General features: G+C 41.0%; 7 protein-coding genes and 1 pseudogene across 27 annotated transcripts; 3 read left to right on the top strand and 5 right to left on the bottom strand.

Annotated features, from left to right (window-relative positions):
* The window catches only part of LOC130260241 (Fc receptor-like protein 3), a 5,733-nt pseudogene extending 5,417 nt beyond the window's left edge, over nucleotides 1-316 (bottom strand).
* A 44,133-nt stretch (nucleotides 317-44,449) lies between these two features.
* Nucleotides 44,450-77,360, top strand: GARNL3 (GTPase activating Rap/RanGAP domain like 3). 3 transcript variants are annotated; one of them, XM_056504980.1, is made up of 30 exons: nucleotides 44,450-44,657; nucleotides 46,825-46,894; nucleotides 48,248-48,322; nucleotides 49,591-49,690; nucleotides 50,122-50,240; nucleotides 50,869-50,933; nucleotides 51,253-51,316; nucleotides 51,511-51,537; nucleotides 51,863-51,938; nucleotides 52,524-52,622; nucleotides 53,165-53,268; nucleotides 54,456-54,564; nucleotides 55,905-55,950; nucleotides 57,196-57,302; nucleotides 58,124-58,245; nucleotides 58,908-59,012; nucleotides 61,541-61,615; nucleotides 62,525-62,636; nucleotides 63,376-63,474; nucleotides 64,401-64,517; nucleotides 65,180-65,352; nucleotides 65,661-65,819; nucleotides 66,540-66,606; nucleotides 67,204-67,311; nucleotides 67,722-67,840; nucleotides 68,052-68,187; nucleotides 69,272-69,481; nucleotides 69,812-69,923; nucleotides 70,616-75,622; nucleotides 76,234-77,360. In XM_056504980.1, the coding sequence occupies exons 1-29, from the start codon at nucleotides 44,602-44,604 to the stop codon at nucleotides 70,770-70,772; spliced, it is 2,988 nt and encodes a 995-aa protein (XP_056360955.1). In that variant the 5' UTR covers nucleotides 44,450-44,601; the 3' UTR covers nucleotides 70,773-75,622; nucleotides 76,234-77,360. The 3 variants fall into 3 exon arrangements, with proteins under 3 accessions (XP_056360955.1, XP_056360956.1, XP_056360957.1); XM_056504981.1 differs by lacking the exon at nucleotides 64,401-64,517; XM_056504982.1 differs by lacking the exons at nucleotides 44,450-44,657; nucleotides 46,825-46,894; nucleotides 48,248-48,322; nucleotides 49,591-49,690 and adding an exon at nucleotides 50,316-50,397 and having other exon boundaries at nucleotides 50,161-50,240.
* A 1,241-nt stretch (nucleotides 77,361-78,601) lies between these two features.
* On the top strand, nucleotides 78,602-86,987 carry FBXW2 (F-box and WD repeat domain containing 2). 4 transcript variants are annotated; one of them, XM_056505384.1, is made up of 7 exons: nucleotides 78,602-78,956; nucleotides 80,456-80,965; nucleotides 82,199-82,393; nucleotides 83,185-83,318; nucleotides 83,892-83,978; nucleotides 84,639-84,738; nucleotides 86,239-86,987. In XM_056505384.1, the coding sequence occupies exons 2-7, from the start codon at nucleotides 80,476-80,478 to the stop codon at nucleotides 86,328-86,330; spliced, it is 1,098 nt and encodes a 365-aa protein (XP_056361359.1). In that variant the 5' UTR covers nucleotides 78,602-78,956; nucleotides 80,456-80,475; the 3' UTR covers nucleotides 86,331-86,987. The 4 variants fall into 4 exon arrangements, with proteins under 4 accessions (XP_056361359.1, XP_056361357.1, XP_056361360.1 ...); XM_056505382.1 differs by having other exon boundaries at nucleotides 78,605-78,956; nucleotides 84,639-84,808; XM_056505385.1 differs by having other exon boundaries at nucleotides 78,636-79,284; nucleotides 80,548-80,965; nucleotides 84,639-84,808.
* A 2,164-nt stretch (nucleotides 86,988-89,151) lies between these two features.
* Nucleotides 89,152-90,862, bottom strand: LOC130260203 (beta-1,4-galactosyltransferase galt-1-like). The gene has a single exon (XM_056505387.1). The coding sequence runs from the start codon at nucleotides 90,860-90,862 to the stop codon at nucleotides 89,555-89,557; it is 1,308 nt and encodes a 435-aa protein (XP_056361362.1). The 3' UTR covers nucleotides 89,152-89,554.
* RALGPS1 (Ral GEF with PH domain and SH3 binding motif 1) lies at nucleotides 89,152-173,499 on the bottom strand. Of its 9 annotated transcripts, none has more exons than XM_056505375.1 (23): nucleotides 173,357-173,479; nucleotides 171,034-171,149; nucleotides 166,843-166,913; nucleotides 164,857-164,979; nucleotides 163,060-163,167; nucleotides 162,632-162,682; nucleotides 159,657-159,740; nucleotides 159,077-159,166; nucleotides 157,440-157,532; nucleotides 155,484-155,610; nucleotides 130,175-130,312; nucleotides 128,468-128,561; nucleotides 121,988-122,055; nucleotides 110,332-110,458; nucleotides 109,628-109,779; nucleotides 107,588-107,639; nucleotides 107,231-107,311; nucleotides 105,045-105,150; nucleotides 103,865-103,957; nucleotides 103,584-103,689; nucleotides 102,091-102,182; nucleotides 97,617-97,696; nucleotides 89,152-90,922 (listed from the first exon to the last, which is right to left on the bottom strand). In XM_056505375.1, exons 4-23 carry the CDS (start codon nucleotides 164,911-164,913, stop codon nucleotides 90,874-90,876), a joined length of 1,848 nt encoding a protein of 615 aa, XP_056361350.1. In that variant the 5' UTR covers nucleotides 164,914-164,979; nucleotides 166,843-166,913; nucleotides 171,034-171,149; nucleotides 173,357-173,479; the 3' UTR covers nucleotides 89,152-90,873. The 9 variants fall into 9 exon arrangements, 6 of the variants coding, with proteins under 6 accessions (XP_056361350.1, XP_056361349.1, XP_056361351.1 ...); XR_008841747.1 differs by lacking the exon at nucleotides 89,152-90,922 and adding an exon at nucleotides 93,473-95,931 and having other exon boundaries at nucleotides 96,445-97,696; XR_008841746.1 differs by lacking the exon at nucleotides 89,152-90,922 and adding an exon at nucleotides 93,473-96,167 and having other exon boundaries at nucleotides 96,445-97,696.
* ANGPTL2 (angiopoietin like 2) lies at nucleotides 140,322-154,076 on the top strand. Of its 2 annotated transcripts, none has more exons than XM_056505380.1 (5): nucleotides 140,322-140,411; nucleotides 148,906-149,762; nucleotides 151,275-151,468; nucleotides 151,713-151,983; nucleotides 152,519-154,076. In XM_056505380.1, the coding sequence occupies exons 2-5, from the start codon at nucleotides 148,955-148,957 to the stop codon at nucleotides 152,716-152,718; spliced, it is 1,473 nt and encodes a 490-aa protein (XP_056361355.1). In that variant the 5' UTR covers nucleotides 140,322-140,411; nucleotides 148,906-148,954; the 3' UTR covers nucleotides 152,719-154,076. The 2 variants fall into 2 exon arrangements, with proteins under 2 accessions (XP_056361355.1, XP_056361356.1); XM_056505381.1 differs by having other exon boundaries at nucleotides 140,362-140,411; nucleotides 148,691-149,762.
* A 7,082-nt stretch (nucleotides 173,500-180,581) lies between the features above and the next one.
* Nucleotides 180,582-191,966, bottom strand: ZBTB34 (zinc finger and BTB domain containing 34). 2 transcript variants are annotated; one of them, XM_056504889.1, is made up of 2 exons: nucleotides 191,473-191,966; nucleotides 180,582-183,715 (listed from the first exon to the last, which is right to left on the bottom strand). In XM_056504889.1, exon 2 carries the CDS (start codon nucleotides 183,691-183,693, stop codon nucleotides 182,194-182,196), a length of 1,500 nt encoding a protein of 499 aa, XP_056360864.1. In that variant the 5' UTR covers nucleotides 183,694-183,715; nucleotides 191,473-191,966; the 3' UTR covers nucleotides 180,582-182,193. The 2 variants fall into 2 exon arrangements, with proteins under 2 accessions (XP_056360864.1, XP_056360865.1); XM_056504890.1 differs by lacking the exon at nucleotides 191,473-191,966 and having other exon boundaries at nucleotides 180,582-182,373; nucleotides 182,656-184,671.
* ZBTB43 (zinc finger and BTB domain containing 43) lies at nucleotides 184,680-202,506 on the bottom strand. Of its 6 annotated transcripts, XM_056504897.1 has the most exons (5): nucleotides 202,362-202,491; nucleotides 201,526-201,608; nucleotides 200,215-200,375; nucleotides 198,874-200,103; nucleotides 192,146-192,407 (listed from the first exon to the last, which is right to left on the bottom strand). In XM_056504897.1, exons 4-5 carry the CDS (start codon nucleotides 200,078-200,080, stop codon nucleotides 192,379-192,381), a joined length of 1,236 nt encoding a protein of 411 aa, XP_056360872.1. In that variant the 5' UTR covers nucleotides 200,081-200,103; nucleotides 200,215-200,375; nucleotides 201,526-201,608; nucleotides 202,362-202,491; the 3' UTR covers nucleotides 192,146-192,378. The 6 variants fall into 6 exon arrangements, with proteins under 6 accessions (XP_056360869.1, XP_056360872.1, XP_056360870.1 ...); XM_056504891.1 differs by lacking the exon at nucleotides 192,146-192,407 and having other exon boundaries at nucleotides 193,176-200,103; XM_056504894.1 differs by lacking the exons at nucleotides 192,146-192,407; nucleotides 200,215-200,375; nucleotides 201,526-201,608 and adding an exon at nucleotides 184,680-184,792 and having other exon boundaries at nucleotides 202,362-202,480.
* Between the last annotated feature and the right edge of the window lie 69,186 nt (nucleotides 202,507-271,692).

A 271,692-nucleotide genomic window follows, 5' to 3' on the forward strand; every position in this document is an offset into this window, starting at 1 on the left:
AGCACAGGGATGCCTCGGACACCCTGGGCTGAGGCAGGAACATGGGGACACTGTGGACACAGTTCCAGACATGAGTCGGAAAGGAGGTATCCCAGGAAGCCTTGCTCCTGTGCACCGCTGGTCGGTTTCAGGAACCTCCGAATCAATTTTGGACAAATTGCTTTTGGGTAAGACGGTTCAGATTTCAGACACATTATAGGAACACTATGGGCTGAGCTCTCAGCCATGAACAGCTTACTCTACTATTCACTTTAAAAAGTTTAGCTTCTGTTAATCCTGTCTCTGTCACAGGGAAGGAACTCAAAGATTTACCCATGTGCGTGAGGCTTCATTACCCATAGGCAGAAACAAATGTGCTATTTACAGCAGGGTTCTGGCAAGAAGTTAATCATGATTTATATCAGTCTTCAACTCTGAGAGATATGGGAGCGAAAGAACTTCTAACTGCAGCTAGGATGATGTTAGAAGTTTTGTCTTCCGAAAGTGTAGCTTTATCCAGTCTCTCCTCGGCAGAAAGCAATCAAAAGTTCCTCAGAGACTGGGTGTCCTGGGTTGGTGTTTTGTCTGCTCCTCTCCCGCTCCCACACCTCGCTGTCTGCATGGAGCTGCCGCTGGTGCCCTTTCCCCCCCCCGGGGGGGTGGTGCCCCGGGGGGCTGTGCTTGCTTGGCTTGCCCTGCTGCCCCGGCTGCTGCTGCTGCTTGCTGCACTAGCTACCCCGGCCGCTGCTTCTGCCCCGCTGCTTTTGCCCTATTGCTTCTGCCCTGGCTGCTGCTGCCTTCCCCTCCCCCTTCTCTCCTTCAGCTCCAAGATCTGTACCGGCTCCGGATGGGACCTGAGCATCAGAGACTGCCTCCGGAGCCTGCCCAAGAAGCTTCTCGCCCTTCCCAGCAGCGACCGTCTCTCACTTCGGTGAAAACAGTTCTTTTGTCATCTGGGATTGTACTTTCCTGTTGCTGGGAAGTGTTTTTTCTTGTGTTTGTTAATAAACAAGTTTTTTCCACTTTTCCCCCGAGTAAAATTCTCTCCGAGCCCAGTGGGGGGGAGGAATTGTGAGGGGGGTTTATTTTGGGGGGCTCCTTTGGAGGCTTTCCCCCAGTTTTGTCCTAAACTTGGACAAATAATTTGGTGGCCATACGGGGAACCGAAGAAAGTGGAAAAAACTGTGTAACTATATATAATGCTGTTTGGAATGGATTTCAGTATGTGGTTCTGGATACTGGGGTTTTTTGAGGTTTTAATGCCTCTTTGGTCTCTGGGGTTATTTTTCTGCCCGGAAATAGCTCCAGTACTGTCCCTTATTTGTAGTTTTTATACTAGAGGGATAATGACCAAAATATTGATTGGACTGGGCTTGGTTGCAATGGCTTGTAAGAGGTTTATGAAAATGCTGGAATCGGTTCCAGGGATATCTTCTGGATCCTGGTTATGGATATGCATCCAGTTTATTAGCGGAGAAGCAGGGGAGGCGGCTTTTCAGCCTTTGCTTCCCTTTGTCTCCTCTGAATTTTTTACCTCGTTATTAGGATATGTGCAGTTCTCCTTTAGTATTAAAGAGATCATCTTTCTGATGTTTAATGTTGTAAGCTTCCTCTACACAGTTTACAGTTTATATAAAATCAGGGCTGAGATTTCTAGAGGTGCTGGTGCAACTCCTGATTTAGCAGCAGGACAAAGTGTGAGGAGTCCTGAGTGGTGTGGAAAATGGCAGGACCTGGGCCAGATGTTAAAGGAATTTTCTGATCCTATGGTTTGGGATTTTTCACATGAGCAAATTCAGAACCCGGCTGAGGTGGTAAAATATGTGAAAGAGAAATGCCACAATAGCTCCAGGGAAAAAAAGATTACTGCAGTGAGCTGGGCTCTGGCGTATGCTTATCGTACCCTGTCAGATAGTGGAGAACAACAAACAAAGGAAAGGGAACAGGGAGATAACATAGCTACTATGCCAGCTACTCAGGCTGTAGTTAACACCCCAGGCTCGAGGACAGGGATGAAATTAGAAAGCAAGCTTCAACCAATGGCTGTGGCTACCAGTACAAGGAGTGGGAAGTGCACCAAGAAGACCGATCGGCCAGTGGAGGATGATGATGAGGATGCAGGAGAAGGACCTTCAACACCTCCTGATGTAAAATCAAGAGTTAAAACCACTGGTGTGAGATCAGAAACTAATAATGAGTCCCTGTCCTTAAAAGATCTTCGGGGTTTAAGAAAGGATTATACAAGACAGCCCGATGAATCCATAATTAGTTGGCTGGTCCGGCTGTGGGATGCGGCAGGCGAGGCTACCATCTTAGATGGCACTGAGGTGAGACACCTGGGATCCCTGTCTCATGATCCGGTCATTGATCAAGGTATGATAAGGGAGGCTAACCCTCAAAGCCTCTGGGCACGTGTTTTAGACAGCATAGCACAAAGATATCTGTGTGCCGATGATCTGTATATGCAACAGACCAAGTGGAAAACCATAGAGCAAGGGATCCAACGTCTGAGGGAGATGGCAGTGGCGGAGATTATTTTTTCAGATGATATAACAACTAGGAACCCAGACCTGGTACCATGCACACCTGTAATGTGGAGGAAGCTGGTGCGACTCGGGCCATCTGAATACGCGTCTGCTTTGGCAATAATGAAGCGGGAAGAGATCTATGAAACGGTGCTGGACATGGCGAAGAAGCTCTGGGCATAAGCGGATGCTGTGCATGGCCCAACCCATGCCAGAATCGCTGCTGTAGAAACACGCTTGCAGAACTTAGAGGACAAGATAGAGGAAAATCATAAGAGGCTCAGGGAGGAAATTAAGGAGGACCTCCTTCAAATTTCAGCTGTGCAAATTAGACATCCTGGCAACCAACGTAGACGTTCTCCCGATGGGGAAAGAAGGTACACTCCCCGGGCCGAGCTATGGTTTTTCCTGCAGGATTCTGGAGAGAACATGAGGAGATGGAAAGCAGCTGTATGGAGCCCCACACGACGGGTTGCAGAGGCCACTGAAGGAGAGGGTGGATCCAGTCAATTCACTGAACTCAAAGCCGTCCAACTGGCCCTTAACATCGCAGAGAGAGAGAAATGGCCGAAACTCTATTTATACACTGATTCCTGGGTGGTAGCCAATGCTCTGTGGGGATGGTTGAAGAAATGGAAAAAGGCGAACTGGCAGCGCAGAGGAAAACCAATTTGGGCTGCTGAAGAGTGGAAAGACATCGCTACTCGATTAGAGAGACTACCTGTGAAAGTTCGCCATGTAGATGCCCATGTCCCCAGAAAGAGAGCCAATGAGGAGCAGCAACATAATCAGCAAGTAGATCAAGCTGCAAGAATAGGGGTGTCGAAGATAGACTTAGATTGGGAACACAAGGGAGAATTGTTCCTAGCTCGATGGGCCCATGATGCCTCGGGTCATCAGGGCAGAGATGCCACCTACAAGTGGGCACGAGACCGAGGGGTGGATCTAACCATGGACAGCATCTCCCAGGTTATCCACGACTGTGACACGTGCGCTGCCATTAAGCAAGCCAAGCGGGTGAAGCCCCTCTGGTATGGGGGGCGGTGGTCCAAGTATAAGTATGGAGAGGCCTGGCAGATTGACTACATCTCACTGCCTCAGACCCGCCAAGGCAAGCGCTATGTCCTGACCATGGTGGAAGCCACAACTGGATGGTTAGAGACGTACCCAGTGTCTCATGCTACTGCCCGCAACACCATCCTGGGCCTGGAAAAGCAGATCCTGTGGAGGCATGGCACCCCTGAGAGAATTGAGTCAGACAATGGGACTCATTTTAAGAACAATCTCATTAACACCTGGGCTAGAGAACATGGCATTGAGTGGGTGTACCACATCCCTTACCATGCACCAGCTGCAGGTAAAGTGGAAAGGTACAATGGATTACTGAAAACCACCTTGAAGGCATTAGGTGGGGGGTCTTTTAAGAACTGGGAACAACATCTAGCAAAGGCTACTTGGTTAGTTAACACCAGAGGTTCCATCAACCAAGCAGGTCCTGCCCAGTCTGACTCCCTTAATATAGTGGATGGAGATAAAGTCCCAGTGGCCCATGTTAGAGGTCTGTTAGGAAAGGCAGTATGGGTTAATCCTGCCTCGAGTACAGGCAAACCCATTCGTGGGATTGTCTTTGCTCAAGGACCAGGATGCACGTGGTGGATAATGCAGGAAGATGGAACAACACGGTCTATACCACAGGGAGAACTGATTGTAGGATGAGACAGAAAGACATATGTAAGTGTTGAAGGTCTGAGTAAGTGAAATGAGAGGAAATGTGTAAGTGATGAAAGTTTGAGCAAGTCGGATGAAAGCTTTACGTTGTAGTTAGTGGGTGTATATCCCAATCGTGTGTAACGTTCACGATGTGGGATAAGGGGTGGAATGTCCTGGGTTGGTGTTTTGTCTGCTCCTCTCCTGCTCCCACACCTCGCTGTCTGCATGGAGCTGCCGCCGGTGCCCTTTCTCCCCCCCTGGGGGGGTGGTGCCCCGGGGCTGTGCTTGCTTGGCTTGCCCTGCTGCCCCGGCTGCTGCTGCTGCTTGCTGCGCTAGCTACCCCGGCCGCTGCTTCTGCCCCGCTGCTTTTGTCCTATTGCTTCTGCCCTGGCTGCTGCTGCCTTCCCCTCCCCCTTCTCTCCTTCAGCTCCAAGATCTGTACCGGCTCGGGATGGGACCTGAGCATCAGAGACTGCCTCCGGAGCCTGCCCAAGAAGCTTCTCGCCCTTCCCAGCAGCGACCGTCTCTCACTTCGGTGAAAACAGTTCTTTTGTCATCTGGGATTGTACTTTCCTGTTGCTGGGAAGTGTTTTTTCTTGTGTTTGTTAATAAACAAGTTTTTTCCACTTTTCCCCCGAGTAAAATTCTCTCCGAGCCCAGTGGGGGGGAGGAATTGTGAGGGGGGTTTATTTTGGGGGGCTCCTTTGGAGGCTTTCCCCCAGTTTTGTCCTAAACTTGGACACTGGGGAAGGATTCTCTCCTAGCCATCAGCTGGGGAAGGGAAGTTTATGGCCGCCTTGCCAGCAGCAGGTGGTTCAGCAAAGTCCCTGCCAGCAGCAGGCCCACTCTTGCTATCAGCAAGGTGCAATTAATATAATTGAAGGACCTGAGGAAGGTCAAAGTGTATCCCCTGAAATGTTAGAATCTCCAGAATCACCCATCTTCCCTGAACTAACCACGGCGCTTCACCCAAAATCCACAATACCTTACCTAAGGCCAGGAAAAATTAAGTTAGAAATATTTCCAAGCAAGTTAGAGAACTTAGATTTTTGCTTCTTCACCCCTTCAGAAACTCTGAGCCCAGAAGGCGGGAGGGCGCAACAGGCAACTCCCAGGGCCGCGAGGAACACAGGGGAGGGGGTCAGGACCGCAGAAATAGCGGGAAAAAGCACAGGCTCGGTGCGTTCAGTTGCAGGGATGTCTGGGTGGCGGCCATCAGCGGCGGCGGCTGGGACACAGAAAGGTGAGACTGTGCGGGCACCGGCCCTGAACCCAAAGGGCGGGAGCAGCAGCCTCCACACAGATTGCGAGAGCGTCACACACAGCATGTGCAGCGTTGGCAGCGACAGGGGGAACAGCGACCCAGACTATTGCTGCGCCGATCTCGATCCCAAGCACTGTGGCAGCGGCAGGCGCTGGGGCGGCCCCAGCCCTGAGGCCAGTGCTGGGCAGGACGGCCCCCGCCCCGGGCCTGGTAGACAGGGTGGCGCTGGGCGCGGAGGGTGCAGTGGCTCCGGCCCTGAGTGCGCGGGGGGGCACAGAACGCGGAAGTGTCAGCGATAGGGACACAGAACCCAGACACAGAGAGAGGATTGCCCTGTTTCAGGCAAAGACAGATTCTAATGGGGAGAGAAATTCGTGCTTTATAAAGTCAAAGGAGAAGAATTTAACAACTTTTAAGCAATTGCAGGGCAAATGCCCGGATGGAGCTGACCCAGAGAAAACCCGGGCTCAGCAGTGCAAGCTCACCAGCCCAGGGCTCACCGAGGGAGGGGGGGCACAGCCACCCCGCTCCCAGAGGCTCTGTCAGCATCCCCGCTGCTCCCCCCTGCCATGCACGGGTCCAGTGCTGCAGAGAGGAGGGGAATGGGGGGTGGAGAGACGCCAAGAGCTGCTTTTATCTGCATTGCGGAGGACAAACAGAGCAAGGGGACATGATAACAGATTCAATTCTATTTTCACAATTCTTGTATGTTAAATTAAAGGTGTTTGTTTTTGCATTGTTGTCAAAAAGATGCTGAAATTGGTCAAGGTATCAGGTATTTTGTATTTGATTTGAATAGATATTACATATATTTAGTGATTTGTTATTGCTCAGATATGAGTGGACATTTATCCAAATGTCAACATTGAGTTTTAATTTTCCTATAGTTGTTTTAAAGTAACCAGTTTCTAAGTATTTGCAATACTGTCAATATAAATTAATAGATCTTGAATTCTTATAAGGAAGAAGCTTGCAAATTTATGCTTTGCAGATTTGTTATCAGTATTTTAGTTTTTTCTTCAAACCAAATTGCAGTGGATTTCTAGTTTACATTTTTCAAATTGTTAATGAAATGCTGCGTGAATGCAAATTAAAACCACTTCTAGGTTTATTATTTAAATTGTAAAATTTAATCCTAATCAAAATTTTCTTTATATATATTGGAAAAGCAGTATTTATCTATCAGTTCAATTTTTAAGGTTCAAAATAATTTCTGTATTTAATTTTAAAACATTGTAATAAGATTGTATTAGTTCTGTATGACAGAATTATTTTGTTTTCTGTTTCATTGTTTAATCTGAAGTCTTTCAACATTTCAAGTAAGTTTTGGAAAGCCTCCAGACGTGTCCTTGGATCAAATATGTAAAGATAATCAGTTAAGTTGTGAACTTAATGTTTCTTTGCTTTCCTTTTATTAATTCTCTCTTTTATTTTGGCAGGTCTTTTGTGACCTGGCCCTGTTCTGTCTTATAGTTTTGAGTGTTTTTCAGAATTCTAGAAAATTATTTGAGCTTCATTCTCAGAATGAATTTCTAGTATTATGGTTTTCCTGAGTTACTATCATGGAAGCACCGCAGCAGCTTGCCATGTTCAAAGCATCTCACCCTAAAGAAGAACTTCAGAGAAAACGAATTTCTAGAGGAATTTGATTTCTTCCTCACCATGAAATGTTTAATTGTAGCTTTTGCTGTTAAGAGTTGTGGGTTTTTTTTCTTTAATAAGAAGATGTCAGGGAGTTCTCTTTCAATTAGAATTTAGGCTCTGACCAGGCCTTGATTCTAACTGAAAGAGAAATTGTGTAAACCCAGGTGTTTTCTGCATCAAAATAATATTCCAGTAGTTTGGACTGGCAATTTGACCTTATCAATATAGCAGCTGAAGCTAATTTTGGGATGAATTTGGTGTTCATTTTCCGGAGATGATCTAATTCCTCATTGAATCAAGGCTCGTCAGCTGTTGCAGAGCCTGAGATGATGACACAATTTTTTAAAGATTGTCGGTTATCTAATCTTGTAAATATATGTCTGTTGTTTAAAGCATTGTTGATTATTGTATTGTGTTTTACCTGCAGAAGATTGTAAACTTTGGATTTGTCTTTTTTTTAATAGTATTGTGGTATTGTAAATTTTTGTTAGATAATAGTTGAAGGAAAATTCTCCAGTTTTGATCAAAAATCTAGAGACAAAGAAAATTGAAAGGCTTTCAAATTAATTACTTGGAGAAAGGGTTCTGCTTGTGTCTCCACAGAGAGAGGACAGAGATTGGTGCCAGTGAGATACATGGGGCCAAGTTGGGCCCAGGCACGGGTGGATGCCAGCCCTGAAAGCGAAGGGTGAGCTCACAGATTGAATCAGAAACAAAGATCATGAACTCCTCTCCAGACAGCACATGGGGAAATCAGGAGCAGACGTCACACTTATCTCTTATATTTTCTGGCCAAGAGATTGGAATTTGATAGTACCTTTAGGTTGAATTACAGGCATAGGAGGAAGTTCTGTATGCCTGCAGAGTGAAAGTGCAATAACATTCATAGGGCCAGGAGGAAAACTAGCTATTACTCGTCCATTTGTGGTGCAGAAGCCATTTACCATATGAGGAAGAGACCTCTTGTCCCAATGGAACATTTATCTGAAAATAGATTTTTAGTGGGGCTCACTGCGGCACTCACCACTCAGAAGCTGACTTGGAAAACTGATAAACCTCTTTGGGTGGATCAGTGGGCCTTGGAAAATAAGAAATTGAGTGCTTTGAAGAATTTAGTCAAAGCACGGTTGCAAAAAGGACATATCAAGCTAACAAATAGTCCCTGTAATTTTCCCGTGTTCGTCATTCGGAAGAAGACCTCTGGTTCATGGAGATTGCTTCATGATCTCAGAAAGCTGAATGAGATTGTGGAAGAAATGGGACCTCTTCAACAACGACTTCCATCTCTCACAATAATTCCTAGAGATTGGCCACTTGTGATCATTGATCTCAAGGACTGTTTTTTCAGTTTACCACTTCATCCAGATGATGCTCATCGAATGGCATTCTCTGTTCCAAGTTTAAACAGAGAAGAGCCTTTGAAAAGATATCATTGGGTTGTTTTGCCACAAGGCCTCAAGAATTCACCAACAATTTGCCAGTGGTATGTGGCACAAGCTTTGGTTCCAGCAAGAGAAAAGTATCCTGAAATGAGGATCATTTATTATATGGATGATTTGCTCATTGAAGCATCCACACAACAGAAGCTGCAAGAAGCCCGTGACTGTGTGATCGCAGAAGCGCAAAAGGCTGGATTAGCACTTCAAAGATTCAGGAAATTGCACCTTGGAAATATCTTGGATGCAAAATCACAGAGCAAACAATAAAGCCTCAGAAAATAGGAATCAACTCAAAAGTTAACAATTTGCAAGACCTACAACAACTTCTTGGAGAGATAAACTGGATGAGACCGATTCTAAAAATCACAAATGAAGACCTTTTCATTTTTATTCAATCTTTTGAAAGGAAACAGCGATATCAGATCTCCTAGGACTCTCACACTGGAAGCACAAAGAGCTTTGGAAAAAGCTGCAGAAACTATACAGCACAGACAAGCACATAGTTATGTAGATTCATTGCCCTTTTTTTAGTGGTGTTGGGAGAAGGAACATAGTTATATGATTTAATTTTTCAATGGAATGAGTCTCAAAAAGACTAAGTTTTAATTGTAGAGTGGATTTTTCTATCTTACCGATCCCCGAAAACAATTCTTACAGGTTTAGAAATGATAGCTCCCATCATAGTAAAGGGAAGAACAAGGCTGATGACAATGACAGGCAGAGATTTTTTATAATATATTTACCCTTGAAAAAGCAATATTTTGATTTGGCACACCAAAAATCACAGGATTTGGCAATTGCATTGTTAGATTATACAGGTATTTGTACAATTCATTATCCGAGTCACAGGTTGTTAAAGCAATTGTGGCAGATAGACTTTACAAAATATTCACCGTTTGAAAAATTAAAAAATATTCACACTTCAGTTAACACCTTTTCAGGAGCAATTTTAGAAAAACAAAAAAGGAGGGAGGCAGAGGCTATGCCTCACATGCGGTTGAACAAAAGCTTTATATGTATTAAACTTCTTAACTAGTTCTTTTTCAAAGCAAACTCCACCAATTATAAGACATTTTACAAACAAGGGCAAAGCTGAAGAAAAATCCTTTGGTTTTGATCAGAAATTTAGAAACAGGTAAAACCGAAGGATCTTTCAAACTAAGTACGTGGGGAAAAGATTTTGCTTGTGTTTCCACAGGTAGAGGATTGAAGTGCGTTCCTGCGTAATACGTGAAACCATATCAAGCCCAAACACAAGCAGACGCCAATCTTGGACATGAAGAAGGGAGCTTGCAGACAGAATCAAAGACAAAGGATGTGAACTCATCTTCAAACAAAACAAGATATAAAAGACTTAAGGACTGACAGTGAAACATGTTTGTTTATATGTTGTTGAATCTTATCTTTTTGTCAACTATGCTAGGTAATGAAGCGGATCTACCAGTGATGCAGCCAAGGGAGAATGTTTGGGAAAAATTTAGCACAGGCAGCAGGGTTGGACATGATTTGCTTGAGACATTCCAGGCCAAAAAAGCCATTTTTCAACATGTCTGGTGAGATTGCCAGTGAAAGAATGGCCCATTCTGGAGGGCATCCCTTCATGGGCTTTGCAGGTTGTAACAGCTCCTGTGGATGGATGGCATGTGTGGGTTCAATTTCTCCCTGTGGCCTTATTCGAAACAGAAGAATTAGAAATTTTTTTATTTGGCAAGAATGGACTTTTGTATTGTATTTAATGTTTCAGGAGTGACAAAGAACCAAACAATGGATGTTACTCCGAATCAGGATGTATATAGTAATTATACTGTAGTCTCAAACAAACCATCCTTCCGAATTCTAACACAGTTACTGCGGGGAACATTTTTTATTTGTGGGGACGGAATTTGGGCTGGTATCCCTGCGAAAGTCAGAGGAGGTCCATGAAGCATTGGGAGACTTTTAAAACAGAGCAGCAATTGATTACTTACTGCTGACTCATGGGCATGGATGTGAAGAATTTGAAGGAATGTGCTGCATGAACTTGTCTGACTATTCAAAATCAATTCATAAGAACATAAGACAATTGCAGAAAGGTATGGCAAAGTTTGAAAAAGTTACTAAATCATGGTTGGATGGTCTGTTTGACCTTTTTGATCTTTTACCTTTGTGAAAAGAAATTTTGAAAGTAGGGTTTTATATATTAGTGGAGCTTGTAGTTCTTCTTGTCATTTCGTCATGCATCATTCAGTGCATTAGCCATGCCATGGAGAAAACTTTGAAAGAGGTGTTTTTAGTGCAAACAGCGGGGGGAGATGTGGGAACCCAGAGTATTCCTCTGGCTCCCCTGGGAGGTTTAAGACCCCCCCCCCCGGCGGGGTCCCCAAAGACCCTTGAATGAGACACAAGTGTCTCAGGGGCTGGATTTAGCTCCTTGGAACAATTTGCCAACATTGAGAGAAGAAATGCAAGCTTCAAAAATAAATAGAGTGTAAATTATACTGTTAGAATGTAGAATTAGCAGATTTCTAGAATGTTTATATTAAGGAGCTCGTGGCCAAGATGGAGGATTTGGGGCGGGGTATACCTCTTCCTCCTTCTTCTCCGTGTCATCCATGCTGGGTGACATGCTGGCACTTTCAGATTGGATGGGGACAAAGCTGGACAGTTTAACAAAGTTGCATTGTATTGGAAAATAATTGTTAATACCTAGGACATAATTTAAACTTTAAAAGATAAGTCCTGCCTCTACCAGGCAGATTCTGCCCTGGACATCCGGCAAGCAGATCGCTGTTCGCTGGACAAAGCATTCCTGCAATAAGCAACAATAAACAACCATGAAAACCTCTAAGAACAGCCTCCTACAGTCTCTCATCGGAGGGCATCAGAAAGAGCTGGGTTCCAAACCACCTGCATGTCCTCCAGAGGTGATCTCAGGTCTAAGGAGACACCTCGGGAAGTGACAACTATTAACTAGATGAGCTTGGTTAGACTCTCTGCAATTTGGTAGCATCCAAAAAGGAATTGAAAGTGCATTTCATGCTATTGTAGTGACAATAGAAATGTTTCACACTGGTGGTCAAGGGCTGGTCACTGAGGGATGTCACCAGGGAGTGGCTGCCAAGGGGACTCTGTCCCATGGATGACATTTGATCCTCATTGTTCAGCCAAATTCCCACCCACTTCATGTTCCACTCCTGCAGCCCAGCTCTCTCTAATCTGACTCCGAGGAGAGCACAGCAGACCATGTCACAGACCTGGCTAAAGTCTGGGCACATAACATCCCCTTCTTTCCCTCCCATAGGGGTTCTGCAATCCCTGCCTTGTGCTGCTGGTGCCTGGAATGGCTGCAGGAGGATTTGCCACATGCCCTTCCCTGCTGAGCCTAACAAGTCTGTGACTCTCCCAGTGCCCCTCCCTGCCCTGTTTGCAGACTGGTTCCATGTCTGCCCTTCCCAAGTGTCCAGGACACTCTGGGATGGCTCTGGCCTTTCCAAGGGGTTTGAGAGAGGTCTCAAGGTGACAGTGCCCAGCCTTGACATCCCTGGGTGCATCCCTGACACCAAAGGCCTTTTCCACATCCCTCAGCTCCAGGTCAGTGCCCAGAAAACAGCACAGCCATGTTCATGGGGTGCTTCAGAGTGGAGACAACTTTGATTTCTCCCCACCGACCCAGCACTGCAATGGCCTCTCTGTGAAGTCTGTGGCTGTCCTGAGCATTTTTCCTGGAGCCTTCCTGCCAGGAATGCTTCTCTCTATGCAGTCCTAACCACAGCCCAGTAATGAATTCAGGTGGTTTCCCAGAATGTAGTGGCCTCAAGACATTGTTTGTGCCCCCAGAACTGCTACACCCCCGAGTGCTGATGATGGTGTTTGTGCTTACTCGGGTTCATCTCTCCTCCCCCCCCCGCCCCCCCCCCACTCCCCCTTCCCCCTCCCCCCACGATGCACTGCTGAAATCTCCTCAGTAGAAAGCAAACATGGCCTGCTGGCCTGGTCACTTGGTGTCCCTCCATGCAGGAACAAACAACCTCCCGCAGGTGGGGTAGAGGCCAGTGCTGGGTATGTTGGTTACAGGGACTGGTGTGGGACAATTGCCCTGGGGCACCTTCCCAGGCTGTCCCCAGAACAAAGACACGGCCCAGACCCTGCTCTGCTGCTCCCTTAGGTCCATCCCAGGAGCTCTGGCTGTGCCAGGACACTGCTGCCTGCCCCCCTGCACACTGCCCCTCTGCCCAGGCACTGGGCTTTGCTTTGCCAGGGCATTCCTGGAGCACATTCCTGACAGCAGCTCTGGAGGAGAGCAAAGCCTTCCTACCCTGCCCTCAGGAGATGCCCTTTGCTGGTGGAGCTGCAGTGCTGGAGCTCAGCTGTGTCCCAGCAGTGCCCATGGCCTGCCCCTGCCTGCAGGACAGTGACCAAGCTGCCAGAGCACTGCACCCTTACAGCCACAGAAGGGCTGGCAAGGAGAGAGTGGAGTGGGTAAGAGCAAATGTGGGGAGAGCCAGGGTCATTGTCCCTGGCTGTGCTGCTGTGCTAAGAGTCTCTTCCCTCCACCTCTGCTCACAGGCACTGCCCTGCAGAGACAGAGAAGGGCTGAGGAAGAATCCCAGAAACACAGGAGAGGGCATGCACTTGTTTTTATTTAAAAACACAGACCTCTTGCGAGTCTTTGTGTTTCAAAAGAATGGTAGATATTCATGTAGAAATGCAAGGACTAATAGTAGAGTATTTTGTAAGAAATATTGCAAAAGAAGAAAAAAATACCATAGAAAAAATAAACAAATAGGAAATATAAGGCTGAGATTATAGAGAGTTACATTCTGAAGGTTCTGCAGGAGAAAATATTTTAATGCTTTTGAAAATGTAGAGTCATCAATTTTCTCAGAGCATCCTTGAGCTTCTGGTTCCTCAGGCTGTAGATGAGGGGGTTCAGCACTGGAGGGACTACTGAGTACAGAACTGAAGCTGCCAGATCCAGGGATGAGGTGGAGATGGAGGAGGGCTTCAGGCAGGAAAATATGCCAGTGCTGAGGAACAGAGAGACCACAACCAGGTGAGGGAGGCAGGTGGAAAAGGCTTTGTGCCTTCCCTGGTCAGAGGGGATCCTCAACACAGTCCTGAAGACTTGCACATAGGAGAAAACAATGAACACAAAACAGCCAAATGCTAAAGAAATGGAAAACACAAGAATCCAAAGTTCCCTGAGGTAAGAATTTGAGCAGGAGAGCTTGAGAACGTGTGGGATTTTACAGAAGAACTGGCCCAGGACATTTCCGTGGCACAAGGGAAGGGAAAATGTAGTGGCTGTGTGCAGCACTGGGCCAGGCAGCTGCTGCCATGTGAACACAAGCTCTTCTGCCCAGGAGGGTCCCGTAGTGCAGGGGTTTGCAGATGGACACGTAGCGGTCGTAGCACATGATGGTCAGGAGGGAAAAATCTGAAGACATGAAGAACATAAAAAGAAACACCTGTACAGCACATGCTGCATAGGAGATGTTCCTGGTGTCCCAGAGGGAATTGTGCATGGCTTTGGGGACAGTGGTGCAGATGGAGCCCAGGTAAGTGACAGCCAGGTTGAGCAGGAAGAAGAACATGGGGGTGTGCAGGTGGTGGCTGCAGGCTACGGCTCTGATGATGAGGCCGTTGCCCAGGAGGGCAGCCAGGGAGATGCCCAGGAAGAGGCGGAAGTGCAGGAGCTGCAGCTGCCGCGTGTCTGCCAATGGCAGCAGGAGGAAGTGGCTGATGGAGCTGCTGTTGGACATTTGCAGTGTTATGGCATGTGATTCTGTAAAAAAAGTAATCATGGAATAGTTTGGTTTGGAGAGGACTTTACATATCCCAGCCCAGCTTGTTGGCACTTTCCCCTCACTGCCTGCCCAGGGCTCTGCTGCCTGGAGCTGTCCCTGCCAGTAGCTGCTTCCCTGTGCTCAGGGCTGGGCCCTGCCAGTGCTGTCATAGCCCAACCCAGACCTGGGGGCTCAGCATTGCCCTGCAGACCCTTCCCAGCACAGGGCACTGGCCAGGGCCAGCTCTACCTCTGCAGGCTCTGATGGCAACATCAGAGCAACCTTGAGGAGGCTGGAAAAGCAACGCTGATCTGCCTCTAAGGGACCATGTGCTCATTTCTGTCAGTGTCTGCTTTGTTAAGATCTGAGAGAATTTTTTTTTTAAGTTTTCTTAATTTAAACTCAGAGATGAATATCAGTGCGCAGTTTTCTATTCAGGCAACCCAGAGCAGTAGATTAAAAAAGCAGGATTTTCCCTTTTATGCACCCCTGCATTGCTGTGCGATCCATATAATCAATTTGGATATGTTCTGCAGTTAAATGTCATGCTGGGAGCAGTTGTCCTGTACAGTGCAGCATCCTAACCACACAAGGAGAACACTTCCAAGCCTAACCAGCTGTCTCCTTCCACCCAGACGTTGTCTCCCAGTGCTGTGGACAGCTCCCAGGGCTGGCTGAGAGCTGTCCATGGCAGGCAGCAGAGTCCCTGCCCCAGCACAAGTGCCCTGGGCTGCAGGACCCTGCTCTGCAGAACAGCCCTGGGCACCCCTGGCTACACAAGAGAGAATCAGAGAATGTACTCACAGAGTCTGTAGGCATTGGGATGTTCCAGCTTTAGGAGATCACTCCAGGAGCTGCAGCTGCTTTGTCCAGCCAGAGGATTCCTGTGTCAAGGGCTGGGAGTGATTCTACCCCAGTCGCTTCTAAGCATCTTCCCAGCCCTGACAGATTGAAGATCTCAGTGCCTCTGTGCTGTGCCTGGGGTAGCTGCAGGCAGAGCCCCAGCCCTGCTCGGCTGGGAGAGGAGCTGCTCCTCAGCAGAAATGTCTTTTTGAAACTCTTCATGGTTTCCAAGAGCTCCCTCTGTGCCAGGAGCCCGGCCCAGCTCAGCAGCACAGACACAGCACAAGGACTTCAATGACCGTCTTGGGGCTTTGGTGTTTTTTCCATTAGACTCAGGCCCTCAGAGAGTGTTCAAACCTCTTCTTAATAACTCAAAGTTAAATGGAAACTCCAAAGTTTCTCTAAACTTTAATAGAGTCCACAGAGGGATATGACTGTGAAAGTGTCCCCAGATTCCAGTTAGAGCAGAATACTGGAGCACTGATGGTAGGTGAGGACAAATAAGGGAAAAGCGTCTCTGGTGCTGAGAAATCCTGGATGTGTTTCAGGAATATGAAGGGCCAAGGCCTAAGCCCCAGCCCCTGGCAAGGCACATCCTGTCCCTCCCTCATTGCTTAGGGCTCTTCCCGGGCCACTGGGCTGTGGGGATGTGCAATGCCAAGGGCAGGACCATGGGGTGGCCCCTGTCAGGCTGCTGAGCAGGGACAAGGAGGCAATGAGGCCCCAGCACAGCAAGGCTCACTTGTCCCCTGCTGGCCTCAGGCCCAGGGCCAGCAGCCATGGCCCAAGTGCTGCAGGAGCTGGCTCTGGCAGGGCCTTTCAGCTGCTGCCCATCCCTCTGCCCTCTGCAGCCCAGGCTGTCCTACGGTGTCCATGCCCTGCGCCTCTTTCTGCAGGCTGTCGTCATCCCCTGGCTGCCTCTGCTTGCTGGCCCCTTCCTTTGCTGACAGCTGTATGTCCTGCCTGCCTCTGCCTAGCCACACAAAGCCTTGGCCTTGATACCAAACTGGTTCATTCCATTTTTACTGTGCCTTTAGACTTTTAGCGGAAGAACAAGGCATGCAGGGTCTGCTTTCTTATCAGTGATGATGGGAAGAGAAGAAGACATCTGGCTCAATGGTGCAGTGACAGAAAAAACAAGGATTGAACATGGGAACTTGGGGTGGGTTTTATGGAAACGAGTAAATTCTAATACACATGTAGTGACTGAATATATGAAACACACTTGTGGAATCATATGTCCATGTAAATTTAGGAGTTATCCCACATTGGACCTGAGGCCTGAAAAATGAAGCCCTCTTTAACATGAAATTTGTGTTAAGGAATCTTATTCTCATATTTTGGAGATTTGGTTGCACCAGGGCCTCACAGAACCAAGGAGTCAACAGTGTAATTGTGGAACCTCAAGGAACAAAAGGGCCTTTTGACACTCTGGGAGCTCATGGAACCAAAATCCATTTTGACAGAGTGAGGCCACATGGAACCTATGGTCCCTTGTGACACTGCAAATCAAAGGAGACCATTGTGGCACTGAGAAACCTCATGGAAGCAAAATAACATTGTGACAGAGAAAGACCTCATGGAACCAAGGGGCCTTTGTGACACTGTGGGGCCACATGGAACTATTGGTCCATTCTTATACTGCAGATCCAACAAGGCCATGGTGACACTATGGAACCTCCTGCAACCATGGGTGCATTGTGATCCTGCAGGACCTCACAGAACCAAGGAGTCCAAGGAGTGCAGAACTGTTGCTGACAGTATGAGAGCTCATGGAACCAGAAGTCCATTATGACCAAGGGGCCATTGTGACACTGTGGATGCAAGGGGCCGTTGTGACACTGAGGAACCTCATGGAACCAAGGGCACATTGTTACACTGTGGGGACTCATGAAACAAAAGATCCATTGAGACATTGCAGGCCCTCATGGGACAATGGAGACTTTTAAAAATCAGAATCACAGAATGAACAAGGTTGGAAAAGACCTTTGAGATCATCAAGGCCAACCTATGACCCAACATCACCTCATCAATTAACCATGGCTCTGAGATTCAAGTCCAGTTTTTTTTAAAGATCTCCAAGGACGGTGACTCCACCACCTCCCTGGGCAGAAAATTCCAGTGCCAAATCACTCTTTCAGTGAAGAATTTTTCCTGATGTCAAGCCTATACTACGCCTGGCTCATCTTAAGACATGGAATCAAGGGGACCACAGTGATGGTGTGGGGGTCCGTTGGACAAAGGGGCCATTCTGACACTGTAGAACCAAGGAGATCTTTTTTCCAGTATAAGGCATCATGGAACCAAGGTGACCATTGTGACACAGCAGGGCCTCATGGAACCAAAGGCACAAGAGCGACACTGTGAGCTCCAAGGGACCAAGGGGGCATTCTCACACTGCAGAGCCAAGGAGACCATTGTGACACTATGGGATATCATGGAGCCTAGGGTCCATTGTACATGGAGGCCATTTCTACAATTTGAAGCTTTGTGAAACAAAAGGGCCATTGTTGCATTTCAGGGCCTTATGAAACCAAGGAATCCATAGTGACACTGTGGGGCTCAGTGGAACCAGGGAGCCATAGTGACAGTGTGGGGTCTCATGGAATCAATGATCTATTGTGACACTGCAGGACCCTATGGAATCATGGAGACAGTTGTGACATTTTGCAGCTCCATGGAACCAAGGAGTCCATTGTGACACAGCCGGGCCTCATGGAATCCTGGAGGTTATAGTGACACTTGGAGACCTTGTTGAATCGGCAGGGCCTCTTGGAACCAAGGAGGCTCTTATGCCACTTTCAGTCCCCATGGAACCAAGGGTCCATTGTAATAATGTGGCACCAATGAGACTCCTGTGACACTGGAAGGCCTCATGGGAGCAAGGGACCATTATGACACTGTGCAGCTTCATGGAAACAAGGGGTCAATGTAACACATCTGGGCCTCATGGAGTCAAGGATCCAGTATGGCACAACCATTGGGACACTGTAGGGCTCCACAGAATAAAGGGGCCACTATGTCACTGCTGGCTCCTATGGATCCAAGGGAACACAGAACAGGTCTGGTTGGCTTTGCTGGACTCATCCACCTGCCCTTGGCATGTCAAGGGTCCCTACTCTGGGCTCTGGGCTTTCCTTCAAATGGAAAAGAACTGCCCTTCTCATCCAGGCACCCATTGCCAAAATGGGATTCCCCCTCCAAAATGCCCTATATCCCAGGATTGTTCCAAGACAAAAGCTATCATTACAAACAGGTCTGGCTGCCCTTGTCCTCCTGAGGGCAGGCTCTCACTTGCCTTTAAACACTGGGGTTCAGTGCTTTCCTTCCTATGGAAAAGAACCATCCTTCCTGAACAGGAACCTATGGCAAAAATGGGTACTTTTCCTCCTAAATTAATATCTGCAACGATTTCTCCCAGACAAAAGCTGCCAGAACAGACAGCTCTGGCTGACCTTCGCCTCTGGTAGTCACCTCTATTCTGCCCTGAACCTCTGGGGCTCTGCTCTTTCTTTCTTTTGGAAATGAATAATATTTCTTCTCCAGGTGTCCATGGCCGAAATTGGGATTCCACCTACAAAACTCCTATATCCAAAGATTGCTCCTACACAAAAGATGCCATTAATAACAGGTCTGGCTGGCCTTGGCCTCTTGAGGGCCAGCTTTCACATACTTCCCAAACCCAGGGGCTCTGTGCTTTCCTTTCAATGCAAAAGAACTGATCCTCCAGGGAAAAATGGCTGAAATTGGGATTCCACATTCTAAATTTGAATATCCATGGATTGCTCGCAGACAAACCTGCCAGGACTAACAGGTCTGGCTGGCCTTGGCCTCTGGTGACTGCAGTTCAAACAGTCTCTGAAACATTATTTCTTTCCTGTGGAGACCATCTTGACTCTGTAGGGACTTCTGAAATAAAGGGGCCACTGTGACACTTTGGGGACCCCAGGGAATCAATGGGCCATTGTGACACTGCAGGGTACCATGGATCCTAGGGACCATTGTGACACTGCGGGGACCCCATGGCACCAAGGACATCACTGTAGCATGGCTGGTTGGCGTGGTCCCAAGGGGCCAGTGTGAAGCAGCAGGGTTTTGTGGAACCAAGAGGCCATTGTTGCATTACAGGACCTCGTGCAGCCAAAGGGCCGTTGTGATCCTGCAGGGCACTGTGGATCCATGGAGACCATTGTGACATTGCAAGGCCCCATGGAACCATGGAGACCATTGTGACACTGTGGGGCCTCATGAACCAAAGGGCCATGGTGATCCTACAGGGCCTCATGGAAGCAAGGGGCCATTGTGACACTGCAGAAGCAAGGAAAACCCTCTGGGGCCTCTAGGAACCAAGGGGAGATGGAACGTGCACAGCAGTGCTCTTCGCTATACAGAGTTGAAAGAGTGCACGATACGCTTACAAGAGCAGGGAAATCTAGTATGGTACAAAGAGCTTCAAAGAAAAGTGCACATGCCAGGCATGTTTTGGCAGTAGCAAAACCTGCCAGCAGAGTGTTCTGTGTGAGCAGGAGACGACACTTCACCTCGGTTAGAGAGAAATCGCCGCAGGATACATTGCACGAACAAGGAAACCACAGAGCCCCAGAGTGATCTTCGCAGCATAGTGCTTGTCAGTGACTAGAGGCATGAAGCAGGATCAGCATCAGCTTAGTTTCTACTACATACTTATTCGTCCTGCAGAATTCTGTGGTACTTATCCGTGATGCAGAGAACTCATTTCTAAGTGTAGTGCAATGTGAGAACTACTGCGTGTTGTGCATGCTTTCTCCTTACCATTAGGTAAACGGCAGTGCTCGTCGCTATGCAGAATTGAAAGAGGGCACGGTACGATTACAAGGATCAGGGCATTCTCGTATGGTACAGAGGGTTTAAGAGAAAAGTGCAGTTGCCTGGTGTGTTCTTGTGGTAGCAAAACCTACCAGCAGAGTGTTCTGTGTGAGCAGGAGACGACACTTCAACTCCGGTGGGGAGAAATCGCTGCAGGATACATAGCGCGAACAAGGAAGCCTCAGAGCACCGGAGTGATCTTTGCAGCATAGCGCTTGTCAGTGACTAGAGGCATGAAGCAGGATCAGCGTCAGCTTGCTTTGCTACTACATACCTTTTCGTCATGCAACATTCTGTTGTACATATCTGTGATGCAGAGATCTTATTTCTAAGTGTAGTGCAAATTGAGAACTTTGTGTTCTGTGCATGCTTTCTCCTTAGCATTACGTACACGGCAGTGCTCTTCGCTATGCAGAATCTCAAGACTGCATTTTACACTTACAAGGAGCAGAGCAATCTCATAGAGTACAGAGGGTTTAAGAGAAAAGTGCACACACCAGGCGTGTTTTGGCAGTAGCAAAACCTACCAGCAGTGGGTTCTGTGTGGCTAGGAGATGACACTTCACCTCGGTGTGAGAGAAATCGCAGCAGGATACATCGCGTGAACCAGGTATTCGCAGAGCACCAGAATGCTCTGCGCGGCGTACAAGTTGTTAGTGAGTCCTGGTAAGAAGGAAGTTCAACTGCCATTGTACTTCTAGAAGATCAGGGCAGACGAGGAGGTGTACTTTTCTTCTATGCCACCTCTACCACACCAGCCTGCCTGGCTTCGTGTAAAAGTGCCATGCACTCTTTCAAGTGTGCATAGCAAGTAGTACGGAAGTGTACTTAAAGCTAATGACGAAAGTGTGCACACCACGCAGAATTTCTTCCTTTCCACTGCTCATATCAATATTAAAATTGCCAGAAATAGTCCTAAAATGGACACTGAAACACCCCAAACCGGACAAGATTCCAGGTATTACTGGGAAAAATCCAGGATAAATTCAGTCTTAAAATGCCAGGAAATTGCTAAAAAATTCACACCAAGAAACACAGAAATCCCCCAGAAAGTGCACAAAAGTAGGCCAAAAAAAGTCCCAACATCTGCACTAAAAAACTTAAGAAATGGCCCCAAAATCCAGTGAGATTTTAGGAATTTCTGAGGAAAAATCTGGGGAAGTGAGTGGGCAAAATATCTGGAGGAAATGCAACTTAAAAGGGTCCAAAAAGCCTGAAAATCACACAAACAATGGTCCAAAAACTCCTGAAATCCATACTAAAACATCTAAACTCTGCCAACATTCCAAGGACTGCTGGGAAAAGCATCAGGAAAAATCCAGGAAAACTTGAGCCAAACAAACCTGAAAATTCGAGCTAAGGAACGAAAAATTCCCTAAAAATGAAACTGGAAATGACCCGAAAATTCTCAAAAGTTGCATTGGATCACCCCAAAGCTGTCAAAATTCCAGGCGTTATTGGGAAAAACATCTGGAAAAACCCAGGAAAAACTCTGCCTTAAAAACAGGAAAGATTTGAGATAATTGATAAAAGATTTGTGTTAATCATAATAGTATGAGGGTTTGTATAAACCAGAATACTTAAGTTTGAAATGAAGCATGACTCTAAAGAAAGGAAAATATATGATTAAATAATTTTATTTTAAATTTTATTTTATTTAAATAAGTAGTATCTACTGACAGCTTGCAAAATAATGTTTTCACACAGCGCAACACATTCTGCAGAATCCGATTTCCTGCCCTTGTGTGGTCAATCACACACTATATGCTAAAGAACAGGCTTCCTACTTCTTCTGTTTTTTTGCCTAACAAGAACAGATGGTTACATGACCAATTCTCTGAAGAGCTATTCCACGAAATTTGCGCCCTCAATGAACAGCCACTATTCTAAGTGGTGGCATCATTAGTCTGGGAGAAATCCAGATCCATAGGGAACTTAAGCAAGCAGAATCAGAGTCTCAGGCAGAGGGTCCTGGACAAAATAATGGCCTGTTTCTCTGTGAAATGAAGTTCACTTCACTACTTTTGTAATATTTATTTAGAGGAGGTGTTTCGATCCCAATGAACAGTCAGGGTTCAAAGTGGCGACATCTTTAGTCTGGGAGAAATGCTGTTCAATACGGAAATTTAGCAGGCAGAAGCCCAGTCTCAGGCCCAGGGCCTTGGACACAAACCGGGGGCTATTTATCAGTGAAATAAAGCTCACTTCACCACTTTTTCAATTTCTATTTAGATGAGATGTTTGGCACTCAATGAGTAATTGGATTGTAAGTGGTGGCACCATTAGTCTGGGAGAAATCCTGGTCATTTCTTGAAATTTAGTAGGTTGAAGCCCAAACTTAGGCCCAGGGCATTGGACACAAACAGGGGCCTATTTCTCTGTGAAATGTAGCTAACTTCTACACTTTTGTAATGTCTACTTAGAGGAGGGGTTGGGCCCTCAATGAACAGCCACTATTCTAAGTGGTGGCATCATTAGTCTGGGAGAAATCCAGATCCATAGGGAAATTAAGAAAGCAGTACCAGGGTCTCAGGCACAGGGTCCTGGACACAAATTATGGCCTGTTTCTCTGTGAAATGAAGTTCTCTTCACTACTTTTGTAATGTCTATTTAGAGGAGGTATTTGGCTCACAATGAACAGCCAGAGTTCAATGTGGTGACATCTTTCGTCTGGGTGAAATGCTGTTCAATAAGGAAATTCAGCAGGCAGAAGCCCAGTGTCAGGCCCAGTGCCCTGGACACAAACTGGGGCCTATTTCTCTGTGCAATGAACCTCACTTCACCGCCTTTGTAATGTCTATTTAGAGGAGTCTTTTGGCACACTATGAAAAGCCGGGATTCGAAGGGGTTGCACTTTTAGTCTGGGAGAAATCCAGATCCATAGGGAAATTAAGCAAGCAGAGCCAGAGTCTCAGGCACAGGGTCCTGGACACAAATATTGGCCTATTTCTCTGTGAAATAAAGCTCGCTTCACTGCTTCTGTAATGTTCATTTAGAGGAGGTTTTTGGCACTCAAAGAACAGGCAGAGATCTAAGTGGTAGCATCTTTAGTCTGGGAGAAATCCCCTTCAACAGGGAAATTTATCAGGCAGAAGCCCAGTCTCAGTCACAGGGCCCTGAACACATATAATGGCCTGTTTCTCTGAGGTATGAAGCTCACTTCACTACTTTTGAAATGTCTATTGCGAGAAAGTTTTTAATACTCAATGAACAGCTATGGTTCTAAGTGGTGGCAGATTTAGTTTTTGAGAAATCCTGATACATAGGAAAATTCAGCAGGCAGAAGCCCAGTCTCAGGCGCAGGGCCCTGGACATAAATAGGGGTGTATTTCTCTGTGAAATAAAGCTCACTTCTCCAATTTCATAATGTTTATTCAGAGTAGGCTTTTGGCACTCAAAGAACAGCCAGGGATCAAATGGTGGCATCTCTAGTCTGGGAGAAAACCTAATCCGTTAGGAAATCTAGAAGGCAGAAGCCAAGTCTCAGGCCCCGGGTCCTCGACACAAACGTGGGCCTATTTCTCTGTGAAGTAAAGCTCAATTCAACACGTTCTTCATGCCTATTTAGAGGAGGTATTTGGCTATGGATGAAGAGCCAGAGTTCAGAGTTTTGGCAGCTTTAGTCTGGGAGAAATACCGTTAACAGGGAAATTTATCAGGCCGAAACCCAGTCTCAGGCAGAGGGATCAGGATGCACACAGGAGCCTATTTCTCTGTGAAATAAAGCTCACTTCTCCCCTTTTGTAATGTCTGTTTAATCGAGGCTTTTGACACTCAAAGATCTGCCAGGATTCTCAGTGGTGGCAGCTTTATTCTGGGTGAAATCCTAATCCATAGGGAAATTTAGCAGGCAGAAGCCCCGTCTCAGGCACTGGGCTCTGGACACAAATAATGGCTTATTTCTCTGAGAAATGAAGCTCAGTTCACTAATTTTGTAATGTCTATTTAAAGGAGGTGTTTGGCACTGGATGAAGAGCCAGGGTTCTAAGTGGTGGCAGCTCCAGTCTGAGAGAAATACTGATCCTTTCAATATTTTAGCAGGCAGAAGCCCAGTCTCCGGCACAGGGCCCTGGACACAAACAGAGGCCTATTTCTCTGTGAAATAAAGCTCACTTCTCCAATTTTGTAGTGTCTATTCGGTGTAGGCTTTTGGCACTCAAAGAACAGCCAGAGATCAAAGTGGTGGCAGCTCTAGTCTGGGAGAAATCCTGATCCGTTAGGAAATCTAGAAGGCAGAAGCCCAGTCTTAGGCCCCAGGACCTCGACACAAACAGGGGCCTATTTCTCAGTAAAATAAAGTTCATTTCACCTCTTTTGTAAAGCCTATTTAGAGGAGCATTTTGGCACTCAAAGAACCGTCAAAGCTCTAAATGGCAGCATCTTTACTCTAGGAGAAATCCAGTTCAATAGGGAAATTTAGCAGGAAGAAACCCAGTATCAGGCACAGAGCCCCAGACACACACAGGAGCTTATTTATCTGTAAAATAAAGCTTACTTCTCCACTTTTGTAATGTCTATTTAGACAAAGTTTTGGCACTCAATGATCTGCCAGGATTCTAACTGGTGTCATCTGTAGTCTGGGAGAAATCCTGATCCTTTTGGAAATTTATCAGGCAGAAGCCCAGTCTCAGGCCCAGGCCTTGGACATAAATAGGGAACTATTTCTCTGTGAAATAAAATTCACTTCACCGCTATTGTAATGTTTTTTTGAGAGGACGCTATTAGCACTCAGGGAAAAGCCAGTGATCTACGTGGTGGCAGTTTTACTCTGGGAGAAATCCTGATCCATAGAGAAATTTAGGAGGCAGAAACCCAGTCTAAGGCACAGGGCTCCAGAAACAAATAATGGCCTGTTTCTCTGTGAAATGGAACTCTCATCACTACTTTTGTAATGTCTATTTAGAGGAGATATTTTGCACTGGATGAAGAGCCAGGGTTATAAGTGGTGGCACCTTTAGTCTGGGAGAAATCCTAATTCGTTCGGAAATTTAGCAGGCAGAAGCCCTGTCTCCGGCACAGACCCCTGGACACACAGGGGCCTACTTCTCAGTGAAATAAAGCTCACTTCACCACTTTTGTAATGTCCATTCATAAGAGGCTTTCGGCACTCAAAGAACAGAGAGAGATCTAAGTGGTGGCATCTTTACTCTGGGAGAAATCCAGTTTAACAGGGAATTTTAGCAGGCAGAAACCGATTCTCTGGCACAAGGCTCTGGACACAAACAGGGGCATTTTTCTCTGTGAAATGAAGCTCACTCCACCACTTTTGTAATGTCTATTTAGAGTAGGCTTGTGGCATACAATGATCAGCCAGGATTCTAAGTGGTGGCATTTTTAGTCTGGGAGAAATCCAGTTTAACAGGGAAATTTAGCAGGCAGAAGCCCAGTCTCGGACCCAGGGCCCTGGACACAAACAGGGGCCTATTTCTCTGTCAAATAAAGTTCACTTCACCTCTTTTGTAAAGCCTATTTAGAGGAGCATTCTGGCACCCAAAGAACGGCCAAAGTTCTAAACGGCAGCATCTTTACTCTGGTAAATATCCAGTTCAACAGGGAAATTTAGCAGGCAGAAGCCCAGTCTCAGGCGCAAGGCCCTGGACACAAACAGGGTCCTATTTCTCTGTGAAATAAAGCTCACTTCACCGCTTTTGTAATCTTCATTTAGAGGAGGTTTTCGGCACTCAAAGAACAGCCAGAGATCTAAGTGGTGGCATTTTTAGTCTGGGAGAAATCCCCTTCAACAGGGAAATTTATCAGGCAGAAGCCGAGTCTCAGGCACAGGGCCCTGGACACAAATAATGGCCTGTTTCTCTGAGGAATGAAGATTACTTTACTACTTTTGTAACCTCTATTTTGAGGAGGTGTTTGGCACTAGTTGAAGAGCCATTCTTCTAAGTGGTGGCATCTTTGTCAGAGAAATCCTGGTCCATAGGAAAATTTATTAGACAGAAGCCCAGTCTCGGACCCAGGGCCCTGGACACAAACAGGGGCCTATTTCTCTGTGAAATAAAGCTCACTTCACCACTTTTTTTACTTGCCTATTTAGAGGAGGTGTTTGGCATTGGATGAAGAGCCAGAGTTCACAGTGGTGGCAGCTTTAGTCTGGGACAAATCCAGATAAAAGGGAAATTTATCAGGCCGAAACCCAGTCTCAGGCAGAGGGATCAGGATGCACACAGGAGCCTATTTCTCTGTGAAATAAAGCTCACTTCTCCCCTTTTGTAATGTCTGTTTAATCGAGGCTTTTGACACTCAAAGATCTGCCAGGATTCTCAGTGGTGGCAGCTTTATTCTGGGTGAAATCCTAATCCATAGGGAAATTTAGCAGGCAGAAGCTCCGTCTCAGGCACTGGGCTCTGGACACAAATAATGGCTTATTTCTCTGAGAAATGAAGCCCAGTTCATTAATTTTGTAATGTCTATTTAAAGGAGGTGTTTGGCACTGGATGAAGAGCCAGGGTTCTAAGTGGTGGCAGCTCCAGTCTGGGAGAAATCCTGATCCTTTTAATATTTTAGCAGGCAGAAGCCCAGTCTCAGGCACAGGGCTCTGGACACAAACAGGGCCTATTTCTCAGTAATATAAAGTTCACTTCACCTCTTTTGTAAAGCCTTTTTAGAGGACCATTTTGGCACTCAAGGAACCGTCAAAGTTCTAAATGGTGGCATCTTTACTCTAGGAGAAATCCAGTTCAATAGGGAAATTTAGCAGGAAGAAACCCAGTGTCAGGCCCAGGGCCCAGGACACACACATTTTTGCAATGCCTATTTATAGGAGGATTTTGGCACTCAAAGAACAGCCACGGATATAAGTGGTAGCATGTTTAGTCTGGGAGAAATCCTGATCCATAGGGAAATTGTCAAGTAGAAATCCAATCTCAGGCATAGCAGCCTGGACACAAACAGGGACCCTTTTCCCTTTGAAAAGAAACCTATCCTCCCAGTTTCCTAATACGTTGTGGAGCAAGTTTTTGTGACTCAATATGTAGTCAGATTCCAAGAGGTGTAATCTTTAGTCTGGGAGAAATCCTGATCCTTTCAGAAATCCTGAAGTCAGAAGTCCAGTCTTAGGCACAAGGCCCTGGACACAAATAATGGCCTATTTCTGTGTGAAATAACGCGCACTGCGGTCTGGCCTGCATGGAGGGGCCAGCCCACCCTATGATGCGCGGGAGTATGGTGAGGCAGTGATGGTGTGTATAAATGAAATTCTATCACTATTTATTTGGGAACCTAAGACTTCTCTTAGAATCAGGTTTCTACATAGGGAAGTGGTTCCTTCCCCCAGAAGAGGTTGTAATCTAAGTAGTTCTTAGTTAACTCATTTCCTGTTGTTTAATTACCCTTCTGTTCCCATCCTCCTCTTTTCTTCACTTTGGGTAAAACTTTGGGTCCTCAATTTGTTGGCCTCTGTGTTGACATGCTGAGCATCTTGTTGTGCCGGGGCAACGAAATAAAGCTGGAGCATCAGCAGAAACAAAAGGATCATCAGGCTGATGGGATCTCTTTAAGGATGAGGGTTCCCTGATGACAAAAGTGTCTTCAGACGAAATCCTTGCATACAGAGGTACCTGTTAGTAGACTTGGATTTGGCTCATTCTCTAGGGAATAGTTTTGCTGATCAGAGAGGTGTTGTTAAGCTCTTGGAGGAGGACTTAGGAACGTAGAGCGTGAAGTTGCTAAACTACTGTCTGGAGATGTGACCCAGCTGCATCACCCACAGTCCTACCCCTGAGCTGGAACACGGTAGGAGAAGTCCCAAATGAGATCACCTTTGCAGAAAAAAAATGTATTCCCTCAGCCCTGTGTAAAGCCTTATTAAAAATTATGTACTTGAGGGGGGAATTTTCCCTCCTTTCCTCTGTTCTGTGAATTTGTGCAGATTAGAGTGTGTTGATGAACCCCAGAATACTCAGTTTTCCTCTGCAGACGAGCTTAGACATGTTCAGAGTGTTCAGTATAACAGCATAAATCCCCCAGCATAAATGTTGGGTGAATGATATTTATGTGCTTGTAATTCATTAATATTTTTTATCCTCTGGCCAGCTAGTAGACAATTTCACGTTCAATAATTGTAACTGACAAGCTGTGGAAAATAGGCAGATGAATGAGTTTATTTTTCACCCTGCACCGTGATTATCCACTCAGTGATACTGTTACCTCTGTTTGTTGCAGACCCTGGAGGATACACTCACCTTGATTTTTACACATCCTACACTGGAGAGCTGGTTCCTGGCGTTGGAGCTGCGCTCTATTCTTCAGCGTGGTCTGAATCCTGTCACTGTGAAGCTCCTGTCAGCTCACCTCAATTCTGGGGTGCTCCAGCTGCTGAAAACAGGCGCCCCTGTCCTGCAAAGCATCACAATGGATCACATACACGTCTTGTCCAAGTATTTCAAAGCCATCACCAAAAGTGTCCTGGAAGATCTGCTGACTGTGGGGAAGGACAGAAGCCAGGAACTCTCAACAGCTGCAGGCTCTGGAGGAGCTGCACATGTACATAACTGCAGCTCAGCTGAAAGAGATCTCTTTAACCATGCTGCAACTTCCTGAGATGAGCTTGACTTATGAGAAATCTGAAAAATCCCCTAAAATAGGGAAGCAGTTAAGCTTCTATGGACAAATTTTGGTGCAGCTCTTTAGAGACAGCTACCAAAGACATCCCCAGCAAGGAGAACTTCTGCTGTCTGCAGAGCGCTTTTAGGCTTTGGGGAAATTGATGTCAGCATCGGCCAGCAAAGATTTGGAGCGAGTTTTCCTTCAGGCTCTCCAGAGTTGAGCCAGTCCTTGCTCTCGCAGTTGGTGTCGAGGTGCAGGCTCGCTGTCTTGCTCAGTGCTCACACACCTCCCTGGCCATTGTGGCCATGCTGATACAGCACTCCAGGACTCACCTGCTGCAGTTGGAGCTCTGGTGCCTGAGCAATGCCACTGGGAAGTACCTGAGGAAACACACGGAGAGCTTTCTTCCACTTGTTCTTTTGTGTTTGCAATGCAGAGACCTGTATGGTTTCAGCCAACCTTTGACAGGTAAAGGCACCGCTGAGCCCTGCCAGTGATACAGGAGGCCACATTCCCTGTTTAGGATCTGCTGGCCTTAAGGGCTGGCCATCTTCACATCACAGATAAAGGTGATAAAACTTAGATGTCTGACCTCTAGTGACTGTCTTGGAAGTACCTCTGCAGCACTAAAGGGTGAAGAGCTGTTCTGAGGCTTGCCTGTTAGATTGAAGCCAAGTGCTCTTACAGTTACTGCTACCCAGATTTCTCTTTTTAAGCCCTTATTTAATGCTTAGTGGATGTGGAAATCTGCCATTGTGCTTCTCCTGGTTTAGTACAGGAGGTAAAACCTTTTGCTCAGGCTCAGATAGAAGAGTGTCTGTAGCATGCAATGCCACAGTCAGATGGTTTTTGCAGAACGTGAGCTTTCACTTTTGCAGAGTCCAAAAATTTTCTTTCTAAAACAAACCTCCAGCTGTGGGTTGGCTACAGTAATGCTTTCCTAAGTTGGCTATCCAGAACTTTCTAAACCCACAGCAGCATTACATTTATGGACAAATGTGTTGCATTCTCTACCAGCAAATGATGAGTTAGGATTCAACTGGATAGAACAGGATCACTTGAATTTCATTTCTCTTGTTGTCCAGAAATGTAAATAGCAAAGGAAATGGGCTGACTGGTGCTGTAGCTCTACCTACAAGGTCAAACAGTGATAAGACCTTGTCAGCACCCTTGGAAGTATCAGATGGGTAAAGAAGTGAGCCTCTTTGGGGCACTTCTCCGTAACAGATTAGCAGCTGCTGTAGCATAGTTTCCTACAAACTGAGTAGTCTCGGCCTGGATTAGAAAGTGATTTGGGATTAGTGTGTTGTTGATTAACACCTGCAGCTGGTGGAACCTGTGCCCTCTGCTCTCCAGCCGTTGTCTCAGCTGTCACGCTTGTCCTGAGGAAAGCCCTGTGGAAGGAGCTCTGCGCTGGGATTCAGGATGCCGGAGCGTCACATGAGGCCTCCCTGAAACTGCAAATTCTTTCTAAGATGATGCCACCTTTGGAAAGCAAAGGGCTGCACAGTCTAATGGACCAGTTTCTGCTGCTCTTTCTTTCTCTCTCCCTCTGTTTCTCTAACCCTATTTCCCTCTATTTCTTTCTGTCTCCCTCTGTTCCTCTAACTCTATTTCTTTCTCTCCCTCTGTTCTTCTAAATCTATCTCCTTCTCTTTCTCTCTTTCTCTGTTCCTCTAACTCTCTTTTCCTCTATTTCTTTCTGTCCCCCTCTGTTCCTCTAACTCTCTTTCCCTCTATTTCTTTCTGTTCCCCTCTGTTTCTCTAACTCTATTTCTTTCCCTCTGTTTCCCTCTAACTCTACTTCCCTCTCACTCTATTTCCCCCTATTTCTTGCTCTAACTCTCTCTTTCTCTGTCTTCCTCTATTTCCCTTTATCTTAATTTAAAAAAATTTTAAAACTTTTAAACATTTAAATAAAAAAATTAACTCCCTGGGAGCCTGAAATTTTCTACTGCTGCACCAGACATATAGTGCTTTTAATTCTATTTATATATACTATATGGGGACCCTAATGAGTGGCCCTACCCCCCAGGGGAGGAGGATCTGCCCCAAGGGTGGGAGGCTCCGCCCCCGGGGAGAAGCCACGCCCACTGGTGAGGAGGCCATGCCTGAGGAAGAAGCCCTGCTCACCCCGGAAGGAGGCCATGCCCACAGGGGAAGAGGCCACGCCCCCAGGAAAGCCCCATCCCTGAGGAGAACCTCCACCCACTGGTGAGGAGGCCACACTCCCCAAGAAGCCACATCCTCTGGGGAATAAGCCACATCCCCGGGGGAAGAAGCCCTGCCCACCCATAAGGGAGGCCACACTCCTGGGGAGAAGTCCCGCCCTGTGGGGAGGAAGTCAAGCCCCCCTGAAAGAAGCCCCGCCTACAATGGAAGGAGAATATGCCCCCGATGAAAAGCCACGCCCATGTGGAAGGAGGCCACGCCCCCTGATGAAAATCCCAGCCCACCCAGAAGGGAGGCAACACCCCCTGGGGAGAAGCCCCGCCCACCCGAGAAGAGGCCACGCCCATCGAGGAAGAGACTACGCCCCCGGGTGGCAGCTCCACCCACTGACGAGGAGGTTACAATCCCTGGGTGGAAGCCTCGCCCACCCGGGAAGGGGCCACATCGGCTGGTGATAAAGCCACACCCCCTTGTGGGAGAAGACCCGCCCACCTGTGAGAGGCCAGTCCCTCTGGGCGAGAAGGCCCGCCCACCCCAAGGGAGACCACGCCCCCAGAAAGAAGGCCCACCCACCAGGGAGGAGGCTACGCCCCCGGGGAATAAGCCCCACCCACCAGTTAGGAGGTCCCGTCCCCAGGGGAGAGGCCCCGCCCACAAGGCAGCAGCACTATCTGGCACCGGCTCGGGGCTGGCTGCAGTACCGGGCTGTGCCCACAGGGTGGCAGCACTGACGCCAAACTCAACCCAGAGTTGCGGGGTTTGGGGACAGAGAGAGAAGCGAAGGCAAAAAGCAACAAGTCCCATTCCTTCAAAATATCCTCCTAAATGAATGCCCCCAAAAAACCCCAACCAAAACTAAAAGAATCCCTGTCTCTAACCAAATAATAAAATAAAATCCCTTTAAATAAAAATCTATCCATATTTAATTTATATTCATATTTATAATCTATACATATTTTATATATTCAATTAAGGTTTTATTATAACATATATGCAATATCATTTTTATTATTTATTGTACACATAATCTTTATTTTGCTAAAATTCATTTCTATTTTATGTATATCTATGTCTTTATATATGTTTTATATGTTTCTGATTTTATTTATTTACAAGCTCCACCTCTATCCAAATACAAACCAAAAAGCCCTTTATTTTAAACTATATTTAAATATTTCTATTTATATTTTTCATATTTATATCTGTAATTAATATATTATGAATATAAGAATATATATTATTTATATCCTACATATATATTTATCTATATATTTATATATATGCTTACATATATTTATATACACATATAACTTCTAATTTTATGTGTCTTTGTATACTTATTGTATATTTGTATATTTATTTTGCTTATATTATTTATAAAAAACCCTGCCTTTTCCAAATAAAACCAATAAAATATGTAAACTATATAAAATATTTTTATATTTCTATTCTCATATTTATAATTTATATTCATACATTATATGTTGTATTTGCATTATTTATATATTTCATATAAATTTGTTACTTGTATTTGTTTATATTTTATATTTATATATTTTTAATTTTAATTTTTCTATTATTTTTATTTCATATTTAGATTATGTATTAAAAAACCCTTCTGTAACCAAATAAAACCAATAAAACATTTATTTTAAACTATATTTAAGTATTTTTTATATTTATATTTTCCTGTATTCTACACCCAGCCCTCCCTGTGAATGTTCTGGCACCCTTGGGTCCCTCTGGGGAAGGGCATCCGGCACGACCCCCCCATTCTGCACTCACCTGCTCCTTCACCGCAGCGTGGCTCCCTCTCCTTGGGACCTTGGGGTGCCCCAAATGGAGCCCCCGAGTCTCCACCCCCTCCTCCCCTCGGTCTTTTTTCCTCACCCCCAAAGAAGGCACAGAACGACTCCAACTGCCCTGGGCAGGAGCACAGCACTTTATTCAAACCTTTCCCACGTGTCTATCCCCCAAAAAAGGGACTCTGCTGACACAGGGAAGGGGAGGACAGCCCCCAGAAGGGCTGAAGTTCCTCCCCAGCCCCGCAGACACAGGCAACAAGAGGCAGAAAGAGGGAGTGCCAGCAGAGAGGACACAGGAAGAAAATGAAGAGGTGCAGGATGAAATGGAAATAAGTTAAAAACCAAAAACACCTGGGATATTGGATGGGCCGCACACAGAGAGGGATAAAAAAAGAACAGGGACAGCAAACGGGACACACCCATGGGAACCAATGCACGGGGAGCTCCACAGAGCCACAGAGAATAAAACAGGAACATGAGTGAGGCACGGAGGATGCAGCAAAAGACACAATGCAAAACACACAGCAAGACTGGGGGATACAGAGACAAAGAGGGAAACAAGAACCCGCAGAGGAAACGACCACAGCACGTGCTGGGGCGGGCAAACGCGGCCAAGGAGCAGCACAGGGACGGAGACAGAGAGGCACGGCCAGCAGGACAAAGGCTCACCAAGAGAAGGGACAATCAGGGAGGAGCACTGGCCAGCAGTCAGACTGGGCAGGGCTCCCTTAGGACAAGAATATTTACAGGTAGAAGCAATTCCCTCCTTTGCATCTTGTTTTTATTTAACACCCCCCCCATCCAAGTTTAGGACAAAATTGGGGGGGGAAAACCTCCATAGGAGCCCCCCAGAGAATAAGCCCCCCTCACAATTCCTCCCCCCACTGGCCTCAGAAAGAATTTTACTCAGGGGGAAAAGTGGAAAAAACCTATTTATTAACAAACACAAGAAAAACACTTCCCAGCACCAGGAAAGAACGATCCCCAGATGACAAAAAATGTTTTCACCAAAGTGAGTGAGGATGGACGAGCTCAGACAGTCACTGCTGGGAAGGGCGAAAAAGCTTCTTTGGCAGGCTCCAGAGGCAGTCTCTGATGTTCAGGTCCCGTCTGGAGCTGGTACAGATCATTGAGATGAAGGGGAGAAGGGAGGGGGAAAAGCAGCAGCTGGGGCAGCAGCAGCAGGACAGCGGCAGCCGGGGCAACAACAAGCTGGGCCAGAAAACAGCGGGGCAAAAGCAGCAGCTGGGGTAGCAAGCAAGCTGGGGCAGCAAGCAAGCTGGGGCAGCAAGCAGCAGCGGCAGTGGCAGCGGCCCAGGTCAGCCAAGCAGCAACACCAGGGCCCGCCCCCCTGGGCGGGGAGAAATGGCACCGGCGGCAGGCAGCGAGGTGTGGGGGCAGGGAGAAGAGCAGACACAACACCAACATGGGGCGTTCCACCCCTTATCCCACATTGTGAACGTTGACACATGATTGGGATATATACCCACTAAATACAACGTAAAAGCTTTTATTTGACTTGTTCAAACCTTTAACACTTACACATTTCTTCCATCTCACTTTCTCGGACCTTCATCACTTATACATTTTCTTTTGCCTCATGTCCATAAGATCTAATGTACAGACAGTGGTGGTACACTCAACAATGATATTTGTATATAATTTCACCCTATAATCAGATTTCCCTGAAGTACATAGCAGGTCGTTCCATCTTTCTGCATTATCCACCAAGTACATCCTGGTCCTTGAGCAAAGGCAATCCCACGAATGGGTTTGCCTGTACTTGAGGCAGGATTAATCCATACTGTCTTCCCTAGCAAACCTTTGGCATGGGCCACTGGGACTTTGTCTCCATTTACTATATTAAGGCATTCAGACTGGGCAGGACCTGCTCGGTTGATGGAACTTCGAGTGTTGACTAACCAAGTGGCCTTTGCCAAATGCTGCTCTCAATTCTTGAGAGATCCCCCACCCAATGCCTTTAAGGTGGTCTTCAACAATCTATTGTACCTCTCTACTTTACCTGCAGCTGGTGCATGGTAAGGGATGTGGTACACCCACTCAATACCGTGTTTCCTAGCCCAGGTATTGACGAGGTTATTCTTAAAATGAGTCCCATTGTCTGACTCGATCTTCTCAGGGATGTCATGCCTTCAAAGGACCTGCTATTCCAGGCCCAGGATGGTGTTGCGGGCAGTAGCATGAGACACATGAGTCTCCAACCACCCGGTGGTGGCTTCCACCATGGTCAGTACATAACGTTTACCCTGGCGGGTCTGAGGCAGTGTAATGTAATTAATCTGCCAAGCTTCCCCATACTTATACTTGGACCACTGTCCTCCATACCAAAGGGGCTTCACCCGCTTGGCCTGCTTGATGGCAGCGCAGGTTTCACAATTATGAATAACTTGGGTAATACTGTCCATGGTTAAATCCACCTCTCGGTCTCGTGCCCACTTATAGATGGCATCTCTGCCCTGATGACCTGAGGCATCATGGGCCCATTGTGCTAGGAACAACTCTCCCTTGTGCTCCCAATTAAGATCTATCTTTGACCCCCCCTATCTTTGCAGCCTGATTTACCTGCTGATTATTTTGCTGCTTTTCATTGGCTCTACTTCTGGGGACATGGGCATCTACATGGCGAACTTTCACAGGTAGTCTCTCTAATCGAGTAGCGATGTCTTTTCACTCTTTAGCAGCCCAAATTAGTTTTCCTTTGCGCTGCCAATTTGCTTCTTTCCATCTCTTCAACCATCCCAACAGAGCATTGGCTACCATCCAGGAATTAGTGTACAAATAGAGTTTTGGCTATTTCTCTCTTTTTGCAATGTTAAGGGCCAGTTGGATGGCTTTGAGTTCGGCAAATTGAGTAGATCCCCCTTCTCCTTCGGTAGCCTCTGCAACCCGCCATGTAGGGCTCTACAGTTGCTTTCCATCTCCAATTCATCCCTACAATGCGACAGGAGCCGTCGGTGAATAGGGCGTAACGTGTTTCTTCTGCTGGTAGCTGGTTGTACGGCGGGGCTTCTTCAGCCCGGGTCACTGGTTCTTGTTCCTCGTCTGTCACACCAAAACTTTATCTTTCTGGCCAGTTTGTAATTATTTCCAAAATTCTAGGGTGGTTTAGCTTTTCAATTCGGGCACGCTGAGTGATGAGGGCAATCTACTTGCTCCATGTGGCACTGGTGGCATGGTGGGTTGAGGGAACCTTTCCACTGAACATTTACCCCAGCACTGGTAGTCGGGGTGCCAGAAGGAGCTGTGCTTCCGTACCAATCACTTCTGAAGCAGCTTGGACTCCTTTGTAGGCGGCCAAAATTTCCTTCTCCGTTGGGGTGTAATTGCCTTTAGACCCTTTGTAACTTTTGCTTCAGAATTCCAGGGGTCGGCCTCGGGTCTCACTAGGCAGGACAGACCATGGTTCCCGGCTGCAGAGTAGAGTACGTTCTTCACATCTGGCCCTGTCCTAACTGGGCCAAGAGCTACTGCATGGGCAATCTCCTGTTTAATCTGGGCAAAAGCTTGTTGCTGTTCAGGGCCCCAGTGGAAATTGTTCTTCTTGCGAGTGACTTGGTAGAGAGGACTCACAATCTGGCTGTATTTAGGAATGTGCATTTTCCAAAAGCCTATAGCACCTAGGAAAGCTTGTGTCTCCTTCTTGTTAGTAGGTGGGGACCTAGCTGTAATTTTGTTAATGACATCAGTAGGAATCTGACGCCATCTATCTTGCCGCTTCACTCCCCAGGAACTGGATCTCACGAGCAGGTCCTTTAACTTTACTCTTCTTGATGGCAAAGCCAGCTTCCAGGAGGACTTGGATAATTTTCTCTCCTTTCTCAAACACTTTTGCTGCTGTGTTTCTCCATACGGTGATGTCATCAATATATAAATACCCCTTTCCAGTGCAGTCTGGAATTAGTCCATGACAGATGGTAGGACTGTGCTTCCACCCTTGAGGCAGTTGGTTCTAGGTGTACTGCACACCCCTCCAGGTGAAAGCAAACTGAGGCCTGCACTCTGCTGCCAGAGAATACAGAAAAACACATTGGCAATATCAGTGGTGGCATACCACTTTACTGCCTTGGACTTTAACTCATACTGCAGCTCCAGCATGTCCGGCACGGCAGCGCTCAGCGGTGGAGTCACTTTATTTAAGGCACGATAGTTCACAGTCAATCTCCATTCTCTATTAGATTTGCGCACAGGCCAAATGGGGCTATTAAAGGGTGAGTGGGTTTTACTCACCACTCCTTGGCTCTCCAGCTCACAGATCATCTTATGGATGGGAAGCACAGCATCTTGAGTTGTTCTGTATTGCCAGTGATGTACTATTGAAGTGGCAATTGGTACTCGTTGCTCTTCTCCTTTCGGCAATCCTACTGTAATTGGATTCTCAGACAGTCTAGGCAAGGTGTTCAATTGCCGAATGTGCTCTGCCATCACAGCTGCTATTCCAAATGCCCACTTAAGGCCTTTTGGGTCCTTAAAATATTCGCTCCGAAGGTAATTTATGCCCAAAATGCATGGGGCCTCTGGACCAGTCACAATAAGATGTTTCTTCCATTCCCTTCCGGTTAAACTCACTTCAGCTTCTACCAGGGTGAAGTCCTGCGAGTCATCTGTCACACCAGCAATAGAAACGGATTCTGCCCCTACATATCTTGATGGAATTATTGTACGCTGTGCTCTTGTATTTACTAAAGCTCTATACTTTCGTGGTTTTGATGTGCCAGGCCACCAAACCCACACAGTCCAAAAAACACAGTTCTCCCTCACCTCAACCTGGCTAGAGGCAGGGCCCCTCTAAGCTTGGTTATCCTTCTTTTCTGAGGCATACGTCTTAGAGGTTCCCTCAAGAGGGTCAGACATGTCATTATCACTATTATGTTTGGCGTTTTGGCTAAAACAAACAGGAGCGGCTCTCCGTTTGGTGGAACTTCCGCTTTCAATCTTGCCTTCCTTCAAATCCCTCACTCGTTGTGCTAGAGCAGCCGTAGACTTTCCATCCCACCTTCTCATGTTCTCTCCACAATCTCGCAAAAAAAACTATAGCTCGGCCCGGGGAGTGTACCTCCTCTCCCCATCGGGGGAACATCTACATTGTGTGCCAGGGTTTCTAATCTGTACGGCTTAAATTTGGAGGAGGTCCTCCTTAATTTCCTCTCTGAGTCTCTGATGATTCTCCTCTATCTTATCTTCTAAGTTCTGCAAGCGTGTTTCCACAGCTGCAATTCTATCATGAGTTGGGCCATGTACAGAATCTGCACAGGCATGAAGCTTCTTCACCATGTCGAGCACCGTTTCATATATCTCTTCCTGCTTCATTATTGCTAAGGCAGAGGCGTATTCAGATGGCCCGAGTCACACAAGCTTTTTCCACATTACCGGGGTGCATGGTACCAGGTCCGGATTCCTAGTTGTTATATCATCGGAAAAAATAATTTCCACCACTGCCATCTCCCTCAGACGTTGGATCCCTTGCTCTGTGGTTTTCCACCGTGTCTGCTGCATGTACAGGTCATCGGCACACAGATATCTTTGTGCCACACTATCCAGAACACATGCCCAGAGGCTTTGAGGGTTAGCACCCCTCATCATTCCTTGGTCGATGACCGGATCATGAGATAGGGATCCCAAATGTCTCGCTTCCGTGCCATCCAGGATGGTAGCCTCGCTTGCTGTATCCCAAAGCTGGACCAGCTAACTAATTATGGATTCATCAGGCCATCTTGTATAATCTTTTTTTAGACCACGAAGGTCTTTTAGGGAAAGGGACTCATTATTAATTTCTGATCTTACACCAGTTGCTTTGATTTTATATCAGGAGGCGTTGAAGGTCCTTCTCCTGCATCCTCACCATTATCCTCCACTGGCTGAACGGTCTTCTTTGTGCACTTTGCACTCCTTGTACTAGTAGCCACAGCTATTGGTTGAAGCTTACTGTCTAATTTCGCCCCTGTCCTCGAGCCTGGGGTGTTAACTACAGTCTGAGTAACTGGAATAGTAGCTACGTTATTTCCCTGTTCCCTTTCCTTTGTTTGTTGTTCTACACTATCTAACAGGGTATGATAAGCATATGCCAGAGCCCAGCTCACTGCAGTGATCTTTTTTTCCTTAGGGTCATCCTGACACTTCTCTCTCAGGTATTTTTCAACCTCAACTGGATCCTGAATCTGTTCAGATGGGAAGTCCCAGACTATAGGGTTAGAAAATTCTTTTACAATTTGGCCCATGTTCTCCCATTTCCCATTCCACTCAAGATTCCTTCTGCTTGGCTTTACTCCTAAATCAGGAGTCTCACCAGCCCCTCTGGAAATCTCAGCCTTCATTTTATATAAGCTGCAGACAGTATAGAAAAAACTTACTGAATTAAATACCAGAAAGATGGTTTCCTTAACATTCAGGGAGAACTGAGCATTTTCTAACAGAGATGTAAATGATTCAGAGGAGAGAAAGGAAAACAAAGGCAAGAAGTCCTCTATGCCTGCTTCTCCTCTAACAAATTGAGTGCACAACAAAAACCATGAATTATACATCCCTGAAGTAGATTCTAACATTCTTATAAACCTCCTTCAAATCATCACAACCAAGGTTAGTCCAATAAATATTTTGGTTAATACCCCTTTAATGCAAAAACTACGTTTTAGGGACAACACCAGGGCTATCTCCTGAACAAACCCAAGGACCACAGGGGTATTAACATTTTAAAAAACCCTAAAGACCAAACATACAGGCAGGCTTCCACTCCAAAAGCCATTATGGGTTCGAAAAACATACCAACACCAACACAAACAATTGAAAACAAAATATTATTAGAGTAAGGTTTTTTCCACTTTCTCTGGTTTCCCCGTATGGGCCACCAAATTTATTTGTCCAAGTTTAGGACAAAATTGGGGGGAAAACCTCCATAGGAGCCCCCCAGAGAATAAGCCCCCCTCACAATTCCTCCCCCCACTGGCCTCAGAAAGAATTTTACTCAGGGGGAAAAGTGGAAAAAACCTATTTATTAACAAACACAAGAAAAACACTTCCCAGCACCAGGAAAGAACGATCCCCAGATGACAAAAAATGTTTTCACCAAAGTGAGTGAGGATGGACGAGCTCAGACAGTCACTGCTGGGAAGGGCGAAAAAGCTTCTTTGGCAGGCTCTAGAGGCAGTCTCTGATGTTCAGGTCCCGTCTGGAGCTGGTACAGATCATTGAGATGAAGGGGAGAAGGGAGGGGGAAAAGCAGCAGCTGGGGCAGCAGCAGCAGGGCAGCAGCAGCTGGGGCAACAGCAAGCTGGGGCAGAAAACAACAGGGCAAAAGCAGCAACAGCTGGGGTAGCAAACAAGCTGGGGCAGCAAGCAGCAGCAGCAGCAGCGGCCCAGGTCAGCCAAGCAGCACAGCTGGGGCCCACCCCCCCGGGCCAGGGAGAAGCGGCACCGGCGGCAGCTCCATGCAGACAGTGAGGTGTGGGGGCAGGGAGAGGAGCAGATATAACACCAATCCGGGACACCCACAAAACTCAATTCATGTCACAAGGAATGTGCAGTCCTGCCTTTTCCCTGTACAGTTTGTACAGAGGACCTGGGCCCAGCAGGCACTCGTGAGTCATTGAATAAATCCTGGTTTACATTTCAAAGGTTCTCCTTCTGGCACTGCATGTTTGCAGATCTGGGCTGGCATGTTCGACTCCCCTCATGGCCACATTCAAGAACAATTGATCAGATTTTGCAGAGAATTCCCACTACAACTCAGCTATAATCAGTGAGCAGAAAATCTTTTGGGGTTTAGCTCCATCTCTCACCACTTCCAAGTGGAGGGAAGATGGCCTTTTGTCACACATCACAGCAGCAGTGACGGATCAGGGCTTTTTTTTTTGTTTTTTTAATTTAATAAAATGGGAATAAAAATAAACCAGGTCTGATATAAATGTCTCCAAAACCCATTAAAGCATTTTAAACCCAAGACGACCATCATGATTCCCGAGTTCAGTCTTCTATTCATACTGGTTTTGTTATCATTAAATCAATCAGGTTCTTTTAAGAAATAGTAAATCATCATGACTAAACCTCTGGCTTCTCATTATTTGCACTTACAGTCCCTTGTAGGAAGCTCTGCAGCCTTTTTTCCCACACTACACTGGAGAGAGGATGGACATTAGTGACGCACATATGCACAAACAGTCTTTCTGGTTCTTCAAAAAGTTAAAAAAGCCTGTAATAAAAATGATATAAAGTAATATTGTGTCTCAGACTGTTCAATAAAAGGGAAAGCGGAGCTTTAATGTCCCACTGAGAGATGTTGAATAAATCTTCCCCATGAGTTTGCACAGAGTAATAAAATCTTTTTGTCCAAACAAAAATTAGATTATTTTGACCAAACAAGTTAGGTCTGTATGCGAACAGCTCAGGAGGCTTTCAGGGCTCACAGTGATGATGGCAGAGCACAGAATGTTAAAGATGAAGTGTTAGTTCCCTGAATTAATGCCCTGACATAGCCAAATCTTTTTACAAAGAGACGTAATAGTTTCTTCTCCTTGTTTCCGAGTTCACAAGCCATCCTGTAATTCATCACCTGCATTAGTGCAGAACAACCTGACGTGGGTCAGTAACATATCCGGCTGCTGAGCTCCGAGCCACACGTCCCCGATGGAAATGGCAGTCAGGAACACAGAAACAGATGTGGGAGAAGATGAGAGAAAAATGAGAAGAGCTATTCTTCTATTTCCACACAGAAATACCAAGTCAAGCTGTTTACCTCCAGGATTATGTTTTAAAATAATTCCCTAACTCTTTTCCTAGATGGAAAATGTGCAGTGCCTTTGCCCATGCAAAGCCAATGATCCTGCCCACAAGAAGGAAAAAACAATTTCCTGTTACATAAAACAGCTTGAAATCTGACCTGTCAGATGCTGTCATGGACCAGCGATAAGGTTCAGCATCCAGGCCCATGGGGACTTGTTTTTGCAGACTATTTTCCCTCTTGGAATTACATTTCTTTTATACCTTTTGCTCTATTTTACTCCTTGAAAGGGAAGTTCTGTGTGAATATCATTCAGAGGTCCAGAATGGTAGTGCTGCTTTATTTTTCCCAACAGTCCCTAGCTTTGTGTGCTTACAGACTATTCTGGAATTCAGAGGTCAAGTGGGGTTGGCTTTGTATTGACCTTCAACTCTGGTCCCACTTTGTGCAAACACAACTTGTGCCAGGGTGAGTGAACTCATCGCCTCAGCTTTTCCCTCCAAAACATCCCCTCCTTCTTTCCCTGTAGGTGAACTCAGATCCACTCCTCACTTCCACTGGTCATCCAAGTGTCCATTCTGTTGCCCACAGTGACACCAGGGAGGTCCCTTTGCCTTTCTCCTGCCCCCTCCAGCCCGAGGCTGCTCCTCTGCTCGCTCTCTCCTGCCTGCTGCTCTGACACAGCTCGGCTCGGCTCTGCACGGTTTGCACCCGCATGCCTCTGTCAGTCCCCTTAAAATCACAGGTGGAGGGCTATTTCCCGCAGTTTAAACACACACAATAATGGAAGAGGAGTCAGTCCCCTCAATTTAAATTTCTTTTGTCCTCATAGCCCCATTTTTTTCTGGGGGCACCAGGGAGGGAGTGGCAATGTAAAATTGAAAAGGGAAAAGAGACAAGTTCCCACTACAAAGCCACACTGGCTCATCCGTTCAGCAGTTGCTTCCTCACTCAAAGGTTTTTCACTGGGTGTCTCGGTACCCTCCAGCATCTCCTTGTAGCGACGCTTGAAAAAACAGACTTGGGGAGGGAAATTCTGGGGGGAAAAAAAGTGGAAAAAAACCCCGGCCAAAACAAAAAAAGGCCAAAAACAAGGAAAAAAAAAAAAACCACACAAACCACACAAACCCAAAAACACCTGCAGAAACCGCAAACTCCCCCAGAACCCAAAACTTCCCAAAAACCCAACTCACCCAAAACCCAAAAAAATACCCAAAAAATCCCCCAAAAACAACTCCCCACAAAAACCCTCATAAAAAACCCCCAAAAACCTCTCAAAATCCAAAAAACCTTAAAAAATCCCCAAAAACTTTTAAAAATCCCTAAAAAGACCCTAAAACAACTTTAAAAACCCTCCAAAGCACTCCAAAACCCCTTTAAAAACCACAAAAAGCCCAAACTAAAAAACACCCAAAAGCCCCAAAATTCCACTGTATAACCCCCCCAAACCCATCAAAATCCCAAAAAAACCCCAAAAATTAAAGAATTAAAAATCCCTCAAAGCCCACCTCAAAAATAAAAAAAATCCTCTAAAGGTCCCAGAAAAAAAAAAAAAAAATAAAAAATCCCCAAAACACTTTTAAAAATCCCTAAAAAATAGCCTAAAACAGCCGTAAAGACCCGTTAAAAAAACCCACAAAAGCTCTTTAAAAACCCCTAAAAAGAACCTCAAAAAGCCCCAAAATTCCCATTTTAAACTCTCCCAGAAAACTTTGTAAAACCCCCAAAAAACCACAAGCCCCCTTTAAAAACTCCAAAATTCCTCCAAAAACCTCCTTTAAAAATCCCTTAAAAACCCAAAAAAAAATTTTAAAATCCCTTAAAAGAAAATAGAAAAAAAAAAAAAAAAAGCCCCAAACCCTCCTTTAAATAACCCCCAAACCCCTTTAAAAACCGGGGGGCGTGGCCACGTCACACCCCCAGCAGTCACGTATCCTGGGGGGCGACATTAGGTTCAGGGTACATTCCTAATGCCTGAGTAGGCATTAGCAATCGAGCCTGGAGCAATCGATATGTAGTAATTAGCAGTCAATCAGCAGGCGGGAACAATCGAACCCAGAGCAATAGATCGGCAGGCGGGCGAAGGAGGTTTTGGGGTCCCCGCCCTTCCCCCCACGCAGTTGCAGTCCCCCGGACTTGGGGGGTGGGGAGGAGGGGATGGCTGGGAGGAGCAATTTGGGGTTCGAGGTCCCAATTTTGGGGATTTTCATTCCCATTTTTGGGGTCCCATTTTTCTTATTTCTGTATTAAATTTTGGGGCTTTTTTGCCATTTTTTGGGGGTTTCTGTTCTTAGTTTTGGGGATTTTTTGCCATTTTTGGGGTCCCCTTTCCCCATTTTTGCAGGTTTTAACTCCAATTTCTGGTACTTTTCCCCAATTTTTGGCTTCTTTATCCCATTTTTTGTGGTCCCTTTTCCCATTTTGGCGATTTTTCTCCCAATTTTTGGGTTCCATTTCCCAGTTTCGGGACCCTTTTCTCATTTTTGGGATTTCCCCCCAGTTTTGGCTTCCGTTTTCCCAATTTTTGAGACTTTCCCCCAGTTTTTGCGTCCCTTTTCCCATTTTTGGGAATTTTTTCCCAATTTTCGGGTCCCTTTTCCAAAGATTTTTGTACTGGTAGCACACACTTCCTTCCTGCTCTTGGAAGTCATTTGCAGCACAACAGCCATTAATGTTACTAATCTGTCTTACCACAGAATTTTATTTCCATTCCCATCAGACAGACATGCCAGGAAATGTAGGCTCCTACCTCACCATTTAATCCACAGCCTTCCCAGGATCCCATCTCCTGGCTCCTAGGCTGGAACCACTTGAGGAGAAACTAGACAGGAGAGCAGTTGCCTACTGCGTGCAAAACGCCTCCTGTCAGCCCCCAGTTGTCTCTTTCTTTCTACCTTGCTTTCTGCCTTTCTACCTTGGAACTGACTAGTTTCTACTACTCGCAGGCATATCAAATAGGTGCATTTTCCATGGGAAACTCTCAGCAGATGTCTGAAACGACGTTTTAACTCGATGTTTACAAAGGCGGCATTGGGGAAGGGCGATGCTGGCTAAGGTCCCTCCACACACAGGGGCGAAGCCTGCAGCTCCCGCCGGCAGGGGACGCACCGGCGGCTGCAGCCGAGGACTACAACTCCCGGCGGGCCCTGCCGGTGGCGCAGCTGCCGACGCGGCGGAGGACTGGCTGGCGGGCCGGGGCGGAGGCGCGGGGCCGTGCGGCGGGGTAGCGGGATGTGCGCGGGCGGCTCCCGGCGCCTCTCCCGCTCGGGACGGAGCTGCGGAAGCGACGCTGGAGGGGTGAAGCCTCCGTCCGGTCGCCTTCAATGGAGCTGAGCAGCGCGGAAGGGGCGTGCACCCGGTTCCTCGGCCTCACTCAGCGGTACCGAAGGCGGGGGCTCATCCCGGGTGGGGCGGGGCAGGGCGCGCTGTCGAGCGGCGGTGGCGGAGAGGGAGGCGGCGCTTTGCTTTCGCGGCCCGGGGCTGGCAGGGGCCGCCGGGCGAGCGGCGCTGCACGCTCCCGCGGTGGGGGGGCCGCTCGCCCTCGGGCTAGCGGAGCAGCGGGAGCCCCGAGCCGCGGCCGCGTCCCTCGGGCTGCTGCAGGTGCTGTGCGCGGAGTCGGACCAGCGTCTTCGCAGTCGGTTTCGCAGCCTATGCAGCGTTGCGCTCGTGCAAGCGGGTAGCGCTTGGATATCACTGGAATTACGCGATTGCTGACTGCGTTAGGACTTGTGACTCTTTCTTAAATGAAAAGAGATTGACCGATACTGACAAGTGAACATATGGAGAATGGCAAGCTCGTGGGGCATGCAGGTTATCTCCTTCTGATCACGCAGGTGCAATCTGCAAACTCACCCCTTTCTACCACTACCTTCCCTACCCCCAAGTAAAGTGTTTTCCAGTGTCCAGCTTCTGAAAGACAAAATTTGTGATTTGACACTAGGGTCCTAAAAAGGTCTACGTTTAGATTAGCAAATACAATTAATGGTGCTTCATTGTTCAACTTTCAGGACTGTTTTGTATTAGCTTCTGTTGAAATGGGAGGAAGCTAGTCCTCTCTCCTCTTCATTGTTACTATTCATTTATACAACTGCACCAGCGTTTCCAGACAAATGGGAAAGGGAGGTGAAGCATACTGTGTAGATGCTGTACCAGATGCGTTTAAGCCAGTTAGTTATAGTCATGTGAATAAAGATGCATCTGCATTTAAATACTTCACAATGTAAATAGATTTTGAATTATTAAACCCAGCTAATCTGAGGCATTGATGAACTATCCTTTTCAGTGCTGGCAGTTCATTTTAATAGGATGAGAACTTCTCTAAAAGTGTCATAACTGGAGCAGCCATTTTCCTTTTATAGATCAGGATTGAGGAGGATGTAATTCAATGAAGAAAATTAATATGAACAATTGATTTTAATCACAGTGTATTTTTTAAATTAGCAGATGGGATATGTAAGAGAGTTGAGTACAAACCTTGGTGTTAACCGATAATGGAGAGCCAGAGAGGTACACAGGCTAACGTTCCTTAGGGAGTATATGTGCTTATGCAAATAGCATGATAATGTGAATCTTACCTGTGCCTAAATTGAAGCTATGATGCCTGATTTTTATGAAGTTGTCTCTGCAGCATTTATGTTGGTGTGAGATTCTATTTTAATTACTAGATGTGAAGCAGATGACATGTGATATAAAGTAGTCAGGTTGAGAAGAAGCAGAGATTAGCTCTTGGGTATAATTCTGATTTTTAAAAGGACCACTAGTGTGTTTTTTAAGATTAGGTATGTTTTAGGTAGATTGAATTGGGACGCAAATGAGAATACTGATGTTAAAGCTGTCTTGTTTTAATCAGTAGCTCAGATATACTTCTGGTTTTTTAGTTATTGAGAGCGCTGTCAGAAAAATGCTTCTGATACTGAAAGATGCAGTTTGTGGCAAAACAGTCTGTCTTCAAATCATTGGAACGTAGTTTGTGAAGAGATGGTGTGTAATGTGATGCGATGGTATGAAGTTGATAATGCAGGTGGATTTTGAACTTGGCATTCTAGGATTATTTGTGTTTGCTATCTTTAGGTTAATGTGGTGGAGGGAAACCTCAGAAATGCTGTTGTTTCCTTATGGTCTTAGAGTACCGGTTTAGTTTCTCATTGTGTGTAGGCTGAAAAAATCAGTAGCGAACTACTAAGTGCGGTGTTACTGAGTTGTACAGTGCAGTTGTCTTCTTTGAGGCATTACATTTACATTTTGAACACTGTTATGAGCCACTACCCGCTTTGGAACTGGGATTGCATCTCGCCTAAGTATTTAATTTGATCGTAGCTTTTGTTTCCAGTCAGGACACAGACATATCCTTTGGGAGTAATGTGGAAGCCAGACTGCAATGGCTGCTAAAGATTGTGCATGCTGTAAGAACTGTTCCCTGCAGCAAGGAGTTTATGTGCTGTGAACCTTGTTCAGCAGAAATTATATTTTTTCAACACAGAGTATAGCATTGCGGGAAATGTAAGGCTAGTTGACCTGTGTATGCTGAAGAAGTGTTTCTATTGCAGCTCTGTCTCTGAAGATCTGGGTTGCAAACGCGGAGAGTTTAGCAGAAAGCATTACGGATCTGTGGAGCTTGTAAGTATACATAGCCTGTCCTTCAGTTTATCAGCTTATAGTGCAGAGCTGTAATCTTTTTCATTTCCAAGAAAAAGAATTGAATCTAGGTTGGAAAATGTGCTTTCTCAGCTGGACTTGAAAGTTATAAGCTAAAATAAAGCAGCTTCTGAATAGATATTCAGCAGACCTGTGACAGGAGATCTTTTTACTACCTTATTAATTAATATTTCATTGTAGCAGGAAAAGAAGTGTTATGTCAATACTGTATTTACCTCCAGATGGAAATTGAGCCTTTTTTCCTCTTAGAATCTAAAGAAGGCAAAATATTAGGGTAGTATTTAATGAAGTACTTGCAATTAAATAAGTTAAAAACTGTATACATGCTCACATGTGTTATATACACGTGTGTATAGTTTTATATATATGTGACTTGTAATAGTGGGAGAGGGCTTAAAACTAAATGAATTAATCCGAATTAGGATTTTGAAACCGGTTCCCTAGAATCTGTCAGTCATTCTGCATTTTCTTGAAATTCAAAGATTAAGTTGGCACTTCATTTTTCTCATATATAAATTTCTTCTCCACTGTGAAAATATGTCAGCAGTTAAAACAGTGTCATTCTGATTACAAGGTCATAGTGAATTTGCATAAATTTACTGTAGGATAGCAGAAGTGGAGAGGAGTTAAGAAAATGAGCTCCAGCTCTGTTACTATGGGAAAAAAAAATCACAAGTTTTCTACTTGCTATAATTGTAATTCTGAAGTTATTGTGTTGTATATTTACTAACGTGTATGTCAGTTGGGTGTAAATTTGTAGCCTAGTTCTGGAAGTTGCATTGTGGGAACACTAAATATCTTTCTTTTCTTTCCGTATATTCCACATAAAAGATGTGGTGTTTTAATACAAAAATGCAAATAAACTGTTTTCTGGTAAGAGGCTCTTTCATTCCTAGTACTTAGAGTTTTTTACTGGAAAAGAAGAAGTAATTTATAATTATAAATTCACAGTAAGTTCACACAAATGGTCTTGTTTCTTGGTTGTTTTTCTTAAAAATTCTGCTAGCATTTTATGAAAGTGTGTAGTTTTTGGAGTACAGATGTTTAAAGGTTCTTTTTGCCCTTTCAAATTTCTAAGTATTTAATATTTATCTTTTCTAGCTTCATGTTTTTCACAAAAGCAGCTCATTCACACCTCATTAGAGTTCTTACTGGCTCATTCAAAATTTTTAGTCAAATTGATAATAGCTAGACTGATTCCTTCTCTGTGGGGAGTCATGATGCCTGGAACAAAAAGAAATGTTAGTAAACTTTGATTGCTGATCATATGGCTATTTTTGGAAATAGATTCTCTATGTTTAAACTCTCTTATAGCTTATATCTAGTGATGCTGATGGAGCCATTCAAAGAGCTGGACGGTTCCGTGTGGAAAATGGCTCCTCTGGTGAGGTAAGTGCTCAAAAACACTCATACGAAGCTGAAAAAATATCTGGCTTCAGTTACTTTTCACCTAAAAAAGATGCATTTGCAGTCAATTACTAAGGAAGAGGATTTTGAAAATTCTGGTATTTTGTCTCATTTTGGTAACATTTTTGCTCACTTGACCATGTTAGGAGAAAAATACCTCTGAATGACAGTTCACAGTCACTAGTTCATCAGTCATTATATGTGCTATCCTGTTGCTACTATAGTATTCACGCTAGCCTCTGTGCTCTAAAGCTTAACTCTTGGCGTGATGAGGTTTAGCTGTCTTTTGGCAGCTGTGCTTATCTTTAAATAAGAGAGAAAGAAGTGGAGGGGAGCTGCAGAGAGTTACTCCCGTCATCTTTCTTGCTGCTAAATATGCAGTGTGTCCCTGGAGCTACTCCAGTGACTCTTGCCTTCATTTTTTTATCTTCCTTTGCAAAACTTTTTAATCTGTAAATACCATCTTAATATTGAAAGAAAGAAAACCTCATATTCTGGAAATACTTGTAAGATATTGGTAAAGTGTGTATTGAATTAATACTAACAGCAAACTGTTACTGATCATCTGTTTGCATCGGCACTGGCTGCAGAGATAAAAGCAATCTAACTATTCTGCATTGGTTCTTTGGGGTGGTCGTGTTTGGTGCTCTGTCTTTAGCTCAGTGTCGTGCAGTTCAAAAGCCGATTAGCTCCTATCACGGAAATATTTGTAGAATGGGTGATGAACAGCCACATGATGAATGAATCTGGAGAATGGCTTTTTCTTTGCATGTTAATTCAGTGGGGAAGGACTTGAGGGATGCTTGGGAATTTACCTTAATTTATGAGAGACAACACTGAAGAACTTCCAAGGCATGCTTTGGTCAAGCAAGGAGACTTTGAGGATTAATTTGGGAAGAACTGAGAAAATGAAACCTGAAGACATTAATTTATTTAAGTTTTAAAAATGTTTATTTTCAAATTCTACGTTGAAAGACCTTCTTTTCACTGACGTTCTAAGACATTACCCATGAGTGGTACAGTAGGACAAGACTTATCTACCTAGAGAGAAATTAGAAAAAAGGGTAAATGAGAGGGAGAAATTTCTATTTCAGCTACACGCCAACTGACTTCAGAAAAGTCCTTGCTTTTTATAAAGCAGTGAACAGCTGAAATTTCAGGTGAATCAGCCAGTCTTTATTTGCTTTTGCCTATATTTATTCTTTTTTTAACTTGCCATTTAATATAACAGTCTCCCTATTCTATTTCAGAATACAGACTACGCTCCAGGTACATGGCACAGGACAGATGTGCATTTGGAAAACCCGGAGTATCATACAAGATGGTACTTCAAGTACTTTTTAGGGAAAGGTAATTATTTTTTTGTAGGTGGATTGGAATTTGGACTAATGAAAATGTAATGTAGTTTTGAATTATTATTATTTCAATATGGAAAAAGGTACGGTGTTAATTTAATATTAGAACATTTTCTGTCCTGTATGTGAAACAAGTCCTTGTTTCATGTGTTTTTAACCTGAAAACAGAGGATGGGTGTCTGTAAGGATTGAAATCCCTGCTACCAAAAAGGGATATTTTGAAATCTTTCTTGCCTTTGAAAGCTATACTTGTCTCTTGAGGTGGTTCTTTTACGTATCTATATAAGTACGTAATTATTTATGCAGACAATTATATACTTTTAGGTATGAATGCCAGTATTTACCGGCATCTCGCTGATTCTGCACAGGAGTGGGTGGATGTGTCTTCCTTATGGTTGATAAGGCTGCTTGTTTTTCTCCCAACAGTTCATCAGAATTATATAGGTACAGATGCAGAGAAGAACCCTTTCTTTCTGTCTGTTGTACTGTCTGACCAAAATAATCAGCGCATTCCTCAATACCATTCAATACTTTGGAGAAAAACAGTAAGAAACAAATAGTTAACTGCTGTTCTGGCTTTTATTTGTTTGTTTTGGATATGTTTATCGTACTTTCTCCAGGATTCTAGTATTTATTACAGATTTTCATCTTATATAATAAGAACATGAAATTCTACCGTAGTAGACTAGACTGAATTTGCAGGTAACATTATACTAAACTTTTTGACAGAAATCTGCAATGTCAGGTATTTTCTAATTGTTCCGACAACTGATTTTTTTTTTAGAAATTATGCCTAAATTGTTCTTGATTATGTCCTATGATCAGTTTAGGCAATGACTTTATACTGCTCTTAGGATTTTCATGTTCAATGGTAAGAAAATACAGAGCTCTGATACTGGTTTCACTTTTTTCCGCACTCAGTGTTCCATGAGAGTAATTTATCCAAGCAATTGTTTTAAAAGTCTCCTGTAGGCATGCATGGTTTGCTCTTTTTTCCCTTTGCAGCACCCATGACTTCTTTTTTTTTCCTCTAAATCAGCAGTAAATATGGCTAAGTGCAATTACCTTGATTTTCTTCTCTTTTTTTTAACTTGTTTTTATTTGTATTCCTATCTGTATATGCAGAAAAAGTTGGTATGTCCTGTCATATATCCTAGCTTTTCTTGTTTACAGGGCACTCAAAAGATATGTCTCCCTTATAGTCCCACAAAAACGTTATCAGTGAAATCTATATTAAGGTATGTATTTACAAGTAAGTTATCAATTTAGATATTTGCCTGTATGCCTTTTCCTGTAATTCAGAGCTTGAGTTCCGTGGTTTTCATGATAAATCTATAAAAACCGTGAAAACAATTTTGCAGATCTTAATCATTGACGGCAGCAAAAAGTGGTTTTAAACTTTGTTCTTGAGAGGGCAAAGTGAAACCTTATAATGAAGAGAAATTCTTAGCGCTTTTTCTTTAGCAGAGGGACAATTTTTCAAGTTAATTGGAGAGCAGGTACTAAGTAGAACTGAAATGACAGAGAAGAAATATCACTGTTTCATTTGCATTTTAGTGCTATGAGTCTTGATAAATTTGAGAAGAGCCCAAGGGAAATTTTTCATCCTGAGATACAAAAGGTAGGTAGTGACTTCTTTTGTTCGGTTCTTTTTCTTTATTATTTTCTGGAAATATAAGTAATTAAGTATAAATGCTACTAGTTTGTTTCTTCCAGTAGTGGCTAATAATGATGATTATATGTAATACTGCTTAAACTGCCTTGTAGAATACTTATTTAATACAAGTGTGCTAAAGATCCTGCTTTTGTTTACAGGATTTATTGGTTCTTGAAGAGCAAGAGGTAAGTATAAACTTACCACTTCTAGCTCACAGACCTGTCCAGTGCATGCAGCTTTGTACTTTGACGTGACATCAAAAATAAGTTTAAGCACCAACTTAATATCTCATAATAATAGATTACCAACTTAGATTAATGATTTTGTGCCATACTATAAAAGTATAAAGGTAAATTATTATGTATAGGAGATAGTATATAAGAGATGATATGTTCTGTTGTGTAGGATGTATGTGAAGATACATATATAAAAGTCCTTAGAGAAAATAAATTTTTAGGTCTTCTGTTTGATTGTCTGTTTAGCATATGATAATTTGGTTTTGTTTCTCAGGGATCTGTGAATTTTAAATTTGGAGTCCTTTATGCTAAGGATGGTCAGCTTACAGATGATGAAATGTTCAGTAATGGTGAGTTTTTCACTGTCTCCTTAATTGTTTTATTCATCTGAATAAGAAAAAAGGAAGATCGTGTCTACAGCTGGAAGCAAGGCATGAGGTAATGGTTATATGGACAGTCCTTTTGTTGGGTTTCATGTGTTGGGTGAAAAATTTTAGCATAGGGCCTTCCTATATTCTATAAGAAGTTGCCGTAGGAAGCCTACTGTTGCAGCTTGAAAGATGGTGAAATCCCTCTTCTAGAAACATGTGACATAATGTTTAGAAAAAAGAAGCAGTTGAAGAAGGTGACTCATTAACTCACTGCTTGTAGTTCTTTCACCCTTTTACAGCACGATCACATTCTCCTATGGACTTGAAAAGCATCAGTGTTAGCAAAAGAGGTCACTGTTTAATGTCATGAGATGTTGCCTATTCTGCAAGGTTGGAATGCTGTTTCTGGAAAGGCGGTAGGCTTGGAAGACGTGGAAGGGAGCTAATTCAGCGGAAACTTGTGTCCTGGAAGCAGGACCCATTTCCTTATTTTGGTTATTTTTAGGACATGTTCTGTTACTATGTGTGTGCTTTTTTGGTAACATTTCTCCCTCCCACATGTAGAAACTGGAAGTGAAAGCTTTCAACGATTTTTGCATCTCTTGGGTGACACAATTACTTTGAAAGGCTGGTCAGGCTACAGAGGAGGACTGGACACTAAAAGTAAGAACTCATCTGCAGCAATGAAAGGGGGGGGTGGAGCTGCATTGTAAATGTTTCTTCTTATTCCACATTGCACATATTGTATATATCGTGGTTATGAAACAATCCCAAAACAGACTTCCTTGTATGTGTACTAAATGCTCTACTTCACCAGGAAAGAGTCAAGCCAGTTTAAGTGTTTGGTATGGAATGCAATTATGACATGTATTATCAAGGTGAACAGTTTCATTTTAAGCTGGAATGAAGTGAACAATAAGTAACCTGACATGTTACTTGCTTCATAGTCGTAGGACATTGTGAGTTGAAGACCTGTGTGATTTCAGGAGGGTCGGTGAAAGATGTCTTAGGTTTTAAGTGTGAATGTGCAGATTAGTTGCAAACTTGGGTTTGGACTCACATGAAACGTGTAGTGTGGACATTTTCTAAAATGAATCAGACAAAAAAATGTAACTAAAGAAGATTTCATAGAAGGACTTAAAATATATTTCAATCTTCAGAAAACTTAGAGGACATACTCCTTGAATTGTTGTCTTTCCTTGCAGATGACACAACAGGAACCTGTTCCATCTATACAGTTTTTCAAGGGCATGAAATTATGTTCCATGTTTCAACCATGCTACCATATTCTAGAGAGAACAAGCAGCAGGTACATGGTTCTCTCTTTCTTTTTTGCTTCTCTATTTATTTGTTAAATCACGAAGTCCAAAACTTTAAAAGAAATAAAGAATTTCTTGTCCATTAATATTTTAGAAATGTAAGCCTTGGGACTTTTGCACTTTTTTCCTCAATATTCTATCTAATGCTGAAAACTTCTTGATGTTTATTAGAAATAATGCATCCTGTCATCTCCATTAAGGTACAAAAGGTACTTGTGAAGAAGATCTAAGTTGGTTCACTCACAAGTGATAAAGTATGGTGTTCAGATGACTTGAAGAGCTTCACTGCTGTAATTATTACCTCAAAGGTTTTAGGAAAACTGGAAATTAGCCCTGTGTGTGAGTTATCGGAATAGTCACATGTGTAGTGCACAACTCCTGCTTGAGCAACAATTAGTGTAGCTTGAAAGAAATTTTCTTGTGTGAGCATGTTAATGTTGGTAACCTTAAAGAAGTGCTGTAACACCCTCATGGATTAACTAGGTGGGTTCTTGTTCAAATGTGCTGTCATTCATTGCTCAAGCCTTTCTTTGTATTTATGATGAAAGAAAAGCCAGGCACATGTGTTTACTGTACATCATGCATCCATAATGGTTTACCTAAATTACTTACAAATTACTTGGTTTATTATTTATTATACATTCTTGCAGTAATATAGTTAGATGATATAATTAAAATGGACTTTTTGTGTTTCTCTGTCAGTTTTCTCATGCTTTTTGCTTGGACTGATGACAAGATCATAGAAGAAAACTGAGGCAAATCAGGATTTTTTTTTAACGCATAACTCAGCAGCAGGGTTTTTTGTCCTTTTATTTCAAGCAGTGGATTTGCTTTTTTGGAACGCTAGAGGTTCCATGCCCAATTTGTGAATATTAATTATGGAAACGACGAGTGCTTTTCTAAATGTGTGCAATAGCTGTTGTTCTAGAACCTGCCTTGTGTGCACCACATCATTGCTAGGTTTACTTGCTTATAGTTCAATAATGATTTTATATTGCCCTCAGTCATACGGACTGTAATTACTCTGTTTGCAATTTAGGAATGTTGTTGTATTATTCTGTCACAGAATTGTTAAGATACTTATCTATGTCTTGTAAGTCACTGTGTCTCTATCTGTCTTTTTGTTTTTTTGCCTTTTCTATCTTTTTTTTTTTTTCTTTTCCTTTTTTTTTTCCAGGTAGAAAGGAAGCGACACATTGGAAATGACATTGTCACTATCATATTTCAGGAAGGTGAAGAGTCTTCTCCAGCATTCAAGCCATCCATGATTCGCTCTCATTTTACACGTATCCTTTTCCTGACATTTTCTAATTTTTTTTTTTTTTAAAGATCATTATTAATTTTAATTCTGCCCTAAGTCCTCCCTGCATGCTGTTTATGGAAGTGAAAAGTATTTTCCAAAGACAGTTGGATTCTTGCATTCTTCACCTTCAGCTGCTTGACTAGGAGTTTCCAAGTGTGCAACATCAAACTGTATTTAAATCGCTTAGAAGATAAGATAAAAGCAATAAAGGGAGTTTTAAATCATGTTTTTGTTGAAAGCACTCATTTGTATAATTTCACAAATTTAATTTATACATTTTCAAAAAATATAAATTCATAAATCTATTTCTCTTAGTTATGTAAATTATTTTGGCGTTAATTTTTGGCATGTTACTCAATATTGCTTTTCAATGTTTAGATGCTGTTTATTTTAAATATATATGTATTTTAGATATTTCGTATTTGTCAAATTTATTTAGACTATTAACCATGTATTCTCCAGTTTGTTAATAGCCTGTGTTTTTCAAACTTCTGTTTGAAAACATTCTGAAGGCTATATCATTCCAAAAACCAGCAGCCAATCTCTTGCAATTGTCATGGCGTCACAATAGTAATAATCGGTAGATTCCAACCTGGCATCTGTTAGACTAGATAGAATAGAATGAGGAAAAATGGGTGAAAAGAGGCAAACTCTCATTTCTATCTATACTCGCTTGCTGAGTTTTAAAATATTATCAAAAAGCTTAAGACTTCTACACCTAATTCTTAGGCAGACTAAATGTTCTTAGAACCCACTTGCTGGGGGTGAATGAAAAATTAATGAAGATTAAAAAAATAATTAAAATCTTTACATATGAAAGGAGCCTAAATACTAAGAAGAATTATTTACCACATCAATGTACCTCTTCAATGGAGCATCAGCCTTAGTATAACTTGCACTTTAAATCATTTTATCAATTTTCTTATGATTCTGTTGGCTAAATTGTTTCACTGGAATCTTTTCTTCAGTGGAAGCTTTGGTATAAACGAAGTTCAGTATCAGTGTGGCTTTATCAACTAGAAGAATTTTTAATCACAAATATATCAAATAAAAATAAAATTAACTTCTATAGTATGTCTTATGCTGTGTCTGTGGTAGTAGCTTGATTTTTAAAACTGTTGATCAAACAATAAAATTTTTGTTTAGGACCTTCTTTATTAACAGTAAAATCTGTATAGTCTAGAATTGTTTCTGTATTTACATTGACTTTATTAATATATTTTTCCTTTATTAAATCTGCAGTGTACTGCAGGAAAATAAAAGTTTATTAAAATACATAGGAGCTTTATTAGAACTGGGTTAACTTCCTTAACTGTATGGCAGATATTTTTGCTTTAGTGAGATACAATAAGCAGAATGATAGTTACAGGTAGGTGCTGAATGTAACAAATAGTTTCACAATTAATTACTGATGCTTTAGAGAAAATAGGAAAACATTTTGGCAATGGGAAAACTTTCTGGCATACAGGCAGGTCCACCTGTCTGTGTGCCAGGAAGCCAAATGAGCCTTAGAAACTGAAGAGCTATATGGACCTGTATGCAGATGTCACTAACCTGGCTGTGAATAGCATGTTTCTAACGATCAGAAAAATTAAATTCTGGAACAGGCACAAGCTAAGGGGGAAGCTGAAAACTGGTTGTAGATTAAGTATTAAAAATGATGAAAGATATGCTTGGAACTTTCAGACCTGGTGAGATTAATGACATAGTAAACTATGTGGATGATGAAAGTTAATTAATGCATGTGATGTCGTGATAACCATGGGCTACAAGTCCATACAAATCGCAGTTTGGCTGTAGCTGAGCAAACTAGTTCATTTTTAGGGATTTTAATAGAGTACTTGTATAGTTGAATGTCACGTGCTGAACACCTACTAGTATTTTATGTATTACTATGTTTCTCCAGTGTGCCATTAAATCTAATTCCAGAGAAGAATGATACTTCAGTTTGTGTATGTGGGTTTTTGTCAGCAAAGTATCACTTGAAATAGCCAACAATGATTACTTATCTTAAAGAAGCTATGGCCTGATGAACAAACAGGCATGGGTTTTGTATCTGTCCTTCATTATTGCTGTGCTGGATTCCCTGTGGATCAGAAGAGCTCAGCTGTCATGGAAGCTATTCTGACTCCATTGTCCTCAGGGAAAATGATTTTTTTCTTTTCTCAGGCTGCAGATTCATATGTCGTAAGCCATTTACTTTGAAAGAGTCAAGTATTTTGTGTGTGTGTGGTGAATGCATAGGCAAAGTGGAAATCTGTAAGGAGAACATACTTTGTAGTGAAGACCTGTTCTTTTACAGCTTTTTTGAACAGGACCGTATTTTGCTAATGCCACTAAAACTATTGCTGTATGAGTAGAACTGCAAAGTTCTAATTCTGTGTCCCAGTGTTAGTTTGTCTAAAAGAAACAATTTTGCTCTGTTGAGCAAAGTGAAAAAACAAGTGATTCATTCCACGTGAATCTTTTTTTCTTAGACCCTTTGAAATTCTTATATAAGACATACCCAAATAACAGTTTCCATTTTTTTTCCTTTGGTTCTGATTAGCGTCTATAAAAAAGGTAGGGCTTGAATGTGACTCTCAATGTAGATAAAGGTTTGTATTTTCAATAGGCTGAAAATATTTTCAGAAGAAAGTGTTCCTCTCTTTGGACCTCCACTTCCATCCCCACCTGTGTTTACTAATCACGAGGAATTCAGGGATTTTGTGCTGGTGAAATGTAAGTCAGTTTTTCTTTTGCTAAACTCTTAATAATTGTACTAAAAAATTAAAATTCATGATGCTTAAAATGTACACGTTTTCTTGTGTATTCTGCTGATCTGTATACAATTTTTTTTTTTTTTTTTCAAATCCATGTCATAGATGGGATCGAACTGTTATAGTCAGATTAACAAAAAAAGTCTTCTCAGGTTACTAGACAGAGGCTGACTTTTATTTAAACTTTGCAGAATGTGCAGCCATACTTAGCTTTGCATTTTTGTAAAGGGCGTGGGAGATCTGAAGGAATTTATAACGCTGTTCATTGTTTAGTAATAGGTGTTAATTCAGTAGCTTCAAAAATCTGAAAATAGCAGCTTTTCTGAATGTATTCTTCTTAAAGGTGCTGAAGGACACCTATGCAGCACTTTTTAATTCTGTAATCATTTAGTTACAGTTTTCATTGACCCGTATTTGCCCTTCTAAATCAGCAAGAAAGAAAATCTTGGAGAATAGCTCATTTTGATTACAATTAGATGGTTACCTGACAGGAGCTTGGTAGCTTATTTTGTTTACTTAGATTGTCTATTACTTAGATTGACTGGCAGTTGGTCTGTAGTTTTCTAATTACATGGGTATTTATTCTGATGCCTTGTGGAATTCTTCTATTACTAATTTTCCTCCTGTAACATAAGGGAAAGTTATTCACTTAAAAAAGGCAAAAAGGAGGCAATTCTAAATTAATGAGGGCAAAGCAGGTGTTTTGGTACAGAGGCAAACTAGAATCGGTGGAGACTATTGAAGTTTGTTTACATAATATATCTTTTTTCCATAATTTTTTAGTAATAAATGGTGAAAAAGCCACCTTGGAAACACCAACATTTTCCCAGAAACGTCAGCGCACTCTAGACATGCTGATCCGCTCTTTGTACCAAGACATGAGTCCTGACCTACACAGGGGAAATGTAAGTCAGAAGTTTCTGCATCCCTTGCAGGTACTGTCCTGTTCTAACTAGTAGCTTTAAAGGACTGTAATCCTAAGAAGCACTAAATTGCAGATGACTAAGCTAAATACCGATTATCGTGTAATTTACTTTACAGTTACATGACAGCTGACAGACAGTCCTTTCTGGACAGGACTCTTCACCAGGTGTGACGAGAAGCATAACAATGTCATACTTTGTGTAAGCTTACCTGTGGCAAGGGAATAGGGAATTTAGATACTACAGGCATTAGTGATATATCTCATCACCATAAAATCTGCATTTGTTCCGTTATGTGTAAATTTGGATGATTTTTACCCCTGGGTAGCTATGAGGCAGCTTTATTTTAGATTATGAAGACTTACTCTTAAGGTGATTCTAAACTAATTAAAAATAAGTTCAGTACTTTTAAAACTAAGAAGGTGCTATTTTTTCCACCAGTGTTTATTTCTTTTATCTATATAGATCTGCTTAAACTTTTTTTTTTCGTATATTCTTTCACATATTCATGTGGTATGATTGTACAGAGCATGACAGTGGTAAACTATGACAAGTTGTAAGGTAAAGCACTCAAGGATTGGAAGATTTGCAGTTTCTCTTTTCTGAGAAGCTAAGTCGTTAGAAAGAAACATTTTCTGTTTTAGAACATGCTTAATAGAAGATCCTTCAGCGATGTGTTACCAGAGTCCCCAAAATCAACACGGAAAAAAGAGGAAGCTCGACAAGCAGAGTTTGTTCGGCTTGGTCAGGTAGGATCAGTTTAGAAGGTATGCAGCTCTGTTTACAAAGACTGTGTCACTCTTTTAGTCTGATTAGCTTGCAGTTATGTCGGGATTTAATGCAGTTTTCTGTGATTAGAAATAGTTTTGTAGCATTGCATTCTTTTAAGTTACATTAAAATAAAATATGAATAGAAGTATTTATCTGTAACGCCTGAGGTGTACACGAAGAAATATTTATATTGTACGTGAGTTAAGTGAAGGTTGTAAAATTTGTACCTTAGGATCAAACCTGAAAGGTCTTTCCCTGCTTCATGCAGCAGATGATTTCTCTGAGCAGAAGAGTGCTGTCTTTTCCTGTGCTTTGGAAAAACGTAATCTTTAAGGGATTTCCTCTGTCTGTTTTTCTAAGATTGAGTTTCTTAGAAAATACTTAGACTTCTTTAATCAGGAAGAAATTTTGGCAGTCTTTTTGTAAAATTAGAGTTTGCCACCCTTCTTTGAGCATACCAAATGCTGGCTACAGTGGGCTTATTAATTTTTCGATTCCGTGAGAGGGACAACCTGCTGATGATTTAGATCAGTGTGCTTTGATCTGACAGTTCATTGCAGCAAAAAAAAGTCAACGGTGCCTCTGCTTACCAGTTCCTCTGTCCTTTCTTACTTGTTTCTTCTTGATCCAGACTGGTCTCATGGATCTGCGGCTTTATCTTACGAACATTTCTTTTAACTCAGCAGGAGTTAACAAAGCAAAACCAAAGTCAAAACAAAAAACCAAACAAGAAAACCCAACCAACCAAAAAGCCAAAACCCAACCAACCAAAAAAACCCCTCCACAAAACAAAACCGAACTCAACTGACCAAACCCTATCAAACAAAAAAAACCTCCCCCCCCAACTACGAACAAAACCCAATTCTCTTCTCTCCCTTTTTTTAAAATTTTAGTAAAAAGTTAAAGATTAGAAGAGTCTGAGAAGTTTTAGATGTGGTTAAAGTTAGAGAATGGAGCTAGGCACTTAAGAGCTGGTTCAAAAAAATCTCAGGGCTATTGAAGCTTGCACTGGCAGAGCTGAAAAATCTCCTCTTTGATTTTCCTGTCCTTTCCCCAGTCAGGACACTTTCTAGTCACTTTTAGGCAGGCACTAGAAAAAAAAGAAAGCTGGACATGTAATACACAGAAGTAACCGATGATTTATTCCGATGTTTACTTTACAGAAATAAAGAAAAACAGGAAAAGCATGGTTATTGAAAGTATGGAAACCTCTAGGCTTACACCCCTTCCACCTCCCCCAGGTTAAATGCTGATAAGATGCTCATGTAACAAACCCAGCTGGGACTCACTGGTTGAACAAGACTTCCATCCTCAATATGGTCTTCATGAAAGGGAAACCTATTATGTGGGCTATAAATTCCTAGATACCTATTAGTGTTTTTCTTGGAGGTTCTTATAACATTTAACTATTTCCCTTCCCTAAAAGATCTCTCCTCTATGTTACAAACTGTACGCTTGACCATATTTCAAGATACCGTCCAAGTAACTCAGACATTCTTGCCAAACTAGGAAGGTATTTCCCCTTTAGTTATAGCCAGTTGACTTTTTAGACGGTGGACAAAATTCACTGATGACTGATTCAGCAATATATTTAAATCATTTATTTGTTTATTGTCAGGGTGATCTCTTCTGACTGGTGAGATGGAATTAAAATGTTCATACAATGAAGTATTTTGTGCATCTCTGTAAGCGCTTTCACAGCCATGCTTAATGCAAATGTGCAAGTGATGCATGCAGGTGTTTGCTGCCGCTTCACAGAGAGCCATGCTTGGTGCTAGGCAAACTATAGGGCAGTAAAATTGGTGTAGGTCAGTTCTAAACTTTGCATTAAAGAATGCTGTGACAATTCCGTGTATCGTGATGTTCTGAGAGTACTGTGAAAGTTAGCAATGAAGGAATGTAGGCTACACAGACTTACTGTGCAAGTCAATGAAACTTTGTATATATTTCTCTGGAGTTTTTCGCCCTTTTAAAATAACATTGCTTCTCATTACTTTCTGACTGAAGTATTTGTGATCTGGTGACCATCTGTCCTTGGGATGCCTGGCAGTATATATAGACAGACGTATCTATAATTTGCCTTGATGTTTGTTAGGAAGTTTTGCAAATAAAAGGTCAGTTTTTATAATTGACAAGAGAATCCTGTATCTGGCTAGATTATAAAGTAAACTGTGTAGATGGTTAGATTCGGTAGTATGAGGTGGCAGTTTTTCTCTGTTACTATGTTTGTCTCTTCTCAGTTGCCGTCGAGAAAGCAAGCAAACAAAAAAATCTAAACAAGGAACAGACAACACATTTTGGCTGAGAAGATACCTAGTAACCATCTAGTGGTTTATGCCTACCTTGTTGAAGATGCAGAATTCTGCTTCTTTTTTCATTACTTACAATGACATAGGAATTCCAAACTGAAATTACTTTTTAGTTCTAAATTGTCCTTTCTATATTGTCATTAGTATGGGTATTGATAACAAAAACTCAGTTTAAATAAAACATCTGTTTGTATTAGGCATTGAAATTGAAAACCACTGTGAAAGGGGATACCACAGCTAACTTGGCAACTGCAGGCTATTGTAAAAAGGAGGTGAGTGAAACTGTCTGAGAAGTTATGAAACATTAAACATTATCTGTTGTGGTATCTATTTATTTACTTCTGTAATTAGATGCTGCAGCAGAACAGATGGAAGGTATAGTGTCAAAGTGATTCTGCAGTCACTATTAGGTTAATAAAGGATGAGCCTGGGGGCAGAAGCACTTCTTAAGTTAAAGCAAGCATGGACATTTTTATACCTGAGAAAATTCAATTAAAGTGACATCTTCCATATACAATTATCTTTTATTTTTTCAGCACATTTAAAACAAAATTCTGTTGTGTTTTCATTTCCTGTAATACTGGCTTTTGTTTGAAGTCATTAGGGAGTGAAATATGACAGCTGCACTCTTCTGCATGTGTTTCATATACAGAAACTTAAGAAATGCTTCTAGAATTTCAGAGATTCCAAGTAATCTATAAATTGGGAGAGGAGGGGCAGGTTCTGGGAGGTAAGTACAGAGAACATAGGATGGAAGAGCAATTTGGCAGAAAGGCAGTTTTAACTGTACTGTGTGCTAGTCACTAAACATCACAAACTGAACTGTAAAATGCAAGCATACTGCACATGCATAGTGGTACATTTGTTCTAAGTATATAGGTTTGGGTTTTTAAATGAAAAAATTGTGTGAGAGTTGCACTGAGTTTCAGCTGCTTGTGTTTTAATTCTAGCATTTCAGGGATGTGTCTCACATTTACTAGTCTCCAAACCAGAACTGATACAGAAGTCCTCTGCAAGAAAATTAATTCAATTTTGATATTTCAAATTCCAACAATATACTGTTTGGAAATGTATCCTGCCAAAAGCATTTATATGTTATTGCCATTGTCCATCACATTCTGTGTCTGTATGATCTGTATTTTTTAGTGTACTTAATATGTATCCCTTATGTTACTTCATAGCCTTGGGAATCTCAGTCTTTCTGCAGTAATTTTCCTCATGAGGTTGTCTGTGCAGATTCTTGGGGCCAGTCCTTGCTGGTTTCTACAGATGCTGGCATCTTGTTAATAGATGGTTAGTAAATGATCTAGTGTTTTTGTGTCAATTTTTACATATCTGACCCTTTTCTTGAAAATGTGTGTTCATAAACTCTATTCAGGTGTTACTAAATCTTTATGTAGGGGGATAGTTGCTAATCCAAGTAAATTTATTACATATATGTAATCTAGTTGCAAAAATTCATTCTGCAGTAGAGTCAAGGCATATTGGGGAGCTAGCGTTAATGCAGATTTCTGAATGTTTTCTTATTTCAGATGTTGTTTTCTTGACCATCTGAAAAGTCGTAGGAGGTCGCATCCAGGTTCAATAAGTGTCTAAATGGCTTGTCTGGTTTTCTTAGCCCTTGGTAATAGTGACCAGGATGCCAAGGGCTTATGTGACAATGAAACCCTACTTCCCTTAGCAATGATATTGCTACCCTGATCCCTTATTATTTTCTGTGTGCTAAGTAAGGCCAGTGGGACTGAGGGAATGAAGTTAGTTCTTGGTCATAATTCTGAAACTTGCCAAAGGAATGTCACTTTTAGATTCAAGTCACTTAATCTGATTCATGACAATAATAAAACTCTCCCATGAGGAAGTATTGACTATGATGCTATGGCACATGTAGGAGCTTTGTACGGTTCTTTTTGGTTTTTTCTCTTCATTTTTGTAAGGAAAAAACAAGAATTTAATTAGAAGAAAGAAATGGTTCAAAATCAGCATCTAGCAAGTTTTAGTAGGATTTTGAATATATATGTGTTTTCTTTTTTAGATGGTCGACCATCAGTACCAGTATTTGATAAAACTCTCCAAATAAAGCAGATGAATGTGTTGGAAGCTCTAGATATTTTGATTGCCCGAACGGACAAAGGTAGGAGAGGTCCCTGTTCTCGGATTCTTGCGTGACTCCGGGTATCACTGAGTATGTATGTCTGATGACAATTGTGTCTCTCTCATCTGGAAGGATTAAATGTGCATAAAATGTGCGCTTGTTTAGTGAGGTAGTTTTTACCCGGTAGTCTGTGATTGAGTTTCGTAAAGGGAACCATACACAAAGCAAGATAAGGATCTTATCTATAACTCAGGAAAGAATTACAGTTATGGTTTGCTTATTTGTTTTTACCCTTTTATGTCTGTTTTCTCGGTATTTGCTGAAGTTCTGTTTACCCAAGCTTTGGATAAAACATTTTTCCTTCTGTATCACTGGGAGTTGCCCAATTCGGTTGCATCTGATGAAATTCACCCTGAGATCTTACAGAACTAGCTCAGACTATGTGAGAGCCATCTGCAGTTCTCTCAAGACACCTGGAGAATGGGTGACGTTTCTGAAGATCTGGGAAGTGTAGCTATATCAAAACTTAGTTTGTGAAATTTCTAGAGAAGACCCTTGTGTATCCTGAAGGGTTCAAACTGTGAAGGATCCAGTTATCAGTTGCTCACCTGGATGGTTCCAGCTCTTAAAGTTAACCCTTTTACTCTTGCCCCATAGATTATATTTTTGTTATTTTTCAAGATGTTATATATTTGCAAAATATTGTGCATTTCACTTTTTGGAAGCTCTCAGATCATTCTTTGGTGCAGCACCACTTAGTGGGATTCTCAGCTACTGTACTGAAGGGTTTGGTTACTGGAATTGTAAATCCAAGAGAGTTCATGAGTCTTCTATCCCCTGAGAGGTATTATGCTTTGTTTACTTTTGCTCTGTTCGTTAGGTGCTACTTCTTGTCAGAAGTATTAATTTCAAGATACCATGTTCTTTTTTTAACTTCTTTTTTCCTGGTTCTCTCCATACGTCAGGGAAAGACTCTCGTATCCTTGTCTTCAGACTCAGTGCTATCCAAAAAGCTATAGAGACTAAAAAAATGATAAGAAGCAAATATGACTGCAGAGAAAATAAACTGGAGAGAACAAAAGGTGATATTGTTATGCTGTGCTAAAAACATCCACTGTGTTTGATGCTGGTAGTTTTCAGGGGCTTATTAGCTCTCTTTAGGCAGGTGTAGGTGTTCACCTTTAGTTTTTTCTCTGGACAGTCAATTCACACTTTGTTAAGCTTATATTTGAAAACTATTCTAGTATAGTCCAGCATGACATTTTTGAATGTTGTTAAAAAAACCCATGTTATTTGGCAATTGCTGCGGATGAAAAGCTTTAGAGAAAAATAGGATTTCAGGGTTGGGAGAAGAATTTTGTGGGGATGTTAGACTGAAATAAAGCACACTTTAAGCTGGTGAAACATTGGCAAATCCCCCTTTAAATAGTAGTGCTTAGATTAGTCTGGGTGTTGCCCATTATTTTTGTAAAAATAAATGTTTCCTGGTCTTCGGAAGCAAGCTGCTTTGAAAAGCTGGAACTTGCATAATAGTGACAATCCATATATTTAGGATTAAGGGTAAAAGATTCCAGAAGAGTCATGGGCTTTTGTCTTTTCCTGGAAGTCGATGTAATCTGGTTGAGAAGTTTTTAATTCTGTGTTGCCAAGTCATCCATCAGAGCCCTGTTGTACTAATCATCATACAAATACAGAAAAAAAACCCTACCCCAACCACTTAGAGTCTAGAACATTATTTCCTCAGGCTGCCATTTGTATGCCATTAATACTCACCATGGAAGCGAACTGAGGATTGTTGTGGCTATTCGGAACAAACTGCTTCTCGTCACAAAGAAATATAACTCACTCAGCATTTTAACCAGCACCTCTCTGCTGTCATCTCCTGAATCTCCAGTAGAGGAGTTCCAGTACATCCGGGTATGTGTAATCTAGTTACTAATGTTCTTAACACTCTGAACAGCACTCAGCTGGTGTGGGGGGTGTGGGGAAAGCAAAGTATACATCATCATCTTCCTGAACCTACAGACAAATAAAAGTGAGAAGTCATACGGTGGAGTTCAGTTGTATACATGCTAAATAAAACTTTCAGATTTTTAAAGAATTGTTTCTGCTTGTTCTTTGTTATGCTTCTGTGCTTACAAAACATGCCTTTGAAATCATGGAGTACCTGCAGCACCCACAGTAGGAACTTGAGAAAGAGAGTAATTCTGTTATTTCTGTTATAGGAAATCTGCCTTTCTGACCCTCCAGTGGTTATGACGCTGGTGGATGGCCCTACTGGAGACAGTGACAACATGATCTGTGTGGCATATCGGCATCAGTTTGATTTAGTCAATGAGAGCACAGGGGAATCCTACAGATTGCATCATGTTGAAACAAACAGGGTGAGTTTTCATCATTTAAACTTTTTTTGCAGACCCCCACTGAACATAATTTGTTGCAGACTCAGTGCATTCTGTGCTGACCTCCTAGGAGTGTACTTTTTGGAGATGCTTGTGTGTGCTACTTTTTACTTCTATAACCACTGCTTTATGGCACTCTGAGATATTTATTCCTTTTGGGATAAATGATGACAAACTCCCAAGAGAGCTAGGTTTAAGATATGACATTGGGGAAAAGCCTGTGTTTCAGGCTCTGGAATGTTGTCAAAAATTCATTTTTCTTCTTTCTTAGCCAGTAGTTAGCTTATTGTTTCATTTTTGTGGTGTCAGTCTTTTATTGTTTAAAAGATTGCATCACAATAACTTCAATTATTGGTTGACCACCAAATCATATTCAGATTTGCCTATCTGCATGTACTACGGCTAAATAAGTTATATGCTTTTATTGCTTTGCACTGTGGCATGGTTATGAATGTTCAGTACTGTACAGAACCAAATACAAGAGAAGCTAACTTTCATCTTGAGAACATCCTGAAAATTATATCAAAAAAGAGGCTATTTATAATTTTTTATTTATTTATTTATTTATTTTTCTCTCTTTTTTTTTCCTTTTACCTGTGTTGTGCACTTCCCCAGCTGAGTGTATTGCTTGTTACTTACAACCCAGTTGTAATAACCACAGTATCCTCTGCCTGTTGGTAATCTTTTCCATTATCATTGCAGGTTAATTTTGTTGCTGCTATTGATGTATATGAAGATGGTGAAGCTGGTCTATTGTTGTGCTATAACTGTAAGTGTTTAGGGAAGGCCCAAAATGGTAATAGCTCAATCTGCATATGTAGATCTTCTTTAAATGGAGTCTACGTCTGTATCTGAAAAGAAATTTTAGTGTTTCTTGGAAAGTTTGTGTCACGGAAAGTTTGTTTCACGGAAAGTTTGTCAAAATACATTCTTTGGAACATAAATGCATATTGGAGAAACTAGAAATTCAAGTGTTTTAGTCATACTAGCTGTTTTATAGATGTGCAGGTTATATGATTAATGAAATTTTGGTGTCTGTAATAACCCATATGCATAACAGTCTTCAGAGAATGTAAATTACATATGGCTACTGGAAGGACAGAACTGTACAATTCTGCAGACACTGCTTTCTGGATTTTTCTTGCCTGTTCCTCTATCTATAGACAAGTTAGGGACCTGATAACTGTTGAAACTGTAATACTTACTCTGTGAAATGTGATACCTTATTTAAATGTAGGTCTTTTATTTTGGTCTTTCCAATGTGTTGACAGAGAAAGCAAATTTTGCTTTGCTGTTTGGCTGCAAAATCTCCCTGGTCACTTACAGTGTAAAGTGATGGATGCTTCTTTTTTCTATTTTGCTACAGATATTTGTCAATACAGAAAGATACATCCTTTCAGTGGGGGTTCTCCACTGGTCCAGCCGTCAGCTTATGACTTCCACTTCAGCTGGAATCAAGTTCCTTATGCTGTTGGTAAGAAGATACCTCCTTTTAGTAAATGTTTTTTTCATTACCATTTTTGCCTGCTCTTGGTGGAATTACAGTATTCTGGAATAAGCGTGTTACATTCATGTTGCCACTTGACTTAATCTGAATATGATAATTTTGAAAAGTGGAGCCTTGGTAGCAAGTTCATCCTTTACCAAATTTTTTCCCCTTTCTTTTTTGTGTTTCTCATTTTCCATTCACTCTACATTCTGTTGGGCATGGAGAGTGAAATTTTCTTCAGGCTCAGTGTAGCTCAGTGTACATCTGTATGTTAGACAACACTTTTCATAGGAAAGGAACATGCCAGAAGAGGTCAAGAACTGTTTTCGTGCAGCATCCAAGAAACTTCTGATTTAACCATTTTTCCATGACAAATAACTTCTATTTCATTGCAGTCTGTGCTTTCCCTTATGTTCTTGCCTTCACTACTGATTCCATTGAGATCCGCTTAGTGGTGAATGGGAACTTAGTCCACACAGCAGTTGTGCCTGAGCTTCAACTTGTAGCATCAAGGGTAAGACAGAAAAATCATGTTTGAAGTTTCTGTGATATGTTGGGATCTAACTAACATAAAAAGTTGCTGCCACTAAAAATGTAACAAACAAAACCAAAATATGCGCTAATTGTTCATCTGTGTGCTTGTAGTTGATATCAAGGACAAAGAGAATCAGAAGATAGATTAAGAAAGTCTGACTGTACTAATGCTGGGTTTTGTATCATTTCAGTCGGATATTTATTTTAAAGCAACTGCTGCAGTAAGTGAATCATCTGACAGCACCTCTAAGGAAATGAGTTCACAGAGTTCTCCTCAAACACTGAGAGCTTACGAAAAGCCAGAATTTCCTCTTCCTTCTCTAGAAGGTAATGTGATCTCTGATTATTCTAACAGCTATCACATCTCAGTGTGGCCGATCTTCAGTAAATATGGTAAAAAAAATGTGAGTTCCTATCTGAAAGTGTGGAAGGTAAGAGATTTTTTATTTTCCATGCATATAAAGCACTTAGCTGAGCTTTTGCAATGTAGTATCTTTTCTTAATATAAGGTAGCACTGTTCTGAAAATATAATTTCTGTAGGAAGGGAGGAATTAAGCCTCAGCAGCGTGTTGAATCTTTGGCTATGTGATGACCACAAGTAATAATGCAAAAAGGGGCATAAATTGTGAGAAAGCTTGATATTTCACATATGCTATTCTGTTCATTTAAGAAAAGCTGAACAACCACTGAATGGCTGAAGTTCTTTTGCAAAAGAAAAGTAAGAAGCCTTGAAAAACTTTGCACAGACAATTTAGTGTAATATGATCTGTGAACAATCAATCTATAGTGTAACAATAAAGGAGAAACAAGGGAAAATGAACTAGATAATTCAAGATGTGTGTACACCTTTCTTCCTTAAATCTGCTGGTTTACTGTTAGCAGAAGGGAAAAGGAGAAGGTAATCACAAATTTCTTAAAGGCAGTACTATTTGATAAGTTGGGGGCTATTTGGTAAGTTTGGCATTTTGGTTTGTTTTTCTTCTAGGAGTTAGGAAAGTGTGTTATTTTGTGTTACCTAAGAGGAGGAATCATAATTTAAACCACTTGGAATCCAGGCTCCAATATGTTTGCAATGTATTAAAACACATAGGGAATATTGCACAGAGTGCAGTGTAATAGTCAGAGTACCAGCCGCAAGGGAGATAAATTTACTTCCAGGTTCTGCTCCTGATTCATTATGTTGCCAAGAGTCAGTCTTCTTTTTCTCTCGAAGTCAAATTGCTTGTATTTCTTCCTTCTCCTAGCTTATTTGTATTGAAAGATCTCTAGAGCAAGGAAGATCTTTGTCATTTCAATTAAAAAGTGCCCAGCTCAACAAGTATAGCTTGTTTTTATAACTTTTCATTTGGAATTATTAAGAACTGAATTTGTTGTGCAAGTGTAATCTTCTTTTTTCTTTCTGTGTTTCAGGTGAAGTTCCATGTAAAAACCTGTACAAAATACCTCTCAGCAATCTGGTTGGGCGAAGCATTGAACGAGCTCTGAAGTCGCCTTTGGCTCCCAGGGTCATCACTCCTACGACGTTGAGTGGCTTTACCTCTCTTCCAGCTACGCACTCACTGTCTTTATCTCGTATGGAAATTAAAGAGATTGCAAGCAGAACACGTAAAGAATTGCTGGGTAAACTCTCCTCATTCCTTTACATATCAATTGCATACATGTCAATTGTGTTGCATATCAATTGGCAAACATATACTTTCTAATCTTTGCACCATCACAGGTACGTTTGTAACATGCAGCTAATATTCGTAAATTATTAAAATAAAAAAAGGAAACAGTGAGGCAGCATTATTTGTTAATAGCATAGCTATTGTCTGATCATGTATAAGATGGCCATATTGTAAGTCAGGTAGAAATAATTAATAATGGAAACCAGCAACAGGTGGTTAACATTTTCATGAATGCTTTGTTTTCTGTTGAAATTATTAAGTCTTTTATTCCTTTATTGAGGCCTCTTGGATGAGCCTATACCCAAGACAGAATGTGCACAGAAGCTAAAAAAGGTTCCTCGAAGACAGTCAGACCCCAAGCAGGGAGCTGTAAGATCATCGAGTAGTGACAGGTAAATATACTTTAGAAAAGAGCCTAAGTTAGACTGTAAATGTTTTCAAAGTTTAGTGCTTGTGCTTATCTCAGTTGGCATGAGGCTGACTGAGATCTTTATATATCCATATGTGTTTTGTGCTAACGTGTTTGTTAGAGTATCTGCATATGTAAGTACTGAAACAATTACACTTTTTGCTAAAGACATGTTAATGAGCAAGGCAAGACTAAATGGCATTTTGTGGAACCTGCTGCAGCTGAACCTGTTATAAAGATGTGGACTACTGCAGCTGCACTATGCAGACTCTTGTTTTCTTTGTATGCTCTTGTGTTGCTATTTTCAGAATAAATTTTGTGGAAAAATACCACAGCATTTGTCTGGCACGGACCCCAGTGCCATTATCTTGTTTTCAATGTTTCCATAACCTACATTTGCGTAGAGTACTGGCAGAATATAGAATACTGGCACAAGATACAAGAGAGTAACAAAACAAAAAATCTCTTGCAGTGTAAAACTATGTTTGATATGTTTCCCTATTTGGAAATTATTTGGGTGAGGAGCTTCATTAATACTGCCTTTGGATTATTTTTAGAAGAGTAAAACAGGAGGAAACTCAGTTGTAATGGTCTGTATCTGTCTTTAGTAGCCATTGTTCCTTCCTGCCCTGACCTGTGTATGTTTTTTAGTAACCTTTGTCTTCCTCTTTGCAGGATAATCTCAAGCTCATTTGAAGGTTATTCTGAAAGATGTCATCTTTCCACTAGTTCAGACCCTGACACTGTAGCAAACAGGGAGGAGAGCTCACCATCTAGCTCTCCATTTCAGCTGATTTCTTTATATGATGAAGACATCATTGACTTAAAATGAAGACACTTTTAAAACCTTTCTTCCTTACTTCACATTTTCTTACGACTCTGTAAGCTCTATAGCAATGTCACAAACACTGTTTCTGGTGGTAAAATGTGGCGGAAGTACTGGTGACAAATCCTTATGGGACCCATGTTCTGGTTAGCACAGCCTGATTTGGTGATGTTATATCTTTGACATAGGTATGTTTTCTCAGTTAATGAAGCATTACTTTTCATGGCATTTTAACAGTAGGTAATAAATGAGAGATTTAGGCTGAAACTGAAGTAAACAAAAAGTATTACTTGATCTAAGCTTCTTATAATTTGATTTACCTAAATGAGGTGCAGCAGAGTTAATTGCTGTTATTATTGTCATGAGTTGTTTTACAACAGTGTATGTCATGTTGGAAGAGGAATTTTATAACATAGATCACTGCTTTTGGTTTTTCAGTCTTGAACAAAACAACAACAACAAAAGGTTTGCAGATTAGGTCATTTCAAACAGTGCAGTCACACTAAATTGATGCATCTGTAGTATGTTTACTGAAGAATCAAATGAGATATGAAAATAGTGCTTCCTTTGCTCATTGTTTAGAGAAACTTGAAAACTCTTTTGGCATAAATAATCCCTGAGGAGAGAAGCTTTCTGTAGGAAATACAAACTTTCAGAATATTTCTCAAAAATCGGAAATTAAAAAAACCAAGAAAACCCACAAACAAACAAAAAATGGCAAAACAAAAACCCTAGTCCATCTACTGGAAAACTCTTATTGCAGTGCATCTGCAGATTTTTCATTACAGGCAGAAGAGCCAACCCCACTTGTCTTTAACTACAAAAAGATTCTTATGCAGACATCATAGCTGTTGTCTGCCCTTACACCAACAGTGTAACTCATTATTTAATATAGTTGTATTTGTTTAACTGGATGCAGACCAAAATTTCATTCCTAATAAGCCAATATTCTATGGTTAAATAATCATCTTGTCTCTTACTGTGTTAAAAGACAGGGGTTTGTATTTAAAATTTGATTTTTTTTTAACCTTTTCTTCTACAACAACCTTTGCAATGATTTTGTTTGGTTTTGCTTTTTTTTTATGAAAGCCTTTCTATATATGATGTTTTTAGCTTTATTAGCAAGGGTTTCTTGTTCTATATGTAGAAATACTTCTGTATCTTTGATTTCATTTCCTAATATTACTCGTATGTCAGGATTTCCTTTTTGTTCAAGTATGATCATCTGAAGATGTGTGCCTTTTGCTGCCAGCTGTCTGAATGCAAAACTGGCTTTGCAAAGTGATTTTTCCCCCCTCAGTTTATTCCATATAATGGCTGAATTGCTTCACTTAGGAAAATATTCAAGGTCTTATCTGGAAGCGTAGTTTCTTATTCTCAACTGGAGTGGCTAATCAATAGAAAAAGTAATATTTTCAACAGTAATTAGTCTCAGAGCAGAAAGCTATTATTTTGCACTCAGATGTATGGGGTGAACCTTAATAAGCATCTAAAAGGAAGTACCAGATCAGTCTTTGCAAAGACTTGTAATTATTTTTTGAGAATGTTGTCTCCAGAGATTGTGTTGCTTTACCCTATCCTTATTTATTTGGACAGTTAAGGTTAAAAAAAAATCAATCTGAAATCACCGCATGGTACATATTTTCCTGGAAGTTGTAAACACTTCCAAATCTGCTTTTGGGATCACTGCTAGCACTTATGTATTTTTAGAAAGGAGAAGAACCAGGTTTTTCCATAACAGCTTTCTCAATGTTGTATTTGATTTCTGAATTGTGGCTATTTTTGAAGACTGTACCAGTGTGTTTAACTGGGGTTTTGTTAAAATTTTAACTGGAACCTTTGCTTTACCCTGTTAGAATATCAGATTTTAAATATACTGCAGATGTTCACCTGTGGTATTACAGCATGATTTAAAATGATTAACCATTGTTTGATAGCAGTTGAAGCAATATATGGGCATTTTAAAACTTGTTTTGAAGAACCTGCACAAACACATATTTAGATATCCTGAAGGACTAGCCTCAGAGATGAAGCACTAGGGAGAACAAGAAAAATGAGAAAAGCTTGACAGAAAGCTTGAATACTGGCTATGATGGTAGTCAGAATGTGTCTAGATACAGCATTTGCATTATAACCTGAACAGCATTATAGAACAAAGGGCTATAAAGCAAGACTTATTTTCTTGAACCAGAAGTGCAGCAGTGGCTGTAAAGTATTACCATGAATTAAGAAAGTGCTGGAGGAATGGGGAATTTGTGTGTGTGTGTGTGTGTGTGTGTGTGTGTGTGTGAGAGAGAGAGAAAGAGAGAGAACCTTTGAAGGTCTACCTGTAATTACAGCATTGATGACATCTAGCAAAGGAACTATAAGGAGTACAGATAGTGGATTACTGGAGCTAGACAAAAACAGATCATACTGGCTCTGTGGTATATGACTGGAAAAAGATGTTGGGATCCTTTGAAGAGGGAAGCCCAGCAACTGCATCCCCGCCCACTTCCCACCCACTTTTGTGCTATAGCTTGACTTAATGGGTCAGATACAAGCTGTTATGCAAGTCACACTAGGAACTACCAGACCTTAACTGACCATTACTCATATAGGACAGGAAGGAGCTGAATCCTGGAAAAAAATTAATATCTTAATTCTTAATGTATCCAATAAGTGCCTTAACAAGGCTTCAACTTCTTGAGTTTTCTGTACTTAATCAGAGTGTCACAGATGGATAATATCTAATGTGGCAAAAGAAGTAGAGAGTGATACAACTTTTAGTTTTTGTTATATGACACCTAGAGATGGTAGCCGAGTCATGTCTATGTAGTTTACTACCTATTTACTGTATACGAGTAGCCCAGAACATAGGTAGAAGGCAGAGAACATGGAAATAATATCCAGTTTATTTGACACAAGCCACAAGAATCTTTATCACATTTATTGTATCAAAAGACCAAATACCAACACAATCATGTGAAATTGCTGGTGTAACAGGAGAAACTTCTGTTGTACAAAAGATCATGCTTACCATTCAGACTGCTAATTAAAATCTAGAGGCAGTTGGTGGTATCGATATGTAAGCTTTTGTGCATCATTTATAAAGGGCAGAGTTCTCACACATCTGTGGAACCTCTCCTTCTTAAGCCTGGTCTGGTGTAAGGTAACAAGGCTTGATGGAAGGCTGCTGAGGTGCCTGTAGTGTCATTCACTCCTGCCTTGGAGCCGTGTTGTTTGCCCTCCGTTTTTCCAGCGTATGCATGCATATACTCTCTAAAACTTAAAAAGTAGACTTAGGCACAAATTGCAGCCATGTCCACTGTAAGCATAATCCTTCCTCCTTTCACAGCGAGTGTTAAAGCTGCCTGTAGGCTGCACTCTTGATGCTGGCTGACTGTCTCATGGTTAGGAGAAAACATAACCTTTGAATCTACAACTATGTAAAAGATGGATGTTGTTCTAATAGGAAAATGGAAAAATATTGCTACAGATGGATGGAAGGAATGTTTTCATGAAGGAAGAATTGTTACGAGATTGAACACTTGCTATCGAGCTAAATTTAACTGAAGGCCCATTCTGGACTCTTGTCTAAGTTTCTGCAAGAAATACTTTCTATCCCAATGTGCTGGATTTGTTGTCAGCAGCAGGGCTCTTAACTCCTTCTGGCTAAATGGCAATGGTCACCACTTCATCCCTGTGCCTCAGTCTGACTAAATTATAGGAATGTCATTTACATTGGTGCAAGCATTAGATTGTACGGGTAGTTAATTTAGAATATACTTGTGTGTTCTCAACAGCATGGGTAATGATGCATGGAAGCACAAAACAGTTGAGGGTAGAAGGGACCACTGTGTTACCATCTAGTCCAGTACACACACCCATGCACCACCATTCAAAAATCTGTTCAAAATGGATATGCAGCATTTTGAGCTACTTGTCGTCTTTGTCCTGCTTTTGAATTACAGCCTGCATATAAACCATCACAACTCTGAAGTGTGACTAGGACTCAAGAACCTCCAGACACATCAGCTAAGTTAATTCTTTCAGACTTACACACAATATGGAGCCCTTAAGGCTGAGGCTTTGATGAGCCCTTCCCAGAGTCCCTAAAGCCCAGTTTGGCCTTTAGAAACCAGTAGAGACTAAGAGACTTTTTGGTCCAGTTCCTTATTCTAGTGGCAATGCATTACACATAAATATTTTATATGTGATTGAAAGTAACAAAACACTTCCTTCTAAAAAGAAACAAAGACCCACATGCAAATAGAAAGGGTTATGGCTATTCATGGTGGCCAGAGAACTGCTCTCTAGATTCAGTGAATGCACGCATACATTCTGTTTCGTGGTTTGCAGAGAAGTAAGCCCTGTTCTAATTACAGTCCTTTACTGTTTGGGGGTGTGGCAGGGATTTTTGTTAGTTTTGGTTGTGTGGTTTCTTGAAGCTGGGTGTGTGTCGGGGGGGTTGTTAGTTGGGATTATTTTTTCAGGTTTTGGAGGGGGGGTTGATTGGCTGGGTTTTGTTGGTTTGTTTTTTAGGTTTTTTTGGGGGCAGGGGGGTGTTTGTTTTTAGTTTGTTGTTTGCTGTTTTTCAGTGCATAAAATGCATGCAAGTATGCACCTGGAATGAACAGCGGGTTTGTTCTCTGCCTTCATGTGATTATTTTTGTAAATGGGCAAGTATGTGTAACTAATAGATTCAAATTGAATTTTTTTAGTACTGTGACAGCCAACTGAATAAATATTTAAACAGTACTTAAGAGGGCAGGGAATTTATAACATTATTTCCTAACTAGTTACATATGGTTAAGGTTGCTACTCCTGACATATATTTTCTGCTGTTGCTAGCTCAAACATGTTTTCCTAAAGGTGTGCATCTGTGTCCAAGTTTAGGACAAAACTGGGGGAAAGCCTCCAAAGGAGCCCCCCAAAATAAACCCCCCTCACAATTCCTCCCCCCCACTGGGCTCGGAGAGAATTTTACTCGGGGGAAAAGTGGAAAAAACTTGTTTATTAACAAACACAAGAAAAAAACACTTCCCAGCAACAGGAAAGTACAATCCCAGATGACAAAAGAACTGTTTTCACCGAAGTGAGAGACGGTCGCTGCTGGGAAGGGCGAGAAGCTTCTTGGGCAGGCTCCGGAGGCAGTCTCTGATGCTCAGGTCCCGTCCGGAGCCGGTACAGATCTTGGAGCTGAAGGAGAGAAAGGGGGAGGGGAAGGCAGCAGCAGCCAGGGCAGAGCCGGGGCAGCAGCAGCAGCAGCGGGGCAGAAGCAATAGGGCAAAAGCAGCGGGGCAGAAGCAGCGGCCGGGGTAGCTAGCGCAGCAAGCAGCAGCAGCAGCCGGGGCAGCAGGGCAAGCCAAGCAAGCACAGCCCCGGGGCACCACCCCCCCAGGGGGGGAGAAAGAGCACCGGCGGCAGCTCCATGCAGACAGCGAGGTGTGGGAGCGGGAGAGGAGCAGACAAAACACCAACCCAGGACAATCTGTAACTCGTGCTTGCAGATGCAAGGGCTTCTTCAGAGCTGTTGGCTTATTCTGCATTTGAAATATATAACCCTTTTCATTTGGATTTGGTTTTCAATATATATACATATATAGGTGTATATACATTTGTAATTTCTGCTGTAAATTTTTAGGGATTAAAAATCCTGAGTATAAGGAATTTAAAGTAATGGGATCACAAAAGGCAGCGGAAGGAAAAATCCCATCAGCAAGTGATAAGGTTTTTCAGAACAATTTCTATTGCTTTGTCTATGAAAATGAGTATCACACTATTTTCATTGTTAACCATTCAATGTCATGGTTCATATGCACAGTGCTTGCTTATTCTGTGAGAGCACTGTTTTCTCAGATAGGCTTAATTGGTTTTTCTGAAGGAGTAAATTATTTCCTGGGAACCTGATATTAACAATAGTGGAAGGCTCAAGAGATTATGCAGCAAACATCTGTACTTGCATGCAGATTAGAAAGTATTTTTCCTCTTATTAATTGAGCACAGCAACTTCACCAGCCTGTATACTGCTTAGCTGCTTCACTTTGCTGCTGACCTGTAACTGACTGACTCCTATTTGCTACTGGAAATTGTGGTACTAGCATCTGACTTGAAGAGAAAACGGAGATAATTATCTGCGTATTTATTTATAGCTCTGTTAGGTATTATGTAAATAATGTTTACATAAATGGAAACAGTTATGTAAAGGTTTTATGCAGAGTGTTATCAATCTGGAATGTCAGTTTAATTGTTTAATTGTCTTTGAATGGTAGCAGACTGCTTTGTAATGTAATAATGGCATATTGTTAAGACTGTTGCTGCATTTGTTATCAAAGACTCTTTACCATTGGTCTTAAATGCTGATGTATTACCATTGTTTTCAATGTCATATGATAGCATGTATGGTTTGTATTTTCGATATGACATCCAAATAGAAACAGTCCTCTTACATCTGAAACTGTTTTAAGTGTTATTTATTACCTTTGTGAAGAAGAAACTTGATTTATTCCTTCATCTGTAATAAACTGTAAATTTGACCCCATCTGTTTCTTTCACACACACAGGACTAATAACTTTCAAATTCAGAAAGTAAAAAGACAAGAAAAAAATGTAGCACAGAGCATTGCTTTTTTCATTTGAGTTTTCTGAAGTGCTGTATTATACCTATGAGATTGCTGTTTGTGTCTTAAGATTTACCCATCTTTGACAAAAGCCATACTCCAGCATTAGTTTATGTTTCCAGGAATCTTTCAGACTTTTGGAGACCTGCTTCAGTTGGAGATCTTTACACTGTAAACTAACACTACAAAATAGTTTTTCTTCCTTTCTGGCTAAGTATATATTCTTACTGCCACCAAGACCTTGCAATTCCTTTTGAAAAAGCAGTCATCTTTCCTGAAATATCAAAGATATTCTCATAAGAGCTACAAACCTTCTTGTGATTTAAATGCATTCCTAGCCACCTTGACAACAATAGGGAAAAAACCTTAAATCCAGGAAAGCCAAGAATTCACCTCCATTTGGGATAAAGACTTAATTCTGTGGTCAGGCATCCCAGAAATAACAGCCACACAAACGTCACATACTGCAGTCTGAAACTAACTAACCCAGGCTGCATCGTGCACTTCTTCACTTTAGAATGCACCATGAGGAAAAGGTACAGTGAAGTAAGGAAATTGATTTATTTGTTTGTTTGTTTATTTATTTATAAATTTAGATTTTATTTTACATCTTAGGAAAAAAATATACTGGCCCCAGTGCAATTAATATTCACACATGGCTATTACAGTTAGTACACCAGGTTAAAAGAACACAGGAACTGAAGAAATAAGAGTTATTCATGATGCTTACTATAAAATCCTGAAATTCTCTGGGATCCTAAGAAGGCCATAACCCAATTCACTGACATACATGCATTACTCGATCTGCCTCTTGCTTTAAGCAGGAAGATTTCCAATATCAGCAACCATGGAGCTGGACCCTAGGCAAAGGCAAAACCTACAATTATAAAATGAAGGGAATAAATGCAAGTTGAGTAGGAAAAAGTAAATTATGTCCAAATTAATCAAGTAAGGGGGTTGCAGTTTTCATTTAGATTTGTGCATGATTTCTCTAACACCGTCTCTGCCAGAAGGAGAGAGAGAATATGTGATTTTAAGTCCGTATGACAAACTCTAGTGCATTTTTCATCGTAATAATTACGGGAATATTCTTAACAAACAGAACTTGCCAAAACCTCGGGTACGAGTCGGAAGCGGCACTCACGTCTCGCAGCAGGAGCGCGGCGGGCAATGATGACGTTGAGAGGTTCAGGAGAGCGGCGGCGGGCAGTGATGACGTTAGGAGGCGTCGGAGCGCGGCGGCGGGCAGTGATGACGTTAGGAGGCGCCGGAAACCGCCTGATCGTGAGAGCGGCGGCTCTGGGAGCGCCTTCTCTCCGGTGCCGGCGGTTCGCCCGGCGCGGGCTCGGCCCAGCCCTCCCGTCGCTTCAGCGCTGGGCGGTCTTGAGGCCCTGGTCTCGTCTTGAGGGTGACGCTTCTGGCGCGAGTGCCTGCAGACTGTGGCGCGGGCTGCGCAAGTGCTGAGAGCCGGTCCTGCTGTGGGAGCGATGGCCTCAGGGAAGCACCCGGCCGTGCTGGGCTCCGGGAGTCCGCGTAAGCCGTGGCGACTGCCCGCCGACGGACACCCCGCGCCGGGCTGCTACCTGAGGTGAGCGGCGCGGAGCTGTCGGCAGCGGCGGCGCTGACTCTGCGCTCCCGCCGTGCTCTGCTTGTGGAGGTAGATTGGGAGTGGGCGCGGGGAGCGGATGGAGCTGGCTGCGTGACACCGGGAAAAGAGGCTCGAGCACCGGTTTCAGCGGCCGCACAGCAGCCTTAATTTCAGTATTAGGTTCACGTATTGAATACAACAAACGCCTTAGGGCTCACAGAGTTTTTATTCGTAGCCGACCTATTAGAATTTTTTACTTGGTTTAAAGAGAGCACATGCCTGTTCGAACAGCAACTATATTCACTGCCGTATGTGCTGAGGAAAGCTGGTAAGTGCTGTCTCCAGTAAAAGTTACTGTAATGAACTTGTGACTTCATAGGAGCAGCTGCTTCTTGCATTTGACATCCAGAACCTTCTTGTGTGTTTTACCCACAACTGCATTGCATGTGCAGCCTTTTATAGTGACAACTGCACTTTTCTGTACTCCTATGCCTTGTTGAGTGGTGTCCTCTATGTTCTTATTCTATGATGGTAAAATGGTAATTTTCTGTATGTGGTAAATTTCTGTATAGAAATAAACATGCTATTGTATCCCACTCAGATAACTCAGTTTAGGAGTGCTGTGAAATTCAGACAGTTGTCTAATGACCTTCCAGAGAAAATAAATTTAAATTTTTTTTTTTTTAACTGTTTACCTGATGTTTATCTTCTTAATCAATGGTCCCAGATCACTGAAGGAACTTGAGATGTCACAGGATAGTATAAGTGCATGCAGAATGTAGTTCAGGAGGTGGTATTCAATTTCACAGTTAGGTGTCAGTGGAAATAAACTGAGGAAAAAAAGGGTGGGGGGGAAAACCCAACAGGATTTTAAAAATGTGTTTAGGTCAATGTGGTGCAGACATGTCAAAACTGATGCTAGACCAGCACAAGCTCAGGTCTTTCCATGGGCCAAATAGAAATATGACTAACGTATCCTCCAACACAGTTTGTCAGACATCTCTTTATGCATTTTTTTAAAACTAACTAGTTAGCTGCTTTGTATTTAAAATAGTTCAGGACAAAGATATGAGTAAATTATGTCAGCTTATCACTCTACTTGCGTGCTTTGGTTTTTTCCTTTTATCAGAATAATCCATGAGTAAACTCTAAGACAGTGTTTATTTGCAGTAATAGGTTTAAAACTTAAACTATCTCGTACATTATTTGACTCAGAATTTGAAAGTGCTAATCTAAAATAAGAAATATATTAACATTCATAATGAATGCTAATGTTTGCTAGCTACGTGCAATTTACTTGTAAGTCTTCTGTGGGACAAATGATAGTTCAGGGTGCATGCAAATGCCTAGTCCTAACCTAAATAATATTTTAAAATGCATTTGGTCTCTTCAGTCTATGTGTTAACATGCCATTTGGAATACTTATGTACCAGTAATAAAGATGTGATTCGTACCTTATTTTCTGAACGGAACTAATACAGTATTTTGATGTATCACAGGTAAATTTTTCCATAACCTTATGGAGAAAAAGGACTTTGAAGCATGGCTTGATAACATTTCTATTGCATTTCTTTCTCTGACGGACTTGCAGAAAAATGAAACTCTGGATCACCTGATTAGCTTGAGTGGAGCAGTCCAGCTCAGGCACCTCTCCAATAATCTAGAGATTCTCCTCAAGAGGGACTTCCTCAAACTTCTTCCATTGGAACTTAGTTTTTATCTGTTAAAATGGCTTGATCCGCAGACCTTACTCACATGTTGCCTCGTCTCTAAGCAGTGGAACAAGGTTATAAGTGCCTGTACAGAGGTGTGGCAGACTGCATGTAAGAATTTGGGCTGGCAGATAGATGACTCTGTTCAGGATCCTCTGCATTGGAAGAAGGTTTACCTAAAAGCTATTTTAAGGATGAAGCAACTGAAGGACCACGAAGCCTTTGAGACATCCTCTTTGATTGGACACAGTGCCAGAGTATATGCACTTTACTATAAAGATGGACTTCTGTGTACAGGTAGGAAGAACAGACAACTTGGGAGTCTTAAAATTCTTTGTCTTTTCTTCCCCCTCATAAGATTAATGACAATTTGCTTTTCTTTTACCAGACAAATTATTTTCATAGTGTGAGTACAGATGATGATTCTCAATTACTTACTTTTTCAATTTCTGAAACATCGGTGTACTAATAAACTCATTAGTCACTTCAATAAGAACACAAGGAGACAGATGTCTTTGTTGGATAAAGAAATAGTAACAGCAGGCATCACTGTCCCTGACCACAGCAGGTTGGACCTAATGATTTTTAAGGGCTCTTCAATCCAGATTGCTCTATGCTTTTCATCCTGGTATTACTATAAGTAAACCCATTTGAGAAGCACAGATATGTTAGCTATTCTCTTAGACGATGATAGCTTTCAATTAAAAGGACTTTGGGCTGTGAGAGAACTTAAGTCTCCCAAAGTGTGGAAGAAAAACTCGTATCTTCTTCCTTGAAACAAGGCTGTAAGCACCTTCAGTTCTTAACAGAAGTGCTTTATGAAGTGCTGTAAAACTAGATTTAACCTTGTTAGTAGTCTGACTTGCACATAATTTCAGCTTCCTCCCTGAAGAGTACAGACTTTAAGATTTCAGTTTAAACTTCTTAAGTTACAGACAGAACATGTATGAAGCCTTAGTATGAAAGAGTAATAACAGAGTTACAATGAACTGCTGTCAGAGCATATTCCAAGGATTTTCTAGTCATTTGGAATGACAGTGTTATACACTGTAAGTTGGGAATACTGACTTCAGTCACTCATTTGTTGGTACATTAGGATGCTTACTAGAAGCCAACAACTACATTCTAGCCACTTACCTACTCAGCAGTGAAATGTTATACACAGAAAACAGATTTGTCAAAACCTTCTGACAACTTTTGTACTGAAACCCCCAGGAGAAGAAGCAGGTGTAAGGAGCCCAGGGTTTCATTTTGCTCTCCAAAGCTAGCAGTTTAAAAAATAGGAACTTCAGATAGAAAAAAGAAAGTGGCAGGATATGGGGCCTGGTATTCATTTGTTTTTCAAGATTTGTTGGACCCCTTTTCTTCCTGAAAGAAACTAAAGCTTGCAATATAGTCAGTGGCTCTGCAAACCTGAGAGTGATGTGTCATGGGAAACTTCCATGCATCTGTTTCACAGTAGACACTGTCAGTCAGAGGTAGTGCCAAAATCGACCAATCTTGCAATTATCCTGTTCTTTTATATTCTAGGATCAGATGACTTGTCTGCAAAACTGTGGGATGTAAGCACAGGTCAGTGCATATATGGTATCCAGACACACACTTGTGCTGCAGTGAAGTTTGATGAACAAAAGCTTGTAACGGGATCTTTCGATAACACAGTAGCCTGTTGGGAATGGAGCTCTGGAGCAAAGACACAGCATTTTAGAGGACATACTGGTGCAGGTATGTTGAAAATTTAAAATTGTAAATTCACCAGTGAAGTAACATACATCATCATCAAACAAAATATCATTTAAGTTAGCTTTTTGCACACTAGCTTTTTTGGTTTGTTCAGCCTCTGTTCTCTGTCACCTGAGTCACCTCAGTTCCCCTTGACAGGGGAAATGGCCAAAACAGATATACACTTGTCCTCAAACATGCCAAAGTTTAGTAGCCATGTAGCATTTTGCAGTCGCATGGAAGTAACAATAAATGCCATGGTTATTCAGTAGCTTCAAGTAAAGAGGTGCAAATCTTAGGTAGCAGGGCGTACATGGCCATGGCCATTCTTTCTGTTCCCAGACAGGACATGAACTTAAAGCAAAGAGCAAAATAGAACCTGGGAATATGTATTTGCATTGCCCTCATAATTAAATTCTTTGTTGTGTACTTAGAAATATCCTCAGCTTAGCTGTATTTTTTCCCTTTTATTTATAAAATACACTGATCCTGTGGAATTGTCTTACTAAAACTCTGGAAGTAGAAACTAGCTTAAGTTACACTTTCCCATAACCCAGCCATAAGGGAACCACTGATATACATGCTCTTAATTTGGGCAAAAAGCCCCAGTAATTTTGCAATGTAAACTCTGGCATCCAGAGCAACAATTCATGTATACAGTTCAAGAATAATTAAAGATACAGTACCATATGAATTTAGAAGTTGCTGAATTCATTTAGAGGCTAGTAGTGTCTCACAGAAAAATGCATGCATAGAGACTGGTATTCCTTATTTAGTTCCATCTCTGTTTGAAGTTTTTAGTGTGGATTACAATGATGAACTTGATATTCTGGTCAGTGGCTCTGCAGACTTCACTGTGAAAGTATGGGCCTTATCTACAGGAACGTGCCTGAATACCCTTACTGGACACACAGAATGGGTCACTAAGGTGGGAATATTGATTTGTAATTAATCTCACACATTTATTTGCACTAAATTTGTAATATGTTCTATATTTTTATTTCCTCATCCTGCAGGTAGGTTTAGAATCTGAAGAACATATGGAAATACTACAAAATAACATTTCAACAGAGAAAATATTTAAGCTGTGATTAAACCTTTCAGACCATTGAAGATATTTCAATTCCAAAGCAACTGAGCAGCCTTTTGATTTAAATAGTGAATAAAAATTGGCTCTGAAAGAATACAGCTTTAAAAGTTATATAAAATAATCTAATGATCTTGATAACAAAAACCTGAGCATGAAACAATATTTTTCTTCTGAAAAGAAGAAAGGTGGGGGGTATGACTGTACAGGTGAAGTATGTATGTTTGCTTATTAATACAGTAAGTTGTCACTAGTAGGAACAAGAGTGTAAACCATAGTTTTCCTTCAGTTGCTAAAAGTATTTGCACTGCCTTTGTACACTAAGCAGGTGGTCAGTGAAGTGAAAAATGCAAATGAAAATTTGTTTGTTTAATAACACCAACATAATAAATCATTACCATCCTTCAATTACAGGTCGTTTTGCAGAAGTGCAAAGTCAAATCTCTTATGCATAGTCCTGGGGATTATATTCTCCTAAGTGCAGATAAGTATGAAATCAAGGTATGTGCCATATATCATGCATACATCATTTTGGTACATTGGGAAACAAAAAGCTTGAGTACTTTGCTGAAGTTTGCAAATAATAGAAGGTTTTAGTTTTCACCCACATTTCCTGCTTTAGAGGCTCCATGCATAACATGAAACGCTTTGGAAGCTAATTTTTCAATGTTCACCTTAGCATTCCGTTTTAAATTATACCTCTGCCAGAATGGTAATGCAAAGAATCAGTGCTTTCAGGTCATGCTTATTGTGTGAACTTGACAGTGAAGCATGTAACTGCAAACACTGTTACTGCTGGGGACTTTGGGATTGGAGAGTACTGTAAGTCTGTGGCTCTATGAAACACAGTACATTTCTGTCCCAATTGGATGGTTGATTTTTTTTCCTTTATTTTATCCATTCTTTAAGGTACCCATTTTCACTGGGATTTTTTTAGGGTAGAAACAACACGTGCTGCACCAATACTGTAAGACAAGTCACTTGAAGAACTGATGTTCCTAGCTGAAAGAGATAAATGTTTCCAAAAAAAAAACCTCATATGTACATTTACCTGATGCTTCAAAAGGGACCATGAGCCTTGCCTATGTAGACTGTGAGCGTATTTATGTAACAGTTTGTAACGTGAATTTTTTATGGTCTTAAACTGTGTTTTAATTGTAGATTTGGCCTATTGGAAGGGAAATAAACTGCAAGTGCTTAAGAACACTGTCTGTTTCTGAAGACCGCAGCATCTCCCTGCAGCCCAGGCTGCACTTTGATGGTAAATACATAGTGTGCAGTTCAGCACTAGGATTATACCAGTGGGACTTTGCCAGCTATGATATTCTCAGGTAAACCGTTCAGTTTAGGATTCAGTCTTCATTAAATAAATAAGAAGTATATCATACTAGTTTTAATAACTTACTTTAGATGCGGACCAAAAGAATCTTGATAAAAATTCTGTAAATATCTTGTTTTGCACATTTCGAGCAGTTTAATTCTAATTTTGTCATATGATAATATGAATTGTTTCTTTACTGTTTTGGTTTCTGGGCACCTTCTAGTTCTCTTCTATATTTTCATTCTGTAAGCTGAAGTGTTTCAGTATAGACTTAAACCAGACTGCAGTGCTGTAGTTGTGAATGTGAAAATGTTGTGGCCAAGACTAATGCTACTATGGTGACTGCTATACAGAGAACCAGGCAGGCATTTCTGGGGGTCCTTTGATGCACAAGAAATTAAAAAGACTCTTTCCCTTATAGCACTACTGATCTGTCATTCCTGCTAATGCTGTGGAATAATAGTGAAATCTCTCAGACTGCAATAAAGGACCAAACATGACGGCATTCCATTTCCGCAAAAACATTCGGACTGTATGAGTTTGAAATAGTGGCATCAAAGATAGAAAAAAGTGCACTTTTAGAACTGCTAGCAGACTCTTTTAATTCAAATAGCCTGAATGTTTGTGGCCATTTGAAAGATCTCCAGCAGTGCTTCTTACCAGTAGGAATAACTAATTTCACCTCTTAGTTTACCCTCCCATCTTTCAAAACAGAAAGATGGTCTCTTACTGCTGAGAGCAGGTTTTCATCCCCACGTATTTTTGTGCCTCAGTTCTTTGCCTTATGTAATGCTATGATCAAACGTAAAGGTAGTTGTGGAAGATTCAACTCTTCAGTTGTGTTCAATTTTACTTATTAAGAGAAGACATCATAAAGGTGTTGGGGAAGTAAAAAATTACTTTATTTCTCCCCATGCTTAATTTAACATAAAACATCAGTAAAACAGCATTCTAAGGACCAGTCTTGGATGATTTATCTAACCTGCTTATCACAAAAAGGCATGTCCATGTTTTACTTCTGCCTTTTAGAAGAATGATCAAAAGAATAATAACAGCTTTACCTCTTAGTTTAAAGCTATTGAGGCATGAAATCCATATGGAAATTTATTGTAAAACACAAGTGCATTTGCTCTTTTCTTTGTATGTGGAAATGGCTCTTTTTTTCTTGTGCTCTGCAGAATAATTCCTTTCAAACCTTTGCCTTTACTTAGGTTCAGATGGGTCTGTCCTGAATGCACAAAGTCAGAACTGAAAACAAAGACCTGACTGTAGCTAAGTGTTCAGTTGCTTAGTTTAAAGATTTGCATCCAGTTCTTTCTAAATTATTTCAGAATGATGAGTTTAGACACATTTTCTGTAGACACACAGGATTTGGTTTAGTAACTCAAGCTCCTGACTACATTGTAAGGGAGATTCTAACTCTGTTTTCTTGTCATCTAGGGTTATCAAACCTCCAGACTTCTCAAATGTGTCCTTGCTGGGCTTTGGAGAGATATTTGCTCTACTGTTTGACAACAGATACCTGTATATAATGGACTTGAGGACAGAAAAACTGATAAGCCGCTGGCCTTTACCAGAATATAGAAAGTCCAAGAGAGGTTCAAGCTTTTTGGCTGGTGAAATATCTTGGTTAAACGGACTAAATGGCCAAAATGATACGGGCTTGGTTTTTGCCACCAGTATGCCAGACCATAGTATCCATTTGGTGTTATGGAAAGAACATGGCTGAGAAGTTCACACATACAGAATCTTCAGGAATATATAGCCTGTCAGCAGTGTGTCCATAAAATGAGACTTTGCATGAACCAAAGTTGCACACCCAGTGGTATCATCATGCAATGCACAATCATTTACTTTTATTTCGGCATTGGGAACGGGTTGTTTTGGACATAATGCAATGCAGCATGCTAACAGTATTCACCACAAATTTTTGTCTATATTCATGTTTAAATATACCTATTTGGGCTCTGAAGTATAGCTTGTAATGTTTAAACCGTTCAAATCTGCTATCAAGTCTGAAATTAAGTTGTGCTTGACCTGACTTCTGACCTGTTTTTTGTTGCTGAAACAGAAGGTGAACCTACTATTTTAGAACCATAGGCTTTTATAAATGTAACAGCAAATACTGGTTACAGTGCATGGCCACTTAACAAAAATGAGAAAATAGCAAACCCTTTCTCTCTCCAGAATCTTTCTCTTCAAAATGTTTTTCCATATGATAGCTTTAAATAGCCTTTGAATCAGAAGAATCAAATGAGTCCTTTAACAAATACTTGTCCACATACGTATGTGCTGTTTGATACGTACTTAAAAGCTTAATCTACATCACATGCTTTAGAATTGCTTTAGATTGATCTTCCTTCCTTCCTCTCTCTCACCTTAATGTCAATTTTTTTTGTGATTTTTTTTCTTCTTGCTATTTAAGGAGACCTGATTTCATACTTAATACTGAATGAAGGCCAAGATTCCCAAATATATGTGGTATGAATTACACCAATGAAGGGGAGTTTTCACATGCAAGAATCAGTATTTGAGTGATGCCATAGGAGTTGCATGAAGTCACAGTACAGCAGTCTCTTAAATATAAGGCCAGACTCTTAAGCACTCAGTTTTTCCACTTTTACTCACACCACTTTACTTCAAAAAATGTTGTCTGTACTCAAGGATTTTAGCATCTGGAAGCCAAATTCAGAACTCTCAATTCAAACTGCACTGTGTGGAGTATAAATGTGCTCACAAAAGTGAGCTTTTGTTGTCTCACTCCAAAGTGAAGAAAGCTTCCATGAAAAAAAAATTTTCAGTAACTTGTATACAAAGCCAGGTCTCATCATTCTTAATGCAGGAGTAATATAACAGTATCATTATGATGTGTGCAGCAACTCAGTGTCTTCTGAAGGAGCCACCTACATGGCACTGCATTAACCTTGAAAGATTAAACAGAGGCGTGCAAGAAATGTCCTTGTTTCCAAATCAGCCAAACAGGAAAACTTGGTCAACTACTTCTTATTAGTGACCTTGATCATGAAGAGTCCACAGAGAGGTGGAGCTGAGAAACGGAGAGCCACGCTGAGCCTTGCAAAACGAATGGTGGGGAAAGGGAAGGAGGTGGGCATGGAATGGGGAGGCACTGCTGCTATTGGCTCAAGTTAACTGGTAAGCTGTAAAGAAAACAGTGTCAGACTCAGTTTGGCGTCTTGCAGCAAGACAATGGTTAATGGTTCTTGTAACAAGAGAAATTCTTCACAGTGAGATTAGTTTAAGGACTGAAACCGGCTGCCCAGCCTTCCTAGACGAAGTCTTGAGCATGCCATGCTATAAGCAGGGAGTTGGACTTTCAGATGCCCATTCTAAACAAGGAGTCTGAAGTTCTAAATGGACCTGCTGCACACAGGATTGTCTGACTGACAGCAGCAGACATCTCAGATAGTGATATAGCTGTGAGTTCGTTGATACAGAGTAGGAGATGATGCAGTCACTGTGAAGCAAAGTTCCCTTTGGACATCTGCTAATGATACTCATCCACTAATGACAGAGCTCTTTAAGGGCACAGGCATGTGCCACTACCAAGTAGGTAAAGGAATGATAGCATGACACTAATGTAGAAATTTTAAAAAGCATACTGGCTCTCACACACGCTTCTCCCTGTCAGACACCAAAGTGTCAGGCTATCGCTACCTTCAGATGTGCCTGCAGTAGGAAGGTTCTAATATATTGCCACAACATATGCAATGCATGTAGTTCTGGGAGCTTATCAAACAGCAGCTGAAATTGTGAAACTAAAACTGTGAAACAGAAGTGAGCAAATGGTTTTTATGTTTGCTTTTGTTTCCATCTGACCCTTCAGCAAAAGTCATTACTTAACACTATTTCCACAGATGTTGGAAAAAATGCAGCTTCTGTACTCTTACACCTACTAAGAATTCTACTTACCCATCACATAAAGGACTAAAATCCAACTTGTGTCTAAATTTCATTAAACATTTTCCTGCAAGGCTTCAAAAGGCTAGAAAATAACCCCAACAAACTATTACATTTCATAAAAGTTATTTGGCCATCTATTTTTACCTCCTTGAAATAGGTTCTTTTCAGTTCACAAAAGTATCTTTTTCTTTAAGATCAATCTGTATCCCTTGCCTCTATTAAAGCTTTCCAACACAACTCAGCACCTACCACTTCAGTAATTCAGATCACTCTTCTCAAACTTACATGTCTCTAAAGCCCAGCTGAACAAGACATTTTTTATCAGCAAATCTCCAACGGCTGTGTTTAGTATTAGAATCCATCACATCTTTAACATACGCTATTTCCAAGAACATAAGGGGTAATGTTTTATAACTGAAAGGAAGATTGTGCTCAATTACTTATCTACCTTTTACTCAAATTGATGCATACAAATTTGGTACCCAGTGACATATAAACTGCAAGAATTAAGCAATGCTACCTTTAATATTAATGATTGTATTTGTACTTTTGTATATGGGTTGAAAATTGTTTTGCATTATTTAAATCAGTTGACAAATACTGATTTTTATTATTGTTTTAACTGAAAACAAATTGTACACTTCCCAGAAGAAATACTGCAATCTGCACTGTCCCTTGATATCATTAAATGATTCGTGAATTTGCTATAAATTCCCTAAATAATTGCAGCAAAATCTAAACTCCATGTGGAAATCAATTTCATGTGATCTTTAAATTATATCCTCTTCCCACAATAGAGGGAAGCACTCCACTGTCACTTCTTAAAACCGAGGCTTCACTTTTGAGGTCGCAGCGTGGTTTGAGATAGTACCTTGTTAACATTCATGATTAATGACGAGTTATATCTCCACAGCCTTGTATCCCTGATGAGAGATTCTCTGGGAAGATCTCCTTGAAGGGCCTTCCGACAGTGGTAAATGAGGGCAACATCCATGGGAACATTCACACTGTTCCCATAAGCCTGTAGGACAGAATGGACTGAAGTCTGAATCACCTTTCTTGGATCAACTATCATTTTCCTGGGATTGATTACATATTTCCTGTCAGGCTCTCTGTATACATGCTGTAATATGTTAACACCTGGCACAGTCTTCCAAGATGAAATGTTGAACATGGGAGAAGTTACAGTTTCTGGGAAGATATGGTTCTCAAAGAGGAAAACACCAGTCCCTGGGTTCTGTTCCTGAAGACTGTTCATCATTGTTTTCCAGTTTGGGTGTTTAATGGGAAGAATTATTTCATCAGCATCATTAAGGACCACAAACTTGCTCCTTCCCATGTTACGGTATATACAGTCATTTAAAGCTGTGATTTGTCCATAGTAGCCAATGTGCATTCCATCTTGCATGAAGTGCCATTCAGAAGAAACCCTGAGGTGTGCGTTTATTGGCCAGGGAATTATCTCAACAGTTCCTTCTTCTATATAAAACTTCAAGACTTTCTCCATCAGATGGCTGCAATTGTTCTTATAGATCATCACTTTCTGTACTCCAAGAATCTTGTACATTTCCATACTCTGTATAAACTGCAAGACATTGTTGTAGTTTCCAAACATGGCAGAAATGCACAGGGTGAAGTCAACAGAAAAGGTCTCAGCCTTGCGGTTTTTAATTTCAAACCTTGGCAGCTGGTCAATATTTCCATGTGGAAACTGATGAATTGATACATGTGTTGGATCACAATTTTCAGGTTCCAAACAAACTATATCTGCTGCACCATAAGGGAATCCAAATCTATCTGAGTGAACATCAATTTTTGCTTTTGATACATATATCTTTCCATTGGGCTGACAGCAGAACCAGCAATACAGTTGTTTTACATCTTCATGGTGAACAATCCCAATCAGACGAGTGACTTTGCTTTCTCTGTCATCAAAGTATGGGGATATAATAAAAGTTTTATTACCTTTTAATGCTGTTATTGTGCTATTGGCAATTTCCCCTCTACATCTTCTACCTTCTTGAATTATTTTTGGCTGATGAGAAAGTCTCTGTAACCTCAGATAAGAAGCTGTAAGCATTGAAGTTACAGTAATAATGCACACAGCAGCAGCAAAGTAAGATTTTTTCCCAGCACACAACATTTTGTATGTATCTAAATGTGCATGCAAATTTCTTTGTTCTTGTACTTTATGCTGCTGTATCTGCAGAAGAGAAAAGACATAGTATGAGAATACTGACCCATGATCGTTATTCAAGAATTTTACAAACAAGATGGGGGTAAGTCTCTGTCATGGTGCACTGACTTACTCAAATACCCAGCTACTGTACTTTTATAAAACACCAGTCACAGAACACACCTTTAATGATATGTACAATACTGTATGTCACACTCTGAATGCCTCTATTTGTCAGATGTGTGGAGCACTTTCTGCACATGGAGGGTTCTGTAGAATAATATAACAGAAGTCTATATACAGCAATACAAGGAGTATTTTATTTTCAATAATTCAAATTTTAGAATATCCAATTTAATAACTAGGCAGTAGTTTTTATAGCAAAGCAAAGCTTTTCTTTTTTTTCCACCTACACAGTGTGTATGTAAATTACGTTTAAAAAAAACAAACTCTACTAGATTTCTCGCAGACAAGCTAGAGGCAGATAAATGTATACAGAATTAATCAAGTTCATAATAAACATGCTAATAGGGGATTACATGTGACAGTCCAGATACAATCACTAATTTATGAATTCCCTAACTTGCAGATCACCACAGATGAGACCTTACACACAGAAGAAAGTAAATTCATACAGTCCAGCAGAAGGCAGGTGGAATCTGTGCAGGTATAAAAGTCAGTCTTAGCCACTCTACATAGCCCTGCACAAGGCAGGAGTTGCAGGAAAGCTCATCTCCTATTAACGCTATCCTATCTCATCTAGGATCCTATATCTATCTATCTATCTATCTATCTATCTATCTATCTATCTATCTATCTATCTATCTATCTATACCTATATCTATCTATCTAACGCTATCCTATATCATCTCCTATAATCTCTAGATCTGGGTCTTCTCACACTGCATTAATGCTGGCTCAGCTCCTGGCACCATTTGGGAGTTTGGGCTTAAAACTCTTGCTGCTGTAGGAACAGTCAGGCAGTCCTGAGTGCCTGGATGACTGAAGTCTTCAGCAGCACTTGTGCTAGCAAGTGTTAATGCCTGAGTGGTATTTTATGGCACTCTCAAGCACTAATTACTGCAAATGGAGCCTAGATAAATTTTCTCTACAAATTCATCTTTAGGTATTCAGATATGATTCACATATAGAAAAGTCACAGCAAGTCTCCTCAAAGGCCTACTTCTACCACAGAAATTATTGGGAAAAAAGTGTCCTAGACTAATTAAATTAATGTCAGATCAGAGAACTGGACTGGTAGAAGAGAGTTTCCTCAACTGCCAGCAGGAAGTGTGGAGTAAAATGCCGAGATGGAATGAACTGGTGCTATTGCACAAGATGACAAAAATGTTTCTAGCAGGAGAAAAGTAATTGCCTGTGCATTCACTATAATATACAATATCTCCACAATTGTTTTTTCATGAAAAATTGAACTAGGGAGAACCACAGTCACAACGCATCCCTGAAAATGTCCCTCATGCCAAGGCTGATGTGATTTTCAGCAGCCTTTGCTAGCTACCAAGAAATTGCTTTTCAGACAAGAATAATCATAAGTGCACCGTCACATCACATGAGGCACAAAGCAGAAAAGGAGCAACAGAAAGCACTGACTTGTCTATCTCTGAAATGGAGAGTCTGCCCTGTAAGTCCTTAAAATTGAGAGCAGAATGACAAATACATGGTAAAAGTCTGCTATTGCCATACAACTTCCAGCTGGAGATTTGTGACTGAAAAGGACTCAAACTTTTTAAGTCTTTTTATGAAACATTCTGAAGTATGAGTTTCCCCCAAACATTTTTATTCCAAGGATGTTATATATTTTAGCACTCTTACAACATAGAGAAGGTTACGCTTAACATTCTTCCCCATGGTTTTATCTATTTATGACTAAAAATATTGTTCTGTCTTACAGAATACATATTTTTTAATTAAAGAAATATCAAGCCATGTCAACAGTAAATATCAAATGTATCACCTGTTGCTTCTTCTCCTTTTGCTAGCAATAAATAACTAACAAGAAAAAAGTATATATTTTCAATTGTGTGTTGAATAGCCAACCCTGGAAAGGAAAAAGTATTTTTTAAAGCAGATAGCCAAGTGAAATTCTGTTCAGTCCTCCATGTTTTGCTAAGTTATTTTGCTAAAATAATCTACTAATTGCTTATTTTAAACAGATAAAAACTTAAATTATTTTAAGGAAAATTGCAATAATTGTCCACTACAGAATAATACTGAGAGAAAAAAAAATGGTACAATACCTAAGACCCTTCCTGGCACATTTGATTTTGTATAGCTGTTGCTCTTTTAATGTCAGTAACAGCAGCCACACCTACCAGAAAAACAAGTTTTCCTTCTGTTGAGCAAAGCACACAGTTGTGTTGCAAGAACTTAATTTAAATTTCAAATGAGTACAGAGTTGTTGAAGCAAATCAAACATTTTTCATGAATGCCTAGTTAGAACACAGATACAGGTTCTGATTATGAACTGTGAAAGAGTGTTGAAACAACAGTCATTTCTAGAAGCTGAGAAAAAGAGCAAAATCAAGAGCTCAAAGAAAAGCACAAGAACAGCAAATCTTAAAGACAAGAAGTATTTAATTATTTGATGAATGAAATTCATGGTTTCCCCAAAAGGATTCATTAATTTTGCTCTCTTGAGATAAATAGCACAAATATGTAGTCATAAAATACATGAAGTCAGTGTAATTAAGAACACTATATTTATATTTCCTCACTATAGGGAAGGTAAAATGGCAAGTTTTAACTTTAAAAGTATGCTTTCAGAATATTTAAATGAGTTTCTTTTATAGTATCACTTCATTTCGATTTTGTATTTTTTAATTCCAATTGATATGCAAGTAAAGATGACGCTATTTATGCAGATTTGCTTTAATACTAAATTTAGCTAATGGTATCAATGGCTACTTTGCAGTATTCCACTTAACTGTAAACAGGCTTTCTTCCTTCCCAGTACCCTGACAGACTGCAGTAATATCACCTCCTCATCTTCCTATTCGTTACCTTTTTATTCGACAAAGCAGTTAAAGGAAAGGTAAAACCATGTCATAAGGAAGTCTTCCTTCACCAATCATTTCTGTGCACTTGGCCCAGCTTCCATTACTCTCTAGCACAGGAGACCAGAAATGTCTGTACCTTATCCATTTGTAAATGGCAAGTAACAAGCCCTCATCGTTGGAAATTTTCTTTCTTAATGCATGCCAGGAGTTACATTTTTCAGAGATGCAACATATTGCACAGATACATCTGAGCTTGTCATCAGCCAACAATTAATATATCTGCCCAGTGAGTCAAGCAAGTGCAGTTACACAACGTGTTTTCTTCTGCAGCAAGGCCATAATAAAGAGCTCTTGTCGTGGTTAGAATCGTGCTTGGGTTGGACAGGACTTTTAAGCATCATCTGGTTCCAATCCCCTTGCTGTAGGTAAGACATCTTACACTACATTGAGCTGTACAAATTAACAATGTATCTCCTTACTTCATTGGTCACAGTCCTAAAATTTACTCTAAAATCTTATATGGGACCAAGAATGAACTTACAAACTCTCATTTATTTAAATCATCTTTTTTTCCCCTGTCCTAAACCAAGGAATCACTCATGCTTTAGTCACATTGTACCACTATGCTCACATTTATTAATCTCCCATTATAGGTTCTTCCAATAGCTTGTCATTTTAGAATTTTGAAATGGAATTTTTTTGTATCACCTTCAAATCAGATGTTATTTTTACTTTTGTTGTCCAAATTCTACATTCTACTTGTTTTTTTCCAACATCTTTCTAAAACTCTCCACAACTAGCACTGTCCTTACTAAAAACTGGTACCAATCACTAATTTAGTTCAAGAGTCATTCTTGGCTAATAATTAATCTCCTTGACGTGCTCTCTGCATTGTGGCCGTCCTTCGTCATTTGTTTTGTTCGCATGGAGACAGCTGAAGACTTTTTATGCTGCTCATTTCAGTATCTTGACAATGTCTACATTGCATTAGGTTTTTTCATAACTCCCATCTGATTACATTATCTCCCAGTCTAGAGCAAGGATAGAGGGCAACTGACAAAAGGTGACTGCAGAGTTTCAGTTGCTAATATGAAGTATTAGCTTCAGCAGTGTAAGAACAATAAACAACTTAATCCTTGTTTATCCATAGTCTACCTAAAAACTCCCCACTACAAAACTTAGCATTTTTAAAAAATTTTATTCTCTATCCTTTAGTTAATTATTTAAATCAAAACCACACATCAGTGGTGCCTAAATAAGAATTCTAAATATTAACAATCATTAACCATCTTTTTCTGTTGCCTGTTGCTAATCTTTTAATAGCTTACTCTTTTCAGAAAGATTCTTTGACACACCAGTATTCTTCCTCTCTTATAAAATCCAGAAGCATCTTGTTTGAAGGATTAAACTGAAGGCAGTATTTTTCCACTAATAAAATACTACACTAAAAAACTTAAAACTGTCTATTTCTTTCTAAATACGAAGACAGTAAGCCAGAATAATATACAGTCGCTGTACTTATTTTGTGCTGACAAAATAACTGAAAAAACACACAATTTCCTGTATACACTGAGAAACTTCTCCATTATAATCTGCTGTGTATAATTTCCATTACAATCCCTAAACCAAACTCCTCCTATTGTAAACGTTTAAACTTTGTGTTCATTGAAAAATCAAACAAATTGGGAAAAATAAAAACTGCATGACATGCAAAAGACTGTTATTTCAACTTTTTTGCTTCCACACTCTACTTTTTTAGCTGGGACCGAGTTAATTTTCTTCCCAGTAGCTAGCAGGATGTTGCAGTTTGTGACCAAAGGAAGTGCTTCAAACACATTGATGCTTAGCTGCCGCTGAACTGTACTTACGCAGAGTGAAGGTTGTCTCTGTTTCTCCTGTGGCTCCCAACCCAGCAGCTGGGTGGCACAAGAAGTTTGCATGGAACACAGCTGGGACTGTTGAACCAAACCAAGCAAAGGCCTATTCCACAGCACATGATGCCATGCTCAGCCATTTAAGCTGGGGGAAGGAGAGAGGGGGAAGCACACACGACATGACACTATATGGCTTCCTAAGTCGCTGCTAAACCTGAGGAAGTCCTGGAAATGGCTACAAACATGCCTGCTAAGGACACATAATGAACACATTACACATTCTGTTTTGCATGTAGCTTTGCTTACCTTTAAACTGTCTTTATCTCAGGGAAAACCCACAGGACTTCCCACGTTTGCCTTTCTGATTCCATCCCCATCCCACTGCAAGAGGAATGGTGAGGGCTGAGCTGCCTGCCACAATTAACCGGCAATACACACTGGAACTATGTTTTGGAGAAGATTTGCATTCTCCGAATCTAAAGTTAAACTCCACCCTTAGTACGAATTCAGACAGAGACTCAGAAAATCTGGTTTGGACAATTAATATGTACCTTTAACTTACCGTCAAGTGGTTAACCCCACTACCGAAAACTAATGCCACAGCTGATCACCACCCTCCTATTTCTTGAGTAGAAATAAAACCCCGAATCTGTCGCACCTCTCCTGCGAGCGCTGCCAGTTCCAGGAGCCTGAGCAGGTGCCGCTGCCCGCAGATCCAGCTCGCTCGCTCACAGCCGGCAGCGCGCCCGGCTTCTTGTGCCGGGGGCCGGCCCAGGCGCGGGCAGAGCAGGGCGGAGCGGCCGGAGCCCCGGGGGGGCACCGCTGCCAAAGCTGGGTCGGCGCTACCGGAACCCGGCTCCCTCTGCGGTACCGACAGCAGCAACCGCAACACGCCCCTGCGGCCCGGGGTCGGCGGGAGCGCTCGGTCCCCTCACCTCCCGCCCGGGAAGGCGGCGGCGATGGCGCGGAAGCCGCGCTGCCCCCGCACCGACCGTGCCTCAGGTAGAGCCCACGCCCAGCAGGGTCCGTTCACGCTTGAGGCGGCTGCTCGTCCCTTCGAACCGGGCTGGTGCCTCCGTGCTGCATCGGCACAGAAGGAGCGCGGCCCCGAGGGGCTCGTTCGGCCGCGGACGGAGCGGTGCCCGGGACGGGCCGCGCCTTTCCGCTCTTCTGGCCTCTCCCGCCGCTGTCCCGGCTTCCCCGAGGCATCGGTCGGGGCCGCCCCGTGTTGGACCGCGGACGGGGCATCGCTGGACGCTAACGGGGCGCGTTTTGGGGAGCGGGTCTTTGCCCGCCCTGCCGCAGCTCCGGGCGGCAGCGGCTCCGCAGCGCTGATTCCCCCGGTCCGCAATCTGGGCCCCGCGGGAACGCTCCCAGAATGAACGGCACAAACGGCACGAGTGCAAAACAAGGACCTCAGCCGTGGTGCACTGTTCTCGAAATCTCTGGATTCGATCCCGACGCTTAATACCAAATTCACTTGTGTAAAACGGAGAAACACAAGCTAGCCATTACCTTTTAAAAATGCAAGTCAATTTTTAAAAAAAGTACAGGGAAATTGATAATAACACAATGATAAAAATCCAGTAGTTTACTGGAGTCCTGTCTACTTTTAGAGATAACTGTGATAGCTGAATCATTTCTACAATGAAATACAAGGTTGGCATTCATAGGAGTTCTGCGGTGGGATTTTCTTTTCTAGTGCCAAAGGTCGTAAGTTATAGAGATCTCAGACACAGTATCTTTATTGCTGGGGAGAACACAGGAATAAAATGCTTATTAAAATGAAAGGCTTTAAATTTCATTATTACATTTAAAATTGTAGCATACCCAACACGGTTCTCTTTCAGAGTCAAAGCTGTGTCTCTCCAAAGGGATGTATCCTTGATGAAAGATGTCACACCAATTTCCTGCAAAGACATGTAAATGGTGTTATTAGGCACTTCCCAACCACGTGCAAATACCTGTAAAAATAGTGGACTGAGGCCTCAACCACCCTGTGTGGACCAAATAATTTTTTCCATCTTGAAAGTCTTTCCTAGATACATTAATCCAGTTCACAAATCAAATACATTTACTCATTTACTCCTGTGCTGTATGTAAAAAAATGCTGCTGCCCTAAATTTCTGCCAAATATAAACTTGTGTGGAAATCATTTTAATGTGTTCTTTAAATTGTATCCTCTGTCTTCCCACAATACAGGTAGCGCTCCACTTTCTCTCCTTATAACCAGTGTTCCACTTTTGAGCTTGCAGTAAGGTTTGGGATAGCCATGTAATGTCAACATACATGTAATAGTGCAACAGAAAAATTAACAGTCATCTATACAATTCATAGATGTTTTGTCCTCTTGCAAACTGCATCTGTCTGCTTTATGAACTATTTAGAGAGAAAAACTCTCCCTTTCTCTTATTAGGACTTGAGGGGAAGAAGACAGCTGGTGGGGTAGAGGCCTCAGCAGCAGGACCAAGTGCCTCGGTGCTGTGACAAGTCAAGCAGAGCTGGCCATGGCCAGGGTCCTGCCCCTTCCCCTGCCATGAAAGAGCACCCAGCACTTCTGTGGAATGAGACAGGGCTAAAGCTGGGAGCAAGGACACTGGCCAGCACAGCAGGACAAGTCCAGCGGCTGCAGGGTACCAAGGGGACAGTGCTGGACCAAAGGCGACGCCAGCTGCAGTTCGGGCTCTGCCAGAGCTGAGCCTGCGAGGGCAAGAGCTCAGGCAGGGGCAGGGGCCCAGACGGAGCTTAAAGGGGCTCCTGAGCCCACAAGGGGCTGGCAGGGGGGCTGCTCAGGGTCACTAGAACCCACAGGGCCCTGACAAAAGGTACTTCCTTTTGAACTGAGCTACAAGAACTCAACATATATGCTTATAGCCAGTTACTTAGGGAAAAATACAAACCACCAAAGCTGCAAATTTAGAGGCTTTTTCAGTTTTATCCTAGAAATGTTGATTCTGTTGTATTTATACTACTAGATGGCTAGACACTGTGCTCTATAAAGTCTGTTCAATTATATTACTTTTCATTCACAAATAAAACATGTATGCTGCCTTTGAGCGAAAACATTCCTTCTGCACCTCTACTATTCTTTTTCAGAATATTTTATTGTCAACAGCATACATACCCTGCACATTTTTAAACTTACAACCAAATGCTATTACTGTTGGAGTAAACAAACTTTTTTACATTTAAGTATTTAATTAGCAAAACAATCATTATTATCAATGTAACAAACTGAAAAATGCAGCAACTTGATACAAGACTGAGGTAACAAAATACTTTTCCAAAAACCTAGATTCCAACGCCAGAGTTCTTACAGGTGAGACAGTTCACAAGAATTATAGAAAGAATCCTTTACACAAATGGCATGCAGTGGACTGCTGGAAAACACAGCCAAAAATAGTGCAACAGTTTCCACACAAAACAAACCAAAATGTTGATATTAACATTATAATGTGATAATGTCTTTCTTTGAAAACTAGTTTCTTTGCCTCATTTTAGTGCTATTTGGAAAAAACATGCATTTTGGCACTGAACTGCACATTTAATAAACTAATAATATTAGATACACTTATTATAAATATCTTCACAATTCTGAAAATAGTAATTATGACATAATGTTTACTTTTACACAGCTACTGAAGTTGTCCTCTTTGATGGAGGAAAACTTGTACTGTTCGTGCTATTTTTTGTGAAAATGCTGTAATAATCAGTAGTGATAGGCAACATATTGTATTTCAATAGCAGCTTTCAATGAACCACAGAAGTACCAGGTAATAGCAAATGGTACCAAGTGGCATCATAACACTTCTAATTAGCAGCTACCACCTGTTTAATACTTAAAGACTATCTTAAAAATGGTTTAAAGATATTTTACTAGGATTCTTTCACTGCCATCAGTATTCCTTCATTGGCATCAATCCGAATTTCTCAATACTCTGCAGCAATTTCACAATTGTGCTATACTGAAAAGATGCTTAATGTCATTGATGACTAATCACAAAGATCCACAGGTGCATAATGATTCAGACTATATCACAGTCTAACAGTCTGAAGTCATTTACTGGTGACAGGATGTTACCACATTCAAAAGCTTCTACACCATCTCTAACGACATTTGATGCTCTGCCCATGCAGATAACCATGTTTTTCCTAAAAGTTCAAAGTTGTCTTAAGTTAGCAAAAAAAGAGAAACACGATACAAATACATTTTGCATTACTACTCTTTTCACACATTTCTTCAGTTGTCAACTTTACATACACTTTCCCATGTCCCAGGATCTAAATGCAGCTGTCATCAGGAACTGGTCTTCTTGAAAAGCTGTATGTATTAGACTTTCAGGATTGTAACATGAACTCTTAAAAGAACAAAATATTTACGTTTGACCTACATTTAACAATACAGGTATGTTTTTCTCCTTGTTGCTAAAGAAGTTTCAAAATAAAAACGTTGAATATCATGGATGTCCACAGAATACATACTGCTAATGCCAGGGAGCTTGATCTAGTAGAGGTTCTGCTCATTTAAACTGATTTCCACAGTGCTCATGGTTTGTAAGCTACAGGCTAACTTGCCAATTTCTCCTCTATGCAATCCTAGGTAAGTCAGAAGAGGTTTCCTGGTGATTGATGAAGTCTGAATAATGATGCTATATGGCAAAATAGTTTCAAACAGAAAAAGTTATGAATGTAACATATGAACAGAAAAAGATTCTGACTGCAGGAGTGCCAGGGTACAACAGGAATACAGCATAGAGAGAGTTGCTCCAGAGGAGAAGGCCCAGTTACACTTCTTCTATTTGTTCGTTTTTTCTCTGGATATTGATGTGGAGACTTCTTTGTAAGTCTTCTTTGTAAGACTTCTTTCTCCACTGTTGGACAGTCTTTCACTGCCACCATGATTTTATAATAGCAGCACCATCTACCAGTACTAATGTCCTGAAGTTGCAACACATTCTGGAATTGTGTGGAGCCAAGTCGTCCACAGAAGGGCAGAACAGAAACAATGTTCTGGAGTCATTCGGAGGAGCCAGGACCATGGGATACATAACACCTGATTACGTGCTTCCCTGTACTAAGGGATTTGAAATAAACAATGTTCAAACTGAACCAGAACACCAAATTTATAAGCAACTATGCCACTGGTAAAAGAATGAAAGACATACTTCAACACAACATAAATTTAAACAGCCTTAAATCCATTACCAGGGTATTCCTGAGCAAAATAACTGAATGAAAAAGAAAATCAACTGTCCTATGCCAAAATACATTTTTTCCCAAATAGCTCAAATATGAACAGCAGAATTGTCCAGAGATTTGATAGAAAATTCGAGGCAGCCACATTGCCAAGCAATTCAGTGCACTTAGATTATAAAAATGTTGTTCCACAATTTGCTATTCTAATTGACACTTTTGAGCAAGTTAACACTGTCAATCATTCTGTGCATTAGAAAGAATTGAAACCCAACATGGGCCAAATATTCTTCAGTCACACAAAGCAGCTTAACAATAAAAAGAACCATTTAAAAAAGAACAGGCAGAAGATATGAAGCTCAGTTTGTGGTCAAATATCAGTTCATGCAGTCTCTGACCACAAATAGTTGAAGGCTCTAGAATCCTGCAGGTGTCAGGATTCATCTTCCATCCATCTAACTTGTCTGCTTTCACTCAGTGCATGAGACTTTATCTGGTCCTATGGACAACATTCACTTTCTTTTTATAAAAGCTGTGTCAGAATCACTTTCAAGTTACATAGGAAAGTAGTGAAATATCTGTGGCTGGCTCATGTCAGGAATACCATTCTCCTCTTCCTCCTTAGGGAACAATAACCTGTTTCTTCAGTTTGGCACTTGAAGTCACACCAGGTAGGAGAGGAAATTATTCGAATGACATTAGATTAGCAGGTACCTGGAAGAGATTGTGAATTACTCATAGAATCATTACATTTGGGAAAGATCTCTAAGATCATCTAGTCCATCCTAGTATGGTTGCTTTCATTTTCCATGAGACAGTCCCTTCTAAAGAAGAGATAAAGTTATCTTGCTCGATGCAACTGAGAGTAGGGGTTATATGCTCTTAAGGTAACCAAACCAATATCTAGACCTGCACAAAAACTAATTTGATGGGAATTCTTTGATTTTAAATAAACTTTCTTTCTCCTATTGAAAAAATGGATCAATGATTGATGAATTATGTCTGTCCCCACAGGAATGTGTGTGCACACAGATTGAAAAAGGTACCTTTTCTAGTAAGGATTTTCTGGAAAATAAGAAAAAGTGGGTAGAAATAGTTTTCACAATCTTACCTGAGGCTTGTTGCTTTTGCACGCGTCATCCAAATGTTTATGCCATAATATCGCATGAAACCTTGAGCCAGTCTGAAACTTGTAAACATTGCCTACAAAAGTAAGAAAATGAAAGACTTTGAATTTGCAGACAGATGTAGTTTCGAAGGACTCTGATTTCTGTGCAGAAGCCAAAGTCCTGAAGTAAACTCTTACATTTATTTGTACCTTAAATGCTCAAACATGATGCTGCTAAAATAACAAAGCCCATGTGAGGCATGTTACCCAGCAATTCTTGGGTGAAGCAAGTATGAGAACATCTGTGGCCTCACAGGCAGAAAGGCCAAATTACAGCCACAGAAAAGACCATGCAGGTCGGTGTGGGGCAAGAAAACAAAGAACACTTAGTAATAAGAGTACAAAGACCGCTTGGTTAAGAATAACAAGGGCTATTCAGTCAGGGCAGGAGAGATGTAAAAAGTTTCTAAAATGTAACAGGCAGCAGAACCTCAGTAGTTTGCAGAAAAAAATTTTATACAAGCACTTGATTTAAAGAAAAAAGGCCAATGTGAATATTAGAAATGTGATCCCTTATATTATTGGTTAGCAGATGCATGAACAGTTACACTATCGGCTATCCAGGTGCATGATATTCTAAACTAGTAGTGAAAATATTACAAAAGCTATGTACACTTTTAATAAATGTTTCTGGTTATACCACAGCTGGGGACTGTGCATCATTCATACGCCGCAGGTCAGATCTAATTTAATCCTGGCTTTCTTCTCATCAAGGCTTCTGATAAAGTTTTTCATATTTGTAAACTTAGTTTTCTTCAATGTCCTACTGCAAATTGTTTCCTGCAATCAAATATTTTGTGCATTTTAGTTAACACCCAGATGATGCACTTCACACAGTAGATGGGACACCATATCCAGCACCAAAGCTGAAAACTTGGAAACTGGAGAAAGCCTCAAGAACCTGTAAGTAACCACTCAAAGTGCAAAATAACTACAGGAGTTTTCTTAACTTTTGAAGTTTTTGATGTTTAATCAAGGGAAAAGAGCTATGGCATTGCAAAATTAATTATTAAAAAGGAGTAATTACTTAGCAGACTTATTTTGGTAAATGTTTTGATATTTTAATTGGCCTCAGTGTAAGTCAAGATTTGATACTGACTAATTTTAAGGAAGCTATTCTGAGACTTAGAGATCTATGTATGGAGACACGTGGACATTCTGCAATCTCATACTGGCTGCGAAATTTCTGCAAAACTTACAGTAACTGTCAAAAGAAAGGAATTTCTCTGTAGGCACCACAGAAGCAACAACAGCATATTGTAGAACTATATTCCATTTAATTTGTACCTTCCCTTGAAAATTGTGAATTGAAGATCTCCCTCTTCAGTATTTTTTGAGTGCCACTGCAAGTTCTGTAATCTACAAGCTCATTAATAAACATTAAACTACTTCCTGTGACAGAAATGTCATGACATTATCCATCTTGCAATATCTACCTTTGTCAGGGTTATTTAGCTGGAAAATATCAGGATGCTCTGGGTCGTCAGGCAGTGCCACCATCCAGCCCACAATGGAGACTTTTTTCCCAGGTGTAGATTTATACTGGAAAAGACAGACAAGTCAGTCATAGCTGAGACTATAGCAGAGATTAACTTTTTGCTGTAGAAGTTTGTGACGAAATGTGGCTTAGCCTGGAACAGAAAGTACACTCTGGATGCCGTTTCAGATCTACTTACGAGTAGTCAATTCTTGGTTTTAGAATAAATTTAAAGCTTACATGTTTTCTTTCAGTGCCTCTTAAAGCTTTTGCTCCGAAGTAGAGAAGAGTTGATCCTGAAAGCATGACCCAGTATCTAGTCCATGACGACAGCTGAATGAAAAAGGAAAAGAAAAAGATGAAAAACTCCCTGTATCTCTGACATTTCAAAAAGCTATTCACCGGCAAGTCCAAGTACTACCAAAATTAATTTCAGAAGCAAGGAATGGAGATAAAGAGTGTCTCCTGGTGTAAATCAGGCCAGCTACCTAAATCTTGATGGCTGGCTGTGAATACAATCCTTCTTGGTTGGGTATCTCATAAAGGTAACAGTACTGATTGCTTAGAGAAGAACAGTGTGCTGCCTTCTGCTGTAAAAATCTTAGACTTTTGATTTAAAAAAAAAAATGAGCTGACAACTCTTCAAAGCTTTTAACTCTGAACTGAATTGGGCTGCATGTGAAATACACCAATCAGCTCTACAGAAAACAAGTAAATGATGAAATACATAGGACTAGAATCATGTGAAACCCATGAATTCAGGTTAACTATGAATTGCCAAGACTTAGGTGTTATGGGTGGCTGCCCTGCAGCCTTTCCACTTTAATGTGATACCACAAAAGCACCAAAGTATATTGTAAAAATATGTTCAATTGAATTTGTACCCTCCCTTGAAAATTCTGTATTGAAGATCTCCCTCTTCAGTCTTTTATGAGTGCCACTTCAAGTTCTGTAATCTACAAACGCATTAGAAGTTATTAATCTACATCCTGTCACAGAAATGTAATGCCGACATTATCCATCCTGCAATGTCTGCCTTTGTCAGGGTTATTAGGCTGGAAAGTATCAGGATGCGCTGGGTTGTCAGGCAGTGCCACAAGATTTATTTCTGCCCTCACAACACTGCTTGCTGGTTACACAACTGCTTCACTCCTGCTCTGCTGTAACAGCTAGAAATGTGACTTGCACATACAGGGAGAAGCAAAACTGCTGTACATCAAGTGACACACAAAGGTTACAATCTTGTTATAACCTGGTCATAACTTGATAAAAAAATTAAAATTGATAAAAAGCTGCAGGATTTATCTAATCCTGAAAAATTAAAACAGCCACTAAGTAATTAGGATTATAGGAATAATTAGAATATATTATATTATATTATATAATATATATATTATATTATATAATTAGAATCACTTACAGTAGGTTTCTTGCCTTCTTTGAGCAGTGTTTTTCTTCTTAAAGGCCCTTCAATGGTAATGACCCCTGTGGAACCACCTGCTGTGCAGCTGCACGCACCCGTTGGGCTGCAGAGACAAAGTATTCCTCCATATATTTGAGCAGACAAATAAGGACAATAAGTAAGCAATATAATTTAGCTCAAAATATATCTGTCCTGCACTCCTTTATGTATATTGTATCATCTGAAACATGACTGTGTTTTCCTAACCTAGTTATCAAAAAGGAACTGGGATCTTTCAAAAAGGTTCTATTCTGGGGGCCTAGACATGAAAAAATAAAACAGAGTAAATACTGAAACCCAAATTCAAAGTGAAAACAGGCAATTTTCTTTTTTTTCTGGTAAATTTCAGAAATTACCTGAATTTCTGGAAATTTTTGGCTTAGAAATTTGGCATAAGAGTTCCCACAAATGTTACCTTAAATTAAATTAAAATACCTTGCCTAATTGGAAAAGAGTTGGGAAAATGACATGAAAATAAATTAAATAATTATTAATAATTGTTAAAAACAAGTTATGTCATTTATTGTACAGGGATTACAATAGTTTTTCCTTTTCCAGAATGAACATAAAACTTCCCACATACAACAGCAAGAAAGAGATAAAAGTGATAGAACCCAAGTACCAGCAAAGTCAGAAATGCAAGCAGCCGTTAATAACACCACAACCAAATATTGATCGGTGTTATCTGCTGCTAACTTCTCTTCTTTGACATGTGATCACAACCCTGATGTTCTTACGTGGACCAACAAGGTTTGTCAGCACCAACTAAACCACATCTAATAATGAATACAAGGAGAAGGAGAGGTATGATCGACCCTCAGCTGTGAAAAGAACACTGTTCTGTCCACAGGTTGAATCCTGCTGATGCCAAGGGATGTGCACAACCACCTCTAGGGAAGAGCAACCCTTCCAACTGCCAGGTGCACCTTCTCCCATTGCATGCACCTGCCTGCTCTCTGCTAAGGAGCATTCTTACCAATTCTGTATTCGAGAAGAGACAGTAGAAGTTTTTCAGAAAAGGAAGAATGACTACAAGCATTAGAAATACTTGATGGTGGATAAATGTAAGAAATGTATTTTAGGGAGTAATCCTTCTTTGTGGATTTAATAGGCTTTTCACATTTTTATCTTCTTACATTTTATATTTCTGTTCTTGAAACAGATCTACCATGGTCATGTTAAGAAAGTCCTGCATTTTTCAGGAGCAGGTGCAATAGCCGAAATACTGTTCCAAAATGTATTCCTTTATGAATTTATAAAGTATGCATTTTTATTTCTGTCTGATCTCTAACTAGTACTGTTATCAGATGTTACTGGCACAAGTAAAGCAACTGTAATTTATACATATACTTCTACAATGGCCAAAGCAAATTAATTTAAACAAAATTAAATCTGACTGGATTTAAACTGCAACTAAATCACAGTATTTGCAGAAAAATTATTCAAGGCCCTATTTCCTTAACAGGAATATACATCTTCATTTGCCAGCATCACAGAATTTATCAAGTTCAGGTAAGATATACATGCAAGGAATGATTTTTATCCCTCAAACTATATAACATTTTCTGTGTCACCTCTCTTAGATTTGTAAATGGATTACCAGCTTCTGAGAAGTCCACATCTTAGTGACTAACTGCCTGCTACATATGGCCTGCAGATTTCTCTCTCTTTCTTGAGGTCCAAGGTAATGCCCTTTTACTGAACAAAATCAAGATAGAATACTACAGCTCTCTGACACAGACAGATGTTATGGGTAGCTGTCCAGTAAATCAGGAAATAGATTGTGGGAAAACATCAAGAAGGTATCCTTCTAACATCATTACCTGTCACAGCAGTCAAAGATGGCCTTCGTAACAAACCTGCTTCTGTAAAGGTTTCACAAAACCCTAAGTAAAGCCTAGTGTTCTGCAAAAAGGAAGCCAGCCATCATTAGTTAAATCAATAGCTGAACTGAATTTAATCTGAATGGGCCTAACCCTACTTTACCATTAACAGAAGTTTTTACAAGTAAGAGGGGGAGACTTCGTAAATTGTTATGGTCATACAAGGATATTAGAACACAAAATACATTCCACTAGGAAAGTGTAAAGACCCAAACTTTAGTCTAGCACCATCCAATAAAAGAGGCAGACCCTGAACTGTACCTGTAGACACAGCTTCGACTCCGAGGAGAATTCCGGATCGGTACCCTCCAGTTAGGCCCCAGCGTGGCATATAAACGACCCCTGTTTGTGAATGCAGATATCTGATGAGGGATATTTCAGACTTCAACACTTAGGGTTTGCTAAACATGACAGAGAGAACTCCTAATCTTTTCAGATCCAATACCCTTACTTCAAAATGCTTTATTTCAAAATGTTTGCCAATTTTTTCCTAACTTTAGATCAATAATTTGATAAAAGCAACTATTGGTTTAGGGCTTACCTACGGCAGAGATCATTTGTGAATTTCTTAGCTAAGTCTGTAGAGTGCTCAGTGAGTGTACATGAAGACTAACTCACCTTTCAAGCCCTGACGGCAGCTCCTCACTAAATTCTGAGCTTTCACTGCTATCTAGAAAGAGAGTAGTACAGAGAAGGAGTAAGAAAACCACCCATGGGAAAATACAAAGCCAATGTATGTGGACCACCAGAATACTCTTTGATATAGTACCGTGGACACCGCTTACTCAAATCATATTTTTAAGTAGAAATGTTTAGAGTTCATGGTAAAATCTTTAGCTGGAAGAGGCTTACATGAGCCTCTCCATTTATAGTATCTCACATTTAACTCATGTTACTGCTGTGTTTTAATACCATTACTTAAATTTTCATCATGCTTTTTCCTCAGAAGCTGAGCACTTTAGGTACATAAAATCCAGCTCTTTTGTAAGACAGTATTTCTACCACAATATCTGTAAGTAGATTGAAGTTATTAGATACGGTATCATGGTTTATTTTCAAGAACAGAACACACCTCTAATAGAGGATATGTCAGCTGTATGCTGCTGCTAGGCATTATTAAAATATATATATGATGGTATTTGTAACTAAGGTTCCTATTACTCCTTCAAGCTCATCACCCATTTGTCCCTCCATTTCTGGCACAACTATTTAGCTCACAGTTTTAATTTGCCCAGGAATGATCTTCTAATTCCCAGTTTTTACACAGTAAGCTGTATTTTCAGTAGTGCAAAGATCATCTCAGTGTTTAACTCTTGGTCAATTTATGTGCTATCTTTCACAGTTAATTTCCTGTTCTAGAAACAGCCAGTCTCTTAAAAGGTGGCCTTCTCTTGCTTAGGACACAGATTCGTGATCAATTTTTTGATATCACAGTAATGGCTTTATTAATTATAATACCATAATGTGTTTACTTTCTGTTTCTTTTTAAGTCTTAAAGAGTAGTGCCAAACAGTTCTCCCATCTTCTAAAATATATAGTTAAAATTAAAGCTTTCTTTGTGTAAAGGTAGCTTTCAAAATGTATATCCACTTTTCCCCTGGTAAAAGCTGGCAAACACTTTGTGTCACACACCGAGCAGCTACAAAACCAATCTTCCTTTATGCCACTTTTACCGCAAGCATCAGTGCATAATTGAGGAAAGCTGAAGTAACACTGACCAGATAGCAGCTCTCATTTACTTTCATCCATGGAAACAATCAGTCTTTGCACAGGACTAACATTCCTAATTCTCTACGCTCAGGTATCTGTGAGTCTGCAGCACCCTGGGCCAGGAGCAAGCAGATGGTACCTGTGGAGAGGACACCTGTGGAGGACCCTGTCAGAGGATACCTATGCAGGACACTTGTGCAGAGGGTACTTATGGAGGATACCTAGAGAGGAACCTGTCAGAGGGTACCTATGGAGAGGACACCTGTCAGAGGGTACCTATGGAGGAGACCTAGAGAGGACACCTGTCAGAGGGTACCTATGGAGGATACCTAGAGAGGACACCTGTCAGAGGGTACCTATGGAGAATACCTAGAGAGGACATCTGTCAGAGGGTACCTATGGAGAATACCTAGAGAGTACACCTGTCAGAGGGTTCCTATGGATGAGACCTAGAGAGTACACCTGTCAGAGGGTACCTATGGAGAATACCTAGAGAGGACACCTGTCAGAGGGTACCTATGGAGGAGACCTAGAGAGTACACCTGTCAGAGGGTACCTATGGAGGAGACCTAGAGAGTACACCTGTCAGAGGGTACCTATGGAGGAGACCTAGAGAGTACACCTGTCAGAGGGTACCTATGGAGGAGACCTAGAGAGGACCTGTCAGAGGGTACCTATGGAGGAGACCTAGAGAGTACATCTGTCAGAGGGTACCTATGGAGGAGACCTAGAGAGGACCTGTCAGAGGGTACCTATGGAGGACACCTAGAGAGTACACCTGTCAGAGGGTACCTATGGAGGACACCTAGAGAGTACATCTGTCAGAGGGTACCTATGGAGGACACCTAGAGAGTACATCTGTCAGAGGGTACCTATGGAGGAGACCTAGAGAGGACCTGTCAGAGGGTACCTATGGAGGACACCTAGAGAGGACCTGTCAGAGGGTACCTATGGAGATGCCGTTGGCCAGGCGCGCCCCGGCCGCGGGGCCTCGCGCGGGGCTGTGGCTCTCCAGGACGCTGTCGTCCAGCAGGTGCCTTGGCCGCTCTGTTGGGAAGGTGGCGCTTTTGCTCTCCACGACACTCAACTGACACATCATACTGGAACACAGAAGAAGAGAAAAACATGAAACTGCTCTTAACGTCATCTAACAGCGACCCTCAGCTCACCTTATTTCCCCTCAGCCTATGCCTCATCAGCAGCTTATTAAGGTTATTATAAGCTACCACTTAATGTACATCTGCTCCTTTACTACCAAAACGAGTTTCAGATTTTACTTCTCTCAGTAACAATTATTAAATTTCTGAAGCTGGGAAGTTGTAAATGTTTTGACTCCTCTCTATACTAGACCTGAACATCCTTGGTGGCAGCAAAAGCAGAAAAACCCAGAAAAAGGAGGGACACCAGGAATCCACAGACCAAACTGGACAAGCAGCTTTCAAGTATTGCCAGTGCCTGGGACTAGCAGAGAATGGAGCCAGCAAAAATAACAAAAGTGTCAAGAGAAAAACCTAGAGAATAGGTAGTAAAGTCTGAAACACTCTTGCAATATAAGAAATGCAAAGGACAAATTCTAGCATGTTCTCTGTGGCTATCTTAAGTTTTTATGACACATGTAACTGCCTGAGCATGAGCCAGCTGGGGTTACGCACTTGTTTCCCAGGCTGTGACTCTTCCGGTGCCTTGGTACAGGAGGTGTAGGTAGATTTGCTGCTACTGAGGCATCAGGACATGTGGGTCTCCTGCTGAATTTCATAATTGCTGAAATGTCAGATGGACCTAAAAGACAGAGATTATTTAACACTGAACTGATGCAGATTCCAGGAATTTCATTGGCTGGTGTATTTAGGAACTGATTAAAGTTAATTTTTACAGATAACCAAAAGGCACAATTTCTGAAGCACTGTTTCTTGCACATTAGGGTTACACCATCCATTTTTGTTATAAATTCATCTCCACAATCTTGAACTCCCTGAAGTAATTTTTAAAACAGCTTTGCTCATATTTTTAACAATGAACTACAAAAATTCTTGGCATCCTTACAACAGTTGGATGTGCCAAAGTGTAATATGCACAGCCATGAAGTCAGTTCATACAGGTGTGATCAGGAACATTCACACAGGCTTTGAATTTTGTTCACAACTTCCTGTTGTGAATTAACTGTAAACAATCTGCTCATACTGACTCACAGCTTGAGTATGTAACAGAAATCAAGGGCTTTTCATATACCTAATGCCCAGACAGATGCATGACTTCTCAAACATCTGTGAGTTCTAGCGATATCTCACTGCAATCATTCTTCCTCTCAATTTACAGATTTTATGAGGCTTCACAGAAAACATGGACAAACTGGTTGTGTTCCATCTCCTTGATGCTGTACACAAAAGGCAGGCAGTGACCTTTGCAACACAGTGGAGAACATGGACTATCATCACCCTCAGTAAATGCCAGGCTCTTCTTGGCTTCACAGCAAACAGTTGAGATTTCACTTTTAAACATTTAGTTGTGGCATTTGTGCTTGTGACAAAAAACAGTGGTCATGAAAGTCACCATCTGCCCCATATCCTTCTCTTGGGACAGTCCAGGTACCATCAGAACAGACTTCCCTCTACACTACAAAAATCACTTCTTGAATACTCCAGCAATTCCAGCTTAGTCAGCTTCTCTACTCTAACCAAAACCCATCTGTTAAGAGGTGGACACATCTCTTGTGATGTGAAAAGCCATGTATAATCATCATCAGAATCTTTGCAAAAATATCTGGCTTCAAATAAGTAATAAACTGAAACAGAAAAAAATCCAAAACACCAACATTCCACAACACAGTTTGACAACAGGATGTGAACATGAAGTTTTAACAGAAATAGTTCTGAGAGACAAGACTTCCCAGGGAAGTGGTCATGGCACCAAGCCTGTCAGAGTATAAGGTGAGTCTGGACAATGCTCTTAGTGATATAATTTAGTTTTATGTAGCCCTGCAAGGAGCAGGAATTTGGACTCAATGATCCTTATGGGTCTCTCCCTACTCGAGACATTCTATTTGTTATATGGCTGCTCTCTATATCCTGAAGCACCCTGAAGGAAGGTATCAGCTTCTTCTGCCTTGAACTGAGGATTCATGAGACAAGAAGAAAAAGGAGAACCAGTAATGAGTTTGTCCCAGTAAGAGGCAAAAAAAAAATTCAAGTAAATGCAAGGTGCTTTCCTGCCCATACTCTGCAATATAAACTTGTATGAAACACAAAAATTAAATCCAAATTACTTGTATTTTTATTTCTCCATAGCCCAGACTCTGGAATTTCACTATGAACTGGACTGTAACTAGGAAAAATTGCAAAGGGTTTTCCCTAGTAGTAAAGGGAAAGATTTAATCTACAGAAAGATTTAATCTATTTCAGCAGTTAATTATGCTGCTTAATTAGTAATGAAGGGAGTCCCAAGACAAGCAAAAAGACAAAACTTCTTTTAGCAATACAGAGAGAAGGGACAAGTTTGTTAGAGGAACCTTCAGCAGTTCATTCATCAGACCATCAATTTAGTAGGAGAGCAAAGACAAAACAGTTTTTAAGCCTGTTTTCTTCCTCATTCATATACACCATCAGGACATTTTTTTGCCTGCCTGTCTTTGCTACCATCACACAACTGAATTTGTGAAACACAACAGTCATAGCATCAGTCACTGGATATGCCGCTTCAGAGAAGGGTCTTGTACCTAATGGCCACGTGCAGTTTTAAAAAACAGACTTTCAGCCATTACTTCATCCAGAGATTCACCTAGAGACACACACCTGGGATGCTGGAGATGGCCTATTACAACCTTCTTGCTGCACATACAACTAAAATTTTGATGCCTTTGGGCTGTAACACAACACTGGAAGCTTCTTCCCTAAAACCAAGGCAGTTCATCTTCCATTTCTGCCATAGAAGCGAAGCACAAATTATGAACAGAAAAAGTATGAGCACAATTATGTGCTGCCTAGTTTAATGTAAAAACTGTATGGATTCATATCTCACCATTAGGTCTGAAAGATCCTATCTTCTTAAAGTCTTTTACCATGGATTTTCATTACAAATTAAAATTTATGCAGAGACAAAACAAACGCCTTCACAAGTTTCAGAAATGATTACAAGTTCTTCAGTTTGAAAACCTCCAGTTCTTCTGATGGACTAGGTTCCCAAGAAAGGAGTTTGCTCTACATCCTTTGTTTGTAGTGCCTTTCCATCAGATACTTTTCAACTTGTGAACAGGAAAATACTTGGGACTACTGAGATATTTATTACCTGCTAAGAGGACCAAAATATATCAGAACTGATATCCAGCATAAAGACAGTGGCAACTAAAAGAGAATTTCCCTGAAAATTATGAGCATTTATCAACAAGAGTTTAATCTGAAACCCAGCATAAACTTCAGTGTTCATGTGCCCACTCTGAGGCTTGTTCCTTAATTTAGCTGCAGGATTTGTTCACCTTTATACTGCTTCCTGCTGTGTCATTCAGATGTTTCTGGTGCCAGTTCTCAATCCTGACTTACATTAAGTTACTTTCAAGTGGCTGACATTAAGTTCTTTTAAGTTCACTGAATGCTACTGAAGTATTAGTTTTAACGAGCTACTGAAAACACAGCCTGTGGAAGAGTAAAAATCTTAAGGCACAGTACTAGAGGATTATCAGTATAGCGCGCTGCTTCTTCACACAGACATTGCACCACATGTAGAAATAAGTTAAATTTTGTAACACATAATAGTTTCAAGGTTAAGTTTCTCATTGTGGAGAATCAAAGACCTGAAAGCAGTTCGATTAATTTTGTTCCAAAACATTGTTATTCAACAAAACAAAAGCATGAGACTGCATCAAAATTACTTTATCAGAAAGAATAGCAAAATGACAAGTCCAGTGCTGACACAACCAAGTTACTACAAAATCAAAATTGGCTGGATTTGACTCCATGTATGTTCAAATGTTACTATCAAAACCTACAAAGAGTAAGAGATATTATCTAGCAAGAAATATCAGTTTGTGACTTTTCACTCTACGCTCCCTTTTATTTTTCCTCTCTTTTGGGAACATGGACTGAAATTTGCTCTAATAGGACTGCAACACAAAACTAAAGATTGATCATTTAAAAGATGATAATAGCATGATTTAAGTAAGAGCTTTTATTACCTGGACAGCTTCAGAACAGAAAAAGTTTGTTAAATTGGCCCACTCCCCCTGAAACAGATGATGCAGCATGTCTAAAAAGACTCCACATCTCAGATTATAATATAGTATAGATTATAATATATATATTATAAAATATTATAATATTAGGGTGTATTATGAATAATATGGAAATAATATTAGGGAATAAAATTTCAGTTCACATAAAAATATTGCCAGGCTTATGGTGTGATGTATCAAGGGTCATAAAATTTGTGGAAAATGGTGTAAGAGTCTTACAGCTTAAGACAACCATCCAGCTTGGCTTCCTTGCTATTATATATGGATATCACAATTGCTTGCATCAGTCCTGTGAAAGCAGGAAATGGACCTGGGTTGACAGACCCCTGGAATAGGTTAAAGTCTGGAGAGCTTGTGGAGTTTCCTTCACTGGAGGTATTCCAGAGCCACCTGGACACGATCCTGTGCCATATGCTCTAGGATGACCCTACTTGAGCAGGAAGCTGGACTAGATGACCACTGTGGTCTCTTCCAACTATGCTGTGATTCTGTGACTTATTCTAATTCCTAGTTAGACATCCTCAGTGAAGATCCTGATGGCAGAAAACAGAATGCTTTGTGGGATAAGATGAAAACAGAAATATCATCTGTGCTGGTATTATTATGCCTGAAGTGACCATTTTCAATGTAGTTCTGCATCCTCCTCATCTCCGAAGCAAAAGGAGGAGATCTATACAGCTTAGCTCTGTTAGCCCCATGCTAAGGTAGTAAGAATCTGAACTTAAAACACCTTTACAAAGTCTTTGTATCTGCTCTGCTGCCAAATGTCTATGAAGAAGAATGATGAAGTCTATAGAGTTCACCTCAGGTGGCTACACTCAGCTGAGAAAGAAATTTGGGGTGCACTGAGTGTCAGTATGAGTTACGGGGCAAAGGGCAGAATACCTAATTTCTGTAAAGGAATAAGAGAAACAGAGCCCATGCCAAGAAGGATGCCAAAGAGGGTAAGCAGTGAGATACTGATGAAAACTGCACAGGCCAAGGGATGTTTATGGACATACCAGACTGCTGAGCAATTAGCTGGGGAAGTTATGCCTGACACTGCTGATAACAAAATTCCAATACTTAAATTCATTTGGGATTGAGTTATTTTGCCCCTTTTTTCCAATAAGTGAAGTAATCTGCTACTTCTAACTCTTGTCTTTACTCTTCTGGCTTCACTCCTAGTGCATACTGTTACCATGATTGCTATTCTGTTATTTTGCCTTTCATGGAGACAAAGCACTCTTAGCAGGATTTTCCAGTCAGCTGGCATGAACAAGGGTTAGTTTGGTTTTCATTATTTCTCAGCATCATTTTCAAGATTATGCTGACATGTACAGGAATCATGTATAAAAATATTAAAATGTTATTAAAAATTTGTTTGCGTTAGGGAACGTGAGACAACTTCATCAGAGCGAGCAGAATGCTGTTCAGAGATCTGTGGCAAGAACATTTGGAAAGGTTTACACATATCCCAAAGGATCTTACTGTTTTTTCCTTTGCATAATTTTTCCATGAATAATCCTTCAAATGTTATAAATGAATGTTACTTTTGCAATCCTTCAGTAAAACATGTGAACATTTACAGTCTCCAGAGCTTTTAAAAAAAGCAGCAGGGTGAGGGAGTTACAGTTCACAATTTTTCTCCACTAAAAAGCTATCAATAAACCAGTACTAGATATGCAAACTAAAAACTGAAAGTGAGTTGCATATTATATGATGAAGAACTGTGATTTTTCCAGAGGATAGAAGAGTTTCAACTATTCACTATTTTTTGGTGAGCAGTTAAGAAGTAAAACTTAACAGCTCTGTTTCTAAAACTTAATAAAGACATGCCAAGCCACAGACTTTCTAGTTAAATCTTCAGTGAAAATTTTTACTATTCTGTTTCCATTGTAACCAGTATGTGATAATTAAAACTTTAAAAGAGAAAGACCTCCTAACCAAACACACAACAAATAACTTTAGATTAATTTTGTTCACAGAATCAAGAATGACACAAAAAAATTACATCTAGAATGATGGCTATTGTAAAAGAACAGTTTTAATTTTCAGAGTATTGCTTTACAATTCAAAAAAAGGCTACTAAGGCATACAACACGTAAGAGACACGTATGTTATGACTGCTTCTAAAGCAAGAGCAAAGAAAAAACAAGAATCTGAGTTCTTGACTGCACCTCCCCACACTCCTCCAAGCTCCCCAAAAGCTGTCTCACACACACACACACACACACATACGGACACATGTACTTCTGACTGCACAGCAGACACACCTGAATGTATTTTCTTCAACTGCTTCCTGGATAGAAGTGATATTTTCAAGTGTCACTTTTATGGAATCACTAATTGTCAGCATTTGTGTTACTTATTCTGCACCAGTGGAATGCACAAACCCCAGACTTACACTTCAGCAAAAATGCTGAAGTTTCTGCAATTGGATCTGAAAGGCAGTACATGGGCTGGGTGACATCACGATTGGCAATGAAGACATATCCATTGCAAGAGTATAGTTGCAGGGAAATTGAACTATGGGTTCAACCAAATACATTTATCAATTCATCAAAAACCCCTGAACTTTTTACAGAAGCTATTTCAGGTGACTGCTGTGAAAAGTCAAAAACAAAAAACCAAAATCAATTAAACCTCCAAAAAACAAGGCAGAAAAGTCCTTTGTCCTCTGGCTGGTCTACTTTTGTAACATTCCTTAGGATAATAGCGTGGTAGTTTAAATAAGCATCAGTGAGCTAGGTCATTAGACATGTTCTAATGAAGTCACACAAAATAATAGAAGGCGATAAAGTTAAAAACTGAGCACAGTCATTCTCTCCCCAGAATCTTCATATTTGTTTTGACAAAATATTATTCTACAACTTTTGTGAAGCTTTGGTATGTTAAGAAAAAACCCACAGTACACTATTTCCACTGGATTTAGTGGTTGATAACACGTGAATCCACAGATTTGTCTGGCACTGATTTGATTTATTTCAAAAATACTCCAGAGAGCTGTAAAAGTTTCTCAGGAAAAGTATCACAGAGGAAGAGAATGTGAACCAAAGAGTAAAGTTTTCTGGACAGTCTGAAAATTTATATGAAGCAAACTTAGTTCTTCCATTCCTACCCTAAGTCCTGTGTAAGAAAAGCAGACATAGTACACGTGAAGCAATGATCAAGAACTTGCACAAGGATTAGATAATCCTCATTTCCACAGAATGACTGGCTGCTAAAGCACTTAGCACAAACTATTTATTAGTTGCCAAAGCAACCAGTAAAACAAATGGCAAAACTAAATGTCAAACTCAGTGTTTACATGGAAAATGATGGTGTGGGGGTTTTTTATTCTAAAATGCTGGAACTGCTGTAGAGATATCACTAATGTAGTATAGCTACTTCAGAGAGTTACAAATGTGCAAACATCTTCAGGCTTTTTTCCTTCTGTTTCTACATTTTCAGCTCCTGTATCACATAGTCTACATCCAATAACTGACCTCTTGTAATTAACTAAAATAAATAATCTAAGTTCATTGTGAGCTAGCTCTCAAAGCTGAATGAACTTAGCACAATGGGCTGAATTTTACCTCAGTGACAAAGAAGAGAGTATATACCTGTCTCAGATTAAGTACTCCACATTCCTGGTATGATGGTAACATAAACTTCTGGTCTAATTTATTCTCCCCTCAAGAATTACACCAAGACTTACTTGGGTAAAAAAAAAAAAAAAAAAAAAAAAAGAAAAAAACCCCCAAACAAACAAACAAAAAAAAATACCCACCTAGCCACCCACCCAAACAAACAAACAAACAAAAACCCCCCAAAAAAGAAGAAAAAAAGGGGGTGAAGGTCCATCTCTAACTACTGTATAATAAACCCTCCAAAAAGAGGGCTACCCACAGCAGAGACCTGGCTGGGGCTAAAATTTAATGCTAGGTGTAAACTTTAATGAAGGGGTTCATTAAAAATCACAGAATCATTAAGACCAGTCTTTGAGTCACTTAGTATTAGATACAATTTTCTAGATATGGTAATTACTTTATGATAATTTTAACTTTTTATAACTTTTTCAAGACAGAATAGATATGCTATATTCCAGAGAGTGAGTAACCCCATTGTATGTTCTGATTAGCACCGCGCCCTGAACTTTTCTAAATAACATGATGAGAAAGAGTATGCATAACAGAACACTTCTCCACTGAGCTACACTTGGTGTGCGAATTCTGAGGAACTTCAGTTGCTTAGAAGGCTTACATTTGCCATATATTGCATTAAATCTTTTCCTTTGTACTGGGAAAATGTATTGAGTTATACCTTCCAAAAGAACCTAACAGCTATACCATAAATGGCAAGCACCTTTCAGCTAACGCTGCAGGAACACAGATGTCTTTTACAGCTAATTCAACTCGAAAATGTGAACAGCTAGCATACTTTATGCTCTCCAGCTACATTCTCTCTCTCTCTCCAACCACAGCAAGGCAGAATGAACAGACTGAAGTTGCTGCCAAGGAAGTTGTGTGAATCACACAGTTCCTGAAAGCATTCAACTCAACTGCTTAAGACTCCTTCTTAAATGCTACTTGCAAGGGACAAGAATCTCTGCAGTGTTATGGAAGACATTAAACCTTCCTGTGAAAGCACTATTCATGATTATATATGCATTTGGGAATTAAATGAGACCCTCTTAGCCACTAATATACAAAACATAGCTTGTCGTGAGGCAGTCACTTTAATCAGATGCCTGCCTCCTGTTTGAATTTACTGGAAAACTAGTTGGCAAAAGAAGTGGAAAATGGACACATGGTTTTCTCCAGCACTTTGCAAACAGAAATGCTGTAGGATTTAACTGTTTTTATTGAGCCTCACACTCAAAGATATTTCAAAGGGAAAAAAAGAAACCCACGATGTCTCTGGCTACAGCAAACTGTTAATATTTTTTTGAAAAAGAGAAAAATGGATAGAAGATAAATTCACAGTGCTGGCAAGTAAAATCCAATTCCATCATCAACACATGCAATTATATATTAGAACACAAAGATGACACTATTCCCTGCACTTAATCCCATTACAGACTTTGGAATTATTACCAATGACATTGAGCTTTTTTTCTGTCTCTGGAAACACACATTTATCTCTAAGGAGGCAGTATGTCACAGGCAGAAGTCAACCAGACTTACTGCTATTAGTTATGTATTAACCTTTGGACTATTGGACTAACTAAACTGATGACTGACCTTATGGTCTTTATTTTAACTTTAAAACAGTTAATTTTCAGAGTATTGCTATTTCAGAGTATTATCAGTCTCCCATGCCTTAAACTACTGACTGGAACACTAAACTACAGCCCAAAGTATTTTGAGATCATCTATTATCATTGTAGCTTACCGACTGCAAACTTCTGGCATACAATGTCCGAAGTGGAATTAATTTCAAGGTATAATTTTAATCCAAATAAAATTGACAGCAATAGCTGCCAATATGCTAATTTTAATTTTCCATGTTCAAGTATCTCATTACTGATATTTAAGTATTTTATTTATCAGTTTACTGAGTATTTCAGAATTATTCAAGACTAACATATGGCTATACTCCTATTTATTAATGTTATGAAACAAAAAATAACTTATTGTCTTCATGCTTAGTTAAATTTCAATTTGAATTCATGCTAACTTACTTAATAAATCTTCTCCAGGAATAAAGTTTTCAATAAAATTTATTTTCAGTAAAATGTACTGGATTCCATTTAGTAGCACTTTTGCAGCCACACAGGTACAGCTCACTGAAAAATTCCTGCGGGTTATTACAAAATTCTGATGGCATTCATTGCCTAACTAGCAGTAGTTAGTAGACCTCTGTAGCTGAGCAAGAAATACAGCACTCCACAAAAGGGTCAAGCTTTTGAAGGAAATATTAACAGAAGAATGGAGCAATAGGAATGACTCAGCACTTGGTTTCTAGTCATCACATTAATTCTCACTCAGAGTAAAGCAACCTTATGGAGCACTTAAGGGCAGTGCAGATATAGAAGGGAAAATTCGCCGTCTCCTAACAGTGAATATACTATATACTATAGGATCACATATTCAATGATGCAGGTACTACTGACCATTGTCCCAATCATTTTTTGTGGACTCCAGCTGAGCTCACTGCAGTATCATGCTGTATTCCTTGCCGAGATCAGGCAAGCTCAAAATTCATGTTTCCAATTTTGGAACTGTAATTTTAATTGCCTTCCATTAATGTTCTAATAAGGTCTCAGCCCTTAAGACTTACAGAGTACTGGTGATGACCACATACTATGCTACTATGACTGAAATTATATTCCATAATCATACAAATGAAGTGTTAACATCAAAACCTAAGAGTTGAGCATGCAGACGTAAGTAACAAAGTAAGCGCCAGAAAACAAGAAGAGTTTACTTGTCTGCTTTACATATTTAAGAAAGATGTAATTATATGAGAGGCAATGACTTAGTTTCAAGTCTCTAGTATGAAAAACCAAATCCTCACAAAAGCAAAATGTGACATGATGTGGTGGGTTGACTTTCATGGGCTGTTAGTTGCTCATTGAGCTGCGGTATTACTCTCCATCCTTTACAGAACAAGGTGAAGAAAATAAGACACAAATCTTTGTGGGCTGGGATAAAGGCAAATTAATTTTAAAAAGCACTGGCTGTGTGCAGAAGCAAAAGAAATCAAAAGAAAAATTTATCATCTACTTCCCATCAATGGGCAATGAGCATCCATGGCCTAACCCAAGCATTGTAGTGCATGCTTAGGAAGACAAACACCTTAATAATAAATGCCTTGCTCCTCCCTTTCTCTTAGATTTTATTGATGAGAGTGTCATACAGTACAGAATATCTCTTTGGGCAGCTTAAATCAGCTGTCCTGGCTATGTACCCTCCCAAGGTCTGGCCATTCCCAGCATATTGGCCTTTTTGGCAGGCGCTTGGGTTTGGAGACATAGCCTTGAGGCAGTGGGCACTGCTTAGCAGAAGCCTGGTACCTTATTAACACCTCTCCAGACACAGATGCAGAGTACAACACTCTGATGGCTCCTGGGGAGAAGTTAACTTCCAAATGCATTTCTGTATGAAGAAAGTGTTCATTCAGAACTACTTTTGAACTCATCTTATTAAAAAAAAAAAAAAAAATCCATTGAACTATTTCTTTATGTTTTACACAGCAATTAATAATACTGAGCATCAAGCAGGGAAAGGGAAAGCATCTTCCTAAAGAAACCGAAGACCAGGTCAAATGTTTATCTGACTCTGGGAATAGCAATCACAATACTAGGACAAACAAGAGGCTCGCCTATAAACAACTGGGCATTTGACAGCAGTCAACATGAAGAGCTGAGAGGCAGAGGAAAAACACATGGAATGTTTCTTCGATTTACATTTAGCATCTTTCTTTCTTTCATTTACTTTGCCTTTCATTGGTGAGAAAAAAAAAGACATTTTGAATGCCAATTGAAACTGCATAGACTCCTTGGGGTCTAGACTCCTTGGGGTTTTACATTCTCACATGGTTTTACATAATGAGACAGAAAATTGGCCATTCAAGTTCAAGATATTAAAACAGAACAGCTTTTGAGATAATGGCTCCTACAGCAGGAAGTACATTTCACACAGCCTGATGCTTATTTAGTCTAGTCATAGCAATAAACAGCAAAGTAGTTTTTGTCAGCTTATAGAATGCACTCTAGTTTTTCAGATGTTGCTAGAAGCTATTGTTGCTACAAATCTTTTGTCCTCCTGCTTTCCACAATGAAATTGTCTCAAATGTACGTGATCACACGGAAACCTGAAAGGAGAATTTCCTGTGTTATTCACTGCATTGGTTTTTTTGTACTGCAAAAGGGCTCTTTTTTCTTCACTTATTAAATAATGACAAAAATGCAAACATTTGCAGAAAATCCCACAATTTGACACTTGTTCCAACACTAGCAAACACCCTGTGACATCCCTTGAACTGGAACTGCTTTTATACAAGTCAGCAATCTTGTTGACTCATGTTACTGATGTACCTGTGGGTTATCCCATATACTTAAGTGGAGGATTTCTGTAATTAAAATTATTTCCTTACTCGAATTTTCAAATTATATTTTATACCTGCAAGATCTTCTTTGGAGGAAACCAGTCGAGGAGAGCTGTTACCTGGCTCAATTCTTAAAGATAATCTGGAAAAACAAGTTTTTAGAGAAATTAACAAAAAAAAAATTCTCAACAAAAGTTAAAATAAATTGAAGAAGTAATTATTTTGGCAGTGCCACCTAGGAATTTTACTTTCTTGGAAGTGTAGTTATTTATTCTGTGATGTAACAAAACAGTAATTTTTTTGAAGTAAATCACTGCCTGTCAGAACCAAGAAAGAAACTGTGAGGAAAGTCTATGAAAGCAGAAAGAGAAATCATTATTTAATCTTTCATCTCAGTTTAAAAACTTAAGTTCATACAGTCTTTCACCTAGGGAAAAAACCTCAAAAGTTAGTAATTCAGATACAAACCTAACATTTTATTCCCTGCAAACATGAAAGCGAATTTACTGTTACCATGTCGAAATGTACACACAGAAATAGCTATTTCATTACTGTAACTTACAGAAAAGAAGCTTAATAGGGCAAAGTGATCAACACTTCATAGTAAAATAAGTAATTAGAAGAAAGTATTATATGCCACGCTGACTCATTCCATGTATTTTATTATGTACTCACTCACTCACTCACTCACTCACTCACTCACTCACTCACTCACATGTTCTCAGCACTCCAACAAATCTCAATCTCCCACTGCACATCACTTCTGCCATTTCTCAAGTTTAGGCAGCCTTAACTTGACACTCATGGGTCCTTTACTCTGTACCAGTCTGACAAAAAGGTATGAAGGACGACAATGTTAAGTAAATTTTAATGGAATAGGCATAAATCCAAAGGAAATAACTGCTGTCATGGCACAGCAGTGAACAAGCACAAAAGCTGGAAGGTTTCTAGCTGCAGCATCCTGCTGTGCACCCCAAGTAAAGGCTTTCTGATTTCAAATAAAAACATGCAAAGGGGCAGAGGGAGAAACCCATGACAGCAGTTTAAAATCCCATGTATGGCTCAGCCACCACTTCCCTTATTATTCTTTATCTGGAATACCTTTCAGTTCCTTCTCTACAATATTCCAACATTGTCAACTATGTTTTAGTGTGAAGCCAGTTAACAAATCTATGGTCCATTTCATGTTTTCAAATTTCTATTCTTCTGACAGTACTAGATCTTTTAACTACCCAAAATAATGTATTTCAAGTAGGAAATTAATAATTTTCTTTCTGTTGATTTGATTTCTGTGACCAGGAAGCAGTAAACATAACTCTCCTAGAGAGTTACAATAATACAAGTCAGTGCACGATTCAAATGTTGATCACATGGGAATTTCTTTCAGTATGGAAAAAAGACAAAAGAACTTAATGAAGTCCTTCCCTGTAAATAAGGTGCTGCTGTGTGAATTTATCTTCCATGTCTGTAGGAATGTTCCAGTTGCATCCCTTGCACAGTAGTTATTCTTTTGTTAAGGCTGATCTGTTCCTCACTACACTCAAACTTTATTATTTCCATGCTGCGAGCTTTTGCAAAGAAAGCCTTTTAGTTTTGTTGCTGTTGTTGTTTTAATAATCTTCTGCAGAAACTCGCCACAGATGCTAGTCAGAAATTTGGGTATTAAGCCCATTTCACTGGGTTAGCACATATTTGACAAACCAAAGTCCCCAGGCAAAGCAGGCATTCCAAACTGTTTCACAGTTTTTCTCCAAATGGAAGCAGACAAACCTCCTTCTGATAACCCATCACTGTTAATTTCTTCTGTGTCTGTCTGTACAAGGGAGATGTTACGGTCTTTTCCCACATGTGAAAACAGCATTTTTATTTTTGTCAGCTTTGAGAAACTCATGTTTGAAGCTTCTTCCTTATCCTGCATCACAGAAGGTACTCAGTTTCATTAGTCCTCTGTGGCAATAGCCACAGTTTATTTGGTCACTGTGGAAACATTCATCTAGTAAGTCCACTGCTAAAAGATATGATTTCAGTTCAGTCTACACATGCCACAACTTCTTTCTTTTACAGTGATGTGATTTGTAATGCATTCCTCCTGGAATTTTTTTGCTTGGTTAGAATAAAATGAATTTAAATCTGAATGCAAAGATTAGAGACCATATTTTTTCCTAAGCATAGTGAACTGAATTGTGCTTATTAAGAAGGTTCAGTCTATAATTTCAGATAATTATTCACAGTATCACATATTTTTTATGGCAAGAACAGCAGGACTACCTCACATACCTGATAAGGCCAGAAATAATTTGTCTAACGTCACAATTTCTACCAACTTCAACAGCTTACTGTGTATCAAACTCCTGGATCCAGCACAACTCTTCCATGTTTGAGAAACGGCACAGGTGAAATACTGCCTGTGAATATGTACATCAGAGAAAGTGCTATGACCTGATAACAGATTTAAGGCAAGCACATTCTTACACCTTCTTTAGCAACAAAAGTGAGATCAACTTCCATGCAACTACTTGCACTATGCTATTTCTCTCTTTCTGTTTAAAATTGTTCTTGTAAGGAAGAAAAGAAGAACGTAACAGCAGGAAGAAAGACCTTACATCTTTATGCTTTCGACAAGGTTTTAGGAAGAGGCACGCTATGAAAGCACATGCATTGTATGCTGCACTTAGAAATTCACTAACAGAGCAAAAAATGAGTCTTCAGTGCTATAAAATGAGATTACATCACTCCCCACTGGTCACCTCCCCAGAATATGTGAAGTTTGATCATGTTGGTTATCTGTTTGGTTATGTTCAACTGCACTCTGAATCTTAGCCCTTTCTATGTCTCTGACAGTTTGGACGACAACTTCAATGATGCCAGAATTCTGCAAAGTTTCCAGAAAAACTAGAATGCAATTTATCTATTTTCAATCTACAAAATTAAAAGAAAAACAAATAAATGTGAGCCTAAATATATTTTGGTAAATACAAAATACTCATGCTGACATGTTATATTTAAAATAAACTGTTGAGAAAAGGGAATATATTCTGAAAGTGAGCTGTCATTCCTGAGCCACCTTCTCTTCTATTCCCCCTCTCCTCCAGAAGGCTGGAAACAATCGAAAACATTCTTTATTTCAAAGAAGAGACACTGACAGTCAGTACAGTTTCAACCAGTCCTGGCTTGTTTGTCACCACACAAATTCAATTTTGCAATTCCTCTGACACTCCATTTCCCGTGAGCAGCACAAGTTCCGTGCATGCACACACATGCTCAGTGTCTCCCAAACAGGACTCCTGGAGCAAGAATCTGTGGCCCCTGAGAGGCTTAGGGTTATACTTTCAACAGATCAGTGCAGACTTTGAGACCCGATGTGCTTACCACCAACATGCATCATCCATATCTTCACACACCTAACGACATTCTTACAGCTGACTGTTCAACGTCATTCACTAGCATTACTTTAAATAACAAACGACCTTGGCTCCAGCATGCCTAATACATCTTTCATAAGGCATAAAGACACTCTGTTTTCAGCTTGCCCCTGTGTATGATCAGAAATTCATCAAGGCATTGGGAAGGGCTGACCAGGGAGGTAATGAAATCATCCCTGGAAGTGTTCAAGAAACAACTGGATGCGGTACTCAGTTTACCTACTCTAGCTGACAAGGTGGTGATCAGTCAAAAGTTGAACTTGATGATCTTGGAGGTCTTTTTCAACCTTAGTGATTTCATGCTTCTATGACTCTATTTTGTTGAAGAGGCAGTCCAGCCACAATTACAGCTAATGAACCATATGGCCACTGGACCACTATGAACCTCGGACTAATAGTGAAAGTTTCCTTCCATCCTGCCTTTCACCACAATTCTTGGTGGAAAAGTTCCAGGGAATAGAGCTGCCTGGGAGGCTTATTGAAGATGAACTGAAACCAAGGTTCACTGTTACAAGTACTAATGTAAGTACTAATACTTCATATAAGTACTAAGCACCTCCCATTTAATCCTGTTCCCATAGGACTGGAACTAACATGGTACAGCTAGGACTTCCACAGCACCAACACTGCTAGGAGTCAGGATAGCCTTTTAATTGACTATCAACTTCTCTTGAATATTTTACCATAGCATCTTGCCTTTCTGAACCTAAATTTGAACTGATTTTTCTGTAAGACATCTTATTACTATATTGCCTAACATGCTTTGAAGAACCAAATTATAGGCATAGATAGCAGACTCATTGTCCTGTCCAGGGAAACAATACTGTAATACAAATAACAGTCTTCAAACTGGTTTCAGTGAAAAAACAACTGTGAGAATACAAGGCCTGACCTAACAGTGCCAAAAGGTCTGCAAAAAATTTTATAGGAATAGCTGCAAGGTACGTCTGGTTAGGAGAGGATGTGGCATTGTGCCACAATGTTACATACTGCTAAAACTGAGCAGCTTCTGCACAAAACAGGCTGACCAAGAAAGATCTGTTATTTTTAGGATATGACATCATTGTCAGGGGTTTTCTGGAGCATTCCTACTTGCTGACAAGCACAAACCTAAGGGAAGCAATTGGACTGGCACAAAAAAATTGTAGAGAAAAGCTTTGTTTATATAAAGTGGCTGCCATATTTTCCTTTCCAGTGTAATTGAGGCTCTCTTTGGCAAAATGTGTGCTGGGATTCTGCCAATATGTTTTAGGACAACTATCTCAGCGTCTCTCCCTGACAGATTGGTACATGCTCTTCATGCCAAAGGTCACACATACCTCTCTCTGCAGAGAGCACTAATGCCATCCCTGGCTCAAAATGAGCAGTCACTCCAAAGAAAAAGATGGAAGAGATTCTTACCTGCTCTAAAAACTTAGTAATCTCCCCATTTTTAAGACTTACAGACTCTTTTGGCAAAGGACCAGAAAACGCTATGAAACTAAAGATCCATTAAGGGAAGCTGAGAAGGAAAATGTGAAATCAAATACCCAAAACAAAATCAAAAAACTTCTTACTAAGTGCAAAAATGGAAGAAGAATGAGAGTTCTCTTTAAGGGTAGACGTGATGAGTTTAGATTAATTTGAATTATTTTTTTAAAGATTTAAAGTTCTATTTTGATGAAATAAACAGGGTAGAAAAAGTTCTCCAATATATACAAGCTGTAGCAACTTTCCTGTGGTAAGAATCAAATATTTCCCTCTTTTTAATACCTTCTGTGACTTTAGTCCAGTTTTTCCTTGCCACAGTGAAACCTGGAAAGAAGACCACTGAACTTCATTGAATTAATCTCACAAATAACTAAATCCAAAGAAAAAGTATTAAATTATCTTTAAGATGTATAAATTATCTTCAAGCATTACCAGCAACATTGCTGCTAAAATTACATAAATATTCAAATTTAAAACAGAATTACTTCTAGTTTTTACAAATATTAGGTTATGTTATCATATGCTCATGGAAAACACTTGTTTAATTCATTTTTTCTGAAACAGTACAGCTCATGAAAGCTCTTTCATACATGGTGTTAACATCATTGCCTCATCAGGAAACTCCGTCTAAAAATCAAATTGAACAATATGAACAGTTTCTTTAATTCAATCCAGGAGCTGTAAAGCCTCTACTAACTACAGTTATTCACCTTTACCAATGACTACTTAGTTTAATTTTTCTCTGTCTTCACAACTTTAATGAAGCACAGAAGCATGTGGGAAATTAGTAAATAATGTCCATTTGTTAAATTTTAACACTGAGATTTAAATCTCACATTGCCCTTAACAAAAGTCTTGGACTCCTTGACCTTTTCAAAGGCTGTGTGCACTGCTCATGGTCAGTGTTGCATCTCTTGCACAATGGGTCTGTGTGTGAAACATATACAATGTCATGAGAGTAACTAAAGGAAGAATTTGCACATTCTACCATCAGTACTGTCAGGAATTCTAATTCCATGGAGCAAATAAATTTTGCTATGAAAATATTAAATACTTCCTTTTTTTTTTTTCCAAACTATTTTTCTACAGAAACATCATTATTCTTAGTATCTGAGACCAACCAGACACAAAAGCACAAACATCTCAAATCATCACCAGGCATGAGCTTTCGCAGTGAATGACCCAGTGCTTTTCCAGCTTCTTTTGCAGAAGTTTAGCCTAAGCAAGGGGACACATTTTAGACATTTTATCTCTATTTGAAGAACGCCCTGATAATACTTTGAGAAGCTCCAAAAGAACACCTTCTCTGTATACTTTTAGAACTACTCTCTGTTCTCAATGTATTATTCATAATACTATAGAGACAACGCTGGATACACTGGAGATGACTTTAGTGTTACTGAATAAAATTCCCAGAACACAATCATCATGTAATAGAATGAAGACTAGATTTTCATCTACTCTGAACTTTTCACGAGTATATTTCGCCTTGTAAATCTGCTTATAGTCATGAAGAAAGACTGTCTTTCTGGATTTTGCTTAGCAGAAACACTCTAAAACATCTTCAGCCAAGTGCTTTTTTGTTCAGCTCTTCATAAAACCAATGACTAAGTAATCTTTCTGTTAAATTTCCCAACACCTGAAGAAAAGAATAGCACTTACTTGTAATTGTCATCTTCTACAAATTTCTGAAGTTCTTCAATGTAATGGACAGACTTCAAATACTTTTGCACATGGGGAAGTGTTGTGAGATAATCTGTGGCATGTACAAACAAACAAACAAACAAACAAAAACCATTAACATTTATGTTGACCAAAATTGTTATTTTTTCAGGGTTTTTTTTCTGGTTCTTGTGATACCTTCATGAAAACAGAATTTGAACCTCCCTAAAAAATAACCTAGGCAGAAATACTACTTTAACTCTAAAAAGGTGCTAAAGACTTGATTGAGCAAAAGTGATGCTCTCAGTTGTTAAAGAAAATACAGATGCATTTCATCATCATGAAAGCTGGTGGATTTTATTTGATGCTACCTCCCTGGTGGAAAAAATTATCTGCTGCAAAACCTACTTGCATTTTTGTTCATTGTTCTGGGGAACATCAAAGCCTGAAGCTTTGGTATTAGTGGTTCTCACATGTCCAAGAACAAAAGACACTGAGTTCAGAATGACAGAAAAATATTTTGACACATAGTGCATAGACAGGAACATGCCCTGTAGTACCTAACTTAACTTTTGTGCTCTTGTAAAGCTAACTGTTTTAAAGGCACCCATTTTCCCAGAATATTGTTTCAAGGCCATATTTTAATTTTCATCTTGATTTTAACAAAAGCACTCAAAATTAATGCATAGCAACGCAGAAAGCTCCCAAAATTGTAAAAAGGAAAGAGTCAATGAAATAATGAGATTTCTTTGTCAACCAAAGTATTAAGAGACAAAATGAAACTCACAATAAGAAAATGACACCTGAATAATCTAGCTACTCAGAATCATGTGTTATTATGCCTAGTTCCTACCTTTAAATACTTCAAAATACCAAAGCTTACAGAAAAGGATAAGGGCTGGACACTTAAGCATACAGTTAATAGTTAACATCTCACCTTGTTTTTTCACAATCTAACAATCCTTTTTTTTTTTTAAGCTCTCCAAAAATGCAGCTTTTAAATTTTCTGAATTTGATTGTTTAGCTGCACTCAAGGCTTTTCAGTATGTAACATGTTTAAGCAATGAAAAGTCATACTAAGTCACCAAGAGTACACTGATTATTCACTAAGACAACAAAACCAGCACATTTCTTGATATACAGTTTCACTAGCAGGCTAGAACTGCAGAAATTATTTTTAGAGCAAAATCCTTCTAACAAAAAGAAACAACCCCTCATACATATGTGCAAAAGCTTAGCACAGCTGAACAACTGTTGGATAGATTGAAATATTTGTATTTCATTTTGTAAATATATCAACAGAACACTAAAAGTTATTAACCAAATGAACACATTCCACAGTCTAGACATGATATCTACTGCAAAGTAAAGGGAAGATATTAAGATAGTTCTCTGATTGCCGCTAGTGGAAACAGCATATAAGCCAAATGCAATGGCTGCACTTGAAAGTAACGTCCTTTGTATCCCACAGGTAACAGCAAACTCTACACAACCTCTGTTACAGCTCCTACAATTTAGAATACATGCTTATCTGCCCTACTTACTGTAAGATTGAAGCTACGTGAAAGTGGAAACTACATCACTTACTAGCGTTCAACTCTACCAACATTAGCCTCTTGTGCTCCCTCAGGGCCAAAATCTGCTTCCACAACTTTGCACTAAAGAGATTTTAGTTAAGGCTTGATAGGCATATAAAAATTTACCAACCGTAGTTGCAGGATACTTGCAGATCAGCTATTATTCGGAGAATGTTGTTCATTTGATTGGATCTCTGTTCGTTCTCCATTATGCTGTCTGAAGCAGGATATGCAGAATCAATGTAGATTAAATCCAAGAGATAAATTCCTGAAACAAACAAATCAATCAACCAATTGATCTAGTGTTTCAAACAGAAACAATTGCATAATTTGTAATGAACACTGCAAACAGAAGCTGTTTACCCCTGCTGTGGTCTGGGCCCATTAAACAAAGGAGAGTTTGAGATTTGCATTTTGAAAAGTTCCATAATTACTGCTTGAGTTCTATGACACCCCTTAAAAATACAGAATAGCTTTTATGCACTTAGGCTACTGCTTACTCTGAGCAATTTGCAGGACCATAAAAGGACACTGAAGAAAGAGTGCAAACTGACCCAGCAGCGATGCTGATGGCAGGGGACACAATGCTGCTGGTCACACAACCAGAGACCACTGCAATGCCTCCTTTGGCTGCCACCAGCCTTCAAGATCTCCATTCACTTTTCTGCCTTGAGACTTAAGAATACTTTATGGAAATCCCTTGCAATACTTTTTCTCACTTAAGCTGAGCTCGTCATGTATTTGTTTGTTCAGGTCTCTGCCATCCTGAGCAGTATGTTGCTCACTGAATCACATTATGTTATGTCCAGCAATAGCCAGGCTGCAATACGTAATTTCTTGACACTGCTAAGGGAAGAATGAATGAAGAAATCAAATGACCTGTAATTGAAAATTGAGGAGACAGACAAAGAGGCAGCGACAAGCCAGAACAAATTCAGTTTGTTATGAACTGTTAAATGCTTTGCTTGGAAACCCTAAGACCATAACTAAACTGTCTCTCAAGTCCCCAGCAATCTGTGAATTTGGACTATGAAAGAACCATATATGTTCATTAGGCCCACTGACACGATAAATAGGAGAGTGCTCCAGTGACCAAAGGTAATTCAATAATCCCACCAAAACTGAAAGGGATGTTTAGACCTTGTAAATGAGAGGAATAGAGCAGGATTAACAAACGAACAACATACAAACCAATGGGAATTTCCAGTCATGCTGGAGTTAAAACAAAGAAAAAAGATGCTTAGAAATCAGGTCAAGTTTTACAGTCTAGTTTAACTTTCTGCAATGACATAGATCAGTCCTTCAAAAATTTTCTTCCCACATTAAACATTCTCTCTTGAAGAAGTAATATATCTTATAAATATGAGTACAGTTAATAAAGCAGAGGTTCATATGACTCAGACTACCTTAACAGTTCTATCTTAAGAGTCACCTGGGGCATTTATTGCTTTCTCCCAAAAAGTACCTTCTGAAAACCATCTTCAACTTATCTTCACTTCTTTTTCTACACATTTCTACCTCTAGAAAGACAGAAAGATGTATCATCAAGGTTATTAATGATTTGAGTGATTGCTTTATTTGCTCTCTTTTCTCAAAACAAAAGAAAACAAAGAAACCCCTGTTATTGTAATTTATATTATTAGTTACATCTGCTGTTCTGGACCTACTGATTAAGTATGCCAATGTGATTCTGCTTCTCCCAGCTACAGTAATTTCCCAAGCCAAAAGATGAGTGAGTTTAAAGGAAAAGGGAGTAATCAGGGTTTGTTATCCCAGATTTTCAAAATATATACAAAAGCAGAGAGGTAAAAAGGAAACATGTATGACTTAATGTGATTAGAAGACAATTTTCTACAAGTTTGTCAAGAGCAGCAATACCTGCTCTTCCTTTGTCTTTTTTCACTCTTGGGAAGATAAGCTATTAATCATACCAGTTTATTGTATCTCATACAAAATTTCATATATCAGACTAGAGAAACATAGACAGCACTTATGTCCTGCTTTGTTTCCATATCTCAGTCTTACTTAGAGGGGAAAAAAACCCCTAGTATTATTTTCAGCTTTTCTGAACTTTCTCTAAACAAGAGCTTCACCCACACTGGGAAACTGCTTTGGCCACACTCAAGAGATCGTAACACCTACACAAAACCAGCACGGACCAAGCACCTCACACTTCAAAATGAGGGAAGAACTCCAGTTTCCCTAGTATTAGTGTGGCTTTGAGGCAGTTTAGTGTTGAGCAAATCCTGAGTCCCCAAGGTTTTGCAACAGCCTGGAGACCCAACCTAGATGAGGCTCCATACAGCAGCTCTTCACTGTCCCTTCCTGTGAACATCAAAGCTAAGAGTAACGGCTGTAAAAATTCTATTTGCTCACAGCCTCTACACCGCAACCTATGCCTTGTGGCAGCCTGGGGCAAAGCCGCTTTCCAGCTATTTTGAGCAAGTCTGCAGCTATTCTCATAGATATTAAAGGTATGAACACACTGCTCCACTCTGGAGCAGGGATTGTAAGCATTTTTTCAGGACAAAGAGTCTATTTTCCAGGACAACATACAGATGAGGAACAACAAGTACCAAAAAGGATGAAAAGGTGTCAGCCTAGGCCCTACAAATTCCAAATAAAAGTGTAAGGAAATGGGCTTTTGGTAGGTAGCAGGTTGCAGGAAGAAAAAACACAAATTGATAGACGTAAAAAAAAATTAAACTGCATGTAATACACAAGAATATAAAGGAACACATCTTTTGTAATTACACACCAAGCTACACCTTTCCCATATAGTTCCTCTCCCTTTCTTCCTTTAAAGCAAGAAGTATAATTAGGTTTTTATGATTTTTTTTTAAATCTGGGCAGTGATATTTTAAACTCTTCTTTATATATGATGTGATAGTAGGTATAGATAAGGATCTTCTTGTTTTGCACAGAGGAATGACATAATTATTCCCTTCAGCAAAAGACTTCAAGACCCGTTCCTCAAAGGAAAGCCTCAGGGCTGCCTCACGCCAAAGCAAACACACAGCACTAGCTTTTCAAATTTTGGCTCACATTTGTGCTACTGTGCACTGAAAAAAGCTAGGATGTGAGGCCATCGGGATATTTTCCAGAGGGTGAGCTCATGGGCAGCTTCTTCCACAGGCAAGTATCATTTTCCAGTGATACTCACTCTTCTCTGTTGTCACCAGAACTAATTTTTGCAGCTGGATATTGTATGCAGACAACAGTGTTCATTAGTTTATGGTCCCATGGAACTAACAACACATGCTAAGGAAAAGCACGGCCAAATAATCCAGGACTTTCATTAATGAAAATCACTCTGTCTAAAGGGAGCCAATTATTTTTAAGTTGGCAGAAGAAAAGCAAACCTGTAACACCAAAACTTCTACTGGAGACATCAAACAAAGCAGTAATATTACCAACAGTTTAAAGACAGGAAAACATTAGTACAGCAAAAAAGTGAACTTCAAATGTAGCAGCCAATGCCACCTGGCTAGCGTATTTTGAGTGCTCCATCCACCAGACAAGAATTTCCAAGAAAATTTTACTGCAAAAAGTATTTATGGAGAACTGCAGTGTTCAGCAGGACGCAAACCTAAGTCTGTATACTTGTGTCTTGATTTAGTTAAGCTTCTCCTGCTATTCTCTTTATTCCCTACTCAAGGCTCCTGAGAAGGCAGTGCTGAGGCAGATAATAAATAAGCGTACTTTGGAGTTGATGGGTACTAACAAAAACATCTTAGGAAAAATACTCCCAAGCCTTTGAAAATCGGTGGTTACTCAGCTTCACTCAGTTCTGAAGAACCTGAGCTGGAGAATGTAAGCTTTAAAATGTTTGTTCCTTTCTAAGAAAGACTGACATAACACACTATAAAGACAAAACACTTTCAGTCCTGTAAATAACATGTACAAAGTGATACAAATGAAAAAACCTGGACAGGTATTACTTCAAATAGCAGTAACAGAAACAAAGAGAAATCTGTTTTTAAGGCATTTGCCTGCAAGTTAGAAAGCCTGGGTTCAAGTTTTCTGTCCTGCCACAGATTTCTTTGACCTGAGCAGCACCATTTATTCTTAATGATTAAGAATTTCAAATCTCTTCGTGGGTTTATGACAATTTGCAGGCACAAGGTGTAATCCAAAACTTACAGAACCTAAAATTGTTTCACAAATATACACTGTTGCAAAACTGATCATAAAAAATTCTTTGCAGATAACGACTGACAATTTGCATCATTATCAACTGTGTCTTTCTTTTTACTTTTTTTTAAACTTTTCTTTATAATGAATATAAAACTATTAAACTGTAAAATAGTAGGGCTAACAAACTAAAAATTAGGTGGTTAAACGACACCACTAGGGCATACCTGATATATATTTTCATGCATAATGCTCTGTAAAGGGTCTGTGAAATTCTGCAAATACAAGTAAGCTAGGAAACAGCTGCTGTATGACATTTTTGTCAGTCAGACATTGACTACTTTGCAACAAAAAATAATTAGCTGATAGAGAAGTATTTCACACTAGCCTGAGGACTTCAATTTATTATTCTTAGGTAACATTTGGATCAAGTACTATAATAAACTATCACATTTATTTGGTAAATTGTACTATTACTGTGAAAACCACAAACACATGCTGTAAATGGAGGTTAAAAGAAAAGTTTAATGTTTTAATGAACAATTTAGTTCCCTACTTACAATCATGGACACTTCTAAAGGTACTCACAGCACATATGAATGCACATATACTGCCGTGTAACACAGCTGCCTGGGCACAGAGCATTCCTGCAGCACAGGGAGCAGGGTCTGCAAGACACTCAGGAACTGGCACACAGAACAGAAGACAGGAATTATTTTCCATTTTTGTTCCTCACAAATTGAATAATGACACTGGTTTGATAGGAGAGCCAGAAGAGACAAGGATGTGTTTCCAATTTGTAGTCAACTATACTTATGAAAGCATTTTCCTACACACAGTAGTGTGGTTGTAGCACACTAAACAAAGCAGAGGATAGAGGGACAGTAACTTATCAGTTAACTATGTGGTAGGAAGTCGAAATTACTACAGTCAGCAGTTTGTAAAACCAAAGACATCATTGTTAGGAGATTAGCTCATAGGCAAAAAAGCCAACTTTTTTGGGTTTGTGGTATCGCTGGTTTCAGGAAGACTGGATATTTTCCATGGATTAAGGGCTGGAAAAAGTTTGTACAAAACCAAATGTACATACTGGTTAACCTTGGTAGGATTTGGAATACTCTAAAATAACCTGAAGACAAACCTTTACAAAGGCAACACCATGTGATTTGTAACATACAGAAATGTATGCACTATAAAATGTCTCAAGAGAGACTTTACTCATTTACGACATGGTCCCTTGGATGGTCGTCAAAGTGATTCCAGGATTGGAGGACTTGTCAGGAGGAAAAAAGGCTAAAGCAATTGGGTTTCTTCAGCTTAAAGAAGTGAAGGGCTCCTTGAAAGAGAACCTAACTGCTCTTCCAGTACCTACGGAGCAGTCACAGGGAAGATGGAAATACTCTCTCCAGAGTGATAGCAACAGGTCAAGAAGTGATGGGAAGGAGTTCTATCTGCGTATAATCAAATTTCTTCTCTGTGAATACACTTAAGTATTGAAATAGGTTTCCCAGAGGAGGACAGCAATTTCCCTTACTGGAAATATTCAATACATGGCTTGACTGGACACTGGAAAAGCTAATTTATGGCCCTGCTTTCCACAGCAGGTAAACCAGATGATCTCCAAGGCTTTCTTCAAGCCATAACTCTACTGTTCTATGACAAGTTTGATAAATGTGCTAGCCTATACCCGAATATTTATTATTGAGGGAGAGTTTGGAGTACAGCAATTATATGGACTAATCTCCAGCAGCAGGAAGGCTCTTTATGTACAAGCAGACAACAGACCCTGATTTTAACCATGAATAAAGCAAGTACTTCAAGCAATCTCTTTTATCAGGAGAAACAAGCAAAATTTACCTTATAAAAATGTAGAGCTAGAGAGGGCACCTTATTTTGGCTCAATCTGCCTCAGCAACATCAACAAATAAAATTTGATGTTGATCCCATGGTCTTTCCTGAGTAACCTCACCCTATTCAACCACTGGAATTAATCATCCCACATTTACCACTGCAGCAATGAAGCCTAATATGGAAAAATAGATCAATAAGTGAAGCAAAACCCAAGCAACTTTCAAACTAAGATACCAATTTGTCAAAGAAAATGTTACCAAGAACTCAACTGGAATTGCATTCAAGAAATTGTACTGCAAATAGTCTCTGGTGCAAATCATTTTGCTGGGCACTGAAACAGCCCAAAATATTCTGAAGCTGTCTGGAGCTTTCTACCAAAGCTTTCCCCCTAAACAAATCAGATTTTCTCCAGAATACTGCAGAAATATTTTTTTTTCATTTTTCCCCAAAATCCATCTATTTCCTAATACTTTTCCCATTAATCAAAAAAAAAAAAAAAAAAAAAAAAAAAAAAAACAAAAAAAAACCACACATTACAGAAGATCAATTGCCTCAAAAGTGATGCATTTTAACATTTTTAAACATATGCTATCCAATGTTAGAAAGCAGAAAATGCTTCAAAAAAGACTATAGGAAAAAGGCAAAGGTAATATAGCTGTTTTCCAGATGTTGCTTCCTGTCAGCAAGTGGTGCTTAGGGACTTCCTACGACAGATCTTATATAAACACTTTTGGGTTTAAGTCTGGGTGGTAATTTTTCTTTACAATGTTTTTTCTCTGGATCCATTAATTTTTTTTCTTTTTCCTGCTATTCCTACAAAAACACTTTTCCTTTTTTTAACTTTTGGGTTTGAAAAATCTTGTGGCAAATGAATCTGGCAACTGAACTGCACCCTGTCTGGAGAAACAATCTGATTTCTCAAAGTTTACCTTTTTAAGATTGGCACTTTCTTATCTCTTTCTGCTTACCTTGAATTTCTCATCACTGACTCAAAGTTAATTTCTATGACCAGATGTTTTATAGTATTTTCACTCACTGTCAAAGCCAAGTCTTTCAAACCACTCCTTCCCAACTGCATTACCCTGCTGAAGACAACTGTCAGATTTCACAGCCAGAAGTAACTGGATGTAAGTACTTTTCTGCTAATAGGATGTTTTATTCTCTAATAATACTTTAATGCAAGCTCAGTATTCTCAGTATGAAAGACAAACCAACTATGAAATCTTTTGCAAATCACATAATTCAGCTTAAAGCCCCCTGAAAAACCAATGAACCACATTTCACAGTATTACAAACCCAAGGAAAAGGTATGCCCATGTGGTCCAAGCAGAATGCCCACACAAAGGCAAATCCCATTTTTCTCTTCAGTCCTTCCCAAAAAGAAAACACCTACCGTTATCCAAACAATTCAGTTATACTAGAAATACCTGGCACATCCAAATAATAGCTTCCTGCCATCTATCAAGTTAGCACAACTTTTCTTTTTCCCTGTAGACAAAACTGCAAGAGGTTGAAGAAATAAGCTTTGTCATATGCTATTTGGAACAACCCATACACAAAAGCTTACAGAAACAAGTTATTTAGACAGCTTTAAGACAGCTTTAAGAGACAAAAGAGCAGTCAGTACCTAATCAAAAGGCTGGTCTGTGTAAAAATATGCTTCTTGTTCAGTAAAGAGGACAATAAAAAAAACAGATTTTGGCTATTTTTGATTTTTAAAGTATTTTATTTATAACATAATTACCTGCAAGAGAATGATAATGACTAAAAAATAAAACACAAGAGAAATATCTAGACTCCTTCACTGAGTAAAAATTTTAGGCATTTACCTGCACTTATTTAAGTGTCCTAAAATGAATGCACCTGAACTATATGTTTAAGAGTTTAAAAGTGGTTATGGAAACCTTATGAATATGGGCCTATATAAACAACCACATCCTCAGGAAATCGTTTGTTTTTCAAGAACCTTGGTGCTGTGGGGCATAACTTCAAGTTAGAAACCTGTATTTTCCTACAAAAGCAAAGAATCTAAAATTGTTCATTTTAATATTAAAACTAAGTACTCCACCAAGTAGTCATCTAGCTAGAGAACCAGCTCTCCAAGTAGTCAGGAACTGGAGATCGGGATCAGGAAACGATGACAGGAAACAACCACTCCATATCCTGACAAACACCCAGGGCCAGCCACTCCTCTGTTCTTCCTGCTCCCACTTCCCTGCCTGGAGCAGCTCTGGGCATCCTAGGCTGAAAAAACACCTTGGGAAGGAAGGAGGGTGAATCAAACACATGTTGAAAGAAAGTTTAATGGGAATATTGCTAAATCTGTCAAAACCTAACAGAATTATCACTTTTTGGTTCTACAAAGTCAACTTTTTCAGTATTAAACTGGTACATTGGAAAAGCTTTGGACTGTTGTAATGCCAAACACCCAGACTATGCTTCTAACTGGCACTGACATGGCCACTCCAGTCAGTCAGTCAGTGGTCCTCTCTGAGGAAAGGAATAAGCTTCAGAGTTAAAATAGAAAATAATTACATAATAACAGTAAGTTGAAGGAATCACAGGACATACAGGAAAGGTACAAAAAAAATTAAAAACCTAAGGCATACTGAATTGATAGTGTAATTGAGAGGAATGTTACATTTGTCTTTACAAATAAATTGTAGATCTGTTGGTAAATAAAGTTAGCACCTAGAGATAAAAGAAACAATGGGAGGGATTACACTGATTGATGAAAAAGAGATTTGCCTTTACAAACTGTAGGTTTGCTGGTAAATGAAATTGGGTAACAGAAGATGAAAGAAGCAACAGTGGGGGAAACTATGAATTCTGCAAGAATTAAAAATTAAAAGGAAGGGTTATACATTAGAGGGGCATGTCAGGTGTCAGGCGTTCCGGGAAGTCTGTGCCTCTCGAATACCTCAGCCAATGAGGAAAGAGAGAGGGAAAAGCGGCCGGGAAATTAGGATGAAAGGAGGCTGCGTCCTCAAAAATTGGAGAGATCCCAGGGGAATGCCCCATGGCCTCTCCCTTAATTCGAATAAAGCAGAAAGGACTCCTCTGTCTCCTTTTTGGACATAAACCTCTGGTGTTGGTGAATTAATTTTCCTTACATAATATAGTTAGATGTGGGTTTTTTTCTGATACTTTTATGATGGAAATAATTTATCATCATAATAACTACTTGTTAATGTTTCAACTTGAACAGAACTAGTTTTAATAAAGTATCTTTAAAATTCTTTATTTGTCCTCTGGTTAATTCAAGTGCTGTCATATTGGTTTCCTCCAACTCTACAAAACCCAAATATCTTCAAAACTAACTGACAAGTTGCAAACGAACCAATTTTTACAATATGACATATCTTTCTTATGATGTCAACAATATATGGTGACTGAAACAACCCTTTGGTTTCCTAAACTGTAACAAAAAGGAACATTTTTATATTGCAAAGTTTCTCTTTTAATTTAGTTAATTTCTTTGCACGATTTCCTGCAAGTTATAAATGCACATTTTACAATCATTCATTCATCCAACAAGTCTTTTTAAACCCAGAGCTAATAGCTAATAACCAAAAACGTTCTATGCACAGGGAGTTCCATAATAGCAAATTTTTAGAGAGGTTCTAGGAAAATTGCAGGAATTCCCGGCTTTGAAATGAGAAACAAGCTTTAGATTACCAGGACCAGTATCCATCCATCCATCCATTCCCGGAGCCCGGGCGAGCTCCCGGGGCAGGAAGTGCCTCCCCCGCCCCCGCCATCTTGGTCCGTGCAATCTCACAGCCCCTCACTCACATCCCCTCACTCATAGCCCCTCACTGCCGCTCGAGGGAAGCTCCCCACTTCCCTCTCCACTCCGGCACTAGCGCTCTCTCACAGCCCAACCCCGGCGTGCCCCGAGCCCGGCTCCGGCTCCGTGGGCACGGAGGGCTCAGCCGGGGTGGCCGGAGCACGAAGCCCCTCCCTCAGCCCCGCTGCGGAGGCGGCCCGGGGGCGGAGGTAGCTCGCCCGTCCAACCAGCGCCCGGCAGCTCGCCGCTGCTTTGCCTTCTCTCCCCCTTTCCCGGCCAGGATAAGGCTCTACAAAGAGCCGGGGTTCAAATGAGGCTGCTCCGGGCCGCCTGAAGGGACAGTCGGCAGCGCCGAGCGCCCCGCGGGAAGGCACCGCTTTGGATGCGGGGCGGAACCCGGCCTGACGAGGCCAGAACGGTTCTGTGCAAGAAAAACGCAGAAGAGGAAAAGAATTGCTCTTTCCCGAGTACGTCCCACCCTGTCCCGGCACGGCACACGCGGACTGCGGTGGCCGAGGCGATGTCCCCGCGGCCGGGCCGCGGCGGCAGCTGCTGAGGGGAGCGGCCGAGGGCGCGGCGCGGCGGAGACGCGGTAAGGACGAGCAGCGCCGGGGCTGCCGCGGGTGCGCCGGGTTCCGCACGGAACCGCCCAGCCAGGGTCCGCTAATCCGAGAAAGACTGTCCCTAAGATAAAGCAGCAAGCCTGGTTTTTTACTTCAAAAAACCAAAAAATACCTCCGAGCCCAAACAAAAACCCGTCACATATTAAAATAAAAGTTGTAAAGATCGCTGAAACATTAAGGGCCATGCAGTGAAAGCCTTGATATTATTTTCAAGAATACGATTTTTTTTTTTTTAAATCTTATTTTTGCACGTAACTTTGATCTTCACGCTTCCCTAAACTTGCCATCCAAGAATTTTTCTAGGACATCCTATTTTCTGAAGGACTGTCTTAAAAATTATGAAACCTCCATTCAGTCTTTCTTACACTCATGTCTAATTAGGGAGATACAAAACTTTCTGATACTTTAGCAGTTTATAAAGTAAATACTTGAAGTATTTCACAAAAAGTTAATTTAAAAGAGAAACTAGCATTTATGAGTAGATTAATGTAGGCATCAAACTATTACGCGATCTAACTGCTATTTTTCACGGGTAAGGTTAGACACGTTTATTAAAATAGGAATGTGTTTAAAGGCTGTTATAGACAATGTCGATGCACACAGATGAGCACACACAGTATGAGCACTTTCTGGTAGTGATTGGATTAAGTGAAAATAAGGTGAGGCCGCAGTTAAGGGAAGCAACAACAAAAGCAGTGCTTTCTTTAGTAATTACATTCCATGTCTATGACAGAACTTTTGTAAAGCACAAAGAACAACCCACAAACAACTAAAATTCTTAGTAATCACAAAGAAAATGTGTACTTCTTGTAACTGAAGAAGCTTTTGCCAAAACTTGAAGTTACAGAGAAACAAGAGACCATCTTCTGCAGTTTCTTGCAGCAACTGATAGTATTTCAAAACAAAAGTTCTCCAAGACCTCATGAAGACACTCTCGTTCTGAAGTGTTGCTTTAGTCATCCATTCCCCTCATTAGAAGTATTATTTTCTAAGAGAACTGAAATTTTAGTTCAAGCACCAGTTCAGTCTTAAGTGGGCAGAAAATCTGACAAGAGAAATGTATTCTAACACAAGTATCTTAAAGGGATTCATTGGTTAATGCCAATGTGGCACTTTTTACAATGGGAGCAAGTAACTAGTGGCGAAACCGCAGAAGTGATTCCCTCCATAAATCTGGAGTTAAATTTTTCAATTTAGTTTAGTATCATGGTTTCCTAACTAACACTGTATGCTACTATGTGTCAGCCCTCTCCTATGTATTTACTTTAAAACCTAAACCCCAACTTTAAAGTTTTTTCAATACATGTGGTGTACATATTTTCACTGTGAACTGCTGTTTCCTTTTACAAAACAAAACAAAAAAATCACTATCTAGGTTTTTCACAGCAATCCTTATCACTTAAAAGTCAAGACGTGAGTTTATTCTAAAAGAAACCCTGCAGCAGTGGAAGTCCCTCCTCTTAGAAAAGAGCAAACTTCACATTAAGTTTGAACACTACCTTCGAGAGGTAAAAATTGATAGGATAAATTAACATAAGTCCACAGAAGAAAACGTGTGAAGGAATAAAAACAAGAGCATGAGCTCTAAGAGAAGGGGCAGGGAGTAGGAAAGCAAGCAGATTCAAAAATTCATGCTTGTCTGTCTTATCACAATGGCGTTGTGAAATCCAGATCATATTACTGGCTTGGTGCCTGGAACATGCCAGCTAACTGTAAGTCCACAAACGCTGGCTATCAGAGGATTCTGCAGAAGCAAAAACCTAAGATTTGTTAAAAACATCCAAAACCAAGCCTTCTGATCTTTTCAGAGCAGGATTTTACATTTCAACATCCTTGCTTCATTTGCTTTTATAATGCAACAAAAATGTAAAACTGCACTAATCTACAAACACCTTTCAGTATCAAAAACAAAAGTATTTAACAGTGAAGATGTGCTAGCTGTTCATGTTGGTTCTTTAGAATGCGCAGGTATCAAATTATGTATGAATTTGCAATAAAATACAGCAGTTTATAGTTTAAAGAATAAATGCTGTCATAGCTAACACTATGCCTTTTGTGAACATGCCTTCCTTTGTATGCCTCAGTGCCTGACAACTCTGCACAGAAGATGGCATATCAGAGGTATGGAGGAAAAGTCAGCCCACCAAAAGGACTCCTAGCCTCATTTTATTAAATACAAACAGCACAAAAGAGCTGATTAATCCACAGAGCTGAATTTTGTAAGTGGTTTAGCATAGCTGAATGAGCTCATCTGTACGTACAGTATCATTTTTTCTTCATAGTCAAAGCAACCATTTCAGACAATACGAGTGTTACACAAAAGCGTGTGTTTTATCCTTCTGATATGTGTATTTTTTCACCTACCTGGGTATTCTAAAAGGCTTTGATGTGTGGGAGTAATTACAGTGCATTCTGGCACACTGGACCTACAGGAACTCTTAATAATCTAGCCTCTAGACTGCAAGACCTTCCTCAGTCAGAGCAATTTGTAGAGATGGAAATAAATGCTGAGTGTTGGACCTTGCCTATCTGCTCTTTAATTAAATGGAAGTCACCTATTACAAAAAAAACCCAACCCCCCCGAAAAAAATCCAACCCACCCCACAAAAATAAAACCCTATGCAGAAAATGGAGTGAAATATTTGAAGAAACTAACCCCCACAATCCTGAAATTAACTTCTAAGGTATGTAATACTCTGGAAGCCTTTTTAGGGAGGCTGAGTGACAATGATTATTGTAAAAACAACAGTCATCCCAAAGATACAATGACTTAAGTGGAGAATCCTATTTTATTTTGATAGCTTCTGAGCATTCTGCTTAAGAGTAAGCCACGTAGGAAAGCTACTGCATCATTTTTGTTTACAATAATTATCACAGCCCAGTAAACTAGTAATGCCTCCTTGGTTCCCCAGCTGCAGCATACAAGCCACTAAAAACTTTTTCTAACTTGTTGAAGTTTTCTACTGTCTGCATCATGTATCAGGTTCTCACTATCAGTTCCATAAACGAAATAGGTAGTGTTTTTTTCTTATCTTTGCAGTAAACTCAACTGTACTGCAAATAGCTACTCAAGTCCCCAGAAATGCTCTCGTTATAACTTCTGAGTTCTAGCACAGAAAATTGCCTTCTCTGTAAAGGAATCTCCAAGGGTAGTGAGAGTGAGTGTATCGTGTTCAAAGCTGCCTTTCCATGGATCAGTGCATCACAATGTCACACTTATGTTTCTCTGGCTTTGCTGCAGTTTACTATACACAGAAATTTACTATACAAGAGCAGAAGCAAGAAGCAATTCTATTGCTTTTACCTACTGAGATCTGCTATGTTCCTTATCTGGAGAAATAACCCATAATAATGCAATTTAAGACTGGTATCAAACCCAGGCAATTATTTTTCTCATTTGTCTTAGTTAAGGTTTTCCACACAAGATTCACACGGATCATTATTTTGCTTTTGTACTTTTCCAGAATGCTACAGTACAGGTGATGTGATGTCTCAGGGATCATAACCTTTCCTCCTTAAACTTACTTGTAGTGTTAAGCAACACATAATAAAGTTCAGTGCTCCGCCACCATTCAGCAGTCTTCCTGCTATTTTAGCTCTACTTTTTACAGGACACTGAAAAGCACAGGTATAAAAGGGACGTAATATAAACTCCTAGACACAAAATGCCAATCTCTCAATGGTTGAAAGACTCAACATTGCAAAACCACTTGAGATTTAGATGTGAGAATGTTCACACTATATACTCAGGTTTTCATATACACATTTCTTTCCAGAGTAATAAGTCAAATGTCTCTGTTATGAACAAATACCATTCAACAAAAAACAGCCAGAGCATTGAAAAGCTACTGGCAGCATTTTCAGATAAGCTTAATGATTCTATGATAGTAAGTAATTTTTTTCATCTGATGGAGACAGACCTTCACTTATATACAGAATCCCACAGGCAAAATATTTCATAAAACCTGAAAGAGACAGTGAACCAGTCTCTTTAGTAAAAATGAGATCCTCCAAGGCATGGCATCAAAACCAACAAATAATGAAAAAAGGTATACAGTTTGGATTATCCAATGATGCATACTGTAAGCAGCTGAAACCCAAAAAGATCATAGTGCTGGCATTGCGACCTTTAATGCTGCCTCTTAAGGCAAGCTGATTGAAACTAGAAATGAACATTTGCCAAACATCATATTTGTCATATATAAATGTTTTTTACCTTTATAATTTCAGGATCATGGCAGTGATTAAACAATAGGTTGTGAAACATCTGTATCATTTTATATTGTAAAATGCTAAAATCTTGTTGAAGTACATAAATTTCAAGATACTCATAAAAATCAAAAGGTAATACATTTTGACTAATGAAAAGCTGCATATAAACAAGACAGAATACAGGACAGAAAACACAACAAATGCTGGGACATCCAATATCCCTTTCAGAAAGCTTATTTCCTATTTTGTCACCAGATCATGGAAACATCCTTACTTAGGTAAACAATGAATAAGCCACCTACTTCCAATTACATGTACAGATAAGCAAACATCTGGTGTACAAGCTGGAAGTTTAACTACAGCACTCATGCGGGCTAGGAGTATAAAGCTGTTGCAATTATATGCCACACAACAATGCTGCCAGTGCAGTTATACTGGCAAAAGAAAAATAGGGGAAAAAAAAAGTACTTTGCCTGAATAAAAAAGTGCAATATACTGCCAAGTAGGATAGACATATACAAAACTCTGAGGTTTGCTGCATCTGCACTAGGGCAAGTTTGCCCCAACTCAATTGCCATGAAAAGTGCTTTTACAAGTACATGTCTTGAACAGCCAGAATCTAGAAATGAAATAATGAAGTTACTTCAATCTGATTAGAAGTTCCATTGATGTTTAATCAAAATAATTTCTTTTTAAGTGTGCTTCATTTGCCTGTTTTTTGTTGGTATGCTTGTGTGTTAAAGTTTTGTCAGCAGCATGAGGATAAGAGACAGACAATGCTGTATTTCCAGTAATTAAGAAAATTTGCCCCAAACCTGCAAGTATACTTTTAGGTTGAAAAGTCTACAGCTGCCCAAGGGGAATTTTGCACTGGGAACAAATATGGCCTGAGTAATACAGTTTCCTCCCGGTGGACCGCAGGAGAGCTATTGGCAGAGGGCAAGGGAGACAGAGAAACAGGAAGAATTGAGTGATCAGCAAGCAACAAGTCAAGTACAAAGAGTATCAGCAATTACAGGGCACAGGAGAAAACTGAAAGTTAATGTCGTATACATCAGATACGATCTTCCTCTCACCTGGGAAGAAATCCTAATGTCCTAAAAATCTAATGTCCTGCTACTCAAAGAAGAAGGTATTAAAAAAGCAATTATATCCTTCTTCAATATTGTTTCTCTGGCTTCCCTCCCCACCTTCTCCATTCCAGCAAGCTTTTTTATCCCTGAAAGATTAATCATTGAGAATTGTTCACCATGTTCACAGCCATGTTGTGAACTTCATTCTAATCCAACTGCAGAAAGGAAGGAATGCCATTTATTCATGTAGTCCTTCACAATATGCAACAAACAGGCCTCACTCTAAACACCTTTTTTTCAACCAAACAAGTACAGTCAGTAAGAAACTTACACAATTATCATACACAGACTGCAGGAAGAAGGACAGCTGATGACAGTATGGTTCTTGTTTCTGTTTCTACTGGGGCATTCTCTAACCACTGTCATTTTCCTTACAGTGATTCTTCTTATAAGAAAAACATCTTAGAAAAGATGTGATGCAGGCAAGATCATGACAGAGAAACATTTCAGCACACTCTAATTATGCTGATGTCATTCACTGGTGGCCTGCTTCTGCAACCACTGGTCAAACCCTAGAATAGGCTTCCTAGAGAGGGGTCACCCACGTAGTCAGGCAGTGGGACTAGATGATCATTAAGATGTTATGTTATAATGAGGCTGATGAACTCTGTCCCATTATTTTCTTACACTTAAAACCAGGAGAAAAATCTGTTAGATGGTGCTCTTTCTTCATCTCAGAGTTTCTTTTTTCTTCAGAAAAGTATGGGTACCCCAGAGCCATACTCAAAAATATAAGATGCTGTGAAAGAAGTGAACTCTGAGGAAAAAACCAGTTTCTTTTTAATGGTCACAATAAGTACAGGTTTAGAGAGGGGAAAAAAGGATATTAAAATTCCAACAGCGAAATAAAACTATTTTACACCTATATGCAAGAGACATTTGCAAAACCAGTCATCTGTGCAGGAACACGAGGCCTGGAAAACTGCCAGGTTTTCCAAGTGTGACCTGCTGTGCAAATGCTGATTATGCAAGTTAAATCTGTCTGGAGTGAATTTACGTTCCCTATTTTTCAGGGCTCCAAATAGCATTGCTTTACTTACAGAAAACGTGTCAAACTCCAGATCTTCATTCGACACGTTTTCAAGATTTTTGAAAAGTTCTGTACAGCACAACTCCTTTCTACTTGAAAAATGAAAATGAGTTTATTCTAAATAAGAAACTGAGACAAAAGTATTTATTCAAAAACTCTGAGGAGGATTAAGTCCTGGTCACTTTGTTTGTATCTTTTACAGAAACATCTATGGTTTATTTCACAAAAAAAAAAAAAAAAAAAAAAAAAACAAAAACAAGAAAAAAAACCAACAACCATATCTCTTCTCGGTATAAGTAATAAAGGATGCATATCCATCATTAGCTTGAAATTTTAAAGAAAAAAATCTTCAGTGTCAGCATCTGCCTAGAATCATAAAACAGTTTAGACTGGATAGGACATTATCTTCGTCTTACAGAGCAAGTCTAGTTTCAAGATTAGATCAGACTACTCATAGCCCTACTGAATCAAAACTTTATGTATTTCCAGGAATGGAAATTCTACCACCTATCTGGGTGACTGCTTCAGTTCTCAGTCACCCTCCCAATGAAGTTAATTTTTTAATAAAACCCATTTTTTTCCTGAGGTAATATGTATCCACCATATACTTCTACTGTACACTTCCAAAAAGAATTTATCTTCTTTACTAACACCCATTAAGTAGCTGAACATGTCTTTACCTTCTTACCTGGAGGCTACACAAACCTGGTTCTTCCTGCTACTCTTTATTGATCGTGTCTGCCAGCCTCCAGCTATTCATGCTGGGTGTGCTCAGCTGAACTCTCATTTCTCACTGCTGTTACTATCACCATTTCATGTAATTTTAAAAAATTACTGTACTAAAGATGACCAGACAGTAAAGTAATAGTTACTTAAATACCAAATGATTATTCCATGAGAAATGTTTTACAAGCCAAGAAAAACACAATGGCAACACTACCTTGCCTAGAAAGTATCTGCCTTTATAAACTGAAAAAACTCCATACTGCCTTTTTCATTCATTTTATTTAAAACTAGGATGAATATACACATAAGTATTGAAAATCAACAACAAAAAAACTGTAGAAACACATGATATCAAAGTGGTACATGGGTACTTCTGGCAGCAGTGACAATACTAAGCCCATGTTTCCAAGTCTACTGTGGCCTACAAAGTTCTAGTGTTGACTTATTTTTTGAAAGATTGTGAAGGCCTCAGCTGTCCACCTTGAATATGAATCTGCACGGAGAACTAAGTTAGGGTAACTACACCAAAGGGCAACTGCTGTAGTATGCCAGCAGACACCAGCTGATTTGGATCTCTGTGCATCATCACTGTGCACCATGCACATATGCAGCTATTTTTTCCTCTTTCAGGAAGGGACTCTGAAATGAGGTGACTAGGCTGAGTGCAGAGACAGTGTCTCCAGTGAGAGTCACAGTAAATGTTTCAGTTGTAAATTCTACTAGTCTAGAAAAATAACAGATTTTACTGCCAATATCTCAGTAGTAGAGTTTTTAACTTACAGTTATTAAGGACCAATTTAATTTAAGTTTTTCCTTTTTTTTTTTTAAGCAGTGGAGGTTCAATACTGATGAATAAAGTAAAATTGCTACATGTCACCTAAGGTGAATCTCTTGCAATATATATATGCAGTTATAAAACACTGCAAATTAACTGTTAGACATCTCTAGAACTTTTAGCAGCATTAATACACATATTAACTTACATTCTATTTACATTTAAAGGTTGTATTTGTAATTGTAATAAATGGAAAGTGTAATTAATATTACAATGAAAATGCCAATCTTGAAACATTTGTGGTACTTGCCTGGAAAAAAGGACACTTCAAATCCTTGTACATATTGCTTACTTTCTTATGGTTCTTGGCAGGCTTTAGATGAGCTAGCAACCACAGTTCTGACAATGGAAAGATACTCCCCATGATGTCCACTTTAGTCAACAGAAGTTAATGCTGGACAACAAAAATACTTCATTTGTACCCACAGTTACTATGTACTATTTTGTAAGTTTTAGAAGAGATTATCATTTGTAAATCCACACTGATTTCCTCCTCGTTACTTACTGTTAAATTTATTTTAAAACAGATTTTAGGAAGTTCTTTGCAGAAGAATATTTGACCAGAACTAGAGGATCATGATGACAACAAGATTCATCTGTTTAATGCTAGTAACTGTTGTGGGAGTTACTACAAGTGAAACACAGGAATTTGAAGGCAATGACAAGGAAAAGGCTCAAGAATTCATTTATACGAACAGATATAAGCGTTCCAGTGACACACAGGACAAATGCACTTACACCTTCATTGTACCTCAGCAGAGAGTGACAGGTGCCATTTGTGTTAATTCTAAGGAGCCTGAAGTTCTGCTTGAAAACAGGGTAAATAAACAAGAATTACAGTTACTTAACAATGAACTTCTCAAACAAAAGAGACAAATAGAAACTCTCCAGCAACTGGTAGAGGTGGATGGTGGAATTGTTAATGAAGTTAAACTCCTAAGAAAAGAGAGCAGAAATATGAATTCTCGTGTCACACAACTCTACATGCAGCTATTACATGAAATTATCCGAAAACGTGATAACGCCTTAGAACTTTCTCAACTTGAAAATAAGATTTTGAACCAAACCGCAGATATGCTGCAGCTTGCAAACAAATACAAAGACTTAGAGCACAAGTATCAACATTTGATGTCAATTGCCAATAATCAGACAATAATAATTGCCCAGCTGGAAGAACACTGTCAAAGAATGCCATCCATAAAGCCACTGCCACAAACTCCACAACCACCAATTAAAGTGTACCAGCCTCCTACTTACAATCGCATTAATAACCAGATATCTACTAATGAGATTCAAAGTGATCAGAACTTAAAGGTTCTGCCACCTACCTTACCAACCATGCCTGCAGTTACTAGTATTCCAACTTCAACTGATAAACCATCTGGTAAGTAATATTATTGATACATTTACATTAGTTTATGCTAATATGCAGTGGGCAGCATTTTAACTGTAATACCAAAAATGCAGTCACAATTTATTTAACTAGCGAATTTTACATACGTGCTGTAGTAGAAACACAGAAAGAAAGCAAAAAAATTAACTGTGAATGTCCAAGATGGACATACTAGCCCTACAGATTTTTCTCACGTTACTTTGCCAGACAAATCCATCATTTATATGACATGTATGAGATAAAGGACTTTCAGAAAAATCTTACTAAACAAGTCATCTAAATTTTATTGACCTTTGCTCAATACAGCTGCTACTGAGCTGCTGTTCATAACATCTGAAGGAGTTTTTGTAAATGTGTGAAGTTATTACAAGTTTGTTGATCTAGCATCTGATAATGTGCTTGTGCAATTAAAGAAGGAATACATATCTGCTCTGTACCTTGTATGGGGTACTTGTGCTCTGGACATGAGCAAATGGAAGCAAGTGGTGGAATAGTAAGGGGATATTATATAGCCCTTATTAAGAGTCTTAGGAGTTCTGCCACGAGCAATGATGTGAAATCACACTGATCAACTGATCTACACGGTAACAAAATAACAGGTAAAGAATTCCGTTTTACCTATGGTCCCACATTCGAAAAAAAAACCCAAACAACCCAAAACAGTTCAGGTATGTGTTTCACACAAGAAAGGTTTGCTCTTCACTGTGTGGACAACATACCTCTTCAGAAAAACGAGAGGCACAGATCTCTGAACTCAGAGCTAACTGAATTACAGTATTGCAGGGAAACTGCACTCAATATATTTCATAGCTATTTGCAAAATATTCCAAAAGACGTCAACAAACTTTCTAGGATTATCAAATAATGCAACTGCCACATATCAAAAACCAAACCAAATGACCCCCATATTGCTTCTCCATGGAAATACCCACAATGAAAGAAACTTAAGCAAGTAAGCAGAGTTTCTTAAGTCCTTGAGTCTCTAAAACATTTTCCTACAAAGCAGTATTTTCACAGAATTGCCAGAGATAGCGCACCATAGCCTGCACTGCGGCATGCAAAACTTCTGCCAGAAATATGATTCCAATGAACTATGTAAAAATTGGGGATGTAAAAAGCTGAATTTCTCAACGGTAGAATCAAGGTCAAACTTACTGTGTTGTTTTCTAAAGGAAATTCTTACTTATCTATGGAGTCATTCATATTTAGTTTCTTTGAAGATATAATTGACGACAAAAGTACCAGTACAGCTGCCTTAATTTTTTTTTTTTTTTTAAATCTACCTTTATCAGTAACTCATTGTGAAATGTTCCAGATATAAAGTTACAATAAAAGAATCTATTTGAAAACACTTGGTAGATACTTATCCTTTAACAAAAAGATAAAAAAAAAAATGCTATTCAGTGAAACCAATCTAGTATATGAAAACCAACACAAATACTGCCCTTTAATAAAGAAATGCTCAACAGCAGCTTGATGCAGAGCCTTTCTGTTTTGACACAGGACCCTGGAGAGACTGTCTACAAGCATTAGAAGATGGTCATGACACAAGCTCCATCTATCTTGTAAAACCAGAAAACACAAATCAGCTGATGCAGGTCTGGTGTGACCAACGGCAGGACCCCGGTGGCTGGACGGTCATTCAGAGACGGCTGGATGGCTCTGTCAACTTTTTCAGGAACTGGGAGACATACAAGGTTAGGATGAGAGAGCTGATTAATGTTTTCCACCCTCTAAAACTTACTGTTGGAGTTAATTTAAAGGGTGATTTTAGAGTCTGGCCAAGAGCCTACTTGAAAAAGAACTTGTGCGTTTACCCTTCCAGAAGAGGAAGTCTCTGTAAAATAAGTTACTCTAGTTTTCTACTTGAGAATACACTCTGATTTACCACTAACACAAATGCAGGACATTAACATGCTTCTTCTCTTGCTTCCTCTACAGCAAGGATTTGGTAACATAGATGGAGAGTATTGGCTTGGTTTAGAAAACATTTATTGGTTAACAAATCAAGGCAACTACAAACTGCTCATAACAATGGAAGATTGGTCAGGTCGAAAAGTATTTGCTGAGTATGCCAGCTTCAGGCTGGAGCCTGAGAGCGAGTACTACAAGCTGAGACTGGGACGCTACAACGGCAACGCGGGAGATTCCTTCACCTGGCACAACGGCAAACAGTTCACCACGCTGGACCGGGACCACGACGTGTACACAGGTGGGACGGCCCTCGCAGCTGCCGTACTATTTCTGCCTTTACATCCTCACCATCCCCCACTTTTCTATCTCTTTCTGTTTTTTGAAAAAGGAAAAATACTTATGGTCATACATACAAAAAAAACCCCAACAAACCAAAAGGTATTGCACTTACAAAGGAATTTGTCAATTAGTGCCTTATGAAGTACAAACGGATGTGTCAACCCTTATACATACTAACGCCAAAACTACAAGTTTTTACACTAGTCAAGGGTCTGTAAAATATGCTATGGAGGGTTATTTGAGACAGTAACACATACTGATTTTCGGGCAAGAGAAAGTAACCAGAAGGATTCTCTGTAGAACCTAACTCCTTAGCTGGTTCCTGAAGAAGCCCAAGTTCACTTCGTACCATGGGATTTCTACATGTTAAACACACAGTTACTAAAAAAAGCCCAGAACAACCAACCAACAGAACAACCACATTTTGTACTTAGGCTGCTTGCTTTAAGACTATTCATTTGCTTCTCAGCCTGAACTGGAGCTTTCTTTTGCAGGTAACTGTGCTCATTACCAGAAGGGAGGATGGTGGTACAATGCATGTGCTCACTCCAACCTCAATGGGGTCTGGTACCGGGGAGGACACTACCGCAGCCGATACCAGGATGGCGTTTACTGGGCGGAATTCCGGGGAGGATCATACTCACTAAAAAAAGTTGTTATGATGATAAGACCTAACCCTAACACATTTCACTGAAATAACTCTTCTCTTGGTTTGCTTTGTTGTTCTAAAAATCACCTAAAGCTACGATGTTATTACCAGGAATTATCTTTTCGGAAATGAGGAAATGTAAGATACTGTACATTTATTAATAAGATATGAGGGCTTGTGTATTATATTTTCAAGAATTATCCCAGGAAAAAGAGCTGAAGAAAAGGAACTGTAATAACATTCAAAACACCTCTTGGTAGTATTAGAACTTGCAGTTTAGATGAAAACTGTAGGTAAGCTTTCTGGTTTTTACTCCCTGTAAATTAAGTTTGGAGGATAAAAATATTGCTACCACATTTAAGTATTTTTGTATGTTATGTATAAATATTCTCAAATACAGGAAATATTACAAACTGTACAGCAAGAGTTTTATTATTATTATTTTTGTTGTTATTATAAGCAATCATTTGACACAGGAATCATATCCTTTGAACTATGTAGCTGGCATATGTACATTAATGTGATGATTATGTAATCTTTGTGAATTACCGTGAATAAAGTTAGCACTATATAATTTGTTTTGAGAGCAGAAAAAAATACCGTCCTGATAAATCTGGCCTTTTTCCTTCACTATGTGCATTTAGATAATCTGCTCCTATAAAAATTCACATTAATTCAAATATTTTGGATTAAAAACACAAATTATTTTTCTTACCAAAACAAAGTACCTACTTGCATATGGAAATTAATCCAGATTTATAACAGGTATTATGTGCTCTATAGCCAAGATGTTGTACCACACAACTTTTACAATACTTTGTACCTGACTTCAGTGATTACCTGCTGTGTAGCCTCTGTAATCAGAAATGGCTGGATAAAAATTAAAAGGTCTATCCAACTTTGCAGGCAAATGATGGATACCAATTTATAAGCTATTTAATAGCCTTAGCCTTTACTTAAAATTATATAGAGAACATATCAGTAGCAAAAAGAAGCTATTTTTAACATTTCACAATTATACATATTACTGTCAAATTATTAAATAGATTTACTCATTTATATTTAGAGGTCAATCACACTTATGAAATATAGACTGGCTTCTGACTGGTTTCTGTAACAGATTGTTAACACACCCATTACAAAATAGCAAAAAATACAAGTTAAAGAATGCATAAAGAGGCAGAGTAAAAGCCTCTGGAAGTTCAACATATTTTTGGTCAGTCTGTATCACGCAGTGTTTGTGTGCGTGTGTTTGCATACTTTTCCCTTATAACCTCAGCACGTCTTTACCACAGTATGTGGGATGTAGCATGTGTTGTATATAACTGAAAGTAGGGTTTTTAATATCTTAGATTATCCCTGTAATATTGTAACCCTTAATAAAGTAACAAATGTTATTTTGACACGTTGAGATCTCATCTTGTTGTAGTTCAGATTAATGTGGAAATACTCATGAATACTTTAACAAATGAAAGAAACTTAAGCAAGTAAGCAGAGTCTCTTAAGTCCTTGAGTCTCTAAAGGAGCAGAGCACAAAAAGCTTCCTGAAGTAACTATAAAATATAAGCTGAATTTCTGTCTCAAAACAAAACAACTGTTGCATGTTTAAACAGTACTTTTAAACATAGTAAGGAATATATTAGTCTCTCCTGTTAGGTTGGAAACATATCAGTAGTTGTCTCCTTATTCATCTGGTTACACAAAATGTCCAACTGTACCTCTTAGAATGCAAGGAAAGCCTTACCTTACAAGGACACCAGCACTGCCTAGTCCTTGCCATCAGCAGGGAGAGGGTCTCTCATGTATGAAACACAGGATACAACATATGTATATATATGCAGGAGGGTTCAAAGTCTCAAAGAGACTGGCTCAAGATCAGCACACTTCATGTGCACCCTCTTCCCCTAAGAAAAGGATATGGGACTGAAACACTGCCCAGGCTGGCTGTCAAGGATGATGCCAAGTGGCATCTGAACAAGGTATGATCAAGTAATCCAAGGACTCTGCCTTTTGAAAGAGAGGTAATTGAAGATTTACTGTGAAGGCAACAGATAATGACTGAAGTCCATAATGTCAGGAGTAGCCTCAAGCTGTGTAAGGAACAAGGTAAAAATTACCATGTTCAATTCAAGCAAAACAGTGTGGTGGTACCGGACAGAGTTGAAGAAATCCTGCCAGCTGGGTGCTGTGCATGCAAGCTTCCATGTGTTTAAAGGGAGAGTGCAAGTGCTCATGGAAGATAAATCCACCGAGGCATTAGGGGTTGGCATGATATGAAGATGGCAACTCTGGCCCACGAAGGCTAAGCAGAATCCTTGAGTTCCTGATCCAGAGTTGGCAATTTAAAAACATTTATTCTTTTCAGCTGCAGTTTAGTGTCTGACTAAACCACTAATAAAACCAGGAAAGAGTTCATTATATTGGACTACTTTCATTAACAATAACCTTTGTGCAGAAGTATTTCCAGGTGAAAAACTGACCAAAAAACCAATTCATCAAATGCCTAGTTGATGCATGTCACAAAAGAAAAGGAGACAATATCAAGACTGGACAGCATTTTAACTGTAGGTCTCCCTTTTACTACATCTGCGCATTGAATTAAACATACATTTATTCAGCACCTGAGAGAAAAACTCCTTCCAAAAGTAAGTAAACATATGTATAGCCTCAAAATCTGAGCCTGACCTAATTTTTCCAAATATGAAATGAAGCGAACCATTCTTCTACATATACAGTGCTCTTCAGGTGCCCAACATGAGCACTCATCTGTCAAGGAGCTACATATAAATAAGGTAATTGTTCACACTCACCTAAATATGGAATTGTAGGAACCATTTTTAAGCTTCTGATGTACTCTCGTGTCCTTTTATAATTATCTTCCTTAGACAGTAAATAGTCTAACTTCTCAAAGGTTGTCTTGTCTTTCCGATTCAAAAGCTACAGAGAAAACAGAGATCATAAAATTTTCAAAGACAAATTCACACAAAACTAACAATTAATAACTTGTTGACTTGTCCAGTGTAAAAGAAAGCATAGTCTAGTTAAGCTTAAATATATCATCATCATTCAAAGTAGCACAATGTTTGAAAACATTCTACCTGTTTTTAAAAAAAAAGGCAATTCAGTCTGTCTTAAGCTATGAAAAACCACAACATTATTTCTTACTAATTTGTCAGTGACTCACATTTGTTACGTGAGTTTTGAATAACCTCAGCAATATTAAATTTTTAGAGAAAAAATGTTATAATACAGTTACCAACATTCTCATAACTTAGAAGAGTTGCTAAAAATCCTCTGAATGTAAAAGTAAAAACAGCAATGGAAAATGCTCTAAATAAATGCAAACTGTGCCATTTCAACAGTATCTTATTAAAAGTATAACAAAACTTCTCAGAAAAAAAGTATATGGAAAGTAAATTATTACGATATTAAATCCATGTTTTCTATTTATTAGATTTATTACAGAAAACCAGAAAAACATTTAGGAATGAAAAACTGTAGTCACAGGGAACTGAAAAGTAAATATAAAATACACAACTGTAGCTATAAGAACACATTTCCTGTTTTAGCTGGTTTAAGAAACCCCAGCAATATTTTTAAGATGGTTTTAAAAGCCAATTGAGTTGGAGTGGGTGGAGAATTATGGCACTGTACACTGGCTTCCTGCAGGTGTCCTTTCTGACAACAGACAGCTGCTCCATAGCACATTCCTTCATACAGCTTTTTCTCTGGAAAATTCCAGTTGTTCTACTACTTAGCTTGTAAGTCTAGCTGTTCATAAAAGAATAATATATAAAGGATAAAAATGAGTATATCAGAATAATTTTGCTGCTTTCTTTTTAGCAGCACTGAGAATTGCTTGAGGCCCTCCCACTGCAATGTATTATATTTCTGAACTCCTGTGCCTACAAAGAGCCTGACACTTCTTTAGGTCTAAGTCAAATTAGTCACATACTTAATTTCATACATGAGCAATTTTCCCTATTTATTTCCAGTTTCATCAAGCTTCTCAAAATATCAGGCACTTACTGTTTTATTAGACTATAACCTTATTCAGAGCAATTAAATAATAAAATAGTTGCAAGCATTTTAAAAGCCTAATAAACTTATCTAAGATATATGTACAGTCATCTTTATTTATAAGCTCTGAACATTCAATGTGACCCATGGTGTGTGGAATACTTAATTGATGACAATTACCCAAACCTTTGTATAGTTAACTATTATACAGAGTAGTAACTTATAATTGTGAATTCCGCTTTAAAGAAATATTTAAATTTACTCTAAGTTTTCCTAAGAAATTCTGCCTTCCAGAGACTGAGTTTCTGAAAATAGAATTATCAATGATTTTAATTTCTAAAATACATAAAAATTGAAAGGCATCACACAATCACAAAATTAATGCTTGTATATTTATAACATGCCTTTTCCTTCCTTTTAGGTAATGCATTAAACAATAAACTATGTTTGGATAAGGGGACACTGATACATGTTCTGTACAAGGCTGTTATAAGATTACTTATCAAGAAAAGTCTTCTTGAGCATATGATCAGTGGCTTCTAGAACACACAGGAAAACAGGAAATTTACAGGAAAATAAATGCAGCTGAAACTCAACTTTTCACAAAACATGTTACAGACCACTACTTCTACCACAGTACTATAAAAATAAGAACACAAAAGCATCTTCCTGCAGAGTTTTCAATACGACGAAGAACCTCAGAAATCAAACAAAACAGAATGGACAAGGGTCAAGGCAACACTTACAGCCCAAGTTTTGGTCAGCCTGAAGATAGGTGCACTTTGCAATGCTGAAACCACAGACATAAGGGAATGAAGATTATTCAGCTCCAGAAGCTTCTGAAAAAAGGGAATAATAGCTTTTAGAACACTGGAAAGGGACGCAGGTTGATTAATATCAAAGTTGCATTAATAACCCATGACTTTTATCATTAATAAAATACAAAGTTTTCCTCAATGACTGCAGACAAAATAGTATCCAATGCTGTCATGTGCAAGATTCTTAAGACGACTTTAAAAGTTGCCAATTTTACAAGTATACCCATCAATATAATAGGCATTTCAGTTTCGAGAACACAAACAGCATTTGATTTCAGTCTGTTATTTTCTAAGGCTATTCCTTCTGGAACAGAAAATAGCAAAAAAGTATTTGATGCATTGTTCTTGAAAATCCATGTAATTTTGGAAACTGAAGATTTAATCAAGCAAAAACATTACACAAAGATGCTGCCAACCCTCTCAGAATTAACAAGACTTTAGCCTTTGTAATCTGTTTTATAGGAAAAATTTACCTCACTTCTATATACTTTAAATTAACCCTGTGTTTTGACAATTACTCAAAACACTGATCTCAGGCAGACAATACTTTGGAATAAAGCTGTCAAGATGATAATGCTTGCTACAACAAGCACAAAAATGTAAGATAGAAAAATGAGAATTGCTGTCATGTAGCTTCTTTGTAAAGCTTAAAAAGAGGCTGGATTCATCCTCAAGTGATCCATTTACTCGCTGCTCAGAAGCATTTAAGGAAGATCTGGACTTTATGGAGGGAAAAAGCAGGAAAAGTAAAAAAGCAAGAGAAGGAAAGAGAGCAGTGTTCCCCTTTGTGCAGGCTATAAAAACCTCAACAAAACACCACAATGCTTATTTCTGAGAACAACCTAAGACCTCCAAGCTGAACATTCTCCTATTACTTGGACTATTTTTTTGTGCCAGTAACTTACCCAGATAAATTTTCTTCTAAAAGTACAAAACTGCAAAATAAATTGATTGGAAATATGCACAAGACAAAAATGGCTTTGTACTACATGGAAAGTATTATTTTAATTACCTACACACATACACAATTTCACACATACAAAATTAGCACTTGGGACTTTGACAATGACCACAGAATTTCAGGTCATGAAAGAGATAAATATTTTTAAATTTGTTTGTTTTAAAGTTGAGAGTAAGACGCAGTGCTCAAACTCATTAAAATAACTGAGCTTTATCAGCAGTGCTTTATACCAGCAACTCCATATTGCAAGCAGAAATACAAGTCTCACAATAGCTATTTCAGAAGCAATGAATTTCTTTTCATAAAAGTCAAATTTGAAAATTTGGTGGGAGATAAAAACCAGACCAATTTACAACATTTGATGTTGTCGACACACAGTTGGCCACCAACAATCCAAATCACTTTTGAACTTGTAAGGCACACTGCCCCCGCAGAACAGAACAGCTCTCATGCCTTTATCTCACTCATGAGGTACAACGGAGCAGATGTGCTCAAACAGAACTGTCAGCCTCTCTGCAATCCAACAAGGGCTCACAAAAGTAGTGCAGAAACAAACAAGAAGGAATTAAGGTTTTGAATGATAGTGTAAGAAATTTGCACTTACTTTAGCTATTTTCACAAAATGGCTCAGTATTTCTGCCCTTATTTTTAAGGTCTGTGCTGTTAATATTTCTCGTACAACCCAAAAACTGACCTATGAAGTAAACACATACAACTTTAATTTATTACAAAAAAAATGGACTTTATTAGCCTATCAGAAGAAATATCTGCAAACTCTCACAATGCTCCAGGAGGAAAACAGGGTAAGGAAACAAACTATTTCTGCCCCCATGAATTCTCATCTGTATCACTGCAATTGCCCTGAAGCGTTACCACCAAAATAGGTAGACAAGTGAGACAACACAAAATAACTGAATGAGCAAGTGAAACCCAGAAAAAAAAGGAACAAAATTGCTAATGTTGCACCATAGCAAAACAAATTAAGAACTATTAATTAGGAACAAATGGTCTAGAGGAACAACATGAAAATGTGGACAAAACAATTGAAAACGGGCTGTTATTTAAAAATCTTAATCCTTATTTGGAAAAATAGGTTTTAATTCACATGAGTAGTTCTGTTTAACTTTATACTCCAAGACAACTGTCAAACAGTACCTGTTCATGACAACAATCAAATTATATACCTGGTTAAACCTTCTAGTAAAGGCAACAATATTTGGAGCGAGGGTGTGTTTTTCTTTCTTATTCCATCCACAGCTGGCTAGTTCCTAGGAAACACATTAAAAATTGCCTTAAAAACAGAAATGAATTCTCCTTAACACTAGTTCTAAATCACTCTTCTGTTTTTAGAACCACAAGTCTCAGTTTCAATCAAAATGTTGTTCAACTTTCCAAATGTACACTATTAATTTTAGACACCTTCATATGAAAAGGCAGAGTCAGCCAAAGAGAATTCTGCCTTTGAAAAGCACTTTGTAATGCTGATAAATGGAACACACTCTGGAGATCTGTACAGCCTGTGCGAGCAGCAGGGAAAGCACTTCCAGCTCTGAACAGAATTTGAATCCTCATCTCCAGCACTGTAACTTCTGCAGACAAAAATGCCAATTTGCATCTGTCAGGACACAGATTCTCCACATGAACAGTCCATGTCCTACGACACTAGAAATCATATGTTTATGTGGGAAAAAAATCTCAGACACTCTACTTGGGGCAGCAAAATTCCCCTTTGTCAGAAAAGTGAAAGAGGTCAGCAGCCCAAGGATATCAGGCAGTTGTAAGAGGGCTAGTGAGTAACAATGGAAAATCCTGTGTATGACAAAAGCATCTGACTAGGTTTAAAATTCAGACTGAACAGGAAGGTTGATAAACGTGAGTGATTCAAAATGCCCCTGCTGATTTTTTTAATACGGCTACCATATACTGTGTTCTACAATTATACTTCATCTCTCTTTTTTTTGATATGGAAAGATGCTGGCAGTCTGCTCAATGTTCACAGTCACAGAAAATATTCCCATCAAGCGTGCAAACCCTGAAATTTGTGGAGATTGCAATTTCAGTACTTGGAAAAAATCTAAATAAAGTTACATAAAAATCTAAAATGTAAGCATAATTATTTCTGCTGGAGAACAAAGACTTGTTAACTAGATATTCTCTTTCTAAAGTCTGCAAAGTAAAATGCAGATGTGTTTTACAGTAATAGCTAAAAAGCAGGGAAAAGCCTCAGCAAATACCATGCTTAAAGGATGTTTGTGTCTGTGAGATAAGACTTAGCAACCAAAACTCTAAAATCTTAGGTATTTCCATCCATGCATAAGGCCATGTTAAAAGAATAAAACCTTAAATTTCAACCAGAAAATGTTAATGTTCTTAGTCTAATAATTTACCTAACAGCAAGGGGCAGGTTCATAACAAATACTACACAGACTATTTCTTGCCTTAAAACCTAGTCCTACAGCTGGCAGAGTTTCAGGATAGAAACAGTTCATTTTTGGCAAACAAACTATATTAACAATTCCAATAAATGAAAATCAGAAAGGACAATTAATAACTAATAGCTCATGGTGACTGCTACATAGTCAAAGACCTATATCCTAGCATAAGCTGAAAATACAAGTTTTCCCTCTGATCACTCTTTAGTGAGTTACAACTATTTGGCAGAGCAGCACTTCAGGAAATTTCATCTCCAAAACACAAAATGAAGCAAGAAAAAAGGAAAAGAAGAACAGTAAATCAATTGTCTTGGGATATTTTTTGCTATAAAATTCTATACAGGTTTCATAGTAACTAAAGTAAATGTAAAATTCACTTTAAAAATCAACATCTACAGTCTTGTATTTATTTTTTAGTTCGCTCATCTCAGAGTATAACACTACCAAGGTAATTGGACTAAAAAACCTTCTCTGTTTTGTTCTGATATTTGTCTAAACAAAACTTCCTCATGGAAAAGTATCTGTGTAAAAATTTGTACAGATTGAAAAAAACTTATTAGCAGATTTTTCTATGGGTATTGCTAATTTCTTATTGCATTACTCATTTGATATTTTTTTCCCACAGGAAAGAAAAGTCTCCCTAACTGCCTGGAGCACATACGTAATTTCAAAAGCATGAAAGTGTTTACAGCTATAAAATTGTCTTGGTGTTATTGAGGGGAAAAAAATTATCTGACAGGAAGGACAGACAACCGATAGTACAGGAAGGAAATCAAAAATTTGTCTCTCAAAATAAAAGTCTACTCATCTCTCTGAACTATTGTAATAAATGATGACTTGTTTTGTTAGTAAGCAAATTAGCTGGCTAGAGCTTCCACTAAAAATCTTCTGAACTTAACTGTCCCTACTGATGTCGCCAGAAATTCAGTTCTGCTAACATTATGAGGGGGCAGAAGATGACCTTCATAGAACCATGACATTCCAATTGTGGGACAATATGATAACAACTCACAGTGGATTACAAGTATATGTTCTTATATTAAAACACCTGAAGCAGGAGTCATGTGATTCTTGTACCTTTTGCAGTAAATAAATTTATCACACTTTTACGCAAGTTTGTAATATTCTGACAACTCCTTTTATTCTTCATTTCTTAAGTTCCTATTACTGATTTTCAAATGTCTGTGTTAACTCTGATTGCTTTTCCTCAAAAGGCCTCAAGTTCCCTTCTATGTCTTTCTTAAAAGGTTAAAATCTTAAAAGACAATACACTAACTTTTAAGGGTTTGGGCTGATTTATTCCCAGCATTTATTATTTTGAATCTTAAAAGCAATCATAAAAATTAAAAAGCTTATCAAGCTTATGCAGCCTAAAACTGAGATTATGGCCAGAGGCATGAGTCTGAAATCTGACAGGAACTGAAAAACAGCAGCAGAAGGGAGAATAGAGAATTTTCACACTTGATAAACTTATCCTGAAGAAACACTCCACTCAAAGCAAGACAAGACTTCCAGAAAAGCACAGTCATCTCCTTTGCCAACAGATGACAAATCCAAGTAACTCATGCTGGATTACAGACTCACAGTGCTAACAGGGAATATACCTAGAAAAATATTAGTGTGGTACAAGAAGGTGGCCATTTTTGAACAAAAGAGCACTACTGGAATTGTCACATTTCTTCAGGCACTGAATTCCAAATGTAAGCAGATGGTTTAAGAAAACCTACCTCAGGCTGTATAGCTTTAAAAACTGGCATATCCATCAACGTTATCTGGCTCTGCAATGAAGACAGAATGTTACATCATATAATATGAAGAGCTAACAACAGCATATTTCCATCTGCCCTTCAGTAACCACACATATCCCTCACCAACCAGAACAAACCTATGCTAGGGTCTCCTAAAAGACTTCAAAAAGTACAAATGGTTTGATATAGTACAACAAATATGCTGTGTCAGGTCAGTAGTAAATTATTAAATCCCAAGACAGGCTTATTTTATTGAAGTTGATAAAGTAAGAAATTTGTTTTCAAGAACACTGGAAGTTTATTTAAAATAGTTTTTTTTTAAGAAAAAAGATTTCATGTATTTTTTAGTACTCTGCAAGCCTTGAATATTATAAAAGCTTAAACGCAAAAATAACATTTCTACTTACAGCAAACTCCTCAGGAGTTACTTTCAACACATCAAATACAACTGCATCATAGCTTTTATTGGCATAATCTGAACTTCGCCCTTCCAGAGAATCTGAGCTGCTACTACCCTACAAAGAAAAAATAGTAGGCTTATCTGCAGAATGATGAATTTAATCTCAAAATCAGGAAATAAATGTGTAAAAATACTAAGTAATGACAAGAAAAAGTGTGAACTTCAAGAAGTTTCTGACACCAAATTATCAAATTTAGTTTTATGCCATTCACAAGTGCTCCCAATTTCCTTCTGCAAAAACTACAGTAGCAAAATTTTAGCTCTATGAAATTTTCAGCTTTAGCAAGCCATTTTTAAAATCACAGACTAAATGAAAGAGCTATCACACAAAAGGAAATGTGTTGAGATTTTGAAGGATAGGATTCTTAAAATTAAATGCACAAAGACTGGGTAGATCCAAATCAGCCTGCTCTATCCACAACATTATAACAAAGGGAAAATGGACACATTCTGAAATTTAACCTTCAGACTATGGATTAGGAAAGCCTGATATTTGTACTGGTCAAGCCTGAGAAGATAATAAAAGGGGAAACAGTAGAAAGGCAGACAGTTAATTTGTATCAGGAAAGTGCCAAGTCAGCATTCAGAAAGAGGAGCACTGCCTCAGTATCTACTGAGGGCAGTGAGTAAAGGATAGAGATTAAAACAGTCTTGTTGGACTTCCAAAAGATTTTTGATGTTGTTCTTCACTCTAAAGACATTAAGGTCCAGCACAGAAACTGTCCTTGCAATGATAAATTATTAGTTACAAGGCAGTTGTTACAAGCACTGAAAATATGTGAATCTGAAGTGAATTACATATAGAAAAGTGATGTTCATTATATATTCAACAACCTGGTAAATCCTGTAGCCTTAACTGAAAACTATGGATCTTCATTTATTTAATGTGGCTAAACAGAAAACCTGGCAATGAAAAACTGAAAAGGGTCATCAACAGGTTTGATTAAGTTTGGAAAAGCAAAAGAGAAAATATGCAACAGATTATTAATATGCTCCTTTATAAATCCATGGTGCACCCAGCTTCAAAATACATATGCAATATTACTGCATCCCAAAGCTGAAAAAGAGTTTCCTCCAATCCCACATTTAAAATGTATGCTTTACAGGACAAGCTTTACTGTAGCTGATTAATAATATTTCATCATAATATTAAATTAAAGCAAAAACCTAGAAAAACCCTACCAGCTAATTCCCAAGTAGTGTTCTGCTGACTGTCATGGAGCAACAAGCAGGCTGTTAGCTGGGCACAGCAGCTCAACAGAGAACCAGGTAGTCTTGGAAGGAGCACAGAAAAGCTGCCTGGTCTCCAAAGGATACAAGCATTAAAATGAACAAAATCTTTGAGCACTTTCTGACTAGCAGACTAGTAAATTAAAAAGAAAAAAAAAAGAAAAAGAAAAAAATGCGGCTGGACATTTCTGGTTTCTATTTCTGCTGACTCCATTCTGATGGTATATAACATTGCTCTGAACTCACTAATAATACATGGCTGCTCTGACTTAGAGTAGCAGGTCAAAAATGCTACATAAAACTAAACAAAATGAGTAATCAACAACAACAAAAAAACGTGGCTGTGAACATCAAGAACCAGGGAGTGTTCTACCATTTCTCTCTTGCCATGTTAATTCTTTTTCTTACAAATGGTGTGGTATTTGACTAGTAGTGGAAAGGGAGTCTGTGAAAGTTGAATGAAGCCAAAATTTCCATTTTGATACAGAAGCTAATAAAACCCAAGGAACTGTACCTCTGGAGTGGCGGAGGTGACCATCACATTGGCCATGAGCTCATTCCTTTTATACATGCTCCTCACAAGATGCAGGAAGTTTCACCTCAGCCAGCACTTGTTGAAAACAGAAAACAGAAACTCCTGCAAAGCAAATTATTTGTGGAATAAATAAAATTTATTAAAAAACTAAAACGCACACAGAAAATAACCCAGCAATACAAGATATTTCATCTTCCTTCCTTGGACCAAAGGACTTAAGAAACAAGATTATCTTAGGAGACGGATGCTCTTTTCTTTTCCAGCTACCAACTGTGAAGGAGTACAACTGAATATTGCTGAAGTCATGCCAAGTCCTAACCCTTACCTCCACTCAACTCAAGAAATTCAGGAGAAGGAAGATTTGTCATTTATGTTGAATTAGGTTTTATGTCAAGTCCCTCCTAGGCAAGACAAAGTCTCAGAAACTGCAAGTTACCACAAACTGCTTACAGAGGCAGCAAGTCAGCTCAAGCTCTGACTCTCTTGAAGTGAGAAAACAGCATGGCTGTGTCACTGTTCCCCACAGCACACATGGATGGGCCCATGGCAGCACTGCATCAATTCCTGTACATGGACTCTTGCAGCAAAATCTGTAGCTGCTCTTATGTGCAGCAAGGGATACTGCCACACCTCCCTCTGTGTCCTTGCATTGCTTCCCCCAACAGAAAAATTCTGAAAAACCAAACAGCTAAGAATAAAAATAACCTCTTATTTTACTCCCTTTAGAAAGATGAGGCATCCACTTCTCATTCCTTCAAAAAGAAACAATTCTCCCCAATATCTTGCACGAAACAAGACTACAACACTAAATTGGCTTCAAATAATGCCAAAATCTTCTCTGCTCAACAAGGCAAGATTCAATTTCTTTTATCTTTTCTCCTTTTAAAGTTAACTCATTTTGAGCACTAACAGGCTGCTAAGTATTTCTAGGTCTGGAGTTGTCCTTCTTAATAGTCCTTACAATCCGGAAGTGGAAAGTAATTCTGTAGAAGTGATTTTTTTAACATGTGGCATTTACATTAAGGCCACAAAAATATTCTTGTGTCCTCCATCCCTGCCTTTCTGAATAGATTCTCCAGGGCATGAGGAATCAATAATGCTGTGAAATGGGAAAGAAAAATCCCATATGTGAACTTGTATCGCACCCAAGTTCTGTTTTACAACAAGTTTTAATGTTCATTATGTCAAAGTGAGACAAAAATGCTTTAATACATAAAGCCAAAAGCACTCATATACTTTTGCCTTTCAACATTCAGGATTATATATAAATCTTGCAAGGCTAGAAACTTTCATTCTAGACAGGATCAAAATAGATTCCCCTTGCCTTACCCCGCCTTCCCAAAACATTTCAAATATAACACAAGCATTAAAAATGCCCTGCTTCTTCATATGTGCAAAGATTTCTCCAAGATTATCTCTGGAAAAATACTTCTCTGTACACCCACTTGTTTTGCTACCTTCATGAAAGTCATGGGAAGCAGTTATCCTCTTAAGTCAAGTCCATTCAATCATTTGAAGTGTTTCCCGACCTGCAGAAAGCATCACTCTGCACACAAAGTAACCCTGGAGCTAATGCTAAGCCCACAGTATGAAGAGGCTGTCAGACAACATAGAGAAAGATATGAAAAATTATACTCCCCTGCACTTGCCATATTTCATAGCAACAAGATTAAAAAGAAACTTCTGAAAGTCTAAAAATTACCAAAGGCCCAAAATGTTGGCAATAAAAGGTAAAAAGTCATTAAAATGACACAAAACTTATTTTCATACCTTTTGATTCTTCCAATTTCTTTCAGCTTGCTCAGGATAATCATTAAAATTATTAATTACACAAACAGTGCTAAAAATCAAAACTAAGAAAACACCTTATCTGTTTACATAGAGGGCTCACAGGCACACTGCAGCAAATCTCCTTCACAGGCTGCCAGAAGTAAAGTGGATAAATCAGGATGCAAACATACATACCACCAGAGGTTGTCTGTTCTTCCTCGCCAACTTGACAAACCCATTTAGATAGTGCTCTCTGAAGCAAAGAACTGGAAAAAAAAAAACAAAAATGCCACCATCAAAACCAAGCACAGAAGTAAACCTCAGAGATGTTATTTTACATTTGTCAAATCTTGTTAACTATGCCACAGAAGCAACATTCTCTGAAAGTAAAATGCAAATTTGGTATTGCTGTTAGTTATATGCACACAATGCAGTCAAAGTGCCTGTAAGTTCAGTCTCAGTACTAGTTACCCAAGTCTCAAGAAACTTAAGCACAGAAAACCACTTCTGGCCAACAAAGTCCCTATGCTCTAATTTCTGAATGCTAGCACAGCAATCTGAGGAAGTTACTGACTGTTCACATTGCTTTCAGCAAATACAAAAATAACCATGTCAGCAACCACTGATGACTGTTGCTCTCATTGATTTTTTCATCAAAGGGAAAAACACTGAGCAATATATGCTTCTTACCAGCCCTAATTAAGCCATTCCCGACTCCACAAGTCGACTGGCTTAGCTGATTCCAAAAAACATTTACTTACTGTTTTCATTAGTTGATCATGGTTTTCCTAATACCACTGAATCATGAACTGAGAGCTGCAATGTGATTATAAGAAAATATACTTCAACGTTCAAGCAAAAGATAAATGTTCTTTCTTAAGCTTAAATTAGCTGGACTAACTGGTTCAGTGAAAACCATTAAAGTGCACCAGGGCCCTACCTGGGCACTGATACACTTGGTTAGAACCAACCGAAATAACCAGCAGCGTTTGGAGGTTTTTTAAAATAAATTTAAAACAGATTAGTTCCAGTTGGAAGCAGCATGCAATGAACATCTAATCTCACTGCCCAACCACTTCAGGGATGACCAGATGTTAAAGGAATTGTCTATTAAGGGCATTGTTCAAAGGCTTTTAAACACTGACAGGCATGGGCACCAACCACCCCGTAGGCAGCCTATTCCAGTATTTGACCACCCTCTCAACTCAAGAAATGCTTACTGATGTTCAGTCTGAACCTCCCGTGCTGCAACTTGGAACCACTCCTGTACGTCCTGCCCCTGGATTCCGGGCAGGAAAGATCACAGAGAGCAATGAGGCTGCTGCTCAGCCCCCTTTTCTCCCAATTAGATAATCAAAAAGCCCTCAGCTGCTCCTCAGAGGATATGCCTTCCAGAATCTGGTATCACACATCAGAATGGTTAACTGGCATTCATCAAGATAAGGGAATGAAGACTACCTAAAAAGTCTTGCTTTTTACCTTCAGCAAGGCCAACAATATACTACTACACTCCCTCCAGTGGCAACACCCAGCCTAAAGACACATTTACGACACACCATATAAAGCTCATATTCAGTTCTGAACTGCTTTGCATCATTGCATTGATTTTTATTTTCTTCATTCCTAAACTATTCTTCAAGATGTTCACCACTAGAGCCTTCCTTTCCTTGATGAACCATGATCAAAGTCATACTCAGATGCTGTGGGCATAGAGTAGAAATCTAAGTATGTCAGCACAGCTAACTACTGGAAGAAAAGGGTCTTCTTAAGAAAACACAATGAAACAGTAACAGGGTTATATTTTTGCCCTGTGCTTGCAGTCACTGATGTGAAACTTGTATCACCATCTACATAATGCGCAGCTACAGCCCTCTTAAGGCTGGGGAGAAGTCCCATCTTTTTGTTCTATTGGTAAAAAAGGCAAAAAAAATATACCATCACAGTATCTAAATTGATGCACTCACTGGTTGTTCTCCATACCTACATGTTTACATACCTTTTCTCCCCCTCTCGCTAGGGTTCTTCTAGGTCAGTATCATAACTTTAATTAAAACAAACAAAAAAGTAAATTCAAAAGGATTTCAAAACCTTTTGGAGCTTGCACAATTTAGAAACTGTTTGTCATTGCAGTGACAGATCATACAGTCCTGGAAGGATTTGTAGAGGAGAATTTATTTTCATCTTTCAAAGGAGCAGCTACTGAGTGCCACGTGGATACTTGCTAACCTAGAAAAACACAAACCTCAAAAGCACAGAGGAACACTGAGGCAAGACCATTTAATTTTTGACAGCATCCTTTCCCAAAAGTACAAACACCATGTAACTTCATTTGTTCCCCACCCAGTAAGCATCATCTCTCAAACCCCAGTTCTCATCCCCTCACATATGTGTCCTGCAAAGGGGAGGGGAAAAGGATCGTATCTCCTAGCGTAATCATAGAAATTACCCATATGAACCCCACCTTCTCCAGCAAACAACTTTATCTGTATGCCACTCTGAGCCCTTTTATGACAGACTTCATGTAGAAACACAGATATGAGACTGGACAGTTGAGCTCTGTTAATAGTCATAATGCTTTATATGAAAAATCTCTTTATTTCAAAAAGTACCTCTGAAGTAATTAAACATTAGATCTTGGTGGACATTTTGTACAGCATGAAAAATTATAGAGTATTTGAAAGCCTGGATTTAAATAATAATTGCCTATGAAGAGTTTATTAAGAACAAAGCAATTAGGCTACAGAAGACTACCATAGAAATGTGATAGCTTTTTAAAAATCTTCCAAAGCAAACACTTGTGTATTTTCAGTATCCATTTCACCAGGAAGTCCCTAATATATTTCACTGTGCTTTAGGCAACAGTACCACCTATAGATAAAATACACTATGAACAATTCAGCAGTTTCATGCTCATCCTTTTCTGAGAAACTTCTTACTATATAGCTAATGATAAATAATTAAAAGGTAACAAAAATAAAATGGGGCTGTGGATTAATTCAGCTAACCATAAATTGAAATCACTCAAGTAAATAACTAATCCTCAATAACATGCACTGCCTCTGAGTAAACAGGCTGAAAAAACCTGAATCTTACATCACATCCCAGTAGTAGCCAATGGATCAAGTCTAATTCAGGAATAAACACATTCAAAGGTGACTCCTCTTTCTAAAATTCTCTCAACTCTCCTGCTTCCACCCTTCCAGTGCATGTACTCAAGTGAGTTTCACTGTGAGCAGGGAAACAGCTGCTGTCACGATTTTAAGAAACAACTTCAAGTTTAAGAAACAAATCCAAGTCCTACACTCTTGAGTTTTATGAATACACAACTGAGTTGAATTATATCTAACAGTACATTAAAAACAACACCTAATGCATTGATGACACGCTTTACTTGACTAGCCCCATGTTACACTAGACTGCCATTGGTCCCTTTGCTGTCACTAAGCTGCCCTACAACAATTAAAATTCCAGCTTTTCAAAGTAAGTGTCCTAGAGCAACCTGAATACAAAGACATCTGTAGCAGTCACTACACCAAAAAGGCAAGCTAACATTCCACAAGCTGAATAAAAATAAGGTTGTCTTATTTTTCAAAATTATAATGAATGCAATGTCTCAGTTTTCTAGTTTAAGAGCTGTATGCAAAATTTCATAACGAAATTATTTCAAATCTCACAGGATCCTCAGCTGCTAAAACCATGACAGACTAGGAAGGTGACAATACTGGCTTGTCCAATGCTCTTCTTCTGACTATGCCCCACATCTTTACTATATCCACTGATTACTGTGCTCACTCTAATGACCGTTGATTATATTTACAAATTTACTCTTAAGTGTTTTCTTCTCTCCATTCTTCTATTTGCACCATTACTTCATTATGATCAAAATTATTTGTATAAGCCAAAGAAATACAATAAAGTGAAATTCTACTATGTAAAGATAGCAGCAAGATCTCCATCTGGCTCCTTAAACAAATTAAGAAATACAATATGGGTTTCTCATAATTGGAAATCATTTGAAGGACTTTGCATAGACTCGAATTTTATCAGTCTCTGGAAATCTTTACATCAAGGTTCCGTATCAAGATGGAGCTGCAGTGCTCTCTCCTGCAGAAGTCCTCCTTCAAAAGTCATTACCCTTCAAGTAAGTCTTTAAACTTGAATAACTTAGAAGACCAAGATATATGTTTAGGGCAGTTATACTTAAAGAGAGTCTTCATGAAACTGCTACAGGAAAAGAAACATATATCTGTAAATTATAGTAGAACACTACTACAACTCTACTTCTCTAACCAGAAGAGAATCGACAGACACTCCTGTCATCTCTGGTTATCAAATGTAAGTGAAAATATGAAACACCTGCAAGTTTAAATAAAATTGTGTACTCACGGTGGAATAAGGCAACTGTGCTCTCAACCCATCTTGCTGCACACCTCGTTAGTCCATTGCTGGGTCTAGCTCTGGCTTTTCAGCAGTTTGACCGCTTGTTTAAAAACATAACATTCCTGTAAATATCAAGAAATAGGTTACATTTATTTTACAACTCAATTCTTCTTAAACTGGGCACTCGTCACCTGAAACATGCACTCTGGTATTTTTGTTCTTATCTCTCCCTCACAACTTTCATTGTTAGCTCCCCATTCTAGTTTCATCGGTATGTGCCAAATTCCCAAACACAAAATAACTACATCTACATCACAGAGGGAAGAGCAATGGATTACAAATTTCGTAGCTAAATATACTCCAAATGTGTGCTTGCAACTCTCCCTGACTCTGTCAATCAACACAAGGTCCAAGCCAAGACGCACTGTGTATTGGTTTCACTTCTTTCAAGGTGCTTTATGAACTGTAAATGCTACTCCATCCTCATACCATTTAGGCTTAACTAAACAAAACAAAATGGACAGAACCCCAAATACAGTAATTCTTTTATCTCTGTATCAGCAAATAAAACCATAGCTCTTCCACCAAACATGATTCGAAACAAACCTGAGAAAAATACTGCTTAGGTAACTCATTTTGGTAATATTTATATTAGGTATAGCCCTTCTCTCTTCTCCTCTTTTGTCTTATAGCAACTTTCATAAAACCTAATATTTAATAAAATTATACATCAAATGAGAAGGAAATAATCTCAAAGACAGCTTCTTTCCTATAGATTGACATGAAAATCCCATTAAAGCCCATATTGCTTTGACAAAGGTAAAAATCACTGCAGATCAATTGGTGTTAGTTACAACTGTGCCTTTACTACAGTCTCTATTTTCCTTCTATCACTAGGGAACCTCCACCTTCAAAAAGTCTATCTTCTGGATTATAACTACATATAATTCCTACTGGCATCAAAGAAAGCTCTCTTTTGCTGGAAAAGTAGTATTCTTTTGACACACCCAAAACTCATCCAGTAGGCAGTCCTTACATGAGCAAATCATCCTAGTCCATAGAAGAATCAAAATGACAAGTTAAAAATGGGTTAGCATCCACTTAAGTATTTCAGTCAAATTACAGACACGATGCCTGATGTCTGTCCTGCACCATGTGGCATTTTAGTAAATGGAAAACCCTGTAATTACCACGTGCCTGAACTTCTAGATGTCTTTCCTCCATTAAAATAAAACAAATAAACAGAAAAACAAATAAATTAACTTGCTTTGAAAGTGCTTTGTAATTATTCTTCTTCAAATTGGTGCTACATCAGGTGATACCCAGGATGGAAAACAAACGAAAAACAAACAAGTGTGTGAAGTTCTGCCCTTTACAGCAGCTTCTTGTTCTTGACAGACATGAAGAACATCTACTAGCCATGGCATGAATGGTCAACAAGGAAAAAATTACCTATCAAATCTGGACATAAAAGACAGATTGCAACATTCATAGATAAGGTTTCTGAGGCAAGTAATAGCCTTCTGTATTTCAGAGACACCAAGGTATTTCAATTTTTTCAGTAATTAGTATGACAAGAATACATATGCTCCATTTTGTTGGGTTCAGAACAACAAACCACAGACAAAAGGCATGATGTACTTCTATAACCAAGAATTTCAACATCCATTCCTTCTTCCTACTACATGCAACGCCCCAGGCTGACATAAGCCTGCAGAAGCTAGACCAAAAACTGTCTGAAGTGACTTGAAAACAGATCGCAGTCAAGGCTCTTAACAAGACCCGCACGGTTTCATCCACATGATATGCCAATATAATTTTCAAATTTATTCCTAAACACACAGGAGGACGTGGCCAACCCTGGGTGCCTTCCATCTGCTCCCGCTACACCCCACACCCGCAGCAACGCTGCTCCCGCCGTCTGCACTCGCAGCGCCAGCTGCTCGTGCCCGCCCCGCCTCGGGGGAGCGCCCCGCAGGCGGGCAGGGCCCCGGGGACAAGGCCCGGCGCCGCTCCGAGAGGCCGCGGGGCCGCTCGGGCGCTGGCGGAGCGGGGAAGCGCCGCCCGGCCCCGCCGAGCCCGGCGCCATGCCCGCCTCCCGCGCACCTGCCGCGCCCCGCGCCGGAGGCGGCCGGCGATGCGGAGAGCCCCGCGCTGGCCTCGGGGGGCTGCCAGCCTCCGGCCTCCGGAGGGTGGGCGCCCGTCCGGGCCCGTCGCCGCAGAGCTCCGCCCGCAATGCACGCCCGGAGCGGAGATGGCAGATGGAAGAGCGGCTGTGGCGGCCGGTCCCATGTTTTGTGCCGGCACGGGGGGCCCGTCCGCGGCTCACCTGTTCGGGGCTCGGTGCCCCCCAGCAACGCCCACGAGCCCTCCCGGTGCGAAGGAGGCGCCCTCAGCGCCGCCGAGGACGAGGCCCGGCCGGGCTGGGACCGCGGGGCGGGGCGCGGGCGCGCGGACTGACGCGCGCGCCAGCCAACCGCCTCCCCCGGCGGGAGGGCGCGCCAATGGGCGCGGGCGGGGCGGGAGCGCGCGAGCGCAGGTGCTGCTGCGCCGTCCTTGGCCGCGCCCTCCCCGCCCGCGCCCCCTGGCGGTCGCAGCGCGGCTGCGCACGCGGCTCCGTGAGGGCGGCGGGAGCGCGGGATCCGAGCCGGGCGAACCGGAGATGAGAGCCGGGGATCCGGGCCGGAGAGAGCCGAATGGTCCGGGCAGAACTTCCGAACAGCCCCGGAGTCCCTCCCGGCCGCGGCCCGGCCCCGAACAGCGGGTTCTGGCCCCGAGCAGCCGGAGCACCGTCCCTGAAGTGCCGTTCGTTCGCCTCCCCTCGCTGCAGCAAGGGCTGTGCCTCCTTCCCGGTGCACCGACGAACCTCTTGGAATCTCCAGACTAAAACTGCTGTCAGGTTACGTGTCCGGGTAATGATGCTGCAGGGCAGTGACCGTGTGTGTTCTTCCAAGGCAGTCAAACAGAGCTTTGTGGACTTCTTGGTATTTGAAAGTGCTACTTGAAGCTACGAGGCAGAAGGATGGTGCACCTTTCTCTGACTGACATCTTCTCTAAAAGCAGCGTTCAGCATGTGTGTGTGGGCACCACTACAGGAACACTGGCTCTGTGGACTGGGAGCTACATGCAGGATTCCACCCAGCCCATCAGGCTGGCCTGCAGGTTTGCATGTTAGAGAACTGCTGAGGGTATGCAGAGGAAACTTTGAGATACTGCATGATACCCAGAATATATTTAGAAGGTGTCTTTCCAATCACCTGGTTACTAAATGTTTTCAGTGCCTATCAAATTCAGAGCAGTTTAAACATATTCAGACATCACAACTAAATGTGTATGAGTGTGCTTTTCAGAGCAGAAAAAATCAATTTGAGTATAAACTATTAAAATAACTTTTAACATAGATTTGAGATCTGCTTACGAGTCCTGATGCTCACACCACCAAAAAATTATCAAAACCAAAGGCACTATACAGAAGGTATTTTCCCTAGATTTCCCTCCCCCTCAGAGAAGCTAAAAAAAATTAATTTCATATGAATCTCCAATCATTTAATAGACTATTCTGAGTTTATCCTATTGGTATACTGCCAAACAACACATTTTCCTCTAATACTTATAGCATCAGGTCCCACTAGAGGGAAAGTACAGAATTCACTGGCAACATTTTTCTTCTCTGTCCTGTATCACTGTGCCAGGACATTAAAACAGCAGTCCATAGGCTACAGTCTGTGAAAAATATACCTTGATTACTGGTATTTCTATAGGAATTTGGAAAAAAAGTATCTGAAAACTAGTTAACTTCTTATTTGAATGACTATGAGATTGTGTCAGAGTTACCAAAGTGATAATTAAAGTACTGTAAAATGGTGGTGTTCACTGCCTCATGCAGCACAGCAGGACAGCCTCTGAAATCCTGGGTATAAACACTGCTCTGCTAACAGTGCAATCACCCAGCACCTGCTCCTCTTGAAGGTGTCATAATGAGGACTGGAGACTTTTTTTTTGTTCCTATTTTAGGCTTCTGCTATGTACAGTGCCTTAAATGACCCCTACATAACATACTTTTAAAAATCAGCCAGCACCCTCTGGTGGAAAAGACAAGTAATGTTATTTAAGACAATGTCATCAGCTGTATAATTTCCCTAAATTTTAATGATTTTTTTTCTATCTATAATTCAACTGACTTTTGACTTAATATTCAATTTAATTAATTTTTTCTTAAACCATGCACAATACAAATGTACTACACTATTTCATATAGTTCATGAAATGTAGCATCCATGGGATTTGGCTTCATTTCTCTGCATGATTATTGCTGAAAGAGTAAAAATTCCGTATGTCATGGTTATTGGCCGTTTTACCTTCCCCTCAATCTGTTCTCAAGAAGCTTGTGTTACGAGAAGTTAAGCAATGGGGCCTGTCTGCATGTTCACAAAGATCAGGTGAACAGAACTGCTTCTTTTTATCCTAAGCCAATTTTTTTCCCTTAGCCATCTTAATAAAACCTTTTCACAAAATCTTTGTTTTTTTATTTTGTGTTTTGCTGAAAGTGGTGTTTCATAGCACTTTTTAAACAAGTATCCAATCTCTAGGTCTGTTTTTCAGAATGTGATATCTGAATTCAGATGTGCCAGCTACGATGAGAAAAATTCTGGTATTTCAGAACATTCATAGAATCAGAATGATTTGGGTTGGAATAATTTAAAAGGTCATCTCATTTTACCTCCCTGCAATTGGCAGAGACACTTTCCACTGGACCAGGCTGCTCCAAGCCCAATCCAACCTGGCCTTGGACACTTCCAGGGATGGGGCAGCCGCAGCTTCTCTGGGCACCCTGTGCAGGGTCCCCCCTTCCCCTACCCGGAACAATTCCTTCCCAATATCCCATCCATGCCTGCTCTCTGGCAGCAGGAAGCCATTCCCCCTTGTCACAGCACTCCAGGCTCTTGTCCCCAGTCCCTCTCCAGCTCTCCTGGAGCCCCTTTAGGCCCTGGATGGGGCTCTGAGCTCTCCCTGGAGCCTTTTCTTCACCAGGTGAGCACCCCCATCTTTCTCTGCCTATCTCCATGGCAGAGATGCTCCACCTCATCATCTCAGTGGCCTGGATACCAGTGCCAGAGTACATTTATCCCACTCCTAAGAGTCAGGTCTTGTTTACCCCATTCTGCATTACCTGGAACTTTCAGACCTTATATGAAGGGGATTTGAAGGGAGGTTTTGCTGGAATAGCTTCTCTGACAGGGACTCAGGGACTAACCCGCTCAATTCCAGTCCCTCCAAATCCCACTGCCAGTCAAGACAGCATGGCCTACAGCTGCACTGGGGCTGCTCCTGTGAAGTTCAAAGTTGTGGGTGAGGAAGAGTGTACCTAGATTGCTGGGAGCAGCATCAGCTCTACTGACATGGCAGAACATAAAACATGAACGCTGCTGCAGGAATGAAGCAGGGTGTCCCTCCTCAACAGACCTGCCTTGGAACTGCATGGCTAGATTGTCACCACCTGGCTGGGTGTTTTGTTTTGCTCTGAAAGTTGGATGAGGTTTTGGAGCACACAACTCAAATGAACACGTGTTCAGAACTAAGCAATTAATGCTGGCAAAACAGAAAAAACTTCAAGAGTAGTTGTCTCTAAAGACTTTTGATTTCTAGCTGGTAGATCAGTATTAAAATATTTCTTGTAACACTTCAGTAAGAACATCTGAAATGCAAGCCCCTTAGTAATTAAATATCTAAATGCAGACACTGACACCACAGATTTGCTCTAGAAGCATTTTAATTTACAAACAGCAATTCTGATTGACTTTATACCATAAAAAATGCAATTTACAAGCAAGAAACAAATTCATTAGAATAAAATAAAGCAGCACAGAAATATTCATGTCACAAATCTAAACACAAAGTGAATATAAGAGTAAAATATCATTTGAATAAATATTTTAAAGTTCATGCTGTAAAATAATCCTTAATGGCAAGTTACTAATTCTTACAGCATCAGCTTAGCTAGCTTCATTTACTTCACGTGGCGATGAAGTGCGGAGGTGTGAGGTTCCCGGTTTATATTGCAAGATAATGACACCAAGTCAAGTCATTCAAACTGTTCAATTATTTATCTTGAAAAATAACCATACAAGTAAAAGTTATTTAAAAATACAAATTCTCAGTCAGAAACAAACACTGTTAAAACCGTGCAAGAGCTCCATCTCTAACCAGATCTACAACCAGAGGTTCTCGGGCTGAGTCCAAAGGCTGAGTCCCTGCCTGTGGGAATGGGAGTCTGCAGTTCTGGATCTGCCATAGCAGGAGGAGCTACAGGAGCAGGAACAAACCTGCTCAGTCAGTGGTACATGGCTTCACATCCCCTGAAGAAATACAGGAACACATGTTCCAGGCTTACTTATTTGTTTAGCTTTTTTTTTTCTTTAATGTAAACTTGTGTAACTTAAATTAATGCTGCCACAGGGATGTGCAAGTAGTATTAAATCTACAATATTAAATACAAGTATTCTGGCACTTGATAAAATATATGTAAAATGCACACAGATTATAAAATTTGAACATTTTGAATGACTTTACTAAACTTCCAATTTGATCACTGAGTATTATGAAATTTACAATTCATGAAATAAAGAGATTCATATAAAGAATTTACATAATTCCCCAAATGCTTTCAAATATAAAATTTAATAAATAACCCTGACCAGTCAAAAAGCACCATTCAAGGGTAAAATTCCCTTGGAAAATAGATTAGGTGTTGCATATTTGAGTCCCTTTCAATGGTTTCATGTGAAACCTGTTTAGAAAAATGACAATAAAAGAATTACAATAAACTAATACAAAAATTCAAATTATATATATATATATATATATATTTATATTTAAAGGTAAAGCTTATTCAATATTTTCCCAGCCCTTGATTTTATTCCTGTTATTCTTCCCATAATTCAGCCTAAACATATTAAGAGGCCTCACTGTTTCGTCTAAAAGTAAACCAAAGGCTTCAGCATAAAACATGAATTTATGCTGGGGAAGACTGCATTAGAACTCTCAATTTAGGCCTACAGTCTACCCTGCTGACAGTGAACTGACAGTATCCTTTATGCTACAGAAAGATTTTCACACTTAAAAAGCAGAACCAATCTTGAGGCCTTAGAGACCAAATTGAACTTTTAATACACTGTAAGTATTTACAAAGCTATTTTCTAAATGTATTTACAAGTTTAAACGAAGTAATATGGGAGATAACTGATAATGAAAACTTAAATAATAGTTTTAAACCAGAAACATTAGCAAAGGTATAAAATCCTTTATTTTCACAGTTTATTAGAATAGGTTAAGCATCTAGAGGAAAGGACACTGTCACTGTTTTCACATTTGTCTAGAATTAAAAAGGTAGATTAAGAGACTCAATTATGAACCAGCCTGTATAATTTCATTACTTATTTTGCTGTCAAATATTTCTTCACATTTTTCATTGACTTCTGCATTTATTGTAAATGAAATGTGCAACAGCTCTGTGCTGAGAACTGCACAGACATGAGACGCTGCACAAGTAAGGGCCTCCTGCCCCAGGTGTGACAGAGCTGTCACCCGTGTGCAGTGCTGCTCCTGCCCCAGGCGTGACAGAGCTGTCACCCGTGTGCAGTGCTGCTCCTGCCCCGGGTGTGACAGAGCTGTCACCTGTGTCCAGTGCTGCTCCTGCCCCGGGTGTTACAGAGCCTCACCCGTGTGCAGTGCTGCTCCTGCCCCAGGTGTGACAGAGCTGTCACTCGTGTGCAGTGCTGCTCCTGCCCCAGGTGTGACAGAGCCTCACCCGTGTGCAGTGCTGCTCCTGCCCCGGGTGTTACAGAGCCTCACCCGTGTGCAGTGCTGCTCCTGCCCCGGGTGTGACAGAGCCTCACCCGTGTGCAGTGCTGCTCCTGCTCCGGGTGTGACAGAGCCTCACCCGTGTGCAGTGCTGCTCCTGCCCCAGGTGTGACAGAGCTGTCACCTGTGTCCAGTGCTGCTCCTGCCCCGGGTGTTACAGAGCCTCACCCGTGTGCAGTGCTGCTCCTGCCCCAGGTGTGACAGAGCTGTCACCCGTGTGCAGTGCTGCTCCTGCCCCGGGTGTGACAGAGCTGTCACCTGTGTCCAGTGCTGCTCCTGCCCCGGGTGTTACAGAGCCTCACCCGTGTGCAGTGCTGCTCCTGCCCCAGGTGTGACAGAGCTGTCACCTGTGTCCAGTGCTGCTCCTGCCCCGGGTGTGACAGAGCTGTCACCCGTGTGCAGTGCTGCTCCTGCCCCAGGTGTGACAGAGCTGTCACTCGTGTGCAGTGCTGCTCCTGCCCCAGGTGTGACAGAGCCTCACCCGTGTGCAGTGCTGCTCCTGCCCCAGGTGTGACAGAGCCTCACCCGTGTGCAGTGCTGCTCCTGCCCCGCTGGGTGACAAGGCACGGTGGCATCGCTGCTGCCAGGCGGGGCTGGGACAGAGCTGGGCTATGGCCTGGGGTGAGGAGCCTGCACACAGCTGCACCAGGGCCTCTAAAAATCATCTCCTGCCCCCTAACAGTCTGCACAATGGTTTGAACCTGAACCTGGTACAATCAACATGATGTTGGTTTTTTTGTTTGCTTTAGTCTGAGACAATTTTGGATAAGTCACTCTTTGGTAAACTCAAACCATTTAATACATTTACAAATACAACGAACTATATTTAAATAATGCTAAGATTGTGACACAGAGAAATTCAAGAAATATAATTTTGTACCCATATCCTGCTATCCTCAAGTCATCCTTCCAGGGAAAAAGTCACACCAAAGGCACCACAGCACATGTTCAAGATAAAGGGTTAAGAATAACTGTACATTTCTTGGATTTTGCATGTCTCAAACTTAATTTACAAAACACACTTTTTGCATTTAATTACTTAAAACAAACACTCAAGGAAAAAACTGTGTAAGAAATACCATGTTTTTAGGTGGGTAAACATACAGACTACCTGCCTTAGACACAGACTATCCCTTCCCTTACTGGAAACAAAATTTCTGTTGCTACTGCAAGGAGAGAAACATCTCCCCACCCCCTGCCTCTTAATATAGGCAGTTTTAGCACAAAGAGGCAAATGATGTACTCAATTTAACTGGAACTGCTCCAGTGGAGCAGATGGGGGTTATACTGTAAATCTATCTTTGAGAGAGTAATTCTTATTGCAGTGTCACAATATTAAGAACTAGTGTATTTAATAAAGCTACTGCACAAATATGCCCCAGCTTCACAGGAACCAAAAAGTTTTACAAGATAGCAAACCTACCTTTTTCTTTCCAATAATTTAGAAATAAGATGTATTTTCTAATTTTGGGGAGTTAAACAGCATGTTCACAAACGTATTTTCAGTATCAGTTAAACAAACATACAACCCAATAATATAAAACCTGTATTCTAAAGAAGTATGTAATTAGTTTAATAATTAATTATGTTCATCAGGTAGAATGTTAAACAGTAGTGTTTGCCAGTCCATGCTTTTGAGGTCTCTTAAGCCATTGGTTTTTTGTAGTATGTGTTTGTCTTTTTTTTTTCTTTCATTTTTCTTTTTTTGTTTGTTTGTTTATTTGGGGTTGGGGGGTGGTTTGAGTAGGGGGGGAATTTGTTGTCTCTTGTTGAGGATTTTTTTTTTCTTGACCATTATGATTATGATTCACATTTTCTATGTTATACTGACCTAAATTATGAAGTTAGCACCATACTGAAAACATGTATTTTGTGAAACAAAAAAGATTTAGAGTATTTTTAAAGTTCTTGGTAGCTCCTTTAAAGAGAAAAAAAACCACTGAAAAAACAGAGAAGCCATAGCAACTCTGTAATACTCACACATGAAATAACATATTGCTCAAAAATTCCCATAGAGTATTTGTTTTTCTATACAAAAAAAGTACAAATTCCAAGTGCTGGCATATCACTTGGAGATTTAAGTAGGAAGTCAACGTGCACCTGAAAACAGCTCTCTGTGAAGAGACTTATTAAAATACTGCTTGAAAATACTGTGGTTTAAACGACATCTCTCCCATGTTTTAAAAGCCATGAAGAGTGATGAAGTTAAGTTTAATTACCTGGTATGGTTCTACAGTACAAAATGAAGGTAGATTCTGAGGCCAGTAAAAACACATTTTAGACCACAATGCTACTTTTAGGTTTGCTAATATTTTATATATATATATATATATATATGTGTGTGTGTGTGTGTGTGTATATCTATATATATATATATATATATATAGATATATCTATCTCTATATATATAAAAAGGTCAGCACCACAGGTTGTCCAGCTTGCATTCTAGACAACTAACAAAACCTTTCAACAATTTAACCATAGTTTAATATATTTATGGCATTTGGTTTACATATGTCATAAAGCAAAGCTATTAAAACAAGATAATTCACTTTGCTCACTTTTGCACATAAATAGTTTAATAAAATGAAAACCAAACAACATTCATTTAAAACCAAAACCATCCTCCCAAAATCCAAAGTTATAAACCCTAAGCAGAGAGGGGTCCTAATAGTTGATAGAGTGGCATATGGTATTAGCCTTGACATACTTCTACATTCACCTCAACCAGAACAAGGAAAGTGAAAGCACTTTATATATATAAAGCAAATTTATATATATAAACAGACTCACTACCAAAACCAGTTAGTAAGAGTGAACAGATTTCATTGTGACAGAAGAGGAATCAAAGCTGTAATATTCTCTCTCCCCACGGCTGTGTAACACATTACCAGCAACAGGATTTAAGAAATAAAGGAAATTACAGCTTCGTTGAGCATTCAGCAGAGCTGCCAATCTTATTCTAACATCCTTCTGCACTGGCATTTGTGTCTCACCAGATCAATCAGCAGGGACACTTCAGAAGACTCTTCCTAGCCTTTCCCAAGTACACTGTCTTTATATTCTGAGCATCTTCAAATATAAAGAAACAAACTCCAAACAATTCAGCCTCCTTCAAAAACTTCTGAATAAAGAACAGAGAATACTTCTGAAATCTTCTCCAGAAACCATTTCTAACTGATTTCCAGAAAGTCAGGAAAATTAAAAGGCTGTTGTTACACTTGTACTGAAGATCATCAAAATAATAAAATACTTTAAAAATACATTAGTAATGTGCTTGTCTGTGTTTCACCTAGATGTAAGATTTTAATCAGATGTGTTAGACATTGCATGAATTTCCATACTAGAATCCATGGCTTCTGAGGCTGAAGCATCATTATCTACTTTCTGTTCCACAAATGCTTCTGTTCTGTCTGGAGACTCAACCCTGTTTCTCACTTCTGTAACCCCCGGGTGGTTTTTTCGCAAGTGCTGGTTTAGTGTACCCTGGAAAGGAAAACATTTTCCACAGATCTCACAGCGAAAGGGTTTGTCATCTGTGTGACCACGAATGTGATACTCAAGTTGGTCCTTACGGGTGTATTTCTTCCCACAAAACTTGCACACAAAAGGAGTTATTCCCATGTGCAATCGCATATGCCGATCAAGGCTCCCTTTCTGGTTGAAAGACTTGCCACAGTAAATACAAATGAGCCTCTCATTGTACGGATACCAATGACCTCGTGCGTTTCTTTCCCGCGGACTGTTCTCATATCCTGGATTACTCACCATGGATTCACTGTCAGCCCCTGGCCCCAAGCCCTGGACATCACCGTGCAAGTGACCTGCAGGTACTCGTTTTTGGCGTGCACGACCCCCTCTGAAACAGCTCAGCATGGACCTTGAAGGACTTGTATTGCTCAGGTTTCCAAAGGCTTCTGACACACCGGTAGCCTGTGATGAGGCATGGGTAAATGAATAAACATGTTGTAAGACAGACCCATAGGAACCAACGTTTACTGCCACCACCTGCTCTCCATCCACCATTTCAGTGTGATATCCATCATCACCAAGGGAAGAGCTATCAGAGCAGCTTGGCCTGTCAGACTTTTCCATCTTAACTTTCACCTCTGCAATCTGACTTTCCCTCACTATCAGGTCTCCTTGCTCATGATCACCTTCAATCTGAATCTCATATTCAGAGATACTCCCGCTGCTCCCTCGGTCTGAATGCCCTTCTTCTTGCAGACGACCACGAAGAGTTTTGCCTGGAGTGGTTTCCACCCGAAGATCACTGCCTGCTGTTGACTGTCGCACCTGAGAGCAATAGGGAGGAGATATCTCAATAGGGTTGGCAAAGTAGCTGCTGTCTTTAACGCCATTGCGATTCTCTGGATTTTCTTCGGCACCAACAGTGACAGAATCAACATCACCAACACTGATCTTTGAATGGATACTCTCCAGTATCTGCGTGCACTTGTCAATGACGCACTGCATCTGCAGGAAGCTAGCCGCAGTCAGAAAACTGACAACATCCTTCAGTTGCAAGGACATCCTCCCAGTGTAACAAAAAGAAAGCAACTGTTCAAAAACATTGGGGTTTTTAATAACTGATATAGATAGGCCACTCATGGTGCTTAATGCTGAATGGTCACGGAAATATGGAGAGCTGGCAGCTAGGACAGCTTTATGGGCGCGGAACGGCTGGCCCTGAATGTGCACAATTATGTCACAGAGCTTCCCTTGCAAGCGCAGTTCGTTTAACTGACTCAGAACAGTGTTGCTGTACTCCGGCACATCAAACTGAATGAAACTGCTGTTGTCCATTTCTACAGATGTAAAGAGTAATCTGAAAGAAAAATTAAAATATTTAAAACAGAGAATGAATATGGACTTTTCTATTTCAAAAGCAAATGCTCACAAAGGTTTAAGTTAAATCGCATTTACATTGATCTGTCAAAGGTGCATTACAACCAAACATTCAGCAAAGATACTCGATATAATAAAAAAGTAGAATCTTAATCTACACATTTATTGCATTTCTGTAATTCGAATTATCCCTCTGCAACATTCATAATGCAATTGCTCAGAATACATGAAAGTCTCCTAGGACAGTCTGTCCTCAAAGAAACTTTGCGATTTCATTCCCTGGCAAGAAGTGCAGAACAATCCACCCTTCCAAAAGAATATAGATTTTATAGCCATTAGGCAAGGTAAACACTACAGAACCCTGAGGAGGTGTTCAAGCCAGGTATTAAAGTGTTACTCGCAGGGAACTGCATAGTTAAATTTCCCAAGAATGATTGTTAGAAGGCACTTTGTGAAATTTGAAAATCTCCTAAGGAAAAGTCACAGGCATGTGTGTGTGCACGCGCATTTTGAAAAAAAGTGTTTGAGCCACCCATGAACTTTCAATTTTAATTTTTTTTTTTATATTCTTTTGTGATTTTTTTTAACATGATGTGAACTTTGAAGCTCATCTGACACAGCAGTGACATCCTAGCTAGAATAATTTGATTTTTAAATTCTAACCTAACTTAAAAGCCATGAGTACTCAAATACCAGGAAAGGACATTCAAAGAGCCCTTAAAGAAATGTACTGAGTTCCAAACAAAAGACAAAGAAAAGCACTTTTCACAGATTACTATTGAAAAAAGCACACACACACTATCAGCCTGAGAATGCCAATCTGTAGCATTACCTTACATTTCCAAGACTGGGCACTAATCAAGCAGCCAAGAAACTTCAGACTTTTATTGCTATTCTAGTTCTTATTAATGCAGAAGTCTAAAGACATAATATTGCCACCATACCTGTTTTCCAATTGAACAAACAGATCTCAACATCATCCATTGACTTCAGATGCAGGAAGCATATCCAATGTATCACAATATACTAGTGGGTTTTTTTCCTATTATGTTACATGCTGCAATGGGACATATGAACAATTTAAATCAAATTATGAAAATTCAGGTATTCTAAAAATAAATTTGACAGGCAAAAATAGGATAAAAAACTAAAAGGAAGCACTGGAGCTCTATCAGCTGAGCCTCACTTAAAACTAACATTCACAGCCTTCACAAATGGAACTTCTTTTCACCAGACACAAGAAAGCCAGCTTCAGACATTATGTCTGACTTAGAAAACTGGCAAAAACTCTTGCAGGACATTCAAGTTACCAGACTTGCTAAACATGTTCTCTAACTTACCAGTGACATTACCCATTAAAATGGGTAAAGGGGACTTCACTTGAGTTTTTTGGCTGAGACATAAAAGTAAGAAAGACATTTTATAGGCTTTTATATCTGAGGTGGGAAATAAGGACTGCAAGGTGGCGGCTACCAGAAGTGATACCAGCAATCCATCCAGAGATGGCTTTGGCAGGACAGCTCTTTTATTCAGCAAACAAAGCTACAAAACAGTTCAGAGTTGTGAGCTGATATAAGTCAAAAATCAAACATCACCACACATAACTTATCCCAGCTGTGGGGTAGTTACATGGTAAGATTAACCTTGCTTTTCTGACAGGCATGCCTGCCTGTTGTGCAGAGAACCACTATCCCAGTCCCATGCAGAAGACAGGAGCTCCATCAGTTGGATGCATGTTTGTGTTACAAATGAGTGGTTTAAGGTTGCTTAAAGAATCACCAGGGAAGAGGGAATGCACCATCACAATCTGTCACCTTCACTTGTGTCTGACAGGCCAGCAAGCTTCTCAGAAACTCAACACAGGAAGCCTTTAATTTGTGGGGCTTATTAGCTATGCACAGCTGCAACATCAGAATTCCTGATTAAGTTTCTCTGCTAAATGGAGGAAGACGTTTGTTGACTGGGTCAGGGACTGTGTACAAACCAAAAGACCAGTCCCCAGCAATAATTTGGCATTCCAGTCTAGGATGCACAGAAAGTTTGTCACATATAGACAGTGGTGTTCCTCCTTGGCCCATACTTCTCTAAGGGCTCTTACCCAGCAAAATGCAGACTAACTTAAACCTGGAGAAAATATTAAAATATATTGTCACCACTAGCACTGGTCCAGACAGAAGGACTGAATTAATCATAGGCACCTGAGAAGAAAGAAGATGGACATTTTATGCCTTATGACGGAGGAAAAAAAAATTCACAGTCCCTGGGACATGGCCACACATTGAAAATGGACTGTAAACACATAGCAGGTAAAGCGTGAGAACCAGAAGGACACCAAGGAGAGAGGAATCCACTGTGATCCTTGCCCATCACGACTGTTAGAACACCCCAGCATCTCCATATGTATATACATATTTGGAAGTAACTCTACATCCTTGTTCTCAAAATTGTTTCATCTTTCTTTTGGTAAAAAGAAGCTTATTTTGCTTAAGCTGCTAGGAGTAAACAGCACATCTTGGCAGTAAGTGGAGAGGATGATCAAGGTCTGTAAGTTTGCTCACCAGCGTAGCAGAAAAGCAGTAAAAACCTGCAACAGGGATCAGGGGAACATACACTGCTGCTTTGAAAGCAAGCAAACAGGTCAGGTACACACTGCCTAAAAGGCAGTGCACAACAAGATTCTATACCCATCTGCTCTTAAAAAACAAAGAGAACAAGCCACAGCACACTCTTGTGACTACTTCCCCACCTTAGTTTCTTCCTTTGCAGATACATGCTTCTCGTAACCTTGAAAACATCTGTGGAAAGCTAGAGTTAAATGACAAGAATTTCGAAATACAGCAGAATTGGACAGAAGGGAAGCCTTCTTCTGGTTTCAGCCACAACCTTAAATCTCCAGCTAGAGAACTGACCAGATTACCAATGGACACCCCATCCAGGAGCAGGCAGGACTGTAGCAGGAACAGCATCGAGGCTGCAGTAATTTTGGCAGGGTTAGTACCAGAGCATCACAATTTCCTTGTAACCATTTGGGAAGAAAGCAAGACCTCGGGGAAAACCTGGGCATTACACACATCAGAGAAGCAGGCACCACTCGTTTTATTGGTGAATAAAAGCCAGAAGAAAAATGACCTTATTTATTCATAAAAGTCCTGAATGCCACTATCCAGTAAATAAAAGCAACCCATAGATTATATTCCCATACACAAGAGGATTTTATTTTGTATACAGGATCAAGTTAGCATCTCCATAATAAAATTCTAGTAACATTAACCAAAATAATGTCAGCAGTACTGTACCATAACAATACTCAATTATTCATCAGTGCTGGCAGAGCAGTAGCACTTTCAAGACAACAGTATTTATGGCTGAAACATTTCTGAAAGAGTCCGGGAAGATCACTCCAGTTTGGAATGGCTAGTAAGAACCCTCAGCTTCCTTCAAGTTGAAAAATCTCCCTAACCTCTTTTCTTTTGGGGTCAGGCATACAACATTAAACTAAAGCAAGAAGGTACTTTAAAGCACAAGTTAACTTTGGACATATCCACTGTATGTTCTAAAGAAAAAAAATTCTCTCTGCAATTAACTAGACAGTCATAATGAAACTTATACACATTATAATTTCTTACAGAATTAGCACAGGTGAAGAGGAAAAAGAAATCAGTCAGAAGTGTCATTTGGTACCTTCCATGGTATCTCAGCATATGCAGAGGGAACCTGTGTTATCTAAGCTCAGTATAGTCACATAGAGCAATAGCTCAAAATTATGACAGTTTTATTTGCAACATGTAGACTCAAGCATTTGGGGGGTAGTGAGAACTAGGAAACTTCAGCTGAACTCAATGATCCTTTTTTGGTCCCTTCCAACTCAGAATATTCTGTAAACTCACAGCAGCATCAGGTACATTCATTGTTAAAAAGTAATGCATTTCATCTTGCTTTAGCTTTCACCCCTCCCTGGGAGTTAGTGTAAAGTTAGGGCAAAGTCCTGTAAAATTTGAGTCTGGGCACCTGTCTATGATTAGGTCCTCTCTTAACCTTTCCTCAAAAGTAGGTCGAAGCGCTTAAGGTTTTCATAGCTCTTATGTATCCAAGAAACTGGCTGAAGGCACAGGCCAGAACTGGACACCAGGTTCATTAAGTCCTAGAAGGGCTCTGTGTTGAGTCTCATGCCTATTTCTGTAGGAGATGATGCAGTCACACTCAAAAGAATCACATAAATTCTCTTTGCATCTGCACTACATTTATTCATCAGGGTTTTATACAGCAAATGTAGCCCACAAAATGGCTTTAGTAGTAGTGGATTGCTGTCCTATGTCTTCAAACAAGTGTTCACTGAAGTAACCTGTGAACATCAGAGTGACAGGCACTTAACATTCTTCATCAGATTTCAAAAGAAATTTCCTTTTAAAACTATGTTCTATGAAAACTCTTTTTTAAATTTAGAGATCAAGAATAGATGTTTACAAACCACATTAAGTATTTAATTTTACTGACATCATACAGTAGCAGCGGAGAAGCATCGTATAACTATAACACGAAGCTGTGTGTCTGCCAGCATAGTATTAGTTTCTGCTTCTAAGTCTGCACCTGTTTAATTTCCTTCACTCACTGAAGTATGATTCACCGTTCCCACAGCCAGGTGAATGACACAAGTGACACTCATTTTAACTAACACTAAGGTGTGAGAAAAGATCCCTTGCATCTTCCTAAATTAGTTCAGCAACAAGGAATCCTTGGGGAAAAAAAAACACATTACAAACCATAACTGTTGTAGCACATCTGAGAACAGAAATACATAGAAAAGCTAGGAGGGTCATAATGAAAATTAAGACAAAAACAAAACAAAGTACTCCATGACAACAAAAATGCCAACAAGTGACAGGACAAGAAGAAATAGCCTCAACCTGCAGCAAGGGAGGTTCAGGTTGGAAATCAGGAAGAATTTCTTCACTGAAAGCGTTGTTAAGCACTGGAACAGGCTGCTCAGGGAGGTGAAAGAGTCACCATCCCTGCAAGTGTTAAAGAAACAACTGGATGTGGCACTCAGTGCTCTGGTCTGAGTTGACAATGTGACGATCAGTTAAAAAATGGACTTGATGATCTTAGAGGCCTTTCCAACTTTAATGACTCTGTGATACTCCCTCCATGCACTACTGCTCAGAATACAGAGAAAGGACAAGAAAATCAACAAAGATTGTACAAATCAGTGCACTCCTCCCTTGCATTTTGTAGGAGCTAGGAGTATCTTCACCACCCGTTTGAGAACTCAGGATGTGATTGCAAATATGTACCTTCACTCAAGAGAATTTTAACCTAGGAATGTAACCTTATCAGCTGTGATCATGAAAGTTTTTGGGCAAAAGTCTTCATCATTCTTACTCCTTTCAGACTGCATTTGCATCAGTCTTCAGATTCACAACAGCCACACTAATTAACACTAACTGTATCAAAGAAAAACTGCCATCAAGTATGTCACAGGCTAGGGAAGTCTCTAAGACACTAACGATATAATCTGTGAAAACAGAGAAGTGACTGATCATAGACCATTTTACCAGTTTATACCTTTCATAGCAGTGAAAAATTAATTATCCTTTAAAAGTCAGCATATAGTGCTCTTAGATAGCCTTATATAACATGCCACACAGTACCACTACTGCATTGAAACTCCATCCCCAAAGCAGGTTAGGCTACCCCACTGACAAAAAACAGTCTAATTTTGCAGCCATTAAAAAAACCCAGAACTAAGGGAGGGTAAGAAACCCACATAATATCCCATGAACTGAGATAATTTTGAAGTACAAAAAACTTCTAATAATACAAGCAGCACTACACAAATACATAGAATTTGTTTTTACATTAATTCTTCACTTTCTCCAAAGTGCCTATTGGAATCAAAGAAAACAGGCAGTTCGCCCAAATTATCTGTAGGAGGTGAATGTGGCATATAATTGATTGGAAAGCCTTGAAAGCCAGTTTGCTTCAAAGAGTGGATGATTTTAACATCAAAATAAAATCCATTTATTTATATATACATACATGGACATGCATACATACACACATGCCAATACCTGCAACACTGCAAACTCATTCTCCGTGGGCAGCACGGTGCAGCAGATATAGTGTTGGAACTGCATATTTAGAATTTTATAGGGAAAAAGCAAAAGAACCCTCTTATTTGAGCAAATATCCAAAGAAAGCAGATATAAAACAAAGTCCAAGTGACACCTTTGTCATTTATTCTCTTAACTGCCTTCCTCACAACTGCTTGCCTGTGTGGAGGTGATTGAAAAGGCAAAAATGAAACACCTATCAATGCATAAAAGTAGTTTCACCTAAGAACTAGAAACCTCAGCAGAAATAATCTCTTAATCTTGACTCTAGAAATCAAATCACCAGAACACTAGTTGCAGGTACGTATCTATTTCCGAATGCAAAAAAAAAAAGTTACCAGGAGGCAAACTGGAAATAAGCCAAGATGAAAAGGTACCTTCTGAATCAAACTATGCTGTGTGTCTGATTCCAGTATCAACACATGTATTGTGCCAGATAAATAAAACAAAGGGGCATGTTGGTGATACATACAATTCAAACCAGCAATATCTTACAAGTAATGATCAAAAACTTCTATTTTGTACACAAATTTCACAATATCCCCATTATGTAATGCTAAATAGCCACATTTTCTGACAACTCTGAATTGTACTACCATTATAAAAAAACTCCAGCCTGTATTTTGAGCCTGAGGATATATATAGCCAGAATTTTCACAAGGGGGAAGAGAGCTCTTGAACCTTCTAATACAATTTTCTTTACTACCAAGGTAATACTTCATCACTATTGTGCATTTTAATCTGTCCACTTTCCTTTATTGTTTTTGTTGGTTTGATTTTGTTTTTTTTCTAATAGTAGCCATTCTTCATTAAATTTTTGGCTCCAGTGTCTCTTTTAAGCAATGAAGTGACTACATTCTTTAGATATCAGCAACATTTTTTGCAGTAGGTTTCCAATAGCTTCCAAGAGCACATTTTCGTGGTATTTTCCCAGCACATTGCTTAGGACAGATGGAATTGTTTGGAGCTGTCCCTGGACAGGCAGTGAAGCAGACGCAAATCCAGATCTTGAGTATTCTGCAACACGTAACAACTGCAGTGCAGCTAATCATGTACCACTTTGTTTTCCCTCGAAAACCAGGCTCACCCACGTTAATGTTTCTGAGACTGCTCTGGCTTGTTCCAAATTAACTCCCGACTTTGATTTACTCTAAGCCAATTTTAATTCTGCATGCTGTGCACACCTGCCAGGATTCGGAAAGAGCTCTGCATTACAGAGACTGGGGTTTGACTAGAACTGCCACCCTCTCTGACAGAACAGCAGCAGCCGAAATGTCCCTCAACTGCTGGCAATAAATACCTCCCCGAGTGGGTGCAGGCCCGTTCCGCCCCAGCCCGCCGTGCCGAGGATTTCACGCCAGGCTCGGCTGAAGAGCAGCCCCCGACACAGGCGCGTCCGCGCTCCCTCCCCGCACGTCAGGGCTGCACCAGGGCCCCCGGCTCGGGTTACGCGATAGCTCGGGCCGAGGCACGGCCGGGCAGAGCCGCCGGGCCGGAGTCGCTGCCGTCACTCCGGGCAGCCGGACCGAGCACGGCCCGCCGCCGCGGGGCCTGTCAGGACGTCCGGGGAGCACGGCCCGGTCCCACCGGGAGCGCCCCCCGGGCCGAGCGCCCCCGCGCCGCTCACCTGGGGCTGTCTGTGGCTCTCACATGGCGGATCCCGGCCGGCCTGGCCCGCTCCCACCGCCGCTTCCCGCCCGCTCCCGCAGCCCCGCGCACCCGGAACTGATTCCGCTGGCGGCCGTTCCGCTTCCTGCTGACGCCGCGAGGGCGGGCGGTGCCCCGGGCGGCGGGTGGTGCTCCCGGGGCAGGGCGATGCCCTCGGCGGCGGGCGGTGCCCCGGTCGGTGCTGCCGGGGCAGGGTGGTGCTGCCGGGGGCAGGGCGATGCCCTCGGCGGCGGGCAGTGCTCCGGGCGGTGCTCCGGTCGGCGCTCCCGGAGCAGGGCGACGCCCCCGGCCCCGGGCGGTGCCTCCGGCCCGCTGCCGCCGCCGGGGCAGGGCGGAGCCGCCCTCGCAGCGCGACTCCTCTCCGAGGCAGGAAGATGAGAGCGCCGGCTGAAGGTGCGTACGCGGGCAGAGCTCTTCCGAGATCGCTCGCGGTGTGCAGCTCCAGCACAGAACGCGCACTCAGAGCCGTACCCCGATGGGCAGTGCAGATGCAGCGAGGGAGCTTTTGGGGGAGGACATCCCCCACTCCAGCTGTGAACTACCACCTTTACTGAGCGAATTAAAAAGCTCACCTGTGTTACATTGGCCTTGTCACTGACAGAAACCACTTCAGCAAACGTGCACTTTTTTTTTTTTTTTTTTAAGTTATCGTGCATATGCTTGGAGGTCAGGTAGTGCAACAATTCCGTTTATGAACCGGACAGCTCATGTAGTACTTGATAACAGTCAGTCACTGGTGCCAGTAGGTCCTGCTGGGATATCCACCCGGTCTAACTGGACACCACATGCTGTCTTCTGGAAGTGTGTCTTTCTCTCCCTTTAGAACACAGAACAGAGTCTTCCTACATTACGCACTGAATCCCGATCAGATAAAGCAGCTGCCTGGGAAGCATCCTGGCCAAGGTACAAATAACAGAGTTAAAGAACACAGAGACAAACTGTATTTGTTCACTCAGATAAAACACACTCAAACAACTAATTCTGAACAGGCAGAAAACTTTGGGCTCATTCTTCTGTCTTCAGTAAATGTAACCAAAATACTAAATTAATTTTCTTGGATCATATTCCATTTGAATTTGCTGAGCGTGTTATACAAATACTGACTTCTCCAGGTATTGACTGAACATGCTTTCATGAGAGTGAACCCATTTTTTGCTTAGGTAGTAAGCAGCAGCTGGGACAGTTCCACCAGGACTGAGCAGATGGAGGCTAGACAAAATTAAGTTCAGTACAAGTACCTAAATTTAGTCAGGGAGCGAAGGAATCCTCACAGGATGGTAAGGGAAACTTAATCTTTAATATATTTCACAGCATGAATTTTCTTTTATACTTAGACAATAAATAAAACCATCTATGTTATCTGTACCTACTTCAAATGTATCAAGAGGCCTTTGGGATATGCGGTTGTTGCTACTATGAAATGAGTGTTCTGGAATTTTCCTATCAGCACATACATTCTCTGTTGTAACTTCAGAGGTCACCATTTTGCAAAAAACAAGTTACAACAAAACCCGTTTGACAAATTTGAACTAACAGCAAAGAAATGGGTCCCATTCCACAAATTCATCAAACTTACTGTGTCATAAAAACCAGGTTCTAGTTTAATGTTTTCTTAGACTAGGCCGGCATTATCATTATTTCAAGAACACACATTACTAGACACACTTTTTTATATATTTAATAAAGTTATATATCAACAACTTTTGGATTTGTACTTTTGTTTGAGCACTTATTTTGGCAAAGTGAAATATTAAATACTAGTACTAGACATGCATTCCTTTCATTCAAGCTTAAGAAAACATTTACAAAGTTGACAGATAACATTTATTAAAACATGTTATAGAAAAAAAGGGGCATGGGACTCTTCTATAAGAAGAAAATATTGAACAGTAACATTAAATTAAAACCATGCTGTACAATTAGGACAGCAATATTTATAGACAAAACTATCCAACCTCTGCAATACAGGCATAACATCTCACAAAATATCAAGATATGCAAATTTACTATTATAAATGACTCATTTAGAATAAAAACTTATAGCTCATTAAGGAAGATTCACTTGACTTGCATAAACAGTTACATTTCTGAAAGAAATATGGAATCCCATGAATAAAAAAAAAAAAAAAAAAAAAAAAAGGAGCAGCAACCGACAGACACAGGCTTCAAGCAAAAATCAGAACTTGCAATTTAATCACATTAAAAATATACCATTTTCTTTTCCAGCGTCTTCCTCTAGGCCACTGACAGTTTACAGCTAATAGCTAAAGAAGCCAAGCTATCCAATGAAGTATTTTAAAGACAAAAAACTAACTTTCCTTTGTTGCTTTGAGAAAGGTCCTAATCCTGTTACACCAAAACTCTCCATGTACTGCTGTAGGCTCTCATACTTCAGACAGGTCACCTTGCTGGCACCCAGGCAAGAGAATTGAGATTACAAATCCTGATGTGCCTCCATTCTTTCAGGATCAATAATACTGGAACACTCAATAATCAGCCTTTGAAACATGCCTTGCTTATGATACATGTGGTTTCCCAACCTCAGACACACCTCATGAAAAAAGCTGTGATCACAAACTGTACTGACAATACTTTCTAGGGTCTATCTGCTCACCCATAAAACTAACAAGGAAAGTTTAAAAAAAAATCAAACAACAAAAAAACACCCCGCAAACCAACACTGATGTGTGAAAAAGGAACCTTCTCCCTCAAAAGGGCCCGATATACACCTAAGCAGACTTTAGCCCTGCTAACCAGTTGAATTTTTCAGAATGGCAGTTACACAAATTCTATGTAATTAACAACATAGTTACAAAATGGAATGAAAAGAAATTTAGCTGTAGTATCATTAAGTCTTCTTACCACTGCTAGGACAATGAATGGCTTCAAAGCAGCAGGAAAGTCAAAGCGCCACCTGGGTGTACAATATTGCTGGTTTTCAGAAGACACTCACTTTACTACAGCAAACAAGCCACATCATCAAAAGTAATGAAGCATACGGGAAGATTAACGAAATTCATCATATACATATGCATTCATATTCTATATATACATATATATATGGATTGCTTCCCTCCTCCCCACAAACAAGAAATAATTTTTCGTACCTTGAACAAGACCACTCCATTAGCAAAGATCAGAAGCTTGACAGAAGCTGCATGTGTATCTTGGCTTGCTACATTCAACTGCATTGGCCACCAGGGGCAGGGACTGCAGGGGTGACACGTGGCTAGAGACTATGAGCTGCCCTGTGCTAGTCAAAAGAAGTTCAGGCTGCACAAAAATGGATGTGAACAATCCACTGCGAGCCAAAATCTCAACCAGAGTGGCACATAATGCTTCTGCTTTAACACACCTAAGGGAGAGTGGCAGCTCTAGCAGGAGGTGCAGGGAAACACATGGAGAAGATGCTCCTGGGAACCTGTGGAGAAACTGAAGAGCTGCTCTCAGGAGAACACCTGAAGAAGCCACTGAGAACATGTACGGACATACTCACAGAAGGATACACTCCCTGCCTGAGGAGATGCGCTTCCAAGAGGACTCTGGCCTACAGCTGAGCCCTGCCAGAGCAGGTACACCTCTGGAATAAATGAGTTCCACAGAAGTACTGAGCTAGAACAGACACGTCCCTGAAGGGACTGTGGCCCAGTATCACCACCAATAGTGACACCAGTCCAGAGCACCAGAGGACACCCACTAAGAAATGAAAAGCATCAGACAAGGAGGTGCGCATGTGACCCCAACCTCCTGTGTGACCCCAACCCTCTGTTACCTTACTAAAGGTGAAAGCAAGGGAAACTGAGACTACAAAGGCAGGGAGACGAGGTAATAGACTTAAGCTGAACATGAAGAAGATGGTTTAAGTAATTTTTCATCTTTCTCCCCCCAGTACCTGATGGTAATTAGAATGGTAATTAGAAGTTTGACAAAGGGCAATAAATTGAGTTCACAAAAAACACCACAAGACAACTGTTTCACCTGTGACATGCAAAAGTAAGGATTTTAGACATATCTCAAGCTGTCCTTAAATCATCAATCCTCTCAACTTGATCTCATGACAATCAGATCAGTATTTTCCTGCAATCAATTAGTTTCATGTAAATTAAAAGTAGAAAGCCAAGTGTTACAAAATCAGTAGAGCAATATTTGTTGGACTTTCAAGACAATGCCATAATATGGGGTAAAACAGCAAGAGGCAAATACTAAAGAGTTACAGTTCATGCTAAATCATTAAGAAAAGGACATGGTTCTATTATATGATCTACTGAACCTGTTATAAAATCTTTAAAGTGTCTCTCGCAGTACATTTGATTTTAAAGCTTTATTTCAAAGTAATCTAACTGCAAATAGAAGTAATGTTAAACCTTGAAATATCCCATATAAAAGTCATTCCAAGCTGGTAAAAGAAACAGCTGGCAGCTCTGTAGGATGGTCTGAGTTTGACATATTTTTTTTTTAATGACCACAGTTTTCAGACTGGTGTTTCTGTCCAGCCTTTTTTAAGGTTAAATGGGAAGAGGCACCATTATCCTTTTTATGCAAAACTAAAATGATAATTGGAAAGGGGCTGAGAATTAATGTAACATACAAGATCATTCTTGACACGAGTATGAGAATAAAGACCCTGGACATGTTCAAGGCCAGGCTGGATGGGGTTCTGAGCAACCTGAAAAGTTGAAAGTGTCCATGCCTATGGGAGGGGGCTTGGAAACAGATAACCTTCAAAGTCTCCTTCCAACCCAATTCATTCTATGATTCTAATGCCTTCCTTCAAATGTGACCATGGTACTTGCAGAAATGACACCATGTATGTGGTAAGGCCTTGGAGAATGGAAAAATAGGGCCACCAAGTGCAAGAACCCTTTCCTCTACTCTCATGTAAACAGGCAAGCATTATAGTATTTTTAAGTATTAAAAAGGACAGTGTTAGCAGTGTGTAAACAAACCACAGAGGGAATATAATTTCTGAGTTTAAAAAACATACTTATAAAGTTTTATGGTTTGTTTTTTATTATTGGGGGGTTTTTTGTTTGTTTTGGTTTTTGTGGTTTTTTGGTTTTTTTTTTTTGCTTTGTTTTGTTTAAATACAAAGTGCTTCTATACATTAAGCAGGTTACAGTGTTAGTGAGCAAAATCCCTGTTTCAGTACCTCGATCACAAAGATTAACCATGGAAACCATGGTATTTGTAGAGTTTAATTAGTGCTAAGAACAGGAATGTCGTGGTGCTGATCATTTGTGCCCATTGCCAGCAATGGGTTCATTGTACTTGGGAACATCTGCCTTAACAAAATTCCATATGAAAAAATATTTGAAGTATTAGAAGATTAATAATTAAGAGCCTCTTAAAAAAAAAAAAAAAAAAAAAGGGGTTTTGTAAGTAGAACGCCAGTAAAGAAATTACAGTAATTACAGCGCACTGAGTAGAAAAACTTCAGCTTGCAGCAGACATTCATTTTCAGGACACAGTTCAGTTGTATCTTAAGACAATTTTTAACTGGGAGTTCAAAAAAGAATATGAAGTGTAATAATCTTTGTGTAGTTTTGCTTCACCATACAGGATCATCTGTTCCAGTACATTATCCTGCACACAGCAGTGCCTAATACAGAAATTAGGGCCAGACAGGCTTAGGTCTTTAATGCTGGTTAGCTTTTTCCCCATGTGAACAGCACTGTACTTGGATATCACCTTTCTATTATATTCTATGTATGTTCTAAAGGCTCTTTCTTTTTCATATTTCAGTAAGCGACTAAGAAGCTTTTGCTTACTAAGAAATGCTTTTGCATTGGATTGCATTAAGCTTTCAACCCCAAAATTCTGTTTTCACCTTTACAACTGATGCCTTTAGTCAATCTGCAGAGCTGACAGGATCCCTTAGAACTACACACTCTATCTCCATGAATGAGAGCCCCACACATAGATCCTCATCCCAACAAAGAACAAGTGTCATTTTCCCAGCAAAATCCCAACTTCAGACATAAGCATGGTACCATGTTCTACAGTACCATTAGAAGATCCAAATCACATACTTCCTACTTTTTTCCACAAACAATTTCATTTGAGGAAGTAAACAACTCTGATTGTAATCACCAGTCACAGCAGTTCAGTACCAAGAATCTGTATTATAGGTCTTACTATTCAAATAGTAAAGAATTAAAAGTATAAATACCTTTCAAAGACTATGTCATTTTCCTAAAGCAGGTTTCTAAAACTAAATAAAAGTTCTCAAAGAAGATTTTGTACCAATAACAAGTCAGTTCATGAATCCAGAGTTTGGTACTTGCTACTGTAGTAAGCCACAAAAATTTGAGCAGAAATTTACATTTTAAGTATTTGATTATTTTGACTAAGTTCCAAATGTTACATCTTACTTTTTGTTGGTATCTTTTTTTTTTAATAAGACATTACACACACTTCTAGAAGCTCTCACAATGTAGTAATTAAAATCTAATGAAGTCAAGAATCATACAACATTAGACCTTAGAAGAGCAAGGACAAAGTATACTTAATATATACTGAAATCTATATAGTGATAAACTGTTAAGTGCATTACAGATTAAGTAGAAATCAGCACAAAATTAGACATTTGTTTTACTGAAGATAAATTAAAAAAAACATAAGATGGATAAAGGAAAGCCAAACCACCTTTAGCACTGCCTTTCATTAAGCAATACAACAAAAGCTACTGAATGATGCACACTACCCAATGATACATGGTAAGTACGTTGGCAGACTTGACCTTGAGGTGCAATTATCTTTTTTTTCTTCATTTAAATGTGAATCATATAACCCAGTCTGGTCATCTTAGTTTTCTTTTCCAATAAGGAGCGCTACCTGAATTCCTGGTTCATCTAAGTATTTTCCGGATTTTTGTCAATTTAGATCTGAGTTTTACTGTGAATTTAAATGGCTTAGAAATACAAGACGGCTTCTAAATACTGCTGTGATTACAATCAATCTCAGACCTCATTTTGTAGGCACCCTTCAGATTAACCACAAGCACTTCACACACTGATGTAATATTGCAGGAAGCAAAATACATATGATGGGTTTATATTAGCATAGTCATTAAAACTTTTTTTTTTGAGAATTTACAATAGCAAGTACCAGACATTATTTGCATGATTAGGTTATTTTTCTTACTCTACTAAACAAATGTAAGCACTAATGTCTTAGTTCATCTCAGTAGTACTCTGCTCAGTTTTAGTAGCCTGATAGGACTTAGCACAAGAGGTCACATGCCGATGAAAACTGTCCCGCCACATAAATCTTTTCCCACAGATGTTACATTCATACGGTTTTATGCCTGTATGAATTTTCATATGGCCTACAAGATGGTGTTTCATTTTGAATTTCTTACCACAGACACCACAGCCATAAGGTCGAAGACCAAGGTGCATGCTCATATGCCGATCTCTCTGACTTTTGTGTGTAAAGCTTTTTCCACACTGACACGGATAGAGCTTATCGGCATGGGAGAATCCAGTGAGAGACGTTTCTTCTTTAATGCCGGCAGCCATGTCAATGCTTTCACCATAGCCTGCTGCCATCATAAGGTCCTGTCTGTGAGCACTTAAATTTCCATCTGCCCTTTCACCAGAAAATTCTTCCATAGATGAGCCATAGAAGTCAACTTGTTCATCATAATTACTTTCATCTGCCTGTTCATCAAATTCTGTTTCCATCTTTTTGTCACCTATGTGAAAATCTTCAACACCTGAAGACTGGATTGAGTGATCTGCCTGGATGGCATTCATGGATTCAGATACTTGGTGTTCATCATAAGGATTATCAACACCTTCACAGTCTTGCTCAAACCTTTCTGGTTTCACATGGATCCACCGCTTGTGAGACATGATGCTGGGTTTGCTGTACATTGGTCTGCTATACTGGTACTCTGCACTATCACTAGTTCCCTCTTCCCCATCCTGACTGGTCATTCCAGTGCTGAGTCTATCATGTTCTGTTGAAGAATTACTGGGAAGATACTCGTGTTCTGTCAGCTGACACGACAGTTCATCTTTAGAGCTCTCTTCTTCATTTTCGCCATCCCTTAGTTCCTGCACTTTGTGAAATTCTGTCTGTCCTCCAGAGCCAAGTTCAAAGGTTTCAACAAGGCCATTGTAGCTACTGCTGCTTGGGGACTGATGGTCACTGCCATGATTCATCTTCTGACACAGAACTGTTGGGTTTCCCTCAAGCACTTCAGTGCACTTATCCACTACATGCCACATCTGAAGGAAACTTGCTGCTGTTAGATAACTAACAATTTCTGGCGCAGGCATTACCAGTCGGCCGGTATAGGTAGACAGAAGGATGTTTTCAAATACTCTGGGATTCATCACATCAGGCAGGACTATTCGCCTGCTATTTTTCAGGAGAACCTGATCACAGAAGTAAGGTGAACTAGCTGCAAGAACAGCTTTATGGGCTCTGAAGAGATGGCCCTGAACCACAATGGACACATCACATAATTGTCCTTGCTGGCGCTGTTGATTTAACTTCTGCAAAATGGTGCTAGAAAAATCTGGAAATTCCACTCGAAAGGAGCTTGACCCAGACTCCATTTCATTACAAATTTAGTGTTGTGCTGCAAGGAAAAAAAAAAAAAAAAAAAAAAAAAAAATTAGAAATTCTGCTTGGTGAACTATTGACCTTTCCATTTTCTTCTATTCTTTTTCTTTTTTCTCAACAGACTCACATGGAACTCAACATCTTCTGGAACCTTTTGCCACTGTTGTATTTCTCTCTCAAGCCACCTCATTTCTCTCTTCTGAAAGCTGTACTAAGGCCATAAATTGCTATGCCAGCAAATTTTGTTTGTTTCTTCTCTCCAAGAGGACTCATCAACTACAGCAGGATCTACAAACAGCAAGTTATCCAGTTGGGATAGACTAAGCATTTCAAACATGAGTTTAGGCTAATGAAACCATTATTTCATGGAATTATACTGCAGAGTTTTAACTCCAGGATGTTCCACAGTTTGTACCAGCATATGAAAGATTCTGTATTTCAAATGCCAACAAAATCATTTCATTGATCCCCCAACAAACACCGATTTTACTCATGAAATATTTCACTTAAAATCAATTTTCAAAAGCAACTCTGTCAACTCACAGGATAACACCGGAAGCACAGGCAGAACCCCACTAAGAATGAGGCTTATGACCTTTCTCATGCATTTCCCTATTGTTTTATTAACTGAAAGGTGGAACAGCAACAGCTTTTACAATTTTTAATTCTAAGCTTATTCAGATATTTGGGTTAGTATTAGGGTTATAATGTTCCTTTTAGGGAAATCATACAGAACTTAAAATGTCAATCAAGAAATTGATACCTTTGCTGCACAGAACTTTTCCTGCCTGAAAATTGCCTGTATTTGTAACAACATAAAAATTACAAGCCAGAATCTCAGCTAAGAGCCCCCAGGTTTTCACATCTGTATTCTCACATGATCTAGATGTTTTACTCCAATGTTAAGTCTTTTAAGCAGTAATACTACTTTTTCAAATGCATACTTGAAATTTTAAATTTAATCTGAGAAAGATTTGCACGTTATTGTAATTAGAAATGACAGAAATTTAAATGCCACTATGAATGACCAACATTAACTGCTTGAGTAAGTTAAACCTGTGCAATTTTTCTATTTGATAATGTGTAAATTGGGTGCTATAGGATTCTTGCAGAGGCATGGAGCAGCAAGTGGTTTCCTTGGTCAAGTTCCATGAAGTTGCCACCCACATAATCGGAGAAGACCACCTTTAAATTTACTGTATCCAGCACTCCTCAGGTTGTTTTCCTCAAAACACGAACCCTCTCCAGAACACAATTAGCTACCCATACTTTTCCAGTGAGCAACGGAATACCGCACCTTCCACTTTAATTGTTAATTTTTCTTACCACTTTGCTTTAAACAATTTGACATAATTATTTCAAGTTATCTTATACTTTGTGTATACTACATCTAATTTTTGAAACAATCAGATTTTCTTATACATTTGCAGTTCCTTACCTCCCTTCAGAATATTCTCAGATTTAAGATTCTATTCTTCAACACTTGCCGACAAAAAAAATAGGCCTTCAGGAGATGTTCAACTGAAATTTAAAGACAGATGCCTGTACAACTTATGAACAATTACTGGTAATCTAAACTGCTCTCTTTCAGCATGTCACCACAAAAACATTTCCAGATGATAACAGACTTTTTTTGCATTTTAAATTCTCATGCAGACAAAATGTAAGCAAAATATTTTCAATTAGCAAAGCTATACAAGTGAAGCAAACTGGTTTTCGAGGGTTTCACTCCCTCCTTCTACAATCTTTTTTTTCACTTTTACTCCAAACCGATAAAGAATAAATAAATATAAATAAGTAAAATAATAAATATAAAAAAATTAATAATAAAAATAAAAGTAATAGTCTCCATGCTGGAGCACAGAGTAGAACACACAAGTCACATTTCAGTCGCTTCCAAGCGACATTATTTGTAACAAATGCTAGCAGGGAGTTCCTTCCCCTCTCCAGGCGCAGCGCAGGCTGCAGATCCGGATCTCACCCCCGCACCGGCGGGGCCCGGCCGGGAATCGCTGCAGGCCGCAGGTGGACAGGCCCAGCGCTGCCGCGACCCGGCCAACAGGTCCGGCCGGAGCGGGCACGTTCACGCCCCCGGCCCCGGTCCCGCTCCCGCTTCCGGTCCCGGCGGGGACACCGACCCGGCCCCACAATAGCGCGGGACCTGCGGGAGCGGGGCGTGGGAAGGCCTCACCCGCCGCCCCGCCCCAGCGCGGAGCTGCGCACCGGGCCCAGCGGCAGCGCGCCTCCCGGGGACCGCGACGGGCAGCGTCTCACCTGCGCGTGGCGGCGTCTCGCTCATAGCGGAGCGCTGTCGCTGCTCGCTGTCGGTGTCGGCCCGGCCCCGGCCCTGGACCTGCCCGCGCCCGCCCCGGCCCGCACCGGAAGTGCTGCCCCTCCTTCCTGCGGGCACTTCCGCGTCCCGGTCACGTGATTATGGCCCGGCCCGTCACTCGCTGCCCGCAGTGGGGCTCTCACCCGGGGCGGCGGCGCCCCCTGCTGGCCGCGGTAGGGAGCGCGTGTGTGTGGCCGAGCTCCCCGGGCCGAGCCGAGCCCTCCGGGCCGAGCTCCCTGGGCCAGGCTCCCCGGGCCTCTCCGCTCTTGTCCCCTCCTCGCCCCCAGCTGCTGCCCAGGGCGGCTCTCAGCGCCGCTGCGGGCTATGCCAGGAGGGGACCAGCACAAACACAGCTGGAGCCCGCTGTCCTCGGCAGGCGCCACCTCAGCCCGCGTGTTCCACACAGACACCTGACGAAATAAATGAGCCAGGACACCAGCTCCTTTTTAAAGCCTTTATTAAAGGTCAGCTTCGGGTGGGGAACCCGAGGGGTCGGGCACACCACCGCAGTTTCCACTGGACAATGCCAAGGAGAAGAAAAATCAATTTTGCAGAGCAACACACCTGAGCCTCCCGCCCTCGCAAGAGTCCCTAGGAAACACTTGGTGACTCATGGCCTAGGGGTCTCATGCCGACAAGGCGAAAAAGCTCTGGTTGGTGATTCCATCTTCACTGTTTTCACCACCTGGAAGTACCATTTTTTAGTCTTAGATGTTGTATGGCTCGTTGTTTTTAGGGGTTTTTATCACTGAGCGGTATCCCGTGAGTACTTGGTATTGTACACCATTTTGGAGGGGGCAGTGGAGGTGGGCGTGGGTACCAGAGTGGGTCCTGCGACGGGATAAGTGACAAACAGCCAAGAGTGTTAACAATTTACAAAGACGTAAAACGTTAACAACAAATAGTCAAGACAAACATCAGCAATTATGGTGGATTGGGTGGACCCAGTGCACTCTGAGCGAAAGCCAGAGAGGTTTTCTGTGAAAAACTGAACTGGAGCAAGGGAACGTGCTAAAACCCTGGGGTAGAAGGGACAGCAATCTGTTCCATGGGAGCTGAAGTAGTTCCCCTAGACAGAAGCCATCCCTAGTTTTAGCAAGTACTGTATCTGAACAATATTTGGTCTATTGCCTATATTTTCAGGTCTCGTAGTGTACATTCACATATTAAGTACATTCCTCCCTACGTTAATAGGAACCCTGATAAAAACTTGGCCTGTGTGGAGAACAGTGTGATCCCACAGTTAGAAGTGCAAAGTGTTGCAAAAAGTGAATAATTTATTATTCACTTCTACTAATTATTAAATAACTATTTATAAAGTAGATGTGAAATCAACCCACAACAGAAGAGAGTTCAGCTCCACCTCCAGTGGCATGAGCAGCAGCAGGGGCTGCCCTGGTTCACGTTCAGGAGACAAGAGGAGTAAGGGTCAGCTGCTCCTGCTGCGGGGAGTTCCCCCCCACCCCTGCTGGTGGGGGACTTGTTCAGGGATAGCCTCACAAAGGCTGTCTGACTTGCACCACAACTGATTGCACAAACTACTTTTGTAGGAAGGTATTGTGGATTTCCACTCTGGACTGCCATACGATTAACTCTGCACCTTGATTGGTCTGCTAGGTCGCTTTCCCTAAGCATTTGGATAGGAAAGAAACCATGTGCTCCACTTTTTGAATGAGAGATTTCTGTAAAGAGTCAAAAGACACACACGCACAATTGATACCTGACTCCAGGCCTCATCTTCTGGCTAGGACAGCACAGCTCCCCAGCAGGAAGCCCACAGCAGCATATCTCAGTTTTGAAGAGATCCCAACTAATGTCAAGTTCATACTGTAGACTGGGATCTCAGTGAGTCTTGAAAGCTCCTGCTACCTTCTGTGCTAAAATGGTGTTGATGATTTTTCACCTGCCAGACTCCTCTCCTCTCCTTTCTTTGAAATGGCCTCCATCTCTACTGTGTCTGGTAGAAGCCAACTGGAATGGGAATCATCTGGTATGGAGTAGGATTCTGAGATCATGGTGGAGAGCTGCAAACCAAACCATCATTTTGTCTCTCATGATTTTGGAAGCTACTAAATTCTTTGTTAAGATTAATTTCTACATTTACGTGATGCAGCATCTTACACGGATCTGATAATAAAGCATTGTCCTCTTTCCCACCTGATCCTTTGCCAGTCATGAAGCCTTGAATTTTCTTCAAGTTTACAGAATATATACAACCTTGCTTTTTTTCATAACACTGTCAGTGAAAGATTTGGAATATTATATTGGGTCAGAATTTATATTGAATTAGGACTGGCAGTCCCTGTTAAGAGTCAGGATCCTGCAGGACTGAGTAATGAATGAACAAAGGATGTTCCTGCACAAATATTTGTGGAAAAAGGGATGCAAGACATGGCAGCTGGCTGCAGCACACTTAGTGGATGGAATAAGTGGGATAAGGGCATTGTGGCATGAATCATATGTGATTATTATTTGAAATACAGAAAAAAATCATTCTATATGGCTAAGAGACAGAGAGCACTTCTCAAATTAGCATGGGAACTCTTGTGCTGTGAGCTCCTGTAAAGATTTACTTTACTGGATTTGGGGAATTAACAGCTACTTTTGCTACCTTTTTCTGCTACTTTTGCTATCTTTTTCTGCTTTCCAGCATTTTCTTCAGGAAAAAAAACAAAACACATTTTTAAAGGTTAAATCTTCCACAGTGCCAGTTATGATTAAACATGAGTGTGGCATGAAAATCATTTTGGATTTCCTTCATGTGCTCAGTTCTGCAGTCTTCATGTGATAAGAATGACTGCAGGAGCAGGGCTGCAGGGTCAAGGCTAGTTTATTAAATCAAAATTCATGTTTTACAAAGGAAGCAAATGGAAACAGCATTAACTAATGTTTGTATGTTTTACTTTTTCCTGAGGTTATGGAAGTTTGGGTCAAATTCATGAATGATCATTCATCTAAGCTTAGAGACCATAATTTTTCTCCCTTGAATGCTTTATTATTATAGTATGTTTTTTTAACTCCTCTGTACTCCCTGCTGTGATTCATTCAATTTATTTTTGAGGCAGTGAGTTTCATACCTTTTCTGTTATAAAAAGAAATACAATGTTCTAATGAGTAAGCTGAAAGGGAATTTTTTCTTGACATTTGATAGGCTGACACAGGTGTCTTTCCAAAGCATAACTGTTTGGATTCTGAGATGGAGATAGTCTGCATTACCTTGTGTTGGCAAACAAAAGGTCTCTACAATTCTTGCATGACGAGGTTCTACAATTCTGTGAGGACAGCAGTGCACTAGCTTCACTCTGATGGTGAAAAATATGTCTGTAGGTCTCTCCCATAATGTTCATATATTCTGAACATTTGTATTCTTGGCACATCTGGTAAGATGACTGGTTATACATTGCTGTGAGTCAGTCTTTAACTACCAAGCTACTCAAACGGGCAAACTGGATTCTGTGTAGTTACATAGAAAAGTTTCCTTCTCCAGAAAATTTCAGGTTTGATGCCACAGATAAACCTCTTGCTAATTTTTGGTGCCAGACAACTTGTCTCAGAGACAAACAGGGAGAGTATTTTTTTCTTTAATCAGTTTCTACATAGTTTTGAAATTTCTTTCTCTAAGTGAGAAAAAAAAATTATACAGCTGTAATTATGTAGGGTGGGTAATTTGTATGTTGTCAGTTTCGGTTTTACATTTATATAAAATTTTGTTCAGCAGACAGACACTGTCACTAAATGCTCACTCAACAATCTATTAATCTCCCCATCATATTATTGAAGAATTAAAAAAACCAGTGAACATTGATGGAAATCTAAGAAATAATGATGTGTGTATCAAATATTTATTGTTTGTTCATAAGAAAGGGAATGCCACAATGATAAGACAGATACACTTTACAATGTAACAAAAAAATTGTAAAATTTTATAGCACTCATCAAGAACAGAAAAGTAGTCAGTTCCACAACACCTTTAAATTTTAAACAGACACACATTGCAAAATCCCTTGAGCAAAGCTTAAATAATGCATTATAAAAATATAAATTTCATTCTGCTTCTCCCCAAAATGGGGTGGCTGTGTGCTGAGACCATCCTGTTTTGAAAATAGACTCCAACACTGATGCGTGCAGAAAACAAACCAACCAACCAAACCCCCATTTATGATCCAGCTATAGACTTGTCTTTATTGTACTTATAAAATATACATAGCCTTTTATTGAATTGCCTGCTGTCGAAATCTGCAAGAATTTTATTGCTTTTTACTGTCCTGGAGAGGAATAAAGCAGCAGCCTCTGTGTAATTTCATAAGAAGCAAGGACACTAAATCTAATTTCGCTGGATATTGGCTCAATCATAAAAAAGCACGCAATGACCAAAATTTAGAATTTTGGAATACAGACTATCTGTGTGTTTTTCCTCATTTGTATTTTCAAAAAAAATCTATTATATCTATATCTGGACATATACCACATTACAATGCACTGTGTGCACTATTGTAAGTGTGGTATTTATATATCTCTCATGATAGGTGCATGAGTCTGTTCCAGTGTTAAATCAGGTTTGAGTCTGTGCACTTTACAGCAGTGTCTCCTTCCTTTCACTTTGAAATGGGGTGGAGTGGGTTCTGCAATACAGTGGGAATAAGATGGACTTGACTATTGGACAAAATGCTCTCCTGGCCTTTTACTGCCTTTCCTCTGAACTTAATGAGGCATCAAAGTGTGACGTGCCCAGACTGTCTCCAGAGAAGCCACTATCCTTGAACCTGAAAATTGGCATATTTAAATTATTTTATAGTTTTAAAGTAAAATGTGTAGCTTAGGAACTTCTCAACAATATTCACAGTGTGCTTCTGTTGGCTGTGTTTCCAGTTTTGTGATCCACCGCGTCTCTCCCAAATCTCCCAGATATCCAAGAGAATACTGGACCAATATATGCCTAGTTGTTTGTCACATACTTTTAGGGATGAAATAAAACTCTCAAAAATTATTTGTCCTCCTATTTGCCAAATACTGACGTTTAGCAGCAAGGTCAGTTTAACAGTTCCAGGAAAGAGTAGGGAGAAAAAGTACTTTTCTAAGTGTTGTAGTTTTACATGAGGAAAGGATATGCAGGAGCTGATATTACCAGGTCCATCTGCTCTTGTTCTGGACAGAACATATTCTGGACTGTTTCTGTTGCTACCAGAAGACTACAGCATCTCACTCACAATAAAGTATGGAATGGCCTGGAAGCAGGATTTTCTTTTACCACAAACTGAAATTCCCCTCAGACATAATAAGACCTGAGTCATAAACTTGTTCCTATCTAGAGTGCTGAAAATCTTTACTCATCTTTTAATCAAAATTTTGTTTGTAAATGCCATTAAAGTTTAAATTAACTATGTTTTCTTGTTAAAATAGTGAATTTCATCCAGGGAGAAACCTGCAGGAAGTTCCCAGGGGAAACAGCTGAGCTTCATTTGAGCAAACAGAATAAACACTTAAGATGAATTTGAGTATTGTCACAAAATTCTGTAAAAAGAAGTTAGTGCCTGCATGGGAAAATTCATTAAGAAAAGTCTATAAAGCAGAAAAACATTTTGGCTCATCTGTAATAGAGCAGCTGAGGGGAGGATGCATGCCTGGTGTGCAGGTGGTGGCTTTGGCCGTGCATGCTGCCCTGCCCATCACTGGGGTGGATGGAGCCCGTCCAGGCAGGCACAGAGCAGCCTTTGTGGGACCCTGGGGCAGCCTTGAGGGGCTGGGCAGGGGCTGTCCTGTCCCACCCTGTTCCAGACACTGCATGGAAAGTGCAGATGTGCCTGCAAGCACTTCAAAATTTACTTCTAAATTGTGGTGGTTGTTACAGAGGTTTTATGAGGAGGAAAAAGAAGATTCTGTGTCACGTGTCACAGAAAAAATGTGTCTTATTCTCAGACATTTCTTTACCCAAAGTGCTTGAATTCCAGCTGAATTTCTTTTGGTCTTGGTTTGTTTGTTTGTTTTTTTTTTGAGCTGCACAGGCAGTTATGAGGAGATTCCTCTCTGGAAGCACCACAGACAAAAAAAAGGTTAAAAATTATTTGGCATCACATGCTATATCCTGGTATTTTCAAGAAGCATCTTGATGCCAATGACTGTGAGTAGACACGTATTTTGGAATAAACTGACACCAGACTTCTGCAGGAGTCATTTGTTATCAGATGCCGACTCTTTAAAGCTCTTAGATATTGGATACCTGCAAAAATTCAATTAATTCTTTCTTGTGAAGCAATCTGATTATAAGTGTTTTACTGTCTAAATTCTGTCACAAGGCCAGGAACGAGACATAGAGCACTGTGTATGTACTGGTGCTGTCTATTCTTTCAGCAAACTCAATGAAAAAGGAACTCAAAAGGAGCTTGAAAGTGTAGTTACTGAGTGAAAAAAGCCGTGCTAACCTTTCCTCAGAGGTACAGGCATGAGGGCTACCCGAAAATGAAGGACTACAATTCTGAGCATGTCACTGCTAGAGGATCAGAAAGGGTCAGAAAGGACCAGCCCTGCAAAAACTGGCTCTGTGAGTGGATTCTCTGAAGCTTCTGCTCTATTCCTAAATGCATATTTCTGGAGAGCTGCTCAGACTGGGAGTGTGCTGGGATCTGCTCATGCAGGGCTGGCTCTGTGTGGCTGCGTGGAGGAGCTCATGGGCAGGGCCAAGGTGTTTGGGTCCAAAGCCTGCAACAACCCCAGACCTGGGTGCTGGGGAAGGCAGGTTACCCCCAAGGCTAAATAGCTGCAGAGGCCAAAATGAGTGTTGCCAGCCAGCTTGGCACTGGAATTGCATATTTTGAATTTTATTTTTTTTTTCTAGAATGTGAACCACTGCCTTTAAAATCAGTCTGTTTAGGGATTGGTGGTGGTGTCAGTCTTGCCTTTGTGAGGCTACAAGTCTACTGCACACACAGAGTCTCAGGCAGGGCAGCACACAGCCAGGGCTGTCTGCAGACTTCGCTGATTAACTCCATAGATCACCCTTGCTGTGATGGAATCAATGGCTGTGGTTAAAGGTCTGTTAAAAGGCTCTTCCAGTAATGAGTTTATAACAAAGCTGCCACCAAATACTTTAGTACCATGTGTTTTCTCCTTTATTGATTTCAATAAAAAGGCTAATTTGGAGATATGCTGGATTGTCATTTCTGGGTGGAGGGTGGTTAATATAACCGATGGCATTGCTGCAGCACAATGGAGACATCGACCCTGGAACACAGAGAACAGACAGTGTCTAGCAGGAAAGAAAGTTGTTCCAAGTGCACATCCTGGACTTGACAAGACATGGCAGCTACCCAGGTGCATGCTGCTGGAAGTGCATGTAAATGCACAGCCAGATCAGCCAGGTTCTCACTTGCTCTAGAAAACCAGCACCTGTGTCCAGACCTTGTTTGTGTTCTGTCAGCCCATGGCCATGGCTTGGCTGTCGGCCCCCTGAGCTTCTCAAGGGACAAGGACATGCAGGGCGGGGCTGCTGCAGGCAGCGGGACAGAGCTAGTGTGGCACAGTGGGATGCAGCCCAGCATGGATGGAGAGGTGACCACTGCCCAGCTCTGCTCCTGGGCTGCCAGCCCAGCATGGATGGAGCAGTGACCAGCTCTGCTCCTGGGATCCAGCCCAGCATGGATGGAGCAGTGACAACTGCCCTGCTCTGCTCCTGGCAAGCAGCCCCATGGTGGGAACCAGCTCTGCCAAAAGGGGAACCAGAGATGTGGTGGATGTGGTGCTGGTCTGCCCCAGGCCCTGGCTGTGACCAGGCTGAACCTCCAGAGCCACAGTGACTTTCAGACCAAAGCTGCTCCCATTTTTGCTCCCAGACCAAGTTAGTATTTGCAGGGTGAAGCAATCTCTGTGTAAGAAGCTGCCTAATCCTCTGAGCCAGGAGATCATGGAGGGCCCCTGAGCACAGCCAGGGGGGTTTCTTCACCTTTGCATGCTGCTAGAATTCACAGAGATTATTTATTCTGGGCTCATGTTTCCTTGGGTTTAGATCCCGATCTGTTCACTGCATCCTCTCATAAGTGTTCGGATTATAAATTCTAATGCTTTTGAGAGTGCCAGGACTATGCTCAGAAGAAGGCTGCTGTCAGAGAAGTTGATGCAAGATTTGCCACAATAGTTTAAGAATATAAAACTTGCCTAGAAAAAGAAATACTTCAGTGTCAGGCTATGAGGTACATGGCTCTGAGCCATTTGAGATTGTGCCCATAGCTTTTTAAAGAATCCTGGCTTTGGAGACATTAGCTTAAGTAGTTCTGAGCAATACTTCAAGAAAGTATTATATTGGCTTTAGCTACTATAAGTCCAGTATTAGTAACAAAACTCCAGTTAAATACTTGATGAAAAAAAATTCTCAAAAAAACTGGATATGTTTAAAAGTACTATCCACTTTGGCTATATTAAAAGTTCTCTTATTTCAAAAGAAAAGGATTAAATAGATTTAAAAAAAAAAAAAAAAACCACCAAACTAAACACAGTTTGACAATGAAGAAAGCCTGCTTAACTGTGATCTCTTCTAAACACTAACCTCCATTCAGTGCAGCATAATGGGAGCCTGCAGCTGCCTGCAGGACTCTGTGGTTTGCATCTTTTCTGTGTCATGATGGAAGGTGGCTCAGTCTCAGTGCCAGCTCCTTGAGCAGCAGTGCTGGCAGCACCCTGCAGCTGGTGGAAGGACTCCCACCCATTCCACAGAGCTGGAACTGAGTCTCTGGTGAGAAGCGCTGCTCTCATTTCCTTCCAGGCTGGAGGCAGAGAACGCAGCCAGGGGAGAGGTCAGTGAAACATCACATCGACCTTCTGTCCTGCCTCCCTTGTCCTCTCATTGACTCTGAATCTTCACCTTCCTTCTCCCACAGCTCCCAGTCCTTCCTCTTCCAGGGAAGTGCTGGTAACTTCTGAAATTGTGTGGTACTCGTGTTTCCAAGCAAGAGTGTATCCAGTTGCTCTAGTTGGTAGTTTCTGCTTGTGTTTTAACTTGTTGTGACCATAAAATGATGCTATTATTTATTTGCTGCATGCTTAGCTTTTGCATGTTGTTCACTCAAGGAAAAGTTAACTGCTTAGAAAGCATGTGCATGGTGTGTGCATGTGCAAATCTGTGCACCTGTGTGACTGCACCATGGCTGCAAAGATGACTAGCACAAGGAGACCTGCTTTCTCATTTCACCTCCCTTTACCTTCACCTGAGTGGACACATCCTGCAGCTGCATCTCTCTAGCTTCTATGATCTGATAGGGGAGTTCTTCAGTTTTCATCTCTGCTTATAAATTAAATTGGTCAAATCACTTTGGTTTAAGATAGAAAAACACGACAGAAGCTGCTTGGCTGAATGATTTTTGGCACAATATGAAGAAAAAAAAATAGGTGCTGGCTTTTCTTTCAAATAAGTGCTGTGCTCTGCAGAGCAAAGATCAAGCCAAAGTTCACCTTATCAGCTGCTGCACCTCACCTGGGGCTCTGTTATTGATAGGTCTGTCATCCTCCCTAATATTGGAGGGGTAATAGCAGCCGATGATTAGGCCACTCTCAAGCTATTAACTACATTTCTTATCCCTTCTATAAGAGCTTCTTAGTCAGCTGGGAAACAAAGGCTGCCTTCAATGAACAAGAGCCCAAATTGTGGGTCTGCATCCTGCAACCTGAAAGACACAACTGTTGCACTTAGAGGAGCCTCCGATGGCAGCGAGGGGCTGGATGTCAAAGGTTACCCCGTGGTGTTATCTGAAATGAGCGGGCTCTGGCTGCCTCTTGTGCTGACAGAAGCTTGCAGAGAAATTACAGAAAATTGCCTGTTTTGTCAACATTTTCTCGTGAAGTTTAGGAAAAAAAAAAGGACTCTAGTTTCAGCAAGTCAAAGGGGCTCAGTCAGCCTAGAAGTGACTGACAAACACTCTATTATTCATCTATGTAAAAAAGTGATATTTTATATCATCTCTTTGAGTGACTGTTAAGTGACTGGATAGTGACACTGACATGCAAGCTAATCCTAGTAATATTTCCAGTTATTGTTTTTAGGCAGACTTACACATTTGTCAGCACTGAGAGTAGGTACATTCAAAAATAAGTGGTGATGAAGAACCAGTGCCCAGCACAATCCCAAAGCACTGGGAGGACCTGTGCCCTCAGATCTCAGTGCAGAGTGCACAGGCAATGGACAGGACTGGTAGAAAAGGCAGACATGCAGTCCCCTTAACAAGTCATTCACCTGGGGTAAAACTACAGAGATGACCAATAAGACTGCTGCCACTTCTGCCACACTAGAAAAATCTTTAACTCTCTGGCTTTCATTTTAGTTATACAGAAGGTTTGGTTTTTTCCTGTATAGACTGTTACTGAATTGGAAATTTTTTTACAAGAATGAAACATCCAGTAAGCTTGAAAAAAGGTGTCTTTATTAAATCTTGGTTATGGATGATGGATGGAGGCAGTGAAGGAATCAGATCTGAACTCTCCTTGCTTTCTCATAGACCATGGAGTCTGGTCTCTGTTGTAAGGAGGCTGCCCTGTGTGGTTTGCCTTTGGAGGCTTCTGGCCAGTGTCACAGGGAAGAAAGGCATGTTCAGGACAACACAATTAGAGCTAGCCTGCCTTATCATAAGCCTGGAGAGTGGTCATGCCACAATTTATAGCTGATCCCTAGCATTCTACTGAAATGGCCCTGTTGTGTCCTCCAGCATTTGTTCAACACTCAGGGCAGTTGTTGTCATAGGTAGTTAGCTGTCACACTGGGCTGTCACAGTGGCTGTATATACCAGACAGAGCAGATGCTGGAGGTGACTTTATGAGGCTGGTAAAGGCTATTGATATTTTAGGTCAATTGATGGCTCTTATCTGCAATTCATAAAACCATTAATGACTTGTCAGATTTGCTGTGTCACTGCTGGTCAGTGGATATTGTCAGATTGCCAGAGAAAAGATGACGGCACAAGTGATCTAAAAAGCCAATTTGGAAAAAACACAAGTGAATATACTAAGAGACATTATCTAGGATCAAGTATGAATTTTAAAATAAATGTAGCTTCAAAATATATCTGGGATCAAGTATGACTTTTACAGTAAGTGTGGTTTTGAAGTACTGTACAGACATATGTTTTGAGAAAAGATGATAAAGTGCCTTTGGCATTGGTGCTGCTGGTGGCAGAAGGCTTACAGTGAAGGAAAGATATGCAAAAGACCAGAAAAGGCTGGTGGTGTTCAGACTGGAATTTCACTCTTGGAATGCTCACCAGGAGCTGCTGGCATTCACAAATCTATGCAAAATAAAATCTATGGGAGTGCGGACATTGTGGATGTAGGATGTCTGGGTACCCTCAGTCTTAGAGAGAAGTGAGAACAAATTATTGTAAAGAGAACAGATGGTTTGAGAAAGCAAATTCTGCAGACAAAGTGCAGCCTTTAGTCAAAGAAAAGTAGTTCATACAAATTGGACAAACTTACTACAAACTGTTAGAATTACATTACTGAGATCTAAGCTCTGGGGCTACTCTCTCCTTCCTAAAATGATACAATGCAAATATCAGTGAGTCCATAGGCAGGCAACAAAAAGTGTTCAATTTGACTGTAAATAACTTGGTTTTGTTTAGAGAAGAGATGAAAAAGAGAGAATGTAATAATGAGAAATCAAAAAAGTCCACAGAAGAGCAGACTCTCACATTTATCCTTGCTCATAATGTAAGAACAAATGCAGCTGAGGACGCAAAAGGCTCTTCTACCTGGTCATCCTGTGGAATGCACAGGATGCTCTAGAAGTTTTGCTGACTTATAAATGTCTGACTAATTGTTGCTCTTTAGTAACCATCAGACTCACTCTGACAACTTTTCATCACCTTCCATCAAGATAACAATTCTTGGTCTTTTCTTCCTCATATTTGGAATAGAAATATATGCTGAACACTGTTTTCTTCTGCCTTATTAGACAGTGTACCATTTTCATTTGAAACAGTAAAATCTTTAGAACTCTTTGTAGTCTTACTACATCCAACACCCAACGTCCCAATTAGACAAAGGTGTCATTTTGTACAACAAGAAAGAACAAATCATTATCTTTGGAAACCACAGAAGTTCAGGATTTAGGATATTACTAGTTGACAGTGTTCTGTGATGTGTTTTGTTGATATAATTCTCTTTTCTGTTCTCCCTTAGCTTAAATTTTCCAGCTGGAATATTCAGTACCTGTAAATTAATTTGTGTTCTACCTACTTCTTTGTGGATTGAGTTGGGGAGTGCTGCCTTAGAATTTTTCATGTACAAGAAGAATTGGTATGTTGAAATAATGTAAACATGACTGTTGATACTGTTCACTGGCAATGGCATTTTGTATGATTTTATCAAGAGAACAAAATTCTTAAATGCTGCTTTGGAGAGCCTATTAGTATTCCCAGCAGCCATCAAGTCCAGTCTCTTGAAAACTTGGTGTCCCTTCTTCTGCTTCTCAGCAGTGACAGTACACATCAACCTGCTGCAGAGCACTGGGGTGTTTCTCTGCAAGCTTTTTTTTTTTTCAAATAAACCCTTTAATGTGCTCTAAAATGCCTTTCCAACCTGAATTTTCTCTCAGTGTTATTAATTTTTTTATTACAGATCTTGTTATTTTCAAGGTTCCCAAAGGAACTATTTACAGCAGACATTTATGGAAAAGAAGCACGGTTAAACTGGTGAAAATAACTGCAGAAGTCATAAGTAAGTAATATAAGATGCAGCAAGGACACTGTGTGTTGTTTTAATTTCCAAAATAGCAACAGTTCAGACATTTAATTGCATTTTTATGACTTTTTTTCATAGCTGTCTGGTGTAAAATATGTTGCCAGTAATATGTAACTGCTAATAACTTTAAGTTTCCTAAGCTGGCATTAGATTTCTTAGCCTATTGAAGAGGAAGGTCACTTAATATACTCTTCATCCTTATGAGGAAAAAAATGTGGATGGTGGATGTGTATCTATGTTTTTACGCTTGCATTACCTGAAATCTTTTCTGCAGCAAGAAAGATACAGGACAATGAATTATTTATGTCCTCTCATAGTTTTAGGTGTGTAAAGGGAGCTTTTCTACCCAAGGGATTTTTTGAGAAGCCAGCTTCGCTTAATTTTGTAATAAGTGACTCCCAGGGTCATATCTCTATCCTAGTGTGCCTCCAGCTCTTATTGTGTAGGGATAGAGGTGTAGCAGTGCTCAGCTCAGGCCTTAATGTGGACCTACAAATATTAATACCAATAGTAACTTACGAGGACAGGAAAATGATGCAGACAAAGACACAATCCTCCTCTGTCTATGGGTCATATCTGTGCTGTTCATGGTTAGCACCCTTTGGAAAAAAGCATTTCTACCCATGCCTGCAGGAGCTGGGTTTCCTTGCCTGCCACATACTCCCAGAACACACCTAATTGTAATTTCTGTAGTAATGAAAGGTGCAGGGGTGCGAGATGATTTTTAAAACATTGCACAGAGGGTGAATGTTCTGTGCCTTGTAGCATGGCACAAAGGTGGATTGGAGGCTTTTGAGGTAGTGTTCTGTCCTGGACAGAGGCAGACTAATTTGTCTCTTCTCATGCACAATTTCTTCCTGGAGTGAATTAGCCAGCTCTGCTCAGATTGCTTTAAGAATGGCATTAACTACAACTAGAAAGGAACCTAAGTAACTGAAGTATAGGTTATACAGACACCAGAGTCTACATTAAATAAGGAGCAAGTTAGACTGCTAGGTTAGCCATAGGGAGGACTAAATTGCATATCAAGAACCAATATGACCTTTTAAGTAACTTCCTTCTCTGCTTCATAACTTTAATCTTGATGCCAAAAAAGAGATACACAAAATTCTCTAAACTCATAACAAGGTATTACTCACATCATGCCTCTCTCTTGACCTCTTCCATCCACTGATTTCTTTCTAAATCCCTGACACTATGCTGAGGCCAATTGTATTTGTTAGGATCCAGTAATTCATTACATACCATGCATTCTTCCAAGTGATGCACTTCTAATTATTCCCTTGGGGATTATTCAAATAATACTGATGTTGGGAATGTATGTTATGACTGTTCAGGTCAATGGCCCAGTGATTCATTAGACATTCTTGGAAAGTAATTGATTGTATTAATTGTTCACTGGATAGTGTGAACCACAGCTGCTGCAAGGCCCCCCAGCGCCTGCCCAGAGCTTCTGCCCTGGATGCAGCAAGGGGGGAATTGCTGCCAGCTGTTGTAGCTGTTGCATCTCCCTGTTTCACTTTGCCCAGGGCTGGGATCTGCTGCCATTGTCACTCTAAATTCCTTTAGGAGATCTGTGATAACATCTCAGAGTGGAGCTGGTGCTGAGGCATGGGGAGTGATGTTGAGCTGGCAGTGTGGAAGGTTACCTGCTCTTCGGCACTGGCCAATATTAGCTTACTCAATAGTCTCATTCAGTGCAGTTGAAAATAGGGCATTCTGCAAAACTCTATTATGCTCAGAACAGCAAATGCCTTGGTGAAAGTCATATTGCTCAGAGAGAATGCAGCTCTGATTCAAAGACTCTCACAACTGCTGAAGGGGAAGACTAAATGGCCTGCAATAGTGAAACATAAAGCAGAATGACAGGGTCTAATATGCCCAGCTCTTATGTACCCCATTTTTCATATGGTGGTGCTCCCCTTGCCTTTGCTGTGATGACCCAAGGAGCACAAACAGTAACAAAGGCAGCTCCTGTTACAGCTGAGGGTTAGAGCAGCCTGTTACCCTGTGCAAGCTGTTCGTGCTCCCGTCCTTCCCTGCGCCCACGCTGCTCTGCAGCCTGAGACAAGGCACCTGTCCTCTGGCTTTGCCTTTGGGTTTAACAATGGTCAAGCCAGTGGACCAAAAACCTCAAACCTGTGGGTGCCTGCAGGATCTTCCAGTCTGAGGTTCTAGTTTTTTCTGGTCAGGGATTTGTAGCTGTCCTCTTCCTGCTCTGGCAGCACAAAAGCTGACATTCAGAGTGGTACCAGACTCTCATTCCCTTCTGGGGTGAGTAAGCTCAGCACCTTTGTTGGCTGCTGGCTCCTCCCTGTCCTTTGTAGCCCTGAGAGCTCGTTCTCACAGGCCAGAGAGACTTTCTAGAGTAGAACTGAAACTATGTGCCTGACACAGTATGGGAAGATCTGCTTTAGATCTGCAGGAGTTGCTTCACACGGGTGACAGAAGGAAGGCTTCCTTGTGGAATCAGCTCACCATAGAATGCGTTATCCCCATATGAAAAGTAAAAATTCTCCAACATAGGGAGCAAAATCTGTTTCTTTGTTCTGGTTGATCTGAGCTGGTGGAGGGCAGGAGTAGCTGTGCTTACAAGAAGCCTTTCCAAGATGGAATCACACAGCATGGCACACCTGAGATGTAAATGTCACCTGCCACCAAAAGGAGGCTGTCACAGAGGGGCACAGAGATAATACTGAAGAGCAGTATAGTCAGAACCAGGTTCTATTTGCAGGGGGGAAATGTGTGCCAACAAAATAAATATGGATTGAAGTAAAAGCAATGCAAGACACTGGTGCAAACCTCTCTGACAATGATTCATCCCACTATGGCCGTTGTGTTTACGACCCTTCAGTAACTGACCTTGAAAAACACAGAGCCTGTATCAGGCAATCTTATTTCTGATCGTTTTTGAGGTCGGACCAGAGAAATTTGGCAACTTGTAATTAAGGTCACAAATTGTAGAAGGCTTGGTGATAAGGAGTTGAAAGTGTCATAGAGAGTAAACTTTTGTAATTATAGTTTGCTTAAATATTCCCTTAGAGATTTCATCACTGTAATTTACTCTTGCTCAGAATGCTATCTTTGTGAGTTGTGGTGATTGATTACTTGGTAAGTATCTGAGCAGTCAAGTGGGGAACAGTTGTGTAACATCTTACAGACAATCCCTAAATCTTGCAAATTCCTGACAGGACAGTCCTTCTCCTGTACCTGCTCCAACCTTTACCTGGCATCTATCTATATCTATATCATCTATATCTATATCTATATCTATATCTATATCTATATCTATATCTATCTATATCTATATCTATATATCATCTATATCTATATATCTATATCTGTACCATCTATATATCTCTGTGTATGTGTGTATTGTTATATCTACTTACAAAAACTGCACACCTTATAGAGAACATTGCCTATGTATTTAAACACTGCTTTGCTACACATATAAGAAAAGCAGCCTGTTAAAAAAATAGAAAAGCAAATGCAAATCAGTACAGCTGCTCTTGTCTTAGAGTCCCTGTAGGGAGCTGTTTGGGGTGTGGAGGAGCTGAACTCCACGTTTTTCAGTCTGTGGCTTATGTGGAGTGATGCTGTATTTCAGAGAGAGATAAGGTAAGACTGGCTTCAGAGAGACATTAGAAAATAACATCAATTAGTCTGAATTTGGAAAATAGAATATATGTTTGCTATATGAAATTGCAACATCACTATCACAAAGAGCATACCTTTGTTTTTGATAACTGAAGAAAATTATTTTGTACTTTGGAATCAATAAATTTGGCTTAAAGAATGCAGCTCAAGGCAACCTTAACTAATCACTGTTTTTAAAAAGCATATAAAATCCAACAAAAAGCTTTAAAAAGAGATATCGCAGACACGATATCAATGTCAGGAAGAATAAAACCTTCTTTGAACATCCTGCCAGCTGCTAGTCACTTACTGAAGTTTTATAACATTAGCTTAGTAGTGACAGCCTTCTGTATCTGTCGCATCCTGTTTTATTTGCATCAGAGGCTATAATTATATTCATACAAACTTGACGTAATTTTAGAAGCTGCAAGCAGCCCCTGATTTATGTTCCCTGCAAGGCAGGGATGCAATATGTCACAGAGAAGAGTGAGCTGCGATTGCTGCCATCCTTTAGCCTGCCTTGCCCGCCCCAGGACGGTGCAGCACTGGCGCTGGAGCACGAGCCCGGCTCCCCTCCCTGCCCTGCGGCAGCACTGGCACTGCAGAGAGAGCTCGCATTTTACAGTGAGAGGAGCAGAAAGGACACGGAAGCATTGCAAATCCCTCTGCTCACACCCTGTCTGCTGCTGCCTTAAGCAATCACAACCTCGCCTAAGCTTCATCTTCACTCATGAAATATCTAAAATAAATGTTGGACAATAAAACTTTTCTGAAAGAGCAGATATACACCACCAGTGCCCCCATTTCAAAGGCATTGGTGGGAAAAAAATTGCCAGTAAACTACTGAATTTTCCTGTGGTCTCCCCAACTCCACTTCTTAAGAAATTCAGCTGCACGTCCTGTCAAAATGCCACTAGCTGACTAGAAAGATAGGGATTTTGGCTAAAAGGCTAAAATGCAGATTTATGGCCTGTGATGATTCTCCCTAGGGTCATTTCCCAAACTGTCATGCAGGAGGCTGACTCTGTCCCCTTACCATATATATGTTTTGACAACTTCAAGCTGGCTTCTTATTGTCTCTTAAAATTCAATGTAAAAGAATTTTCTGAAAACCCTTGGCAATGTCAGTTAACATGAAACAAGCTTTCATTGGCTTAGCAAAGGTTTGTCCAAGGTCATGTCATTTTCCCAGCAGCTTCTGGGACCCTCCACGGGTGTGTTGAGGTTTCTGAGGAAACGTGGGTCACAGAAAGCTGCAGGAGGAGCTGCCCCCTGTGCCCAGCGAGCGGGGCTGAGGAATTTACAGCCCTCCTAGTGCTCAGCCTTCATTCCTCCCCACAGCCATGTTGGTCCCTGTGTTGTGTCAGCAGAGATGGGAACACAGAGCCGAGTGCGTTCCCTGCCTGGCCCGCGCTGCTCTGGCCAGTTCCCAGTTCCCAGTTCCCAGTTCCCAGTTCCCATCACTAAACTTGGGCACGGCTCCCTCCTGCACTGGGGGTGGGGGCACAGGGAGCACAGGGGGCACAGACCGGTACAGAAGGGCACAGGGGGCAGAGTGAGGTACAGAAGGGCATAGGGGGCACAGGGGCGGCACAGGGGGCACAGGGGGAACAGAGGGCACAGGAGGTACAGGGGGCACAGGGGGGGACCAAGGGGCACAGGGGGCACAGGGAGGCACAGGGGGACATGGGGGCACAGGGAGCAGAGGGGGGGCACAGGAGGTACAGGGGGCACAGGGGTCACAGGGGGCACAGGGGTCACAGGGGGCACAGGGAGCAGAGGGGGGCACAGGGGACACAGGAGGTACAGGGGGCACAGGGGACACAAGAGGTACAGGGGGCACAGGGGGCACAGGGAGCAGAGGGGGGCACAGGGGGCACAGGGAGGTATAGGGGTCACAGGGGGGGGCACAGGGGGCACAGGGGGCACAGGAGGTACAGGAGGCACAGGGGGCACAGGGAGGTACAGGGGGTACAGGAGGTACAGGGGGCACAGGGGGCACAGGGGGCACAGGAGGTGCAGGGGCCACAGGGAGGTACAGGGGGAACAGGGGGCACAGGGAGCAGAGGGGGGCACAGGGGGCACAGGGAGCAGAGGGGGCACAGGGGGCACAGGAGGTACAGGGGGCACAGGAAGTACAGGGGGCACAGGGGACACAGGGGTAGAGCTGCCCTTACCCCGGAGGGAAGCACAATCCAGACCCCACCCCGCTGCCACTGGCCCTGGGGATGATGGCCCTCAGACAATTGCACTTCTGCATTGCTCATAAACAAATGTATCTAAACCACCACACTTTATATCCACTTAAAATTCTGAATACCTTTTCATTTATCTAAAGCTTACTGAGGTGAGTTCCTATAAGGGAAGACTTATTTCATTTCCATGAAATGTTTATATTTTCTGGGAAGTTTCTCTCTCACCTCTTTAAATTTTACTGCGCTTGGCGTGCAGCCTGTAGTAGGGTCCTCCCAAGGAAGCTGGTGAGGCAGAAAGGTTGAAGAGGGACTATAAATTTCAAACTTTCTGGGTTAGAATAACTTAAGTGCACCAAGTTCTTAACCTTGAAGGATCAATACTGAGGGTTTTTTCCTTGCAGTGCTGTAAAATAGAAGCTCAAAAAAAAAAAAAAAAAAAAAAAAAAAAAAAAAAAAAAAAAAAAAAAAAAAGAAAGAAAGAAAAAGCCCCAACAAAACCCAAACCCAAATCAAAACCGATTCCCCCCACAAACCCAGATTTAAAGTAAATAAATGTTGTATATGAACAGGAGCTTGATCATGAGCTGTTTCTGGAGTTTCAAATTCCGTTGTCTGAAGCATGTCTGTTTTGGCTGTTCAGGAGAACAACCATCTCAAGAAATTTTTTTACAAAAACATATAAATACCTGTAACCTCGTACTAATCCTCGCAAAATGGATGTAGTTCTCTTTCTACAGCTAATTTCTTTGTTTAAAGTCCAGAAGGGACTGGGCCATTTCAGCAGTGATTTTTGGTGTGGATTAGGGCTGGCTGATCTGATATGTGCCCGTGGGTAAGTCTGTGGCTGTACAGACCACTTCTCTGAATTGCATCCTGCTGGAATTACATTTTCTGACCAGTTTGCTGAGACCCGGCTTAATATCAAGCATATATGTGCCATTTTTATGTTTTATATCCTCTTGCATGGCATTTGTATTAAAGGCATTGACTAACCTGTTACCTCCTGAGAATATTAATGCATGGCCCCAGTGAAATATCTTGCAATATATTCAAGCATCCGTATTTGTTTTGGAAAAAAACCCCAATACCTTCAAATAAAGTTCACAAACTTTTACCAAAAAACACACAACAAATTCCAGTGCAATATAAAAATCTCAGCTGTTGTTTCTCCAGCAGGAATGTAAGGCAAATGCAACTCAAAAGAAATGTTAAGATGCAATATCTAGCAGAATAGATACCACATTTAGCAGAATATGTGAGATCATCAATCTAATACAGGAAACATAGGACCCTGAGGTCAACATTTGACAAGTAGTACAGGAGAAATTGTTTTCTAAAAAAAAATTTCTATTTAGCCTCTAACCCTTCACACAGTTTCCAACAATAATTTTCGGTCTGAAATCTCTGTCCTTTGTGGGAAGATGATGCTAAATCCCCCTTCTGCAGGGGGAATGGAAAGGGTTAGTACAGGCTACATTCAAGGTGTTTTAAACACTTGTTCCTAAAAGCCTGGCCCAAAATAAAAATATGAGACCCAAACATCAGAGCAAACTAGAGTCTCTGTTTTGGAACTCCCCAGGAGCAACCCTGTAAAGAAAATTCCTAAATGAATCTTCTGGATGCCCTTACTTGATCTGGGATGACAGAGATGAAGCTCATTCTGGCATCTCACTGAGAAACTGCATTTGTAGGTGCCAAGAACTGCTCAGAAGGAATAAAGAACACCTTGTGTGACAGTGGCAAGGAGAGTATTGTCCTTACAAGCCAGATGTGCAGCACACCGCACCCCACACTGCACTGGGTGTTTCACAGAGCCCCTGCCCTTTCCTGCTGTTCCTGGCCAGGCTCAGTGCCCTCCCTGTCTGCAGAGGGGCAGGACTGCCACTGCTGCCCCACTGGCAGCCTCAGTGCCTCCAGACACACCAGCCTGGCCAGGCACCTTCTGCAGTGACAGTCCTGGCTTTGCTGGGCTTTAAGTGAATGCAACTGAATCTGTGTAAAAGTTTGAGAACAAACTGTGCTGGCACCTCTCTGTTCTAAGGACTTGGGATACAGGGTAGGAGGGACAGGGTTTCTCCTGACAGAAGCTTTTAAATTGGGGGTATTCAGACAGTGCTGAAAAGGGACTAAAGAAACCAGTGTCTTAGATTTAGCTATTATCTAGTAATCCTATTCTGTGTATTTCCTGCCAGTTTTTTCTGGCATAGTTTGTAACTCCCAAAATCATGTGGGCAGTGACACAAACTATGAATTCATACTCAGAAATCCCCTCTTGACCCATCAGTGGACTTTCTGAGAAGCCAGAAAACAGCAGAGGTGGAGCAAAGTCCCTGGTGCTTCTGGCCACATCAGCTTCAGGTGAGACTGCTCTTATCTGTCACCAGCCAACTGAAACCCACAGGGACCCTCACCAGCAGTAAGGTCTGCCCTTGACTCTCCAGTGTGCCTGCAGCCACTCTCTGTGCTTTATCCAGAAAAAAAACCCAAACCCAAACATGTTCTAGATGAGCATATTCAAGCCAGCCACAGGAGAGCACCATGGGGCAGAGGTTTGTGGAGCTGCAGTATGGCCAGACCAAGGCACAGTTCTGCTAATGTGCTCTGTCCTCCCACAGCTTTCAAGATAAGAAGGGAAATGTGTGTGGGAATCCGTAAAATCAGAGGGTCCTGGGAAAGCTGCAAAAAAGCCTCAGAGGCCTCAGAGACAGAACTGCAATTAAAGCTAAGCTGAAAGCACAAGGCATGTCAGCAGAAAAGTTCTGTGAGATGTAGGAGGCAAGGACAAACCGAACAATGGTCTGTGTTTAACACCTGGCTAGAATAACTCCCTAAGTTGCAGAAAAGTTTATCTAGCAAGATGTGAGGAAGGTCTAAGCTTAATAATGGAGCTCTGTGCACTGTATTTTAAGGCTTACAAGCAGGTATTATATTGGAAATATGCAAGCACTGTTTTAACCAAAGGTACATGTACTTAGAGTGGTTGGATGGAACTACTGTCAATATGCTTTTGCTTTTTGGGATTGGTCAAACTCTCAAAGTGCATTGTAACATGTTCTGTGGCCGCTGCTGAGATGTGAGCTGCTGGCATCTTCCCATTGTTCCAACCTTGTAATGAGACTGATGCTTGGGAGGAAAGAAAAAATAACAATAAAGCACTCGAGAGGCGTTCCACAGCAGTCCCGTCCCCTTCTGATTTTGTACTTAAACCCATGGTCAGCATTAACCTGGTACATCAATATCTACCCAGTGAAAGTGACAGCTCCCATCATGTGGAACCCATCCCTGCTTGTCACTCAGCCCTGCTTGGTCTATTTGGACAAGGCTGCTTGTATCTATGAAGTTATTAAGCAGGAGCAGCCTCAGAGCAGGCAGGTACCACAGCAGCTCCAAGGGCATTCAGAAATCTGCACATCCAGCTGCAGGAGTGTATGCAGACACCTGATTCTAAAGAGACACATTTCTGTTCCTGGATAAAAATCCCATGACTCGTGAGCCCAGTTCAATTAATAATTAACCCAAGCAACTTTTATCCATATTTTTTTAACTCAGCAAACCTAAGAAGTGATGCAACTATGAGTTATACTGTTGGGAACAACTTTCAGAAGAAAAAGCCTAAGGAAATGTAGTAACAGTTAGTCACTGGCTCCTGGTCAATAAATGTTACAGGTGTCAGGTGTCTCTAGTAAATAATTAATGCTGATAATGGCAAACTGGTAAGGAGCTCCTCACAGTGCCTGAGTACTTCTATTAATTGAGGTTTGAGCAGGACAGAATAGATATTTGCCCTTTGTTGATATCAAAAAGTGGCAAGAGCTGGAGCTGTGTCTGAGACCAACGTTAAATGAGGTTGTCTGTTCTGGAAGATCAGTCAGGGTCTTGCTCATCCTTCCTCTTTCTCCATCCTGATTGTCTTCATCAAGCTGTTCAGTAGAGAGGCAGCAAGGAGCAATGCCTGTCTGTGACCTTCTCAGGAAGTAAAGGAGTCCAGGTTTTCCTAGACTTAATGTTTTCATACTTAGATGAGCAGTAGCTTTAAAGTTCTTGCACACAACTCTCTAGTAAGAAAAAATTCCTTTGCTGTGGCAAATAATGTGAGCTCCAGTGCAAGCTGCAGAGGACTCTGCAGTTCTCTCTGCTGTGTGATCCAGCATCACAGAAAATGAGCAATGGCAACAATAAATAATGACAGAATCAAAAAGCATGGAACCCCTTTTCCTGTAGCAATATATATCTTTCACTGAAACACTCTGATCTCACAGCAGTAATGCACCATTATGCCCCTGAGGCCACTCCTCTGATTCCACATTTTATGGACCAGCTCTTTATTCCTAAATTCAGCAGATGCATGGCTTATAGCTGGTCCCAGCATGGAATGCATCACAAGCAGCTTGTCTATTACAAGTGACCTGCTAAAGAGAAGACATAGTGTTTGTATCCTCTGTAGCATTTTTAAAGCTGAAAAAGGAGACGTGAAAGATTTCTTTTTTTTCTAGATCCTGTGTATTGCTCAATATTAAGTTTTTGGAATACAGAAAAAAGCCCTGAAGACCCATTCATTTTTCTCTTGGAAACAGAGGATGAGTAGTGGAAATTCTTGGGAAAAACTCTGCTTGAACAGAAGACAACTAGAAATTATCTACAACTGCTCTCTGGGATTTTGGGTGAATAATCCTTCTCATATGAAATTTTAAAGGCTTTACTAATAGTAGTATTTTTAAAATAATCTGTTTAAACTGTTGTGGAAAGTTTTATAGGTTTTTAAATTATTTTTTTAAGATTTCTGTTCAAATGATCCTTATGCTTTTCCTTTAAGTAAGACACTGTTGTGTTTGTTGTTATTATAGCACAGTGTATACTAAATAGCCACAGAAGTCTTCTTATGTCCTTAAAAATGGTGTCTGGTACAGCTGTCCTTCCAGAGCACAGACTCTCTATCTAGTGCCTGCTTTGGGGTACAGAGGTGGGCTGTGTGCCAGGTTTGAAGCTGTGCACAGCCTATTATTCTATATATTCCTGAGATAATGCCAGACAAATCTATATGTGCGCACACACATATGCATCAAATCAGTGCACAAAATATTTTGGGGACACAGTGCATGGCACCATTGGGAGCACAGGCATTCTGGAGCAGTAAAGGCTGCAGCTTCCAGTGCCTGGGAGCTGGGGCTGCTCCTGCCCTGGCTGACAAGAGCCTTTCTCATGTGGAGCAGTTTGGGGTGTACTTCTGGTTGTGACCATGAGCAACAGGGCCAGTCTCCTACAGGCAAGGTCAGATTCTTTTTGGCAGGTATCACTGGACTGGCCATTGCCAGAAGCACATAGAGGACCTAAGAGGAATTACTTTGGGATCTGTTTATTGCCAATATTTTTCATGTTGTTCCAATCCCAGAATTCTGCAGTTAAGTCATAGCAGTATAGGTTGCTTTAGTTGCCTCCTGCAAGTTTTCTCACTCACACCCTTCTCCATTTCGTTCCCAGAGCTGATTTACAGGTCAGCTTTCCCAGTATTTTTGGGCAAGGGCTTCAAACAGACATTCTGGAGCTGCTCACAGCAGACCCTGCCTTGTGAAGGGGATGCAGAATTAGAGAGGATCATTACATGCATATGGTTAAACACCACCTGCACACTGTGTCAGGTCTCAGTTGTGGCATTCTATGGGGAATCAAATTGTCATTGCAGACTGACTCTTCTGTAACCAGACGCCAAAGCATATGGCACAAAGCAGATAAAATATTTTCTTTCTGTCTTGTTTTCCTTCTACTGGCTCCAGCAGCTCCCCCTGCCCTGCCCACAAAAGCCAGCCAGCTTTGTGTGTGAAGACACACCAGGCCAGTGCTTTGCCCCTACAAAAGCCAGCGTGGAGATAAAATGAAAGGAGAAACAGCTGGGAGCTGTGAATTCAGGAAAATATTACACTCTGTATATTGAATGAATGAACATGTGCACCCTAAAAAGTGTAGAGAACTGAGAGTTTCGATTCCTTCATGGGAAGGGGTGGAGTGGAGTTCTGCAGCCAAGTGCTGAAGGTACAATGAATATTTAAACAATGGGCTTGTACTTTCTCAGGTTAAGTTCTTCAACTTCATTTCCTCATTGGGAAGACAAGCCAGTCTGAAAACCTCTCTGTTACCTGATCACCCGACTTGCTCTGTGTGCTACCTATGTCAGAGGTTGAAATTCTCTCTTTACCAATGGTTTATTTTGCAGAATGTGTGCTGCCATTTACAAAGCAAAAAAGATAACATACTGGGGAAAGGGGAAGGCAGTGGAAGAACTAAGCTCCCATGTTATGGAAAAATCTAATCTTACCTGAAACCACTTGGGCATCCAAACACAACATGTCTGCAGCAGGAAAAGGGAGGGAGTGGTCATTTCTTCCCTGGAATAGAATGAAATGTCTCAAACTAATACTTAGCCAAGAAACTTTATTATTGTTGCTGGATTTCAAAATTATAAGGGAAAAGCTCTGAGTACTGATGGGGAGAACTTGCACTCTTGCTTCATGGTGCTTAAAATTTTAAAATAATCCCTTGAAAGAGGAGCACAACTGGAATCAGAGTTGAATGTGTTGATTCTTTTCCCTGCAAAGTCTACAGAGAGCCTTTAAAAAAAAGGGTGAAAATCATCAGTGTGGCCTTGAAACCTTATATAATGTTTCAGTGTTGGGCCAATAAAAAATATCCTAACTGTTATTCTGTCTAAGCTCAAGTCTTGAAGGAAATGTCGGACTGAGTAGGAAAAGAGTTCTACAGTTACAGGTCTTATAATTCTCAGAGCTTTCCCCCAAATACCCCCTATTTCCAAGCCCTGTCTCCAAACACTCAAACTGTGGAAGTGATAACCTGCAGACTTGGCAGTATACATGACATTTTACTAAGGGAGCTAATACAAATATTATCTCAAGTGAAATGAGGGTTTAATTCTATTATCTGTGGCTTTTCTTTCCCTGGGGTCAAAAGTACAGAAAGTGGTCATGTTGTCTTTATAGCCCACGAAACAAAAGACCTGTTTTTAAAGCAAATAATTAGTCATCCAGAACTAATGTCCCACAGCACTAATCACTGAGGGGGCTTTGGAGTGGTCTGAAGCAGAGTGCAGCTCTCCAGACACATCATTTCAGAGGTGCTAGTTTGGAGCACAGCAGAGGATTCTCTTGGGGTGGCTGACACCACGGCCAGGGAACGAGGAGCGGAGATTCTGCAGGTACTGTAAAGAAACCCTGCAATTGCCTGTTTCTGCAAGAGTCCTACTTCTTGTTTCACACTGAAAATTCCATTCCCTGCTGCTTTGCCTTTGTGCAGGTTGCAGGTGTGTGGCTGTGCATGGCAAAGCCTTGTGCCCTGCAGAGAGCAGATCCAGGGGGGTGCTGGCAGAGCTCAAATGTCAGTAGTGTGGTCTGGCACGGTCAATTCTGCAGAGTGATCAGAACTGGTCAGGGGAGGAATCAGCACCAGCACAGATCTGCTCTTTGGCTTTGGCTAGTCGCTCACTTTTAGCAGCTCTTGTGCAAAACTAAAGGGGTCTAGACTCATTTTTCCTGTCTTTTAAACTGTTTGTGTCCCAGATTTGGGAATTCTGAAATTCTGGGACTGAAAAGCACCAAAGCAGATTTTTTTTTTTGCAATGGAACTAAAATCTGAGTAACTCCATTGTCTGAATTTTGTCTCCTTTGCTTCTGTTGAGGGTATGAGCTCCAAGGAGATTAAAGTCTAGACAAAAGAAAAGGCTCACAGTGCAGGAGCACTGTTTGCTAAACATGCTGGTTGACCTGCTGCTGTAGAGTTATATCCCTGTAGGCAGTGAGTACTGTAAGGGAAAATGACACGAGCTCCCTCTGAGCAGGATTTTGGCAGCGGATCAGGTCAGAGGTTGTAAAAAGAACTCATGGAAGTGGCATGACCTGAGGAAATGCATTGGGCAGGATGAGCTCTGCCTTTTCTGGTGAGTGACACTGCAAGTAGACCTGGGTGAGCCTGAATCCTGACAGAATGGGAACCCTCAAATGGTCACAGTAGTCATGACACTGGCTCAGGGCTTACAGAATGAATAACTTGCTACAGCTCATGTCCCAAGCCAAACCCTTCAGCTGGTCATTAATTTACAACCAGTGCCCACAGCACTGATTATTGCTCCCTAGAAGAATGACTCAAATCCAGTCAAATATCTTTTAATGCTTTCCTCTCAAATCCCCATTGCAAGACTGAAAGCTGGATCTTCTTGTTCACTGCAGGTTCTCAAGAAGGAGGTGGGTTAGTTTCAAAATGCTTATTCTTTTCTCTTACAAATCCCTATTTTCTCCTCGCATTCACTATGACTACATATGGTTGGCCAACACATTTTATAGGTGCTTTATTTTACTGGTTTTGACTGGGATAATATTACTTTCCTTCCAAGTAGCTGTTTGAGTGCAGTGATCTGAATGTGTGGCCAAAACAGTCAATAACACCCCGGTGTTGCAGTTATTGGTGAGCAGAGTTTGTACCAACCCAGCAGCAAGGGGTGGGGGCACCAGGAGCTGGGAGGGGACACAGCCAGGACAGCTGACCCCAGCTGGCCAGCAATGGGTGTCCCATGTCATATGACATCATATCCCATCATATCCCATCATATCCCATCACACACAGCTAAGAATGGGGCAAGCCTGAGGAAGGAGGGGATTCTCAGGGTGAGGGTTCTTGTCCTCCTCAGCCACTGTCATGGTGCTGGAGCCCTGCTGTCCTGGCCAGGGCTGAGCACCTGCCTACCCTTGGGAGGCTTGAATTAATTTCTTGTTTTGCTTTGCTTGCAAGCAAAGCTTTTGCTTTACTGTTAAACTGTCTCTATCTCACCTCTTCCTACCTTTGCCCTCCCAAATCCCTTGTGTTCCCCTACTCTGGGGAGGTGTGAGTGAATGTCTAAGTGGGCTGAGCTTCTACCAGGGTGAACCCACAAAGTGACACAGCAACTTTTACATGACACAGCAACTGAGCCTCCCAACTCACCCCAGATAATTTCTCAGGTAAAAAAATGCAGCACTTTCTCAGGATGCCAGAGATATTCTCCACTTTCTCCTACTCCTAGAGTCATCTCAGACCTTTCTGTCACAGTTTTTTTTTTCTCACAGTGCATTGGGATAACTGGTTGTTTTAATCAAGAAGAAACTGAAAAATATGTTTTGTTGACAGCATGTGCTAGAGTAATAAGATCTAACTCTGCTGCTGTAGTAATTACAAATGAAATAGTCCTTCACTCTAAAAGACACTCTGCAGGCTCTATTTGTTCAGATGGCATAGTGTCCTTTTGGTCTGAAGCAATTACTTACATTTTCCACATAACAACTTCCCAAAGATGCCTTTGAAAATTTCTAAAGACAACATGTATTTAATACTTTAATATAAGCAGGTTTGATTCAATACAGATTGCTCAGAAGCACCAAATATCTGTGGATGTATCTTAGGTTGTATCTAAATCTGTACTTCCGTGCATAGTTCTGTGTCTGAAAGCAGTCCCAAGCCACATGGTCTGTGAAACAGCACAGGGAGCTTAGTAGAAATACAAACCATGTGAACTGTGATGCCACTAAATCACAGATCTTCCTTTTGTCTGTTTTGATAGCCCTTGATCCTCCAAGGACGTGGAAGTATTTTTCAGTCCAGCAACTGAAAAATAAGGCCACTTTGGATTCTGGAAAGAAAAACATTCTGTTTAAATCTATCCCCTCTATAATTTTGTTTTCAGACACTGTCTGTCAGTCTAGCCTTTGAAATTAGCACAAATACCCATGAGAAATTTAATCCTGCTCAAGGCTCTGAATTAAATACATTGCAGCCGATAAAGAGTTGCCCTTTGACTTCCAAATGATGTTGAATAGTTGAAGCAGGTACAGTAACCTTGGGTAATCTGCTCATCAGTTTTCTAGGTTAAATAAATGGATATATGAGTTTCCTCTAGATTTCAATGTTTGATAATAGCAATGGGAACATAAAATCAGCACCACAAGAAAAGAGCCCAGAACTGTCTGCTCTGCTTTGTGGAGTCTATTAACAAGCCTCAGAAAAAAGGATCTTTATTGCCCATGAAGTAACTTCGTGCTGCCCAGGGGACAATCAGGGTTTCTGGGGTGAGGAAATCCTTCAGGCATGTTAGGTGTGCCTTGCCCAGGTAACTGCCCAGCAGAACTGCTGGCAGTGGGACTGAAAGGAGCTGTGCTGAGCTGTGCTGCAGGGGACACTGAGGCTGACCCTCATCCTGCTGAGGTGAAAACGATGCCTCTGAGCTTCTCTTTTCATGGTTAGCCTGCTCCTTGTCTGTATGTCAATACTCCTGGCCTTGCAGTTACTTGGAGATAAATTTACTTAGAATAATGCACAGAAAAAGAACATGACCACTTCAAAAAGTTAAAGGAACCAATATAAAGAAGATTAGTTAAAATATATTTTACATGTCATTGGGTGCACTCAGAAAATCTTCATAGAAAGTCAAAATAACGTTAGTATATTTAGATGAAAATACTTTTAAAACTCAGATTCAGCTCACTTAAGTAGCTGGCAGAACCCATTGCACAGTCCATAGAAGTCAGACAGTCCATGATTTCAAGATTTTCCATTTTTTTAAAGCAAATCAGGAAATAAAAATGAAGCTTATGCAGAACGAAGTGTTACAAATGAACCCAGAGACAGCAATCCCAATCTCTGGGAGCCTCTGTGTTGATGAGATGGTGCCCTACTGCAGTACCTTTGGGCAGGACACTGTTACACATTGCTCTCAGTGCCAGTGAATATACTCAGCTTGGCTTCCTTATTATGCAAATCATCAAAATGGTTGGAGCATATAGAATTACCTGCCTCAAATCCATACTCATGTGGCACAGGCAGGCAATGAAGAAACAGTAAAATTCATTGTTTAATGCAAGTTAATGATCATTTGGAGTGATGATTTATGAAATTACAGAGGTCTGACATTCACTGACCACCAAATTACCCTTTGAATTATTCAGTGCTTTAGAGATTATTTACTGGCCTGCTGTGACCTAACCTGAGCTGATTCCTGCAGCAGTGCAGAGCATTGCTGCTGCTGCAGTGCATGCAGGACACACACAGATTTCACAGCCTGTTGGAGATAAAAACAATTAAAGATGTCCAAACGGATTTTGTAATATAAAGCTGTAAAAAAACCACTATAGTGAAGGTCATATCAGTCAAGATTCCCCATATCCTTTTCCAAAAAGAAAGCAAGTTGCCCACACCACTTCTTTATTAAGGCTGAAATCGGGTTAGGTCTCTGTTTGCCAAATCTAACAAACAAAGACAGGCATTTTTCAAAAGGTAGAAGAGGTACACTGTACTTTCATCAGCTTGGGCAGTAATTATCTTCGTGGGGCTGCTCAGGAGGTTCTGTGAGAGAGCAAGCAGCTTGGACATGCTTCAGGGCATTTTTCTCTGGCACTGGCTCCATACTCCAGAAGCCCTTGCTTGCTGGAACAATTGTGGCACTTTTTTTTACTTTTGGTTGAAAAATAGATCTCTGAAAACAATGAAGAAAGCCACAGAAACTTCCCACCTGTTTTTGGGTGCTACTCAGAGATTAAGTAATCTTTGTCATATTTATAAAAAAAAGAAAATGGAAAGTTTTGTTGTGAATTTCAGACTATGTTAAAATGAAACTCTACCTTAGCATATCATGCTAAATAAGGTGAGGTTGATGGAGGGATTGCTTTTTAGAGAGCCACTGAAATTGCTAGGAAACGATCAAACATTTAGGGAGCCTCATGCAGGAGTTAGTGACTCTGATAGAAGCTGTGCACAGCCCAAGTTAATTGGAGAACAATAACTGTGCAAAGATGACTAGCTAGAGCAGGTCTGGGCACGTGGAGGTAAAAGATTATTGTGGAAGAAGCATTTTGGTACAGAAGAATTCCCCCCAGCTATACAGGTGACATTTGCACAAGTTCAAAGTTTGCCCACAGTTAGACATGCCCTATTAGCATAAGGAGAAGGGGTATTACCTTTTTTAAGTTTTGATGAGTTATTGGAGAAATTATTCAGAAAATGCGTTCCTTCCCAAGGCCTAAAGTGTGTCACAAAGTCTTTCACGGTGCCCTTTTCTCATGTGATTCTACTGATGTAACCTTTAGTTTCCCTGTAGTTCCCAAAATGCATTTTAAATTTGCAAACTTTCCTGTACAGGTGTGTGCAGCAAGCTGGCAAAGCTGCAGGCATTGAGCTGTGCCTCACCAACGTCCACAGAAAATGAGTAATCCTGAATTTCCCTTGAGCATGCTAGAAACCAGTGGTTGATCTAAAGCTGAAGGGAAGAGTGCACAGAATAAATTTCTTCCAGGTGTGTTACAGTAACATGCTCTGCGTTTGTGACAGATTCTGCTGCTAAATATCATCTTTGGCATTATACTTATCTGAGTAAGTTATAGCTATTCAACTCCTCCAAGCACATAAACTACAGGTATTTGGATTTCAGAGCAGCACAAGAAGTGTTCTTCTCTCCCTGTCCATCTTCAGGGGACATTACTGTGAACAATCATAATGATCAGGGAGTCCTTGAGCTGCATGCTCAGGGTGTTACAGGTGCCCAACCACAAAGCAAAAGGGCTGAGAGAGTTTAGGGCAGAATGTCTCAGGTCACGGGATTACTGCCCTTAAGCTGCAGTGCTAGTCCAGCCCTTAGAGCCAGAACTGACCCTGCTTTGCTCCAGATTCCATCAGGGACTCGAGGCTCAGGCAGGTTTTTTTTCCTTTCTGAAAATGGGCTGTGCATTCGGGCTGAGAGTGTGCCTGTAGGGAGTGTAAGGTGCCCTGATCAGTCCTGCCAAGTGCAAGGATCAGTGATTGGTAACTCAGTGGAACAGCTGGATTTCTTCTCTGCTAGCTGCAGTTTCAGCTGTAGAACTGCAGGGAAGGAGAACCGGGGATCCAGTGGCCGTTAGGTGGTGCCCCTGTCTTGAGTTAAAAAAAAGCACACAAAAGACTCCACTCACTTTAGTTATGCAAATAGGAGCCTCTCTAAGAAGGGAACTGCACTGGAAGATTAAGTTCTAATGTGGGAATACATGAAGTGTATACATGTGTGCATATAAAAGACTCTTTTTAATCTCAAAAGAGATTTTGGCTGTTGAAACAGTCGAGAGAGGAGAGCAGTTCATTCCAGTTAAGCTGGGTCTGTTATCCACCTTCACTGCAGCCCTGTCCCATGGGTGCTATCTCACCCCTCACCATTCTCACTGCACTTTGTGCCACTTGTAGGGGCCAACACCCCAGAGGTGTCTCTGCCATTCAGAGACACTTCACATACCACAGGGTGCTTTCTTCTGCATCACTGTCTAAACTCATGTATTTCTCTCTGCATTATTTTGGCTTTTATAACTTTTTTCTGACCCGTTTTAAATCCTGAAGAGCCTGGTGTCATAACCTGCTGACAGAAATGCAACACAATAAAATGACTTATTTGCCTGTATTTTTTATTGGCTGCTTTAAATTATGTTGTTGTCTGCCCCTTTCCCAGTGGTGAAAGGACATGGCTATTATTCAGTAGACCAAATCCAGCTCATGACATAATCTGTCTGATTGCAGGTGACCCACAGAATTCAGTGTGATGTCTTTTTGCACATCATGTGCTTTTGTCTGCTGCTGTTTGCTGTGCTCTGTGGTGAGCTCATGGCACAAGGTGAGTGAGCGAAATCCTGAACCTTTTCTGGAGACTAACAGTGAATGGAGCTCAGAGCTGCTGACTGCCTGCCGGAGTGCTCCTTTATTCCTGGCTTCACAATGGCACCTGAACATCTTGTTCCATTGAGAGAATTTTGCCTGCAAACAGGGAAGATTTTAGGAAAACAAATGTTCCCTGACTTGGATATGTTAGTTTCAGCTGCTTCTTAGATATAGAAGTACAGTATAGCTTAGAAGTACAGCAGGTGAGGTGGGGTACTGCTAAGGAAGATTGTGGCTGCCTTGCTTTAGGAAGTATTTTACCTTTTTTAAAAAACAAGCATCTGTATTTCCTGTCCATGGACCCAGGATATTCTGACCAGCTGGACAAAAACAGCTGGTAAGAGCAAAAACCTGGGGATGCACCTAGTGCTCCTGGGTTCCAGCAAGTGCAGGAAAATCAACAGCCTCGTTTCTCCACACCAGCTTTTCCATTAGCATAATTGAGAATAATGAACTGAACCAACAACCTTAAGATTGACTAATAACTACAGCTTCTCTGGTGATGAGTAGCATTCCATATCCTATTATTAGCAGATCAATGCAAATAATTTACAGACATACAACAAAAGCTACCCCTCACAGAAATTTCATTATAATTTTTAAGTAAAATTTAAACAACTCTATTTTTATTATTTAAATATTATGGCTTTGATTTAATCTCTTGAAACCTTCAAAATCACTATTATTTTTGTAAGTTGCTTCCTTACAATTACAGAAACCAGAACCTAATCCTAATCCCTTATTTCTTGCCTTACATCTCTCTCTCTATCCCTAATATTGCTCTTGTAAAATGTGCATCAGCATTGACCCTCAGCTTGGGACAAGCAGGACCAGCAGCAGCTGCTGCCCCTGCCATGAACACCCCTCCCAGTGAGCTGCCCACGGTGCTGGCTGCCCTCTTGTACAGGCTGTTCAGGGTTAGTACTGAGCTGCTTAGGAGGAGAGAGCTTCTGCAGCTCTTCTGGCCTTGCTGTCATGGAAAATTATCTTCTCTCCTGCACATCTGCTGAGCATAAAGCTGCAGTGTGCAGCTGGAGTGAAAGAACAAAACAGCTGTCATTTCTTTTTGGAACAGAGATCAAATCACCTGCAAAGTCAAGTGAGCTGGCATTGGAGCTGGGTGCTTTCTGCCCAGAGCAGGTTGTTGCAGAAGGAATCTGGCAGGCTGGGCAGCTCCTGTGCCCCAGCCCTCAGCTGCTCAGTCAGAGCCAGGGCTGTGCTGGGCTCTGCCAGGGGCTGCACAGGGGGAGCACCCACTCCTGCTGCTTTTCCCAGGGGATGCTGCACATGGTCTGTGCCAGAGCCTGGGAAGGTGTGGGTTAGTCTGGGGCTGCTCAGACATGCACAGCAGGCTCAGCACTGTGCTGTGCTGAGCTGCAGAGCTCAGGGATACCCTCGTGCTGGGAAGGAGTCATTCCATCTCCCCCCAGCTCTGGAAAAGCTGGTACCTGCAGGGCACAAGGCAGGAGAAGTGGGAAGAAGGATTCTCTCTGAGATGTGCTCTGGAGCCCCGGGGAAGGCAGGGTGGCCACTGGTGACACACACAGACACACGGGGGAGTTTAACCCTGTCCTGCCTGGGCTCGGTGTCAGGAGCTCCCTGGGGAGCAGGGCACAGGTATTAGGTAATTAAAATCTAACCTGAAACTGCCAGACCATGTTCTGTATGGGGAATCTGCTTCTGCAGCCACATTGGCAGTCAGTTTGCACCTGTAAACCAGCCAAGCCAGGTGTTTCCTCAGTGCTTTCAACTTTTTCCCAATTCAAAAAGCTGCTGTAAGCTGCTGAGTCTTTGCCTCATGACCAGCCACATCCTGGTGGGTTGGAGCCCTACCAGGACACAGCCCCAGGAGCTTAGCAGCATCACTGGAGGGCTCTGGCCCTGTAGCAAACAGGTCCCGTGCCTGTGGCCACCCAAACCTCTGGCTGGGATTCTGCTTTCTCAGCCCTGGCAGCAGAGGAGAAGACAATTTGCATCAAATCTTGACTTTCTGTGGGCTGACTGCATTGCAGGTTGACTTGATGGAGCAGGAAAAGTCCATCTCTTGTGGACATTTTTAACCTTCAGACATAATATATTGAAATGTAAAACGCATTCAAATTAGAGACTAGGTGTGACAGCGTTAGTGGCTTACCGCAGCTGGAATTCAGAGCTGAGCTAGGAACCAGGGCAGGCCAGCTTTAATTTGGATCAGATGGCATGCCAGAACGTGCACTGAGTCTGGAAGGGTTTCTGTAGCTATGGCAGGGGGTAGCCAGCAGCAAAATAGCAGCACAGATCTGAGCAGTCAGCCCAAGCACTGAGGAGATTCCCCATCCCAGTAAAGGAGAGATTGATCTCAGCAGGATGGCCCAGGCAAATGGTTGTGTCAATAACAAAGGGAGTAAAACATCTTCTCACTTTTCTGAAGACCTCTGGGCCCTCCAATGCAGGACCAGCCCAGGGTAGTAGGGCTGTGCAGGAAACAAGGACCCGAGCAGCTCCTGGGGAAGTGTCTGTGCTCTCCAGCCTTGGAAAGCTGCAGGGAGGGAGGGGCTGCCCTTAGTGTAGAGAAAATAAAAACACCCCTTGGTGTTTTATTCATAAAAAAGATTGAGTGAAAAATTATTTTGTACTCCCTAATAGTCCTTTGACCCAATTACTGAGCTTGGTTGGACAATCTGCCTTTATTGTTCTCTGTAGATTTTCTTGAGAGGCTAAGAACTAACCTGATACAGTGGCAGTAAAAGAAACTCATCTGACTAAATTTCATACAGTGCTCCACAAACTGTCCAAGTGCAGAAATATCAAGCCAAGAGCTACAAGTATGTGTGAAATGGGAAAACTCTGCCCACTGTCGCTGCCCACAATGCAATAAGGCTCTCCCACTAGCAGAGCATAAGACTCTAATGCTTTATTAGCTAATTACAGAAAGGAGATTCATTCAGCATTGCTGATAATAGAGTGCTGCCTCCACTTGATACTTGTCAAGAAAATATTGTATCTGTCTTGGAAAGGAATTTCACCACCTCTGCTTGGAATGGGAGAATTGTGAAGTATCCCAATAGCAAATAAACATCAGAACCTGAACATTTTCTTTTTTTTTCTTTTTTTTTCATTCTATGCTTGGTTTCCTTAGCTAGTTTTAAGGACTCTAGAGAACAATGTCCAGCAAATATTCTCATTTTCTGCCTGTGAAATACCAAAAATATGTTTTGGCTTTATTTGTTAACTCAAATGCTTTTTCATCTTTTGCACTAATGATTATAAGGAAGGTATGGATAAAACAGTAAGCAAAGAGTGTGTCTGACAGTCCAATATATGGCTACCTGTTGGAGAAGACAGAATAAAAATCACTGAGGTTTGGGCAAACTGGCTTTGTTTGAGTTTAACATCTCCTTTCCTTGGTTTGGGATTGTTGTAGACTCACTGACACTGCCTTCTTGGTCTCAAGCACCCCCTGTATCTTCACCTTTATTCTGATAAATAATACAGCCTATTATCTGCAGTTCCCCTCAAGACATTTCAAGCAGTTCTTAGTGTCAGCTGTAATTCTTTCAGTAACTCAATCCAGGATGGGGTCTCACTGTTTAGTAATGCTCTTGAACTCTGTAGCTCCTTGGAAGCAGTTGATAAATTTATGTAAACAACGCCTTTGGGATAATAGAAGATACCACTCTTTTATTTTTTATCTGTGAACAAAATAAAATCCATTTCTATTTTTTCTGGGAATGCAACTGGCCTGGTAATGGGATCCCAGGCTGTGCTAGCTTCAAAGTCCACATCTCTTTATCAAAAGAGGAGACTGTCCTGAATATTAACATAATCAGGGTCCCACACTGGGAAAGAACAGCAGATGGAATAAAACATGGAAATTAAAATATGAGACATCTTCTTTTCTTGAGAGCCCAAGTGTGATCAATGGATGGTTGCAAGAAAACAAAACATGTGCCAAGATACCAACACTTCTGTGTCAGCTGCTGGGCATTACTCCTCCTCCTTACCCAGTTTCTGGCAGATTAAATAGCTTGGACCAGCAGCTACAGAAGAGCTCTCTTGGCAGCTCCTGCTCCAGAGATGAGTTGCTTTTTCCTTGCTAGCCCTTGTCAGGCCAGGAAAGAAAGGGATGGGGAGGTGCAGAGCACTGGGAAATGGCAGGAGCCTGGTGCTTCTCTGACTCATCACCGAGCTTCAGCAGTTCAGGAGAGGCTGGGATTAGCAGGTAAGCATGGGAAGGAGACACAGTCCTGTCCTTACCTCATCTTTCCAATCTTTATTCCAACTTTCCAATATTTCCAGTATTTCCTCTTCTCAAACAGTTGGTGATGTGTGTCCCATTACAGCAGATATGTGTCTGTAGACAAGCTGCAGTTCCTGGGTCACTGTTGCACATCACAGCAATAATCTAGTGTCAAGGTGAAGGTAGCAGTCCTTTAGGATACATCTATATTCCCAGATATGTCTATATTCCTTTAGGATATATCTGTGCTGCTGCTGAAATCATACCTGTAGTCATAGCTCTGCTTGAAGGGAACACATAATCCCTATTGAAAAGACACATCTTCCTTTAACCTGAGCAAACCTATGTGAATGCTGTTCACTTCAGAAAATGACTCTGGAACAGCAGGGTTCTGTGCAAGCGGTCACTTGGGCTGGTGGGTGTGAATCACTCTGGGTAGGAGGGCCCTGGCTCCCACCAGCAACCCTTCAATGTTTTGCAATACTGAGAACAGGACCAGGTACATTTCTCTGGTCTTGTACCACCTGAATAATACATTTGATACTTTTTTTTTTTTTTTTTTTTTTTTTTTTTTTTTTTTTTTTTTTTTTTTTTTTTTTTTGAGAGTGGAATGTGTGTGCTTTTGCAGAGTCTGATACCCAGGATGCTTTGGTATGTGTGGACATTTCTTCTGTCTTCCTGACAAAGGCTCACAAATTTTGACTCAGTCTAATCCATCTCCTCACCCTCACTGCAAAAGTAAAAGAGAGGAGCTATACCTGTCACACAAATGCTTATCTAAAATATCTTCTTTCTATTTCAAGTTTATTCTGCAGCTTATCAATGGGACACCTGGATGGGAACTGCCATCTGAAATGGACAGGAGCCTCTTCAAAATAATTCTTGTTTTTAGGGTACAGAAATATGTTCTGTGGCAAAGAGGGGAGAATTTGGAGGGATAATAGCTGGCAAGATGTTTTTGTAGGATGTTTTATCCTTAGCAAAAGTACTTGTGTGACTTATGGTGACTAATGCCATGAAACCTTTCCCCTGCATCCCATTTCTCACCTGCTGGAGAAGCTGGTATCTCAGCATGCTCAGAACAGTGTGCACACATCAGCTGAAAGCAGATTAGAAAGACTTTTTATGTCTTCCTGAGATATTGCTCTCCCTTTCAGTAAGTTTTTACATGTGTCTTGGATGGAATTTTTAGAGGTTTTCAAGGTTCTTGAGACTGTTAATAATACTGCTTAGGGCCTCAGGGAATGAACAAGATGGTCTAACAGGTTGTTTCCATCTCTTATTTCTGTGTCCCTTTGATTTAAGGATTTTCTTCATTTATTGGCTTCTCTTGGCCACTTTATACACTATGTAGTGATTTTACCAATCACAGGGAATGGCAGAGGCCACATGAACCCCCTGTTGCCATAGAAACTCAATAGCATCTTGCTGGCTCTGCCCTCATCTCCCATATCAGCCCAGTGGGAAGCAGAAATTCAGCCCTTAAAATTTAATCAATTTGATGTTAAGTTTTAGAAGCGATTTTCTTTTTGTTGCCTGGTCTCCTGACAGATGTTTTCATGCAGATGTAAGTATTTACACTACTAATATTTTATTAAAATTGCAGCAACTAATTATTAGCACCAGTAACACTGTAGATTCCATAGCCATCATAACTCCTATTGTTTGTGTGCTCTGAAGACTGAAAATGTTTGTGTTTCAATCAGCTGGTGCAGCCACAGAGGGAAACTTGCAGCATGACATGAGAGATGTAAACACAGAGAGCTGGGAGAGATGTTTGGGGGTGAGGGGTCCTGAGCTGGGCTGTGCTCCCAGCCAGCCCTGCCACAGCCCTGCTGCTCCCCTTGCCCTGAGTCATGCTTGTGTGTCTGCACTGTGCACCTCCCAGCCCCCTGCAAACCCTGCTGAGTGCTCAGGGCTGTGGCCTCACATGGAGGGATCTCACTCGAAACTGATTTTCCTCTTTTACTGATGGTTCTGTACCTTTATGGGCAAGTGCTGGCTATTCCATGGGCTGCAGCTTGACAGGGGCCCAGTGTGAGTCCCCAACAAGATTCCATGACCACTTCAGCCTCTACAATTCTGACATGATTCCATGATCACTTTAGCCTCTACAATTCTGACATTATTCCATGATCACTTTATCCTCATGTCACTTTAGCCTCTACAATTCTGTTGCTTTCTCCTCTTACTCCCATTTAAACAGGACAGCATCTTCAGGTCTCAAGATAGGAAAGCATTTGCAGAAGTTTTCTGGTGGGCTGTTCCTGTGGTCCTTGTCTCAGGTAGCATGACTTTATCCTTCTTTTCTATTTTATAATTTCAGGTAATCTTTAATAATTTGCAGCTGCCAGGAGTCTCTGCGAACCAGAACTTTTTGCTGTATTCAGTCAATGTGAGTTGTGAGCCTGGGCTGGTTTACTGTCATTGCACATCCTAATGAGCACATACTCTGGCATCAAAAGGGCAAGAGAGAACTTTGGCCCAGTAGGAGCTTCTGGCCTTTTTCCAGTGGGTGTCCAACTCAAGAGCAGCAGCTCCAGAGCTGGCTGAGCTGGGATGGAGCTGGGCACAGCCAGGGAGGGCAGTGCTGTGGCTGGCACAGGAGCAGGAGGTGCTGAGGGTGCTGTGGCATTACTGGGACACTGCTGTGCCTGGGAGCTGCCCACATTCCCAGGGCCAAGCCACATCAGTGCTAAGCTTTGCTGATAGTCTATTTCTGTAACATAAATTGACATGTTTTTCTTTTGTAAAACAGCAAAAGCATTGATGCCCTCAGTGTTATTAAACTGAGTTTGTCCCTGTAAAATCCTCTGCTGTTTTGGAGCTGGTTCATTTTCCCACTCTATATTTTTATGTTTCTTGGAGAGCTCCTGGAACTTTACTCTTCCCTCTCCTGGTGTTTCTGATCTGTACCAGCCCATAGAAAAGCATAGAGAGGAGAAACATGTTCTGCTCTCTTTCCATAAACTGGTAACCCTCTTCCTGAGCCTTCACAACCCTTTGGAAGCTCACAAAGTACATTTCATAATTTCCAGGTACAGTGCATGAAAATTCTGCTAAGTAAACACTATAAAGTAGGTTTTGAGAAAATATTAGTCACCATTATGCAATTCCAAAACCAAAACCACAAAGAGGGTGCCAGTATATTTTGTTTTATTGGTTGTGACTGGAAATACTATGCACACAAAGGAAACCTTTGAAAACCAACCAGCCTATGTTTGTATGCATATTACTCTTAAAAGGCAATTTGTCTAGTAATCTCAGTGTTAATTTTTTTCATCTGGGACACACTGCTGATACACCAGACAGTTTTCTGTAACACATCTGAGAAATTCCACGTAGAGTGATTTTTTTTTTTTTTTTGCTTATCTTATTCGTAATTTTCTAAAAATAAATTTACCTGCTTTTCCTTTTTGTCTTTTCTATTAAATGTAGTGAAGATAATATTTTCATACAGTGTCTTTTAACTTCAAAGTTTTCAAAGTAAATAGAAGCAATGTGCACTCTATTAGAAAAAAAATGCACAAAGCACCTAAATCCTAATTTTTCAGGCCTGCCAGAGCTGCATCTGTTTAAACATGTTACTTATATGCATGTGTACAGTACAGGAAGCTGGACTGCTTTCCAGAATTGCCTGGAGTTGTATCTTTTTTTTATTCCTCTCTTTCTCAAAACAATTTTAAATCTACAAAAAAGGTCAGGGGAGGTCGTGATTCCTGACCCAGCCCTGAACTGAGCCCGCCTGTTCCGTGCGTTTGATGATCCGAGCAGGGTCACTGAGCTGGGGGTTATTGCTGGCTCCCTGTGTCTGTGAGGCACAGCCTATCCCAAACAATTTCTAAATTACCCCTGGCATGAGGCTGCCAGGAAGGATGGGAGCTGGGAATGTCTAGACACCAGCAAGCCCCCCAGAGCGAGCTGCCCCCGCCCGGCTCCAGGACAAAACTACCATCACGTGCCCTGCAATTTGCTCCAGGGCTTCAGCCAAAGAATCTAAGATAAGGAAATCTATGGGCATTACAACTGGGAGAATTTTTAACTGCTTTATTGCTTTCCATAGATTCTAAGGCCACTTGTCTGCTTTTATGAGCTCCTTAAATCACACATCAGTTTCTCTTGGCTTCAGTCACACTAAACTGTCTCTGAATTTATACTGGTTCTTCTTGACTTTATTCTTTAGAAATTAACATTGAGGTATGGCTTTAAGTTTGTATCAATGAATTCTCATCCTTCTGCAAAGAATGGCCAACAGTCCTTTGGGGTGCGTAAGGCACAGGCAAGGTCACGGGGGCCTTTGAATCATGACTTTTTCTAATTCATCCCGCTGCTTAAGCAGAACTGCAAGGGAAAAGAGAGATTAAATACACCTTCTACTCTTTCCAGCTCAGTTCATTGCATTTTTTAGGAAATTTCATTCAGATCATGCCAGCAAATTACTTAATAATGATATATCAAAATTTATTAGTACCATCATCCACTCATTAATAAACACCCTGTTATTTACAGTAACAACACAGTCATTTTGAACTCCATACTTAAGGAGATTTTTAGTGGAAAAGTGCCCAGCTCAGTCGGGTTGGGCTGGGCACAGCAGTGCTGGAGCCTGAGGCAGCAGCACTGTGGCCATGCCCTGAGCTGGGTGGGGACACCCCTGCCTGGCATCCTCATGGCTGAACAAAAAAACACCCCACAAAACCCCTGTGTTTCTCTACAGGCAGCTGGATGGTGATTGTTTCCCTGAGGAAAAGTAAAGCTGTGTGAAAATGGGAGTGCTCTGCCCTACATCCCCTGTTAGGATGCACCATTCCCCAAAGGGGCAGCTCTGCTGCTTTTCTTCTTGGCCACACTGTCACACTGCTTCACAGAATTTTTGGGCTGATCTGATTGCCAGTGGGAAAAGCTTTGCACAAGCCCACAGTTCCATTTGTTCTGTGAGAAGTGTGATGTCACAGCAGGTGCCCAGCTCCACGTGGCACCCTGGCACATAGCAAGGACAGGGTTTGGCCACAGCAGACCCCTGGTCAGGCCTGACCTGTCAGGGTCACTCCTTCCCTGAGTCAAACATCAATACTCTCTCACTGAGCACAAAACAGGCTCGCGTAGTCAAGGCTAAATTTGCAGCAGAAATTAATTTACATTTCAGTTGTTAGCTTAAGTGCAATTTAATAACAAAAGAAAAAAAGCCCAAAGAGATGATGCTACACTTGCTATAAATAAACTCTTCTAAAAGGCATGGCATTAGGGAAATGACAGTCCTTAGCTCGCTCCCAGCAGAAATCTTTGGTGGAGCTGTTATCACACCTGTGCCTCAGCCTGAGCTGCAGACAGACTTGGGGAAGGAAAAGAGAGATCCTTTGCTGTGCACTGCAGCCTGTCAGCCCTGCAGGGCCACTGGGCACTCCGCTGGGACACAGGGTCCAGGTGCTGAGCCTGACAGAACCCCTGAGGTCACAGCAAAGCTCTGCTTTGGGGCTGCATCCCTGCAGCCAGGGGTTTGGGCTGCGAGTGCTTCCAGCTCTCGCCGGCTCCTCCTGCCCAGGGAGCACAGCCTGCTCAGCTGCACATGCACTCTGAGCACGATTTTTACCTCTTCCTTTTGCTAAATCACATTGGAAAATTAATGCACAGAAAGTAATGCGCTTACATTCCCCACGAAAGAGGAGCTCCTTCTAAGGACACTTTTTTCCTTTTTTTTCCATGTTTCTCCATTAGCTTATGCCATTTTTTCAATGCCTGCTAGTTGACCAGGGAAAACATGCCTTTGTGCTTTCAAATGAGAGTTAATCAAGAACAGTTGAGGCAAGTTATTTTACACTAGCTGCCTCCAGGAGCTGGCCTTCATCTGCTGAGACTTTCAGCCCAAGTACGACTACAGGTTAGTGCACCTTGCATTACTTTTTTTTACATCCTGTAATAATTGTGTAAAACAATTTTTCTAAAGTTGGATCTGCCTGTTAGTAATCCTATTTTAAACTAAGCCTGTTTCTCATGAGCTCACATACAGTTTTATGATCCTGTTTCTGAGGATGCAAGAAAAAATCAGTCTGTTCTCCTTAAAGCAAATGTTTACAAAGAAATGTATTGCTCATCTGTGACCTGCCTATTACTGCTTCAGTCTGTTAAGGCTGGGATCTAAGTGCAAATAAGAACTCCTGCATGACTGCCTCCCCTGCTCCTCCTGGCAGCTCCTCTGTGCATCTGATCTGAGCTGTCCCAGGGGTGTTGGCAGCTTTGGCTCCTCACCCAGCTCCATCCATGGACAGACCAGGTCTGGACAAATCTGCCCCAAATGCTTTCAGAGACTGAGGGGTGAGCCACTGAGTGGGCAGGGGCAGGATGTAACTTGTGCTGAGGTAGAGGAAAATTCAGTGAGTAAAGAATGAAGTGGGACAAGAGCCCAGCCAAGAACAAAGATCCTCCTGGGCATTACCTGTGAGTGATATGAGCTGTGTGATCTGGGGCAGTGCTAGTTTTGCTGAATGTGGTATCTGCATACAGCATAAAAATGCATTTCTACAGAAGATGATGTCCACATTTGTGAGCAGAAAATAAGGTCTCTGATTTAAGGCATGGCATGTAGTTTTGATGCCTGTTTTTTAAGAATGCTTCTCTGAATCCTCCAACTTGAAAAATGCTGTTGAATGTTAAAATTCAGAAGCTGAATGTCGAACTCAAAAGAGAAAATTTAGAATGAAAAAAGGAACCATACTGGTCACCATGAAGCACAAAAGGAAAACACACACAGAGTGCTGTCCAGAAATCAGGCAGTGAAATATCCCAGTGTCTCTGGACTTTGCTCACTGGATCATTGTGGCTCTCTTTCGCCCTTGTGCTTATTGCAACTATCTGCTATAGACCTTCCTAGCTCTAAAGTATGTAAAAATATGTTTTAAAGAAAAATTGGTAGTGCTTTTCAACTAAAAAAAATTGAAACAAATAGTTCAAACAATTTATCTCCCAGTGTATATGAGAGTTAGAGAAGCCCAAGAAATAAAACCATTGGTGTTGCACTCATGGTTTTCATGAAGTGGATGGGCAGAGGAGAAGGCAGAGCCCCCCACCAGGACCCCAAGCAGGGTTTGGGGCTGCTGTGGGGCAGGAGCCACAGCTGCTCCCACTGCAGCTGGCCATCTTCATTTACCCTTGGCAAACAGCTCAAGACTCTGGAGTAAGGCAAATTATCTGTGGATCTAAGTTAAAATTCAAGTTAGCTGTCTTCTTCGCTTGCAAAGCCCTATCCCCTATCTCTGTGCAGTGGGTGCTAAACTATAAAATGACATATAATATAAAATGACACTGTGCTGACCCTCCCGGAGCCCTGCTATGGCTTCGCCTTGCTGCTTTTCCTGATGGCTCTTGCAGCCTCTTTTGTTTTATTTTTATTTTTATTTTTTATCACCCTGGTTCTCCATGCTCTTGTTTATACAGAGGCTTCCTGTGTCTCTGGGTGGATGAATAATAAACTTGATGGGATGTATGTGTGCACGTTGTCCCTCCTCAGAGGTACTGTCTTGCCCTGATTTGTGTCATCTCCTGGGCAAATATTTCAGGGTTATGTACTGTTTAGAAATTCATTTTGGAAGCTTCAAAATTATTGTAGCAAGTAGAGGAAATATAGCAAGTGGAGAAAAAGAGCATTTCCCTATAGATTTCTCAGTCATGGGAGTACCATAGTTTTAGTGATGAAATAATACTCCATAGGAAGCAGAAATTTGCAGGTTTAGTGTTACAAGAATTTTGAAAATAAAAAGAAATCATTATGAGGAACCTACAAAATAAAATTATAATATTCAATTGGGTAAGAACAATTTTCTTTTAAAATATAAATTTGAAAGTATTTTCACAATTATGTCTTATGTTTTGTGCATAAAGTCACTTGTGTGTCTAACTACAGGGCAAACCTTTAAATAAAAAAATAATTGATTTATGTAGTCTGGAAATGTTTACTGAAAAGGATTAAAAAATAAACACACTATGTTTGTGCTAAATTGTTCCAATCTAAGCCAAATTATTCTAAGTTGCAGCATTTTATCTATTGTTGTGTTTTCCTTCTAATTTTCCAATGTGTTGATTGCTACAAGCTCACCTCAAACTCGAGATGGACGTGAGCATGTGTATAACATGTCTGTCTACATGGGCCACAAAATAAATAATTTTTTTGCACTAATCATATCAACAGCAAAGCATTTTCAGTGCAGTGATCATTCAAAAACAAGGTCTTTTCCTGTAAGCAAAGCACAGTACCTTACAGCACTCTCTCAGTGCCACCCCACACATTTTTGTAGGACTCCTGGATTCTGCTTTTGACCTTTTACAGTATTGCAGCTTATGATGATGGTTATCTTTTATGAAAAAATGCTTCAAATAACCAATTTTCATTCTTGAAATCGTTAGAGCAATTTCTGTTTGATACAGATCGTGAAGAATCTGCTACAAATTCTCTGTATTGGGCATGATTTAAGGAACCCAAGCTTATTAATAGATCTTTAATAAAAAAGCCTCTCGCTTTCTCCCCGTGCATGACTATCAAATCTGTTGTACTTAGCATGATGAGATGGGGTTCCAAGTGTAATGTCCATCTCAAAAGAATTTGTGATTACTGACCTTCATAGTAAGCTGCACTTGTTTTTAAGTTTAAATTGTATGATACATTTTAAAACAAGAAGATGAAAAGAGTTTTCATAGATCACATGCAGACTGAATGCTTTGAAATTAGAAAATTCCTCTGAATACTGAGGGACAGCAAGCATCAGACTCTTGTCCTCTTAACCTCCAAACTTTGATGATAGAGACTGATTTCAGTGTGTAACAAGAAAGTAACCGGGAAAAAGAATTCAAGAAGCCCACAAGACTGGATGTGTAATTTTGACACTGAGTCGTTCAAGAGCAAGAATTCTTTATATAACATGAGGGCAGCAAATGGAGGGATTTTGTCACAGCTCCTTGTCATGCTGATTCTCCAAGTAGGAGCTCCCACACTGCCTGGCACAGAAAAAAAATGGTTTTTAAAAGGACTTTATTTTAATTTTCCATTATTGATAAGCTGTGACTGTGGAGTTCTACCCGTAAAACTCATCCTAAATTACACTGCATTTATTGGAGGACATTTTAATCCCTGAGAAGATGAATTTGACTAAATTTGTGTTTTCTTAATTATAATACAATCAAAAAATATTTTTAGAAGATCAGTGACATTTACAAGAAGAAATGATGGAACAAAATGTGATATTCTTTCCTTTAAAACGGTATTTTTCTCTTTTCACTCATCTCTTTAGGATACATTCAAATATAATTTGAATTACAGCAGTTTTTGTGGAGGATTACTTCCCATTAACTAATAAAGATCAAACTGCAGCAAATAACATTTTTTAAACTTTTATCTCTTATCAATACTGTAGTTTAGCAGATAAATTTGCATTCTGATTATAGAGTTTTCAGAGCATTCAGTTTCTAAATCTCAGCATACTAACACATCTAAATAGCATATTTAATTAAAAAAAATAACATTAATCACATATATTAATTTTTGGGGTGGTGGAGCAGCAATAATAATAATATAGACACAGTTCCAGCCCTAAAGACCATTAGAGCTTTGTTTTTCATGAGGTTTTGAATCCCAAACAAGGCATGTAAAGCATCTATTTTGTCTCAGTGTACAATAAGAATTTAATATTTATCCTTATTGAATCGGATTCTTCAAAGTCTGTAATAAACCAATTCTTTGTTGTTAATTTTAACATGAGTGAACTTAATTTTTCAGTGTGTAAAGGAGTTTAGGATAAGTAGTTTTGTAGTTAAATAGAAAACGCAGGAAGCAATATTCATTCAGCAATGTGGCCAAAACTATTTAAAATCCAGAATATTTGTGACTTTGCTAACCAGTAAATCCTTTTCTATTCTCTGCTTAGCTACAGCAGCTGGTGATTTTTCAGTTTCCAGGTACAGTATCAGCAGCATAGCCTTTCTTTTGTGACAAAGGAATATAAGTTGCCTTGGAGATTTTTAATTAACTCTTCTCCGGTAGCTCTGCCTGCTTATCATTTCAGCAGTTATTTAGGCTTCATATCAGATTTTGGATATTGCTCTTCAGAAATGTCTTCTTAATCTACACAAATTAGCATTTCAACAAACAATGTTTCCATAGTGGACCATTCATTACACTTTTTTAAAAGGTGTAGTTAGTATTTACAGCCATTAATTCAGCCTTGAAAAACAGATGAATGCTGAAGAGGGGAACATTTGTGGATCCTGCAACTAAAAGAAACTATTCTGCACAAAAGAAGAGATGGTGACACCTTAATAAGATTAAGATACTCCCTAATTACTTTTTATGCTTTGTTCTTGTCAATAAATAAAGGCGAATAGACTACTTTTTGATAAATTGGGATTCCTCAGACTAATTTGTTATTTAATGCACTATTATTCATTTAAAAAATAAATTTACCTTGCAAAATGTCCCTAGCTTGCTCACTGCCATTTTGAAGTGGCTAGTTGTCCCAGCCAAGTGGGTGAAGATATATATATGAACATTTCTATGTGTGAAAATAAAAGAGAATAAAGTTGGAAGAGGCAGAAAAATACTAATGACAGTCACATTCCCTGATGTCACAAATTTTTTCTCTATACTGCTCTTTTAGAAAGTCTGGAATTCATTGTCATATTGTTGTTAATGCCATTCAGCTAGCAGCTCGGGTTTAGTTGTTTTGTTGTTTTTTTTTTTTTTCCCAGACGAATTATAAATGTCATAAATGTTCCAAGAATACAGAATCAGAAGCCTTTTCCGCCCTGAAATGGAGGTAGGAGTTTGAGCAGATCCATTTTCAGAGCCGGGTGGGTGCTCTAAGCTAGAGGGAGCTCCACCACCAGGAACTGCAGGGCTCTGCTCATTTATCACTGCGCCTCCCCGGCTTTGTCTGCTCGGGAACATAAAAGACCCGGGTTTATTGCAGATATTATCTACACCATTCTATGATATGAATGTTATTGTCTAAACTGTTGCTGAGATATAAAACAGCTGAAACCCTCTGCCAACACCATATTTATGCCAAACCTTTTGATAAATATACAGGTCTTTTTGTTCACCTTCGCTGTCTTTGTCTCCATCTTACCACTCAGCCATTTTTAATGAAAAAGCATCCTCTCTAAATCCCGAGCACAGAAACGCACCCAGAGCCAATCTCGTGGCCATAATTGTGCAAGATAATGTCCAGCAGTTTGACAAGAATTCTGGGCCAGCCCCAAGCCCCGGCTCTGCAGATAAAAATATCTCCCCAGTTATTTCATAGTGCTTTTCCAAAGTAATCCACACCACAAATTCATCCCAGTAAAACCTGGTTTATTCCACAACTGGGCCTAAAGAGGAATCAGTGAAGGGAGGCTGGAGTGACCTGATTGGAAAGACGCAATTATTATAACTGGAACATTAATAATCTTTAATCATTGCTTCTGTTGAGCATCTCAGAGGCATGCTGACCTACTCACAGTTCCAATAATTCTCTAGAAATCCTGTTACCCCTTCTGTAACACTGGCTAAAGGACAGTGTTTGTCCTTTATTTATTATTTTCAGATGCCTTTTTGGTGTAGGAATAATTTTTAGTTAATTTGCATCCCTGCCTCACCTTTGTTCACTGAAATTCTGGAGCATACATTTGGGGTTCTTTTCTTACCTCTTGGTCCTCTGTCTCAGCAGATGATATTGTACTGCTCATAGAGATAATAACAAAACACCTAATATCTTCTTATTGATTTTTGCTAATAAAATGCCACTTCAAAGAGAAAGCAACAGCTGAAACCATGAAGGCTGAGTCATGGCTGTGTTAATGAACTTTATTTTTGTCTATATTTGGTGTCTAATTCATGGTGAATCATTTATTAAGTAAATGTGTCCTCTCTCCTCTTTGTAGAACACCCACAAGCAAATGATGACCTTATTCCACTTTCTAGAAAGAATATTATTGTTTTCTTCTATCAACTTTAAAAACTTTCAAACATAATGGACCAACTCAAAAACTTTAATTAAAGTCTCATCTCCTTTGGCACAATTGACTGCATCTGTAGGGCACAGTGCTCTCAGCTTTCCAACCTCACTGCTAATGCTGCCCCAGGAAAAATGGAAAATGGGATTTCCAAAAATGCTGCGAAGAATACTTCAGCATTTGCTGTGTAAGTGCTCCTGAGTGTAAAACCTGCCAGGCTCGACCTCACCTGTGCGAAAATGGACAAGAAAAGGCTCAGAACTGGGTCTGACTCCAGAGGGGGGATTTAAGCCTTTGTTTCCACCAGGACTTGGAGTCTTGCGCTCACACAGCTCATCAGTTCCTGCAGCTGGAAATAGTGACCACAACCTCCAAACAACATGTAGGTATTAATCCTGCATATGATATGTTTTCTACATTTAATGTTTCTTTTCTAAGTTCTGAAGAGTTATTTTTTTGAATGAGAGAAACAGAATGTCTTTTTCTCCCATATTTATGGGAGACATGGACTTGTTTCTGCTCCTTTTATAAGTTTTGGCACATTTACTGAGTTATTCATATATTTGTGCAGTATTTTTTATGTCTCTATGCTATAAAAAGGAAGCCTGAGTGCTCTGCTCACAGATGGGCCTTCCAGGATGCTGAGAGGGGCAGTTTTGCTTCTGGTCCAGGGGAGGGAATAGAAGTTTTAGAAGACATGTTGGCATTTTAGGGCCATTTTTAAGGCTGTCTGCATCCAGGCTGGACCTGACCTCAGGGACTCTGGGAAAAGGCTGTGGTCCCCTCCATCAGTCTCCAGAGTGGATCCTGGTGAAGGGCAGATCAGCCTCAGCAAACTCAGAAATGTTTATCACTCTGAGAACTCTACCTGCAGAACTGGCATTAACCAGCAGGTCAAGATGTTTGTTTCCAGCAAAATGCCTGAATTCACTTCTCAAAGGATTTTAATTTCTGTAACACAAAAGTACTTAATAATCTCAATACTTAATAATCTGTAAATATTCTCAGACATCACACAAGAAAAAGGATCTCTTTTGAAAAGGACATTTATTCTTTCCCTTTCTCAACCTGGAATAAACTTTTCAATGAAGACATTCTAAGAAAAATATGCTTTTGTCAGAAGTGGTGAAACAAAACTGGTGCTTTCCTGACAAGTCTGGGCTGCCAGCAGAAATGTTTACCAACATCTGTCTTTAGACTATGCAGTCATTCTCCTGTATTTCCTTAAAATTATAATAAAAAGGCAGATTGTGATTTCTCATTTATGAGCCTCTGCTATCACTAAAGCCTTTTTTTCAGAGAAGTTCTCTATTGTAAAGCTTTGTGCATAATTTGCTATTTAATATTAAATAATGCAATATTATCAAGTTCTTGGTGGTCTTAGGGATCAGTATGCAAGCAGCAATTCTTGGACTGGCTCCCAAGACCAGGTGCCAGCCACCACCCCTGTGCCACAGAGCCAGGGGCTGGGGGTGACAGGCCAAGAAAGGATTTCCAAATGGGAATTTTACAGGCAGCTGCTTGCCAGTGCTCAGTTTGCTTTCTGAGTTTTCTGAAAAGTCCTGCTCAATACCTTTTAGGAGATTTTAAGCAGTGTTTGCTCCTTTGCCATACAGGATCCCCCTCAGGTGTAGCCAGGGATGCAGCCCCAGTGCAGGCTCTGCTGCACTGCACTGCACAGGTTGCCATAGTGACAGATAGGGGAGACTTCACTTCAGAAATGTTGCTTTATTGCAGCTAAAATGTACTTTGAAACAGGATCACATTTCAAGTCACTCCCTGTGTTTCATATGGGAACAAGGAGAATTATTGGCACCTACAAATAAGAATTGGTTTGAACCTGCCCATTCCCCAGCAGACACTCAGGAGTCCATCACAGTGTGCTGCATGTGCTTTTCATTCCTTTGGGGTAAAAGAGACCAGAACACCCCCTCCTCTCTTTCCCACTACGTGCAAAACCACACTTTGCCTCTCTGCTGCCTTCAGAACTGCCCCTGCTTCCAAACAACATCACTGCCAGCCTGATGTGCCATCTTATATATTAATAAAGAGTACCTTGCTTTGGATCCCATTGATTTTGTTCACATTGATGCAGAAGAGACATCAGGTGAGATTTCTGAAGGATTCCTGGTTGTGTTTTGTGACAAATGAACTGAGTAAGAGGCATTCTGCAAGAGCAGCACTGCCTGCCCAGCCTGGGCTGGGATGGGATCCCCATGGGGGCACCAAGCCCGTGGAGAGCCAAGGTGCAAAATCCATCAGCCACCCAGCAGCAGTGCAGGGCAGAGAGATCTCACTGCATTTTGAAATGGAGATTTGATCTGTGCCTTGGATTTTATAGCTTGTTCTTTTACATCCCTTCCTTTCCATTGCTGTAACTGATAGACAGGAATTGTTTTTCCTGCAGTAGATAGCTACAAAGGTCAGAGGCATGATTCAAATCCTGTGCTCTTGTGCATCTACTTACAGTGCCCAAACCACATACTGACAATATAGTCACAAAGTAAAATATTGATTTCAAGCCTGTCCAGCACACTCCTTCCAAAACACACAGTCAAGTCAGATTTCTTCATAAGAGAATAAATAATGTACTGTTCCACCAGCTCCTTCCTTCCTGCTTCTGTGGCCCTTTGCTGCCTGGGCTGTGAATTATGAAGATCAGACTTCTTATTTCACTTCTTGCTCATTCTTTGTCTTTCTGCCTAAGCAGACACGACTCTATTTCCAACTACCAAAACAACTAAGAAACACAAGAATTGGATGAATTCTTGTCTTGCTTAATTTTATTTTCTTGTTCATCAGTCAGCAAATGGACAAAAAAGTGAATTAAAATGTAATTAAAGTGTAAAGGTTTGTTATGGTGCTAAAGAACCGAAAGAATAATTAATGTGGGGAAAACATCCCTATTTTCTCATCTGGAAAAAATTGAATCTCTCTTCTATTGAAAGTTCAAAAATAAGAGTAGACCCCTAGCACAGAGAACTGAGGGCATCAGCTTCATTTTGCACAGGAGTAGTGATCACAATGGGACATTCCTATAAGTGAAAAACTTTGTGTCCAGTGAAGGGGATCCATGATTTGAACCTTTCTGTGAATGAGGAGGGCACAGAACCAACGGGCAGAGTCTGCTGCTTGCAGCAAAGCTGTGCAGGAAAATCGGTGTCAGGATTTGCCGTTGGGCTGCCCCAGAGACACTAGCAGAGGGGAGCCCAGCTGAGCATCCAGCCACTGAGCCTGATCCAAACCGTGCCCTGGCTCCTCTCAGGTGCAGGAAATGGGATGAAGGGAGGCAAAATGTGACAGACTTGTGTGTCTGGCTCTTTGGCACATCCTCATGCAAACACTGTCTTTTCTTTCCTTATATTCCTGCATGAAACCACACACTTGTGGTTTGCTCTGTAATTAGTTTTGGTGCTGAGAGAAGACAAGAGAGCTTCTTGTTAGATGGATTAAAGGGATCTGTGCTCTACACCCTTGAGTGACAGGAGCCGTGTCAGAGCAGGGTGCTGCCAGGTGAGGAGCAGCGACATCAGCCTGGGCTGAGCTCTGCACCCCGGGTGGCAGGGGCAGGCACGGGCAGGTCCTGCCAGGGAGCAGACACAGGTGACTGGGTCAGAGCAGGGATGGAAACACAGATCCCTCCTTCATCGAGCCCAGCTCTCCTGCTGGGACTTGTGCCTTCCCACAGGGAACCCGAAAACGCCTCCAGGTCCGGGAGTGGGAGGGAGAAGCTGGAATCAGGTCTGCTCAGGCGCTCCTTAGGGCAGACACCACTTTTAACGGTGTTTATGTGCAGTGTGCAGCACCAAGAGCTCCTGCTGAATACAGGAGGATGGAAAGCAAACCAAAGCTCTCTGTGCCTGTGGCACAGTGCCAGTGGGGCTGAAATCCAGCCCTGGAGTCAGCTGAACCAGATGAGTCAGGGATGAGGGGGAGCTTCCCTTCCTGTTTCAGCTCCCCAGAGCTCACAGCATAGGAATGCTGTGCAGAGCCTTGTGCCCCCTAGTCCCTCCCAGCCCCATGCCTGGCAGCTCTGCCAGGGTCTGCCTGCTCATTGCATGGGGATTATTGGCTGAACGAGTTATTCTCAGCTTCACAGGCTCTAACATCATGCCAGAAATATCACAAGTATCCAAGATCCAAATCCTTCAGGTGCTGTAGAAGTAACCTAGTAGGAAATGAATGCTCCAAATTTGAATTCATAGAAAAAGCCATGCTGGGAAAAAGAACTTCCTCCCCTCTGAAATTCTGCCTTAGTTCTAAATTTCGAAATTCTGAAAGCTACAAACAAATCAAATCTGTTTTTTCTGCCTCTAACCTCTATAAACACATAGCTTAATGCAAATTTTACCAACATGACAATCAGTACCTTGAAATTATATGACAGAAAACAGCCCATGAGACCATGAGGTGTGTTTAAGTGTTTCCAAGGGGCTGGAAAAGGGGCACTGCAGCTCTCACCTGGCTGCCTCGTGCAAAGCAGATGCCTACGGTGCCACAGTCCCTCCTGGGCTCTGTGTGTGTCCTTCAGTGTGGCTCAGAGTGCTCAGCTCAGCAGGGCAGCCCTTGCACCCTCCTGTGATTGCAGAACTGCTGTGGCAAACACGGGCTGTGACTGTCAGAGCTCAGCAGAGCTCGGCTGCAGGGCTGGGACTGTTCTGACCCTGTGCTCAGCACTAGCTCACTGCTGTTCTGCACTGCTCTGTGATCTCCACCTGCTCTGAATGCTCATATCAAGACTGTCAGCATCTCAGGGCAGATAACAATAATGCCAGCATCAGTAAAACTGCAGCTTAGAGAGCTTCATGTGTGGCTGATAGATGTGTGCCCCAGCCACGGCAGAACTGCAGGGAAATGTGTGAGGATACCAGGGCAGGAAGGACAGGCGCAGTGACCCAAGTGCTCTAGAGAAGAATGAACAGCTCTGTAATACTGAAAGAGGAGATCAGGAAATACATAATTTTGTGATGATCAGAAAAATAATGGCATGAAAACAACTGGTGAGGTGACAACAAAACCAGTGGTGCAGAGTGCGAGGCTCAGCGTTGCAGCACTGGATCAGTGGCAAGTGTTGAAGCTGGGAATTGTGTGCAAAGCTGTCAGGGCACATATAAACCATAAAATCCACTGATTTTAATCTAAGTCTCTGATTACAAAGTGACAACTGTTTTTGTTTTTTTCTTGGTTTGCACCTTACTCTATGACTCCGAAATGTGGACAAGTCAGGACAAGAACATCAGAGGAAGCAGAAATCATTAATCAACAACACCTCCAAGCTATTATGCTTATAATAGTCAGACAAAGATTATGAGTAATGATTTTCTGCAATACATTTTCACAAATTGCTTTTTAAAAAATACTTAGAAAAATATCAGCTTTTCTAGACAGTGCATTTTTTGCTGCTAAAAGGAATTAATATCAAATTAATTTTTAATGGACAGGTAAAGATGCAAAAAAGGGACAGAAGATCTAGGAAAAGGTTTTCTATCACCACTAGGAGCTCATCAGCAGCAAGAAGTCCTTATGGCACATTGAGAATTACTATCATAGGTTGGTTACCAAGCAGAGAAGAGCTTCTGCAGAGACTTGCTGTGTTTTGAAGTGGCCTAAAAATCAAAAATCAGACTTTTTATCTGTTTTGCCTCTCACAGAAGCCTTGAAAAAACTGAAATTCATGATGGGCAACAGTGACTAGAACTTCTTCTTTTCCTCAGATTTATGGTGCAATGGGTTGTCTCCAATTTAAGAACATCTCTCAGCTTTTCAGGCCAGGAACTCTGACTGCATGCAAGCATCTGATATTTCCCTGTAGCCTAGGGTATCTGCAACATGATGGTTGAACATCCAATGCTTTGCATACATCCTGCTCTGTCGCCTTCTTTTTATCATCTGAAAATAGAACTTCTTATTAAAAGTTTTCACACCAGGAATTTTTTCATTGCATTTGAGATGAACAAACACCTCAGGAGAAACAGTATCAGCAGGAAAGGTCACAGTGGTTGCTCTGTAAAAAACATTTTAAAAAGGTCTTAAAAACAATATTGAGTTAGGTCTGACAAAGTTTTCAAAAGTCATATAGCTGGGTAATTGTCAGTCCACTTCAAGTAAATGATTTACATTTATACTGTCAGCTGCAATAACACTCAATTATTAGTCTTGTGTGAATTTTAAAGTCTGCATTTTATTCTCCTAAAACATAACATTTGGAAGGGAAGGTGACAGCCAAGGGGTATCTGTGGATCAGCCTTTCCTGCTGACCTCAGACCAAGGTGCAGGGCTGGGTGTGTGTGCCAGTCCCACCTGTGCTAGTCCCACCTGTGCCAGTCCAGTCCCACTGTCCCAGTCCCACCTGTGCCAGTCTCACCAGTGCCAGTCCCACCTGTGCCAGTCCAGTCCCACCTGTGCCAGTCCCACTGTCCCAGTCCCACCAGTGCCAGTCCCACCAGTGCCAGTCCAGTCCCACTGTCCCAGTCCCACTGTCCCAGTCCCACCCATGCCAGTCCCACCTGTGCCAGTCCAGTCCCACCAGTGCCAGTCCAATCCCACTGTCCCAGTCCCACCTGTGCCAGTCCAGTCCCACTGTCCCAGTCCCACCCGTGCCAGTCCCCCAGGACCTGCTGCTGTGCCCAGCCCCTCCCTGGGCACAGGCTGGCAGCAGCCACAGGGGCTGGCACAGCTGGGGGGCCAACGAGGTGACCCTGGTGCTCTCCTCAGCCCTGCTGGAGCCACACCTGGAGTGCTGGGTCCAGCTCTGGGCTCCTCAGTACAACAGAAAGGAGGAGCTCCCAGAACAGATCCAGATTTGATTAAGGGACAGAAGGATTTTTGTCACTGAGAAGTGGCTGAGGGAGTTGTCCTGCTCAGCCTTGAGAAGAAATGACTGAGAGGAGAACTCATCACTGTCTGAAAGGAGGGTGCCAAGAAGGCAGATCCAGGTTCTTGGTGGTGCTGAGGAGTGACAGGACGCAATGGACAGAAACTGATGCAGGGAGTTGACCTGAACACGAGAAAAAACTTCTGTAGGGGCGGCCGAACACTGGAACAGAGACCAGAGAGGCTGTGGGGTCTCCCCACTGGAGATAGTCCAGACACAGTCCTGTGTCCAGAGCCATGTGCTTGGGTGCTGCTGCCTGGGCAGAGAGGTTGGAGCAGGTGAGCACAGGGGTCCCTCCCAGGCTGAGCCTTTGTGTGATTCTGCCATTCTTGGCACTCCCAGCACGCAGGGGCTGTGCCAGCTGGGCTCCCTCCCCAGCAAAGCCCCTTGCCAGTCACACCCATGTCTCTTTTCACTGTTCCTCTCTGGGAGATGCCCCTTCCTCATTCTGGGCTGCAGTTACAGATCCCATGTCCTTATCTTGACATTAAAGAAATAGATTTAATTGTCAGTCCCCTTAAACAAGCGTTTAATTCCATTCTGTGGGGACTAAAGACAGTCTTAAATAATTGAGCGGCCAAGAGATTGGTTATTTCTGTTTTCATTGCCCATATTGATTTAAGTGCAGTTAATCCTTTCAAATACCCATGTCACACTGGGCCTGATAGCTCTCTTTAGGGCAATATTGTTCCTCTGGCTAGATTATTTGACATCAAGCATTGTAATGTCACAATAAATCCTTCATGTAGGCTGTTCTTTTCAGAGAAGTAGCAGATGGGGACTTCGGCTCTTACATTAAGCTCTTGGTTTTACTAGTCAGAAGTTGGGCTTGTGAATAATTTTCATTAAATTTTCTTTTGTGCCTCATAAAAACTACCTCTTCAGCAGTGACATTAAATAATCAGAAGCCCAATTAAACAGGCATATTGACATAAAAAACCCGAGGTGTTCCCCTCCCTGCAAATTAAATATAGTTGTGTGTAAAATAATCTGATTTGGGGTATTATCCAATACAGAATTTGTGGAATGGATTTTATAAACAAAAGTGGGGATGGCTGAAGCCAAGATCCAACAGACATGTTTTACAAGTCATTGAAGTATTTCTTACTTCTGGTTAATTTGCTAAATTCAGCTGTCTACCTTGAGGTCCATCCAATCAGTTGAATGATTCTCCACTTGCTATTCATCAATGGATGCAAGTGAACACAATAACTGTCTGTTCTCTGAAACTTTCCCTGGTTGATGCTCTCATCCTTGATTCCTCCTTTACTGTGCTTTTCATCACTGCAGAGCCTTTAGGATAACTCTGGACTTGGTTGGCAGTGGGAAGTGGAAAAGCAGGGTAGAGGATGAATTTCCCTTGAAGCAGAAGATCTTGTGCTTTTGCCTGTGCTGTTAATGTGGACAGCTGCTCCATGGAAGCCTTTTTAACTTCCTTCTTCTCTGGCCTTCCTTCCCTTTGGTAATCATTGCATTGGCTGTTTTTGGGGGGGCCTCTGGGTTGTTTGTTTATTTAGATTTCTTATGAGAATGCTTAATGGCCAACTTGTAAAGACCCTGCATGGGGATTCTTTGCCTCTGTCTCCAGAGAAAGTAATTACATGCACGACTTTATGCTGCCCAGTTAAATGGGGGTGTTCATGGAGGGATGCACAGGATCATGGCTCATGGCATATTTACTGTGCGTGGTCCCCATCTCCCTGGCTAGTGAGTACTAGGGGATCAATTTTATCAAATTCAAGATCAAGTTTTTATTGGAGTTCTTGTTACTCAGCCAAGAGGTCTAAAGTCCCGGCCAGTTCAGCAATGAGGACACTCTCCTTTGCTAATTTAATCCATATCTCAGCATTGCTTTGGCAGCAGCAATGGCAGGACTTGAGCTCATGGTCTTCAAGTTGTACTGTGGGGACAGGGTCCCTTTAATATCAGGGATCTTCATGCTATCTGCACCAGCAACCTTTACATTAACCAAGCGAAACAGATTCTTCAGTTATTGATAAGAAATTCCTCTTTTATTACTGCTTTCTTACTAACCAAATTGTAATTCAAATTCCTGAATTTTATACTTCTTTGTATAAATGCTGGATGAAGCATCTGGATCCACCTCACTGGGTAGCCTTTAGTGACATAAAGTATTTTGGGTTGGCAGCTAAAAGGACACAGAGTTTATCAGCTGTTTCCGCCCTGCTCACGTTATCCCTTTCACAGCCTGTCCCCTCACTCAGCTCTCCCTTTGCTGTTGTCACACAGGGTGCTGTGCACTCTGTAAGGTGTTCTTGCACTGCCAACCTTCAGAATAAACTTATCCACTTCTGCAGCAGGAGCATTCTTCACTGCATATGAATTAAATGATGTTCAAATCTGTTCCATGTGCACTCCCTGTCTGTCAGGGATGCCCTTCTTCCTTAAGCAGAAAGATGTCCAAGAGCAAGAGTGCACGAGAAACCCAGGCAGAGCAGCGAGTTCTGCCAACCCAAAGAGGTGTTTTACTGTATCTTAGTGTGCTTTAGTGTGTTTTAAAGTGTTTTAAGCTCTGGTTTTCTGGACAAGGATACAGATACTTATTGTGCTTGCACCAAAGCAGTTTCACTTTGTTCACCGAGCAGTTGTGTAAAGAACTTATGGCTGTTACTTGTTCTCTTTGGGGTATTTACAGCATAGCAGCACACGTTTTTTTTTTTCACTACTGATTGCCATTCTTCTGTTCTCTTGCCACAGACCTGCCCTAAACTCGTTCTGGGTGGCCTCAACCGCTCTGGGATCTGCAGCAAGGCACAGATAAATGCATGGGTCGCTCCTGCTGTCCATTTGGTCACTATTTTTCAGTTAACTTTAAGTACGGCTACTGTCAAATCCTATCCTGATTGAGCAAGAGTTTACATATTTCATGCATTTTTAAATGACATTTTAAAGAAGTTTTCTTAAGATCCTGATGGAGACAGTCTGTCAAGAATGCAGCTCCAGCAGCGTGAGAGCATTCCATCGGCATTACGGGCTCAGCAGCCACACACCCAACGAGGCTCTGCCTCGTTATGCCCAGAGGTGTAAGAATAGCTGTGAACAGCTAATAAGAATCAATGCTATTGGAGACATCTGGTTCAGTTTTCATTTTTCAGTGTTATTAGTGCTTATTGGTACAAGGCTCAGGAATGCAGCCAATCCCTTTGAAGTGGAGTGTATTGTAAGGCTGGAGGCATTGTGAGCCTTGTTGATGACCCTGTGTGTAACCTTTCATTTAAACATCTGTAATGCACGGAATGAGAAAGGCCTCCTTAAAAGAGAGAACTGGTATACTGGAAATCTTGTTGCTGGCATTGTAGTATTCATTTTGGATTTTGTAATCTCCAAACAAGAAACAAATCCTTTAATCTTTCAAGATTGTTTGATTTTTAAAAAAATCTTTTACTCTTGTCATGGGAAGACATCACTGTTCTTTCAGTTATTAATAGGTAATAAAGGTCCTTAATCTGTGCACAGTAGAAGCAACCAGGGAAGATCCAGTTCTTTGACCTCAACCTAGAAAATAACACAGAGACCAAGTGGAGCTGAAGTCAGCTGCCTTCTGTGTCTTGTTCCCCTCAAAATCTCACCACATGCATCTAGAGCAGCCTGGATCAGGAGCACAATTTGACTCGTGAATAAATTGATCTGCACAAACCCTGAGTGAGGTTTAGTGAGGTTTCCAGAGCGTTTTGCAGAGCACAGGGAGGGCAGCACAGCCTTAGGAAGCTCCTGTCAGGGGTGAGGCTCAGCAGAGCAGCGTGGGGAGCTCAGGGCTCTGTGTGTGCCATGCTCTGGGGCTGATTTGAGCACAGACTGTCACAAGTGCAACAGTGATGTCATCTGGAGAAAGCTGGGACAGATGATTTGTGTGACAGCCATCACTGCTCTGAACACTGTGCTAGGGTACTTTGATCTGTACATGAGAAAACTTTTCTGAGCTCCCTCCAACAGTCTGATAAAATCAGTTCCCTCCCTCCACCTGTGAAAGGCACTTTTATCAAGACAAAGAGAGGCTCCCCCGGCTGCTGAGTACTCAGTGCTGCATGGTACTGGCTGCTGCTCATTCGTGGAGGACAGCACAAAGTTCTGCTAATCCTCTGCACAGATGTGGCAAATCTATCAGAGTGTTTATCTCACCACGGATGATGCAAGTCCTCCCTCCAATTGCCTCGAGGGGAAGCAAGGACAGTGTCTACCCTCTTTTCCTGACTTGTGTATCGGGGTGAGGCTGATGCCCAAACAGCCAGAGGTGACTCCAGAAGCTGGCATGTGTCAGTGAAAGACATGTAGTGCTCCCTGCCTCCAGCATGGACAAGGAAATGCAGATGAGGAGAAGTGGAACCAACCATGCAGCACCAGACAAAGCAGTAGTGTGGGTGAACGGTGCCAGTGGAACCCCCTCAGTGTTCTCTGCTTCTCATTAAGTGGGGAGTGCTAGCCTGGATTTTTCAACTAATAGTGTGAAGATTGAACTCACTAACTTGTGGGTTTTTAATAGAATGATTAATACAATTACTTACTTGTACTTAAATGGAAATAGTCACAAATATTAGCAAGAATTGAAGTATAATAAAAATAGGCCAATAGTGAGATGAAAAAAGTGACAGAAGCTGGTTGGCTTAAAAGGGAAGATATCATAGCAGACTTATAAGTGGGAGAGGAATTACCCAGGATCATAAAAGCAGAAATGATAGAAGGAATAAATAATGGCAAAGCTTGGGCTGGCAGTGAGAAAGTCTCAGAAGCGAAGCGTCAAGTGTATCACTAAGGACATTTAAATCTACTAGAACAAGGTAGAGCAGAAAATGTCTTCTGAATAAAACACCTTAGTCCTTTGAGGTGAGATACTGGATGTTAAAGTGCCAGAAAGTTCTATCTATTTGGAGTGGCCACCAACGTTGCTGCTGGGACATAACTTGGCATCACGTGTGAAGAGGACAAAAAGTGTGGTTGTGATCATCCTGAATGGTGTGGACAAAATAAGATGTAGATTTAGTTACAGATTTGCACCAGCACAGAAAGTATATATTTTCTGCAGCAGAAATATGCATTTGTTTAAAAGTTGTCCCTTTCAATTCCTATTTGCAGGAACTCTTGAGTAGAAACATAAGCAACAAATCAAGTACAGCTACCAAGATAGTTTTTTCACATGGAAATACTGATCAATTATTTATTTTAACATCTAGACACTTCAGAATTGTTGTTTCCCAGTACAGATAGCAAGGATATGTTTTAAACCAGGAACACTCTTTCACTGTTAATCCATATAAGAATGAATTAATATATTCTTCAACTCATGACAAAGAAACAAGGTGGCACATTGGGGTAGTGTGTAAAATTGTAGAACAAAGAAAACCAGCCCACCATGACAGTGGAAATAAGAAAACTGCACATTCCTCTGCCTGGGGCTTCTTCGCACCTCAGCATCCTTAATTATGTTCCAGGGTATTTTGGCATTCCTTCTATTTGCATTTAGATCTTTCATCAGGAAGTTAATGTTCTCAGAGCAAGTAAGATCTCAAACCCCATAAATCCTAATGTTTAATACGTTAACGATATAGAGATAAGTATTTAATTTTGCTTTATGCATGACAGAGAAGCCAATGACAAATAGCACTGAGTAATATTTATGAGTTCCATGCCTGAAGGAATAATAAGCACCTTAAATTATTGTAAATTCCAACAAGGCACATACATTGAAGGCTTTATAAAACTTTATACTCTATGTATGTTAACTACCACATTGTTCTTACCATAGTTCAGCGTTTGGTGTTTCCAGCTGCTGTGATTACAAAGCAGCATCTTCCCAAGCTGAAACAATCAGTGGGAATGTATCTAAATGCCCTTCTTGATATTGTTCTGGCCTCTAGGTCCCAGATATGTCCTGAAAAGTGCCATGAAAAGGGCAATAACAAAATTTATTGCAATGCTAAGCAAGTAGCATATGGTTACTAAGTGTCTATAATGGCTAGAAACAAAATAGGGTTCATCTTTCCTTCTTCTCTTTCATTATTTGAATATTAACTTTACATGCCAGCTTTGCTGACCAGCATTTCCTGAGCTTGCTGAAGAGCAGCTGGAGAAAGGAACTTCACACATCCAGGTGCACAGCAGCAATTTCTACATGAATCTTACACCTGCTCAGCAATGCAGAATGAAGAGCTGTGGGGACAGAAGATGGACTTTAGCAAAAGAAATCTGTAGGAAGCCACTTCATTTCTTGGATTTTCAAGTGCACCTGGGCTCAGAAGAAGTCACAGGTGTACATGGAGGCATCAATTCCTCTGGGTGAATTTGGGCCTGATAATGGTGGCAAAATGAAGATGCCTTGGTAGGTAAGGAGATACTCACAGATATATGTGAGAGAAGATGACAGCCTGGTGTAAAATGATAGAGTCACCAACTCATCATCAACACTAACTGTCTGCTGCAAGACTTAAGAGTTGGGGGGCATGTGGGCAGGTCCCCACATCGGCTCAGTGCCAGAGCAATGTGCTGAGAAGGAGCCCAGCAGTGGCTCAAAGGTGTGACCCATCAGGTGTGAGCTGAGGAGGAGCCCAGCAGTGGCTCAGTAAAGCTGACAATGTTCAGATGTGTGACCCATCAGGTGTGGGTCGCTGGGGAGCTTGCAAGGGGCCGAAGCTGCTGGGATTCCCTGCCCTTGGGCAGAGTCACTGGAACATTTCCCTCTCCTTTGAACAGCCATGGGTGAAGCCGTGGGCTGAGCTGGTCAAGGCTGAGCAGCTCAGAGAATGCCAAGTCTGCTGTTGTTTTCTGAGGCTGAGCGTGGGGACTCCCTGGCAGGGTGTGGGAACCTAGGGCTTGATATCAGGGCAATAAATCCACATTTGGGGCCTTTGTCTACCACTGTGGAAGATCAGCTTCATGGTTTAGACAGTTTTTGCTAGCGTTCATTCAGGAAAAATGAATAAAAAAACATAAACTATTTGGTTTGCTGGAAGTGTTGCAACAAGATTTTTGAAAACATATTTCAGAACTTTGCTTCATAAGGGTATGGGGCACTCTTGGCTTTCTGCACTGTTTTACCAGAATGCTCTGAGGACCCTCCAGCCTCTGCTAGAATGGCTAAGTCGCCTGAATGTGGAGGAGGGTTTTTAAGTGCTTGGAGGAGGGGTGACCAAGCAAGGCTTAAATCCTCCGAGTACTTCTCTACTCTTCAAACTACTGAAGGCATTTCTCTGCGAGGAGAATTTTCCTTCACTCCCAAACAAGTATTGCAAGAGATTATTTAGAACACTGCTGTTGGTGCCTTCAAGCACTAAGCCTGATTAAGTCTCTCTCATGTCTTGGGGGACTGCACATGTTTGCTTTCAGGAGGATGGCAAAGTCAGCACTGCCAGGAGATCCATGTCAATGTGTGAGGTACCTCTGCAGTAGAAATGACAGCCAGAAATTGGTAGCTGGTGCTTATAATTTAGACCCAGGAAGCTAAGATTGACATTTGCTGGCAGCACGTTTGTTGTGGTTAAATATCTTTTTTCTTTAGCCCATGAAAAATACTCACACAAGAATTACTTGATCCACAGCAGAAGAATAGGATTAGCATCAGGAAGAGGTGTCTGGTGGCAGCCTCAATAGTCCAAGCTTCCCTCCCTGAATGGGATTCATTCTTCCCCAGCCGAGCGGTGGGAAGTTCTTGCTCCTGCAGGAAAGTGCAGGGAGGGCTGCTGCAGTGTTGTTTTTTGCTCTCATGTTTTGCCCTTTTGCAGGGGTCAAGAGTTCTTCCATAACACTCGCTCCAGGCTAGAGGTCTCAGCATAAGAAGCCTGCTTGGCACATCCTCTCAGAAAGGGTTTTGTCCGTGGGCTGGTGGAGCCCTCATGAAATGCTTGTCAGCCCAGCACTGTTTGTTTATTCCAGGTTCACTGGAAGGAGACCTTCCTTCCCTCTCCAGCCTGGCCTGGCTCCGTGTTTCACACATTTTCTTAGCCCAGCCTGTCTCAGTAAGGTCTGTGCCCCAGCCAGGCTGGCACTGGCACAGGAGCCAGAGCGAGGGTGCTGCCCAGAGTGGGACAGGCTGGGGAGGAGCTGCTGGGGGATCTGAGTGCCAGACAATGGACGAATCCTCAGCGGGTCATTGTCACCCCTGCCAGCGAGAGCAGGTTCCTCGCCCTCGCATCAAGGACAAAAGTCTTTTCTCCAACCCTTTATTGGCTGTCACAAAGCTGGCTGGTGCAGCTGGGATCAGCCCCCCAGCTGATCCCTCTCTCCCCGCCCTGGGCCATTCCTCCAGCTCAGCTGGGGTCACCCCGACAATGGGGAGCTGCTCTGCTGTGCCACGGGATGTGGGGCTGCAGCCTGGACAGAGAGCACGTGTGTATCCTCCCCCTGGATGTGCAGGGCCTCGATACCTCTTTGTCTGCTCTGCTTCATTACAGGGTAAAGTGGAAGAAGGGAAGATGCCCCTGCCTAGAAATACAGATGCATTGTGACACAAAAAGGATGAGAAAGGCACAGTGAGCTGTGAGCCTCTTCCCAGCTCAGCACAGGAGTGATGCAGGAGCAGGGTGCCCTCCACCAAGCAAAGCCTGTTTCATGTTCAGGTAGCAGGCTGCCTACTGGAAGGTGTCAGGAGAATCTGGCTGTTCCTCTGGCAGGTTGCTCTCCATGCAGGAGGGAACTGGCAGGTCTGAGCAACCTGCACCAGACAAGCCACCAGAAAACCGTGATCAGAGAGTAGTACTGCTCTGTTTTCCTGTGTTGGAACTTTGCTTCCCCAATGTGTTTGATGTAGGTGCCCTGAAAACATAGAATAATTTTTTCCACTCTCTGTGTTTTTGTGGTTACCTTTTCCCCAGCTTGGAAGCCAGCAAGCAGATCCCAGCATGTCCATTTGCTACTACCCACTTGTGCCTCAGCAAGACATAGCACAACCTGTGCTTGTCTCATTAGGACCTAACCTGGTTACTGCTTCCCAGCATTTACCTAGTGAGCCTTACAGAAAATCACTGCCTTGTCTCCTCATTTCCATAAAGCTACTGCTACCAAGAGCATCACAGCAGCTGGCTGCTTTTCCCACACTTCATCATATGTGATGACTAAACTGCATTTATTCTGCATATCCATCTAAGCAACTGCCTGTGTTCACACCTGCACTGAACACCAAAGGGACAATGCCTAGTGGTATGGGTTAAATAAAAGTATGCCCTTGCCAGATCACCACCAAGGAGGTGGAAAAAGGTCAAAACTGCAGTGGTGCCTTCCCCTTCTCCCTGCTGTTATGACTGTTATTAAACCTTCGATGCAAAGAGCAGCAGAGGCTGATAGGCATCCTGAAGGAGATGATTTAACTTGTATTTACCTATGCATATAAACCAGGCTTGAGACAACACAGGCACCTAACATTAAAGAAATGAATGGCTCTTAGTTCATCTATTATTATGGAATAATGTATTCCCTGATTTTTCAGGTGTCATTTGATTATTGATAGTTATTGTGTTCTATCTGCATATCAGTGCTTGTACTCCCTCTGCAAAAGACACTCACCTGGGAGCCTGTGGAAATCCAATACATATTCAGGATTCAAAACAATTCCTGCCTGATGTATTCAAACATAGCAGCAGAATTTCATCACCTACCTCACCACCAAATTCTTTTCAGATCTTATCTTTTCCAGTCATAAGCTAAAAAAGATGCATGATACAATATCCTAGCAGTGCTGCAGGGGATGTGACTCCACCAGTAATTTGTGAGATAGATGTTGGGAGTGCCCCTAACTAAAACTGTTTGAGGATAAAATTACTGAGCACAGTGCTGAAATGGTGCATCACCCACTGGCCTGGTCCAGGATTTCCAGGGGGCTTCTAGGAACTACATGCCAAAGTGCTACTAATATCAATGGGAATTTTGTCTCTAATTCAGTTGCCTGAAACCAAACTAATCCTTCCCATAACGTTTCTTTCAGGTTTTGAATGGTGATTACATCAGAAATCCTATGGACTTTGATCATAACAGACAACATTTGTTTTGATGTGGTAGAGCTTTGATAGCCACATCAACATGAAATCAAAATAAAAGAAAAATTTGGAGATTTGTATCAGTTTACCACGGCATCTATTCGTAAAAATTTCTGAAAGAATTGGTGCATGTGTGATATTTATGTACAATCTGAGAAGCACAAGCCAGGGCACCAAGTTCTGATGCAAAACTGAGGTGTTGTTAATGACAAAAAAACTTAAGCACTCCCATAGTATTAACTATGACACCTGTGAACCCCTGTTCCAGACCAGACTGGGGGTCCAGGAGTTGCCATGTCCTTCACTTGCCACCACAGGTGATAACATGAGTATTTTTAACAGAGACAAGAAAGCTGGTTTCTGACAGAACATCACCAACATGGGCTGTGAATTGGGACTTGCTGAATTCTGGTTGCTGGTTCCTTAGAGAAGGACAGGATCTCTGTTTCCATCCCCAGAGCAGGAGTGCAGGGACAAAGTGCTGGAGAGACCCTGTGCCCTGAGGAACCCAGTCCTGCCCTCCACCAGCACCCAGAGAATTGGCCACAGGGGCACTGAAGGCATTTTGCATCACTGGGGGGGGAAGATTTCCCTTTTGTCAGCCACAGTGTTTGTACAGGAAAGACCTGCATGACTGATTGGAAGGAAAGAATATTTATACCTTACGTATTGGAGAAATGGTTTGGGAGCATCCTTGGGAGAATCCTTGTGAAACCTTGCTCTGAAATGCTGCCAAGGGCAGTGGCTGTGTTGGTGTTGCCGTGTCAAAGGCAGTTTTGAGGAGCACCCTCTCCCCATGCAGCATGTGACTCTGGCACATAGAGTGGGGCATTTTCTGCCAGTGGGACACAGCAGATTCTGTCACTAATGCTGCCTTTAATGCAATTATCAGTGCAGGAGTGCCAGCTTTTCCTCCCCCTGGGCATTTCCTGGAACTGGCAGTGTGGCAGTGGTGCTCATAGGTGGAGCAATGGGGCACCTTGTCTGAGCACGCCTTACCTGGAGAGCCTCTCACCCTCCTGGACATGTGTGTGCACTGAGCTTCTATTTTATCTCTCTGGCTTTTGTTGATTGCAGCATGTATCCTCGACTCACACTCCTCTGCACTCTGTGTCATTCAAACCAGGCTCTCCTCAGCCTGCTGCTGTCACCCAGGACATATCTGTGAATCTGCCCACCTCAGGGATGATGCTCATCATTTAACATCATCTTGTGCTTCCCTTCATGCTTCATTTTTCACGCTCTTAGCAGCTATAGCAAGTCTGAAAAGTAAATGATGAGAAGCCTGAAGTATGCAAGGAATGACTATTTGATTCTCCTGCAACACTGGGAAAGAAAAGCCACAAACACCTTTGAATTTTCACATATATAAGATCTTGTTCGTGCCGCACCCATGCTGGGCTCAGAATCACAAAACATGCCAACTTGTATCTATAGGAAAATCAGAACAGGTACCTGGAATATAATGAAGTTTTGCAAGAGCACTTTTGAGGAAAAATAGGTCTTATGCAGATATTCCTAATTTTAATTAAGAAATAGAAAATAAAATAAAATTTGCATAGAAATGTCATGCCAGGTAAACTTTGTATTTACTTTTCAGTTGTATTGAAATAGCAATGTTCTCATTGTATTTTCATTTATAAAAGCTTTAATCAGTCATATGTGCATTTGGTTCAATAAATTCAGACTTTTTTTCCAGTGCTCAGAAAGTTAGCTTTCCATTCTAGTCTGCTACATTTTTTTCTACAATAAAAAAGTCCTTTTTTCTCCAGTGTTATCAAGTTTGATAAAGCAAAATAACGGTGATTAATAAAATACTACCTTTGCTTTGACTAAACCTATTTGGGTTTATTGCCTTATTCTGTAGAGGTTTGTTTTTCTTCTTGCAATTGTTATTTTTGGTACAGAAGCACAAATACTCCGGCCTTGCAGAGCAGCTCCAGCTGTCAGAGACTCTCTGCTCTGGCAGCTGACTGAGGCAAGGAGCAGCTCTGCCTTCCCTGTGCCCCTGGCATGGCTCCTTTGGGACTGGGAGAGCAGAATAATGCAGGGAGAGGCAGCACTGGGACAAAGCAAGGACTAGCAAGGCTGGCTGGGCTTGTCATGGGGCAGGACAGATGTGAAGTCCTGCTCATCTATAGAGGGGCTGTGGTGTCTTGGCTCTTCAGAGTACCCCTTCTAACAGCTGAATGCTGCTACTTAGTGCTTTTAGAAGATTAGAAAAGTACAGAGTTCTTTATTAGAAGCTGAAAATTACTGGATGCAGTAATAGGTCTGGTGTGGAAGTTTGAATAACAGTTTGAACATGCGAATGAATTAAGGTTCAGAAATTTACTGTGATGCCCTCAGGGGCATGTCTTTGCAGTAGCTCTGTGTAGAGATAAGCAAGGTTCCATGAGAATCAATTCCTGCTTTCTGTAGCTACAGTAATTTGGGCTAATTAGGGCAGGCTGAGCACCACCCTGTTGCTGAACAGAGAGCTGTGTATAAATTCAAAATAACTAAGCTGTCAACTTCAGTGAGTTCCTCATCCAAAAGACCTCACTTGCAATCACCTGTGGAAAAAACCTACTTGCACAGACAGGCCATCCTCAGAGCATCCCAAGCCACGAAAAGAACGTTTCAGCTCTGGAGAAGATGCAATGCTTGGAGCTCCCTGCCAAAGTGCCCTGGAGTTATCTGCAGGGTGCCAGGCTGGTGAGCTCTGCCAGCCTGGTGGCTGGGCTGCCTCGGAAGGGCAGAGACAAACCCAGTGCCCTGCCCATCTGCTCTGCCCTGCTCCGAGCCCAGCAGAGCCTGGCCGGGTTTCCAGCAGTCCCTACACGGTGAGAGGTGGGGCCGGCCAATGCTGCCCCCTTCCTTGCCCTGCCCAGCCCGAGCAGTGCCCCAGGCTGCCTGAATCACCTCAGCAGCACCGGTTGTTTGCTTTGGGAAGAGTCAGCTCCTCAGTGCCTGTCTCTGCTCCAGCTCTGCTCGGCTGAAGTGATGAAACCTGCGCAGAACCAGCCTGACGCTGCTGCTGTGCACAGGATTCTGACAAAGCTGCCAGGTATGTGGAAGGGCTAGGCTGTGCTCACATGCTCCAAAAGCAGTTAAGAAACCTGAAAACACAGCACAATCTGATGTAAACAAACAAGTTCTGCATATTCTCCTTTCCCAAATATTCAGGAGTCTTTAAAGGATTGGGTGTGTAATTGAAAGTAGCCGAAGGCAGCTCTGTGCTGTGCTAGCAGCGCTTACGCGGCCGATCACCCCAAGTTTCACTTGGCAGCCTGACAGGGCTGCGCTTTTCACATGGGTGAACAGCTTTCTGACAAAGCACCACAGCCTGAACAGCCCTGAAACTGCATTGTCTTCTTCCATGGACTCTGATCTCAACAGCCTGGAAGAGAAATTTTCCTTTCTTTGCTCCAGCCTTGCCACCAGGTCACTTGCCTGAAAAAGCAGCCTCCAGCACCAGGAACCTCTGACCTCTTGAATCTCACTTGCATTTTCACAAGAGAGAGTCCCTTGTATTCTGCCCAGTCCTCACCGAGCTCCTCTGGAGACACAGCTCCTAATGTCAAGGGATCCTGGTGTCAGGAAAAGATCTGAACCTTCTGTATTGGATTTTGGAAGACCACTGATGAGAAAATGTGACACTTGCAAGGGATGTAATTGTTCTGAGAAACGAGAAGGAGTTGGTGCTGCAAACCCAGAGGAAGAAGCTGCAGGGAGCAGGGCTGGCTCCAGAAGACAGCTGGGCTTCCTTGCACACCATGACCCACACTTCTTCCTCTTATGGACCAGAGAGGAAAATCATTCCAGGAAAGAAAGAAAGAGAATTCAGTATGTTACAAGTTAATGAACAAGCTGTGAGGTAGGGGGCAAGATGAGCCTCTTACAATTCTGCACTGAGGGAACAGAGAAACTTCTCCTTTCCACCATGGCGGCTCAATAGTGCTCTTAAATTCACTGCATTTCCCATCTTTT

This window comes from Oenanthe melanoleuca, chromosome 17 (assembly GCF_029582105.1).
Source record: "Oenanthe melanoleuca isolate GR-GAL-2019-014 chromosome 17, OMel1.0, whole genome shotgun sequence".
Taxonomy (NCBI): domain Eukaryota; kingdom Metazoa; phylum Chordata; class Aves; order Passeriformes; family Muscicapidae; genus Oenanthe; species Oenanthe melanoleuca.

Coding starts and splice junctions, on each gene's coding strand:
- ZBTB43 (XM_056504892.1), bottom strand. CDS start 200,080: ATGGAGTCTGGGTCAAGCTCCTTTCGAGTGGAATTTCCAGATTTTTCT.
- RALGPS1 (XM_056505374.1), bottom strand. CDS start 164,913: ATGTATAAAAGGAATGAGCTCATGGCCAATGTGATGGTCACCTCCGCC. Junction 159,167..159,656: donor TTACTAGAAGGTTTAACCAG/GTATATAATTTG, acceptor TTTACTTCATAG/GTCAGTTTTTGGGTTGTACG. Junction 130,313..155,483: donor TCCTACAATTCCATATTTAG/GTGAGTGTGAAC, acceptor TGTTTGTTTCAG/GAATTTATCTCTTGGATTTA.
- ANGPTL2 (XM_056505380.1), top strand. CDS start 148,955: ATGATGACAACAAGATTCATCTGTTTAATGCTAGTAACTGTTGTGGGA. Junction 149,763..151,274: donor TTCAACTGATAAACCATCTG/GTAAGTAATATT, acceptor GTTTTGACACAG/GACCCTGGAGAGACTGTCTA. Junction 151,469..151,712: donor GGAACTGGGAGACATACAAG/GTTAGGATGAGA, acceptor CTTCCTCTACAG/CAAGGATTTGGTAACATAGA.
- FBXW2 (XM_056505382.1), top strand. CDS start 80,476: ATGGAGAAAAAGGACTTTGAAGCATGGCTTGATAACATTTCTATTGCA. Junction 83,979..84,638: donor CAGATAAGTATGAAATCAAG/GTATGTGCCATA, acceptor TTTTAATTGTAG/ATTTGGCCTATTGGAAGGGA. Junction 84,809..86,238: donor GCCAGCTATGATATTCTCAG/GTAAACCGTTCA, acceptor CTTGTCATCTAG/GGTTATCAAACCTCCAGACT.
- LOC130260203 (XM_056505387.1), bottom strand. CDS start 90,862: ATGTTGTGTGCTGGGAAAAAATCTTACTTTGCTGCTGCTGTGTGCATT.
- GARNL3 (XM_056504980.1), top strand. CDS start 44,602: ATGGAGCTGAGCAGCGCGGAAGGGGCGTGCACCCGGTTCCTCGGCCTC. Junction 54,565..55,904: donor GATTCGCTCTCATTTTACAC/GTATCCTTTTCC, acceptor ACTGTATGGCAG/ATATTTTTGCTTTAGTGAGA. Junction 69,482..69,811: donor AACACGTAAAGAATTGCTGG/GTAAACTCTCCT, acceptor TCCTTTATTGAG/GCCTCTTGGATGAGCCTATA.
- ZBTB34 (XM_056504889.1), bottom strand. CDS start 183,693: ATGGACAACAGCAGTTTCATTCAGTTTGATGTGCCGGAGTACAGCAAC.